Source organism: Salvelinus alpinus, chromosome 7 (genome assembly GCF_045679555.1).
Source record: "Salvelinus alpinus chromosome 7, SLU_Salpinus.1, whole genome shotgun sequence".
Classification (NCBI taxonomy): Eukaryota; Metazoa; Chordata; class Actinopteri; order Salmoniformes; family Salmonidae; genus Salvelinus; species Salvelinus alpinus.
Window position 1 is genome coordinate 19,944,480 of NC_092092.1, and position 279,308 is coordinate 20,223,787.

A 279,308-nucleotide genomic window follows, 5' to 3' on the forward strand; every position below is an offset into this window, starting at 1 on the left:
TTTGCTGTAACCACACTCGTTAGCTTGTGCATGCATCAGCAAGCTCCTCTATGAGAATGACGCAGCGACCGTTAGCTATCAAGGCAAACACTTCCTTTGGCTAGCATAACTATTGTTGACACAATGCTACACACCTCCTTCCATCTCCTCCTCCAAATCAGAACTGCTGTTCAGGTGGATGATGTCTGCCAGAGCATCGTTGAAGTTGTAGTCTTTCAACAGGGTCATCTCCAGCTGGAGAAGGAGGAACAGGAAGTGTTATGAACTACAAATTGAGACCAGATGCCCTATATGTTTGTGGAGTCTGAGAGAATTTGACTGGTGTTAGTGTAATTCTGTGAGTTAGGTCTTCATCTTGTAGAAGCTGACAATGCGCCATCAGTGCCAGACTGCACTTTAATGATGAGACAGAATGCATAACTTATCAGGGGATAATATAAATAAATATAAAGGGGAGGGGGAATGGGACCCCTCCACTGAGTAGGCTACATTATAGCCACTCTGCCTGATCCCCACCCAGCAGCCCCTTGCTAAAGTACAGAAGCCAATTAGAGTACAGGTGGATGTTATCAGAATAAAATTCCTTCAACACATATGCCACATCTTATTCTCTTTCCACATTAGCAATATGACAAAAGCTCCACCTTGCCCTCTGATAGGTTAGGTGGAATTTTCACCATATTGCTTATACTGTACCTACAGTATGCCATCCTTTCAGATCTCCAAAGTGCATAGGGTCTAGGGGTGGATTTGGGATTGCTATCTCCTGTCTTACCTTGGTACCTTGGTAGCATACACAGGTCAACCCTCCAGGTGTGTTGTCATATCCTGCTCCTCCTGTTCACCATCTCCTCCACCCCCACCTCACTGGCCCCGAAATCCAACCCACCCCCAACCATGACCCTTCAGACAGGCTCATCTTCATCTTGACCTGGGTAAAATAGACATGATTATGTAAGCTGTATGTTGAACCTTGGCTCAGGTCTCTTGTTGTCCAATGGCACCCTAGAGTCCTATGGTCCCTGGTCAGGATGTGTACTATGTAGGGAATAGGGTGTCATTTGGGAGGAAGCCTCTGTCTTATTAATTATAGCAGTACCGTGCCTTGCCATTGTAATTCAATTACATGAGATTGTTGACTATTTGATGAAGATATGGCTGAGTTGTCCACAAGTCGTTGAAAAAAAACTTATAAGACTTTGCCTAAAGGCTTGGCATCTGGGCAGAGTCATAGGAGAGGGACGAGGACAGGCTCATGTCTAGCTGCTGTGGCTGTGGACTGTCGAAGTCAATCCCATCCAGATTGAAATCACCACTGTCAAAAGGGCTCTCTGGGGGGTGAGATGGCGGTTGGAACGGAAATAAAAGGACACTGGAGTCTGCACAGAAAAGCGTGCCTGAGCTAAAGGAACCTGTGGCTGCTGAAGGAGATGGTTCTCCTGAACTGGGGGCTGGACCACGGGTTTGGGTAGCACGGGCTTCTCATCAGGTGGCTGGGGAATAATAATAATACATTTTATTTGTAAAACACATTTCAAAAACATTTCAAAGTGCTACAAAAACATAAAGATGGTGGTTCACCTGGACCGGAGGCATCACATGGACTGGACGTATCAGGGTCTTCTGCTCTGGTGTCTGAGGTACAGCTGTGGGAGGGGCCACAGACAGGGAGAACGGTTCTGTCTTCGGAGGGGTCATGGTCTTGAGGACAGTAGAAGGGACCACCACAGCTGACTGCTGGGAATCTGAGCGAGGATCTTTCCGCTCCACTACAGGACCCCCTTCTGGAGCTAAGGGGAGAGGGCTGTGGCCAGCTGGAGCCTGGGACACCATCACTGTAAAGTTGACCTTGTAAAGCTGGCCTTAGGGAGGTAAAAGAGGGGAGAAATAGATACAAAAGTCCCATTGTAAAAGTTGAAAAAAATAGACTGATGAAGCTATTTCTTTTTTCTATATCATGACATTTCATGTATCATAAACATGCATCATAGAGATTTCGGTAAATGTTTCTATGAAATAGCATTGGACCATTCAATTAAGTTAATCGAGGGAGTGTATGGAGGGCTAATGCATGTTTTCCTCCTTCTTACCAGAGGCTGTCTGCGCTGTGACCCCTGCAGGGATCTGGACTGGGTAGGTCATCCGTGGAGGAAGAGAGAAGGTGGCCAGAGTCCCATTGTTGTTCTGCAACACAATTAGACAGTTTACACATATTTGCTCCACTCAATGAAAGAACGTTCAACTGTATTTGTTGTAGAGACAGGGAAATTGCTTGTGCAACAAGATCACACATAAAATAAAACACAACAGTTAGTAGGCTACAAGTCTTCTTGACCTCTGCTCTCACACAAGTAATGGGGTCGCTGAGTTGACTTGTCAGTTACACTTACCACTGTTTTCCAGTGAGTCCTGGGTTCAGGCTCAAGTCCTGGGAAACTAGAGGCTGTCTAACAAGCATAAGAAAACATTCTAACCTCATCAGGTGCACAGAGATATAGATATGCCATTCTAAAAACTCACTAACAATTTGCCTACATCACTGTCTGTATTTTCATAAAAATTAGTTACTGTAGTAGGTCATCATACAGTTCTCGTGTAGAAAAAAGATGATCCTGTTCAGCTTGACATGACTCATACAGTATAGGAGGACTGTTGACATCATGACTCATGCCACTACAGTATAACCCAGGGGTGTCAAACTCAAATACCCAGTGGGCCAAAATGTAAAACCTGAACAAAGTCGCGGGCCAACATTGAACAAATGAACCTTTTAATATGGACCCAAACAAGTTTTGCTTTAACATTGAATATGGAACAAGCATCGCTTATTACCATACAATATATAATTTAATAGTGGAGACATGCAAAATCGAATTTCAAATGAAAAAACACATCAATGGCATTCATTTATTAAATAAATGAAATGTAAATAAAAATCGTATGCCTCTTTTCTATTTGCAGCCTTCTGATTTAAATACCAAAATATTTTTTTTTACAAATAAAATGATAATAAATCAATCAACCATTCAAGCCCATGCCTTGTAGCAAGAAAAAGTGCACAAAGAAAACGTTAATTATTGCACACTGATCTAATCTGATGTGCCCAAGCCAGATACCTGGCATCTCTTCTTGGATGCTAGTTCATCAATGTCTGGGCTCAGGCTCTGAGCTGAAGAAATCCTCAGTATCGAGCGAAGGTGTTCATCAGTCAGACGTCTCCTGTGAGTTGTTTTGGTCATCTTCATCGAGGAGAAAAGTTGCTCGCATAGATAAGTGCTGCCGAACATGGAGAGCATCTGAGCAGCTTGGGTGCGGAGCTGAGGCATTGTGTCAGGGATGAACCGTGGAAACTGTGCGGCGCCCACAGCATCATACTTTGACTTCAGCGTGTCGTTGCACTGGAGTTCAATCAGCTCCATTTGGATGTTGGTTGGTGCATTTTCCACATCAACTGCGAAGGGATTACTAAGCAGTTCAAACCTACATTTCTGGACATCGAAGTCGGCAAATCGCCGGCTAAACTCAGCGGCGAGAACACTGAGTTTTTCAGCAAACTGTGCGCACGGCGGTAGAGATCTGCGCTTTTATGGTTTGGCAGCAGGGAAAATGGCAATGGTTTCCTTGCAGCATCTGATTCTCCCACAGGCACAGTTTAGTTTTAAAGGCCCTCACTGCAGCGTACATGTCTGTGATGATGCGCCCCCGCCCCTGAAGCTGCAGGTTCAGCGCATCGAGATGGCTCGAGATGTCACAGAGAAAGATATTCTGCCTCCCACTTGTCCAGAAAGCTCCTGTTTTCTGCCTTTCTTTTCGCCATTTTTGGGAAGGGATAGCGCGCTGACAGTTGTAGCGTCTATGTTGCTATGACTACTGTCACAGAGGAGAGGGCGTTTCTGGGTCCTGTCCTGATTGGCGCGCGAAAACAACAGCAGAGCATTATGGGATTCGTAGTATTAGCGGTGAATGCGCTGTATAATACCGGCGGGCCAGCTCTAGTAGTAATTTGGTATTGTCTCGCGGGCCAAATATAATTACCCCGCGGGCCAAATTTGGCCCGCGGGCCAGAGTTTGACACCCATGGTATAACCAAACACATAAGACTGTTTTATGGTACTCAAACGTGCTAAAGGTAGCTACTTAAAGGCCCAAACCAGCCATTTTTATATAAATATCAAATCACTTCTGGATAACAATTAAGTACATTACTGTAATAGATTTCCATGAAAAAGTGGCAAAAATTGCTTTTATTGGCAGAGGGGTTTAGAACTCTCTTTGTTATTGTTCAATTAACCAATTTACCACATGGTGATGTCACAATGGAAAGCAGAACTCCCGTCCATGCAAACCTGCTCATTTAAAGCTCCTGTGTAGATTGAATTTTCAACCAGCAACTATCAAGAAATAACACTGATCACACTTTTACAGTGTTCGTTTCATCGTCTACTGTACAATAGGATATAAAACACAGGAAAACAGAATTGACTGCACTGGTCCTTTATCATCAAATTGAGAGAGAGGGGAGAGAAGAAAAACCCTAGCTGCCCACAAACAGGATGCTCTAAAGACTGATTTCCTTTTTACCTTTCTTTGCTCTGCCCACATCTAGGCCTAAATTAAAATGTGCCCCACCATCCCCATCCTTTGTATGGTTAATATAGTGTCATCTTGACCTGTCCTCCTGTTACCAGACACAACATAAGGCCCTTTCCCAGACAAATTTGTTACCAACCCTGGTGTGTACAGAATCACATAAGAACGTGGGGTTTAATAGGCTGCTGCTGCTTTTCCCCAGTCACTCTCAGGGTGTGTCCAAATAATCTCTCCTTCTTCCCAAAGTGTGCACTCGTTCATTTTAAAAGCATTGGATTGATGTAGGCATGTGCTAGAGCCGTGTTTCCCCAACTCAAGTCCTCCAGTACACAACAGCCCAACTCCAGTACACAACAGCCCAACTCCAGTACCCCCAACAGCACACATTTTAGTTGTAGCCCCAGACAAACTCACCTGATTCTTCTCATCCAGGGTTTGATGATTAGTTAACAAGTTGAATCAAGAGTTTGTTCGGGGCTACAACAGAAATGTGTACTGTTGGGGGTACTGGAGGACCGGAGTTGGGAAACGCTGTGCTAGAGGAATTTTCCATACATCAGTAATTTCCTTTCAGATCCATGAAGAGAAATGAACAAGTGCATACTTTGGGAGAAAGGAGAGATTATTGGAACGCAATCCCAGTGAGTTGTAAAAGGTTGCCACAAAACAACAAGGTGGTGAGGTCTCTCTTACCTTTTTCACACCATCGTGCTGGCCCTAACCATACAGTGCTACTAGCCTGGCTCTGATATTTGGTGCTGCTATGGCTCTGATCAAGCTGCTGAACACCTTATTGACAACTTGGCATGTCAATCAGGGTGTGGCTCCAACATTAAACATATTGACGGAAGTTTTACTTACTATGACATGTGGTTGTCGTACCTTGAGTTGAATGAACTAACTATAAGTCGCACTGGATAAAAGTCTCTGCTAAATGACTAAAATGCCATGTAAATCTACACCTGTCAACCAAATTATTTAATCAACGTTATACAGGCTAGCAGTAAGCTCTTTTCCCAAACAGCGGTTTGCAGACATGCACTGCACAACAAAAGTTATCATTCAAATGTATGACAGTTGTGTAACTTCCCTTAGCTGTGAAACTCTGGACATGTTGGCCTGTAGGGATCACAACAGAGGCTGGGGATGGAAGAGGAATGATTAGGCTATTCAATTAAATAAGTAAATGTAGCGATCTGTATTCAATAATCAATTGACCTGATTAACTTATATGGTGGATCACCTCATTGATTTGTGACATAGATAGCAATGGGTGCGGTGTAGAGCCTTTGGGTGCGTCCCAATAATATCTCCTTTCTCCTGAAGTTTACACTTGTTCACTACTTTCCACAATTCTAAAAGCTTTAGATCGGTGGAGGCATGCGAGGGCGTTTCCACCATATTTCCTTTACCAGTCATTTCCCTTCAAATCAGTGAAGGGAAGTGAACAAGTTCACACTTTTGGAGGAAAGAGAGAATTGAGAAGTACCCTTGGACTGTAAAACCTCTAATTACTTACATGTAGGTTTTGTAAAAGTCTGCCCATAGTTGAGGGAGCTGCCGCACAAAGTCGGATGAGTTGGTGTTCTTCATGAGGGCCAAGCCATCCACTGCTTTGGACTGCAGAATCTTTGACTCCCAGAGCTACAGATGAAAGAAAACACATTTGGTTTGCTAGTTAGTTAGTTGATTTGACATAACATAAGCTGTGTTTAATATGATTGCAGTTCTAGTTACACAGCACTGCCATATGGCCTCTGCTCTTTTCTTGATTTCAACATGTAGCTTCAAAACACCACACTTCAATGCGATATATTCTGAAATACTTATTCACTCCCTTTATGACATAAAATAAGTAGTCAAGTACACTGTGCGTTACAAAGCGAAGTCAATAGTCCATTGGTCAGGGAGGACTAACATTAGCTAGAAAATCGTGCTCACTGGTGAGGTATCGCCTTATTTCAACGGATCGAGTTAAGAGCACTTATTTCAGAGCGCTCCGTAAGCCACGCCCCAGTGGGCAGAGCTAGCTAGGCACGTTGGATTGAGACACGTTTTAATACAATAAAAAGCCTCTAATTTTACATTGGGTCCACAATTGTAAAAGACCAGTGTATTGCAGATAATTTCGTATTTCACTTAATAAGTAAAATAACTTTGAGTAGTAAACACGGAAAACAACGAGTCCCAAACAACTCGCAATAGAACATGCCAGAAACTGACCAGAGGGGGGCATCGTTTACTCGGCTACCTAAATTATTGGGATCATCTGGTTACCACCAGTGTTGGGAATACATTGAGTTCATTGACAAAACAAACCATTGGACGTCTTTTCAAACTGAGATGTGTGTGTCAAAGGTCCGCGTTGGGTCTGTGTAAACTATGCGATTATAGAGACAGGTTTATAGCAGTGAATGTAATCTGTTTACTCAGCTAGAGATTGAAATAAATGGTGTTTCTTTAAAAAGATAGTCCTGGCTGACATTCTCACCTTATTTTCCTTGTGGTGATCCATGGTTGTTGGTTATATACCAGATAACAAGAAGTGCAAACAAAACTGAAGCAATAGACTCATTTTACTCAACGAGAGATTTCATTAAAAATTGTGTTTCTTTGAAAAGATGGGCCTGGCTGACATGAAAAATACATTAAGAGGAAAAGATCCACAGACTCCAGAGGCTGATTATCTTTCTGCACACCTGTGTATTTACAATGCTGGCTGCCATGGTTAATACAAAACGCAGGACATTGAACGGTATTTTATTAGGATCCCCATTAGCTGTTGCAAAAGCAGCCGCTACTCTTCCTGGGGTCCACACAAAACATCAATAGATAAGAACAGCATAAAAAAAGTAAGGCACACGTAGCCTACATATCCATGCATTCACAAACTATCTAGGTCAAATAGGGGAGAGGCGTCATGCCATGAGGTGTTGCTATATCTGTTTTTTTTAACCAAGTTCACTGTTTATTTGAGTAATATGAGATGGAATGAAGTTCCACGCAATAAGGGCTCTATATAATACTGGACGCTTTCTTGAATTTGTTCTGGATTTGGGGACTCTGAAAAGACCCCTGGTGGCATAAGTGTGTGTAAGTTGACGATGCAAACCATTTGGGATTTTCAACACATCAATGTTTCTTATAAAAAGAAGAAGTGATGCAATCAGTCTCTCCTCAACTCTTAGCCAAGAGAGACTGGCATGTATAGTATTTATATCAGCCCTCTGATTACAATGAAGAGCAAACCGTGCCGCTCTGTTCTGGGCCAGCTGCAGCTTAACTAGGTATTTCCTTGCAGCACTGAACCACACGACTGGACAATAATCAAGATTAGACAAAACTAGAGCCTGCAGAACCTGCTTTTTGGAGTGGGGTGTCAAAAATAGTAATAATCTGAACATCTCTTTATTACAACCAGACCTCTCCCCATCTTTACAACCATTGAATCTATATGTTTTGACTATGACAGTTTACAATCTAAGGTAACGCCAAGTAATTTAGTCTCCTCAACTTGTTCAACTGCCACACCATTCATTACCAGATTACGCTGAGGACTAGAATTTACGGAATGATCTGTACCAAATACAATGCTTTTAGAGATGTCCAGGACAAGTTTATTACTGGCCACCCATTCCAAAACAGACTGCAACTCTTTAAGTGTTTCAGTAACTTCAATAACTGTGGTTGCTTATGCGTATATGGATGAATTATCAGCATATATGGACACAAATGCTTTGTTTAAACGCCAGTGCAGGTCATTGGTAAAAATTTAAAAAGAGTAGAGGGCCTAGAGAGCTGCCCTGCAGTACACTACATTTGACATGTTTCACATTAGAGAATATTCCATTAAAGAAAACCCTTTGTTTCTATTAGATAGATACAGTTGAAGTCGGAAGTTTACATACACCTTAGCCAAATACATTTAAACTCAGTTTCACAATTCCTGACATTTAATCCTGGTAAAAAAATCCCCTGTCTTAGGGCAGTTAGGATCACCACTTCATTTTAAGAATGTGAAATGTCAGAATAATAGTAGAGCGAATTATTTATTTCAGCTTTTATTTCTTTAATCACATTCCCAGTGGGTCAGAAGTTTACATACACTCAATTAGTATTTGGTAGCATTGCCTGTAAAATGTTTAACTTGGGTCAAACGTTTTAAGGTAGCCGTCCACAAGCTTCCCACAATAAGTTGGGTGAATTTTGGCCCATTCCTCCTGACAGAGCTGGTGTAACTGAGTCAGGTTTGTAGGCCTCCTTGCTTGCACAAATGTTTTCAGTTCTGCCCACACATTTTCTATAGGATGAGGTCAGGGCTTTGTGATGGCCACTCCAATACCTTGACTTTGTTGTCCTTAAGCCATTTTGCTACAACTGTGGAAGTATGCTTGGGGTCATTGTCCATTTGGAAGACCCATTTGAGACCAAGCTTTAACTTTCTGACTGATGTCTTGAGATGTTGCTTCAATATATCCACATAATTGTACTTCCTCATGATGCCATCTATTTTGTGAAGGGCACCAGTCCCTCCTGCAGCAAAGCACCCCCACAACGGCTTGCAAGCATCTCCCTTTTTCCTAACGATAGTCATTATGGCCAAACAGTTCTATTTTTGTTTCATCAGACCAGAGGACATTTCTCCAAAAAGTACAATCTTTGTCCCCATGTGCAGTTGCAAACCATAGTCTGGCTTTTTTATGGCGGTTTTGGAGCAGTGGCATCTTCCTTGCTGAGCAGCCTTTCAGGTTATGTCGATATAGGACTCGTTTTACTGTGGATAAAGATACTTTGTACCCGTTTTCTCCAGCATCTTCACAAGGTCCTTTGCTGTTGTTCTGGGATTGATTTGCACTTTTTGCACCAAAGTAGGTTCATCTCTAGGAGACAGAGCGCGTCTTCTTCCTGAGCGGTATGACGGCTGCGTGGTCCCATGGTGTTTATACTTGCATACTATTGTTTGTACAGATGAATGTGGTACCTTCAGGCATTTGGAAATTGCTCCCAAGGATGAACCAGACTTGTGGAGGTCCTGGCTGATTTCTTTAGATTTTCCCATGATGTCAAGCAAAGAGGCACTGAGTTTGACAGTAGACATTGAAATACATCCACAGGTACACCTCCAATTGACTCAAATTAGCCTATCAGAAGCTTCTAAAGCCATGACATCATTTTCTGGAATTTTCCAGAAAGGCACAGTCAGCTTAGAGTATGTAAACTTCTGACCCACTGGAATTGTGATACAGTGAATTATAAGTGAAATAATCTGTCTGTAAACAATTGTTGGAAAAATTACTTGTGTCATGCACAAAGTAGATGTCCTAACCAACTTGCCAAAACTAAAGTTTGTGGAGTGGTTGAAAAACGATTTTTAATGACTCAAACCTAAGTGTATGTAAACTTCTGACTTCAACTGTAGCTCTGAATCCACGATGTCAGGTTGAAAACTAGGGTTGCAAAGAGTCTTTTTTTTTGCTTAAATTTATTTTTAAAAGTTAGCTTATAACAGTCAAAAAAAATTGTGGGATACACAACGCAATTCTAGGTCTTGTGGCTTATTTTGGTTAAACTATCCCCAATTCAATGGAATTGCAACCCTCTGCATGCACAGTGCATTCATCATGTCTTCCATCACATCTACAGCTGATTCTCAAGATCTTGCACACTAATGAGATACTATGGAGCCCACACTACTACACTGTCTGAGCAAAGGACTACATGCTTTCTGGTAAGTCTGATTACAATACTGGGTGGGGTGAATATACACTGCTCAAAAAAATAAAGGGAACACTTAAACAACACAATGTAACTCCAAGTCAATCACACTTCTGTGAAATCAAACTGTCCACTTAGGAAGCAACACTGATTGACAATAAATTTCACATGCTGTTGTGCAAATGGAATAGACAAAAGGTGGAAATTATAGGCAATTAGCAAGACACCCCCAATAAAGGAGTGGTTCTGCAGGTGGTGACCACAGACCACTTCTCAGTTCCTATGCTTCCTGGCTGATGTTTTGGTCACTTTTGAATGCTGGCGGTGCTTTCACTCTAGTGGTAGCATGAGACGGAGTCTACAACCTACACAAGTGGCTCAGGTAGTGCAGCTCATCCAGGATGGCACATCAATGCGAGCTGTGGCAAGAAGGTTTGCTGTGTCTGTCAGCGTAGTGTCCAGAGCATGGAGGCGCTACCAGGAGACAGGCCAGTACATCAGGAGACGTGGAGGAGGCCGTAGGAGTGCAACAACCCAGCAGCAGGATCGCTACCTCCGCCTTTGTGCAAGGAGGAGCACTGCCAGAGCCCTGCAAAATGACCTCCAGCAGGCCACAAATGTGCATGTGTCTGCTCAAACGGTCAGAAACAGACTCCATGAGGGTCGTATGAGGGCCCGACGTCCACAGGTGGGGGTTGTGCTTACAGCCCAACACCGTGCAGGACGTTTGGCATTTGCCAGAGAACACCAAGATTGGCAAATTCGCCACTGGCGCCCTGTGCTCTTCACAGATGAAAGCAGGTTCACACTGAGCACGTGACAGACGTGACAGAGTCTGGAGACGCCGTGGAGAACGTTCTGCTGCCTGCAACATCCTCCAGCATGACCGGTTTGGCGGTGGGTCAGTCATGGTGTGGGGTGGCATTTCTTTGGGGGGCCGCACAGCCCTCCATGTGCTCGCCAGAGGTAGCCTGACTGCCATTAGGTACCGAGATGAGATCCTCAGACCCCTTGTGAGACCATATGCTGGTGCGGTTGGCCCTGGGCTCCTCCTAATGCAAGACAATGCTAGACCTCATGTGGCTGGAGTGTGTCAGCAGTTCCTGCAAGAAGAAGGCATTGATGCTATGGACTGGCCCGCCCGTTCCCCAGACCTGAATCCAATTGAGCACATCTGGGACATCATGTCTCGCTCCATCCACCAACGCCACGTTGCACCACAGACTGTCTAGGAGTTGGCGCATGCTTTAGTCCAGGTCTGGGAGGAGATCCCTCAGGAGACCACCCGCCACCTCATCAGGAGCATGCCCAGGCGTTGTAGGGAGGTCATACAGGCACGTGGAGGCCACACACACTACTGAGCCTTGTTTTAAGGACATTACAACAAAGTTGGATCAGCCTGTAGTGTGGTTTTCCACTTTAATTTTGAGTGTGACTCCAAATCCAGACCTCCATGGGTTGATAAATTTGATTTCCATTGATAATTTGTGTGTGATTTTGTTGTCAGCACATTCAACTATGTAAAGAAAAAAGTATTCAATAAGAATATTTCATTCATTCAGATCTAGGATGTGTTATTTTAGTGTTCCCGTTATTTTTTTGAGCAGTGTATTTTGACATACATCATTTTTTTGTTAACTAGTAACTTGCTTGGAAGTACACTTCCAAGCAAGGGCTTTGGGATGGAGATGCAATATGGCAGTCGTGCCAACATATCTCATCAGCCACCTGGTGGAAGGGACTTTGTGGATCGGAGGCTCTTTCCCCTGTTGCCTCCATCATCCTCTAAATCCCACCAACATCAGCCGCCTCAGAGCGCAACTGGTCCTTGTTTGGGAACACACACACCAAAGCACGCAACAGGCTGACCAATACAAGGGTTGAAAAATTGGTGGCCATCCGGGGAAATTTGAGGCTTTTTGAGCCTGACAACGAGCCATCCTCAACAAGGTTGGAAAGTGACAGTGAAGATGAGGCCTCAGAGTCTGATGTTCAAGAGATGGACATTAAGGAGGTCCAGGGAGAAGACATGGAAGCCTGAGACGAAGACAACCAAAGCTTTAGTTTCTAGACTATCATTTTACAGATGTTGAAAACGTTTTTGTTAGATGCGATGGATCATTGGGGATCATTCAATATTCCCTTTTGTTGTTCAGTGAAATCATCCCATGTGCAAAGTCAACTCAATTAATTAAAGTTAAATTTGTAACTAAATCGTTTATTTTGTTTCTATTGGAAGGATTTAATAATTTGCAATTATGTCTACTTATGATAAGGTAAAAGGTTTATGTTTCTGTCTCCATATGATATGGTAAATATATCCAATGCAAAAAACATCTACATTTAAATGGTATTAATATTAATTTGCATATATTTCTGTTAATTCCCATTAATTACATGGAAAGTTTCCACCTTTGAATATTTCCCAAAATGTGCAACCCAAGTTCTCAACAACAGGTTATGGTCAATAATATGAAAAGGCTGCACTGAAATCCAACAGTACAGAGCCCACAATCTTATTATTATCAATTTCTTTCAACAGGTCAGTCATTTGTGTCAGTGCAGTACATGTTGAGTGCCCTTCTCTATAAGCATGCTGAAAATCTGTTAATTTGTTTACAGAGAAATGGTATTTGGTCAAGCACTATTTTTTTCCAACAGTTTGCTAAGAGCTGGCAGCAAGCTTATAGGTCTGCTGTTAGAACCAGCGAAGGCCACTATACCACTCTTGGGTAGCGGAATTACTTTGGCTTCCCTCCAGGCCTGAGGACAAAGACTTTCCTCTAGGCTCAGATTAAAAATATGACAGATATGGTAGCTGACTCTGTAGCCACTCCTCAGTAGCTTTCCATCTAAATTGTCAATGCCAGGTTTGTCATTATTTATCGATTTTCCCACCTCTCCCACACCAGCTTTACAAAATTCAAATTTGCAATGCTCTTCTTTCATTATTAGTTTTTTTTATGCATGAATACAATTGCTCACTGTTCGTTGTTGGCATTTCCTGCCTAAGTTTGCCCACTTTGCCAATTAAATAATCATTAGAATAATTGGCAACATCAAATGGTTTTGTGATGAATAAGTTATCTGATTCCATGAAAGATGGAGTTGAATGTCATTTAAAGTACGCCAAAGTTTTTTTTCCATCATTCTTTATATCATTGATCTTGGCTTCATAATACAGTTTATTCGTCTTTTTGTTGAGTTTAGTCACATACTTACTGCAAATTGAGAAATTAAGCCAGTCAGATGTGCAGCCAGACTTATTATCCACTCCTTTTGCCCCATCTCTTTCAACCATACAGTTTTTAAATTCCTCATCAATCCATGGAGCCTTAACAGTGCTGTCAGTTTCTTAACAGGTGCACGTTTATCAATAAATTGGAAGAAGCAATTTCATAAATTCAAGTGCAGCGTCTAGATGTTCCTCATTAAATCACATCAGACCAACAAATATGTTTAACATCATCCACATAAGAGTCACAGCAAAATCTTTTGTATGATCTCTTATACACAATTTTAGGCCCAGCTGTTGGAACTTTGGCTTTCCTGAATATAGCCGGATACAGCTTTAGAATAAAGTTCTACAGTATTAGTAAAAATGTGATCGATACATGTGGATGATCTTGTTCCTGTAGTGTTTGTAAACACTCTGGTAGGTTGATTAATAACCTGAACCAAGTTACAGGCACTGGTTACAGTAAGAAGCTTCCTCTTGAGCAGAAATGCTTGATGAAAACCTGTCAATATTCAGGTCCCCAAGAAAGTAGACCTCTGTTTACAGCACATACACTATCAAGCATTTCACACATATTATTTAGATACAGACTGTTAGCACTTAGTGGCCTATAGCAACACCCCAAAAGAAAAGGCTTTAGATGTGCCAAGTGAACCTGCAATCACAACACTTCAATAACACTTGACATAAGATCTTCTCTAAGCATTACATGGATATGGCTCTGAATATACACAGCAACACCTCCCCAGAAGCATGTATGTCTCTTCTATAGATGTTATATCCTTGTATTGCTACTGCTGTATCAAATTAATTATCTAAGTGAGTCTCAGAAATGACTAAAATATGAATGTTATCTGATGTTAGCAAGTTATTGATTTCATGAACCTTATTTCCAAGGCTACATATATACATATGGGCTATTTTCAGCCCTTTCCTGGGTAGCTTATCAGAGAGACATAATACTGAAAAGAGCAAACAAAGCAAGAGAAAAAAATATACAAATCAGCAATCCGTTAATCAATTGGTGTGTGTGTGCTGCGGGGTTGAAGCTACGAACCCATAGGCTTGGCTCTCTCATCCCTTCGAGGATTATGGGAGGGAGGGTGGACAATGAGCCTGTCATAGCAGATGTAAGCAATGTCCCCACACACTCTGGCAGCTTTCATGGCTGGGATCAGTTCTTTCCTCTTCTGGCGCACAGCTTCAAGGTAGTCCTTGTTGAGGAAGATATACGTTCCTCTCAAGTTCTTGGCTCTTTCCAGAACAGCTACCTTGAACCTCAGGAACTTGACAACCATCGTCCTGGGCCTATCAACTGGGCCGGTGTTGGGTTTTCCAGTCCTCTGGGCGCGCTCCACCTCAATCTTCCCGTGGTCCATCTTCAATTTCAATTTCTCAGAGATAATTTCCCTGTTTCAACTAATCGAGCTGACCCTGGGAGAACTGCAAACTGTTCTTCAGGTCCTGGACCTCTCTGATCAGGTCGTCCATTCTTTTATTAGTAAAATCTAAGAGTATTAAGAGTACTCTTGAATTTGCAGACGTGTTGCTGTGCGTTTTGTTGCTGTGCGTTTTGTTGCCAACTTTACTTTGCTAGCTTTGCTTTGCTAGCTGACAACTTTACGTTTTTTTTTTTCTTTTTAATTACCGTTTATATTTTTTTTAGTTTTCCATCACAACTTTTTTCCCTCATTCAACTTTTTCACTCCGGACGCTTTATCTGGACATGGTTCGTCAGCACCTTCAACAGCCCAAGCTAAGTAGTAACATTAACATGATGTCTTCTAATTGCATTCGCTGTACTCATAATATACAGGAGCTGCAAGCTGCAAGCCCAGCTTCAGATGCAATCGTTAGGCAAGGGTAATTTCAGTGTAGGAAAGGAAGAAACAGCGTCTGTGCCACCAGTAAGTACAGATAGTAACGTTAGTATAAATCCCCCCGCACTGTCCCCGCAGCCGGACAATTTTCTCATGGCTTCTGGAGGGAAATGCTGTTGGAATGCTCAACCGGTGTCGCTCATTCAGCCGACAGAAACTTTCAACCGGTTTTCCCCATTGAGTAGCGAGTCGGAGTCTGAGGCCGAGTCTTCTCTTGTCTCTACTCCTCCCGTTACGGGGTCTGAGACGCCGAAGGCTCCCACCATTAGCTCTGACAAATTGAAAACCCTAGTCATTGGCGACTCCATTACCCGCAGTATTAGACTTAAAACGAATCACCCAGCGATCATACACTGTTTACCAGGGGGCAGGGCTACCGACGTTAAGGCTAATCTGAAGATGGTGCTGGCTAAAGCTAAAACTGGTGAGTGTAGAGAGTATAGAGATATTGTTATCCACGTCGGCACCAACGATGTTAGGATGAAACAGTCAGAGGTCACCAAGCACAACATAGCTTCAGCCTGTAAATCAGCTAGAAAGATGTGTCGGCATCGAGTAATTGTCTCTGGCCCCCTCCCAGTTAGGGGGAGTGACGAGCTCTACAGCAGAGTCTCACAACTCAATCGCTGGTTGAAAACAGTTTTCTGCCCCTCCCAAAAGATATAATTTGTAGATAATTGGTCCTCTTTCTGGGACTCACCCACAAACAGGACCAAGCCTGACCTGCTGAGGAGTGACGGACTCCATCCTAGCTGGAGGGGTGCTCTCATCTTATCTACTAACATAGATAGGGCTCTAACTCCTCTAGCTCCACAATGAAATAGGGTGCAGGCCAGGCAGCAGGCTGTTAGCCAACCTGCCAGCTTAGTGGAGTCTGCCAATAGCACAGTCAGTGTAGTCAGCTCAGCCATCCCCATTGAGACTGTGTCTGTGCCTCGACCTAGGTTGGGCAAAACTAAACATGGCGGTGTTCGCCTTAGCAATCTCACTAGGATAAAGACCTCCTCCATTCCTGCCATTATTGAAAGAGATCGTGATACCTCACATCTCAAAATAGGGTTACTTAATGTTAGATCCCTCACTTCAAATGCAGTTATAGTCAATGAACTAATCACTGATCATAATCTTGATGTGATTGGCCTGACTGAAACATGGCTTAAGCCTGATGAATTTACTGTGTTAAATGAGGCCTCACCTCCTGGTTACACTAGTGACCATATCCCCCGTGCATCCCGCAAAGGCGGAGGTGTTGCTAACATTTACGATAGCAAATTTCAATTTACAAAAAAAAAAAATGACGTTTTCGTCTTTTGAGCTTCTAGTCATGAAATCTATGCAGCCTACTCAATCACTTTTTATAGCTACTGTTTATAGGCCTCCTGGGCCATATACAGCGTTCCTCTCTGAGTTCCCTGAATTCCTATCAGACCTTGTAGTCATAGCAGATCATATTTTAATTTTTGGTGATTTGAATATTCATATGGAGAAGTCCACAGACCCACTCCAAAAGTCTTTCGGAGCCATCATCGACTCAGTGGGTTTTGTCCAACATATCTCTGGACCTACTCACTGCCACAGTCATACTCTGGACCTAGTTTTGTCCCATGGAATAAATGTTGTAGATCTTAATGTTTTTCCTCATAATCCTGGACTGTCGGACCACCATTTTATTACGTTTGCAATCGCAACAAATAATCTGCTCAGACCCCAACCAAGGAGCATCAAAAGTCGTGCTATAAATTCTCAGACAACACAAAAATTCCTTGACGCCCTTCCAGACTCCTTCTGCCTACCCAAGGACGTCAGAGGACAAAAATCAGTTAACCACCTAACTGAGGAACTCAATTTAACCTTGCGCAATACCCTAGATGCAGTTGCACCCCTAAAAACGAAAAACATTTGTCATAAGAAACTAGCTCCCTGGTATACAGAAAATACCCGAGCTTTGAAGCAAGCTTCCAGAAAATTGGAACGGAAATGGCGCCACACCAAACTGGAAGTCTTCCGACTAGCTTGGAAAGACAGTACCGTGCAGTACCGAAGAGCCCTCACTGCTGCTCGATCATCATACTTTTCCAACTTAATTGAGGAAAATAAGAACAATCCAAAATTTATTTTTGATACTGTTGCAAAGCTAACTAAAAAGCCACATTCCCCAAGAGAGGATGGCTTTCACTTCAGCAGTAATAAATTCAAAATCATGATCATTAGAAAGCAAATTACGGACTCCTCTTTAAATCTGCATATTCCTCCAGGGCTTAGCTGTCCTGGATCTGCACAGCTCTGCCAGGGCCTGGGATCGGGAGAGACACTTAAGTGTTTTAGTACTATATCTCTTGACACAATGATGAAAATAATCATGGCCTCTAAACCTTCAAGCTGCATACTGGATCCTATTCCTACTAAACTACTGAAAGAGCTGCTTCCTGTGCTTGGCCCTCCTATGTTGAACATAATAAACGGCTCTCTATCCACCGGATGTGTACCAAACTCACTAAAAGTGGCAGTAATAAAGCCTCTCTTGAAAAAGCCAAACCTTGACCCGGAAAATATAAAAAACTATCGGCCTATATCGAATCTTCCATTCCTCTCAAAAAAAATTGAAAAAGCTGTTGCGCAGCAACTCACTGCCTTCCTGAAGACAAACAATGTATACGAAATGCTTCAGTCTGGTTTTAGACCCCATCATAGCACTGAGACTGCACTTGTGAAGGTGGTAAATGACCTTTTAATGGCGTCAGACCGAGGCTCTGCATCTGTCCTTGTGCTACTAGACCTTAGTGCTGCCTTTGACACCATCGATCACCACATTCTTTTGGAGAGACTGGAAACCCAAATTGGTCTACACGGACAAGTTCTGGCCTGGTTTAGATCTTACCTGTCGGAAAGATATCAGTTTGTCTCTGTGAATGGTTTGTCCTCTGACAAATCAACTGTACATTTCGGTGTTCCACAAGGTTCCGTTTTAGGACCACTATTGTTTTCACTATATATTTTACCTCTTGGGGATGTTATTCGAAAACATAATGTTAACTTTCACTGCTATGCGGATGACACACAGCTGTACATTTCAATGAAACATGGTGAAGCCCCAAAATTGCCCTCGCTAGAAGCCTGTGTTTCAGACATAAGGAAGTGGATGGCTGCAAACTTTCTACTTTTAAACTCGGACAAAACAGAGATGCTTGTTCTAGGTCCCAAGAAACAAAGAGATCTTCTGTTAAATCTGACAATTAATCTTGATGGTTGTAAAGTCGTCTCAAATAAAACTGTGAAGGACCTCGGCGTTACTCTTGACCCTGATCTCTCTTTTGACGAACATATCAAGACTGTTTCAAGGACAGCTTTTTTCCATCTACGTAACATTGCAAAAATCAGAAATTTTCTGTCCAAAAATGATGCAGAAAAATGTATCCATGCATTTGTTACTTCTAGGTTAGACTACTGCAAATGCTCTACTTTCCGGCTACCCGGATAAAGCACTAAATAAACTTCAGTTAGTGCAAAATACGGCTGCTAGAATCCTGACTAGAACCAAGAAATTTGATCATATTACTCCAGTGCTAGCTTCCCTACACTGGCTTCCTGTTAAGGCAAGGGCTGATTTCAAGGTTTTACTGTTAACTTATAAAGCGTTACATGGGCTTGCTCCTACCTATCTTTCCGAGTTGGTCCTGCCGTACATACCTATACGTACGCTACGGTCACAAGACACAGGCCTCCTAATTGTCCCTAGAATTTCTAAGCAAACAGCGGGAGGCAGGGCTTTCTCCTATAGATCTCCATTTTTATGGAACGGTCTGCCTACCCATGTGAGATACGCAGACTCGGTCTCAACCTTTAAGTCTTTACTGAAGACTTATCTCTTCAGTAGGTCATATGATTGAGTGTAGTCTGGCCCAGGAGTGTGAAGGTGAACGGAAAGTCTCTGGAGCAACGAAGGGGGTTCTATAAAAGGGCAAATAATTTACAAGTTGTTGCAGTAGTAACTAAGGCAATGGATCCAGAGCTGTACATGTTAATTATGGACATTAAGGTAACGGGCAGGTAGAGGCATTCAATGTCATGCGTGTGTGTTAACCATAGCAGCCAACATTGTAATAAAGAGATGTGCAGAAAGATTATCAGCCTCTGGTGTCTGTGGATCCTTTCCCCTTAATGTATTTTTCATGTCAGCCAGTCACACCTTTGAAAATAAACACCATTTAATTACATCTCTAGTTGAGTAAAATTTGTTTTGTTCTGGTCACAAAATAATCCAGAAAATAGCGGTAAACAGCGCCACACTCAGGCAGAAAACGGAATGTTCTATTCCCAGCCAGGCCCATATTTTCAAAGAAAACACAATTGAATTATATCTATATTTCAGCAAAATAAGTATTTTTTTGTGATTAAAAGAAAATCCTAACAATTCAGGTAAAGAGCCACAGTAAAGCAGAAAATAAAGGAATGTTCTATCATAAATTGAGAGAAAGAAAATCCATGGTTGACATGGCTGCTAGTACTTAGAAATACTATAACAGTAAATTAATAGATGACATTCACTGCTGCAAACCTGTCTCGAATATAATCGCATTATTTACACAGACCCACCGCGGTCCCATGTGAAAAGGAGTCCCATGCCATGGTCTGTTTTGTCAATTTACTCAATATATCTCACCACACCGGTATACAAATCATTAGTCCAGGTAAAGTCCCACTCACCTGTCTCAGGTCTTAATTAAAGGACATGGTCCTCCATGCCTAGATAGCTTCGGTTAGAGGGGTTTTAAACGAGGATACAAGGAAAGAAGGAGACAGTTTTGCAATTAAGAGTAACGTTAGTGACGTGGCTATGTTGTTGTGACAAATTACTACTGATCATGTTACTAACTAACCCAAACAACAATATACATATTCGTTTACAGGCTACTTCCATCTTACCACATGACTTGAATTTGACAACATTTTGAGGGACCAGACGATCGGCTGCCTTTGTCTTGCTAGAAGGCGCGAGGTAAGCAAAATAGCCAACTAGTTGGGCAGCTAAATAGCTCGCGCATGTGACAGACACATATTTCAATATTGACACATCATCGGTTGGTCTTTCTTTCTTAGGTGGACATTGATACTGAAGTTTATATCTTGGTTTCATTAGATAGAAACGGCTGAAATAGTAGGCTAGTAGGAAGGGGCTGTTCATTCCAACACAGGTGAGTGTGACATTTTATTCTTGACATCTGGTTGCAGCCTGATCTCATTGACTAGAAGTAACATACTAAATGTAAATCCGGAACATCAAATTAGTATATGTTATGTTTGGTATAGTTACATAAGACAGAAGATTACTTAAGGTAAAAATGAAAGAAGGTTGGGCGTGTAATGCGAAAGTCTATGAACCCGTGTTCAAATCTCATCACGGACAACTTTAGCTAATTAGCAACTACTTACTACTTTTTGGCTACTTTGCAACTATTTAGCATGTTAGCTAACCCTAACTTTAACCCTTTTAGCTAACCCATTCCCATAGCCTTAATAACCCTTAACCTAACCCCAAACACGAGCCTAGCTAAGGTTAGCCACAAGAAATTGTAATTCATAACATATCATACGTATTGTAATTCTTAACATATCGTACCAGGGTTCACACAAGGGGCTTGAGGTGCTTAAAGTACTTGAATTTGGCACTCTGAAATTCAAGTACCGGAATACCTTGAAAATCAGACATTTTATCAAGTTGGTACTTGAAAAGTACTTCAATTAAAATGAGAGAACAGAAAATGATCAAATATGTTAATATGAAAAATATTTGATAAATGTATTGGTCATGCAATTACATGTTTGCGCTCTGGTTGCCAGACAAGCTCGCTCATTCCACCCACACTTCCACTCAGCCAGACAGGTACCGAACTGAATGCTTAGGTGCAGCAAAACATCACATCGATAGCTAAAATGCCTGGCAAATGTAGATTAAAACTTGTCTGGCAGGATATTGATGTTTATAAATCGGTTTTGCCAGACCCAACCAGGGATGTAATGGAGGGTAAACGCAGTTTACGCACCTTTTTACATAGTGTTCACTCACCTTTTTATTTTGTTAATTAACATTTACCCATTATTGTGTTCCAAGCGTTGAAAATGCTCAGAAAGCTTCTTGATCTGAGTTCTAATTGTGCCTACCTCTGCTAACGAGTGGAATCATGAATGATTCATGTATGCTCGTTATGTTCACCAGCTCCCTTGGATTTGCCTTGTTAGCAGCACATTCATTCACCACTCTGTCCAACGAGAAACTCTGCCCGTGACATAGGCCGAGAGGTAAAACAAACTTCCTCAGTCCAGACCTACAGTGGTAAATGGCAGAGTGGGATTTTTTTTTTAATACCATGACTCCTTCCGTGTCAACAGACACCCCCTCCCCCCAAAAAAAAATCACTTTCGGAGAATAAGTGTACAACTGGTAAATAGTCGCTGATATTTCAGTCAGATGTCTAGCTAGATAGTTAGCTCAAGGGCTCTAGCTATAGCTAGCTGGTTAGAAGTATGAAGTTAGAAGCTAACCTTGAACGGAGCCTGACCTTAGCAGGAGCAGTTGACTGAAATTAAGCTAGCTATAATCAAAGGATGGGCTATTATGTTCTCATAACAAAATACATTTTCTTTATAGAGAGTAGTGAGACAGACAGTGGTGAGTCAGGCTGCAATGAAGGAGGCAAAGGAGATACACAGAGAGAGGAAGCATTGACGCAAGCAGGGAGAGAGGTTAGTAGTACAGTGGTTCCCAAACTTGGGGTCCTTGACCCATGTGGGGTCCTCTAAAATTTAAATAGGGTCTCATGAGATAATCTTTAATGTTATCAAACACAATAACTTGTTTCTCTTCAAATGGGTATAGAATACAACATTTTAGAGTCAACTAAGGGCCTTTAACACTGTTAAAATTCACTTTAATGTCATTGTGTTGGGAGAGCCTAAGGGACCTAACATTTAGTGAAATATATATACAATTTTAATATTATTATAATGTGCACTGAACAAAAATATAAACACAACATGCAACAATTTCAAAGATTTTACTGAGTTACAGTTCATATAAGGAAATCAGTCAACATCATCAGTACTGACATATCACTCATGTATGTAGTAAATAAGTAGTGAAACACGTATTATTGAGTAGAACTTGTAAGGTAGTGATGAATAGTACGTTTTTAGTTTTTTTACGAGGTTGTGGCAATATACTGTTATCTGGTGCGACTAGAAACAATGGCATAATAGGAACTATTACAAATTGATGGTCATTGAAAATAAATACTAGTGCTTGAAAAAGTACTTAAGTCCTTGAATTTGACTTGCCATTGTCTGTACGAACCCCGTCATACGAAATGTATGATGGACATCCGCAAATGAATGCATACCACATGAAACATAACGTATCATGCTAAATGGTTTGTCCTGGATTTACTATCAAAATCGTACAAAATGCTCAGACCAGGTTGCAACTTTTGATCTACACCTCTACCATTTCACAAACACAGGCATAAAATGCAAATATCTTTAATTTGTTTTGTTAATAACTACCACTTAATTCATATACACATACAACACATTTAATAAATGTAGTTATATAGTTTCTTTAGTGAGTGCAGACCATTGCTGCATCTCTAGGGCCCCCTCTGAAATATTGTAATTAGTAATACATTTTAGTCATTTAGCAGACACTCGTATCCAGAATGACTTACAGTAGTGAGTGCATACATTTTCGTGCTGGTACCCCCCGTGGGAATCGAAACCACAGCCCTGGCGTGGCAAGTACATGGGACCATAATGTATGTGGGCTACTTCATATAACCATAAGTCAATGATATTGACTTATAGAATAATAGATGAGTGCACATGCTTAGCTGTGCAAAAGGACCATGGTCAGCTAGCTAGTCAACAAATGACAGGACGTTTATATAATTAGCCTAATTGTCTTAATTGGAAATTCATTCCAGATAGTTATTGGAAACACTATGGGTTGTTTCCCAGAGACAGATTGAGCCTTGTCCTGGACCGAAAAGCAAGCTCAATTGAGAATCTACATTGAAAGTGCTTTTTATATAATAATAATATATGCCATTAAGCAGATGCTTTTATCCAAAGCGACTTAGTCATGCATGCATACAGTACATTTTATGTATGGGTGGTTCTGGGAATCAAACCCACTATCCTGGCGTTGCAACTGCCAACTGAGCTACAGAGGACTAGATTTAGCCTAATCTCACATGAGGTTGGTGGCACCTTAATTGGGGAGGATGGGCTTGTGGTAATGGCAGTAGCAGAATAGGTGGAATGGTATCATGGTTTCCAGGTGTTTGTCATTCCATTTGCTCCATTCCGGCCATTATATTATGAGCCTCCCCTCAGCAGCCTCCTGTGCCTAATCTGTGTCCGGAAAACCAGTCCTTTTGAGTGTGTTAAATGCAAGCCTACAAGATTATGTGGTATTTACTCTTTTATAAAGAGAGCTTCTTCAACCTCCTGTCATTTCACAATGACTAATCTTCTGAGACAAATATAAAGTGCATTGTGATGGTAGGGCTGTGTGTTCAATTGTTTGTTCTTCCAATGATAATATATTTGTTTGTTGTAGCCTAATTCTATTCTACCATGCAGGTTAGAACTAGCCTGACTGCCAGTCTGTTTCTGCTCTCTTGTCATGTCTGGCACCCAGGATATACAACATGTTAATATCCATACATACAGGAGTACAATAGGACCAAACAATATTATGACAGACTTAAAGGTGATAAAGTATACACAACGAACACACAATATAAAAGCACAATTGTTCATCAGCCACATGTAGATTATGTCCCTTTTAAACATGTGTCCTTGTATTGAAACAGCGAGGATGAGTTTGGTGAGCAAAAATGTCTTGGACCAAGGAAATGGGCATCTAGTGTATAGCCTCAATTCCAGGCTTCCTTATGACTAACGAGACTTGGGAGTATGGTAATGTGAGACTTGATCCTTTAAGACTTCCTTGATCATAATCATTACTGTGTTGTGCAGCCTGATTGCCCTTGTGCTTCTGTCTCAATCCACTTCTTCTCAATTTCTACCTATAAAAGGACAGACCGATACGGTTCAGTTTCATTAGGTATGGAATAATCACTATGGCATGACAACAATAGAAGACTTTGCTACACTACAGCACATACACTATAGGACCAGCCTAGGCAAGGTCAGCTGGTGTCACAGTAATAACTACAGTATAAAAAATAACCTGTACCCTTAATCACAAAGCATGATTCTGCTTGGGAAATAGATTGAAATAGAAACAAAATTAAGTCTACAACAGCATTATAGATATTAAACAGCAAAAAAAATACGAAACATTATAGATATTAAACTTGTGAACTAATAATATCTCAGGCCTTACCTGACAATGATAGTGGGTCCTACTGGTGACATGTTTCTGAGGCTGAATGTCACTCTCTGTGCCCAGTGACTTCACTCTGGTCTGTGAAACCACGGCCCCCACCATGTCACACTCCATTGTGACAAACGGGTACCAGTCACTGGGGATCTCCTGGTCTGAACCGAGCTCTAACTTACAGGAGAAGGTATGGGGATGGTCCACTGCTGTGAGGTAAAAAGGAGAATGTGTAGTCAGCAATCTCTACCACTTGGGGGAGCACAATGAACAGAATCTGAAAGATACATGTTTCCATCCTCTGGCACAATGCAAACAAATCACTGTAACATCAGTCAATTGGAATATATTATTTAGCCAAGCAATAGTATAACAAACCATAATACTATAAATAATATGTATTGTAGCTAAACTGATTAGGGAACATAAGTTACATTTCACAGACTATTTGGAAACATATTTCGGTAAGTTGTAAATGTAACATGTAAAATAAAGCCAATATTCTCAGAATAAGCCAGCATTCCATATGAAAATAGATCAATAGACCGCCATCATCAGTAGACAGCCAAACTCTTCCTTAGTCCTTACCCATGTTCTTAGCAGGCAGTCTGTCGATCCTCCACACGATGGCTGAGTACACATTCTCATACTTGACCGTCCCCACGGTAACCTGCATGACTGGCTGTGACTCTGAAGCGCTGACTGACCCCAGACACGCGTTCCGGTTCATCCTGGCCGTCAGTGACTTACGTCGTAGCAACGTCACTGTACGCGACACCTTCACCCAGTCCCCCGGTACCGGCACACGGATCAGGACATTCTCGCAGAGTGTCTGAGTCTCCGACACGCCGATAAATGACGGGAAGATGGCTGACATGTTGAGAAAGGCTTGGAGTTCCACATAGGCCCCTTGGACAGTCACCACGGCTTTGATGGAGAAGGGCAGCTCGGTACTTCCCAGGGCTAACGTCTTGTAGCGCATCAGTTCTACTCTACAGGCGTCCGGAGGAGAGAACTTGAGCAGCCGGGACCTGTGGAACTCCAAGTCGTTGATGCACTTGTGGAAGTGGCAGTCGCTGATCTCCATCCAGCCTTCCAGGAGGTCATCCTGAAAGACCACAATGGCAATTAGAAGACCACAATGGAAATAGACCTATCTTGATTTTTTTGGTCATCCTGGATGATTTTACTTATGTTAAAATTGTATGTTTTTGTTGATGGGTGTTAAAATTGTGCATTGATGTGTGTGTTCAAATTGTATGATTAGTTGTTATGCATGTTAAAATGTTGTGTTTGTGTGTTGATATGCATGTTAAGAAACTAATACTAAACCTCCTCGGAGCCAGAGCCGTAGCTGGCGTCGAAGCGGAGAAGCCCCAAGTCGTTGAGAGCCAGGAAGCACTCCCCTGGGCCATTGAGGAACGCCAGGCAGTGGATCCTCGTCATGGCCGCCCGGTCCATCAACACACCATCCTTGAAAAATGTATCCTCTGATTTTAGCAAATGAGAGGTCGAGTGGCAAAAAAGGATCCCCAAGGGGCATGCAATATATACAGAATAGGAGGTAGGGAATAATTTTTATGTGAAAGATTTTAGGAAAAGACATTCATAGAAATGTATACCCTTATTATTTAGGCTATCAATGTTTTATATAATAAGTAACAGCAATTAATAAAATCGTTTTTAATAATGCCTGATTTTAAGAACCTGTAATGTATAGCAACCCCAGGTGTAAAATAGTAAATAACTGCTACTTCTCAGAGAGAAGTATGGCTGAAAATGCATAACATTGATCTAAAATTTACCCTAGAAATAGTACTGTTAGGAGAACTGGAGAGACCGGGTCAGTCTATTACTAATATAATAATACTCTGAGTAAAAGTATTTATCTTCAACTCGCAATCTGTGGATTCGATTAAATAGATTGAAATTGTACATTCAACATCACAGCATAGTTGAAAGATATGTGGCATAGAAATCCGAAGAGGGTGGCCAGCAGAGATAGATGGGATGGAAGCTGAGGGTTGGGGTGTGGAATTGGAGACAAGTGGGAGTGGAGTTGCTGGGCGGGAGATAGAATGATAGTCAAATGTAAAAAAAAATAAAGTCAAAATAAAACATAATAAAAATGTAATAATAAAAACAGCTAATGCCGGTTTGCCTGAGGCTGATGCCGTGCAAGTGTTTGTACACATCCATATACACACACTCTCATTCAATACATACATATACAGACACACACACATGTAAATAGTACCAGACATGCACTCAAACAAACAGTTGGCCTTGCTGTAATGATTTTAGTTGTCCTTGATGTCCTTTTTTATTTTGCATTGTTTTCTGTTTTCCTTTTGTCTTTTTTCTCTTTAGTTAATATTTTTGGTTGTTGGTGCATTGGGGGGCTTCTTGGGGGTGGGGAATGGAATTCATTATTTTTATTATTATTGGGGGGGTGTGGGAGGGGTCTCAGATGGTTGAGGGGCAGCTATTGGGGAACTGTGGGGGGGGGTCTTGGAGGATTCGGGTCCCTGTTTTTTGCCTTGTGAGATCTGTCGACGTGCCCTTGTGCAGGGCATTGACCCTGGATGCTTCTGTGTGTCGCTCTGAATGGGAGTCTGTTGGATGACTGGTGTGGTGTAGTTGTTGAGCAGCTTCACTGCAAGTATATTGTGTGTTTTGGATATTCATTTATTATTTTTTTTAATAATAATTAAAAGAACATGTAATAACGCTTAAATACCAATGAACTACACTAGCAAAGTTACATTTCCTGACCAAAATGTGTGTGCTTGCGTCAACTGTCTTACAGTAGTTGTATGGTAGTGGAAGAAGAAGTACATGCACCTTGTCCAGCTGCACCCAGAGGTGGTCTGTGATCTGCAGTGTCATCTCCTGTTCGTCGTAGTGCCGTTTCTGCAACAGCGGCGGCGCCAGCCTGAGAAGCTCCTCCTCCATAGTTTCGAAAAGGTCCTCCATGTCGCCGTGTTCCGTGGTTCCAAACTTCAGCAGCTGCTCCACCTCTGCCTCGTGGGACACCTCCAGCTTCAAATCAAACTTTATGCATTTAAAATTGCAACACACAGTAAAACAATACGATGACATCTATAACAGTAATATCATTGATTGATTAAACGCCAAGCTACAAAGGTGTGTTTTAAATGTGATTTAAAAACCTCAATTGTGCCCCCCCCCCATTACCTTGGGGTGGTAGCGCTTCTTCTCTGTGTAAGACACGTGCTCCACCTTCACTGTCTGGATCTTGCGAGGCTCTCCATTGCTCTCCAGCTTGAGATCTGACAACCTGCAGTGAGGCTGCAGCTGGAACTCTTTGAAGGGCTTCTCCAGTCCTTTCTCATAGTACATCTGGAGCACGCCTCCAGACAGCAGACGCAGGTAAATGGGGCCCCACTGTCGGGACGACATTCGGTTTTTCTTCTCTGGGATCCTCAGCATTAAAGACCAGCCGTCTCTCCTCTCGCTACGGAACAGACCGTGAGAGACGAAGGCTGGTGATGGTCCCTCCTTGACCGCCTCCCTGTCTCTTACTCCTCTCCTCTCCCCCCTCTCCATCCCTACTCCTTCCTCTGTGTCATTGTCTTCCTCGGCCCGCAGGCCCTCCAGCTTGTGGCAGATGTAGGAGTAGGAGCTCTGGAGCTGGTCTGGTCGAGGAGGCTCATTGCCGTCTTTCGTCCGAATGAAGAAGCGAGGCAGACTAGAACCTCCAGCCTCGGAGTCAGAAGATGAGCTCCCAGAGTCCACGCTATGCCCACCAGCCCCCTCCCAGAATGGGTTGAAATGTCCCGGGTCCCCCTGGAAGGAGGATAATGTACTGGGGCCATCGGAGACCGAGACGGAGACGTCACCCTGGGGATGTGTGGTGGTGCCGGTAGTGGTGGCCTGGTCTGGGCCAGGGGGAGAAGAAGAATAAGGCACAGAGGCAGAGGATGAACTGGAAAAACTACGGAAGAAATCGTGCTGATCCCAGGGCCTGCAATGGAAAGGTAATGCGCCGGTAGGAGGAACCTCCCTCACCGGAGTGCAAAGAGGAGTGTTGCAGGGCACACAGGAACTTCCATTGAGGTTAAAGTGCATTGGAGGGGAGCTGGATTCAAGGGAACTGCTGAAGATCCAGGATGGATCTCCCACTGGGGGCAGTATCAGCTTTAGTCCATTGGGACGGGGGATTGTCTTTAACCCTGTCGTTGTCACACTACCTGGGGCTGTCTTCAGAGGTGTAGAGGCAAAGGAAGGGGGTGAACTTGTCTTTGCCCCTGGTGACTTCAGGGGTGTTGCGGCCAACTTTGTCCCACTCTCTGGGATCTTCAAGGGGGTTGAGGCAAAAGAAGGAGACGTAGACGTTCTCCCCTCATCCTCGAAGGTCACCCAGTTTGGATTGTTCACGGAGCACATGGCTTTGGTAGTTTGTTGTCAAGGTTCAAGTCAGCACTTCCTGCTTCTGTTGTTGTCGTTATCCTCAGACTCCGCCACAGGGGTCTTCCCTGCTGAAACACTGAACAGAACATAGTCATAGATTAGAACACAGAGTATCAGAAAATAATATTTTTTCCGTAGAATCTACAGTTATTATATATAGATGCATTTGCTTTGAAAGATATCAGGCATCTCTTGTTTACACTGAGAAATTACCCTACAGTGTCCCTTAGTGAGCATTCTGGCCTAAGAGACAGCTACAGTTAGTGATGCCAGATAGGGTCGTTTCATGGGCTACTTTTAGTAGATTGGAGGGGGATTTCGGCTCAGATTCACCTGCAAAGTGTCATGAAAATCTAGCAACACAGTGCAGTTAGATGATGTCCCCTCAGCCACTCGGCGACATTAAATTTCCCACATGACTGTTGGTTTAATTATTTAATAGCTTGTGTGTTGGTATGTTGGCGCGTTTCTTTTTTCCTTTTTATTTGTGGCAATTCAGCAACTGGCTCCGTGTGGTAATATTTACAATAATGCACTTTGTGCTAGGAATAAATTCAAGTAAAATACATAAGAGGGGAGGAAAAATATAGTACAGCTCTTTGCTGTGTCTAAGTGTCTTGTCACCAGTCAACCACACACACTCCATGTGTTCTTTCACTGGAATTGAGTAGGATAAATATAGAAACACTGAATATGCTAGTGGACACTGCTGAGTAACATTTGGCTAAACGCTACAGCTGCAGCCTTGTTGAATGAAAAGGCAGAGAGGTACATCTCTGCTCTGTCAGCCACTACCAGAGGAATTGGGGTCAATTTCAATTTGGGTTGAACTTCAGGCGTCAGCGCCCTCCTATTCAAAGGTGGTGAAATTTTTAATAAATTTGAATAAAATGTAGGGTTTTGGAACTTGTAGATAAATTGTGATGGATGAAAATACCATGCTCTGGTAGGAAATGTAGAAGATGGAACTGAATTGGGATTGGGTGGAGGGGAACCCAAAGCCTGGGTAGGATTCAGGAAACGTGTCACTGGCACTCGAGCAGAGAACCAATCATCCTCTTTATTCGCCATCTGTGATAACTAGGCTGTGGAACACTGGAACAGCTGGTGTGAGGGTTCTGGATTATTTAACAGCTGGTGAGATATGAGGCACAGACACTACTGTGCTGTGGTGTAATGGGAATTGGAAAATCCAAGCATAATGAATGTCCTCATAGGATTTAGTTAGTTACACCTCCATATATATATATATATATATATATATATATATATATATACACTACAATACCAAAAGTATGTGAACACCTGCTTGTTGAACATCTCATTCTAAAATCATGGGCATTAATATAGAGTTGGTGCTGCCTTTGCTGCTATAACAACCTCCACTCTTCTGGGAAGGCTTTCCATTAGATGTTGGAACATTGCTGCAGGGAATTGTTTCCATTCAGCCACAAGAGCATTAGTGAGGTCGGGCACTGATGAGTGATTAGGTCTGGCTCGCAGTCGGCATTCCAATTCATCCCAAAGGTGTTTGATGGGTTTGAGGTCAGGGCTCTGTGCAGGCCAGTCAAGTTCTTCCACACCAATCTCGACAAACCATTTCTGTATGGACCTCGCTTTGTGCACAGGGGCATTGTCATGCTGAAACAGGAAAGGGCCTTCTCCAGATTGTTGCCACAAAGTTGGAAGCACAGAATCGTCTAGAATGTCATTGTATGCTGCAGCATTAAGATTTTCCCTTCACTGGAACTACGGGGCCTAGTGCAAACCATGAAAAACAGCCCCAGACCAGTATTCCTCCTCCACCAACCTTTACAGTTGGCACTATGCATTCGGGCAGGTTGTGTTTTCTTGGCATCCGCAAACCCAGATTTGTCCGTCGGACTGCCAGATGGTGAAGCGTGATTCATCAATCCAGAAAATGCGTTTCTAATGAGTCCAATGGCGGCGAGCTTTACAACATTCCAGCTGACACTTGGCATTGCGCATGGTGATCTTAGGCTTGTGTGTGGCTGCTCGGCCATGGAAACCCATTCCATGAAGCTCTCGACAAACAGTTCTTGTGCTGACTTTGCTTCCAGAGGCTGTTTGGAGCTCGTTAGTGAGTGTTGCAACTGAGGACAGACAATTTGTACGCGCTTCAGCACTCTGCGTTCCCGTTCTGTGAGCTTGTGTGGCTTACCACTTCGTGGCTGAACCGTTGTCGCTCCTAAACGTTTTCACTTCACAATTACAGCACTTAGAGTTCACCGGGGCAGTTCTAGCAGGGCATAAATTTGACAGACTTTTTGGAAAGGTGTTATCCTATGACGGTGCCGTGCTGAAAGTCAATGAGCTCTTCAGTAAGGCCATTCTATTGCCAATGTTTGTCTATGGAGATTGCATGGCTGTGTGGTCTATTTTTATACACCTGTCAGCAACGGATGTGGCTGAAATAGTCAAATACACTAATTGGATGGGGTGTCTACATACTTTTGTATATATAGTGTACTGTAAACCTCATTCCCAGACTAATTGCTAGAGAAAGAGCCGGATGGTGGAAAAATCTAATACAATGGTTACTGCATAGCCTATTATGTGGAAGTAGTTTCTTAAGAGCTGTGGAAATATAGCCTGTTCCCAGATCTGATTTGCAAGACATCACTGACAGATCTGGGACCAGGCTATTCGAAATATAGGCTAGTACATTATCCTGAGCTCTGATGTCATTCATGTCCTCCACCCTAGCCTCGGCCCCAGCTGTTAAAGATTTCCAAGTTAGAGAATATGGCAGAATGGAGAGCAGACACGCTGTAATCAACATACCATCTAGCAATTGATTCCCAGTCAACCTCAGCAGCCAATTGTGCCTTGGCTGTGACACGCTGGCAACACTGCTCTTGCCAGCAGCAGCAGCAGCAATGACAGTAGTAACACCCAGACAGAGGCAGATCAACTGGTTTCAATCTGTATCTGTCACAGCCACCGACCTCACCACAGAGATGGAGGCCTAACTTACATTACATTTACCACAGTCAATGGGTTAAATGTAATAGGGCAAGGTTCCCTTGATGCTATAATGAAGTATATGGATGGAGCTCAGGAATCAGTAGGAATACTGATCTAGGATCAGTTTTTCATTTTCGATCATAATGAATCAACGGGTGTATTTATTTTACAAATAATTTCCTGCAATTCTACAGTTTGACATGACTTAAAATACCCCTCTAGGGGCATAATAAAGGGTATATGGATGGGTATTTTGAAAACACAGTATAAGTGGAAAGAAAACCGCTAACTTCCTGCATTTCAACACGTTTTGCCATGGGGCAGAGAAAAAAGTTAGCTGTTTTATAGCTGATCTCATGCTATTCACATTTTGTCATGAGGATTAGACATCATTTTGTAGTTTTAAAGTTAATTTCCTTCTACTCTACACATTTCGCCATGAGACAGAGACAATGTTGGAGTTTTCAAGTAGCTTTCCAGTGAAAATCTCACTTTTAAAAGTTAATATTCTCATAACTCATACCCAAATAATGTTGTTGACTCCTCTTATACTCGTGTTTTGTGGCCAGCGCATAAATTGGAGGGGGAAAAAACACTTCAAAAGCCCCACCTCAAACGTGTATCTCAAACAGACCATTTAAAAAATGCTTGCTATCTCCTCAGAGGATGATGTCATCCTCCTGAGCAAGATGAGCTGGCCAATCAGCAGTCTACTGACATTAATATTTTATGACCGCTATATACGCCCACACCATTCTGTTGTTGGGGTTCGCCCACACCATTCCTACACAGAAAAGCTGCTTTTGAACATACTTAATTTTAAAAACATTGTAAAGAAAACTATTTTACTCATATTGTAGTTAATTATATGTCATATTTCATAGAAATCTGGAAACACTGGACAGTTACTTTAAAAGTTGACTTTGGGCAAAAATGCAAAAACAACTTCTTTTAAACTGTATAACTGATCAATGCACCATCATACCAGGTCATTTAATGATTAAAAACAAAACAAAACGTTAGGAATAAGATATTTGGCTACAGAAGTGTAATTTCTTACTGATTTCTACAGCTTCCGCCCAAAAACAAATCCTGTGAAATAACATCAACACATACTGGAGAAGTTGTTGTCTAGCTACAAGTGGCTAGCTTAGCTAACAAACTAGCTACATCGGTCGTGGCTTGCATGAGAGCTGGGTCATTAAAATGAGGACCATCCTCTCCCTCCTTCTTATGGACTCACTGAACTATGGTTTGATCTAGCAGTGCTTCAATAGCCTTGTAGACGACAGGCTAAGTGAGCAATGGATCCAGCAGTGCTTCAGCCTTAAAACCACGTTCTGCAATTGTTCCTGCTGTTTAATGGTCATTTAAATTAATCCCATTGATTCAGGCCTGTTGAAATGACAGAATGTGGACTTTAAGGAGGAAGAACCTTGTATTGAGGCTAACTGAACCTTGCTCCAGTCCAATACTGGCAACTCCTGCAGTTCACTTCCAAACAGTACTGCCACCTCCATCAGCCTGTTCCAAAGAGATGGAGCAGAGAAATATTGTGGTCCTAAATGTATTGTCACGCTAGCAGGAGTTCTGACCAGGCTAGTAGATGGGGGAATGAAAGGTTACTAAATCTACAAAGGCAGAAAAGAACAGACATTCTAATCATTCCTAAGGGACAGAGCAGCATGCACACAGGAAATACCAGCCTACTCTACTGCTTCTGCACAAACATACACACACACACACACATACACACACACACACACACACACACACACACACACACACACAGCAAACATCAACTCAATGTCAGTCTCTGTCAATGGGTTCACATACACTGTAAATGACAGTGATTACACTGTACTGTACACTACCGTTCAAGAGTTTGGGGTCACTTAGAAATGTCCTTGTTTTTTAAAGAAAAGCACATTTTTGTCCATTAAAATAACATCAAATTGATCAGAAATACAGTGTAGGCATTGATCAGAAATACAGTGTAGGCATTGTTAATGTTTTAAATTACTATTGTAGCTGGAAACGGCAGATTTTGTATGGAATATCTACATAGGCGTACAGAGGCCCATTATCAGCAACCATCACTCCTGTGTTCCAATGGCACGTTGTGTTAGTTAATTATTAGAAAACCCATTTGCAATTATGTTAGCACAGCTGAAAACTATTGTTCTGATTAAAAAGCCAATAAAACTGGCCTTCTTTAGACTAGTTGAGTATCTGGAGCATCAACATTTGTGGGTTCGAGTACAGGCTCAAAATGGCTACAAACAAAGACCTTTCTTCTGAAACTCGTTAGTCTATTCTTGTTCTGAGAAAGGAAGGCTATTCCATTCCAGAAATTGCCAAGAAACTGAAGATCTGGTACAACGCTGTGTACTACTCCCTTCACAGAACAGCGCAAACTGGCCCTAACCAGAATAGGAAGAGGAGTGGGAGGCTCCAGTGCACAACTGAGCAAGAGGACAAGTACATTAGATTGTCTAGTTTGAGAAACAGACGCCTCACAAGTCCTCAACTGGCAGCTTCATTAAATAGTACCCGCAAAACACCAGTCTCAACGTCAACAGTGAAGAGGCGACTCCGGGATGCTGGCCTTCTAGGCAGAGTTCCTCTGTCCAGTGTGTGTTCTTTTGCCCATCTTAATATTTTCTTTTTATTGGCCAGTCTGAGATATGGCTTTTTCGTTGCAACTCTGCGTAGAAGGCCAGCATCCCGGAGTCGCCTCTTCACTGTTGACGTTGAGACTGGTGTTTTGCGGGTACTATTCAAACTAGACAATCTAATGTACTTGTCCTCTTGCTCAGTTGACAGAGATGGCCGCCTCGCTTCGCGTTCCTAGGAAACTATGCAGTATTTTGTTTTTTTATGTGTTATTTCTTACATTGGTACCCCAGGTAATCTTAGGTTTCATTACATACAGTCGGGAGGAACTACTGAATATAAGAGCAACGTCAACTCACCATCATTACAACCAGGAATATGACTCTCCCGAAGCGGTTCCTGTGTTCTGCCTTCCACCCAGTACAATGGATCTGATCCCAGCTGGCGACCCTAAACAACGACGCCGTAAAAGGGGAAAACGAAGCGGTCTTCTGGTCAGGCTTCGGAGACGGGCACATCGCGCTCCACTCCCTAGCATACTACTCACCAATGTCCAGTCTCTTGACAACAAGGTTGATGAAATCCGAGCAAGGGTAACATTCCAGAGAGACATCAGAGACTGTAACGTTCTTTGCTTCACGGAAACATGGCTCACTCGAGAGACGGACGGAGTCGGTGCAGCCAGCTGGTTTCTTCACGCATCGCGCCGACAGAAACAAACATCTTTCTGGTAAGAAGAGGGGCGGGGGTGTATGCCTTATGATTAACGAGACGTGGTGTGATCATAACAACATACAGGAACTCAAGTCATTCTGTTCACCTGATTTAGAATTCCTCACAATCAAATGTCGACCGCATTATCTACCAAGGGAATTCTCTTCGATTATAATCACAGCCGTATATATTCCCCCCCAAGCAGACACATCGATGGCCCTGAACAAACTTTATTTGACTCTATGTAAACTGGAAACCACACACCCTGAGGCTGCATTCATCGTAGCTGGGGATTTTAACAAGGCTAATCTAAAAACAAAACTCCCTAAATTCTATCAGCATATTGATTGTGCTACCAGGGCTGGTAAAACCTTGGATCATTGTTATACTAACTTCCGCGACTCATATAAGGTCCTCCCCCGCCCTCCTTTCGGAAAAGCTGACCACGACTCCATTTTGTTGCCTCCAGCCTACAAACAAAAACTAAAACAGCAAGCTCCCGCGCTCAGGTCTGTTCAACGCTGGTCCGACCAATCTGATTCCACGCTTCAAGACTGCTTCGATCACGTGGATTGGGATATGTTCCGCATTGCGTCCAACAACAACATTGACGAATACGCTGATTCGGTGAGCGAGTTCATTAGAAAGTGCATTGACGATGTCGTACCCACAGCAACGATTAAAACATTCCCAAACCAGAAACCGTGGATTGATGGCAGCATTCGTGTGAAACTGAAAGCACGAACCACTGCTTTTAACCAGGGCAAGGTGACCGGAAACATGACCGAATACAAACAGTGTAGCTATTCCCTCCGCAAGGCAATCAAACAAGCTAAGTGCCAGTATAGAGACAAAGTAGAGTCGCAATTCAACAGCTCAGACACGAGGTATGTGGCAGGGTCTACAGTCAATCACGGATTACAAAAAGAAAACCAGCCCCGTCGCGGACCAGGATGTCTTGCTCCCAGACAGACTAAATAACTTTTTTGCTCGCTTTGAGGACAATACAGTGCCACTGACACGGCCCGCTACCAAAACCTGCGGGCTCTCCTTCACTGCAGCCGAGGTGAGTAAAACATTTAAACGTGTTAACCCTCGCAAGGCTGCAGGCCCAGACGGCATTCCCAGCCGCGTCCTCAGAGCATGCACAGACCAGCTGGCTGGTGTGTTTAAGGACATATTCAATCAATCCTTATCCCATTCTGCTGTTCCCACATGCTTCAAGAGGGCCACCATTGTTCCTGTTCCCAAGAAAGCTAAGGTAACTGAGCTAAACGACTACCGCTAACTGAGCTAGCACTCACTTCCGTCATCATGAAGTGCTTTGAGAGACTAGTCAAGGACCATATCACCTCCACCCTACCTGACACCCTAGACCCACTCCAATTTGCTTACCGACACAATAGGTCCACAGACGACGCAATCGCAACCACACTGCACACTGCCCTAACCCATCTGGACAAGAGGAATACCTATGTGAGAATGCTGTTCATCGACTACAGCTCAGCATTTAACACCATAGTACCCACCAAACTCGTCATCAAGCTCGAGACCCTGGGTCTCGACCCCGCCCTGTGCAACTGGGTCCTGGACTTCCTGACGGGCCGCCCCCAGGTGGTGAGGGTAGGTAACAACATCTCCACCCCGCTGATCCTCAACACTGGGGCCCCACAAGGGTGCGTTCTGAGCCCTCTCCTGTACTCCCTGTTCACCCACGACTGCGTAGCCATGCACGCCTCCAACTCAATCATCAAGTTTGCGGACGACACTACAGTGGTAGGCTTGATTACCAACAACGACGAGACGGCCTACAGGGAGGAGGTGAGGGCACTCGGAGTGTGGTGTCAGGAAAATAACCTCACACTCAACGTCAACAAAACAAAGGAGATGATTGTGGACTTCAGGAAACAGCAGAGGGAGCACCCCCCTATCCACATCGACGGGACAGTAGTGGAGAAGGTGGAAAGTTTTAAGTTCCTCGGTGTACACATCACGGACAAACTGAATTGGTCCACCCACACAGACAGCGTTGTGAAGAAGGCGCAGCAGCGCCTCTTCAACCTCAGGAGGCTGAAGAAATTCGGCTTGTCACCAAAAGCACTCACAAACTTCTACAGATGCACAATCGAGAGCATCCTGTCGGGCTGTATCACCGCCTGGTACGGCAACTGCTCCGCCCACAACCGTTGGGCTCTCCAGAGGGTAGTGAGGTCTGCACAACGCATCACCGGGGGCAAACTACCTGCCCTCCAGGACACCTACACCACCCGATGTCACAGGAAGGCCATAAAGATCATCAAGGACAACAACCACCCGAGCCACTGCCTGTTCACCCCGCTATCATCCAGAAGGCGAGGTCAGTACAGGTGCATCAAAGCAGGGACCGAGAGACTGAAAAACAGCTTCTATCTCAAGGCCATCAGACTGTTAAACAGCCACCACTAACATTTAGTGGCCGCTGCCAACATACTGACTCAACTCCAGCCACTTTAATAATGGGAATTGATGGAAATTATGTAAAAATGGATCACTAGCCACTTTAAACTATGCCACTTTATGTTTATATACCCTACATTACTCATCTCATATGTATATACTGTACTCTATACCATCTACTGCATCTTGCCTATGCCGTTCTGTACCATCACTCATTCATATATCTTTATGTACATATTCTTTATCCCTTTACACTTGTGTGTATAAGGTAGTAGTTGTGGAATTGTTAGGTTAGATTACTTGTTGGTTATTACTGCATTGTTGGAACTAGAAGCACAAGCATTTCGCTACACTCGCATTAACATCTGCTAACCATGTGTATGTGACAAATAAATTTGATTTGATGGTTGCTCATATGGGCCTTTGTACGCCTATGTAGATATTCCATTAAAAATCTGCCATTTCCAGCTACAATAGTCATTTACAACATTAGCAATGTCTACACAGTATGTCTGATCAATTTGATGTTATTTTAATGGACAAAAAAATTTGCTTTTCTTTCAAAAACAAGGACATTTCTAAGTGAACCCAAACTTTTGAACTGTACTGTACATGTCACTCAGGTTTGGTTGCTCATGTCAGCTGATTTACAATTTGAAGCCCAAACTTTTAGGGTTAGGGACACCAATTAAGCCTACTCTTGGACTAAAAAGCATTTTAAATGGAACTTCTCCATTGAGCTTGCTTTTTAGGCATGGTTTCCCGGACACAAAATGTAATCTGTGTCCGGAAACCATCCCTTACTATATGAGACTCTTTTGTCGGCAGGTAGCCTAGCGGTTAAGATAGTTGGGCTAGTAACCGAAAGTTCACTGGTTGAGTCCCCGAACCGACTAGGTTAAAAATCTGTCTGTGCCCTTGAGCAAGGCACTTAACCCTAATTGCTCATGTAAGTCACTCTGGATAAAAGTGTCTGCTAAATGACTAAAATGTAAATGTTGTAAGGGCAAGCATGCTCAGTGGTCTAATAACTAAATAAGAAGTATATGTTCGCATGATAAGATCGCTCGCTTTCCAGTAATGTTTGTCTCACATGATATAAATCATCCTTTTATAATGACTTGAAGTGGGAGAAAGACATCCTTTGTCCCCATGAATCAAGATATAGGGAGACGCCAAGTTCAAAGCACCTACAAGATAGCTATGGAACTTTCTAACTCTAGGTTATGTATTTTCTGGCAGAGACACTTTCCAAACAGTCACAAGACAATGACTTGATGAGTGAGAGACAAAAAAGCCGCATTTAGATAAGAGATGTGACTTCCCTTGTTAAATAAAGAACCGTCTGGTCTTTAAAACTGTCAGACACTTGCTGCAGAAGTGAGTTGAGTGAGTCACAGACCGATTTATTTTCCTACTTGCATCCATAGCTTTGTCTATGAATTATTTGAGAGTGGTAACATTTCTCTAGACCCATCATTCAGTTGTTTATCAAAACAAGTGGTCATATTCCAGATTGCCCCTTTAAAGGTTGTCATCGTGACCTTATTTAACGTGTTCAGCCAGTGGAAATGTACATGAATGCCTATTAGACTACTGTCTTGAGCGTTTTATAGTATCTTATTTGCTTCCAAACTTTGACAGAATACTTAATAGCAAAACAAACAATGTAATCTGGAATCAAATACTCCCTGCTGTGACTAAAGAAGAGATTCATGCCCCCTACAAGTGCTGCTGTGCCCTGCTATGCCCCCTGCTACTGTGCTGAATTCACACATTTGAACAGGGAATAAAATATAGAGTCCCTACAGTACCTTTGCAAAAACGGCGTCGTTTGTGAAGTTGTGGGTATTCTTATGATATCTCTTTCCCATCTTGATTATGACCAAATGTAAACAGTGTTGATGTAAACATAAGATAAACACACTATGATCTTGATAATGCCTTTATAGCCATCAGTGTTGCCCCTGTGCTGACACCGTGTCCTCTAGACATCCCACTGGCAACTTAGATCAGCATGGCTTGATTAGAACAAATCAATGACTTGATAAAAGGGCCAATCTGCAAGTCGAATGATAACAAAGGGTACACAGCTGAGGGATGGCGCTGAAGAAATGTAACCACTCAAACTCCTGAACAGATCAGCTTTAATATTGCCGATATACTGAACAGAAATACAAACGCAACATTTAAAGTGTTGGTCCCATGTTTCATGAGCTGAAATAAAAGATCCCAGAAATGTTCCATATGCACAAAAAGCTTATTTCTCGCAACTTTTCTACACAAATTTGTTTACATCCCTGTTAGTGAGCATTTCTCCTTTGCCAAGATAATCAATCCACCAGACAGGTGTGGCATATTAAACATTATGATCATTACACAGGTGCACCTTGTGCTGGGGGCAATAAAAGGCCACTAAAATGTGCAGTTTTGTCACAACACAATGCCACAGATGTCTCAAGTTTTGAGGGATCGTGCAATTGGCATGCTGACTGCAGGAATGTCCACCAGAGCTGTTGCCAGAGAATTTAATGTTAATTCCTCTACCATAAGCTGCCTCCAATGTCATTTTAGAGAATTTGGCAGTATGTCCAACCGGCCTCACAACCACAGACCACATGTAACCACGCCAGCCCAGGACCTCCACATCCGGCTTCTTCACCTACGGGATCATCTGAGACCAGCCACCTGGACAGCTGATGAAACTGTGGGTTTGCACAACCAAATAATTTATGCACAAACTGTCAGAAACCGTCTCAGGGAAGCTCATCTGCATGCTCATCGTCATCACCAGGGTCTTAACCTGACTGCAGTCCGGCGTCGTAACCGTCTTCAGTGGGCAAATGCTCATCTTCGATGGCCACTGGCACGCTGGAGAAGTGTGCTCTTCACGGATGAATCCCAGTTTCAACTGTACCGGGTAAATGGCAGACAGTGTCTATGGCGTTGTGTGGGAGAGCGGTTTGCTGATGTCAACGTTACGACAGAGTGCCCCATGGTGGCATTGGGGTTATGGTACGGGCAGGCATAAGCTACAGACAACACACACACAATTGCATTTTATCGATGACAATTTGAATGCACAGAGATACCGTGACGAGATCCTGAGGCCCATTCATCCACTGCCATCACCTCATGTTTCAACATGATAATGCACGGCACCATGTCACAAGGATCTGTACACAATTCCTGGAAGTTGAAAATGTCCCAGGTCTTCCATATCCTGCATACTCACCAGACATGTCACCCATTGAGCCTGTTTGGGATGCTCTGGATCGACGTGTACGACAGCGTGTTCCAGTTCCCGACAATATCCAGCAACTTCGCACAGCCATTGAAGAGTGGGACAACATTCCACTGGCCACAATCAACAGCCTGATCAACTCTATGCAAAGGACATGTGTAGCGATGCATGAGTCAAATGGTGGTCACACCAGATACTGACTGGTTTTCTGATCCAGAAGTAAACTAATGGACAAGAATACTTCTATTTACAGCTATTTTCCCTTATATCTATGGTACCTGTAGTTAAATAACTATAACTATTCCTAATTTCCTCTTCAAGTGCTTGATTTTCACCCATAACGGCCAATCCACCATCATTCTGATCTTAACCCCAACCCTCCGATGTCCACACATTAGCCCATCTTTCCCAGTATAATGCCATTTTGCAATTTCCTTTTGCAATACATCCCTCCATTTTACTATTTCTTACAAGGGTCCTGAACCTCCCTATTTGTAAAATGTCTACCGATATTTCCCTAAAAGGAAATACTTTACGCAAGAGTATAATGATATTTCCCATTGACTGATCATGGTTTTTCAGATCCCCCTAACAATACAGTTCCCAGGTCCATCTGAACCCTGATATTATGACATAACCATTCCTGGACCTGACTCCAAAAGCGAGCAACCGATGGACAGTACCAGAAAATATTTTCTATTGATTCTGTTTCCTCGTGGCAAAATCTACACAAGGCTGACTTTTCAATGCCCCATATATTTTTTTATATATATATATATATATATATATATATATATAAAGGGTTTTGTAAATGTAACCTTTATTTAACTAGGCAAGTCAGTTAAGATCAAATTCTTATTTACAATGACGGCCTACCCAGGCCAAACCCGGACGATGCTGGGCCAATTGTACGCCACCCTATTGGGACTCACAATCACGGCCGGATGTGATACAGCCTGGATTCAAACCAGGGACTGTAGTGACGCCTCTTGCACTGAGATGCAGTGCCTTAGACCGCTGTGCCACTCTGGAGCAGAAGATCTTAATTTGAGCCAGTTTGCTACAGCAGGAAAATAATCCAGCAGCAACAGGAAATATTTGGATTATAATTAATGACCATTTTTGTAGGGGTTAATGCATTTTTCAGAAGGGAACATTTCATATTGGAAATTACAACCTTCAGAAGCCTTTTAAAACCTCATATGTTTCAAGTTAATACAAGTTCAATATTTCCTGCATTTAAGGAAAGTAATCCTGCAACAGGGTGATCAAATTCAGATCCTACATTTGTAAGTTACAACTACTATTGTTTATCAACCAATAAATGTTTAGCCAGCACTGTGTGGACACCATCCTGTTTAAAAGCGTCTCTGTATTAGCTGATGTATTGCTTTTGAGTGACATACGCCAAGTCTATATGTCCAGTGTACAATAATGTATTTTTGAGTGACATCTGACCTAGTGGTTTGAAGATTGACATATAATGAGACAACAAAATGCTGCATTTTGGTCCTACGGCATCCTTCTGTGAAACGGTGCATAGCGACAATCGTTGTTTTTCCATGGTTTGCTACAACGCAGACTGTGCATTGGTCTCGGTAACAATTCAACCGTGCTATGATCGTCCATGACTCATTACCGCCGGAGGAACTCTGGTCTCAACATCAGGACAGGAACGATGTTGTTTTGCAATGCAATGTCACGAAAGGAGAATGAGGCTATCCTACCAGTGCATTTGTTGTATTGTCATTCGACCTATGACTTTCGTTGTAGTTTGTCAGCAAAGAATATGACAGTTTTAAAATGGTTAATTATATGCTACCGTTTTAAACGCAAATTCCACTCGTTCAAGAAAGGTCAATGGTCATGATGGTCAAGATTTGCCACTAAGAATATAATACAATTTTTATAGAATAAACAACTTTGCACAGTGTGTGGTAACAAGTTGTCCCCAAAACAGAAGTTAGCTATTGTTGTAGCCTTGCTTGCTTCTTCTACAGTAGGTTGTTTTGACGGAGCAATGAGATGGAAGTTGTCAATTGACTCTCTGGTGGAAACTTGCAACGAAACAAAATAATACTCACGTTCTACACAAATCCCGAAATAACAACAATCACGTCATGATTCTTATTTTCCGTTAAAACTGCAGAAATTCCAATATGCGAGGCCGACAGGTTTCTCTCAAAATGGCAGAGAGAGAGAGAGAGAAAATGCAGCCGATTTGCTATCCCCTTTCAGCCCTCCCGTTAACGGGACGTCCCTGCTAGAGAAATGAAGTGGGGCGAGTGAAAGAATGAACGGAGGATGCCCATATTCTCCTCCCACATCTCATCTGGCCGAATGATGACGATGCTTTTGGTGTGACAGGGAGTTTGTTTTTGCCAATGTTATGAGTGGCCGGTGAAGTAGACAAAGCTTATGGTTTGGCTACAATAACACACACGAGAACTTCAGGCTGCAATGTTGCGAGCGCAAAGAGCCATTAGCATACTTCAACATTAGGAGTAGATAGCCTAGTTGGAAGCTTTATGAATATTGTAATGACCTGACTAGATCATAAAGGAATAATTGTCCAGACAGAGGATTGAGTTTACGAAATGACGGTTTATTAACCCAACTTTACACAGGCTACTGTTTGGCCGTAGCCCACGCCAAATAAATGAAAGATACCCCACAAGCCAACCGTGACCTTCTCTTGTGAAGGCCGGACATAAGAGGCAGAACAAAGGCTAAACCAAGTCTTAACTTCTTTAAAAACTCTGTTTATTAAGTTTTACACACACACAGACAAGACAAAGCAATATAAATAATATACTCAACTAGAAAAAAATACAAATAATACATTTAAAAAAAAATTGCTTTAAAGATACCATACTTTAGACAAGTTAAACACACCAGGCAGAAGGCTACAAAGGTTAAAGGGCAATCTGTAGTACAGGGACAGAGCAAACACCTCACCATTGTTCCTGTAAACAGTCAAGGGATAGGGGTGGAGAAATGCACAAAGAAATGCTCATCCAACCCCTAAGTCACAGGGGGGTCAAATACAGACTTATTTTGGTTTTAATAGGAATGCCATCAGAGGATGGACTGTTTAAAGTAAGACCGGAATGGAGCCCAAGCCTCATTAAACAGTTTGGGGTTCCCACGTGAATTTAATTTAATTTTTTCTAGTTTCAGAGAGCACAACACATCTCTCACCCAATATTTATAAGATGGGGGAGCTGCCATCTTCCAGTTCTGTAGTATTAGCCGTCTAGCTAAAAGAGTTGTATAAGCAACAGTGTCCAACTGGATTCTTGACAGGGGGGTACCTATGGGCAGTACTCCAAAAAGGGCTGTAAGGGGAGAGGGATCTATAACAGTGTCATATATATCAGAGAAACATTTAAATATTAATTCCCAGAAACCTGACAGTTTATGACAGCCCCAGAACATATGCAACAGTGTGGCTGGTTCCATTTTACATCTGACACAGGTAGGATCAAAATCAGAGAATATTCTTCCAAGTCTGGCCCCATCAAGTCTTAACTTCTAATGCTCCATCCCCCTGCCCAACCCCCCTCCACGCCACTCCGCCAACCGCCAGGATGCCCGGCATCAGAACATTCCAGGCATTCCCGTGATTGGCAGATAGCAGGTTGATTGGCATGTCGGACCCCGCGAACACTGGGTACTGGTAAGTACAACACAACCACCTACTAACACATAACACACAGCTGTCTGTGCGGGTCGCTACAATATAATATATTTTGTTGATTTCCACCAACTAAGTAAAACGGTAATGAATAAGTAGTAAAGCACATTCTAGACATTCTGACTCTTTTTTTACGTTCCAGGTGGGACATTTAGACAGTTGGATTAGGACAAGGACAGGGTTGTCTGTCAAAGAACCTCGTTCCACCCCAGTCAACTCACTCACACACCTCTTCCCCAGCCCTAGCCCTACATCACAGTAAGCTAGGCCTAGTTACAAGCTATAGAGACTGGAGAGACTATAAATTATGACCAAAGAGAAAAATCTGAAGTGAGAGAGAAAGAGAAGGAAAGAGGTTTGAGCTGAATTCTGGCAGACATGTTCATATGACTCCATGATAAAAAGGGTAGTGGTTCACACAGTGACAGAGGTCTGATGCTAGGGTGGGACAATTAGGCGTGGATGACTAGAGATTACTCACCAAGGGAGGGGTCAGCGGTTGGATAGGAGATAATTAAAGGGTTGAAGATAACGGTCATTGAAGTGCTGTCATCTGGAGCTGGTCCAGACAAGAATCACACTTTCTCTCTCACTCTCACACACACACACACACACACGAGCATGCAAAAGTACACACATGCAAAAGGGCCTTCGCGCACACACACACACACTAAATTAAACCAATATCAACACAAACTGAAGTGGTTTTCCTCTGTTCCCCGTGCTCCGAAGACGTGGATGTCGATTAAGGCAGCCTCCCGCACCTCTCTGATTCAGAGGGGTTGGGTTAAATGCGGAAGACATACAGTTGTACAACTAACTAGGTATCCCCCTTTCTGTTCTGTCCGATAAAATATGAGTGTAGGAGGGTGGATAAACAGGATAACATAGCACTTTTCACAGAGGGGAGGAGGATGGCTATGGGGTTATGGCCAACCTTCAGCCTAACACAATACAAGGTCATTTAGCCCCTTGGGAACAGACCCAAAACGAACACAATGCAAACAGAGAGGTAGTATTTGGATGAGAACATTGTCACAGAGAGAGAAGAGAGGTAGAAGTTGGATGAGAACATTCAGTCACAGAGAGAGAAGAGAGGTAGTAGTTGGATGAGAACATTCAGTCACAGAGAGAGAGGAGGTAGTAGTTGGATGAGAACATTCAGTCACAGAGAGAGAGGAGGTAGTAGTTGGATGAGAACATTCAGTCACAGAGAGAGAGGAACGGTAGTAGTTGGATGAGAACATTCAGTCACAGAGAGAGAAGAGAGGTAGTTGGATGAGAACATTCAGTCACAGAGAGAGAGGAGGTAGTAGTTGGATGAGAACATTCAGTCACAGAGAGAGAGGAGGTAGTAGTTGGATGAGAACATTCAGTCAGAGAGGAGGTAGTAGTTGGATGAGAACATTCAGTCACAGAGAGAGAGGAGGTAGTAGTTGGATGAGAACATTCAGTCACAGAGAGAGAAGAGAGGTAGTAGTTGGATGAGAACATTCAGTCACAGAGAGAGAGGAGGTAGTAGTTGGATGAGAACATTCAGTCACAGAGAGGAGGTAGTAGTTGGATGAGAACATTCAGTCACAGAGAGAGAGGAGCGGTAGTAGTTGGATGAGAATATTCAGTCACAGAGAGGTAGTAGTTGGATGAGAACATTCAGTCACAGAGAGAGAAGGGTGGCAGGTAGCCTAGTGGTTAGAGCTTTGGGCCAGTAACCGAAAGGTTGCTGGATCGAATCCCCGAGCTGACAAGGAAAAAATATGTAGTTATGCCCCTGAGCAAGGCAGTTAACCCACTGTTACCCGGGTGCTGAAGACATGGATGTCGATTTAAGGCAGCCCCCTACACCTCTCTGATTCAGAGGGGTTGGGTTAAATGTGGAAGTTGAATATCCAACTTTCCCTAGTAGTTGGATGAGAACATTCAGTAAGAGATGGAGAGGACAGAGCGAGAGGAGTATTTGGATGAGAACACCCAGTCACAGTGGGCCAAGGGCAGACTGACAACACGAATGTGATCAGGGTTTATCCTGTTATTTTCTGAAGATGTAACAGTGCAGCTGGCAACAGAAGTCTGTAAGGGCCATCATCCTGGAACTGCCAACTATTATTATGGGTGAGTAAATGTGTGGTAGTGTATGAGTGGTTGCAAAAGCTCTGACGAAGGCCTTGAGGCCGATAGTTTCACTGCTCTTTAATAAGCTTTACCTATCAAGAGCAGTGTGCAGGTTTCTTCTTTCTCATATTATTCAACTGTTACCATGCACCTGCAACAAAAATAGCTCAGATGTACGAGTGGCTTTTGAAATTTGCTTGTGTATGAGTGAAAGAGTGTTTGGTTCTAGCTGCTAGTGTTGCCTGAATTCTTTGGGATTGGGAACATTTTGGACATAGTTAACAAGTTTGTTTGCCATATAACATTGGAACATCATAAATCTACAGTAGCTTGTCAACATTATATTCTGAAATGTTCAACTCTCTGGTACGTCATCAATAAGTACTAGTAGTACTAACACAAAACAAAGAATATTGAGCTTTTTATTATTTATTTCATATCTGCAATCTGTTGGTCAGTCAGATTACATTGTTTTACAAGTTTCAGTAGTATAGGGCATGTTGGCAAACCTCTTGAATTCTCATCATATAAAAGATCCAATGGCAGGTATAATAGAGATCTCGTTATTGGTAAACCTGGTGGCTGAACTTAACACGTAAGAACCAATCAAAACCTGTCAGAAGCATCCAAACTCGTCAAAACCAATTTTCGGTCTAAACCGTCCACAGGATAAGATTGTTTTATTTGCCACAATATATATATCACTAGAACACACAAGCAAGAAGAGTCCAGAAGTGTGTTAAGTAGGTACAAAATGGAAGAAAATGTTTCAAAACTGTCTGAAACAGCATTTTACTATCTGAACTTTCATTTTCCGTTGATAAAAGTTTTGCTACGGTGTACCAATGAACACGACCCTTCTGTTAATTATAAACAGTTTAGAGATGTCATTACACATTTCCAGACAAGGGGTTGACTAGCTTGCCAACATGCCAATAATACAATTGTAAAGTGCCGTACACAAACAGTGATCGTCTCACTACAGTTCCAAGAGAGTGGACCTTTCTGCGTGTGTATTGCCTTTCAATAGACATATTTCCAAATACCTCAAACCCAATAATCAAAAAATAAATGCAGGTGAGTGATTGATTACCTTGATGTTTCTTATCTTTTTCATTGATCATCAACCAGTCATTTCATTGGGTCATCATGGAAATTAGACATTTGAAACCATAGAATGAATGCCTTTGTTTTTTAGTATATTACTTTAAAAAAAGTACACAATACATGTACATTGAATGATTCAAAAGGAGTATTATATTCACAACCCTTTTTCATCAATACATAACATGGGTTTGGAGACTGTGGTGCTACACATACTATGTCCCAAATGGCACCACATTCTCTATATAGTGCATTACTTTTGACCAGGATCCATAGGGCTCTGGTCAAAAGTAACACACTATTTGGGAATAGTGTGCCATTTGGGACGCAAACATAGTTCTCCTCAGTGCACATCCACACTACAGAAACATCACAGACAAACGGTCACCATTTTCTGAACTCTACCTTGGGCCTAGTTCAGAACGGCGCAACATTACAGAACATTTAGTTCAGATAGAAATATCATATAGAACAGTTCTGTCATGTTAAAACTGATTGGGGAATCGAGACAGATCTATTCTATGTCACTGCATTTCTATCTGCACCGTTACATTCTTTACATTTCACCTCACGGAATACACCCCTGGACTACTTCCAAAATGGCACACTATTCCCTATATAGTGCACTACTTTTTTACCAAAGCCAGTGCACTAAATATGGAATTAGTCTGCCATTGGGACATAGCCCTTGTCTATCTACACCCTCTGGCTAGTAAGGTCATCAATGCTACTTGAGTGTATGGATTCTTCCATCCATTCTAGAGGATAGATGGGATATCTAGTCAAGGGAATGTGTGTGTGCGTGTCTGTCTGTTTCAGGCTTTCGGTTAAGCACGAAGCCTGGGCGTCAGAGGCTAGTGTGTGTAATTAATTGGTCACTCATTCATTCCTTGATTTCATCTGGGGCAGCCCTTTTTCAAACAGAAGACTGTGGTAAACATAACTCACAAATTCTCTCACTGAAACTAAAAACCATCTAATAAAACATGGAAAGATTAAATTATTTTCTGTCCCACTCAAAGCCTGGCACAAAAGTCAAGTCACAGTATTAGACAGACATTCTCTTACATAATGAAAACCCAGTCAGTCAGGCACGCAAACACATTCTCACTCTTTCGTATGATCTCCTCTTCCCACTTAATAGCAATTTGAGTAATACATATTTCTGTCATTGCACAGAGATAGAGAGAGAGACAGTAACCATGAGGGCCTGGTGGTCTTCATTCCCTGACTTTAGTGAGCATCCATGACCTCACTAGGATATTTTTTTTTCTTCTCCTTATTAATTTTATCTCTACTTCCCTCAAACCAAAGGTCAAAGGGTCAAGCAGTTGTCAGTCTGCCCTCTCCGTCACACGTTAGGAAGCACTTTACACAAGTCATTATCTGTGTCAATCAGAAATACACATTAGATAAACTGCTTAAGCAGAGTGGTATCAGAGACACCCCCCCCAATAGCCCACCCTCTGATAGAGGAGAAGTTAACAGGGTCCTCCATCTTGGGGTGCTAGGAAGCTGACAGGACTGTAGTGGGTGGGTTGTCCCATAGTAAAGCTCAGTCCAGGGTGCTCTGCCGATCCAAAATGGAGCAGGTTTCCCAACAGACTTTCCTACCGACTCTTCTTCAGGAGTTTGGAGTTTCCCTGGAAAAGGCAGGAGGGGTTAAGTTACATATAACACATGGTAAACCAAGACTCACAATACATTTTTGAATGAACATTAAAGCGATAACGCAAAAGCAGGAGCACTAGTCCTAGTATCAACACTTCTGTTTTGGTACTGTAAACTGGAGATCGGAATGGCATTTTTTGAATAAGACTGTGGTGTTAGTACGTGACCAGTGATCACTCATGAAAGAAACCACATGAATGCGTCTTGACTTTGAAACATTGTTAGTTCCATTCTAGAGTTTCACTCACAGCTAATCATGTCATCGGTTTATTTCTTTACACTTGGATTGTATTCAGGTTGAATAGGCTTGTGGTGGCTGCCAAGTGCTGACATTCACACACAATAGCTTGGGTTGATGAAATCCATACCCTCAGAACGTATACACACACCTCATCTCTGAAGTGTTTTAAGAGAAGTGGGTTTTAACAGAAGGCCTCTTCCTCGACTTCAACAGCCTAGCCAAACAGTAATGAATTTCTCAGATGTCAGCTTCTGACTCCAGCAGGTGCTTTTCCTATCAGACCCTGCTGTTCCCTCCTTATCCCCCACTGGCACATCCCAGCTCCCCTCAGAATGGATAGTAGTTTGTTACTGGGTTATGTCTGCTTCTCTTGCTGTGTGGGCCAGTGAGTGAAGTGTTTTACTGAACCTTAACTTTAGTCTCAACGAGATCAAATCTGTTTTGCAAGAGACCATATCAATATAGTAGCAGTCGACAAAGAGTATGTAGGAAGTGAGGAATGTGTGAGGGGACTCTATACTTTGCTGCCCAGTTTGAGTGTGTCGATCTCCTCTCTCTGTTTGCTGAGAGTCTCGTTCATGCTGCACAGGTGGTCACTCATCATACTGAGCTGTTCCTTGTAACTCCTCTTGGTCGTGGCCAGTTCATCCTGAAAGACAAGGAACATGTTGTGGCTAGGTAGACAATATGTTTAAATTATTTAAAAAATATATATTTAAAAAATGTCCAACTTAATATTCAAAATCTCCAGCACCACCCAAACATCAACATACACTGCTCAAAAAAATAAAGGGAACACTTAAACAACACAATGTAACTCCAAGTCAATCACACTTCTGTGAAATCAAACTGTCCAATTAGGAAGCAACACTGATTGACAATAAATTTCACATGCTGTTGTGCAAATGGAATAGACAAAAGGTGGAAATTATAGGCAATTAGCAAGACACCCCCAAAAAAGGAGTGATTCTGCAGGTGGTGACCACAGACCACTTCTCAGTTCCTATGCTTCCTGGCTGATGTTTTGGTCACTTTTGAATGCTGGCGGTGCTCTCACTCTAGTGGTAGCATGAGACGGAGTCTACAACCCACACAAGTGGCTCAGGTAGTGCAGTTCATCCAGGATGGCACATCAATGCGAGCTGTGGCAAAAAGGTTTGCTGTGTCTGTCAGCGTAGTGTCCAGAGCATGGAGGCGCTACCAGGAGACAGGCCAGTACATCAGGAGACGTGGAGGAGGCCGTAGGAGGGCAACAACCCAGCAGCAGGACCGCTACCTCCGCCTTTGTGCAAGGAGGTGCACTGCCAGAGCCCTGCAAAATGACCTCCAGCAGGCCACAAATGTGCATGTGTCAGCATATGGTCTCACAAGGGGTCTGAGGATCTCATCTCGGTACCTAATGGCAGTCAGGCTACCTCTGGCGAGCACATGGAGGGCTGTGCGGCCCCACAAAGAAATGCCACCCCACACCATGACTGACCCATCGCCAAAACGGTCATGCTGGAGGATGTTGCAGGCAGCAGAACGTTCTCCACGGCATCTCCAGACTCTGTCACGTCTGTCACATGTGCTCAGTGTGAACCTGCTTTCATCTGTGAAGAGCACAGGGCGCCAGTGGCGCCAGTTCTCTGGCAAATGCCAAACGTCCTGCACGGTGTTGGGCTGTAAGCACAACCCCCACCTGTGGACGTCGGGCCCTCATACCACCCTCATGGAGTCTGTTTCTGACCGTTTGAGCAGACACATGCACATTTGTGGCCTGCTGGAGGTCATTTTGCAGGGCGCTGGCAGTGCACCTCCTTGCACAAAGGCAGAGGTAGCGGTCCTGCTGCTGGGTTGTTGCCCTCCTACGGCCTCCTCCACGTCTCCTGATGTACTGGCCTGTCTCCTGGTAGCGCCTCCATGCTCTGGACACTACGCTGACAGACACAGCAAACCTTTTTGCCACAGCTCGCATTGATGTGCCATCCTGGATGAACTGCACTACCTGAGCCACTTGTGTGGGTTGTAGACTCCGTCTCATGCTACCACTAGAGTGAGAGCACCGCCAGCATTCAAAAGTGACCAAAACATCAGCCAGGAAGCATAGGAACTGAGAAGTGGTCTGTGGTCACCACCTGCAGAATCACTCCTTTTTTAGGGGTGTCTTGCTAATTGCCTATAATTTCCACCTTTTGTCTATTCCATTTGCACAACAGCATGTGAAATTTATTGTCAATCAGTGTTGCTCCCTAAGTGGACAGTTTGATTTCACAGAAGTGTGATTGACTTGGAGTTACATTGTGTTGTTTAAGTGTTCCCTTTATTTTTTTGAGCAGTGTATGTTTTGTAATAAAAAAATAGAGGAAAATGATAACCAACTTTATCGTCCTCTCTCTTTTACTACAAAACATAGAAACGCTCAATTTTCACATGTTGAGGTGGTGCTGGAAATGAACATGAAGTTGAACATTTAAATTTGTATATTTGTTCAAGGTTAAAGTTAATTTGCCATGTTTACTGAATACATGGGAATCCTACTTTCTAAATCCGAATTAAAAAAGCAAAAAAAAGGTCAGAACAAATACATAAACAAATATACATAATAAACAACAAATACATAATAAACAACAAATATCAATGTAATAAATTATAAAGCTGATTGGATCTGGGATATGCTGGTTTCTTTTAGTCAGGCAGTTAGACAACAGATGTTTACCTGGAGACGTGTGATGTTCTGATTGGCCAGTTTGACCTCCTCCGTCAAAGTCTCCCGTGACTTCTCTGCGATAGCCAGACGCTTGGCCAGGGCTCGACACTGAGGGTGGGAAGTTACAACACAGGAGATAGAGAATAAACAAACCTACAAAATATAACATATCCACAGATGATCACTTCAACTAATGGGAAGTCACAAAATGGGATGCTCTTCATTAAAACTATTTAAATATAGGCCTACATGATGTCTGGGTTTGAACTGAACAGACCCTGCTACAGTAAAGTGTGACTTTGAGGGAGATTCTAAGTCACTACTTCCAGTTCCCCATCTGTCAGGGGGAATCATACTGCCGTGATGCATCGCACGGAGGGTTGACATGTGGCAGTAAGTCAATACTACATACTAACGCCACATGGCTAACTTTAGATTTGGCTAACTATAGCATAACAACTTATTTCATGCCAATGTAGATGCATGTATATAAAAAATATATTTTTAAAAAGAGTAACAATTCTAGATTAGACAACTAAAATATATATATCCTAGTGTAGTTCTGGAACAGGGAACACCAGTGTAATGTATGATTTTAACGTATGATCTCTGTAATTGCAAACAAAGGTTTCTGTACCAAATATTAAGTTCTGCTTTTCTGATGTATCAAATACTTATGTCATGCAATAAAATGCAAATTAATTACTTAAATCAGACAGTGGATTTTTGTTTTAGATTCCCTCTCACAGTTGAAGTGTACCTATGATAAAAAATTACAGACCTCTACATGCTTTGTAAGTAGGAAAACCTGCAAAATCGTCAGTGTTCTCCCCACTGTGTGTGTGTGTATATATATATATATATATATATATATATATATAAACTTGTTTTTTCTTTGTCATTATGAGGTATTGTGTGTAGATTTGAGGGGGAAATTTTACTTTAGAATAAGGCTGTAACTTAAAGTCAAGGGGTCTGAATGCACTGTATGTATTAGAGGAAGGAAGACGTGAGGGGAAATAGTTGAGTGACTGTACAACTAGTAAGTTAGTCTTCTGTATAGCAGCGTCTAAATTGAGCGCACATGTGACTTTGTTCCCCATATATCTCTCCCCAGTATCCACCAACAAAATAAGAGCTACACATCTTTTTACATTCAATAGGAAATAATAGTTCTGTGTTTATGAATGGGAAGTAGATCCAGTATCTCACCTCAGCATGGAAGTTAACAGCCTTGCTGTCAGAGACCTGTAGCTGTGTGGTGAGCTCTCCTACTCTGGCCATGTAGTGGGTCTTAATCAGCTGTTCTCTGGACTCCTCGTCTCCCACCTGTAAGCATACAGAGAGGACAACAACTTTTCATGAAATTGCTCTTATACCTGTGTTGTAATTACACTAGGAATAGTTGGGTCAAGAAGAACAAGACAAAACTTACTTCCTCGTTGGTAGGAGTTGTGGTTAACATGCCAACCTGATGAGATGAAAAACACAAACACAGTTAGATACTCATTCCCTATGAGAATTGAGAAAGCTATAAAAATGTAACCAAGCCTGGTCCCAGATCGGTTTCTGTCATCTTGCCAACTGCTATGGTCATTTTTGGCTATACAGCGCAAACAGATCTGGGCCCAGGCTAATAAAACCCACTGAAATCCAATAAAACACTACAGGCCCCTAATGGTATCTGAAACTGGACCTGCAAGGAATTAAATTTATAGAAGCCTGTGAATGAAGAGTTTAGCTGGTTGTTAATGACAACCGTGTCCAGTTAGTGACTAGCATGGTGCTAGCCTGGTCCCAGATCTGTTTGTGCGGTCTTGACAACTACCATAGGACAACACCAATAGATCTGGGACCAGATTAAGTGGGTGTATCCTGGACCTTGAGTATGCTATTAAAATACAGGCATTATGAAACAAGGAAGCCTCCCAATAATATTTATTTTCTCATGAAGTGAGAAATGAACTCTCCTTCACTACTAGGGCTCCAGAGTGGCGCAGCGGTCTAAGGCACTGCATCTCAGTGATAGAGGCGTCACTACAGACCCTGGTTCAATTCCAGGCTGTATCACAACCGGCCATGATTGGGAGTCCCATAGTGCGGTGCACAATTGGCCCAGCGTCGTCTGGGTTAGGCCGTCATTGTAAATAAGAATTTGTTCTTAATTGACTTGCCTAGTTAAATAAAGATTAAATAAAAAAAATAAAAAATTAAAGCATTGAATTTGTGGAGGCATGGGCTAGAGGGAGTTTCCAGCATATTCCTTATACCCATCATTTACTTTCAAATCAGTGAAGGGAAATGAACAAGTGCACACATTGGGCCAAAGGAGAGATAATTGGAACTTAACCAGACACTGATAACACAACCGCCTTCACTGAAGCCAAAACACTCAAACGCATGTTACGGCTGCTCCCACGAGAATGTGTCTGACTCATTTCGTGGGAAAGGGGAGGGTTGCAAAGGGAGGAATGATGTCCCTAGATTTAATCTCACATCATGCCAGTCTCACACAACTGCAAAGTAGTATTGTTAAGCATGAGGATGAAGACCAATTCAATCACTTTTGAAGAAAAATAAGGTCGCAAAATTCCAGAAAGTTTCCAAAAGTTACCAGTTTTCCTGAAATCCCTTTGAGGATTCTTGCAACCGTAAAGAAAAAACAAGAGTGAAGATGCATCTACCAGACTGTTGCTTAGCATTGCCTCCTTCCCTGCTCCTCTCTCCTCCACCTCTCTGTCCTCCAGGCTGGTGAGAGCTGGGCTGCCCGGGGCCTGGCCCAGGGAGTGGGCTGGGCTGCCTCCTCCTCCCAGGGCAGAGGAGAGCTGTGTCTCCAGGTCATGGATGCGTTGGCTCTCCTTCTCCAGCCTCACCCTGCCCAGCTGGGCCTCCAGCAACCAGTGCTCCTTCTCCTGCTCCAGACGAGCAATCTTCTCCTGGCTCGCCACCACCTGGGGTGATAGAGGAGAGGAGAGGACACAGTGAGGAGAGGTGGAAAGAAGAGCAGCGAGTTGGTAAGAGGACTATACTTCCCTAACACACTTACCTAGTCAGTAACCAAATGGGTTACCTTGAGCATTATAAAGAGTCAGACGTGTGTCCTGACAGACTGGAGGGTAGAAGGGAAGAGAGAAGCGTGGAAATACAAACAATACCTGTTGTGTGAGTCCCTCTCTGCTCTCTGTAGAGCTAGTTAGAACACGGCGGTGCAACAGGGCCTCTCTGTATGGAACGGACTCTGGTCTGGGCTGGATACACAGACAGGACAGGAGTCAAATACACACTGTTATACTGAACCACAACATCGTTTTTAAGGGGATGTTCCACTGTTTGCTTTAGGCAGCCTGGATTGGCGTGCCAGATGGGGCAGGATTTACACTTTTAAGACTATTTTATTGGTTCTATTTTGCTAGGCAAGCTTAATTGAACACAGCTGAATGATGTTTAAATAGTATTTTAACCCAGGTCTGTGAAGGTGACATGACCAGCAAAGCTACTGACCTTTCTGATGGCATGCATGTAGTCAGAGGCCTTCTTCTTGTTACCCAGCATGCTCTCTGCCTGCAGGGGGTTGAGTGCCCCGGCCCCCCCTCTTGGACTGTAGCCTGTCGAAGACGTGAAGAAATCCAGGTTGTTGCTGAAGAACGTCGCAATCTGTAGAAAAAAAAAGTACAGAATGAATATTATGGTAAGACTTACCATCCAGGTATAGACACTAATTCTTTATCATTTGTTTTAAGGAAGTATAAGCTTTTATAATGTCTTCTTATAAACAGTATTGGTGAGTCATATACATGGTCTTCTAGGCCTATATGTTGTAGTCCACACCGCTATTTCAATATCACGGTGCAACAATGTCATTGAATATACGTTTTCAATCTATCAATATTATATACGCTTCAATATGAGGGTGAAACAGGTGCAATTAAATAAACTAATGTGAAAGGAGTTTATAAAATCTTTTGTCATGATCACTTCACTATACACACACTTACACAAACCCACAACACCAAGTCAAACTTTCCTATACACACTTATCCTACACAACTATGTCACTGTTCCTTTAAGTAGGTCAGTGGGAGGGATTGACAGAAAACAGACACAGATTTCTAATACACACTCCCACTACAACTTTTAATTATATGACGAGTGCCTTGCTCCTCCTTGTTTTTGTTGCTTTACACTCCCACTACTGTTAACCGAGTTCATTTTACATTTTTTTACCTTTATTTAACATGGCCCGGTGGCCTGGGTGGGTGGAGTTTGCACATTTTAGACCATTCCATTGTTCCTTAAGTGAAATCTCCAACCACCTGGGGCACCGGGCCATTCAAAACAACTGGCCCACTCAGATCAGCTCATAGTAAACATCCTTCCTTCAGAACTCTGCAGCCAGCCCAGAGCATTCCATCCCTGTTCCTCCACAACATAGAACAGCAGTCCATCTCTCATACCTCAAACAGTCGGGCCGTGTCTGGTGCATTCATCAGCCAGGCAACAGTAGAGACTAAAAACATGCCTCTTTACTATTATAACTATAATACCAAAAAAATAAGCAGTATGGTTATTGCAGTTATAACAGTAACATATCTACCTCCTCTACATACAATCAGTTGGTACGGTCGTGGTTTCAATTCCCGCAAGGCTCTCATACGTATAGTACAAACGTATCCACTCACTGTACCGTCTCAGTTTCAAAGTCCCCATCCCCCACCCCTTTTATCTGGGGTACACAGCTGTAATGCTCTGATATGGTGCGGATCTGTGAAAAATCCCTCCTGCCCCAACTAAGCCCTCCCTTCTTATTAGTGGTCATGTATTGTAAACGACCAATCCTCACGGTCGATGAGCCAGATACCAAGGCAGTTGCTACTATTGCTTAAACTCATCATATGTAAAGAAAACAGCAAAAAATAGGGACCACAATGGAAATAAGTCCGATGTCATTGACTATTCCTGGGAACAAAAAAATATATAAAAACTTGTGTCTTATTTTTTACTGACAAATCTATCAATATTTTTTCATGTTACCCAACCTATGAAACTGTGCTAATGTGAGAATGCCAACCAAAACAACAGCGGCTCTGTCAGTGTGCTTGTTTGCTGGGGCCAGTTGTCTCCATTTAGACACAAATGTTGTGGTAACAGATCGGGCCAGGAATTGCCAGGGAACTGCCAGGGAACTGCCAGGGAACTGCCAGGGGACTGCCAGGGAACTGCCAGGGAACTCACGATACGATATTATCACCATACTTATGTGCCGATACAATATTTATTGCGATTTGATGTTCCAAACATATTGCTCATTATACACCTGCTGCAGAGACAAGATAAAATGTATTTTGATCAGTCATGGAAATAAGAGAAGCTATAGGATGATTTTTTTTTTTTTTTTTTAAATGGACAGCCGAATTGATAGAATATCATCCCAAAATAATATTGTGATATGTAACTGCATCTATTTTTCCCCCCCAATCACTAATACATACCCAGTGTTTCTATAGCGGTAAATGGTCCTACCTTGCCGGTGCTGCTGGTGAGGGAGCCCAGGGAAGCCAGCAGACACTCATTAGTAGTGCAGAGCTTCTGAGTGATTGTAGACAACTCCTGTTCCAGACTGGCCTTCTGGCTGTAATGAGTAGACATCTCTGTAGAGACAGAGGGACTTAGCTTATACATACAAAATAATCTCCACACACACAGGAAGGAGACCAACAGTTAAAGGATGGAACAGGGGGCTTACACTGTTATTGGTTCCATTTTATTTGAAGCCTGCAGGTATATTGCTTTATAACAGTTAAGCTTAGACATCTCTACAGAACACAGAGGAAGGACAGAGTGGCTTGAACATTAGTCTAGTCTATAAAAACAGACAAAATAACCTTTTCTAGTAAAAAAAGGTTTCACCTTTGACCGCATCGTGAAGGCTGTGTAGACAGGCAGCTAGCTGGGTGAAGACAGCAGAGGAACTGCTCTGGGGCATGGAGTCCTGTCGAACACCTGGAAAACAATCGCACACATGATTTTCCTCAAGTCCCACACTACTCACTAGTAAGGCCAGTAAGCTGACATTTATTAATTTTTTATTTAACTAGGCAAGTCAGTCTCCCGAGTGGTGCAGTGCTAGCTGTGCCACTAGAGATCCTGGTTCGACTCCAGGCTCTGTCGCAGCCGGCCCAATTGGCCCAGCGTCGTCCGGGTTAGGGGAGGGTTTGGCCGGCAGGGATATTCCTGTCCCATCGGGCACCAGCGACTCCTGTGGCGGGCCGGGCACAATGCACACTGACACGGTCGCCAGGTGTACGGTGTTTCCTCCAACACATTGGTGCGGCTGGCTTCCGGGTTAAGCGGGCGTCGTGTCAAGAAGCAGTAAGGCTTGGCTGGGTTGTTTCGGAGGAAGCATGGTTCTCGACCTTCACCTCTCCCGAGTCCGTAAGGGAGTTGCAGCAATGGGACAGGACTGTAACTACCAAATTGGATAACACAAAATTGGGGAGAAAAAGGGATAAAAAAAAAATGTAATAAGTCAAATAAACTAGGCAAGTCAGTTAAGAACAAATTCTTAGTTACAATGACGGCCAAACCCTCCCCTAACCAGGACAACCCCGGGCCAATTGCGTGCCACCCTATGGGACTCCCGATCACGGCCGGTTGTGATACAGCCCAGGATCTAGTGACTTCTCTAGCACTGTGATGCCTCAGAAATAGAACTCCTGAGTGGCACAGCGGTCCCTCTCTCTCCTCACTAGGTAAAGCCAGTAGGCTGATATACACTGAGTGTACAAAACATTACTCTTTCCATATCATAGACTGACCAGGTGAAAGCTATGATCCCTTATTGATGTATCTTGTTCAATCCACTTCAAAATCAGTGTAGATGAAGGGGAGGAGACAGGTTAAATTAGGATTTTTAAGGCTTGAGACAATTGAGACTTGGATTGTGGATGTGTGCCATTCAGAGGGTGAATGGGGAAGACGAAAGATTTAAGTGCCTTTGAACGGGGTATGGTAGTAGGTGCCAGGTGCACCGGTTTCAGTGTGTCATGAACAGTTTCTTGTATGTATCAAGAACAGACCACCACCCAAAGGATATCCAGCCAACTTGACACAACTGTGGGAAGCATTGGGGTCAACATAGGCCAGCATCCCTGTGGAATGCTTTCGACACCTTGTAGATGCCATGCCTCTACGAATTGAGGCTGTTCTGAGGGAAAAAAGGGGTGCAACTTTTACACTCAGTGTAACTCACTAGGTAAGGCCAGTAGGCTGATGGTAATCAAAGATTATCTACAGCACCTTCAGAAAGTATTCCTAACCCTTGACTTTCTCAACATTTTGTTGCGTTACAGCCTGAATTTAAAATGGATTACATTTTGATTGTCACTGGCTTACACACAATAATACCCCATAATGTCAAAGTGGAAATGTTCACAAATTAATAAAAAAATTGTATCTGAAATGTCTTGAGTCAATTAGTATTCAACCCCTTTGTTATATATAAAAAAAAAAAAAGTGCTCAACAAGTCACATGGTCTCACTCTGTGTGCAATAATAGTGTTTAACATGATTTTTTAAATGACTACCCCTCTGTAACCCACACATACAGATAATTGTAAGGTCCCACAGTCCAGTAGTGAATTTCAAACACAGATTCAACCAGACCAGGAAGGTTTTCCAATGCCTTGCAAAGAAGGGCACCTATTGGTAGATGGGTAAAATCCCTTTGAGCATGGTGAAGTTATTAATTACACTTTGGATGGTGTATCAATACACCCAGTCACTACAAAAGATACAGGTGTCCTTCCTAACTCAGTTGCCGGAAAATAAGAAAACCGCTCAGGGATTTCATCATGAGGCCAATGGTGACTTTAAAACAGTTACAGAGTTTAATGGCTGTGATAGGAGAACTGAGGATGGATCAACATTGTAGTTACTCCACAATACTAACCTAAATTACAGAGTGAACAGAAGGAAGCCTGTACAGAGTAAAAATATTCCAAAAACATGAACCCTGTTTGCCACAAGGCACTAAAGTAATACTGCAAAAAATGTGGCAAAGCAATTCACTTTATGTCCTGAACACACCACTCTCCATATTTGTAAGCATTGTGGTGGCTGCATCATATGGGTAATTGAGTATGCTTGTAATCATTAAGGACTGAAGAGTAAAATCCTAGAGGAAAACCTGATTCAGTCTGCTTCCAACAAGACACTGGGAGATTAATTCACCTTTCAGAAGGACAATAACCTAAAACATAAGGCCAAATATACACTGGAGTTGCTTACCAAGAAGACAGTGAATGTTCCTGAGTTACAGGTTTGACTTAAAATTGCTTGAAAATCTATGGCAAGACTTGCAAATGGTTGTCTAGCAATGATCAACAACCAAATTAGACAGCTTGAAGAATTTTGAAAATAATAAAATTGGTAAATATTGGACAATCCAGGTGTTCAAAGCTCTTAAGAGACTTACCCAGAAAGACTCAGTTGTAATCACTGCCATAAGTAGACTATAACATGTATTGACTCTGTGGGGTGAATACTCTGTAATTATGGTGTATTGTGTGTAGATGGGTGAGGAAAGAAAATATATTGAATCCATTTTGAATTCAGGCTGTAACAACAAAATGTGGAATAAGTCAAGGGGCATGAATACTTTCTGAAGGCACGACATTGACAAGATATTTGACCGTCTGCTCTACCAATGAGAATAAATGTCCGCAAAGGGCAAAGGCAGGAGGGAGCAGACAGGAACATTCTAGATAATGAGAGGGCAGATATGCATGTGAACATGCACAACCCCAATATAAAATATTTTTTCTCAAAGTTGCTGGGATGTCACATGCATCCTCTTATATCAGTACATTCGTAACAACTTCTAGTCTACCAAATAAGCCTTGCTTAACAAATTAACAAAATTCAACACACTTCTAGGCTTGAGTGGTATACCGGGGTATTTTCAAAAAACGACTGTATGATATTCAAAACCATCCCCCAAATATTTTTGTTTCTTTTTCATTCATAAAATTCTATTGAGCCAGTCACATGATATGTTTGTTTTCAAAGATCACATGGAGCAAAGTGATGTTTCAAACTTACGTTTTGTGATACGATGTCCACTGTTGAGCAGCACAAGTGGTGATCAAGTTCCACTTGAAATTCCCTACTAAATATCTTATAAACACAAGTTAAATATCTAAATGCCAAATACATTTTCTCCAGCTCAGGGCTCCAGCTATGCATTTGGTTTGATAACTTGCTAGCCATAGGTGGTTAGTGTGCAAGTTCAAGCTTCTTGGTTACAGCAAACGATCGATCCCCTCCTGGATAAAGTGTGAGTAGCCTTTTGAGACATTTGTATAACTTTATGAGTTGGGTTGTCTGTACTTGCATTTAGTTTATGTTCGCTTGTGCTTGTTAGCATTTAGTTAGCATCCAATCTAGGAATTCGCTAGTACTTTGTTAGCATGATATATATTTTTTACACTCTGAAAAAAATAGCGCCCCTTATGTGCACTGCTGGTAATACTGTATACCCCGGTATGGTACAGGAACGGTATGAAGGTATGGAAATCCACCCAACCCTAACACCCTCCATACAAAAAAAATCCCACTTGGTCTGCTTCATGCTTTATTCTTGCGAGGACTGATTTTGGCGCAGAGTCAGCCCTCTCACTTCTCCTCTTTATGTTAACTCACTAGGTAAGGCCAGTAGGCTGATGTAGCTGTGTAGTTTGTCGAACAAAGAAGTTATTCTCTTCATGTCACTCTGCAGCTCCTGGTTCTTCGAGGTGAGAGAGGAGGTACACAGAGGAGTCCCGCACTCTTCCTCCAGACTGGTGAGGAGAAGAGAGGAGGAGAGGGTGAGACACATCGGCTGCAGTTACACAGGCAGCCCAATTCTGATATTTTCTTTTGACCAATTATCTGATGTGATTGGTCAAAAGACCAGTTAGTAGAAAAAAAATATCAGAATTGGGCTGCCTGTGTAAACACAGCCATAGAGAAACACACACTCTTAGAGGTGAGGGCTCAGGTACAGAGAGGGGCCGTACTCTTCCTCCAGGTTGGGGAGAAGAAGAAGGGGATAGGGAGGAACACACACACACGCATGCATATAGTACACACACCTAATGTAATGAGTACTGACCTTTTGAGCTGGTATGGTAGAATCTTCTGCAGAAAGTGGGTGTAGGAAGTGAAGTGATCGGCAAAGTCCTTGAGTTTCCCCACAGTCTCCAGCACTGTTACTGTGTTCTCTGTGATGCTCTGGTGTAGTTGCACTAGTCCTTCCTCCAGGGGGCGCACATAGGCTGCATTCTCATGTAGATACTGGGAGAACTGGGGAGAAGATTGCGGAGGACAGTTCATCTTACCTACTTCAGCCAAAATCACGTATTGTATGTCACTATGGATAAAAGCAGGGGTGTCAAACTCATTCCACGGAGGGCTGAGTGTCTGCAGGTTTTTGGTTTTGCTTTCAATTAAGCCCTAGACAACCCGATGAGGCGAGTGCCTTACTAATTACTAATTATCCAATCGTATTTGTCACGTGCCGGATACAACACCTTACCATGAAATGATTACTTACAAGCCCTTAACCAACAATGCAGTTCAAGAAAGAGTTAAGAAAATATATACTAAATAAACTAAAGTAAAAAATGTAATAAAAAGTAACACAAAATAACAATAGCGAGGCAATTGATCAATTGCTCAAGGCTTGGGGGGGTAGAAGCTGTTAAGGAACCTTTTGGACCTAGACATGGCGCTCTGGTACCGCTTGCCATGCGGTAGCAGAGAGAAGTCTGACTGGAGTCTGATAATTTTTTGGGGCCTTCCTCTGACACCGCCTAGTATATAGGACTAATTAGTGACCTTTAATTCATTAATCAAGTACAAGGGAGGAGCGAAAACCCACAGACACTCGGCCCTCTGGAATGAGTTTGACACGTATGGATAAGAGCATCTGCTAAATGACTAAAACAGGATGTCAGGGCATAGACTGTGTGTGGGTGTGTATCCCTGTATTTCCTGACCTTCTGGTTGAGTGGTGAGATGGGTTCGATAGAGGAGTCTAGAGGGTAGATGTGTACTCTCTGCTCTGTGTAGGAGTGGAAGTTTAACAGAGCAGCCACTATGTCCCGGACGAAGCCTAAGGCCTGACCAGCCACGTCTCGGGCCTTCAACTGGAGGACAGGAAAAGGAGAAATTAGTACCAAAACTCTGGACCACATATCTACAATGACAACGTATGATGGAGCCCTAACTGTTCTATAAAATATGAGGAAAGAAACAAACAATAATACAGGATCATGCTATAGTTCAGGGTTCCCCAACTAGTGGCCCGTGATTTTATTTGGCTCCCCAAGTTCTCTTAGCAAAAACATTTTGGGACACAAGACTGTAAAAACACCAGCAAATCAGTTCCAAGTGATTTTAATTTGGGAAAATCAGTTCCAAAGTATTCCTACACACAATAGAGATATGTGGTCTGGGCCTGAAATTAACCTTTGGTCCACCAGCCACTGTGGCAGGCACATTCTTTTTTACAAATAAAAAAACAAAATAAACATACTGTGTATATACAGTGCCTTCGGAAAGTATTCAGAGCTCTAGAGTTCCTCTGTGGAGATGGGAGAACCTTCCAGAAGAACAACCACCTCTGCAGCACTCCACCAATTAGCCCTTTATGGTTGAGTGGCCAGACGGAAGCCACTCCTCAGTAAAAAGGCACATGACAGCCCGCTTGGAGTTTACCAAAAGGCACCTAGAGACTCTCAGACTATGAGAAAGAAGATTCTCTGGTCTGATGAAACCAAGATTGAACTCTTTGGCCTGAATGCCAAGCATCACGTCTGGAGGAAACCTGGCACCATCCCTACGGTGAAGCATGGTGGCAGCATCATGTGGGGATATTTTCTGTGGCAGGGACTGGGAGACTAGTCAGGATCGAGACGAAGATGAACGAAACAAAGTACAGAGAGATACTTGACGAAAACCTGGTCCAGAGTGCTCAGGACCTAAGACTGGGGTGAAGGTTCACCTTCCAACAGTACAACGACCCTAAGCACACAGCCAAGACAACGCAGGAATGGCTTTGGGACAAGTGTCTGAATGTCCTTGAAAGGCCCAGCCAGAGCCCAGACTTGAACCTGATCGAACATCTCTGGAGACCTGAAAATATGCCCATCCAACCTGACGGAGCTTGAGAGGATCTGCAGAAAAGAATGGGAAAATCTACCTTGTAACATCATACCCAAGAAGACTCGAGGCTGTAATCGCTGCCAAAGGTACTTCAACAAAGTACCGAGTAAAGGGTCTGAATATTTACGTAAATGTAATTTCATTTTTTACAAATTTGCAAAAAAAAATATTTTTACTGTTTATGCTTCGACATCATGGGGTATTGTGTGTAGATTGATGAGGGGGAAAAAACAATTCAATCAATTTTAGTATAAGGCTGTAACTTAATGTGGAAAAAGTCAAGGGGTCTGAATACGGGGAAAGGGGGATACCTAGTCAGTTGTACAACTGAATGCCTTCAACTGAAATATGTCTTCAGCATTTAACCCAACCCCTCTGAATCAGAGAGGTGCGGGGGGGGGGGGCTGCCATAATCGACATCCACGTCTTCGGCGCCTAGGGAACAGTGGGTTAATTGCCTCGCTCAGAGCAAAACAACATTTTTACCTTGTCAGCTCGGGGATTCGATCCAGCAACCTTTCAGTTACTGGCCCAACGCTCTAACCACTATGGATGAGCATGCTTTGTAGTGTTTCTAAAACAATAACTGGATTACTATTAAGAAGTATGTGGTATATTGCTCAATATTAGAAACATTTTTGTGACCCGAATATTTTAAACAAAATATCACAGATGAAACATTTTTTCAACTGCTTAGTGACAGTGTGCCTGTGTGAGCTAGAGAATGTCTTCGCTAGAAGTTGAAGCAAACTCCAACATTGAAAAACAACCTAGCTTGTAAACAAAACAATGTAAATAGTCAAGAAACACAAGGACAAAGTCTCACTAGTTGACTTTAGTAAGTTAGACCAACTTGTATGCCTGTGCACAGTGCTTCTAAAAATGTATCTTCAGCACTTAAATCACACTGCTCACAGCTCCCCAGCCAGGCATTGTCGATGCTCGTTGCGCGTTGTGGGATATATATTGTAGGATTCATAGTTCAACCCACATTTGGCGGGTGTTAATGTCAAACCTTGTAAGCAAGGTTTAAAATTAATATTATATTTATTTTTTACAATATATCAGTTTCGGCTTCTTACGATCAATTTGCAGTCTACAAATGATTTGTAATTATGTTCTGGCCCGACCATTCCAAAAATTGAATCTAGTTGATGATGCCTCCTATAGGACTTCCTCTCACCTGGTGTCTTCTGTTGTGTGGTGGAACGTTGAGACTGTTGTAGTCACTGAATTCTGGAGAAAAAGGGAGGGAAATTTAAAGGAGAGGTTGCGAGCAACGGCTCGCCAAACTACCTTCAAACTGCACGCAGAGACATACAAATGGTATCCATGAGTTCATCTGACTCTGGGTGCTTAATTGCCAAAATCTCACACTATGCCTTTAAAGCGCCGAATGATGGCATGTCTTAGCTCTGTCCTTCATATAGCATGAAAACCATCTGAGGAGGAAAACAGGGCTCTAGTGGCATGGCATGACACACATTACACTTTTCCTCCTCTTACAGCGTCAGTGAGATATGATATTGAATTATGTTCCTTAGTAGAGGTCGACCGATTAATCGGAATGGACGATTAATTAGGATCGATTTCAAGTTTTCATAACAATCGGTAATCTGTATTTTTGGACAATCTGTTTTTTTTTTTTACGCCTTTATTTAACTAGGCAAGTCAGTTAAGAACACATTCTTATTTTCAATAATGGCCTAGGAACGGTGGGTTAACTCCCTTGTTCAGGGGCAGAACGACAGATTTTTACCTTGTCAGCTCGGGGATTTGTTTTTGCAACCTTCCGGTTACTAGTCCAACACTAACCACCTGCCTTACATTGCACTCCACGAGGATCCTGCGTGGCAGGCTGACTACCTGTTACGCGAGGGCAGCAAGAAGCAAAGGTAAGTTGCTAGCTAGCTTTAAACTTATCTTATAAAAAACAATCAATCTAAACATAATCACTAGTTAACTACACATGGTTGATGATATTACTAGTTTATCTAGCGTGTCCTGCGTTGCATATAATCGATGCGGTGCCTGTTCATTTCTCATCGAATCAAGCCTACTTCGACAAACGGGTGATGATTTAACAAGCGCATTTGCGAAAAAAGCACTGTAGTTAGACCAATGTACCTAACCATAAACATCAATGCCTTTCTTTAAAAACAATGCACAAGTCTATATTTTTAAACCTGCATATTTAGTTAATATTGCCTGCTAACATTAATTTCTTATAACTAGGGAAATTGTGTCACTTCTCTTGCGTTCCGTGCAAGCAGTCAGGGTATATGCAGCAGTTTGGGCCGCCTGGCTCATTGCGAACTGTGTGAAGTCCATTTATTCCTAACAAAGGCCGTAATTAATTCGCCAGAATTGTACATAATTATGACATAACATTGAAGGTTGTCCAATGTAACAGCAATATTTAGACTTAGGGATGCCACCCGTTAGATAAAATACGGAATGGTTCCGTATTTCACTGAAAGAATAAACGTTTTGTTTTCAAAATTATAGTTTCCGGATTCGACCATATTAATGACCAAAGGCTCGTATTTCTGTGTGTTATTATGTTATAATTAAGTCTATGATTTGATAGAGCAGTCTGACTGAGCGGTGGTAGGCAGCAGCAGGCTTGTAAGCATTCATTCAAACAGCACTTTCCTGCGTTTGCCAGCAGCTCTTCGAATTCTTCAAGCATTGCGCTGTTTATGACTTCAAGCCTATCAACTCCCGAGATTAGGCTGGTGTAACCGATGTGAAATGGCTAGCTAGTTAGCGGGGTGCGTGCTAATAGCGTTTCAAACGTCACTCGCTCTGAGACTTGGAGTGGTTGTTCCCCTTGCTCTGCATGGGTAACGCTGCTTCGAGGGTGGCTGTTGTCAATGTGTTCCTGGTTCGAGCCCAGGTAGGAGCGAGGAGAGGGACGGAAGCTGTACTGTTACACTGGCAATACTGAAGTGCCTATGAGAACATCCAATAGTCAAAGGTATATGAAATACAAATCGTATAGAGAGAAATAGTCCTATAATAACTACAACCTAAAACTTCTTACCTGGGAATATTGAAGACTCATGTTAAAAGGAACCACCAGCTTTCATATGTTCTCATGTTCTGAGCAAGGAACTTAAACGTTAGCTTTCTTACATGGCACATATTGCACTTTTACTTTCTTCTCCAACACTTTGTTTTGCATTATTTAAACCAAATTGAACATGTTTCATTATTATTTGAGGCTAAATTTATATTATTGATGTATTATATTAAGTTAAAATAAGTGTTTATTCAGTATTGTTGTAATTGTCATTATTAGAAATACATTTTTACATTTAAAAAATATATATAATAAATAAATAGGCCGATTAATCGGTATTGGCATTTTTCGGTCCTCCAATAAATCGGCATCGGCGTTGAAAAATCATAAATCGGTCGACCTCTAGTAGATAGTACTGCATACATATATATGTGTGGGTGTCATGTCTTAGAATGGGAAGACATGCTCATAGATAAACAATCATCAGTGATGTGTCTACAAGGTTGTGTTCATTAGAGCACACACTGCAACAGAAAATGTATAATGTGCAGTTTCATATTGGACAAATCCAGGTAGTCCCTCACTCTTTCAGTCTGTTTTCTTCCTAATAAACATGATCTGGGTCAGTGAAATGTTGCATAGTGAACTAGTACTCACTGGTGTCATTGAAGGGCACTTTCTCCTGGATGACAATGCTGCTCTTTTTCACCTGTCTGCTGAGCTCTGACTGACACTTCCTCAACTGCTGCTGACTGGAGAGAGAGGGATGATGGTGAGAGGAAGGGATGATGGTGAGAGGAAGGGATGATGTGAGAGGAATCAGGAGATGGTGAATGACCACTCAGTGACCATAATAAATACTTCCCTATCCGCATTATTACAACTCTCATTATTCCTTCATGTTAACCACAAGTCCTCTACCAGATACATACAATCATTCTCCATCTATGAACAAAACATTAGAATCATTTGCTCTTTCCATGACATAGATTTCACTTGGAGGCACCTGGTCAGCCTATGATCCCTTATTGATGTCACCTGTTAAATCCACTTCAAATCTGTGTAGATGGGGCCTCCCGAGTGGCGCAGCAGTCTAAGGCACTGCATCGCAGTGCTAGAAGCGTCACTACAGATCTGTGTTTGACCCCGGGCTGTGTCGCAGCCGAGAGACCCATGAGGCGGCGCACATTTGGCCCAGCTTTGTCCGGGTTAGGGGAGGGTTTGGCTGGCTGGGATGATAGTAGGTGCCAGGTGCTCCGGTTAAAGTGTGTCAAGAATTGCAACGGGTTTTTCACGCTCAACAGTTTCCTGTGTGTATCAAGAATGGTCCACCACCCAAAGGACATGCAGCCAACTTAAACTGTGGGAAGCATTTGAGTCAACATGGGCCAGCATCCCTGTGGAATGCTTTGGACATCTTGTAGAGTCCATGCCCCGACGGATTGAGGCTGTTCTGAGGGCAAAAAGCCATGCAACTCAATATTAGGAAGATTTTGCTAATGTTTTTTAACACTCAGTGTAACTCACTAGGTAGTAGGCTGATGTTAATCAAAGATTATCTACAGGGCCTTCAGAAGGTATTCACACCCTTGACGTTTGCACATTTTGTTGCGTTACAGCCTGAATTTAAAATGGTTTACATTTTGATTGTCACTGGCCTACACACAATACCCCATAATGTCAAAGTGGAAATGTTCACAAATTAATCAAAAACGAAAATCTGAAATGTCTTGAGTCAATAAGTATTCAACCCCTTTGTTACGGCAAGCCTAAAATACATTCAGGAGTAAAAATGTGCTCAACAAATCACATAAGTTACATGGTCTCACTGTGTGCAATAATTATGTTAACATGATTTTTGAATGACTACCTCTCTGTACCCCACGCATACAGATAATTGTAAGGTCACTCAGTCCAGCAGTGAATTTCAAACACAGCTTTAACCACAAAGACCAGGAAGGTGATCCTAATGTTTTGTACACTCAGTGTATATAGCATGTGTGTATCTAACTGGCACATGTGTAGATTAGAACAAGATATTTACCATTCCTCTGTCCGAGCTCTGCACTCTTTAGCTTCCCTCTCCAGAGTCTGGGATTTCACCTGTAGGAGGACACAGCAAATAGCATCATGTATTACTATTCTATCGTTTACCAATAACAAAAGATTGAGTTTTGCCTTTGTTCAGTCGCTTCCTACTTGCCCTCATCCTCCTTCCAGCCATCTCTCTCGCCATCTCACCTCTACTCAGACCTGGTCACTAACGTCTTTCAATGGTGTCCATGTATTTGATGGTGAGACATCCACTTCTCTCTCCACCTGCCCTCCCGCTCACCTCTAGTCTGGCCTTGTCACTCTGTAGTCTCTCAATAGTGTCCATGTATTTGGAGGTGAGTCCGTCCACTATGGCCTGGTGCTGTTCATGGTCTCTCTCCAGCTCCTCCAACAGGCCCTTCAGCTGAGACTCCTGCTGCCTGTGCTGCTCATCAGCCTCATAGAACTTAGAATAGAACATAACTTTATTGTCCAACCGAGGATTAAACATTTCTTTGGGCATCACCTTACAAGAATTCTAAAAATATCATTCTCAGACACACATTCTAGAACAGACCAGCACACAAAAACAACTGATCAAATACATTATGTAGTACACATATTCAAGCCAGTAGTCCCTTGGTAAACACTTGCCCATACATACAGTTGAAGTCAGAAGTTTACATACACCTTAGCCAAATACATTTAAACTCAGTTTTTCACAATTCTTGACATTTAATCCTAGTAAAAATTCCCTGTTTTAGGTCAGTTAGGATCACCACTTTATTTTAAGAATGTGAAATGTCAGAATAATAGCAGAGAGAATGATTTATTTCAGCTTTTATTTCTTTCATCACATTCCCAGTGGGTCAGAAGTTTACATACACTCAATTAGTATTTGGTAGCATTGCCTTGAAATTGTTTAACTTGGGTCAAACGTTTCGGGTAGCCTTCCGCAAGCTTCCCACAATAAGTTGGGTGAATTTTGGCCCATTCCTCCTGACAGCTGGTCAGGCCTCCTTGCTCGCACAAGCTTTTTCGGTTCTGCCCACAAATGTTCTATAGGATTGAGGTCAGGGCTTTGTGATAGCCACTCCAATACCTTAACTTTGTTGTCCTTAAGCCATTTTGCCACAACTTTGGAAGTATGCTTGGGGTCATTGTCCATTTGGAAGAACCATTTGCGACCAAGTTTTAACTTCCTGACTGATGTCTTGAGATGTTGCTTCAATATATCCACATAATTGTCTTTCCTCATGATACCATCTATTTTGTGAAGTGCACCAGTCCCTGCTGCAGAAAAGCCCCCCCACAACATGATGCTGCCACCCCCGTGCTTCACAGTTGGGATGGTGTTCTTCGACTTGCAAGCCTCCCCCTTTTTCCTCCAAACACAACAATGGTCATTATGGCCAAACAGTTCTATGTTTGTTTCATCAGACCAGAGTACATTCCTCCAAAAAGTATGATCTTTGTCCCCATGTGCAGTTGCAAACCGTAGTCTGGCTTTTTTATGGCGGTTTTAGAGCAGTGGCTTCTTCCTTGCTGAGCGGCCTTTCAGGTTATGTCGATATAGGACTCGTTTTACTGTGGATATAGATACTTTTGCACCCGTTTCCTCCAGCATCTTCACAAGGTCCTTTGCTGTTGTTCTGGAATTGATTTGCACTTTTCGAACAAAAGTATGTTCATCTCTAGGATACAGAATGCGTCTCCTTCCTGAGCGGTATGACGGCTGCGTGGTCCCATGGTGTTTATACTTGCGTACTATTGTTTGTACAGATGAACGTGGTACCTTCAGGCGTTTGGAAATTGCTCCCAAGGATGAACCACACTTGTGGAGGTCTACAATTTTATTTCTGAGGTCTTTTCTGAGGCTGATTTCTTTTGATTTTCACATGATGTCAAGCACAAAGGCACTGAGTTTGAAGGTTGGCCTTGAAATACATCCACAGGTACACCTCTAATTGACTCAAATTATGTCAATTAGCCTATCAGAAGCTTCTAAAGCCATGACATAATTTTCAGAAATTTTCTAAGCTGTTTAAAAGGTACAGTCAACTTAGTGTATGTAAGTTTCTGACCCACTGGAATTGTGATACAGTGAATTATAAGTGAAACAATCTGTCTGTAAACAATTGTTGGAAAAATTACTTGTGTCATGCACAAAGGAGATTGCCAAAACTATAGTTTGTTAACACGAAATGTGTGGAGTGGTTGAAAAACTAGTTTTAATGGCTCCAACCTAAGTGTATGTAAAGTTCCGACTTCAACTGTATACAGTCCATTCGGAAAGTATTCAGACCGCTTGACTTTTTCCACATTTTGTTTCATTACAGCCTTTTTCTGAAATGGATTAGATTGATGAGGGGCAAAAAATATCTACACACAATACCCCATAATGACAAAGTAAAAACATGTTTAGACATTTTAGCAAATGCACATAAAATGTAATAAAATATGAATATAAGTAGTCAGACCTTTTACTCAGTACTTTGTTGAAGCACCTTTGGCAGCGATTACAGCCTCAAATCTTGGGTATGATGCTACAAGCTTGGCACACCTGTATTTGGGGAGTTTCTCCCATTCTTCTCTGCAGATCCTCTCAAGCGCTTGTCAGTTTGGATGGGGTGTGTCGCTACACAGCTATTTTCAGGTTTCTTAGATGTTTGATCGGGTTCTCCCAGTCCTTGCCGCTGAAAAACATCCCCACAGCATGATGCTGCCACCACATTTCACTGTAGGGATGGTGCCAGGTTTCTTCCAGATGTGATGCTTGGCATTCAGGCCAAAGAGTTCAATCTTGGTTTCATCAGAGCAGAGAATCTTGTTTCATGGTCTGAGAGTCCTTTCAGTGCTTTTGGGCAAACTCCAAGTGGGCTGTCATGTGCCTTTTACTGAGAAGTGGCTTCCATCTGGCCACTCTACCATAAAGGCCTGATTAATGGAGTGCTGCAGAGATGGTTGTCCTTCTGGAAGGTTCTCCCATCTCCAAAGAGGAACTTTAGAGCTCTGTCAGAGTGACCATCGGGTTCGTGGTCACCTCCCTGAACAATGCCCTTGTCCCGCAATTGCTCACTTCGGCCGGGCGGTCATCTCTAGGAAGAGTCTCGGTTGTTCCAAACTTCTCCCATTTAAGAATGATGGAGGTCACTATATTCTTGGGGACCTTCAATGCTGCAGACATTTTTTGGTACCCTTCCCCAGATCTGTGCCTCGACACAATCCTGTCTCAGAGCTCTACGGACAATTCCTTTGACCTCATGGCTTGGTTTTTGCTCTGAAATGCACTGTCAACTGTGGGACCTTATATTGACACCTGTGTGCCTTCCAAATCATGTCCTATCAACTGAATTTACCACAGGTGAACTCCAATCAAGATGTAGAAATCTCAAGGATGATCAATGGAAACAGGATGCACCTGACCTCAATTTCAAGTCTCATAGCAAAGGGTCTCAATACTTAGGTAAATAAAAAACTGTATTTGCTTTGTCATTATGGGGTATTGTGTGTAGATTGATGAGGATTCTTTTTTTGAACCCATTGTAGAATAAGGCTGTAATGTAACAAAATGTGGAGAAAGGGAAGGGGTCTGAATACTTTCCAAATGCATTGTATACACTTCCATGTCTCAGAGACAGACATACCTGGATGTGAAGCCTCTCGTTCTCCTGGATCTTCTTCTGCAGGTCCTCATCAAACACACTCTGGGTCTGCTGCAAGCCCTGTTGGGAGGGGGAGTCCCCTTTGTTCTGGTGAAGAGAAAGTGTCTGAGATCGACTGCACCAAATCACTGATCGACAAATCACCTTGCATCCCAAATTAATACTCATTATGTGATCGAGATGAGTGATTCTGCACTTTGCCTTACTTTAACTGATCTCCTCAAACATGATCAAAGGTAGAAGGAGAGCAAGGTAAGCCTGTCGAACTATGACATGTCTGATTGTGGGGTGCACCCTCCTCCCTGTCTAATATACTGCCATTTTAGCAGTTGCCTTTATCCAAAGCTATAGTCATGCGTGCATACATTTTACGCAGGGGCGGTCCCGGAAATCGTACCCACAATCCGGTCGTTGCAAGAGCCATGCTTTACCAACTGAGCTACAGAGGACCACTGTCTGTCTCTACCTTGCTCTTCTTGCCCTTGGCCTCACTGGCAGCCAGTTCCTCTTGCAGCAGCTCTACTCTCTTAGCCAGCTGCTGGTTCCTGAAGGTGAGACTGTCCATCTCCTGCTCCACCTTCCTCAGGCTCTGTTCTCGCTGCTTCACCTGATCCTGTAGTGTCGGGGTGGAGGAGAAGACGCTCAGTGATTTTAAAGTAAATCACCCAAAATTCCCAGGTTTTTCAGAATTCCTGGTTGGAGGATTCCCTTCCTGATTATTTCCTCCAACCAGGATTGGAATTTTGAAACCCTTTTCCAGAGGGCTCTGAATGGTTCTGTACCTTAAGAGAGGTGGAGCTGGCCTGCTCATCTACCACGCCTTTCTTCAAGACCTGGTTCTGTGCCCGGAGCTATGGAGACATGGGGAGTATAGACACTGAGCTGTAGGTCTACTGCAGACACACACAAATGTACAGTATTGCCTCGGCCTTTGGCTTCTAAGCAAAGCAACATAGCTATTTTATGGATTTATTTTGTGTGAGACATATTGTTAAATCATCAAATATGGATAACTCCACTGCAATGCATGACTGCACTAACATTTCTGAAGGTTGGGTGAATGTTGCTACTTATTGGGAAACTACACCCCAGATTTAATGGAAAATAGAAATAACAGGATATTGGCCAGCAGGGGGCTGTGGTTTTACAACAGTCAGACAGGAAACACCATGCATTCACTGCCTGTCAACTGACACAGTGCGGGTCAGGAGGATGGTTCTTATATTAACCAAAGCTAGTCAGTCTAACTGACATTTATTTTAATAATGCCTAAAAAGGGGTACTATTGACATGGATACCAATCCATTTTCTACCTAACGTATGACAGGGGGTTTGAAGAACATGGCTGCCCATGTTTTACTCAGGCTATGTAACATTGTATTGTTTAGAGAAGGGTGGCTTCTGTTCTGGCCTACCCTCCTCCCTTTGTCATTAAAGACTAAGACACATTGTGAGTGTCAGCTGACATATCAGGCAGTGACCTAAGCTAAATCATAGAGTGAAGATACCATCCAAAATACTGTTCACTATGAGATTGTTTTGATTGATTTACAGCAGTTAGCAACATCCTTTGCTGTACACAGTTCACGTTCATAGTAAACAGTGCAGTAAAGACACCAAATATTGTCTTCGATTATCACAAACACCAATCAACCTATTGATGGCCTGCTCTCTCTATACTTGACAATACACCCAGGAGGGTGACACACTAGTGAGTAGTGACACCCTGAAAAGGAACTTGATTGGAAACAGATCGAGCTAAGTAACTAGATACTTTGGACAGTACCTTTTATAGGTTGGTGGAAGAGGAATAATGGTTCGGGCTAGGCCCCTTAGTTCCAGTGAAGGGAAATCTTAATGCTACAGCATACAATGACATTCTAGATGATTCTGTGCTTCCAACTTTTGTGGCAACAGCTTGGGGAAGGCCCTTTCTTGTTTCAGCATGACAATGCCCCTGTACACAAAGCGAGGTCCATACAGAATTATTTTTTTAGATCAGTGTGGAAGAACTTGACTGGCCTGCACAGAGCGCTGACATCAACCCCATCGAACACCTTTGGGATGAATTGATACACCGACTGCAAACCAGGCCTAATCGCCCAACATCAGTGCCGACCTCACTAATGCTCGTGGCTGAATGGAAGCAAGTCCCGCAGCAATGCTCCAATATCTAGTGGAAAGCCTTCCCAGAAGAGTGGGGGCTGTTATAGCAGCGATGGGGGGCCCAACTCCATATTAATGCCCATGATTTTGAAATGAGATGTTCGACGAGCAGGTGTCCACATACTTTTGATCATATAGTGTACCTTGCACGTTAGAATGAATCAGCAATCGGATTAAATAGCCAAGAACTGTGGCTAACGATAGAGCAACAAATAATTGCTTACCTTTGAATACTCCAGGGCCAATTTGGTGTATTTCCCTTGCAGGTCTGCAGCCATTGCTTTAGGAAAAAATAAAGCTAGTTAGCTGGATAACCAATATGTCATGGAATAGTTAGCTAACACGAGAAAATAAACTGGCTAGTTACTGTAGCGCAGGTACACTGACTAGTTAGCTTGCCGTTTCTTTATTTGAATGACAGTTGGTGCAAGTGACTGATAAACAGTTTCATGCAATGTAGGAAGGGGAGGGAAGCTATTCTATCATCTGATTGAGTGGTAAAGCCGGACGTTATTCAGCTAGCTAGTAAGCTAACGTCCCAGCAACAATAAAAAAGAACTTCCGGGTCAGTAAATTTTCCAAATAAAAGTCCTCCACGTAATAGTAGAAAAGCGTCAATAAACGGTATAATTTATTATATGAAAAATAATTGTCTATAACTTAACAATGATTCATATTTGTTCTTATTTAAGTGACATTTGAACCAGGAAAACATGTTTCAATGTCAAATAAGGAATAACACATTTCCGTATAAAGTATACACATATAGCACTGCACAGGAAAACTATCGAACGTGTGTCCATAAAACCATGGTCTAGTCTACTCACTGGAGTCCCTAGAAAACAAATGAGGTGGGTTTTAACAAAAAGATAGGCCATAGGAAGTGTTGCTGGACTTTTACTGTGGTTAAAAAGTGTAAAATGTGCTGGTCTAGTTCCAAGTGTTCCAAGATGATGTAAACTTTAAACTTTAAAGGGAAACTATAAATACATGTAACTACAATCCTTTATAATTTATTTAACCAGAGGTCACACTGAGATTTATGCTGCAAGAAAGCAGCATACATATACTGTAGTCAAGGATGGGCAAAACTTCCAAAATTCAATTACACAAAATACAATTACAAAAAAACATAAAGATCAATGTATCAAAATAAACAACAAAATGATTGTATTTTGAAATGTATTTAATGAAATACTTAAAAAGGTGCAATATGCAGAAATCACTCCACCATTTCCTGGTTGCTAAAATTCTAATAGTTTGCCTAATTTCAGTTTGTGACAAAACATAAAATGTAATGAATCATTGTACCATCTAAACCGCTGTGAAATATATTTTCAATAACCATAAATATATTCCTGACAGTTTATGCAGAAATTATTCGGTTGTGCAAACCCACAGTTTCATCAGCTCTCCGGGTTGCTGGTCTCAGACAATTCTTCAGGTGAATAAGTCGATGTGTTTGTGGTAGAGAAATTAACATTAAATTCTCTGGCAACAGCTCTGGTGGACATTCCTGCAGTCAGCATGCCAATTGCATGCTCCCTCAACTTGAGACATCTACGGCATTGTGTTGTGTGACAAAACTGCACAGTTTAGCCTTTTATTGTCCCCAGCACAAGGTGCACCTGTGTAATGATCATGCTGTTTAATCAGCGTCTTGATATGCCACACCTGTCTGGTGAATTGATTATCTTGGCAAAGGAGAAATGCTCACTAACAGGAATGTAAACAAATTTGAGCAAAACATTTGAGAGAAATAAGCTTTTTGTACAAATGGAACATTTCTGGGATCTTTTATTTCACCTCATGAAACATGGGACCAACACATAACATATTGCGTTTGTATTTTTGTTCAGTGTATTTCATTGAGCGTGCCATCAGACTTCTGATACCAATGCAGGGTGAAAGGGGACATGAAATGGTGAACTGCTATGAATTTGCATAAAGTATTTTGAAAATACAAATTACAGCACTCAAAAGTATCTTGTTTCAAAATACATTGGAGTGTAGTTCAGCCCAGTGTAATGTTAATGACAAAACACTCCAGTGAAATACATATTTAAAATATATCCAACAGAAATTTTGCATTTAGTAAACGCATGAGACACAACAAACCATAAAATACAACAATGAATGGAAGTTAAAAAGGCGCAAAGTGCATAAAAAAGGTTAAAAGAGCAGGTTTAAATACATGTGCAATTTGTGGTCAGCAGCCCTCCAATCTGGGATTTAAAATCATCAATCAGAGTAAAATGATCTAGTTTTAGGTCCTTCTGTAAAGTGTTCCAAGATAAGGTAAATGGAAACTATAGAGGACTTGCAGTTGACGTACGACGCCTCCTGGTGGCCATGTTGGAAGACCACATTAATTCATCGACAACAGCTGAGTGACTACCACAAACTGCTTGATAATGGTGCCTTAAACTAGTTGATTCATCACCATGGTCATTTTCTGTTCAGTATTTGCCTGCTCCAACAAGGCAGGAAAGACAACGAGGATTTTTTTTTTTACAGATTCCCTGCAACCATTGGTGACAAGGAGATAGCACGCGCTCCAGCAAGTATATTTCACTGGTCATCCCCAAAGCCAACACTTCCTTTGGACGCCTTTCCTTCCAGTTCTCTGCTGCCAATGACTGGAACGAATTGCATAAATCTCTGAAGCTGGAGTCTTATATCTCCCTCTCTAACTTTAAGCATCAGCTGTCAGAGCAGCTTATTGATCACTGTACCTGTACACAGCCAATCTGTAAATAGCACACCCAACTACCTCATCCCCATATTATTACTTACCCTCTTGTTCTTTTGCACCCCAGTATCTCTACATGCACATCTATCACTCTAGTGTTAATGCTAAATTGTAATTATTTCACCTCTAAGGCCTATTTATTGCCTTACCTCCCTACTCTTCTACATTTACACACACTGTACATAGATTTTTCTATTGTGTTATTGACTGTACGTTTGTTTATGTGTAACTATGTGTTATTGTTTTTGTCGCACTGCTTTGCTTTATCTTGGCCAGGTCGCAGTTGTAAATGAGAACTTGTTCTCATCTGGCCGACCTGGTTAAATACAGGTGAAAAAATACAAAATAAGTGTCAAGAACTGTTGGAAAAATGAACACTTTTTTACCCGTCAAGACCCGAATCCAGACAGCCTTCAGTACAGGGTCTACAACAATAATTGTATCACTGGTTAGTCAAATCTGATCAATTTCGAATTTAGCTGTTATTCTAACCAGCTGTTAACAACAACATTAAATTAGCCAGCTAGATAGCTTATAGTGTAGCTATTAGCATGTGTCACGTGAGTTTCACGTTTTGGGAAGCAATTTTTTCACCATAAATCTGCACCTTTATAACAAAGGATTACATGCATCTATCATCGCATTTGCAGCCTTCTGTAAAACTACTATTCCTAATGTTGTGAGTAGATTGGATAGTCACAATGTAGGCTATTAATGAGCACGTAGTGGCATATGTTTGGATGTTAAATGACCAGCATTGGCTATATCAGAGAAGTTTATTTCCTTTGCAGGGAAAAATGTGGCCTTTTGATAAACATTGCATCCATTTCTACTACACTTTATGACTGGAGACATTATTACCCCAATCATTTTTAATACACAGCCTACACTGCTGACAACAGATCAATGACAACGACCTTGTCTTGAATGTAACCATGTAATCTAGGTCTATAAAAAAAGGATCCAGCTTGCAGTTGACAAACTGAGCAATCGGGGGAGAGGGGCCTTGTTCAGGGAGGTGACCAAGAACCCGATGGTCACTCTGACAGAGCTCCAGAGTTCCTCTGTGGAGATGGGAGAACCTTCCAGAAGGACAACCATCTCTGCAGCACTCCACCAATTAGGCTTTTATGGTAGAGTGGCCAGACGGAAGCCACTTCTCAGTTAAAGGCACATGACAGCCCGCTTGGAATTTGCCAAAAGGCACCTAAAGACTCTTAGACCATGAGACCAATATTCTCTTATGAAACCAAGATTGAACTCTTTGGCCTGAATGCCAAGCATCACGTCTGGAGTAAACCTGGCACCATCCCTACGGTGAAGCATGGTGGTGGCAGCATCATGTTGTGGGGGTGCTTTGCTGCAGGAGGGACTGGTGCACTTCACAAAATAGATGGCATCATGAGAAGGTACAATTATGTGGATATATTGAAGCAACATTTCAAGACATCAGTCAGGAAGTTAAAGCTTGGTCGCAAACGGGTCTTCCAAATGGACAATGACCCCAAGCATACCTCCAAAGTTGTGGCAAAATGGCTTAAGGACAACAAAGTCAAGGTATTGGAGTGGCCATCACAATGCCCTGACCTCAATCCCATAGAAAATTTGTGGGTAGAACTTAAAAAGCATGTGCGAGCAAGGAGGCCTACAAACCTGACTCAGTTACACCAGCTCTGTCAGGAGGGATGGGCCAAAATTCACTCAACTTATTGTGGGAAGCTTGTGGAAGGCTACCCGAAACGTTTGACCCAAGTTAAACAATTTAAAGGCAATGCTATCAAATACTAATTGAGTGTATGTAAACTTCTGACCCACTGGGAATGTGATGAAAGAAATAAAAGCTGAAATAAATAATTCTCTCTGCTATTATTCGGACATTTTACATTCTTAAAATAAAGTGGTGATCCTAACTGACCTAAGACAGGGACATTTTACTCAGATTAAATGTCAGGAATTGTGCAAAACTGAGTTTAAATGTAAACTTCCGACTTCAACTGTATGTCAGAGTGACCATCGGGTTCTTGGTCACCTCCCTGACCAAGGCCCTTCTCCCCAGATTGATCAGTTTGACTGGGCGGGAAGAGTCTTGGTGGTTCCAAACTTAAGAATGATGGAGGCCACTGTGTTCTTGGGGACCTTCAATGCTGCAGAAAAGTTTTGCCTCGTCACAGTACTGTCTCGGCGCTCTACGGACAATTCCTTCGATCTCACGGCTTGGTTTTTGCTCTGACATGCACTGTCAACTATGGGACCTTTATATAGACAGGTGTGTGTCTTTCTAAATCATGTCCAATCAAATGAATTTGCCGCAGCTGAACTCCAATCAAGTTGTAGACACATCTCAAGGATGATCAATGGAAACAGGATGCACCTGAGCTCAATTTTGAGTCTCATAGCAAAGAGTCTAAATACTTATGTAAATTTTTAATTTGCAAACATTTCTAAGAACAAGTTTTTGCTTTGTCATTATGGGGTATTGTTTAAAGATTTATGAGGAACATCATTTAATTAATCAATTTTAGAATAAGGATGTAATGTAACAAAATGTGGGAAAAGTCTGAATACATTCCGAATGCACTGTATATGAATGGGGAATCCGGGATTCTTGGGACGTTCCTGTATTATTAATGTAGATGATATATGACAAATGTTTGTCTATAAATTAACTACGATTCATATTTGTTCATATCTGTGACATTTGAATAAAATGTGGGTTTTAAAACATTTTACAAAAACATACACATTTTTGTATAGATTATTGGTTGATGTGTTTAGCAACAAAACAGATTCTGTGCGCAACTATGGGGCAAAAGGGATTGGCTTAGATTGTTAACAACGTGTAAACTGTATATTTTTTACATAAATACATTTGCACAATGAACACTTGTTGTCTCTCAAATACATCATTATAGTTGTTGGTTAGCTAGCGAGCACATTTTTACCATATTAGCATAGACATGACATCAGTCAAAACAAGACATAGTATCAATAGACTACCACAGTATCATAATACCCATAAAACCTAGTGGTCAAACACGGAAATGGTTCCAATCGGTTTTCCACCATACATTTTATCCATTGTGGATTTTAGAAACACTTAAAATAAGGGCTGTGTTTCATGTAGTCTTACCCTGGCATGACATTTTGATAACCATGTAAATCTCTCTCGGACAAGGTGACTTTTCAATATATTCGCCGGTATTTCCCCCCACCCACACAAAAAACACGAATTATCTGCTAATGTGGCGATCATATAGAACTACAAATGCCTGTCTCAAGATTCACGTCAATCACCAGCGCCTTGATGATCTGGACGAGATTGTCGAATCAAGGCAATGTCCAAATTTGACATTTTTGGTTCCAACCGGTGTATCTTTGTGATGCAGAGTAGGTGAACGGATGATCTCCGCATGTGTGGTTCCCACCGTGAAGCATGGAGGAGGATGTGTGAGGGTGCTTTGCTGGTGACACTGTCAGTGATTTATTTAGAATTCAAAGCACACTTAACTATCATGGTTACCACAGTATTCTGCAACGATACGCCATCCCATCTGATTTGGGCTTAGTGGGACTATCATTTGTTTTTCAACAAGACAATTACCCATCACACCTTCAGGCTGTGTAAGGGCTATTTGACCAAGAAGGAGAGTGATGGAGTGCTGCATCAGATGACCTAGCCTCCACAATCACCCAACCTCAACCCAATTGAGATGGTTTGGGATGAGTTGGACCGCAGAGTAAAGGAAAAGCCGCCAACAAGTGCTCATCATATGTAGGAAGTCCTTCAAGACTGTTGGAAAAGCATTTCAAGTGAAGCTGGTTGTAGAAAATGCCAAGAGTGCAAAGCTGTCATCAATGGAAAAGGTGGCTACTTTGAAGAATCTAAAATCCAATTTGATTTTTTTTTTAAATAAATGGTTAATACGTGATTCCATATGTGTTATTTCATAGTTTTGATGTCTTCACTATTATTCTACAATGTAAAGAAAAACACTTGAATAGGTAGTTGTGTCCAAACTTTTGACTGGTACTGTATAACACATGCTCCACTCTCAATTTAAAGTTGAACTTGACTGATGCCGTGGCCATGGCTACTAAGATGGAGGGAACAGCTGCGAACCAGAAGACTCCAGCCAAGGTAGCACTGGTCCACACCTGCCCTGTCTGTCAGGTGAGTAGTACTGGTTGGTACTGTATGTGCCTTTTAGGTTCCTCTCCATGTGTAGGCTATTGTACTGGCCTGTGTGGTAGTCTTTCATATGTGCAGTAGTTTGTTGCATCGTATTGCTTAGTTTATCATTTATGTCAACTTTGAAGTCAATCTAAGCCACATTGTTAACTTCCTTCATTTTGTACTTGACATTTATAGATGCAGACCCGAAGACATTCAAGTAGCACTTTCAGAGCAAGCATCCCAAGTCTCCAGTGGTCCCAGTACTGATGTACTTGATGTGCAGGCCTAAGGGACCACACACACTCAAATGGACCTACAGCTGGGGTAAGATTCTTCCATCATTCACACTCAGTAGACATAGTGTAAACAAAATGCTGTCCTCAATGCTTAAATTGTATTGTCTATGGCTCAATTTGTGGAAATGCTGTGATTGCTCATAGTCTTTAATGTTGTGATTTCCAGACACACTATGACCACGGTTTAAATGCTGCAACTGAGAAGGAATGACGTCAAGGGACACACGATGAGACCCCGAGTATGATTAGACATGGGCCAGATATTTGCGACTACGACCTGAAAGGGGTGCAGAAGCACACCAACACCCTATTTTATGTTTATTCCATGGCCAACCATCTCTCTAGCTACCCCTTATTCCACACGATGCCTTTTATGCTCCATGGTCCCTCAACTTCTGACACTTTATAACTATCCATCTTATCTCCTACCTACCCTACCTTCACCCATTTTCCCTATGCTGCTTCCTTCACTTGTTCTTCTCCTGATTTCATAACATCTAGACTCAGTAACACGTTTAAAAGTATTGTGGTGTACTGTTCTTGCTACCTTTTTTTCAACAAAATGGGTGTTGATATAGCTGCATTTAGGCATAGCTTCCTTGTTTTGAGTCTAAGTGTTTCTGATTCAGCTGGAGTTTACCTTGTATTTTATATAAAACCTACCTTACACATCCATTTTCCATTTGTAACTCGCCCACCGAAATTACAATATGCTGTTTTACATTTTGTTATTTGTTGCTGGTCTAATTCCTAAAATGGAAAAGCAGAAGAATCTGTGTGCTCTTGGACAGTAACATTTTATATGGTGCTCTTCGATGTTCCAGGTTTGTGGCATTGATGAAGAAATCATTTAATGTTTACTTATTCAGATGTTTATATGTTATGTATAAAAGGCATATGTATGCATTGTTTACTATTTTGATTTCTTTAAAACAAGGTAATTGTTGGAGTTCATGTGATTGATGTGTGGCTAGGTGTATTCTTGTCAAATAAATATGCTTATTCATTCATGATTATGGATACATTGTGCAATGAGTTAATTTGCCATGAATCTGCAACAGAACATGTCAAACAAGTTAGTTCTGAATTGATTTAATACAGCACTGCATTCGGACACCATGAATTGAAATAGATGTCACCTTGTTCATATAGTTGGCAGAAATGATAAGCAATTAAATAAAAACACCACTGGCTGAAAAAGAAGAGGCTCTGGAAAAATAAGAGTATGTTGCCCATTATATCATCTAGGTAGGTTGCTAGCTATATAGCTTCTTTGAAAAAAAACGAGCCTAGTATTATTCATGGCACATTATACATATCTGATTGCTACTAGGATATTCTGTAAATGATTTGGATCAAAGTAGGTAGTAGCTAGCTGGCTGCCATCAAAGATGTCAGCAAGAGATAACGTGCAGGAGGAGCTTGCAAGGATTTGTAGTCTTGCACGATGTCTACTTTGATGCTAATTAGCATTTTCGAATATGAGAGTAAATAGAGGCGAATATATTGATAAAAGTCACCTTGTTCGAGAGAGATTTACATGGTTATCAAAACGTCACGCCAGGGTAAGCCTACACGAAACATAGCACTTATTGGAAGTGTTTTTAAAATCCCAAATGGATAAAATTAATGGTGGAAAAACGATTGGAACTATTTCTGTGTTTGACCGCTAGGTTTTATGGGTATTATGGCGTGTCCACTGTGGGGCTCAATAATTAGATACAACGAGCCGAAGCGAGCCACCTACGATTCCCAACATGGCATCTACTTTTCGTTGTTGCTAGCTATCTGACCATTCAGAATCATAACAACGCACTCCTTTCGGCCACATTGATGCGCGTGCATCATTTTCGTGAAGTTGTCAGCCAACCCTTCTATACTTAAACTATAAGGCACGAGGGGGTGTGGTATATTGGCCATATATCACAAACCCCTGAGGTGCCTTATTGCTATTATAAACTGATTACCAATTAAATTAGAACAGTAAAAAAAAAAAAATCTTAAACTGTGGTATACGGTCTGATATACCAGAGCTTTCAGCCAATCAGCATCCAGGAGCCAAACTACCCGGTTTATAAATACAAATATAGCACTGTCCAGGACATACAATCGAAGGTGTGTCCATAAAACGAGGGTCTAGTCTACTCAATAGAGTCCCTAGTATACAAAACAGATGAGTTTGAACAAAAAGCCAGGTCATAGCAATTTCTAAATCCTCAACCATCAGCAAACCTGTGAAAGGCCGCTGTGACTATAGTGACTCCTCCAAGATCAAAGCAAAATAAATGGGGTGAAATTGGGTAAAGATGACCTCTAACGGTTGGAAGAGTAGCTACACCTACGAGAAAAGCACGCTTGTCTGTGTTTTTTTATGTCAGGGATGGTCTTTGTGATTTTTTTAAATGATTCACATTTTTTAAATCAGCTATATTTTAATGTGGAAAGACTGTTGTCCCATGCTTCCTCTTTTGGGCAAATTTCGTCAAGGCTTTGTCCCTTAATCTCTATTTTTTTTTCTAAAATCTCATTTGTTGATAGATTTAAATAATCCTCAATTGCCCAGTTTCTATTCCGAGATGTTAATGCTGTAACGCATGAAGCTGTCATAAACCATATTCTGCTCTCTCTCTCTCTCTCTCTCTCTCTCTCTCTCTCTCTCTCTCTCTCTCTCTCTCTCTCTCTCTCTCTCTCTCTCTCTCTCTCTCTCTCTCTCTCTCTCTCTCTCTCTCACACACACACATGCACACACACACATGCACACACTACTGTGGAGCCAGTGGCTCCAGCTCTCTGGTTGCCTGGTAACTGTTGGCGTGGCGTGGCGTGGTTGCTAGGGCCATGTAGGATGGGGGGAGCCTAAACTGCAGCTCTGATTTCTAGTGAACTGAATTGAGTCAGTCAGTGGGGAGAAGAGGAGAGGCCACTGCTTGCAGCAGACACGCACACACAGACCCTCTCTGTCTCTCTCTCACACACACACGCATGAGCACACGCACGGATGCGCCTAATGAACAATAGAGGCTGTGCCAACGGGGCCTGGGCTAGTCAGACAAGCTCTTATTCAGGGTCACACAGGCAGCCCTAATGGCTCTGGCCAAAAGTAGTAGACTACATAGGGGATATAGTTTCATTTAGGACACAGGCAGTGTGTTCATATATCAGACCTCCGTGACTAATTGACCAACAGGGAGGTGTCGTTAGTAGGATTTCTGATGGAGCATCCATCACACACACGCACACACATACACACACACACACACACACACACACACACACACACACACACACACACACACACACACACACACACACACACACACACACACACTCACATAGACATATACACACAGTCTTAGATCATAAATAATGAAGAGTGCTTTTCTGGCTGTCTTCTATGTTGACGTTGATGTGAGAGAGAGAGAGAGAGAAAGAGAGAGAGAGAGAGAAATGGGCAGAGAAAGAGAATGGGCAGAGAGAGATCATGGTAAATACTTCCTACAGAACTGTCACGTGTGCGATTCTGCTTGATTGCATTTCTTTAACAAGCCACACGGTGATGCTGTCTCACAATATTTTCTCTGGGTTTTTCACAATAATACAGAGAGTGGAAATTAGGTCAGAAATAGCATAGTAGTCTATTCTTTACTTCCTCCTTCCTAGTCAGTGAGGGAGCTGACCTCAAATCATCATGCATTTTCCAACCATTGTGATTTCATGGACACAGGACCCTGAGTGAGATGGTAAAATGATGCTCCCTTTATGCAGGTTATCAGAAAATGTAGGCTACATAACCCAGGCTATGAAACTGCCACTTAGGAGTTCTATTCAAACGTAATAAGCCCTTTCAAATAGATTTCTGTTTTGATGGTTAGCACAGGTGGGTAGCTGGTACTTTGTTAGACTTGTGATCTTGATCCTGCAAACTACAGTTACTACACTCTGTCACAAAATGGGTGGCATTGGAAGGTCTGCCTAACTGCTTTTACCATTATCAGGCAGATTATATATATTTTAAAAAAAGCGTATTTACTTATATAATTATAGGATGCCTTGAAAGAGGGACTGGGGGACATATAGAAGCAGTGCGTAAAAACAAAAATGCTATTATGCCCTCTGACAATGTGACAGTTTTCCACCATTTCCATGGTGACAGTATAGTGCACAGGAAGCTGTAGGCAGGGTGTGCATGGGTGGGGAGGGGTATCAGTACACTCCAGCTGGGCTGGTGTGTGTGTGTGTGTGTGTGTGTGTGTGTGTGTGTGTGTGTGTGTGTGTGTGTGTGTGTGTGTGTGTGTGTGTGTGTGTGTGTGTGTGTGTGTGTGTGTGTGTGTGTGTGTGTGTGTGCGCGCTCATGATGGCAGGATGTGGCAAACTGTTGAAGTTCAAGTACTTATATTTTCCCAGCTGACAAAAGAAGAACAGAAACTCAACCTCAATATCGTATTAAACTCATTTAATTTTGACACACTCTTTTGACACACTTTGACACAATTCCTTTGTACATTTCTTGAAATCTTCATAACTTAATTTGACAGTGAACCTCCTTGTAGCCTACCCTGTCCCCACCCTCCTATCTCCAAATATTCAGTAAAACTAAGAGTAGAAAGTTAACAAGTACACCGTAATATCTTGTTATAACTGTCCTTGTTCTTCCTCCTGCCTGTCCACCAACACAGTCATGACTCATAACCCCAGGCTGCTACCATGACAACCATGTCATGTGGCCTGTCCTGTTGATGCACACTAAACACAAAACAGACACTTCACTCCAAGCGCATAAAGCCACACTCACACATACACTTTCAGTTTCAGTTGAAGTCCGTTAACCCCCCGCCCCCCATGCAAATGCACTATAATTATGTATATGACGCGTGCGTACATGAGAGCATATGTGGTGTGCATTATCATGATAATGCTCATGGACCCTCCCTAAACTTGTCTTTAATTTCTAATTTCACCAGTTGTGCCAGTTTCTCTCTCTCCCTATCTGTCTCGTTTGCATGGAAACAGCACCATACTGTATCCTGTAAAGCTGGAAGTGAGTAACTGCTTTTATCCCCCATCAGGTTGACTTTGTACTGTTTTAGTGTCAACAAACTTGTGATGTCTATCAAAATATAGAACACTGTGTGTGTGTGTGTGTGTGTGTGTGTGTGTGTGTGTGTGTGTGTGTGTGTGTGTGTGTGTGTGTGTGTGTGTGTGTGTGTGTGTGTGTGTGTGTGTGTGTGTGTGCGTGTGCGTCTGCCTGCCTGCCTGCCTGCCTGCGTGCATGCGTGCCAGCGTATGTGCATGCATGTGTGTGAGTGTTTTACATTCAGATGTTGGTGTGGTGAGGGAGGCATATGTGTTGGCTTGGTAACCAACCTAGTATCCAGTGGCAACAGAGGTCTATTGAGCAGCCAGCGATGGCTCTGTATTGGCTACTCTGTGCCCACCACACGCCTGTGTCACAGAGACAGTCCCTATGAAGAGTATTCACATAACAGGCATTGATTACTAAATGGGGTTATTACAGTTCACCAGTCATTGTATAAACAACACTGAGCCTGTATTTAGTCACACCTAGTAATAGACATCATCACTATCAGACACTGATGTAACGTTTAGCTATCACAACATAGACACCAGCAACTACAAGAAAACCATCAACTAGTTAACTAGTCTTTTAGCTTTGTCCTCAAAAGAAAATGAAGTCCTGCTTAAATGTCACTAGAACCAAGGTATTACCTGCTATTTACACATGTTATGTAACAAAGTTGCAAAGTTGCTTAGAAGCTAGAAGTAGAGTTGCCATGTCTGTCGGCGCCATCTTGCCTTACAGGTATACCAGTTGTAAGTACTACGTCAAAGAGAGATAAAGAGAGAGAGAGAGAGAAAGAGAGAGAGAGAGACAGAGAGAGATAATTGCATCAGCATGTGTGTTTAGTTAGCTGTCCATCTATCAGCACCTGTAGCAGTTGATCTTACAACAGTTCTTTGTAAAAAACGACTTATAAACAGAAACCTGCAGGTGGCCGCAGTGAACACAGCTACCCTTTAATCACACACACACATTTGAGTCATTTAGCACACGCTCTTATCCAGAAAGACTTACAGTCAGTGCATTCATCTTAAGATAACTAGGTGAGACAACCACATATCACAGTCATAGTAAGTGGATATAATAGTAATTTCCTCAATAAAGCAGCTGTCAGCAGAGTCAGTGCTAGTACTAAGAAGTCAAGTGCGAGTGAAAACACACACAACACACAACACACACACTCGTGCATGCACAGACGCACGCAAGCACACATTCACCAACAGTTGTCATTGCAGTTCACCAGCCATTGTCTACACAGAACTGAGCCTGTATTTAGTCACACAAGGTAATAGGCTACATCACTATCAGACACTGATGTCACCTTTAGCGATCACAACAAGACCTGTCGAGTGGTTGGTTACCACTAACAATGCTCAGCAACATTTTTCCAAATGTGCAAAGTGAAACTGAAGCCATGATGTTTGTCTCATGGTGTTAAGATCCTTAGCTTGTCTTTCATTCTCACTCTCATCCCCTGTCTCTTCCACAGAAATACTGAATAATGTGAAGGTTTGAAGGTACTGTATCTATAGCAGAGCTCTTCAACCCTGGAGAGTTCCTGGAGAGCTACCCTGCTGTAGGTTTTCTCACAGTTGTAACTAACCTGATTCAGTTTATTAACCAGCTATTTGTTAGAATCAAGTGCGCTAGATTAGGGTTAAAGTGAAAACCTACAGGACAGTAGCTCACCAAGAACAAGTTTCAAGTTTTATTAGTCGCATGTATGGGATACACCGTCCAACCAAATGCTTACTTACAGGCTCCTGAATGGTTGGACAGTCCTGATCTATAGGGACAGACACAACAAGCAGAGGAGGAGTCTTTGTCTCTGTGTCCCGCCAGTAGGCTGTCAGAGCCTGTCCCCCCAGCACTCCTACCCCCCGCTCCCCCAGCCCCCTCCCTTGTTTGGGCCACTGTGTTCAGAGAGAGCAGATGGCTCATTACCATAAATAGGACAGCTAGAGACAGAAAGAGTGTGAGGGAGAGGGGCCACCACCCCCACACCATCCAAGGGGACCATGATGCTTGCCCTGCCGCCCAAAACCCCAGGAAATAGGAGGCCGTTGCTAGGTGAGGTAGAAACACAATGCTGCCTGACTGCCTGACTGTATGACTCCCCCTACCCTCCCATTCGACCTCATCCCAGCTCACGCCCCCTCATCCCCTGCTTTGGGGACAGTGTGTGTGTGTGTGTGTGTGTGTGTGTGTGTGTGTGTGTGTGTGTGTGTGTGTGTGTGTGTGTGTGTGTGTGTGTGTGTGTGTGTGTGTGTGTGTGTGTGTGTGTGTGTGTGTGTGTGTGTGTGTGTGTGTGTGTGTGTGTGTGAGTGTGTGTGTGTGTGTGTGTGCTCTCTGCTCCGGGGACAGTGGCTGCCTCTCTCTCTGCTGGTCAGGGACAGATGGCCGATGGGCCCTACCATTGCTACAGCTGGAGCCAGGCTGAGGGCTGAGCCAGCACAGTGGGGCCTGGTGTGTGTGTGTGTGTGTGTGTGTGTGTGTGTGTGTGTGTGTGTGTGTGTGTGTGTGTGTGTGTGTGTGTGTGTGTGTGTGTGTGTGTGTGTGTGTGTGTGTGTGTGTGTGTGTGTGTGTGTGTGTGTGTGTGTGTGTGTGTGTGTGTGTGTGTGTGTGTGTGTGTGTGTGTGTGTGTGTGTGTGTGTGTGTGTGCGCGCGGGTGTGTGTGGCCAACACAGTGGTACCTGGCAGAGGGAGCTCACACCTTCTCCTCTCCGGCCCTCTAGGAGCAGGGTGCCGGAAGAGAGAAGTGTTAGGGCCTGGGTTGCAGACTATGAATAGCACCACACTTGCTGACTCACACCATGTTGGTATATCAACCAAAAATCCATAAATGTTTCATTGTAGTGTGTTGTTGAACGGTTGATGGCTCATCTACTCTGAAAGGTGCTCTGTCATACATCTTACATCTTACAAATACATATGACATACAAACTCAAACTTATATAAAAGTTTATTCGCATAAATTTCACTTCTCCTTGGTTCATTGACTCCTAACAGTCAACTAGGCCCTGAATACATGCATTGATTTAGAAATGTATTTAAATGTACAAATAGACATATCTTCTCTCACCCTAAAAAACAATCACCCAGGAGACTCACGTTTCAAGGGCCCTGGATCCCAGTACAGATAAGATAGAGGACCAGACGGGAGCAATTTTCCCTGTCTGTGGAATGCCATTCAAGACAACACAACACTGGAGACGCAATATCACATCTGCTCAGGCTAGACCTCATAGGTCAATAGGGCAAAGATAAAGAGGAAGAGAAGAGCAGAAGAACACAAGGAAGGAGAGAAACAGGAATAGAGAACTCATGAAGAATTAATATAGCAGGGACAATGTGAAAAAAATTGTTGACTTAAAAAATGATTTTCCTTCACTTTCATAAACTTTCATCACAAACAAACAGAATATGTACCTGCAGCTATTATGTATGAACATGTAATAAGGCTTGTCTTTTGTTTGAGATGTAAATAGAGAGCTTTTTGATGAGTAAAGAAAGGAGAGATGGCACAAGAAAAAAACAAGAGGGAGGGACATGAGTGGACAGTTGACCGACCAGAAGGAGAAAGAAAGGACGCGTCCCAATAATCTCTCCTTCTCGCTGAAGTCTGCACTCGTTCACTACTCCCCACAAATGTTTAAGTATTAGATTGGTGCAGGCATGGGCTAGAGGGAGTTCCCATATACCGGTCATTTTCTAGTAAATCCATGAAAGGAAGTGTACAAGTGTACGCTTTGGAAGAAAAGAGAGATTATTGACGCAACCAAGAGTGTGGCAGGGCTGGCAGCAGTAGCATGACCGGAAAGCAGAACAGAGCCAGGCCGGCAGGCAGCCCCCTGCGCAGTGATATGGTACTGGTACTGGTACTGGTACTCCCTGCATATAGCTTCATTCTTGTGTCATTTATTCCATTTGTGTTACTATTTTAATTGTTCAAAAAAAAAATTGCTCTGCATCGTTGGGAAGCATTTCACGGAGAAGTCTAAGTCTTATTGATTTGATTTGATTTTGATTTGCTGTGCTGTCTCACCTCCCCAACATTGATCCTGGTTTCGGCACCCTACCTACCCTGCAGCCACATTCTCCTCTCCTCCCCTCTCCCCCCTGCCCTCCTCCCCTACTCTCCTCCTCCCCTCCCCTACTCTTCTCCTCCCACCCGCTACTCTCCTCCTCCCCTCCTCCCCTCCTCCCCTCCTCTCCTCTGCCATGCTTCATTACCCTGTGCTCAGTGAGGCAGAGAGAGGCAGCACACGCTTCTTTCTATCCACACACACACTGTCTGCAGCCGTGTTGCCCATAGCCACAGCCAGCCAGCCAGGCAGGCTCCCCATAGACCTAGAGTTCTTTATACAGCCCCACGCCCCTAGGCAACGGGTCACACTCACTCACAGCCCTACACCCCACTGTACACTCACGTCTACACAATAACAATGTCCACACCACTATAGTTCCACAACTAACATTTTAGCATGCTAACACTTGCCCTTTAGCTCTTTACATTTCCAACACTCTGTACACACTAACTCTATTCAAACTAATTAGGACATATACTTATGTAACACTAATAGACACTCAACCCCCATAGTGTATAGACTGTATGCCACGTTTTTGTGATGCATATCCTTGACAGTCACTGCACAGTAATTGTACACACATACATTAACTTTATTAACAAAACACACACACATGCTGCTCAGGGAACAATAGCTAGCTCCACGGCAGCCTACTATGGAGCTGATGGTGCCAGACAACATTGGCAGGGCACAAACACCACAATTGTCCCCCCAACACAAAGTGTACTTGTGCCCAAGGCAGAGTGGGGTGGATGGGATGCTGTGTAAATCAATGTGGTGGCAGTGGGACTGGTACACTCTTAGATAAAAAGGTTCCAAAAGGGTTCTTCCGCTGTCCCTATAGGATAACTCTTTTGGTTCCAGGCAGAACCCTTTTGGGTTCCATGTAGAACCCTCTATAGAAAAGTCTCTACATGGAGCCCAAAAGGGTTCTACCTGGAACCAAGAAGGGTTCTTCAAATGGTTCTACTATGGGGTCAGCCAAAAAAGCCTTTAAGGTTCTATACAACACTTTTTTTCTAAGAGCATAGAGCCCAAAGTATTCAGTGTTGTTACCTCTGGCAAGCCTTCACTGGTTACACTGAAGATGTTGAGGAAGACTTACTCTGAACCCCCTTTCACTGTAAACAACAACAACAACAAACAACTGATGAGTGAGGATGAATACATTTACAATTTGGGATCATTTCAACATTGTAATGAACTATACTGAACATAACACAACATGTCAGAGTGGCTTGTCTATCTGTATGTCTGTCTGTCTGCCATCCGTCTGTCTTTTCATCCTCTTTCCCTTGTCAGTTAATAGACTTGCCGAGGTGTTCATTTGCCAGCATGAGGCAGTCATTACCAGTAGAAAACATAATTTAGCAGGGTAATAGAACAGTCCAGGATCAATAGGCTAATTTAATTGCCCCTGCATGTGGTTGATTGTATTGCAGGGTTATTTGCAGGAGCTTTTATAGAGAGGAATTATCCTCCCGTGTAGTTTTACTGGGGCTATAAACCATGAACCACAATCACAGCAAAGAAGAGAAACTAGCCTGGTCTCAGATCTGTTTGTGCTGTCTAGTCTACTTGTTGTTGTCATAGCGACAGTACAAACAGATCTGGGACCAGGCTTAAGAGAAACGGTTGTTATTGCTCAATAAGAAACTCTGTCCAACTGTAGTTACTACCAGCACTGAATTGGTTGCTACAATGACATAAAAGCAGGCAAAGTTCAGTGCTATGCTGTTATATTGCTAAACTGAACTTCAGGAGTCGCCGTTTCAATGGACATTGCCGGTTGTAAACGTGATAAAAGCAGGGTAAGTCACATGCCATATATCCAAGCCTTCCTTGACAGCTTGGACAATGCCATTTCCCTAGCTGTCAGCACTCTATTGGCAGTCTAACTCATCGGGTTGGAGTTAAACTTTGCACCGCTATACTCTCCAGTTGTCCCTTTGGTCCTTCCAGGAGAAGCTGTGACCAATTGCGGTTGTAAATCCAGGTCCTGACTCCTGAGATCCCCATCAGTCAATACTTTAGTACCAAGCTTTACAACAAAGCCCAGGCCAAGCCAGGCCCAGGGACACTGCTTTGTGGGCGGTGATTGTATTTGTGTTGGTGTTACAGTATATCTCCATGCTCGGTAGTCAGGCAAAGTTGAGGATATGCCAAAACAAAATACAAAAAAGGAAGCCTGTATAATACAGAGAAGATACTTAATGTAGATACTGTGTAAACAGAGGTAGGAGCAGAATTACATAGCTGAGCAACATGTTTCGACCAACCAGTCTTCCTCAGACTGTGGATATGGAAATGGAGGCAGGGGGAGAGCTGTGGAATCCCACTCCTCTTGAACAATCCCAGGAACTGGAGTGGTTAGATTTTCTCTAGGAAGTGGGTTGATCCCGTGATCAGAGAGAGGCGTCTATTTCATGGTCAGTGCTCCAACCAGCAACTCCCAACTCCCTATTGTGATGTTATCCTCCTTTATGGAATGTCCAACCCCCCACTCAATCCAGGTCCCCTCTCATCCTCCTAGCTGAATAGGCCTAGCCTGGGGCCTATAGGGGCCTATTGATTTTGATCTGTGATGCCTTGGTGCCTCACACTATTGCAGCTCTCACCCTGACCTGTAAAAAGGATAGCCACTCAAGAGCAGAGAGGGATTCCTTTTCAACCACTGACTGCTCTATACAGATAAATCCCCATGGCCAATGCTGTTTAGACTGTTGGGATTCATGTGAGATAATAATCATTTCATTCTGGCCACACTTCCTCTCCTAATCCCTGCCTTTCTGTCTTCCTGCTTCTCTTCCTGCTTAGTTATAATGGTATAGATTAAAACTTTCTTAACGATTTTTAAACTGTTTCAAAGAAGTTAAAGAAATACCTATTAAAGGCAGAAACTCTTTTTCAACGGTTCATTGAACACAAAATGTAGACGTTGTCATTCATCTATCAGTAAACTTAGCCCGCAGCAGGACTTGGTTTAAAAAACAGGATTTACTAAGCAGCTGCTTTAACATTCCTGCATAGAAGTCTGTTATGTCCTTTTTTATCAGTTAAAACATTGCTGATTGTTGTTTGTTCGCGTTATAGTGTTTGTGTACCAAATGGCATCCTATTCCCTTTACAGTGCACTACTTTTGACCAGGACCCATGCATTATATGAAGAATAGGGTGCCATTTGGGAAGCAGACAGGGCCTGGGTGTTCATCCTGCCCTGGAGTGAATCAACAGTTCAACAACTCATCAAAAACAATGACTATTTACATTTCTAACCTGAATAAATAGGCTGAATCAACAGAGAATTACTGGCTAATTGTTTGGCTTTAGTCTTTCTGAATGTGTGTTCCCTTTTTCCTTCTGGATAGCCACTCAAGAGCAGAGAGTGATTACTAGACAGGCCGTCATTGTAAATAAGAATTTGTTCTTAACTGACTTGCCTAGTTAAATAAAGGTTAAAATAATAATAATAATAAAATAAAAAAATAATGTTCCTACCTGCCTGTCTATTGAGTTATTTTATTGCCCCATCATTGAAGGAGGCCTTTATCAAGCTATAGATAAGAGACAGCCAGCGCCTGTTGACACAATTCATAAGGCCTGGTTAGCACAAAGGCCTGTCAAACACAGGGCTTCTGTAAACAAACCGTCTCCAGTACTGCATTTAGGATTATTACTGTAGGCTAGGGAGGAAAGGACAAGGGAGGAGCGGGAGGACAGGAATGGGTGGAGAGGGAAAGACCTAGGGACCAAAACCTGAAGAACAGATAAGTTAAAAGAAACCTGTTAACCGCACCCGGTTCTTAGGCAGGTTTTCAGGTCTTCGGTCTAAGCCGCTGCCTCTGGAGTACAATGTATCGCTGCCGGCATGGGTTTGAATCTGCTCTATCTTCTACCTTTCACCTCTATCTCTCTCCACCAATAAACATACAAAATACTTAATAAAATGAATACTGCATATATTATTATTATTTTGTATATATATATTTTTTTATCTACGGGTGTAGCTCAGCAAAGGTAAAGGGGTTTTCCTTGAAAATCAGGATGTCCAAAGGTTTCTTGTGTTCTGTCAAACCATTTTGTTTTTGATTGCCTCCCCCCACACTTTTATAGTGAACTTTGATCGTCATGTAATGGAGTAATAAGCTTGAGTTAGGGCTGGGCTCATTGACAGGGTAAACAAGCAGTATTTGCATTCGCCCAAGGGCAGGTACTGCCTGTTTGTCTGTGGAGCCGTCACTGCACACGTCACCTGGTGTAATGAAATGCAGTAAGTAACACTTACTTACTCACTTACTTACTGCATTTCATTACGCAGGTGACGTGTGCAGTGACGGCTTCACAGACAGACAGGCAGTACCTGTCCTTGGGCGAATGCAAATACTGCATGTTTACCCTGTCCGCTGGCCTTGACATCCTTATCTATGGAAATACAGCTAAATAGCTGAGCAGAGTAGGCTGTGTGTGTGTGTGTGTGTGTGTGTGTGTGTGTGTGTGTGTGTGTGTGTGTGTGTGTGTGTGTGTGTGTGTGTGTGTGTGTGTGTGTGTGTGTGTGTGTGTGTGTGTGTGTGTGTGTGTGTGTGCGTGCGTGCGTGCGTGCGTGCGTGCGTGCGCGTGCGCGTGTGTGTGTGCTCATGAGTTTTATACTGTTTAACAACTTCAGTTTCAACTAATTAGCACAAGTTGGCCTGAGCGTAGTGATCCCCTGGGAACTTCAGGTGATGGTGTGTGCATTTGAATGTTTTACGTGAGTGGTGTGTCTCATATCACACTCATTCTGCAAATGAAAACATTACACAGGTAGGATCATTAGGCTTTGGCCCATATGGCAATCCCAATCGGTGTGTCTTTAGCATGATGATTCAACCTCATTCTCACCAGTGCTGTCATCGGCCTCTACTCCCTGTAAGAATATCATTTGACGGGAGCCATACAATAAAGAACAGGTGACAGAAGAAGGCAGTTCCACCGTATGACCCTTGTCCCCAATGGAACCCTCATCAGAGACCAGTCACACAAGACAAAATTTGGCCTCCCACCTTGCAATGCAATTACACATTCTCTTTCAGAAACACACCCTGGTGGAATCCCAATTAGCAATTTAATTCAACAAAATAATTAGATCCATATCGCCACTGCTGAAGGCACAGAGTGATGAGAGCACCACTGGCTTCCTGTTTCCTCCAGCGGGCCACAGGTTAAACACCTTTCATGTGTGTCTGCGTGTGTGTGTGTGCATGCATGCCCCCCTGCATGCGTGCATACGCACGTGTTTGTGTATGCAAGCCTGCCTACATAGATGTGTGTTCAGGCGTGTGTATGTGCATGCATGCGTGTGGGTGTGTGTAGTTCAACAAAATGTAAATCAAAACTAGACGTTAAACTGACGTCTGTGCCCAGTCGAGAGCACGTGGGTGCATGTGTATATTAATGACATTACCAGGCTTGTAGCAGCCATAACCTAATCTTCTGTAGAGATGCATTACAGACACGTCTATGTTAAGAGCTGCTTAAATTCAATAACAACTCCAGCACAGTGACTGAGAGTTGTTATTGAATTTTTGAATTTGCCACTTTAATAATGATGTTTACATATCTTGCATTACTCATCTCATATGTATATACTGTATTTTATACTGTCTATTGCATCTTGCCTATGCCGCTCAGTCATTGCTCATCCATATATTTATATGTATATATTCTTATTCCATTCTTTCACTTAGATTTGTGTGTATTAGGTAGTTGTTCGGGAATTGTTAGATTACTTGTTAGATATTGCTGCATTTGCGGAATTAGAAGCACAAGAATTTCGCTACACTCGCAATAACATCTGCTAACAATGCGTATGTGACCAATAAAATTTGATTTGATTTGATGTTGAGTGTTACCACAATCACAGATCCTCATAGGCCAAAATATGTGTCTCCCACCTTGCAATGGTGTGTGTGTGTGTGTGTGTGTGTGTGTGTGTGTGTGTGTGTGTGTGTGTGTGTGTGTGTGTGTGTGTGTGTGTGTGTGTGTGTGTGTGTGTGTGTGTGTGTGTGTGTGTGTGTGTGTTTGTGCACGTGCGTGTGTGTGTGTGGTTGCTCACCCTCTGGAAAGCTAACTACGGTGTGAAGAGAGTATCAGGGGGAGAAATAGCAAGCCAGGGAAATCAGAAGAGAGTCAGAATGAAGAGGACTTGTCATTAATGGAGTGTTTTAGGAGCTCCGACAGGGTTGGAATGGAGTATTGCTGTGTGTGTATGTGTGTGCATGTGCGTGTGTGTGCGTGCATGTGTAGCCTTTCTTATCGGATAGCGGCCGGCAGGGGCGTGTCTGTGTTTGTCTGTTTGTGTCTGTGTGTCTGTGAGTGCGTGTGTGTGTGCAGCCTTTCTTATCGGCTAGCCGCCTGGCAGGGGAGTGTGTGTGTGTGTGTGTGTATGTGCGTGCGTGCTTGTGTGTGTACGTACGAGTGTGTGTGTGGGAGCTTGGAAACTTGCGGTCCGTATAAAGGGCCTGATTCATTTCCGCATGAGTGGGTCTCAGTGGGGCAGTGTCAGGCTAGCCAGGCCGCACAGATTTATAGACCATTAAAGCAGCAGGACTCCTGTTCCTCCTGACCACAATGCCACCACCACTACTAACACACTGCAGCCTGTTAATCTGACACACTGCGCACACACACACACACACACACACACACCCACACACACACACACACACACACACACACACACACACACACACACACACACACACACACACACACACACACACACACACACACACACACACACACACACACACACACACACACACACATTGAAACATACACACACACATAGTCGCATGCATGCCCAAGAGCATGAACAAAATGCAACCAAGCACGCACACACACACACACTCTTAGACACCAGTCCTGATATACTGCACACTCTCATACACACACACACACATGATCTCTCTCTCTCTCTCTCTCTCTCTCTCTCTCTCTCTCTCTCTCTCTCTCTCTCTCTCTCTCTCTCTCTCTCTCTCTCTCTCTCTCTCTCTCTCTCTCTCACACTCTCTCACACACATACACACACATACACACACTCTCACACACAGAAAATACACCGTATCTACAGATTGCATCCATCCTCATGTTTCATCCCTCCACTACCACCTCACATACATAGTTCATCTCACACACTCAGTTCAACGGCTAGGCAGGTAGACTAGCGTTTAGAGCGTTGGGCCAGTAACCAAAAGGTTGCTGGTTTGAATCTGTCGATGTGCCCTTGAGCAAGGCACTTAACACTAATTTGCTCCAGGGGTGCTGTACTACTATGGCTGACCCTGTAAAACAACACATTTCACTGCACCTATCTGGTGTATGTAACCATAAAACATAAATTAGCTCCTCCTTCTCATAGGTACCTCTCCACATTTAATTTCTTCCTTCATCTCTCCTCAATCTTCTCACACTCTTCATTCCATCTACTTTATGTATCACCCTTCCATTTAGCCACCATAACCCCACCATCAACACATAACCTCCTTTTACCTATGCATCCCATCTAACTACATTACCTAATGCTCTACTATTGCCTCTCTATTTTTCATAAATATTCTCCAAAATGAAATCCAAGGCAGACTGTTTGTGAGTGATCTGGTCTGTGCCATTCCCTCCTCCCTGAAGCAGGTATCTGGACCTATCCCTGTCAGTGGTCTCTTGGGCATAATGCTTTAGATTGTAGTAACAGATTTAAAATCAGATTAGCACAGTTCCAGGCGCACAGACTAATGGCTCTGTCTTTTCAAGGCATCCTCAATCAGCTCCGTTGCCCTGGTGATTGCTATATCTTGTTCTCCTCTCCCATTTGCTGTCTTTACAACTTCATCATCCAGCTAGGGAAAGAGAGGAAGGAGTGATACAGGGAAGGGAGGAGAATAAAAATGAGGCAGAGTGATTCTGTGCTATAGGCTGTACGCTGCTGCTGCTGGCTGTATGGCCCTATGAATAGCTCTTAGCATGTACAGTATGGAAATGATGACACGGCAACCTGAGCAAAAGCAAAGTACAGACAGTACAGTAAGTGAATGAAGAAGATGAACTCAAGGATTATATTTTGACTTTGGTCATAAATCCTAACGCTTTCCTTCTCATACACTCTCGTAGAGTATGGCACATCTATCTACTATATCAGAATAGCAGGGAGATTGGCTATGGAAGATACCATGAATACCATTCTAAATGTATTATTATTCCTCTTTATCTCAGCTAGGTCTGTGTGAGAGTAGACAAACACCACGTACATACACTCACAAACCGAAACATACCTGTACATTCAGAGAGGATTACATAAACAATGTAACATGTGAATAATGAATGTAAATCATGACCGTCAGACCTACGTCGGTGGCGACACAAGCTACATACACACAAAGGATTTATTCAAGAGAAATATAATGGTCCTTAGCTCTCCAAATATATCTATAAACAGAATGTGGCATATAGGTCAAATATATGACCTTAAAGTGTTTGATTATTCAAAGGGGCATTTTTGGGGGATGATTCATTCCACTCCCACAAGGGAGTTTTAACCAGTAAACCAGAAACAGACAAACAGCTTCCTGCATAATTTGTCCATCCTTTCCTCTTCTCCAAGCACGAGATAGGCCATGTGACCCAGTCACCAACAGTAGCCATGGTGAAATGTGCTGGGGGAAAAACAGAAACAGCAACTTCAGAAAGAAAACGAGTGAATGAGGACAACTCAAAACTGAGACTTCAAATCAAAGACTTGATAGAGCACCACATGTGGGATTGTATTATTTCTTTCAAGCCTCAAAACCCAGAAAAGAAAAGAAAACATCAACATGAAAAGGAGTTAAATGGGTTAGAACAACACTGCACCTGGGTAAACAAACACTACAGGTCCTGTTCAACCCTGTAATGGCTGGTTTACTCGAATCCAGTGTGGCTGTAGCATACCACCACCCTATGATTCACAGAAGATCCTGTTTGTCCAGTTGAACTAACTGAAGGGCATGAAGTGAAACAGGGTGTGTTTCTGTGTTTCCACTAGAAGAAGGATACAAAAGCATTGTAAATACTACAACATCCCAAACAGAGTAATGGCGTAGAAAGACATTTCAAAGTGAACAAAAAGGTAGGTCATTAATTACAAGGTAATAGAGAAATGATAAGCCTTGAACTCAACATATTGAAAGAAGAACTTTGGCAGGAAAATAAAATCTAATGGGACAGGCTACTTTGGTAGCTTTCAGAGTTATCTCTCTGAGAGAGCTTCTAAAAACAGGATCGAAGTGGACAGAGGAGGAGGTAAAGCCCAGCCTTATCTCAGCTCATTGGTCACCATAGCAACACCCACCCGTAGCACACGCTCCATCAGGTATATTTCACTGGTGATCCCCAAAGCCAACACCTCCTTTGGCCGCCTTTCCTTCCAGTTCTCTGCTGCCAATGACTGGAACGAATTGCAAAAATCACTGACGCTGGAAACTTATATCTCCCTCTCTAACTTTAAGCATCAGCTGTCAGAGCAGCTTACCTGTACACAGCCCATCTGTATATAGCACACCCAACTACTTCATCCCCATAATGTTATTTTTTTTTTTGTTGCTCTTTTGCACCCCAGTATCTCTCCTTGCACATCATCATCTGCACATCTATCAGTCCAGTGTTAATGCTAAATTGTAATTATTTCGCCTCTATGGCCTATTTATTGCCTTACCTCCCTAATCTTACTACATTTGCACACACTGTACATATACTTTTTCTATTGTGTTATTGACTGTACGTTTGTTTATCCCATGTGTAACTCTGTGTTGTTGTTTTTGTCACACTGCTTTGCTTTATCTTGGCCAGGTCGCAGTTGTATATAAGAACTTGTTCTCAACTGGCTTACCTGGTTAAATAAAGGTGAAATAAAAGGAGAACAGAGGGGTGGGAGGAGGAGCTCTAAAGGGGGTCAGGTATCACATTGATGTGAGAGTTACAGTTTGGTGTAAACTCACTGATACTAAGAGAGTTGCACAGTGGCCCATACCAAATGAGTATTAGGGTCGACTCCAGAATACAAATAATGCAGCCCTTTCCATTATACTGTAGGTCTACATGACTAATACTGTGCCTATCAGTCACATATGTACTGATATCAGGGGTCTCTTTAGTGTTGGCTGCATATTGAGACATTACAAAGCTTAACATATCCCTTTAATGATGACCCGCTGGAGCCCTTAGGCAGAGTTATACTACAAATTAATCTGCTAGCGGAAGAGACTGCTTAGTCCAGATAAAGTAGGCTACATTGTATCATCATCATGACCGCTGGCTGGCTGGGGTCCCCCGCCAAAATGACGTAGATGCCTTCTAGTCCCCCGCCAAAATGACGCAGGTGCCTTCTATTACTTTAATCCCCACTTTCATCACCACATGCTGTGTAGTTTATTCTAACCGCTGAAATAAACGGTGTTATTTGGAGACACCCCAAAAAATGTACTGTGTGGTATTTTAATTAAGTTTACAATATGTCATATTCTATGTAGGCTACACAATGAACTCGTGTGAAAAAAAGTAAAAAAGAAAATGGAGTGGCGTCGGCGTCGGCAGCGCCACAAAATAACCATGTGCTTCTGCGCTGCGGCAGTTGCCAGGGGATATGGAATGGGAGGGGTTATGATTGGTTGAAGTGGGTTTGTTGCCTTGGCGACGGCGAGGGGTTCGGTAGCGTTGCTGTGCGGCGTGATCTGCGCGCTGCGTGGATGGAGGAAGCAGCTGCCGATGTGATCTCTGACACTGAGACAGACATCTGAACACACAATTCCTGCCATACTGCTACTTTGCAGGCAACGCTTGCATGAATGTAAGTACTTGAAAAGGCGTCTTTAATTTATTTAATGGTGTGATATTACGGAATGCTTTAATGTGTTTTTCGTGGCCGGTGAAAGGTAGCGCAAAATAAATGGGAGAAGTGACTGATAGCTCGAGCAGCCAGCATGGCAGTTCAATAGCGAACAACATGTACTGTACTTCCCCCATTTGTTATCTGAGCTCTAGCGTTGCGTTATGGAATGGTAAGCTATAATAGAAACAATGCTATATCGAAACTTTACAATTCTTTAGACTTTGTAAAAAAAAATCCAGTTGTGCTAATACGTTGTTTTTGGCGTCTCTTGTCTTCCATGTGGCTCTTTAGCTATCGAGTTAGCTAGATGTAGTAAACTTATTTTACGGTCGAGTAGTAATTAGTTAGCCAACAACGAGAAATTTGACCGTCCAATGTGTTTTCATTTGAGCTTGCATGAAACACTGTTAACTTAAATATCAATTGCAACAATGTGTACCGACGGTGGATATTTTGTATCCAGCTTGGATGGCTTCGCCACTTTTACACCAAATTTAATTGGTCAGATAACAAATGGCTCGTTTGCGCATGCAGTCATACGTTGAAAATGTATAGTTCTAGATTCTGTAAAGTGTTGGCTTGCTGCCCGTTTTAGTTGACATTCGATTGCCATGTCACGAGTCTGGCAGTGAGTTCGACTATTTCTGTCAGACACATTTACATTTAAGTCATTTAGCAGACACCATATCGATAACTGCTTGAACTTATTTCATATTGAGCAACGAGGTCGTGTCAATTTGTTGTAATTTGGACCGTGGACCATTTTAACAGTTTGATATGAGTCTTCTTGAATCCAATTTCAAACGTTTGTCGGTGAGTCGTTCATGCAAGGACTCTTTATCTGTTTATTTGTATTATGTTTTTTTTTATATAAAAAATGTAGGGCAACTTTGTTGGGGGACAGGAGCAACGGGGGGAGGTTTCCGTGTTTGTGACTATGTAGCTCATTTGCCGTGTGTCCTCTGTGATTCATTTCTTGGAGATGATATCATTCAGTGAGTTATTTTACTGTTATTGATAACTCGTTTAGTGACATTGCCAGTGGAAAGTGTTTCAGGGGTTATCGAAGAGCTGAGCAAGCAAAATGTAGCTTGCTAGCAGCTTGCTAACATTTGTTATTCCGCTAAAGCTCCTCTGTCCCATGAGTTGGCCTGTACGCAATGCAATATGTCTGGATGGACGTTGAGTCAATTCCTCAAAATCACTCACATGCCCAGATTGTTGCGGTGTTACAATTTTGTCAGTTCAAATGTCCCACACACAGTTCCAAACCCATCCACGCGCATATATGGCGCTAGTGAGGCAGGAGCGTGGCCTTTGTCATAACGCATTATTGGACAGCGACACAGCTCGCTGTTGATAGAAGTCACAACAGCAACTCCGAAAGGCTTATTCACATATTGGAGCATATCACCACATCACCGGACATGCAATGAGTTTAGTGTCAAGTTTCCTTTGGTGTAGCTACAGATAACTGCCGAAAATAAAGGACACTCCAACAGTGTCGTAATAGGGCTTTGGGCTACCACGTGCCGCCAGAACAGCTGCAATTCACCTTGACATAGATTCTACAAGTTTCTGGAACATAATTGGAGAGATGCAACACCATTCCTCCACGAGGAATTCCATAATTTGGTGTGTTGATGGTGGATGAAAATGCTGTCTCAGGTGCTGCTCCAGAATTTCCCATAAGTTTTCAATTGGGTTGAGATCTGGTGACTGAGACATGCACACCCTTTAAACCCCCATGGTCATTTGAGACCCCTCTTTCAAAGTCACTGAGATCTCTTCTAGACAAAATAATTTACTTTGACATTTTTAGTCATTTTTAGCAGACGCTCTTATCCAGTGCGACTTACAGGAGCAATTTGGGCTAAGTGCCTTGCTCAAGGGCATATTCAACAGATTTGTCACCTAGTTGGCTCGGGGATTCAAACCGGCGACCTTTCGGTTACTTTCCCAATGCTCTTAACCACTAGGCTAATAATGGGCAACTGGGCATTTATTTTAGACATGACCCTAACCATTATGGGATGTTTATTGCTTATTTAACTAAAGAACCGCAACTGTGATTTTGTACATTGAAATTGGCACCAGAGGCTACAGCTAGGCTGCTACGCTGTTCATGATGTAATGGATTATCACAAGATTGTCCCAGATACAAATTACTAGCTATCTCCAAACAGTGAGTGACTGTTGGCGGCCAATTCATTATTTTTCTCGAACGAGGTATGTTAGTTGGTGTGATAACATACAATGATAGTTTCCCCCCTCGTGTGTCTGTGTGATCATGTTACCCCCTTTCTCCTATCTTACAAAAGTTACAAATTTGGGATTTCTGATTGTATAAAAATAACCTATATCAATTATTTGGATTGAAAATGCTGTTGCCTGTGTTGCCTACTGTAGTTGTCTTGTTATGCAGGCAACGGTTTGTTTGGTGTATGTGGTGTGTGTGTTTGACATGAGGGTGGAGAGGGACAATGTTCCTTTTTTTGACAAACAGTTTGCTGACTAATGTGCCTCAGATAAACAGTAAAACAAAGCAGGCCTGCGATTTAAAAGGAGAGAAACAGAAGTGATCAACCTGTCATTTGTTTACTGCCAGGAATTCATGCCAATAGTGTGTTTGTGTGTGTGTGTGTGAACACAGTGTACATCATGATTGGTTTTCTTGGAACCATCTGCTGTTTTTTTTGCTCTTTTAATACCCTGTGTGTTTTTGTAAATATGTTTTTTATACCATTGGCATTGTGTGTACAAGTATGTATACTTGCAGAGGAGTGCTGCAGTCAGAAGGGTAAGTATTTTAGCTGCCTGAAATAGCCTGAGACCTGCTCTCTTTCATGGCATTCATGACTATAAATATGCCCATAACCCTAATAACGCTGCTGCTAACCTCGCTATGGAATGGCTATCTCTCTCCACTCAGTGCAGCACAGGCACATGGAGCTGAACAATTGTCACAAATGTGTGTGTGTGTAGGGGGGGCGGTGCTGTGCGTCGGTCATCTTCGCTGCTCCACATAATACGGTTATTTAGATTGCGGGCATGAGATTCTGGAATCTACAATTCCTCCCTGTTTTTTATTTATTTGCGCTCAACACTAGTTGAGAGACACACACACAGAATGGAAGGAGCCATGCCATTTAATCAAGAAGTGGAATAGAAAGAGCAGCTGGTTCAATCTTAGTGAATATTCTGTCCTTGTCCTCTGGGACATGTTAAAGTGTACCAGACTGACTGACATTATACATCTCACTCTGGAGACAAAGGGAATGAAACACATGTTTCTGAAACATGTAGGAGGCTATTCAGTGCCTTCAGAAAGTATTCATACCCCTTGACAGCCTGAATTTAAATTGGATTAGATTGAGATTTTGTGTTACTGGCCTACACACACAACCCCATAATGTCAAAGTGGAATTATGTTTTTAGAAATGTTTACTAATTAATGAAAAGCTGAGTCAATACGTATTTAACCCCTTTGTTATGGCAAGCCTAAATATGTTGAGTAATTTTTTATAAACAAGTCACATAAGTTGCATGAACTGTGTGCAATAATAGTGTTTAACATGATTTTTGAATCACTACCTCATCTCTGTAACCCACACATACAATTATCTGTAAGGTCCCTCAGTCGAGCAGTGAATTTCAAACCCGTTCAACCACAAAGACCCGGGAGGTTTTCCAATGCCTCAAAAAAAAGGACACCTATTGGTAGATGGGTAAAAAAAAAAGAGCTGACATTGAATATCCCTTTGCGCATAGTGATGTTATTCATTATGCTTTGGATGGTGTGTCAATACACCCAGTCACTAGAAAGATACAGGTGTCCTTAACTCAGTTGCTGGAGAGGAAGAAAACTGCTCAGGGATTTCACCCTGAGGCCAATGGTGTAAAACATACATAGTTTAATGGCGGTGATAGGAGAAAACTGAGGATGGATCAACATTGTTTACTGAACAAAAAAACAAACGCAACAAGCAACAATTTCAAAATGTTACTGAGTTACAGTTCATATAAGGAAATCAGTCAATTAAAATGAATCAATTAGGCCCTAATCTATGGATTTCACATGACTGGGCAGGGGTCCAGCTATGGGTGGGCCTGGGAAGGCATAGGCCCACCCACATAGTTGCCAAGCCCACCCACTGGAGAGCCAGGCCCAGCCAATCAGAATAAGTTTTCCCCCATAAAAGTGCTTTATTACATACAGCAATACTCATCACCCACAGATGATCCAGCAGGTGAAGAGGCCGGATGTGGAGGTCCGGGCTGGCATGGTTACAAGTACTGCCAAATTCTCTAAAACGATGTTGGAAGCAGCTTATGGTAGAGAAATTAACATTACATTCTCTGGCAACAGCTCTGGTGTACATTCCTGCAGTCATCATGCCAATTACACGCTCCCTCAACTTGAGACATCTGTGGCATTGTTTTGTGACAAAACGGCACAATTTTAAAGTGGCCTTTTATTGTCCCCAGCACAAGGTGCACCTGTGTAATGATCATGCTGTTTAATCAGCTTCTTGATATGCCACAGTTGTTGTGTAGATGGATTATCTTGGCAAAGGAGAAATGCTCACTAACAGGGATTTAAACACACTTGTGCACAAAATTTGAGCAAAATAAGATTGTGCGTATGGAACATTTCAGGGATTTGTTTTTTAGCTCCTGAAGCATGGGACCAACACTACATGTTGTGTTTATTCTTTTTCAGTGAAGTTACTCCACAATAATAATCTAAATGAAAGAGTGAAACGAAGGAAGCTGTACAGAATAAAAATATTCCAGAACATGTAAGGCACTAAAGTAAAACTGAAGAAAATGTGGCAAAGAAATGAACCTTGTGTCCTGAATACAAAGCGCCAAATTCAACACATCAATTAGTACAACTCTTCATATTTTCAAGCATGGTGGTGGCTGCATTATGTTATGGGTATGCTTGTCATTGGCAAGGACTAGGGAGTATTTATTAATTTTAATGTATTTTTTATTTTTAGAATCAAATAATGGATTAGAGCTAAGCACCGGCAAAGTCCTAGAGGAAACCTGGTTGTCTGCTTCCCGACAGACACTGGGAGACAAATGTACCTTTCAGCAGGACAATAACCAAAACACAAGGCCAAATATACAGTGCCTTCAGAAAGTGTTCATACCCTTTGACGTATTCCACATTTTGTGCTACAGCCTGAATTAAAAATTGATAATATATATATTTTTTACCCATCTACACACACTACCCCATAATGACAAACTGAAAACATGTTTTTAGACATGTTTGCAAATTTATTGAAAATAAAATGTAGAAATATCTCTTACATTACACACCCAATGCTTTGTAGAAGCACCTTTGGCAGCAATTACAGCTGTGAGTCTTTCTGGGTAAGTCTCTAAGAGCTTTCCACACCTGGATTGTGTAACATTTGCACATTTTTTAAAAATGTATTTATTTTTTCCTCAAAATTCTTCAAGTTCTGTCAAATTGGTTGTTAATTCTTGCTAGACAATTATTTACAGGTCTTGACAGATTTTCGGTTAGATTTAAGTTCAAACTGTAACTCGGCCACTCAAGAACATTCCCTGTCTTAGTAAGCAACTTCAATTTAGATTTGGCTTTGTGTTTTAGGTTATTGTCCTTCTGAAAGGTGAATTCATCTTCCAGTGTCTGGTGGAAAGCAAACCAAACCAGGTTTTCCTCTATGATTGTGCCTGTGCTTAGCTCCATTACGCTTATTTTTATACTGGGGGAAAACTCCCGAGTCCTTAAACATGATATTTGAATGACTACCTCTTCTCTGTACCCCACACATAAAATTATGTAAGGTCACTCAGTCAAGCAGTGAATTTCAAACACAGATTCAATCACAAAGACCAGGGAGATGGTAAAAAAGTGCACCTATTGGTAGATGGTAAAAAAAAAGCTTACCTTGAATATCCTTTTGAGTATGGTAAATCAATATAAATTTGGGTGTGGTATCAATTCACCCAGTAACTACAAAGATACCGGTGTCCTGCCTAACTCCGTTGCAGGAGAAGAAGGAAACTGCTAAGGGATTTCACCATGAGGCCAATGGGAATTCTGAAACAGTTACAGAATATAATGGCTGTGATAGGCGAAAACTGAGGATGGCTCAACATTGTAGTTACTCCACAATACTAACCTAACTGACAGAGTTAAAAGGAAGCTTGTACAGAATAAAAATATTCCAAAACATGCATCCTGTTTGCAAAAAAGGCACTAAAGTAAAACTGCAAAAGATTTGTCTAGGAAATTAATTTAATGTCCTGAATTCAAAGTGCTTTGTTTGTGGCAAATCCAACACATCACCGAGTACCACTCTTCCTATTTTCAGCATGGTGGTGGCTGCATCATGTTATGGGTATGCTTGTAATCATTAACTTCTTGACGCTAGGAGGCAGAATTCTTTTGTTTGGAAAAATAACGTTCCCAATGTAAACGGCCTATTTCTCAGGCCCAGATGCTAGAATATGCATATAATTGACAGATTAGGATAGAAAACACTCTAAAGTTTCCAAAACGGTCAAAATATTGTCTGTGAGTATAACAGAACTGATTTTGCAGGAGAAAACCTGAGGAAATCCAATCCGGAAGTGCCTCTTATTTTGAAAAACCCTGTTCCATTGCCTGCCTTCATTTAAAGGGATATCAACCTTCCTCGGGGTGTGAACAGTCTTTAGACATAGTTTCAAGCTTTAATTCTGAAAAATGAGCGAGATTTATCAAATCGCGTCAGTGTCCTTGATTAGTTCTTGCGCGCGAAAGTGGTAGCTCGACATTTTATTTCTGTCTTGTATTGAATAGTTTACCCTCCGGTTGAAATATTATCGATTATTTATGTTAAAAACAACCCGAGGATTGATTATAAAAAACATTTGACATGTTTCTACGAACTTTACAGATACTATTTGGAATTTGCCCTTCATGACCGGCACGAGCCTGTGGATTACTAAACATAACGCGCAAACCAAATGGAGGTTTTTGGATATAAAAATCATCTTTATCGAACGAAAGGAACATTTATTGTGTAACTGGGAGTCTCGTGAGTGCAAACTTCCGAAGATCATCAAAGGTAAGCGAATCATTTTTATTGCTTTTCTGACTTTCGTGACCAAGCTACATTGCTGCTAGCTGTTCGTAATGTTTTGTCTAGTGATCGATAAACTCACACAAACGCTTGGATTGCTTTCGCTATAAAGCATATTTTCAAAATCTGACACGACAGGTGGATTAACAACAAGCTAAACTGTGTTTTGCTATATTGCACTTGTGATTTCATGAATATAAATATTTGTAGCAATTTTTTATTTTATTTGGCGCTCTGCAATTCAGCGGTTGTTGATATAAATTATCCCGCTAAAGGGATCCGTGCGCCAAGAGGTTTTAACACTAAATTTGTTAAGCTAAGGCATGCCATAACAAAGGGGTTAAATACTGACTCAAAACATGATAGCTTTTCATTTTTTATTAATTTGTAAACATTTTGAAAAACGTATTTCACTTTGACATTGAAGTATTGTGTGTAGGTCAGTGACTAAAAAATATCGATGTCATCTATTTTCAATTCAGGCTGTAACACAACAAAATGTGGAAAAAGTCTAGGGGTGTGAATACTTTTTGATGGCACTGATGTTGAATGTTCCTGAGTGGCCTAGTTACAGTTTTAACTTAAATCGGCTTGAAAATCTGTGGCAAGACTTGCAAATGGCTGTCCTAGCAATGATCAACAACCAACTTGACAGAGCTAGAATACTTTTTGAAAGAATAATGTGCGAATATTGTACAGTCGTGGCCAAACGTTTTGAGAATGACACAAATATAAATTTTCAGTCTGCTGCCTCAGTTTGTATGATGGAAATTTGCATATACTCCAGAATGTTATGAAGAGTGATCAGATGAATTGCAAAGTCCCTCTTTGCCATGCAAATGAACTGAATCCCCAAAAAACATTTCCACTGCATTTCAGCCCTGCTGCAAAAGGACCAGTTGACATGTCAGTGACTCTCTCGTTAACACAGGTGTGAGTGTTGACGAGGACAAGGCTGGAGATCACTCTGTCATGCTGATTGAGTTTGAATAACAGACTGGAAGCTTCAAAAGGAGGGTGGTGCTTGGAATCATTGTTCTTCCTCGGGCAACCATGGTTACCTGCAAGGAAACACGTGCCATCATCATTGCTTTGCACAAAAAGGGCTTCACAGGCAAGGATATTGCTGCACCTAAATCAGGCAAGGATATAGATTGCACCTAAATCAACCATTTATCGGATCATCGAGAACTTCAAAGAGAGCGGTTCAGTTGTTGTGATGAAGGCTTCAAGGCGCCCAAGAAAGTCCAGCAAGCGCCAGGACCGTCTCCTAAAGTTGATTCAGCTGCGGGATCAGTACAGAGCTTGCTCGGGAATGTCAGCAGGCAGGTGTGAGTGCATCTGCATGCACAGTGAGGCAAAGACTTTTGGAGGATGGCCTGGTGTCAAGAAGGGCAGCAAAGAAGCCACTTCTCTCCAGGAAAAACATCAGGGACAGACTGATATTCTGCAAACGGTACAGGGATTGGACTGCTGAGGACTGGGGTAAAGTCATTTTCTCTGATGAATCCCCTTTCCGATTGTTTGACCCTAATCCAAGCTACTCAATACTGCCCCCCAGCCATAAGAAGTTAAAGGAAGCGATGCCCACACATTCCACCATAATGCCCTCAGCTACAGAGAGATGAACCTAGAGAAGTGTTTTCTCAGCCAGCTGGTTCTGGGGCTCTGTTCACAAATGCAAATAGACCCCACTGAGCCTCAGGACAGAAACACATTTGGACCAACCAAATTATAAGAAAGCAAAAACATAACTATTTGACACACTGGAAAAAATCTACCAAATAACATAGCAAATTGGAATACTATCTGACCCTAAACAGAGAGTATACAGTGACAGAATACCTGACCATGTACTGAGTGAGCATAGCCTTGCTATTGAGAGGCTGCCATAGGCAGAAGACAGGCTATGTGCCCACTGCCCACAAAATGAGGTGGAAACTTAGCTGCACTTGCTAAACTCCTGCCAAATTTATGACATTTACATTTAAGTCATTTAGCAGACGCTCTTATCCAGAGCGACTTACAAATTGGTGCATTCACCTTATGATATCCAGTGGAACAACCACTTTACAATAGTGCATCTAACTCTTTTAAGGGGGGGGGGGGGTTAGAAGGATTACTTTATCCTATCCTAGGTATTCCTTAAAGAGGTGGGGTTTCAGGTGTCTCCGGAAGGTGGTGATTGACTCCGCTGACCTGGCGTCGTGAGGGAGTTTGTTCCACCATTGGGGTGCCAGAGCAGCGAACAGTTTTGACTGGGCTGAGCGGGAACTGTACTTCCTCAGAGGTAGGGAGGCGAGCAGGCCAGAGGTGGATGAACGCAGTGCCCTTGTTTGGGTGTAGGGCCTGATCAGAGCCTGAAGGTACGGAGGTGCCGTTCCCCTCACAGCTCCGTAGGCAAGCACCATGGTCTTGTAGCGGATGCGAGCTTCAACTGGAAGCCAGTGGAGAGAACGGAGGAGCGGGGTGACGTGAGAGAACTTGGGAAAGTTGAACACCAGACGGGCTGCGGCGTTCTGGATGAGTTGTAGGGGTTTAATGGCACAGGCAGGGAGCCCAGCCAACAGCGAGTTGCAGTAATCCAGACGGGAGATGACAAGTGCCTGGATTAGGACCTGCGCCGCTTCCTGCGTGAGGCAGGGTCGTACTCTGCGAATGTTGTAGAGCATGAACCTACAGGAACGGGTCACCGCCTTGATGTTAGTTGAGAACGACAGGGTGTTGTCCAGGATCACGCCAAGGTTCTTAGCACTCTGGGAGGAGGACACAATGGAGTTGTCAACCGTGATGGCGAGATCATGGAACGGGCAGTCCTTCCCCGGGAGGAAGAGCAGCTCCGTCTTGCCGAGGTTCAGCTTGAGGTGGTGATCCGTCATCCACACTGATATGTCTGCCAGACATGCAGAGATGCGATTCACCACCTGGTTATCAGAGGGGGGAAAGGAGAAGATTAATTGTGTGTCGTCTGCATAGCAATGATAGGAGAGACCATGTGAGGATATGACAGAGCCAAGTGACTTGGTGTATAGCGAGAATAGGAGAGGGCCTAGAACAGAGCCCTGGGGGACACCAGTGGTGAGAGCACGTGGTGCGGAGACAGATTCTCGCCACGCCACCTGGTAGGAGCGACCTGTCAGGTAGGACGCAATCCAAGCGTGGGCCGCGCCGGAGATGCCCACTTTAGAGATGTATAGTTCCCACATCACACAGACCCACAAAGAATTGAAAAGCAAATCAAACATTTGATGAACTCCCATATTTGCAAAATACCGCAGTGTTCATTCACAGCCGCAGTGCAATATTTACTGTCAAATTCAAATATTTTTGTTGATGTTTTGTCTTCTCACTCTTATTTATTTATTATAATTTTTTTCACTTGTTGTAAACACGTTTCCCATGCCAATAATGCCCCATTTGAATTGAAAAAAGGGTTTCATTGTAAAAATCCTGACGTATCCCTTTAACAAGAATGACATTTTATCACAGTGTGATAGACTTTGACCCATAATGAAGAAAGGTTAGGATATACCTCTTCAGAACTGTGGTATTGGTGTGCATAGGGGATTGTCTCTTATCTGGTGCCGTCTAATTGAGGCCATTCGGATTAGCAGAATTTGACATGTCTGTTATTAATAGACGGGAATGGTTAACTAATAATAAGATATGCCATTTATCCAAAGTGACTTAAAGTTGAAGTCGGAAGTTTACATACACCTTAGCCAAATACATTTAAATTCAGTTTTTCACAATCCCTGACATTTAATCCTAGTAAATATTCCCTGTTTTAGGTCAGTTAGGATCACCACTTTACCATTATTCTGACATTTCATTCTTAAAATAGAGTGATTTTATTTCAGCTTTTTATTTCTTTCATCACATTCCCAGTGGGTCAGAATTTTACATGCACAATATTTGGTAGCATTGCCTTTTAAATTGTTTATCTTGGTTCAAACGTTTCAGGTAGCCTTCCACAAGCTTCCCACAATAAGTTGGGTGAATTTTGGCCCATTCCTCCTGACAGAGCTGGTGTAACTGAGTCAGGTTTATAGGCCTTCTTGCTTTTTCAGTTCTGCCCACATATTTTCTATAGGATTGAGGTCAGGGCTTTGTGATGGCCACTCCAAAACCATGACTTTGTTGTCCTTAAGCCATTTTGCTACAACTTTGGAAGTATTGTCCATTGTCCATTTGGAAGACCCATTTGCGACCAAGCTTTAACTTCCTGGCTGATGTCTTGAGATGTTGCTTCAATATATCCACATAATTTTCTTGCCTCATGATGTCATCTATTTTGTGAAGTGCACCAGTCCCTCCTGCAGCAAAGCACCCCCACAACATGATGCTGCCACCCCCGTGCTTCACAGTTGGGATGGTGTTCTTCGGCTTGCAAGCCTCCCCCTTTTTCCTCCAAACACAACGATGGTCATTATGGCCAAACGGTTCTATTCTTGTTTCATCAGACCAGAGGACATTTCTCCAAAAAGTACAATCTTTGTCCCCATGTGCAGTTGCAAACCGTAGTCTGGCTTTTTTATGGCGGTTTTGGAGCATTGGCTTCTTCCTTGCTGAGCGGCCTTTTAGGTTATGTCGATATAGGACTCGTTTTACTGTGGATATAGATACTTTTGTACCTGTTTCCTCCAGCATCTTCACAAGGTCCTTTGCTGTTGTTCTGGGATTGATTTGCACTTTTCGCACAAAGGTACGTTCAACTCTACGAGACAGAACTCGTCTCATTCCTGAGCGGTATGACGGCTTCTTGGTCCCATGGTGTTTATACTTGCGTACTATTGTTTGTACCGATGAACGTGGTACCTTCAGGCATTTGGAAACTGCTCCCAAGGATGAACCAGACTTGTGGAGGTCTACAATTTTTTTCCCGGAGATCTTGGCTGATTTCTTTTGATTTTCCCAGGATGTCAAGCAAGGAGGCACTGAGTTTGAAGGTGGGCCTTGAAATACATCCACAGGTACACCTCCAATTGACTCAAATGATGTCTATTAGCCTATCAGAAGCCATGACATAATTTTCTGGAATTTTCCAAGCTGTTTAAAGGCACAGTCAACTTAGTTTATGTAAACTTCTGACCCACTGCAATTGTGATACAGTGAAATAAAAACAATTGTTGAAAAAATTACTTGTGTCATGCACAAAGTAGATGTCCTAACTGACTTGCCAAAACTATATTTTGTTAACAAGAAATTTGTGGAGTGGTTGAAAAACTAGTTTTAATGACTCCCACCTAAGTGTATGTAAACTTCTGACTTCAACTGTACGCATGCGTACGTACATTTTACATATGGGTGGTCCTGAGAATGAAACCCACTACCCTGGCATTACAAACGCCATGCTCTACCAACTGAGCTACAAAGGACCACGCCGTAAACTAACTTCTCTCACTCCTATTCTTCTATTGGCTCCAGTGTGCTAAGGTGCTGCAGTCAACACCCTTTATACCCAATTAACACTGAAGTTGCGAAGACAATCTACTGGTGGTCCAACATTAACGATGTGTGCAGCAACTAGGCCTATCTGAACCATCTGGACTGTCGTAGTGTGTGGGGTTTGAGATAGTGTTTTCCAATTGTAAAGCCATTTGCCTGTAGGAACAAAAACTGACGAGTTTCTTGCAAACTACGGTACCAGTGACCTCTGGTTGTGGCCTGACATTAGTCAGTCTAGAAAAGGTCTGCGTGATTTGACAATGACCTTAAATGTGCTGTTGTCCTCTGTGTGGTTGGTTGGATAATTTGTTTTCCCATGTTTATAGCACAATGGAAGAAAAAGATGCCAGTGGGAGGATTACAAACACAATCGCATTAAGTCACAGATGTCTGCTTTTGATGGACAGACGGACAGAAGCAACACTTTGAACTTTGCTAACTGTGTTGCATTAAAAAGTTAAACAATGAATTCCTGTCATTCAACCCAGGCTGTATGATTTTAAAGGAAGTGAAATATGAGCAAAAAACACCTTTTTGCTGTGGTTCTTTCTTTTTGAAGTCGCCCTAATTCAGTTCTATTCATCATGACCGTCTATCCTTCATCTTGTCCTCTCTGTGCATTGTCCCTGTGGGGTTAGTAAGGTGCGTCTCCTCTGTCCATCTCTGCTGGCTTCTGATTTCTCCAACTGAACCAGCCGCCTTGGCTGTTTCTGCTGCCCCTATCAACCCATCAAAGCTCGTGTCTGTCTGCTGATATGATCTGGCCTTTGTTTGGAGGTGACTGCTTTTAATGACTGCAGCTGCACACATTTTTCATCTCCTGACACACAGGAGGAGGTAGCCGTACACACACACACCCTGAGCAACGCTTCCGTTGTCTTGGTTACATGACATCAGAGTGCAGTAATCAAATAAACGTGGCTGCTCTGAATTTGGGTTGCAAATGTATTACCGCTCTCTTCTCTTCAGGCAGAAGTGTGCCCCTCCACTCTTTAGGCCCCCAATCACAAAACAACAGTTGGTGCCCCTATCCCAACGGGGAGTTGTAAAACAGGAGGTTGGGTATGTGCACTTTTCTGAAAGCGTTACTCTCTGATCCGGTCTAATTAAGACGAGTGTGACTTTACTGTGTGTTCAGACTTTAGGAGTGTGTTTAATTAAGCATGTTTGTAGTTTTGCATGTCTGATTTCTGAGAGTGGGGAGGTCGGAGGCGGGAAGATGTGTGGGACTTTAGGCCCCATATAGAGGGCGAGTAATGGCGTCTTTTTGTAGGCACTAACTCCGCCATGGTTCATTGGACAAACGCCTATGGGGAAAAGCGTTTTTGGTTGAACACCGAAAATAAGGTCTGTGGTAAACACAGGCTTAAGAGAGCAGCTAATGTCACTTTTTTTGTGAATTTTGAAGCATTTATGTCATAATAAAGGTATTGTTAACTGACTGCTATTATCTCATAGAACAACATGTATAAGATCTCCTAAGCCTGTTTTAACCCCTGACCATATTTTTGGTATTTATTCCAAAAACCCTGTTCTTTCACCATTCATTTTTTCCATAGGGATTTCTGAATGAGCCAGAGGTAACTTATTTCTGGATTTTAGGACTACAAGCGGGCGAGCTCTGTTGAAATGATGCTAAAGTGTGACCGTTGGAGGGTGGGAGAGAGAGACTCCTGCTTGAATAAACCGGCTGGGTTTAAAGGAGATCGTAGTGTGACGACGCAGAACATAGTCAGCTTGGCTGACATTGATCAGGGTTTGGGCGGAGGGGGGGGGGGTGACCACTGGGGCAGTGCTACTGTGGTTTTAAGGCTTTTGTATGGTACAGTAAAACAGAATTCATAATGCTCTTAGTCCTATGTTCAAAGAATGCACAACAACACATTGGTGTCAAGTTATTACATTGTAATGTCAAGAAAAGCTGATGAGACGATGGTTATGAAAAAAGTATTGTCATTGTCAATATTTGTCTATTCAATCAATCATTGCTGACATTCTCCACACAAATTAAATACTTTTTTCTGTTTTAAAAGAGCACAAGCATTTACATTTGTTTCAATAGTTGCCTAGTGCTGCTCTTTTCGACATGATTCTGCAACATCTCTCCTCTGCCACGAATCTGTGTTAGCTGGCTGAAGTCTAAACCACATGACCCCTAAGAGAGAGATGGAAGGCATTCACACCTACCTCCCCTCACACACACAGCTCATGTTTTACTATCCTTGTGGAGACCTAACCCTGTATTTCCATTCAAAATTCCATCCCCTAACCCCCAATTTTAACCCCTAATTATAACCTCCAACTTAACCCCTAATTATAACCTTCAACCTAACCCCTAATTATAACCCCTATGCCTAAAATAGCATTTTTCCTTGTGGGGACTGGCGAAATGTCCTCACTTGTCCGACTCTTCCTTCGTTATTTGCTTTATTACCGGTAATGTGTTGGGCAGACCGCACCACCCTCTGGAGAGCCCTGCAGTTGCGGGTGGTCCAGTTGCCGTACCAGGCGGTGATACAGCCCGACAGGATGCTCTCAATTGTGCATCTGTAAAAATTTGTCAGGGTCTTAAGGGCCAAGCTGAATTTCAGCTCTCTGTGTCTCTATCTGTCTCTGTCTGATTATCTCTTTGTCTCTCTCGCTTTGTCCTCTTTCCTGGTCTTCCTCTATATAGGCCTATGTTAGGCTATCTGTGTCACTCCCTCCACTAATCTAAGTCGGTGAGCTAAAGGACACTGTTTATCGTCACAACCTGATATTAGCTGTCGGACTCATATGACTGGTAGTCAGGTGACTTGGCCTCCCGAGTGGCGCAGTGGTGTAAGGCACTGCATCTCAGTGCTAGAGGCGTCACTACAGACTCTGGTTTGATCCCGGGCTGTATTACAACCGGCCGTGATCGGGAGTCCCATAGGGCGGCGCACAATTGGCCCAGAGTCGTCCGGGTTAGGGGAGGGTTTGGCTGGGGTAGGCCGTCATTGTAAATAAGAATTTGTTCTTAACTGACTTGCCTAGTTAAATGAAAACAGGAAACATTGCAGCTGCTGTGTGTGTTGTGGTGCTCATCACTCATCGCTGTTCTTTGACATCTTTTTGTTTTCATCCTCAACTCTGTTTGGTTTCAACGGTTTTGTATTTCCCCATATGTCTGCTATGTGGGCATTGTTTTGTCTGACAGTGCATGTTGTGGAAATGGGTACATTCAGCTGACGCATGCAGCCACACACACAGCCAGATAACCCTTCTGTGAGACAGCTAATCTCCCTCAAGTAGGGAACTCCACTCCTTACACTGGTCAAGCACACAGTCCCATAGAGGTGTCTGTCTGTGAGTTGGTGTGTCTCTGTAAATTAACTTCCTCACCAGGCCCGAAGGGTTTCCCCCTTGCTCAGTTCTCTGTTTAGAATACTGTGGGGGTTGCCAAATGTCGCCAGAGCAAAAACAACTGCTCCTTTATATGAGGAGAATGCCAAGCCGAATCTAACTTATTTTTCTCAACTCAACTCTCGTTTGCTTTGACCTCTACCACAGATTAGACCCACATGTATATCTCGGTGTCAGAGGAGTTTAAAACCTCATTGAAAGGTCTATCAGAGGCCTCTGAAAAAATTATTATCTCATTAGGTTAGTGTCTTTCTGTCCTTTCTCATCAGTGGAGATACCTGTGTTTACTACAGACAGACAGACAAGGCACCCACACACACTTAATAAAAACCCATATAAACCAGTTTCACCAATAAAGTAAGACGCAAACTTGTTGAAACATATATCTTACTCCTTGTTCCGATATCAGACAGACCAGGTTGTAAAGTAACCCCCACTGTAACAAGTATCAGTTGTAATCTAACCAACCTTAGTCGTTATATATGCGTAAGCATCGTGACACACCTTTGTGTATCTATTACAGAGGTGTTACAGGTTTGAGTCAGTGGTTTCGGTGCAGGAGCGAGGGAGGGATGGTGTGTGTGCCTTTATCCACCTCTATTAACTTCAAAATGGCATGTTGTTTAGATATCAATGCAATATTTGAATTGTGGTGTGGAGCCATTGAAAATTGTTGTTCGTAAGGTAGGGTCTCATGCTTTTACTGCACTCTCAAAGAATGACATCTGGGCTGATCTCTCTCTCCCAGTCAGTCACTGTAGCCTAGCCACCTCTTTGTGATGGAGGTTTGAGGAGAATGGGGCTAGACTGCTGGCCTCAGCACTTTAAGCGACGCGTGTATTGATCCCTCCACATCAGCCTCTCTTCTCATGCCTCGCTCTGCCACCATCACCACCTAGAATACAATCACTTCCCTTTACAGCTAGGCCCTGCTGCCACGGCAACCACACTGCAGATCAGGAGATAGGCATCTGGTATGTGGTCTCTCTCTCCTCTTCTGTTCTTCATGACCTGCTCTGTTTTACTAAGGCATTGAAGTTGCACTGAAACAGTGACAGGCTATATGGACTTGTCTAATAAGAACCGTTTGTTTTTAGTTTTTTCCTTTGGGAAAAGTTTCAAACATTTTGTTACTGTGTGCCTGACCTAATGAACTTAACCCTGAGCTGGTGTAGTCTGTCATCTCTACCCACTATTGCAATCCTTCTGTACACAGGGAGAACTGCCCGAAGAGACGTCATTGATTAAGTCACCACTAACCTAATGCCTCCATATGGTGTTTTGTGTCTTCAAATCAGTGCATTAGAAGGATAAAAGAGATCAGTTTGCAAGGGAAAATAGCCTAATATGTGCTTCGGTACCTGTCGTGTTTTGTCTGTTACCACAATCATGTCATGAATTTGAATGGATGGCGGGCTGGCCCGACGGAGAGGCGGGTTGTTTTAACTTGCAGATGAGCCGATGGGCCACCACCCGGGCCGGTGCTGCTCCGGTAGTGATTGCTTAGCATTGCGCTAACAGTCAACAGGCTAATCTCTCTCATTAGCTCTCTCTCCACTCCTCCACCCCTCCACTCACAAACACAAGTGGCCCATTAACCAGCTAGCACATCCCTCGCTCGCCTTGCCGCCTCTCGCTTTGATGCCTTTTTGATAAGAGCAAGGATAATGACGATAATCATAACAGCGATGATAATTCACTATCCAGCGCAGCGGCAACGTGCTAATCGCCTAAAAGCACTTCCTGTGTGCTCCTCAGATGGATGCTCGTCTGCTTTTTTTTTTTTTTTTACACACTCACATTTTAACACACACACACTCTGTTGATATTTAAATGTGCGTGGCTGGTGGAGTGTGTGATCTAAAGGATGCTGGGCCGGTGGTGGTGCTGCAGAGAGGTGGCGGGGGGGTTGGTGTTGAGGGAAGGAGAGTCTTTGTGTGTGTCGGTTGGTGATTAACCTCGACTAGCATGTTTGTTGCCCCAGACCTGCACAACAATAAACAGAGCAGAACATGGTTTTAATGGTTAAATAGTAGCTGCAGATACAGTGCATTCAGACCCCTTGAGTATTCAGACCCCTTGACATTTTGTTACGTTACAGACTTATTCTAAAACGTATTACATTTTTCTTTTTTCATCATCAATCTACACAATACCCCATAGAGCACACCTGTATTTGGGGAGTTTCTCACATTCTTCTCTGCAGATCCTCTCAAGCTCTGTCAGGTTGGATGGGGAGTGTCGCTGCACAGCTATTTTCAGGTCTCTCCAGAGCTGTTTGATCGGGTTCAAATTCGGGCTCTGGCTGGGCCACTCGAGGACATTCAGAACCTTGTCACGAAGCCACTCCTGCGTTGTCTTGGCTGTGTGCTTAGGGTCGTTGTCCTTTTGGAAGGTGAACCTTTGCCCCGTTTTCATCAAAGATCTCTCTGTACTTTGCTCTGTTCATCTTTCCCTCGATATTGACTAGTCTCCCAGTCCCTGCTGCTGAAAACTTCCCCACAGCATGATGCTGCCACCACCATGCTTCACCGTGCCAAAGAGTACAATCTTGGTTTCATAAGACCAGATAATCTTGTTATGGTCTGAGAGTCTTTTATTTTCCTTTTGGCAAACTCCAAGCAGGCTGTCCATGTGTGTTTTACTGAGGAGTGGCTTCTGTCTGGCCACTCTACCATAAAGGCCTGATTGGTGGAGTGCTGCAAAGATGGTTGTTCTTCTGGAAGGTTCTACCATCTCCACAGAGGAACTCTAGAGCTCTGTCAGAGTGACCAACGGGTTCTTGTTCACCTCCCTGACCAAGGCCCTTCTCCCCCGATTACTCAGTTTGGCCTGGGGGGCAAGCTCTAGGAAGAGTCTTGGTGGTTCCAAACTTCTTCCATTTTAAAAATGATGGAAGCCACTGTGTTATTTGGGGACCTTCAATGCTGCAGAAATGTTTTGGTACCCTTCCTTAGATCTGTGCCTCTAAACAATCCTGTCTTGGGGCTCTACAGACAATTCCTTCGACCTCATGGCCTTGTTTTTGCTCTGACATCCAATGTCAACTGTGGAACCTTATATAGACAGGTGTGTGTCTTTCCAAATCATGTTCAATCAAATGAATTGATCACAGCTGGACTCCAATCAAGATGTAGAAACATCTCAAGGATGATCAGTGGAAACAGGATTCACCTGAGCTCAATTTTCAGTCTCATAGCAAAGGGCCTGAATACTTATGTAAATAAGTTATTTCTGTTTTATTTTTTGGCAAAGAAATTATAAACCTGTTTTCGCTTTGTTATTATGGGGTATTGTGTGTAGATTGAGGCAAAACAAATATTTAATCAATTTTAGAATAAGGCTGTAACATAACAAAATGTGGAAAAGTCAAGGGGTCTGAATACTTTCTGAATGCACCGTTTATGCCAGCCAAGTGTACTGTAAGAAGTGCAATAGATAAGGTAAGTTTGTTGGTCAGAGAGGGAAGGAAGGAAGGGAAGCTACCTGGTTGCCTGCACTAGGACACACCCACACTGTTGCTACACCAAACATTACCTCTCTGCCATACCTGTTTGAACACAAACTAGCCTTCACACAAAGCTTTCTTTGCTACACTTTAACATGTGCTTTAAGAAGCCCATGTAGGGCGGACGGTAGCCTATCGGTTAGGAGTTGGACCATTAACCAAAAGGTGAAAAATCTGTGTGCCCTTGAGATCTTAACCGTAATTGTTCCAGGGTGGCCATTGATCATGCCTGACCCTGGCCGTGACCCCACTCTCTAAAGGTGTCTAAAGGGGAGTTGGGATATGCAAAAAAACATATTTCCAATTCACACATGCTTATGTATTATATAACTATAGAATTAGAATAATCATTCTATTTCCATGATTCCAACAGTTCACCCAAGTGTTTTGCTCTAAATCGCATGTCAATCGCAATTGAAACATTTGGTAAAAAAATAATGCCTAGATTGTTTGTTTGCCCATATTGTGCAGCCCTATGTGGCAGTGTGGAAATTACCTCAAATGAGTGCAGGAAATGCAGACATTGCTGAAAATACAGAAAAATATTTTGGGTTGAATTTAATAGTGTAAAACATTCAGAATGAAGAAAGACCCATTTGAAATAATTTAGAATGTATGTGTTGCCACCCTAGGGTCATGCACTACTCATGAAGCATATTGAGAACTTATATTATTCAAAAACATCAAATACTGTCTCAAAATGTTAATACCGTGATATGATAGTTTGGCCATATCGCCCAGCCCTATGTAAACGAAAAGGTTGCAAGATCGAATCCCCGAGCTGACAAGGTAAAAATCTGTCGTTCTGCCCCTGAACAAGACAGTTAACCCACTGTTCCTAGGCCGTCATTGAAAATAAGAATTTGTTCTTAACTGCCTTGCCTAGTTAAATAAATGTAAAATAAAAAATGTACGTGTGTGAAATAGGAGAAATATAAGCACCCGCCAAATAATGATCATTATTATGTGATGCCAATGTCTCATACGCACTTAGAAACCAGACAAACACGCACCTACACAGTGGTTATTGAGCTTGGATCAACATTATAGGATAGTTGTAGACGAATATAACAAGTGGCATAAATGCAGACAATTGTGATTGGTTCCTACAAGCCCTATACAATACATATCGGCAGAACTCAGGCTAGAGCAGTTTGTCCTCTAGTATAAAGTGCTGCCTGTTACTACAGGTATGTTTGTGTTGTATTAAAGATGCAGTCCGGTATCTTAAGCACTTATACATTTGTAACATATTTATAGAGAGAAGAAATTGGGGACCAAATTTTCAGGAACCTGTTTTGGCTCGTGAGCACTACTTTCAAAACTACCGACTAAAATAATAGAAACGTTTTGGAGCATGACTTTAAGAGGTGTGGCACCACTCCAGAGGCGACAGACCTGTCGGTCTGGTTTTATATGTTTTCTCCCTCATTCAGACCAGGGGTTGCACCCAGCCTCCCATGTGGAAATACGGGGGATGTATTTGTGTTGTGGTTCTGTATGTGGAGCTCATTCTCTTTAACACAAACGGGCAGTTCTCTCACTGTCTGACATGTCTGATTGCTCTACTTTACTCTGAGTTATGATTCATCTTCATCCTCCGCTAGCCTGCTACTGGAGATCTGACTTATTTATTTATTTACTGTTTCTATGCCTCTTTGCTGCTTGTTTTCCCCTCTTTTCTCCTTCCCCCTCTTCTACTCCTCTCTCTTTTCTCCTTCCTCTCTCTCTTCTACTCCTCTCTCTTTTCTCCTTCCTCTCTCTCTTCTACTCCTCTCTCTTTTCTCCTTCCTCTCTCTTTTCTCCTTCCTCTCTCTCTTCTACTCCTCTCTCTTTTCTCCTTCCTCTCTCTCTTCTACTCCTCTCTCTTTTCTCCTTCCTCTCTCTTTTCTCCTACCCTCTCTCTCTTCTACTCTCTCTTTTCTCCTTCCCCCTCTCTCTTCTACTCTCTCTTTTCTCCTTCCCCCTCTCTCTTCTACTCTCTCTTTTCTCCTTCCCCCTCTCTCCTACTACTCTCTCTTTTCTCCTTCCCCCTCTCTCCTACTCCTCTCTCTTTTCTCCTTCCCTCTCTCTCTTCTACTCCTCTCTCTCTTCTCCTTCCCTCTCTCTCCTACTCTCTTTTCTCCTTCCCTCTCTCTTCTACTCTTTTCTCCTTCCCTCTCTCTTCTACTCTTTTCTCCTTCCCTCTTCTACTCTTTTCTCCTTCCCTCTCTCTTCTACTCTCTCTTTTCTCCTTCCCTCTCTCTTCTACTCTCTCTTTTCTCCTTCCCTCTCTCTTCTACTCTCTCTTTTCTCCTTCCCCCTCTCTCTTCTACTCTCTCTTTTCTCCTTCCCCCTCTCTCTTCTACTCTCTCTTTTCTCCTTCCCCCTCTCTCTTCTACTCTCTCTTTTCTCCTTCCCCCTCTCTCTTCTACTCTCTCTTTTCTCCTTCCCCCTCTCTCTTCTACTCTCTCTTTTCTCCTTCCCCCTCTCTCCTTCTACTCTCTCTTTTCTCCTTCCCCCTCTCTCCTTCTACTCTCTCTTTTCTCCTTCCCCCTCTCTCCTACTACTCTCTCTTTTCTCCTTCCCCCTCTCTCCTACTACTCTCTCTTTTCTCCTTCCCCCTCTCTCCTACTCCTCTCTCTTTTCTCCTTCCCCCTCTCTCCTACTCCTCTCTCTTTTCTCCTTCCCCCTCTCTCCTACTCCTCTCTCTTTTCTCCTTCCCTCTCTCTCTTCTACTCCTCTCTCTTTTCTCCTTCCCTCTCTCTCTTCTACTCCTCTCTCTTTTCTCCTTCCCTCTCTCTCTTCTACTCCTCTCTCTCCATTGACTAGCCAACCCTAGAGGTGGGATGAGTGGCAGGGGGTTTCTGGTGCACATCACATCCCTGACCTCTTTTCTGCTCCTATCATCCCTCCATCGCTACGCTCCGAGGCTGCTCCCTCCTCTTTCTTCTTCCACTCTATGCCCTCCCTCTCCCGTCTCCCCCTCTTTCTCCTGCTTTCTCTCAGTCCAGAGCAGAGCTTGACCCAATTCCTCTTAAACAACAACAGTGAAAGGATGGGCCGCAGCTGCCCTCCACCCCTCTGTTTCTCAGTGTCCCTTAACCTCCACCCCAAGCATCCGCCTCAGCCCAGACATAACCCAGACCACTGAGCCCAGCACCAGTCTAGTCACAACCCACCCCAAGCATCCGCCTCAGCCCAGACATAACCCAGACCACTGAGCCCAGCACCAGTCTAGTCACAACCCACCCCAAGCATCCGCCTCAGCCCAGACATAACCCAGACCACTGAGCCCAGCACCAGTCTAGTCACAACCCACCCCAAGCATCCGCCTCAGCCCAGACATAACCCAGACCACTGAGCCCAGCACCAGTCTAGTCACAACCCACCCCAAGCATCCGCCTCAGCCCAGACATAACCCAGACCACTGAGCCCAGCACCAGTCTAGTCACAACCCACCCCAAGCATCCGCCTCAGCCCAGACATAACCCAGACCACTGAGCCCAGCACCAGTCTAGTCACAACCCACCCCAAGCATCCGCCTCAGCCCAGACATAACCCAGACCACTGAGCCCAGCACCAGTCTAGTCACAACCCACCCCAAGCATCCGCCTCAGCCCAGACATAACCCAGACCACTGAGCCCAGCACCAGTCTAGTCACAACCCATTCCCAGTCCCACCTCAAGCCCAAGCAGCATCAGCTCAGCACAACCCAAGCCACAATCTGCCTATACTGGGACGTTTGGTGGTGGCCTACAGACTGTAAGGTTGTTGGCTACAGTCAAGACACGGCCAGCCTAGATGGATAACTTATTTTCCCATTTACTCTCTTTCTCTTGTTGGGAGGATTTCTGCTCTTAATTGAAGTGACAGCAGCAGGGTTGTCATGGTGACAATGGGGACATAGATTAAAGCTTGTTGTGAGCAGGGAGAGGATGAGAGGGAGGGGGGAGGAGAGGGGTGATATCTCTTGCTGGCTGCCTGCTGTGCTCTTGGTTGGCCTCATTGACCATCATGCAGTGCTCTACACACTAGCATATCTGTGTTAGTATTTACTGCAGCTGCATTGACATAATTGGACTATATAGCCTATATTTCTTCGCTGGTTTTATGAAGTAGAAGTAGCTACTAAATGTGTGCAAACATTCCAGAGGAGGACTGCCCAAAGTATGTGAGACTATTTCCTGTGGAGGGAGGTGGAGAGGGTCTGAGTCTTTCAGGACAGGCCTACTGAAGATGATCGCTATCCGGGCTCATCAACAATATTCATATTGACTTGGCTGAATTCCTCAGTGCTTTTGAATAGTGGAAGGAGAACAGGCAGTTGAATCCCTCTGGTATCAGGTGGGTTGAGTTAAGCTAAGTAATGGTCTTGACTGCTAGATGATTGCAGGGCAGGTGGCTCTTTATTTGAGAGCTGTCCACTCAAGGCAGTGTAAGAAGGAAGGATGCCCTCCTCTCTTCCTCCTTTAGCCGGGACAGGATTTTGCAGATGGTTTCATGCTCATTGGCATCTAACAAGCAGGTGGTCTGGTCTGAGATGAGGTGGGCGGAGAGGTGAGCAGTCTGGAGAGACTGAAGTCGTCTCCCACACTTTAGAGGTCCTCCTCAAAGGCTCTCGGCTGGAGAGGGAGAGAGGAGGGGAGGATAGTCTCCACCATCAGCCTGCGTGGGAGAGGGGTCAGAAAGGAGGAGGACAGGGGATAGCCTCTACTATCAGCCTGTGTGGGAGAGGGGTCAGAAAGGAGGAGAGGGGATAGTCTCTACCATCAGCCTGCGTGGGAGAGGGGGCAGAAAGGAGGAGGACAGGGGATAGTCTCTACCATCAGCCTGTGTGGGAGAGGGGGCAGAAAGGAGGAGGAGAGGGGATAGTCTCTCCATTTGGTGGGAGAGGAGCGGGAGAGCGGGACAGAGACATGCAGGACAGACAGATGGGGTTGACCCTGACCATGCTTGCCCTCAGGCCAACCTTAGACAAACACGTTGAGTGCTTGGAAGAGCACATCATTTCAATGTGTCACATCAATTTATTTCACGTTTCCAGTGGTGTTGGGAAAGCAGCTCCCTCCTCATTCCCCAGCATTTTATTAATTTTTTTATTTCACCTTTATTTAACCAGGTAGGCTAGTTGAGAACAAGTTCTCATTTGCAACTGCGACCTGGCCAAGATAAAGCATAGCAGTGTGAACAGACAACACAGAGTTACACATGGAGTAAACAATAAACAAGTCAATAACATGGTAGAAAAAAAGAGAATCTATATACAATGTGTGCAAAAGGCATGAGGTAGGCAATAAATCGAATAATTACAATTTAGCAGATTAACACGAGTGATAAATCATCAGATGATCATGTGCAAGAAGAGATACTGGTGTGCAAAAGAGCAGAAAAGTAAATAAATAAAAGCAGTATGGGGGGTGAGGTAGGTAAATTGGGTGGGTAGTTTACAGATGGACTATGTACAGCTGCAGCGATCGGTTAGCTGCTCGGATAGCAGATTTTTAAAGTTGTTGAGGGAGATAAAAGTCTCCAACTTCAGAGATTTTTGCAATTCGTTCCAGTCGCAGGCAGCAGAGAACTGGAAGGAAAGGCGTCCAAATGAGGTTTTAGCTTTAGGGATGATCAGTGAGATACACCTGCTGGAGCGCGTGCTGCGGGTGGGTGTAGCCATCGTGACCAGTGAACTGAGATAAGGCGGCACTTTACCTAGCATAGCCTTGTAGATGACCTGGAGCCAGTGGGTCTGACGACGAACATGTAGCGAGGGCCAGCCGACTAGGGCATACAGGTCGCAGTGGTGGGTCGTATAAGGTGCTTTAGTAACAAAACGAATGGCACTGTGATAAACTGCATCCAGTTTGCTGAGTAGAGTATTGGAAGCTATTTTGTAGATGACATCGCCGAAGTCGAGGATCGGTAGGATAGTCAGTTTTACTAGGGTAAGTTTGGCGGCGTGAGTGAAGGAGGCTTTGTTGCGGAATAGAAAGCCGATTCTTGATTTGATTTTGGATTGGAGATGTTTGATATGAGTCTGGAAGGAGAGTTTGCAGTCTAGCCAGACACCTAGGTACTTATAGATGTCCACATATTCTAGGTCGGAACCGTCCAGGGTGGTGATGCTAGTCGGGCGTGCGGGTGCAGGCAGCGAACGGTTGAAAAGCATGCATTTGGTTTTACTAGCGTTTAAGAGCAGTTGGAGGCCACGGAAGGAGTGTTGTATGGCATTGAAGCTCGTTTGGAGGTTAGATAGCACAGTGTCCAAGGAAGGGCCGGAAGTATATAGAATGGTGTCGTCTGCGTAGAGGTGGATCAGGGAATCGCCCGCAGCAAGAGCAACATCATTGATGTATACAGAGAAAAGTCGGCCCGAGAATTGAACCCTGTGGTACCCCCATAGAGACTGCCAGAGGACCGGACAACATGCCCTCCGATTTGACACACTGAACTCTGTCTGCAAAGTAGTTGGTGAACCAGGCAAGGCAGTCATTAGAAAAACCGAGGCTACTGAGTCTGCCGATAAGAATATGGTGATTGACAGAGTCGAAAGCCTTGGCCAGGTCGATGAAGACGGCTGCACAGTAATGTCTTTTATCGATGGCGGTTATGATGTCGTTTAGTACCTTGAGCGTGGCTGAGGTGCACCCGTGACCGGCTCGGAAACCGGATTGCACAGCGGAGAAGGTACGGTGGGATTCGAGATGGTCAGTGATCTGTTTGTTGACTTGGCTTTCGAAGACCTTAGATAGGCAGGGCAGGATGGATATAGGTCTGTAACAGTTTGGGTCCAGGGTGTCTCCCCCTTTGAAGAGGGGGATGACCGCGGCAGCTTTCCAATCCTTGGGGATCTCAGATGATACGAAGGAGAGGTTGAACAGGCTGGTAATAGGGGGTGCGACAATGGCGGCGGACAGTTTCAGAAATAGGGGGTCCAGATTGTCAAGCCCAGCTGATTTGTATGGGTCCAGGTTTTCCAGCTCTTTCAGAACATCTGCTATCTGGATTTGGGTAAAGGAGAAGCTGGGGAGGCTTGGGCGAGTAGCAGCGGGGGGGGCGGGGCTGTTGGCCAAGGTTGGAGTCGCCAGGAGGAAGGCATGGCCAGCCATTGAGAAATGCTTGTTGAAGTCTTCGATTATCACGGATTTATCGGTGGTGACCGTGTTACCTAGCCTCAGTGCAGTGGGCAGCTGGGAGGAGGTGCTCTTGTTCTCCATGGACTTTACAGTATCCCAGAACTTTTTGGAGTTAGAGCTACAGGATGCGAATTTCTGCTTGAAAAAGCTGGCCTTTGCTTTCCTGACTGACTGCGTGTATTGGTTCCTGACTTCCCTGAACAGTTGCATATCGCGGGGGCTCTTCGATGCTATTGCAGTTCGCCACAGGATGTTTTTGTGCTGGTCGAGGGCAGTCAGGTCTGGAGTGAACCAAGGGCTATATCTGTTCTTGGTTCTGCATTTTTTGAACGGAGCATGCTTGTCTAATATGGTGAGGAAGTAACATTTAAAGAATGACCAGGCATCCTCAACTGACGGGATGAGGTCAATATCCTTCCAGGGTACCCGGGCCAGGTCGATTAGAAAGGCCTGCTCGCAGAAGTGTTTTAGGGAGCGTTTGACAGTGATGAGGGGTGGTCGTTTGACCGCGGACCCGTGGCGGATACAGGCAATGAGGCAGTGATCGCTGAGATCTTGATTGAAGACAGCAGAGGTGTATTTGGAGGGCAGGTTGGTCAGGATAATGTCTATTAGGGTGCCCATGTTTACGGATTTAGGGTTGTACCTGGTGGGTTCCTTGATGATTTGTGTGAGATTGAGGGCATCAAGCTTGGATTGTAGGACTGCCGGGGTGTTAAGCATATCCCAGTTTAGGTCACCTAACAGAACAAACTCTGAAGCTAGATGGGGAGCGATCAATTCACAGATGGTGTCCAGGGCACAGCTGGGAGCTGAGGGGGGTCGGTAGCAGGCGGCAACAGTGAGAGACTTATTTCTGGAGAGATTAATTTTTAAAATTAGAAGTTCGAACTGTTTGGGCATAGACCTGGAAAGTATGACAGAACTTTGCAGGCTATCTCTGCAGTAGATTGCAACTCCTCCCCCTTTGGCAGTTCTATCTTGACGGAAAGTGTTATAGTTGGGTATGGAAATCTCAGAATTTTTGGTGGCCTTCCTAAGCCAGGATTCGGACACGGCAAGGACATCAGGATTGGCAGAGTGTGCTAAAGCGGTGAGTAAGGCAAACTTAGGGAGGAGGCTTCTGATGTTGACATGCATGAGGCCAAGGCTTTTTCGATCACAGAAGTCAACAAATGAGGGTGACTGGGGACATGCAGGGCCTGGGTTTACCTCCACATCACCCGAGGAACAGAGGAGTAGTAGGATGAGGGTGCGGCTAAAGGCTATCAAAACTGGTCGCCTAGAGCGTTGGGGACAAAGAATAAAAGGAGCAGATTTATGGGCGTGGTAGAATAGATTCTGGGCATAATGTGCAGACAGGGGTATGGAGGGGCGCGGGTACAGCGGAGGCAAGCCCAGGCACTGGGTGATGATAAGAGAGGTTGTATCTCTGGACATGCTGGTCTCAATGGGTGAGGTCACCGCATGTGTGGGGGGTGGGACAAAGGGGGTATCAGAGGTACGGAGAGTGGAACTACAGGGTCCATTGCAAACCAAAACAATGATAATGAAAACTAGCCTGAACAACAGTATGCAAGGCATATTGATATTTGAGAGAGACATACAATAAGGCATAAAGTGATTGCAGGTCTTGATTGGGAGAGCTAGCTAAAACAACAGGTAAGATAACAGCAGCAATAACAGGGTGCTAGTCTAACACAGCAACAACAGGTAAAAATGGCGACGACTAGGCAGAGAGGGTCGGATTAACTACACACAGATCCTGAGTTAAAGCACAGAGCCGACAGATAAAACACAAATAAACAGAATGGAGTACCGTGAATTAATGGACAGTCAAGCAAGCATCAGCTATGTAGCCAAGTGATCATAGTGTCCAGGGGGCAGCCGTAGATGGAGCAGGGAGGCCTCCACTAAGCTAGCACGCGGCGTTTAAAGTTAGTAGCCCGGGGGTGGTCTGCTCAGACGGAGGGGGTCTGCTCAGACGTGGTCGTGTCGACAGAGAATCCAAGCCGAATGGCGAAAGAGAGGTTGTGAATTGTAGAATTGTGTTTGCTAACTGGTGCTAGCTTCGTGGCAGTGGCGCTAACTGCGCTAGCTGCAAGCTAGCTGTGAGGATCAGAAGTAGTGGCTCAGGGATTACGGCAGGAATCCGGCGTTGTTGTCGAGAGACAGTCCGATGCTGGTAAATTGGTGAGTAATATCCAGGCTAATAACAGGGCTGGTGTCTGTGCAGAAGGTAAAAGCTACTAGCAGCGGCAAAAAAATGGCTAAATTAGCTTGTAGCTGATTTAGACCAGTTGTGATGGATTGGCAGGGCTCTGTGTCGGCAAAAAAAGGTCCAGTCCAATTGGCAAAAGAGGTATTGTAGCCCAAGAATTCGCTGGTAGACCTCTTCGGCTAGCCGGCAGATGGGCCTAGCTCGAGGCTAGCTCAAGGCTAACTGGTGCTTGCTTCGGGACAGAGGTGTTAGCCAGTAGTAGCCACTCGGTTGCAGCTAGCTAGCTGTGATAATACGGTGTAATTGTCCAGAGCTTGCGTCAGGAATCCGGTGATGTGGTAGAGAAAAAGCAGTCCTATATGCTCTGGGTTGATATCGCGCTTGCAGACTGGCAGGTATTGGCCCGGTATTGAAGCTGGCTGTGTCCGAGTTAAGGGCGAAGACCGCAGCAGTGGCTAACTGACTACTAGCTAGTAGCTAGTTATCTGGCTAGCTTCTGATTGGGGTTACGGTTCTAAAGTATAAAAAAATAGCAGGTCCGTACCACATTGGGTGAGGCGGAATGTAGGAATGTATATTCAGTTCCTAGATGGAAAGTGAAATTAAAATATATACGAAATGTATACGAAAAATACGAATACTATTTACACGGGACAGACAGGACAAAGACACATCCGACTGCTACGCCATCTTGGATCAAGATTAACTGCTGTGTCGCTGTGTGAAGGAAAGTTCTATGTTTCCACCACCGTTTTTATGTAGCCACCTAAAGCCACTGGTTCTAGCCTATGTAACCACCGTCTCTGTGTAGCCACTTTCTCTGTGTACTGTGGCATCCCGTCTCTGTGTACTGTGGCATCCCGTCTCTGTGTACTGTAGCATCCCGTCTCTGTGTACTGTGGCATCCCGTCTCTGTGTACTGTGGCATCCCGTCTCTGTGTACTGTAGCATCCCGTCTCTGTGTACTGTAGCCCCCTCCACTAGTGCGTCCTATCCTGCAGTTGTTTTCTAACCATTTCTCTCCTCTCCAGACCTCCCTGGTTTAATGGGTCCAATCATCGGGATGTCGCCGGATAAGAAAGCTGAAACGCCGGGGATGCAGGAGGAGAGGGCGGGGCTTAGGGGCTTATGCGGGGGGGCGGGGACTCTCCCGGAGGCGGAGTGCGGCGCAGCCAGCCCATTGGCCACCAGCCTGGACCGGGGATCCGGTGGCTCCGAGGATGAGGAGCTCACCAACCTCAACTGGCTCCATGAGAACCTGCTCCAGAACTTTACCCTAGGGGGGCCCGGTGGGGCCCAACCCAGCGCCAGCCCCCTCTTTGACATCGAGGGTGACCCCGGGGCCCCTCAGAACCCATCGTCTTCATCCTCTTACTCCTCGTCGCAGAGGGACTCTTTGAAGTCCAAGCCTCCCTTCTCATTCTCTCTGTTGATCTACATGGCCATAGAGCAGAGCCCCAGTAAGAGGCTGCCGGTGAAGGACATCTATGGTTGGATCCTACAGCACTTCCCCTACTTCTCCTCCGCCCCCACCGGCTGGAAGAACAGCGTCAGACACAACCTGTCACTCAACAAGTGCTTCCGCAAGGTGGAGAGGAGCCTGGGAAAGGTGAGTGAACTATACGGTCATGCGCGCGCGCACACACACACACACACACACACACACACACACACACACACACACACACACACACACACACTGTTTGTTTACCTTGCAAGGAGCTGGCAGTGCCTGGGTTTGATTCTCACAAGGGTCACACTAAGATGTTATTTAACCATTTAAAAGTTGTCATGCTGACACTGCAGGGTGAGATTGATATGTTGACATTGTGGGTTTGAAGAGGTCTTCTTATGGGGTTGAAATTAACTCAAAGTATCCTTCCCCATTGAGATGATTTGTTGTGTAAAGGTGCCACGAAGAGTCATTAGAGCTCTTCACTGATATTCTGTAGTGGCAGTAGTGTGACATTGACAATGTGCTCAAAGTGTTTGACTAACAGTGTTAACTGTACACCTCCACTCTGTGTACCTGTGCCTGTATAGGATTTGCAGCTCTCTGTATGGCTGATGGGCAGGGCCAGGGTTTTAACCCACCCTAGGGCCCCCTGACGTGTGTGTGTCAGGGCCAGTGTAGTGCGGCCCCCTGCCTGCGGCCCCCTGTGTGCCTCCCCTCGCTGTGATAAGGCTGGGAGAGCCGGTGTATACCAGTCAAGGTCATAGACCCTCCTCCAGAGGAAATGCAAACGCAGCAGTAAGATGGGGAGTTATCTCTCAACGCACCACAAACACTGCAACTGTAGAGCCACGACCAGGCGCGCGCACGCGCACACACACACACTGCAACTGTAGCGCCACGACCAGGCGCACACACACACACACACACACTGCAACTGTAGCGCCACGACCAGGCGCGCACACACACACACACACACACACTGCAACTGTAGCGCCACGACCAGGCAGTGGACACACACTGCAACTGTAGCGCCACGACCAGGCGCACACACACACACACACACACACACACTGCAACTGTAGCGCCACGACCAGGCGCACACACACACACACACACACACACACTGCAACTGTAGCGCCACGACCAGGCAGTGGACACACACTGCAACTGTAGCGCCAGGCAGAGGACAAGCCCAGGACTGAAGACCTGACCTGCACAAACACAGAGGGAGGGAGAGAGACAAGTGTCTGTGAAAGAAAGGGTAGAGAAAGGACGAAAGGACGAAGTGAGGGAGAAAGTAGAGCATACATAGGAAAGAGACATTGTTTCTGTAGTTGTGTTGGACTGGTTCAAGCTCAGCTCGGGGAAAAAAGAGAATATAACTATACTGTTACAATGGGCTGAGTGGCTGGATAAAAACTAGTTTGCTAGGAGGGGCTGAAGGCCAGTTAGAAGTAGAAATGAGCTTAGCGGCAGCAGGACTGTTGCCCAGTGCATCACAATGTAGACAGTCTCTCTGGGTTCAGTGTGCTGGGGGCTCAGTGTGAGCCCACCCGTCTGCTGAGAGAGCGCAGCACTGGTTTCAGATGACACACGCTGCCTGGTGGTTTGCGTTGCCGTGGTGACATTTCCTCCTTCCTGCCTGCGAGCCGGCTGGTAATCTGAGTCAAGGTTATATCCCTCCTCCTCTCTCCTTCCTCCTCCTCCTGGACAGAACCCCAGAGATACATAATGAGAGAACCATTTACACCCCCCCCCCCACCACACACACACGTAAACATTGATGTTTTTTTTGTGAGAACACCATGGAGACGTGTTGTCTCAGTGGTAGTTCATGAACTTGCATTGGTTATGACAATGCCTTCACATGTCTCTGGCTACTGTAGTGGGAGGTTCTACAAAGGCAAATCACATGGACAGCACTATAAAAAGCTAAACTCAGTCCAACCCTGTAATAAATCATTTAAGGACAGTGTGGATTGTTTATTGACTGTTTTCCTCCCATCATGCAGTTCACCCAGCAGGGTCTGGATTGTTTATCACATGCTCAGGTGACTGCATTATGAGTCATTATGGCAGCTAAAGCCACTAAAATCCTGTAAGACTACAGTGAGACTCAGTGAGACTTAGGGCTGGGTGATTTTTATTGTATTTTAAGGTATAACGGTATGGATCAACATACCGGTATGGATTTTTACAATATCGTCTATAACAATATTTTGATACAGTGCTAAACAAATGAAAAGTTTGTCCTAGTTTAGCGGAGTATAAAACAATCTGAATGGAGAAAGCCTGTTAAAACCACTTAGAATTCATTTGTTGATATCCTAGGGTCATGCAATACTCATAAAACATATTTAGAACTTTTTATTATTCAGAAACATAAAATACTGTCAGATACTGCCATACCATCAAAAATGAGAGTATCATGATATATTGTTTTGGCCATATCGCCCAGCACTAGTCAGACTACAGAGAGACTACCGTGAGAGTCAGCCACGCAGGCAAAAAAGTTCTAGGTGTTTGCTGTGGAAAATCTAGTAAGCCTAGTCATGATGAGTACTTTACCAAAGTATCTATTGATACTACCTGTGAGATGCTATATGAATTTATCCAATAAGAAATGTTCAGTTTTGAAACATTTTGCTACGGTGTACCCCAATGAACACCTCTCAGGGTCAGTCTTACTGTACTTTGTGATGTAGTATGTGATGTTTTTTTCAGGTGAATGGTAAGGGTTCTCTGTGGTGTGTGGACCCAGAGTACAGACCCAACCTGATCCAGGCCCTGAAGAAGCAGCACTTCCCTGCAGCACATACCTTCTGCACACCGCCCGCCTCCCCACCCAGTGCCTCCTCACCACCCAGACACCACTTCCTGCAGGACTGCTCCCTCAAAGGTGATTCCTGCCTTTTTTTGTTCATTTTGTACAATGCTACACATTTTGCCAAGAGGTGTAAAGAAAATGTTGCTGTTTTTAAAGCAAGTTTGCTGCAATTCTACACATTTTGCCATTGGGCTGAGAAGATTTAGCCATTTTAAAACTCATTTTGCAATTCTACAAAAAAGAATGGGGAGGGTGGGATTGATTTGTGGGTCTTCAAAAGAGGGCCCGCTGCCTGTTGCCCATCCCTGATCTAGAAATATGATTGGTATTAGATTTGATCCAGTGCATGTGATTTCAAATTCACATGGTTGTTGCCTCTACACATTTTTGTCATGCAACATTGGCCGGCAAAACATTCAGCATCACCATCCTCTCATCTTCAACTGTCATTTTAGTCATTATTTGATTTCTAATCATAGATGCCTCAAGGTAGATTCTTCTAATCTGTATCCTCCACTTCTGTCTCTCTCTCTTTCTCTGTCTCTCTGTGTGTGTGTGTGTGTGTGTCTCTGTCTCGGTGTCTCTCACTTTAACGCTCTCTCTCTCTCCCCTACCCTCTTGTTTGGTAACCTTGACTACAGAGGCCCTGGTGATGCTGATAGAGTGTAGAGCAGAGCACTCAGTCTCCACTCTAGTTGATTATAAATAATTTAGAGCCCCTGAAGTGTGGTATGGAGAGAGCTAGGAATCCTCTCCTCCTTTACCCCTCTACAGCCCCCTTGCCAGCCGGCCACACACACACACACACACACACACACACACACACACACACACACACACACACACACACACACACACACGCGCGCGCTCAGGATATTCCACTGACCACCATGCATGTTCTCTCCTCTTCCAGAGTCTGACATAGATGCTGCCACTGCCATGATGCTCTTAAACTCTGCCCCTGGTCATCACCACGCCAACCCATGTAAGAGACGCCACCCCACACCATGCCTCTTCTTCTTCTTTGCTTCTCTCTGTGACCTTTTCATTACTACTCTCCTCCCTTTCTCTTTGTCTCTCTTCCACTTTCTCTCTCGGTCACCCGCCCGTTTCATGCTTTCCTCTTTTAATGCTTTTACATCACTCGCCCAGCATCACTCGCCCAGCATCTATCCACCCCTTGTAAAATATCTTCCTGTGTCTCTCTATTGCTTACTATGTACACTCAACAGCACAGTTGAAGTCCTGCATATTCCCGTTCCAAGCCAGACAAGGTTGCATATAGAATTATCTTCCTGTGAATAAGTGGTGTTGTATTTCATGCCTCCCCCCATGTGTCTTAATAGTGTTCATTCCACGAGACATTTCTGCCTCTGCTGTTGTTATGAATCTTAATTGCTGTTATCTGCTGAACATACGGACACTCCCTAGCCTGCTGGACACATGGACACTGCCTAGCCTGCTGGACACATGGACACTGCCTAGCCTGCTGGACACACGGACACTCCCTAGCCTGCTGGACACACGGACACTCCCTAGCACGCCGCTTAATGGATTAAAAACACTTGACTCTCTTGATCACAAACTAATCCTACTGCCCTGTTGCATTCAGAAACACAGTTTCTTTAGTGTGAAGATGGTTTCTTCCTCAATCTCTCTCCCTCTCCTCTCCTTACTTCCTCATCTCTCTCTTCTTTCCCTCCCTCTCCCAGGTGATCCAGACAGTCCCCTGGACCTGTCCCGGCCAGACTTGGTCCTGGTGAGCAGCGATCCTAAGCAGGACCACAACTACAGTAGCATGGCCCTGCAGCGCTGCTCCTCCCGCTCCTCCTCCTCCTCCCTCTCCTCCCTGGATGAAGGAGGCCCAGGCCACGCCAGGCCCCGCCCACGCCGTGCCGGCAGCGAGGGTTTCCATAGCGACGAGGAGGACTCCGACCTCGGGGACCGGGACGAGAGGGGCAGCCACTCCCATCCTGCTCCTCGCCGCCCCTCCCCCTCTTCCTCCTCGGTGAAGTGCCCGGCGGGTAAGAGGGCACGTAGGGAGGTGACAGCCAAGCCGGAGCTGGATGAGGAGCTGAAGGAGGCGGCTGGGTCTCTGCTTCACCTGGCTGGGATCCGTACCTCCATGGAGCTCAACAAACGCAGTGCCAAGAGCAAAAAACTGAACAGGAAATGAGGTGGTCGTACTGCCTCGCCCTCAGACTCCCGCCCCTGTAACCCTGATCTGATTGTGTGTCCTACTGATAGGTCCAGGTTGTGCCGCCTCCTGCTTTTCTGATTGCTGATTTTTGAGCCAGTTTTTTGGTTTGACACATGATGGGATGGGAAATCCCTCCCTATCCCAACACAACAAATGGCAATAGTATCATTCACACAGGAGAATAAAGCCATATTGAGACTTTCCTAACTCGGGCGTGTCAGGTGGGTGGGGTTAAGTGGGGTGCTTGGGGACTACTGTGAAGAACCATCACAATACCCATCTATCCAAAACGAACTGCCTGTTTCAGATGGCTTCGCCACAGATCCTCGCAATTCAAAGGATTTTCTTCTGGATAAAAGAAAGACAAGACCAGAAAAAGCTTAAAGTTTTTAAAACTCAAAGCATTGCATGCTTCCTCCTCAACCTGTATCCTCTTCCAAGTGAACCTATTTATAAGAGAATGAGTGCATGTCTGTAACAAACAACTAACCTCTCATCTTCTCGTCAGTTTCTCCCTTCTCCGTGCAAAAATCAAATAAAAACATGCCACTGTTTTTTGATAGGCGACAACCTTGGTCTGGAAATAACATACAAAGAGAGATGCAATAATTGATCTGTAACCTTAAACTGCTCTTTATATTATTTAATTAGTTCAATGTTGGTATTTTTCTTGGGTTGATGACAACACTGGTGTCTAAAAACAATACAATATAGGGAATGTATTGAAGTAGTGAGATGATTCATGGCACTGGCCGTTTAGAGTGTGATCGGAACAACCTGATCCCAGAGCAGAACACTGGACTGGTTCCATGTCAGGGTTTAATAGCATGGTGGGGAAACGCAACAAAGGAAATGTTGGAACTCTGCTACTGCCGTGTTAAGAATAGGAATAAAACAACGATGACCTACTGCTAGATTGGCAAGAGTCCACTCTGGTTTCCTACACTGAGAGGAAAACGTAATTACGTCGTCATACCATCAGAACCCACTCCTCTTCATGGCTTTTCCTCTGTGGCCCCTCTTATTCTGTTATACATACATTATTTGTGTTTAGTGTGTAAACTGAGAAATGACACATTTGACACAGGCCCCTGTATTTGTGATTCTTCTCTTGATCTATCCTGTTCTTGTCCTACCCTGTCCTATCCTACCCTGTCCTATCCTGTCCTACCCTGTCCTATCCTCTCCTATGCAAGGTGTATCTGGCTGAAACACAGCTATGGTTGTAACCATCGTGATCCCGAGACGATGCGCTTGCATGAGAGCACTCACTGGCAGATGTGCTGCTCAGTTTTCAATCATGTAATATTAGTCACACCTACTGACGCTTAGTATTCAGGCCAAAGGGAAGTTAAGACAAGGATTTAGTTATAAAAACGTTGTAGTGAGGTTAGATTGACAATATTGTACTACTTACTGCCTGTTGTTGGCTGTGGCAAAGTTTAGACTGTGTTGACAGAAAGAGGCTTTGGTTTGTCTTGCTCCACAATAAGAAAACACGAAGGGAGGAGGGAGGGCAGAATCAGGAAGCACACCACCCTCTTCGCTCCGCTGTACAGTAACGTGTTTACTGCCAGTTGATTGCATAGAGTTCAGTGACGGGAAGTACAGGATGTTGCAACAGAACTTGTGAAGAGAAGAGGCTAGACTGCTTTTCTTTCGGCGCTTGCATGCATTAACCTGCATTAGTAAGCAAAATGCCAAAAGCCCACAGCATGCCTATATGATCGAATTGCTTTTAGTTGGTTCACTGTATGACCGTATACTGCCCTCTGTCATGAGCCCACTTAACTTTCCACTTCTGTTGTGTAATGTTCAATTAAGTCACTTCCATAAATATAGATTGCATGCAGTGCCAAACATTAATTTGTGCCATTGCGACCATGTTCCTCTTCTCACAGTTTTTGTGTGACTGACAGTAACATTGGTGCCCTAGAAGCCAACTAACAGGAAATGTAGTACTCTGACCTTGTGGACTGACTTTAGTCTGACATGCAGTTTATTTTGTTGTTCAGGAATGGGAATCACTTTGTTCTTAGAACTAAGCCGCGGTTCTCCTAAATATGATGGACAGATGGACATTCACTGTCTGTGAATAAACAAAGAACAAATTAATGTTGTCCATTAAATCATCAATGTATTTATTATAATTAATTTATAATGGGACGATTGAATGGAACTTCTATCAAATAATGGTCATTTGAAGCGAGTGGAAAGGTTACTTCCTCTCTCCCCCCTGGAAAATTATTTTGATGAATTTTGTTTTATTTTCTTCATTTTACTGCCATAGACCAATACTTTCACTATGTGATATAGTGATAAAGATATCTGTGTCTGAGAAAGTATTTTGCCATTGTATTTTGTCTTTCCACGACTGCCAAGTGTACCGATTGTTTTGTTGTTGAACTGGATAGAAGAAAATGTATGAGCAAATTGATCCTGAACCCTTTTTTGCCAACAGTGGTGTTGTACAGAGAAAGCCGACGTAGACATTTCAGATGAATGGATATTCCCTAACTATTAAGAACTTCTTCTCTGCAAAGTTGATTTTAATCATCAAACTTCACAGCCTTTATCTGAATTAGTATTGTTTAAGTTTATATAATATTCTGACTGCCAGAAGTAGTCGCACCATAGATTTGAGTTGGCGCTCCTTCTTACATGTTAGGATCCTGCCACCATAGAAGTCATCTACATGTTTCCGAGGGTTGCCCTGGTGTTAGTTTTGGTACCCCCATGGACTTATGTTTAAACTTAGATAGTTGAGGACAGTTTCCAGTAACTTGTTCATGCTGTAGTGCTTGTAGCTAGAAGGAAGATGTTATCAGACTCAAAGTGAACTTTATCCTGAGTCTCTTAGTAAGTGAATGTTTTTGAGATGGATCTTTAGGAATACCTGCATGACATGGGGCTCTAAGACACACCGTGGGGTACCCCAGGGGTCTATATTGTTCACTTTACACAGTGATACATTGTTAGACTCAAAGCTGCATACATAGGATTGCTTCATTGTTTGAAAACTTGTTATTGGATATTGATTATGCGATTTTTATTTTTTTTATTTGTATTTTTTTCAAAAATGCAGTTGCAATTTATTGATTCTGATAAAGCGTTTTGTGTTGAACTAACTAAAGCTGCCAACCCAGTATCAGTCAGTCGTCTGCCATGTCTGTTAGACAGACACACCTTTTGGTTTTTGTATGCTAACCTCTGTTAATAAAATGTTTATAAAGTTTATTTTCGCCAAAGATATGCAATTGCATTATATATGGTATTACAAAATAAAAAAAATATTGTTTTATCATTTTTGTGTTTTTTCATGTTATTGTTTACTTTGATGAATGGACTATTATAAAGAAACTTCTGTCTAATCAAAGGATATTTCAGGATAAATGGACTGTTTCATCTGAGGCACTGATCACAAATCCAAAATGACATTGACATCTGGTGCATTTGAAAAATAATTATGCATTCCATAAACTACACATTTGAACAACCAAAAATGTGTGACTCAGGCAGCACCATTTGTTTGTTATTTTACAAATTTGATCAGTTCCCAAACAGTTCTGATGTGAAAAGATCTGTGATTTGGTCAAAGCCCAATTAGTGGAAAAAATATCAGAATGGGCTGCCTGTGTAAACTCAGTCATTGGTTATGAAACCCGAAAGTCAAGGGATCATGCTTTAGTAATAAAATGGTGATCAACATCGCCACCTGGTGTTTAGAGGAGGCAATCACTAAAATGTAATGGAGGTCAGAAGTGACTTTTGAAATGCAAATAATTATAGGTCCCATTGTCCCAAAAGTATTTTTTTGTGTCATTCTCCTTTAAAATGTGGAACACATTTTATTTATTACTTCAAAACAGAGTGCTAACGTGGTTAAAACGGTCAAAATAATTTATTTCTAAACTAAGGAGGTAAGCACTTTGTTGTGATGGTTCTAATTTTAAGACCCCTTGAAGTATCAAAAATAATATTTGATGAATTATTTTTGGCCTTACTGCTATTAGCCCATACAAATGCACTGAATAACAGATTCAATAGATGGAACAACTATAGTCCCCACAAAAAAAGTGTCTGTCCTATATCTGAGCGATACACTAAACAGTCAACCCTGTCTAAGCCGGGGGGTTCTACTAACCTATATGGAATTGTTTTAAGGGCTCTCGAGTGGCGCAGCGTTCTAAGGCACTGCATTTCAGTGTTAGTGGTGGCACTACAGATACCCTGGTTTGAATCCAGGCTGTATCACAACCGGAAGTGATTGGGAGTCCCATAAGGCGGCGCACAATTGGCCCAGTGTTGTCTGGGTTTGGCCGGTGTAGGCCGTCATTAGAAATAAGAATTTGTTCTTAACTGACTTGCCTCGTTAAAGGTTAAAAGTGTTAAACCACCGCATGCGGCTATGTGAGATGGATTATTATGCTAATTAGATTTCCGCTGGGGCACGGACATTGACTTTAGGGGATTTTAAAAACTCTTAGCTGATATATAATTATAGTCTTAGACCTAGATAATACAGTAGTATCCTCTAGTAGTGAAACATTCTTTTATCAATGAGTTTACTTCTAAACTTGGTGATGTAACACAGATAAATCTGTTTTATTCATGTGTAGATAGTAATGGGTTATTAACCAGGAAAATACTGTCTACTCCCATTACACTCTAAGCCCTGTTCGTGAGAGTCTCACCTTCACACTGAGAGGTCATAGTGTGTAGCCCCAACTGTTCGGACGCTACAGACAGAAGTTGACAGATCGGCTGTATCGACTTGAGTCCCAAGATGCTTGTTGGGGTCATTGAGCAACACCATGGTGTTCGTGAGAGTCTCAACTTTCCATAGAGGGTTCATTATAGACAAACCGTTCAGACGCTACAGACGATTTTGTGAGAAGGATGATTTTTTGGGATGTCTCATGGTTTGACAAACATTGCTCTAGCTCTGTCAACTTTCACCACAGGTGCGGATGAGCGACATCGGCGAATGCAGTGGATTGAGACGCATCCAAAGCAAAAAAACAATTCAATTCAAACGGCTTTTTTTGCATGGGAAACATATGTTTACATTGCCAAAGCAAATGGAATAGACAGTAAACAAAAGGGAAATAAACAAGGGAAACATTACACACACAAAAGTTTTAAAAGAATATCGACATTTCAAATGTTATATTATTGGCTATGTACAGTGTTGTAACAATGTGAAAGTAGTTGAAGTTTGAAAGGGAAAATAAATAAACATAAATATAGGTTGTATTTACAATGTTCTTAGTTCTTCAATGGTTGCCCTTTTCTCATGGCAATGGGCCACAAATCATGCTGCTGTGAATGCACACTGTGGTATTTTGCCTAACAAATATGGGAGTTTATCAATGTTTGACTTGTTTTGAAATTCTTTGTGGGTCTGTGTGATCTGTGGGAATTTACATCTCTACTGTGGTTATACATTTGGCAGGAGTTTAGGAAGTGCAGCTAAGTTTCCACCTCATTTTGTGGGCAGTGTGCACATAGCCTGTCTTCTGCCTATGGCGGCCTCTCAATAGCAAGGCTATGCTCACTCAGTCTGTACATAGTCAAGAATGTTCTTAAATTTGGGGTCAGTCACAGTGGTCAGGTATTCTGTCACTGTGTACTCTGTTTAGGGTCAGATAGTATTCCAATTTGCTCTGTTATTTGATTGATTTTTTTTCCAGTGTGTCAAATAGTTATGTTTTTGCTTTCTTATAATTTGGTTGGTCCAAATGTGTTTCTGTCCTGCGGCTCTGTGGGGTCTGTTTGCATTTGTGAACAGAGCCCCAGAACCAGCTGGCTGAGGGGACACTTCTCTCGGTTCATCTCTCTGTAGCTGAGGGCATTATGGTGGAATGTGTGGGCATCACTTCCTTTTAGGTGGTTGTAGAATTTAACAGCTCTTTTCTGGATTTTGATAACTAGTGGATATTCTGTTAATTATGCTCTGCGTGGATTGTTTGGGGTTTTGCGTTGTACACTAAGTATATTTTTTCAATTGGGTGTTTGTCCCATTTCGAGAATTATTGGTTGGTGAGTGGATCCCAGACCTCACCACCATAGAAGGCAATGGGTTTGATAACTGATTGAAGTACTTTTAGCCAGATCCTGATTGGGATGTTGAGTTTTATGTTCCTTTTTGATGGCATAGAAGGCCCTTCTTGCCTTGTCTCCTAGATCGTTCACAGCCTTGTGGAAGTTACCTGTGGTGTTGATGTATGAGCTGAGGTAGGTGTGTGCTCTAGGGCAACAGTGTCTAGATAGAATGTGTATGTGTTTCCTGGTTACTGGACCTTTTTTGGAACACAATTATTTTTGTCTTGCTGAGATTCACTGTCAGGGCCCAAGTCTATCAGAATCTGTGCAGAATATCTAGGTGCTGCTGTAGGCCCTCCTTGGTTGGGGACAGAAGCACCAGATCATCTGCAAACAGTAGACATTTGATTTATGAATCCAGTAGGGTGAGGCCAGGTGCTGCAGACTGTTCTAGTGCCCTCGCCAATTCATTGATATACATGTTGAAGAGGGTGGGGCTCAAGCTGCATCCCTGTCTTACCCCACTGCCCCGAGGAAAGACATCTGTGTGTTTATTGCCCATTTCAACTGCACACTTGTTGTTTGTGTACATTCATTTTATAATGTCATATGCTTTCCCCCCAACACCGCTTTCCATCATTTTGTATAGCATACCCTCTTGCCAAATTGAGCAAAAAGCTTTTTTGAAATCAACAAAGCATGAGAAGACTTTGCTTTTGTTTTGTTTGTTTGTTAATAAGGGTATGCAGGGTGTACACATGGTCTATTGTATGGTATTTTGGTAAGAAGCCAATTTGACATTTGCTCAGGACATTGTTTTCACTGAGAAAATGTTGGAGTCTGCTGTTGATGTACATATGTACATACTACCTCAATTGGCCTGACCAACCAGTGCCCCCGCACATTGGCTAACCGGGCTATCTGCATTGTGTCCCGCCACCCGCCACCCACCACCCGCCAACCCCTCTATACGCTACTGCTACTCTCTGTTCATCATATATGCATAGTCACTTTAACCATATCTACATGTACATACTACCTCAATCAGCCTGACTAACCGGTGTCTGTATGTAGCTTCGCTACTTTTATAGCCTTGCTACTGTTTTCCACTGTGTTTTTACTGTTGTTTTTATTTCTTTATTTATGTACCTATTGTTCACCTAACACCTTTTTTGCACTATTGGTTAGAGCCTGTAAGTAAGCATTTCACTAAGGTCTACTACACCTGTTGTATTCGGCGCACGTGACAAATAAACGTTGATTTGATTTGATGATACTGTAGAGGATTGTTTCTGAGATTGGTGCTGACGCATAGTTCAAGGTAATTATTGGGGTCAAATTTGTCTCCAGTTTTGTGGATTGGGGTGATCCGGCCTTGGTTCTAAATATTAGAGAATATGCCAGAGCTGAGGATGATGTTGAAGAGTTTAGGAATAGCCCATTTGAATGTGTGGTCTATACTTTTATAATTTTGTTTAGTATACCATCAACACCACAGGCCTTTTTGAGTTGGAGGGTTTTCATTTAATCCTGTAGCTCAACCAATGTAATTGGAGAGTCCAGTGGGTTCTGGTAGTCTTTAATAGCTGATTCTAAGTTTTGTAAATTATCATGTACAGTGTATTCAGAAAGTATTCAGACCCCTGGCCTTTTTTCCACATTTTGTTACGTTACGCCTTATTCTTAAACGGATTAAATTGTTTTTTCCCCCCTCACCAATTTACACACAATACCCCATAATGACAAAGCAAAAACAGGTTTTAAGAAATTTGAACAAATTCATAAAAAATACAAAACTGAAATATCACAATTACATAAGTATTCAGTACTCAGTACTTTGTTGAAGCACCTTAGACAGTGATTCCAGCCTCGAGCCTTCTTGGGTATGACGCTACAAGCTTGGCACACCTGTATTTGGTGAGTTTCCCCCATTCTTCTCTGCAGATCCTTTCAAGCTCTGTCAGGTTGGATGGGGAGTGTCGCTGCACAGCTATTTTCAGGTCTCTCCAGAGATGTTCGATTGGGTTCAAGTCCGGGCTCTGGCTGGGCCACTCAAGGACATTCAGAGACTTGTCCCGAAGCCACTCCTGCATTGTCTTGGCTGTGTGCTTAGGGTCGTTGTCCTATTGGAAGATCAACCTTCACACCAGAATGAGGTCCTGAGCGCTCTGGAGCAAGTTTTCATCAAGAATCTCTCAGTACTTTGCTCCGTTCATCTTTCCTTTGGTCCTGACCAATCTCCCAGTCCCTGCTGCTGACAAACACCCCCACAGCATGATGTTGCCACCACCATGCTTCACCGTAGGGATGGTGCCAGGTTTACTCCAGACGTGACGCTTGGCATTCAGGCCAAAGAGTTCAATCTTGGTTTCATCAGAGCAGAGAATCTTGTTTATCAGGGTCTGAGAGTCTTTAGGTGCCTTTTGGCAAACTACAAGTGGGCTGTCATGTGCGTTTTACTGAGGAGTGGCTTCCGTCTGGCCACTCTACCATAAAGGCCTGATTTGGTGGAGTGCTGCAGAGATAGTTGTCCTTCTGGAATGTTCTCCCATCTCCACATAGAAACTCTGGAGCTCTGTCAGAGTGACCATCGGGTTCTTGGTCACCTCCCTGACCAAGGCCCTTCTCCCTCAATTGCTCAGTTTGGCCTGGCGGCCAGCTCTAGGAAGAGTCTTGGTGGTTCCTAACTTATTCCATTTAAGAATGATGGAGGCCACTATGTTCTTGGGGACCTTCAATGCTGCAGACATTTTTTGGTACCCTTCCCCAGGTCTGTGCCTCGACACAATCGTATCTCTGAGTTCTACGGACAATTCCTTTGACCTCATGGCTTGGTTTTTTCTCTGACGTGCACTGTCAGCTGTGGGAGTTTATATAGACAGGTGTGTGCCTTTGCAAATCATGTCCAATCAATTGAATTTACCACAGGTGGACTCCAATCAAGTTGTAGAAACATCTCAAGGATGATCCGTGGAAACAGGATGCATCTGAGCTCAATCTGAGCTTCGAATCTCATAGCAAAGGGTCTGAATACTTATGTAAATAAGGTATTTCTGTTTTTTACATTTAATAAATTAGCAAACATTTCAAAAAAACTTTTCGCTTTGTCATTATGGGGTATTGTGTATAGATTGATGAGGAATGTATTTGATTTGATCCATTTTAGAATAAGGCTGTAAAGTAACCAAATGTGGAAAACGTCAAGGGGTCTGAATACTTTCTGAATGCACTGCTATATGTTTTTTGCCCTTGGTTCATTGTTAAATGGCCGAAAATGTTGGAGAAGTGGTTTATTCATACATCTCAATTTTGGATAGATAGCTCTTTGTGTTGTTGTTTGTTTAGTGTGTTCCAATTTTTCCGGAAGTGATTTGATTCTATGGATTCCTCAGTCACAATGAGCTGTTTTCTGTCATTCTGTTCCTTCTTTTTTCTTTGTGTATTTCCGTATTGTTTTTGTGTTTCACCATAGTGAAGGCGTAAGCTAAGGTTTTCTGGTTCTCTGTGTTTTTGGTTGGATAGGTTTAATCAATTGCTTTCTTAGGTTTTTACATTTTTCAACAAACCATTTCTCATTGTTAGTTGTCTTAGGTTTTCTGCCAGAACATTTGATATGTCAGCTGAAAGGTCAAATATATTGTTCAGGCTTTCTACTTCTAAGTTATGTTGTTGGCCAATTGTTTGTTGATAGGTTAATATACTACCCTCCTTCCATCTATACAATGTCTTAATAGTATGTAGTTTGTTCGGCTTTGATGCCTCATGCTTGATTTTTACTCCGTTCAAGTAGATTGTGACTTTGCTGTGATCTGATAAGAGTGTCAGTGGGCTGACTGTAAACGCTCTGAGAGACTCTGGGTTGAGGTTGGTGATAACGTAGTCTACAATACTACTGCAAAGAGATGAGCTATAGGTGTACCTACCATAGGAGTCCCCTCGAAGCCTACGATTGACTATGCACTTACCCAGCATGCAACATAGCTGCAAGAGTTGTGACGTGTTTTTGCTGGTTATGTTGTCGTAGTTGTGTCTAAGGGGGGAGGGGCATATGTGAGAGGGAATGCTGTCACCTCCAGGTACAGTATGTGTTTGTCCCCCTGTGTGTTAAGGGTGTCAGGTTTTTGTCCAGTTCTGGGATTTAGGTCACCACAGACTAGTAGCTGTCCCTGGAAAGGATTGATGTCCTCCCCTAGGATGAAGACGCTGTCTTCATTAAAGTATGGAGATTCTAGTGGGGGGGACTATAGGTAGCACACAGGAGGACATTTTTCTCTGTTGAGATCATTGGGCTCCTGAGTGGCGCAGCAATCTAAGGCACTGCATCTCAGTGCAAGAGGCGTCGCTGCAGTCCCTGGTTCGAATCCAGGCTGCATCACATCTGGCCGTGATTGGGAGTCCCATAAGGTGGCGCACAATTGGCCCAGTATCATCTGGGTTTGGCCGGGGTAGGCCGTCATTGTAAATAAGAATTTGTTGTTAACTGACTTTCCTAGTTAAAAAAATTAAATGTCCTTTTGAATTTCAAGCCAAATGTTTCTGTTTTGATTAATGTAATAGTTCATGTAATAATTGTAATTTTTTGTATTTTCTTTTGTATTATTGACTGTACGTTTGTTTATGTGTAACTTCGTGTAGTTATTTTTGTCGCACTGCTTTGCTTTATTTTGGCCAGGCCACAGTTTTAAATGAGAACTTGTTCTCAACTGGCCTACCTGGTTAAATTAAGGTGAAATACAATAAATAAATAAATAAATAATAGATGAGTTAGGTCTGTTCTATACCAGATTAGCATACCCCCCTGAGTCCCTTCCCTGTTTCACACCTGGTAGTTTGGTAGATGGAACTACCAGCTCTCTGTAACCTAGAGGGCAACCAGTGGGTCCGTCTCCTCTATACCATGTTTCTTGTAGGATGACAATGTCTGTATTTCAAATTTCTTTGGTGAATTCCAGGTTCCTGCTCTTTAGGCCAAAGGCAAATTACCTCAGGTCTTGGATATTCCAGGATGAGATAGTGAAGGCTTTGTGTTCCATAAAGTGTCCAATGTTGTTAGTCCTGTGGTTTGGCCTCAGACCAGTAAGTGTGAGCAGAGCCTGCTGAGCATCTGATACATGCCATTGGCTTGGGCTAGTGTAAGAGTGGGGTTGCTTCTGTTTGCCTGCTCATGGCCTGGGCGTATGTGTGATTTTCATGTTGAGGCCCTCTTTGCAGGGTTGGGGGGCAGGAGGGGCATAGGTCTGATCTGAGTGGGCCTGAGGTGAGGTGTGGCATGGGGTGTGGGCATGGTTGGTTTGGGGGAGTATTGATTGGTTAGGATGGGGGTGTGGATGTGGATGTGGCTGGTGGTGCTGTGGTCTGGATGTAGGTCCTCTCACCGTGGATCCTCTAGGTGTACGTCCTGGGGGGTCCCGCATGTCTGGGAGAGTGTCTCGCTGGTCTGGGCGGGGTGTCCGTTGATCTGTTGCTCCTGTGAGGTGTTGGGGCTGCGGTTGAGGGCGATGTCCTTTAGGGTCCTGGCGAAAGTGGGCACTGCTGCCTTGTATAGGTGGACCTGGTCGTAAAGGCTGTTCAAGTCCAGGGTGGAGTGGTGGGCCAGGTAAACATTCGATTTTGAGGCACAGTCACGGGAAATACTTGCATTTACCCGCTGTATGGTAGCAGGGTAGAAGTCTTTTTGTGGTAGCAGGGTGGAGATAACCACTTGTGCATTTAGGAAAGTAGAAGAAGCCTTTTCAATCACTCCCTTGAGTGCTGTGCCTGTGTTTATCATTATTTGGCTGGGTGACCCTAATTGGTCCTCGTACAGAAGGTCTAGGGCACGCTGGGTGTTTGGACACTAGAGTTTAGACACTGTGTTTGGGAAAAAGTGTATTTTCTTGTATATATTTCTCGTTTGAGTCCATACGGATTACAATCTGTGGCTTGTTTGACAGGGGGGTGCTAGGAGGGCGTGGGAACCCCTGGGCTTGGGGTTCTTCATTTATCTGTCCTGCTGTGATGTCGAGGCTATGGTCAGGATCTGAGGTGGGATGTTCTGCTGGCTTCTCTAGCTTATCTCTAGTTTAAACTGACAGATTTTAATGGGGATTTTGTTATTACGCTAATTACATTTCCGTGGGGGCGCGGACATCAACCCTAGGGGGTTTTAAGTTATCATGTCCAGCATTGGGCCCCGGTGTAAAACGGTATTGCAATACAGACTGACATTGTGTTCTAAGGTTGTGTATTGTGTGTGTGACAGGACAACACACACACACACACACACACAGGGAACATGCAAGGAATGAAGGAATGCCATCTCTTACAAAATATTCTTTCATGGCTATACACTACAGCAAAGAAATAAGATTATGTAAGGAATACACAGCAATTTTTTATTTAACCTTTATTTAACTAGGCAAGGCAGTTAAGAACACATTGTTATTTACAATGACGGCCTACACCGGCCAAATCCGTGCCAATTGTGCACCCCCCTATGGGACTCCCAATCACGGCTGGTTGTGATACAGCCTGGAATCAAACCAGGGTGTTTGTAGTGACGCCTCAAGAGCCTTAGACTGCTGTGCCACTCGAGAGCAATAGTGTGATGTGCATTTGATAGTGATTAAAGGTCCAATGCAGCCGTTTTATCTTAATATCAAATCATTGCTGGGTAACAATTAAGTACCTTACTGTGATTGTTTTCCATTAAAATGGTCAAAAACAAACAAAAATAGTTTCTAAGCTATGAGCAATTTCTCAAGCAAGAATTTTGCTAGACTGTCTGGGAGTGGTTTGAGTGGGGAGGAGAAAACAGAAAATTAGCTGAGAAATGTGGAACTCTTCCTTATTGGTCTATTAACTAATTTACTGCATGGTGATGTCACCATGGAAGGCCAAAACTCCCTCCCACCAAAACAGGCTGACATTTCAGGCGGTCTTTTCAAACAGCTTGCACACTACAAGGGCATTATCATCATTTTCACAATTTCACAGTATGATTCCAACCTCATAGTATGGAAATATAAAACCCAGGTAATCATGGTTTTGACTGCACTGGGCCTTTAAGCAGAGTGGGAATCTCACTGCTGCTGTAGTTTGTTGATGGTGCTGTTGATGGTGCTGTTGTCAAAGAGGGAGCTGACTGAGACTGGAACAATTAGTAGTCTCTTCCCACAGCCCATAAATTATTGAACAATTAGAAAAAACGAATCAGTTGAAGATTTGCATCCATCTGTGATATGTCCCTCTTTTCATTATATGACATCTGGGGTGTAATCATTACACAGGGTCTGTTGCAAAATGATTAGTCTGTTGCAAAAAGTTTTTCAACAGAAACCGTTTACTCCAACGGAAAATGTAAACGAGAGTTTCTATTGAACAAATTCAGGTAGGTTCCTCCCCGTTTCGTTTGCTTCTTAAATGGTATACGGTTTCCATAATGAATACGCCCCTGATCTTTCGGTTTGGAGTAAACAGCTTCCATTGCAAAGGTTTGCAACTGTTAGCAACATTGTCTGACTAATGAATACACCACAGGGGGCAGTCCTAGGTTTGAGGTTTACGTGGCATCATCATTACCTCCCAACAGATGGCGTTATTTCCTACGTGACATTACTAACCCTTCGCAATGAGGAAATCAGAGCATGATGCCTCAATATGGCTCCATCTGTGAGTGAACATTCACTAGACTGGAGTGCATGAATAGATAGGCTACCTCCTCTCAGTCAAATGTATATTATTCATGATGCCATTCCAGTGTTTCCCCTAGGACTTTTTTCAGCAGCGGTGGCAAAGTTAGCGTAGAGCGGGCATGGCCAATTGCGCGGCCTCCGACCAAAGATTTTAGAGCCTCACCTCTTGGTCTCAGAGACAACATTTTGCGGCCCGCCACCGCTAAATGAATATAGGAGAAACACTGCATTCAAGGTCCCATACATTAACACTTGAATGATCACTATTTCACTGAAATATTGAATCATGAATGAGCTTTGTTCAGAAATTTCACAAATAAACTGCCCATTGAATAAAGGCATTGAAGCTCAATATCTAACTCACAGAATGTTTACCATACTATGACAAATACACAAGTACAAAGAGCATTCAATGAGACCTGAGCATTCGCTCAATAATTAACACTAGAGCTCAGAATTAGCAGCAGGACGGCCTACTGCTGGATATGCTCAGTCAGAGAGACCCATCAATCCCTATGCATAAAATGTGGCCACCTCTTGTTGTAGTTCAAGAGATGCCAATTACTTACAGACACTATTTGCCATGGGCATCAGTGTCTGCATCCCAAATGACCTATGGTCCCTGTTCAAAAGTAGTGCACTAAATAGGGAATAGAGTGCCATTTGGGTCACAGTCAGCCAGCCACCAACCAACCACACAACATGTGGTCTATACAGCTGTCAGTCAGGAACTTAAAGTAATGACAGCTGACCACAAAGGAGAAGACCTCAGCTGTGAGGTGAAGTTCAACACTGGTGATTGATAAAGTATGTTTTTATTACACTGATTTACATAGACAGCTGAACTGTGAGAAAGACCATGTACAGGAGTAGTGATGTCTGTCTGTAGGCTTATTTGTTCCTTCTAAGCACTGAGTCAATGACTGGCAGTGGCCCACAAACTCAGGGTTTGAATTACACATTGACTCTTGGGGTGCCCGACGAGGTGTCTTATGGGTCCCAGACATCGATATCTTTGAACATTTTGGGGGCGCCATATTGGTATGAGAATTCTTCTGAGGGGCCCTGATTTGATGACCCCTCTAGCCCACCTGTTATCCAAACCCTGTGCACAATCCTGTGTTGTCGGGGGAAAAGGGTAGTCCAGTCTATCCTACAGGAGTCAATCAGGTGCTTGTTTAGACATAGTTATGCAAGGCATTGTGTCAGATATGTCAGGACTGTAATAATAAACCTATAATGGCTTCTACTTCAGACAACAGAAGGAAACCACATTGACCAATTATATTTTCCGATAGGAGATGAATTGGCAAATAATACTTTGAAATGGAGTGGGCTTCTTTAGCCATATATACCTTTGTTCTTCAGTCCCTATTGTGGGCTACTAGCCCCCTGTACTGAATGTCTATATATCTCGAAAGACTGTTCTGAACAGGACTCACAGGGTGTGTAGGGTTTGGTTCCAGCCTAGTACTAACACACATAATAGTGATGATTAGGCTACAGTAGGCTAATAATAGTTCAGAGGTAACGTGAGCCCATAATATGCTTTATTGTTTCATTCTCAGCCATTTTCAGACACACATTCATGTTTGCAGTAGCAAGAAAAAACGTCGAACTACGATGTGCTATTGGTGGAAGTTCTTCCCATGTGATTGATGTTCAATTTTCTTGTTGTCGGACGGTCTCTGCGCTAATGGCTCCTCCTGCAATAGCAAAACGCAGCTGAGCAAGGGTTGTAGGGGCAACGCAAATATATATAAAAAAATCTCTAGCCGCAGGAAAGGGGTGACTTATTGAGCAATGTTTAAGAAAAAAACATTTTAGATTGCGTGCTTAGACGTCGTTCCAACTGTAGCGAAGGGTTCGTTTTTTCTTTTAAATTCTAAATACCCCAAATGAACTCCGTCAGAGCAACCAGCAGAAGACCCAGGCGAGTGTCGAGGCCGCGCCCGGTACAGCCGGAAAGGAACAACCAGGAAAGAGGTAATGCATTTAATGTAGTCGCTAAGCTAATTGGGCCCATTTCAAACCTTTACAGACATACGTTAATTACGTGACTTGTTTACTCAAGTTAAACGTTTGCGTGTTGTCAGGTTGATTTTCAAAATTAGGGTTGAAAATATTTCCCTTTTGGTTGAGACGGTAGGAAACGCCGAGGCATCTTGTTCTGTCCACAATCCTTAAGGCCGCGCTTTGTTTGGCTTGGTTTGTTCCTAGACCTAAACTAATCCTTGCTGATCTTGACTAGCTACAGATCGTAGAAGAGAATACTCCAACGACTATTGTACATTGTAAATAACGGTTAGTCAGTCTCTTGTGGATGCCTTAATATTTCTAGTCTCGCTAACGTTAGTTTTTACTGGTATAAAGTTAGCCAGCTACGTGAACTAGTAGTACGTTAACGTAACGAGCAAATTGGCAACACATGACGGACGTTCTGTAGACGGCTAGCTAGCCAACTAGCTACGCCTTTGTTTAAATAACAATTAGGAAATTATCGAAGTGAACATAACTTACAATTGTTATTTGCACATTATGTAGAGGACAATTTCAGTTCTGTCATTACGCCTTCCCCGTTACTAGTTTAACGAAAGTTGCGTTATCTAGAGTTGTGATTTGTGTTGGCTGGTTAGCTAACAACCATCTAGCTAACTGCATTGGCTACCTACTGTTGCTAGTCACAAATTGTAGAGAAAATAACTAGGAGGTGAATAAATCACGTTTTAGCTGTGGCTAAGGCTAGCTACTCTCTTTGGCGTAGACAGCTAACGTTAGTAGCTTGCTAAATTCGCTTGACGCATCTAAAGTAGCTAACACATTTGTCTGTGCGGCGTCTCACACCACCTTAACCAAGGCCTGGCTGTGTTAGGATTACATTTGTATCTATGACTGAGGACACCCACCGGCGTTATACCGAGGCACACAATGGGGTAACCAGGCAATCTTACGAAATCTAACCTTTCAAATGTAAACAACGTTTAGGTTCTATGCACAACAATTTCTGACAACAATCGTCTAGTTACCGGTACGTTAACATCTGATGGTTAGACAAAGCGAGCTAATTTATAAAAGCAGGGGAAATTCACTTGGGACTGACCGTCAGAGTTTTTTGAGTGCAAACAAACTCCTTTCTCTATTTTGGTGCTAACGTTAGCTAGGTGTTTCTCATTTGTTTAATCTGACTAGATTCTAGTCAATTTGCCAGCTACGTTATTGTAAACATTAACGTGTAAGTATGACCAGTTATAGGATAAGCCATACAAGTCACGGTAGTTGAGGAGGCTTCAAAATAGTCAAGGCAGCTGTTCAAATGATGGTCTGAGGCCTCCGAAGTGAAGAGGTACATGTAATGTTAGCTAGCTAGGCTATATTGGCTGCGTTGCCCAATTATTGGCAAAGGCGCTGATCTGATTGGTCAAAAGACCAATCAGTTGGGAAAATATCAGTTTTGGGCTGCCTGTGTACATGCAGCCATTGACATCTAAAATAAATTGGGTATAAGTTATGGGGTACTCATCATGTGACAGCATGACCAAGCAGAGAGGTACTACCACATCCTTTTTGAATACGACTACTTCCAATTGTTGGAAAAGAGGGCACTCTGTACTAATGTGTATTTTCCTAATTAAGTATTTAGGGTGTTTAGACAGGCAGCCAATTCTATTTTTTCCTGCTAATTGTTGTTTTGACCAATCGCATCAGATCTTTTCAGAGCTGATCCGATTGGTCTTTTGAACAATGAGTGAAAAAAATCTCACAATTGGTCTGCCTGTCTAAAAGCAGCCTTAGGGAAGCATAGCTATGAAGTGCAATAAGAGTGTTTGATGCTGTCACTTGTGATCTGAGCTCTCAATACTATAGATTACAGGCTTACATATAGACATTTGCATTCTTCATCGGCCTGAAAGAGAGGAGCACTGTTTTGTTTTTGGTCATGCTGCCACCTCTTAAACTGTCCCCAATACACGGTATCCTATTAAATTAGAGCCGGCTTTGTTTTTGTACCCTAAAAACCTGAAATGTTATTTAGCAGAATTTGGCAAAGTCTTTAAAAGAGGGCCGGGACAATACCAGTATTGCGATACTCGTTAGTATCGCAATACCAGTATTGCGATACTCGTTAGTATCATGGCAAGGAAACAAAACAAGAAGCGGACTTAACTTGTTTAGGAAAACAGCCTTAATGTTGGAAACAAACATCATTATGTTGTCATCTAGAGCAACATGTATTTATTTTCCAAGCTATAACACACTATTTTACATACAGCAGGTTTTTAAAGCACCGAAGAGTTTAGTGTGCTCCACGTTTTCATTTTTGCCATGGAACAAATATTACAATACTGCCCATATCCATTGATCAGTTCGATTACTAACTAGTGGGGCACAGGAACCATGACAGGAACAATGCCGCTATACTCTTTCGTTAGGCTGTCTTAATTAAGTGAACCCTGCTTCTTCCTGATGAGGTCTTTACTGTCTCCTCCCCACCATCCCCATGATCTGAACTCTGTTCTTGTTTTTTTTCCAGTAAGGATGCATTTTTTGTGCTAAAACAAATGTGGAGCACAACGCAGCACACTATATGTCCTTTGTAATGGTTGTTTGTCAACAGCAGGGAATCGGTTGGCTTTTCTGTGTACTGTGTTTTGAATAGACTATATGTACGGCTTTTAGGCCTAATGAGTTAGTTGCTTTAGTGCCACTTGTGTTTGGGATGCACTTGTTGTAGAAGACTAGAGATGATGTTGTAGTGAGCTAAGCAGAGACAGTGTTTGTAGTGGTTACTGGACTAGTAGCCTGGGAGAGCAGCCTTGCTACCAGAGCAACAGACAGTTTGCTGGAGCTAGGAGCTCCCAGCTTGGGTGGTTTTGATTGGCAACAGTTACCCTATGGATTCAAACGTTATGGATCCTCCAGGCAGAATGGACTTTTTGTTATTCACCTGGTGAAGGTAAACGGTCTGCAGTCATTGCAAATTATTTCAATCCTCTGTCATCTGGGTGCTAGCAGGAGATGTAAAAAGTGTATTGTCTACAAATATGGTCAAAGGTTAACAATCTTTTGTCATAAACAAACACATTAGATTGTGCAGACAGTGGTCAATACGTTTCAGAAATTGATTTTCACAATTTTTAATATATGGTCTGTCAGCTTTTTTATGGGACATTAATTTTATTCTGTGTTTCATGTATAGGCCTACTATGTAGTTTGAATGGTTCTCCCAATGGACTGCTTTGCGCTTTACATGTGACACAATCTAATCAGAGGGAAAGCTCAGTAGCACCACACAGCTGTTTGAAAGTTTTAGCCAATGAAAATATCCTCCTCTGCCTTGTTAGCAGGCTCTGTGCAAAATTGCCAGAAGGCTGCAACATTTCTACATTCTACAAGGGACTGAACTTTTTTTCATCTGTTGCATCCCTCCCAAATGTTGTCATAGGATTCATTCCCTCCTCAGGGAACAGCAGACTGTCTCAATTTTATATATGGTACCAGTCAAAAGTTTGGACACACCTTCTCATTCCAGGGTTTTTCTATTTTTTTTTTTACTATTTTCTACATTGTGGAATAATAGTGAAAACATAAAAATTATGAAATAACACATGGAATCGTGTAGTAACCAAAAAAGTGTTACACAAACCAAAAATATATTTGATATTCTTCAAACTAGCCACCCTTTGCATTGATGACAGCTTTGCACACTCTTGGCATTCTCTCAACCAGCTTCATGAGGAGGTAGTCACCTGAAATGCATTTCAATTAACAGGTGTGCCTTGTTAAAAGTTCATTTGTGGAATTTCTTTCCTTAATACGTTTGAGCCAATCAGTTGTGTTGTGACAAGGTAGGGGTGGTTTTCCAAACAGTGCCATCTTCTGTATAAGACCAAGTCCATATTATGACAAGAACAGCTCAAATAAGCAAAGAGAAACAACAGTCCATCATTACTTTAAGATGTGAAGGTCAGTCAATCCAGAAAATTTTAAGAACTTTGAAAGTTTCTTCAAGTGCAGTCGCAAAAACCATCAAGTGCCATTCATGAACCACCATGAAGAAACTGGCTCTCATGAGGAATTCCACAGGAAAGGAAGACCCAGAGTTACCTCTGCTGTCGAGGATAAGTTCATTAGTTACCAGCCTCAAATTGCAGCCCAAATAAATACTTCAGAGTTCAAGTAGCAGACACATCTCAACATCAACTGTTCAGAGGAGATGACTGTGAATCAGGCCTTCAAGGTCAAATTGCTGCAAATAAACCACTACTAAAGGACACCTATAATGAGAAGAGACTTGATTGGGCAAGAAACACAAGCAATGGACATTAGACTGGTGTAAATCTTTCCTTTGGTCTGTATCCAAATTTGGGATTTTTGGTTCCAACCGCCGTGTCTTTGTGAGATGCAGAGCAGGTCAATGGGTGATCTCCGCATGTGTGGTTCCCACCATGAAGCATGGAGGAGGTGGTGTGGGGGTGCTTTGCTGGTGACACTCAGTGATTTTATTTAGAAAGCAAAGCACACTTAACCAGCATGGCTACCACAGCACTCTGCAGTGATACGCAGTCCCACTAAGCGCAAGATGGGATGATAATTTTTTTCAACAGGACAATGACCTAGCACACCTACAGGTTGTGTAAGGGCTATTTTACCATGAAAGAGAGTGACGGAGTGCTGCATCAGATGACCTGTAGTAAAAATAAAGAAAAACCCTTGAATGAGTAGGTGTGTCCAAACTTTTGACTGGCACTATGTGTGTATGTATATACACTGCTCAAAAAAATAAAGGGAACACTTAAACAACACAATGTAACTCCAAGTCAATCACACTTCTGTGAAATTAAACTGTCCACTTAGGAAGCAACACTGATTGACAATAAATTTCACATGCTGTTGTGCAAATGGAATAGACAAAAGGTGGAAATTATAGGCAATTAGTAAGACACCCCCAATGAAGGAGTGGTTCTGCAGGTGGTGACCACAGACCACTTCTCAGTTCCTATGCTTCCTGGCTGATGTTTTGGTCACTTTTGAATGCTGGTGGTGCTTTCACTCTAGTGGTAGCATGAGACGGAGTCTACAACCCACACAAGTGGCTCAGGTAGTGCAGCTCATCCAGGATGGCACATCAATGCGAGCTGTGGCAAGAAGGTTTGCTGTGTCTGTCAGCGTAGTGTCCAGAGCATGGAGGCGCTACCAGGAGACAGGCCAGTACATCAGGAGACGTGGAGGCCGTAGGAGGGCAACAACCCAGCAGCAGGACCGCTACCTCCGCCTTTGTGCAAGGAGGAGCAGGTGGAGCACTGCCAGAGCCCTGCAAAATGACCTCCAGCAGGCCACAAATGTGCATGTGTCTGCTCAAACGGTCAGAAACAGACTCCATGAGGGTCGTATGAGGGCCCGACGTCCACAGGTGGGGGTTGTGCTTACAGCCCAACACCGTGCAGGACGTTTGGCATTTGCCAGAGAACACCAAGATTGTTAAATTCGCCACTGGCGCCCTGTGCTCTTCACAGATGAAAGCAGGTTCACACTGAGCACATGTGACAGACGTGACAGAGTCTGGAGACGCCGTGGAGAACGTTCTGCTGCCTGCAACATCCTCCAGCATGACCGGTTTGGCGGTGGGTCAGTCATGGTGTGGGGTGGCATTTCTTTGGGGGGCCGCACAGCCCTCCATGTGCTCGCCAGAGGTAGCCTGACTGCCATTAGGTACCGAGATGAGATCCTCAGACCCCTTGTGAGACCATATGCTGGTGCGGTTGGCCCTGGGCTCCTCCTAATGCAAGACAATGCTAGACCTCATGTGGCTGGAGTGTGTCAGCAGTTCCTGCAAGAGGAAGGCATTGATGCTATGGACTGGCCCGCCCGTTCCCCAGACCTGAATCCAATTGAGCACATCTGGGACATAATGTCTCGCTCCATCCACCAACGCCACGTTGCACCACAGACTGTCCAGGAGTTGGCGGATGCTTTAGTCCAGGTCTGGGAGGAGATCCCTCAGGAGACCATCCGCCACCTCATCAGGAGCATGCCCAGGCGTTGTATGGAGGTCATACAGGCACGTGGAGGCCACACACACTACTGAGCCTCATTTTGACTTGTTTTAAGGACATTACATCAAAGTTGGATCAGCCTGTAGTGTGGTTTTCCACTTTAATTTTGAGTGTGACTCCAAATCCAGACCTCCATGGGTTGATAAATTTGATTTCCATTGATAATTTGTGTGTGATTTTGTTGTCAGCACATTCAACTATGTAAAGAAAAAGTATTTAATAAGAATATTTCATTCATTCAGATCTAGGATGTGTTATTTTAGTGTTCCCTTTATTTTTTTGAGCAGTGTATATATGGCTGTTTATTGGCCTATCATATGATGTAGCCATTTTGTGTGCCTATGGTTAGGCTTGATACAATCTGACAGGGAAGGTTTTAGGGGGTCTGTCTGTGTGACCCAATTACACAATGTACACATACATGGATGTTCTTCTGACCCTGATGACCTGAGAGGTAGCCTAGTTCACCAAGCCAGTTGATTTGACATATCTTGTTTGTACAACAGGACGTTTAGGCTCCTATTAATGTCATGTTGATGTAAATAATTTGTCCTATGTCTTCCAGGCAGAACCCTTTTGGCTTTTCCAGTGGAACGTTCTGACCTGCTGCTTCTGAAACTACGATGTGGTTTTCTTTTTATGATCTAATGGTCTTTGAGACCTAGTGGAGTTCACGAATTACAAGTTTAGTAGTGGGAGGACTGGTCTGGGATTGATGTTCTTTATTGTTTGTGTAACAATTAGCCTACTTTCCCAAAAGGCCCTTAACTTTTTGTTGCTCCTGATCGAGGCCTAGACTCTGACCTCTCATCAGAAGAGTTAAATAGTCATAAAGCTGCTGCTGGCACAGAGACATGATAGGATCGAGGCTGGCTCTGTTGTTGTTGCTACCCTCTAGGGAGATCTTTGTAACCCATCTAAATGTGTTTAAGCCTCCTCCTTGTGGGCAAAGGGGCTGTGCCCAGATGTGAGCAAGCTGTTGTGGGGTTACTTAATTCACTGCTCATTTTCTTTCTGTCAGGAGGAGTTCTCATCCAGCAGCTAGCTTCGCTGGCCAATATCCTTGTATTTATTCTCTCTAACCAGGTTTTGGTTAGGCGGTAAAGCCGATTTAATAAAATTGGGCCCGGCCAATTGTCAAGGAGGATAAAAAAAATGTATTGTGAAATAATGCTTTTTTGCCTATTAATTGATGGAAATACATGCTTATTGGTTAATTTACTTAGTTTAGTGGAATTAAATTGGCGCGTGCGTACATAACGAAAATATTGTATCTTATCACACCCGTACAGCATACAGATAGATACAGAGAATCTGTCACAGTGCGAGAGCTGCTGCTGCAGCATCTCAAACGGCAACAGAAGGCAGGCTTCATCAGCATGTCACACACCACTTTGCAATGAGCTGGAGGCAGTAGGCTATGCATTTTGAAAACATACTTCATTGTTTGAAATCTGAACGTTTTAATACATACAGTTGAAGTCGGAAGTTTACATACACCTTAGCCAAATACATTTAAACTCAGTTTTTCACAGTTCCTGACCTTTAATAACCTCTTACAGCTACCCCCCCCCCCCCTTCTTTCAATTTCCGCCTGAAGACATACCCAAGCGTCCCACCTCTTCAACAGCCAGTGAAACTGCTGAGCGCCAAATTCAAATACAGAAATACTCATTATAAAAATTCAGAAAACAAAACCTATTTTACATAGGTTTAAAGATGAACTTCTTGTGAATCCAACCACGGTGTCAGATTTAAACCTACGATTATTTGAGAACATAGCCCACTAGACAAATCATTACAAACAGTAACCAGCCAAGTAGAACAGTTACGCAAGTCAGAAATAGAGATAAAATGAATCCCTTACCTTTGATGATCTTCATATGGTTGCACTCAGCAGACATTAATTTACTCAATAAATGTTCCTTTTGTTCGATAACGTCTCTTTATATCCAAAAACCTCAGTTTTGTTTGTGCGTTTTCTTCAGTAATCCACAGGCTCAAACGCATTTAAAACAGGAAGAAAAAAAATCCAACTTGTTTCTATGAACTTTACGGATACATGTCAAACGATGTTTATATTCAATCCAACCGGACAATAACGTTGTCAATTTAAAAGGTAAACAAGAAAAGCACTCTCTCGGTCTCGCGCATGAAAAAGCTCTGTGACACTTTAGGATCCACTCATTCAGACTGCTCTTACTTCCTCATTTTTCAGAATACAGGCCTGAAACAATTTCTAAAGACTGTTGACATCTAGTGGAAGGCATAGAAACTGCAATTGAGTCCTAAGTCAATGGATACTGTAATGGCATTGAATAGAAAACTAAAAAAAATAAAAAAATACTCCCTGAATGGATTTTTCTCAGGTTTTCGCCTGCCAAATCAGTTCTGTTATACTCACAGACACTATTTTAACAGTTTTGGAAACTTTAGAGTGTTTCTATCCAAATCTACCAGTTATATGCATATCATATCTTCTGGGCCCGAGAAGCAGGCAGTTTAATTTGGGCATGCATTTCATCCAAAATTCTGAATGCTGCCCCCTACCCTAGAGAAGTTAACGGGATCGATATGACAACAGCCAGTGAAAGTGCAGGGCGCCAAATTCAAAACAACAGAAATCTCATAATTAAAATTCCTCAGACATACAAGTATTTTACACCATTTTAAAGATAAACTTGTTGTTAATCCCACCACAGTGTCCGATTTCAAAAAAGCACATGAAAGCACAACATATCATTATGTTAGGTCCGCACCTATTCACAGAAAAACACAGCCATTTTTCCAGCCAAAGAGAGGAGTCACAAAAAGCAGAAAGAGATAAAATGAATCACTAACCTTTGATGATCTTCATCAGATGACACTCGTAGGACTTCATGTTACACAATACATGTATGTTTTGTTCGATAAAGTTCATATTTATATCCAAAAATCTCAGTTTACATTGGCGTGTTATGTTTTGCCTCCAAAACATCCGGTGATTTTGCAGAGAGCCACATCAATTTACAGAAATACTCATAATAAACATTGATAGAAGATACAAGTATTATACATGGAACTTTAGATAAACCTCTCCTTAATGCAACCGCTGTGTCAGATAAAAAATATTTAAAAAATACGGAAAAGCACACCATGCTATAATCTGAGTACAGCGCTCAGAGCCCAAACAAGCCATGAAGATATCCACCATGTTGTGGAGTCAACCGATGTCAGAATAGCATTATAAATATTCACTTACCTTTGATGATCTTCATCAGAATGCACTCCCAGGAATCCCAGTTCGACAATAAATGTTTGATTTGTTCCATAAAGTCCATCATTTATGTCCAAATACCTCCTTTTTGTTCGCGCATTCAGTACACAATCCAAACTCACGACGCGCGGGCAAGTCCATGCGAAAGTTCAGACAAAGTCATATTACAGTTCGTAGAAACATGTCAAACGAAGTATAGAATCAATCTTTAGGATGTTTTTAACATACATCTTCAATAATGTTCCAACCGGAGAATTCCTTTGTCTTCAGAAATGCAATGGAATTCAAGCTAACTCTCTCACGTGAACGCGCCTGGTCAGCTCATGGCACTCTGCCAGACCCATGACTCAAAGAGCCCTCATTCCCCCCTCCTTCACAGTAGAAGCATCAAACAAGGTTCTAAAGACTGTTGACATCTAGTGGAAGCCTTAGGAAGTGCAATATTACCAATATCCCACTGTATAGGCAATGAGTTGAAAACCTACAAACCTCAGATTTCCCACTTCCTGGTTGGATTTTTTCTCATGTTTTTGCCTTCCATAGGAGTTCTGTTATACTCACAGACTTCATTCAAACCGTTTTAGAAACCTCAGAGTGTTTTCTACTAATAATATGCATATATTAGCAACTGGGCATGAGTAGCAGGCAGTTTACTCTGGGCACCTTATTCATCGAAGCTACTCAATACTGCCCCCCAGCCATAAGAAGTTAACGTCCTGACTGATGTCTTGAGATGTTACTATATCCACATAATTTTCCTACCTCATGATTCCATGTAGTTTGTGAAGTGCACCAGTCCCTCTTGCAGCAAAGCACCCCCACAACATGATGCTGCCACCCCCGTGCTTCACAGTTGGGATGGTGTTCTTCGGCTTGCAAGCTCCCCCCTTTTCCTCCAAACATAACGATGGTTATTATGGCCAAACAGTTCTATTTTTGTTTCATCAGACCAGAGGACATTTCTCCAAAAAGTACGATCTTTGTCCCCATGTGCAGTTGCAAACCGTAGTCTCGCTTTTTTATGGCGGTTTTGGAGCAGTGGCTTCTTCCTTGCTGAGCGGCCTTTCAGGTTATGTCGATATAGGACTCATTTTACTGTGGATATAGATACTTTTGTAGCTGTTTCCTCCAGCATCTTCACAAGGTCCTTTGCTGTTCTGGGATTGATTTGTACTTTTCGCACAAAAGTACGTTCATCTCTAGGAGACAGAACGCATCTCCTTCCTGAGCGGTATGACGGCTGCGTGGTCCCATGGTGTGTATACTTGCGTACTATTGTTTGTACAGATGAACGTGGTACCTTCAGGCGTTTGGAAATTGCTCCCAAGGACTTGTGGAGGTCTACAATTCTTTTTCTGAGGTCTTGGCTGATTTCTTTTATTTTCCCATGATGTCAAGCAAAGAGGCACTGAGTTTGAAGGTAGTCCTTGAAATAGATCCACAGGTACACCCCCAATTGACTCAAATTATGTCAATTAACCTATCAGAAGCTTCTACAGCCATGACATCATTTTCTGGAATTTTCCAAGCTGTTTAAAGGCACAGTCAATTTAGTGTATGTAAACTTCTGACCTACTGGAATTGTGACACAGTGAAATAATCTGTGTGTAAACAATTGTTGGAAAAATTGCTTGTCATGGACAAAGTAGATGTCCTAACTGACTTGCCAAAACTATATTTTGGCAAGTGGTTGAGTGGTTGAAAAATGAGTTTTAATGACTCCCACCTAAGTGTATGTAAACTTCTGACTTCAACTGTATATGAGGCATGTCTTACCTTGCTTCAAAGTAGCCTATTAGATGTCCTCTTTTTCTCAATTTCTAATGGATATTTTCATCACTGTCACATGAAACTGAGGTGCCCTTTTGACAACAGTGTTTTCCAGCTAATTGCATTATGGAATGAACATTCACGCGTGTCCTATTGCCTTGTCTGCTTATAATGTGAAGAAATACTTGTTTATCAACATTTTAAGCTAAACATTCTGATATGTTGCATCAGACTCATTGCTTTTTAATGTTTTTTTTATGTAGCCTAGGCCTCGTTGTTGTATTCATTTGGGCTCTGTCTTCCCACAACTGTCCTAGAGTCTGTTTGGAACAGGCTGTTTCTCAACAAGCTGACCAATATAATAGGTAAACTTTTCTACTATGGGGGATGGTAGATTGACATAGCCAAGATGAGTATCGAACAGCACTAGCCTGAGGAAAGTAAATGTGGCAGTTATTCTAACATGTTTGATGTGCACATCAGAGTTTGGTAAGAAGGACGCACATCGTTGCATCCTCGACTTGTATGTTCTGTTAATATGAATTACCATAATCTAAATGTGATGTCTGCCGTTCTGAGTACCGTTGATGGACACCATAATAAGGTTATGCACCCAGTGTATGTGGGTCCTACAGATTTCTCAAATGTGAAATGTCCAGCGCCACATATTCCTAACTAGTTTATGAATTTGTTAGTGCACTGCATTGTAATATTTATCTTATGTCATGCTGTCAAGGAACCTGAGACAGAGATTGAATAACACAGTGGGAAATGACTACAGCTAAAAGGAGAGAATAGCCAATGCTATAACAAATGTAAAATAGATTAGAGAGGAGACTTAGAATTGGTGAGAGGGCTTTGTCCCTGCTGATAATTCTGTGATCAGCATACACCACCATCCATGTGTCACTGCGTCACTAGTAGTGATGCACCCATATGCCATTTTTGGCCGATACCGATATCTGATATTTTCCTTGCCCCCCAAAAAACGATACTGATAACCGATTATTTTATATTTTAGAGGCCTTTTAAGCATTCTAGTACAGTTAAATAGTTAAAACACACACATGGACGCAGCGGTCTAAGGCACTGCATCTCAGTGCAAGAGGTGTCACTACAATCCCTGGTTCGAATCCAGGCTGTATCACATCTGGCCGTGATTGGGAGTCTCATAGTGCGGCGCACAATTGGCCCAGCGTCGCCCGGGCCGTCGTTGTAAATAAGAATTTGTTCTTAACTGACTTGCCTACTAAATAAAGGTTACACACACACACCACACTGACCAAAAAGTTATTTTGTTGGCATTTACTTATGTCCCCATTACCAGTAAAACATAATCAAAACCTATTTATTTTACTTACTTGCTGTCCTGTTTCGTTGAGTCGTTTCATTCTCAACCAGGATTTCTATGGAACGGCGTTTGGGTCTTTGAGTGTCAAAAAAGATGTACGTCGAATAGCACTATTTGACAAATAAGCTTGTTGACCAATCAGGACCTGAATATGACTGGACGTCACATAATAATTTAACGCCTTCATAAACTTTTTACCTAGTTATTACACATTGATTACACTATCACTCGTATATTATATGTCACAACGATTAATCGATACATATGCTATGATCCTGGTAAAGTTGTCTCGCGCACCTACAGTGCTGTTCATAGAAAAAGCTAGCTAGCTCATGGATGCAAATAATGTTCTTCCCCAAAAACATAGCAAAACTAACTATATAGCTAGGTGTAATCTAAAATAACCCTAATTTACAAGACTGTTCTTATTTGATTAATGGTGGTCGGATCCATCTATGTGAAGCTAGCCACAATAGTGGACTTTGCGGTTAGCCTTCAAAATAAAAGTATGTCATTGACAGTGATGCAAATGAATACAAATAGTAGAATTATGCCATAATTGAATAGATCATGCTAAACAAGGTTGCAATGTTATTGTATAAAATCAACAAAAGACAATAATTTGACAATCTGTTGAAATCCCACTGGATGTATTATACTTTAGAATTGCATTGGGGGCATACTTATTTCACTTTACAGCCTTACCCCATGTCATTGATCCACAATCCATACGTATCAGTCTACTCCGTGACACCCAGAGAACATTAGCGTCATAGCTCTTATTGCAGGACTCTGAAACAACTGTGAATTGAGACACATTTGTCAACCTATGTGTATTGAACACTATTCCTGAGGAAAAACAATACTGCGTGGATGTTTTGGAGTCTGATAACCCTGAGGAATATCTTGGGTATTGAGTAGACTGATACCCAATTTCATTGATCCCCAATGCAAAATGAATGTCAATACACACAATAAGCTGACTGGGGAGGTGATTTCACACAGTCACAGTCCCGCAATAAGAGCTACAACGCTAATATTTGCGTAAATTCTTCACAGCTGTGTTCTGTGAGTGTCACTGAGTAGGCTGATACCCCATTTCATTGCTTCACATTCCAACCTTGTTTAACATTATCTAGTCTAAATATGGCATGATTCCACAAATTGTAACCTTCTGCATCACTTTCAAAGAGGTACTTTTATTTTGAAGGCAAACTGCAAATTCCACTATTGTGCCTAATTCATATTGTGGCTTGCTTCACAACACATAATCCGGTCCGACTGAGCCTCACTAGCCAGATGAAGCAAGCTAGCTGGCTGCTTATAACGTTAGCTTTGGGCAACAGGGTTAAGTAGCTGGCTAGCTATTTATTTTCATGAACTGAATTTCAATTTCCATAGGCGAACAACAAGTTGCTACCTAGCTAATACTTACTCACAAGGATTCCTAAATCATTGCTAAGAATAATGAAAATGACTGCAGTTTCTACTGGTCATGGTTTTCAGGCTGGTTGTATTGGTGCTAGCTAGCTACTTGCGGTCGGACAAATAATGCTTTATTACCAATGCGGTATTGTAAACACATCTTTCCTGGCCGGTGTCTGCAGACTTCTTTTGTACAGCTTTGACAGTGCTACTGATAGTAGTGGTGGTGCTTGGCTTGCACTTGCAAATTCAGAACACACAACTTTCTACAATAGAACTGTGTTATTTGACGTATCAAATTAAACGCTTATTTAACACGTCAAATGTTGTTATTTGACGTATCTTTTTTGACATGCAAAAGACCCAAACAGTTTTCCATAGTATGTCGTGAAGCTAATAGCAGTGACGCTATTACAGTGTAACTCCGGTAGGGCAACATCTGTAAAATAGCTCACTTGGTAACCTTAGTGTGTACCGGTGCTTGACCAGTCGCAAAAGCCAACATCACCCACGACAGAGAACGGTTGATTGTCAAGGGAAATTAATTCTGTTATCTTGGCATTAATGGATTTCGCCATTTTAGTTGTCTCGCTGAAATTTTCATAATCTTTCAAATGACTGCTCGACTTGTTGACTGCTCGCTCCACACAGCAGACATTGTGGCCAATTCAGGAATGCTGTACACGTGCAACATTTTACGTGGCGTCATTACATCATGTACCTACGTTATATAGGTATGCACGTCAGCTTTGACATCGGTTTTGCACATCGGCGTTAAACTAGACATTGGGCCGATACCGATGTTGGCATTTTTAGCTAATATCAGCCAATTCCGATATGTTCACCGATATTGTGCATCACTAGTCATGCTAGCCGGTTCCTCTTGGTTCTGTCACCTGCTCCGTTCAGCACAGCTGTTGATATGAGGTGCTCTCCATGACGAGGGGGGTTTTGTAAACTGCTGCTTCTAATTTCTGCTCGGCATCACACATTCTGTGCTTCAGTTGCACTTCGTCACTTGGATGAGAATTCACCAACGGGCATTCACCAATGGGCATTCTATCAGCAGACATCTCTCTGACTGATGTGTAGCTACTTTTCTCGGCGTAGCCAGACTACTTTTCTCTGGTAAAATACCAGATTAACTTTAGACAAAACACTAGGAAATGTAGCTGGCTACATTCTTTCTATGATAAACATTAGACATAGGATGGCCATTTGTCGTTTTTGCTAAAAAAGACCTTGCGTTTTCATTGTAAGCTCATTTACTTGTGTGGCTGCTAGCCAAATAGCGTTGCACTTCTGTTGTCTTCTGATGAATATGTTACGCTCATTTATTTTCTGTGAAGGAAAACTATAGTTGCACGTCCCTAATCACTCCATTGAAGCAAAAACACAGCTGACTTTCAATATAAAACGCAGCCCTGTCAATACACAGCTGGATTCACCTGCTCCCGCTTTCTCCTATTGTGCTATTTACAAACACATAACTTGCTCAACCGTTCTGGTGAACTACGGTAAGCTTCATAATGTGACTGGTGAAATTAAGAACGTGTATGCTTTATCTCCTAACGTATTGCACAAGTTAACTGCAGGTATTCACTTAAGTAGCTTCAAATATTAACATTTATTGAAAAACATCTAAGAAATAGTTTCAACGGTATTGAAAAACCATTGCATGGCTATTTCCAAACACTCTGGTATATGGTCAGTGGTGGAAAAAGTACTCAATTCTCATACTTAAGTAAAAGTAAAGATACCTTAATAGAAAATGACAAGTAAAAGTGAGTCACCCAGTAAAATAATACTTCAGTAAAAGTCTAAAAGTATTTGGTTTTAAATATACTTAAGTGTCAAAAGTAAAAGTACTAATAATTTAAAATGCCTTATATTAAGCAAACCAGACAGACATTTTCTTGTTTTTATTTATTTACGGATAGCCAGGGTCACACTCCAACACTCAGACATAATTTAAAAAACAAAGCATTTGTGTTTAGTGAGTCCGCCAGATAAGAGGCAGTAGGGATGACCAGGGATGGGGGCGGCAGGTAGCTTAGTGGTTAGAGCATTGGGCCAGTAACCGATCGAATCCCCGAGCTGACAAGGTAAAAATCTGTCGTTCTGCCCCTGAGCACGGCAGTTAACCCACTGTTCCCCGGGTGCCGACGACATGGATGTCGATTATGGCAGCCCCCCTCACCTCTCTGATTCAGAGGGGTTGGGTTAAATGCGGAATACACATTTCAGTTGAAGGCATTCAGTTGTACAACTGACTAGGTATGCCCCTTTCCCTTTCTCTTCATAAGTGTGCGAATTGGACCATTTTCTGTCCTGCTAAGCATTCAAAATGTAACGAGTACTTTTGGGTGTAGGGAAAATGTATGGAGTAAAAAGTACATCATTTTCTTTAGGAATGTAGTGAAGTAAAAGTAAAGTACAGATACCCCCAAAAATTACTTAAGTAGTACTTTACACCACTGTATATGGTGTGTATATACTAGGGCCGGGCAATATGACCAAAATATCATATTTTTTTAATTGACGGTATTTTATGTTTTTGAATAATAAAAGTTCTAAATTTGCTTTGAATAGTGCATGACCCTAGGGTAGCAACAATTAGGGCTGTCCCGACTAAAAATAAATAAAAAATCTTAGTTGACCGAGAGTCGTCTTGTTCTTTTGACCAATCAATTGGTCGAAATATGGAAAAATTTGTTTGAATATATAGATAGATACACACCCTATGTGTTTGAATAAAATCAACTACATATGCATTTATTTATTTATTTATTTGACCTTTATTTAACTAGGCAAGTCAATTATGAACACATTCTTATTTTCAATGACAGCCTAGGAACAGTGAGTTAACTGCCTTGTTCAGGGGCAGAATGACAGATTTTTACCTTGTCAGCTCGGGGATTCGATCTAGCAACTTTTCGGTTACTGGCCCAATGCTCTAACCACTAGGCAACCTGCCGCCCCACTGACCTTGTCTAATGCTTTAAGCACACTGTTTGATTAGATAATAAAGACACACAAATTACTCAGAGCCTGATGGTCACACTGTTTAAAAAAACAAATGACAGCGTGTGACTGGTGCACGTTGTCTCTCTCTCCTCCCTACTGCAGCGTAAAGGCACCACAGCAAGTGTTTATTGCGCTGTCTGTGCTGAAGCTTCTACATCATTTCAGCCATTTAGTTTCTTACTTGTTTGACTGAAAAGTTCTGTTACTGAAATCCCTAATTTGTTTAGGAAAAACATTCCCTATTCGCTCAACCCTTGCTCTCTTTACGTAAAACATGTAAGCATCGCATGCATGTGAACAATATGGCCTGAGCTATAGCCTATCATAATCACCTCAATAAATTGGTTATAACAAACTCCGAATACAGTAACACATGACAGCAAAATGGATGCGGCGCATGTGAAAAAGAAACTCGCAACGGGTGAATGTTTACTGGTTGCTCAGGAGGGAAAGAGGAAGTCAGATCTGTGGAAGACATTTGACTTAGTTGTGGGAACTACTGGAGATCCAGATAAATGAGAGTATAGGATCACGCATGCCGAGAGTATTGTGTGCCCGAACAGTTGCTGTTAGATTACAATATAATTTTTTTTAAACAGTGTAAACAACACTAAATAAGTGTATCAGAGAGTCTGTTTTAAAGGTTATTTTTTTGTTGTATATAATTGATCAGCTCAATCTGTGAGATTGCTTTATCTGACATTTGCCGTTGCATGAGGCTTGGTGCTCATGGAATCAGCAGGCTATTAAACAAACACTCAAACAGGCAACAGAAGCAGGATCTGTCTTATTTATGTAGATATATCGGGATGATTTATAAAGCCAGGCACATTTAACAGTTGGGTTATTGATTATAGACCTAATTAAGTTGGTTTCTTCTCTCCTCACTTTTCTTAGACAATTAGGCTAAGGCAAGGGCTGTTTACTCATCTCTGCTGCTGCCTCCGCCGCATTGTTCTCAATCCCAATATGCTGCTTAACTTTGCTATTATGCACATAGCAACATAGGGAAAGGCGCAAATTCTACAGCGCACTGAAGATTATTTCAGAACCGCGGACAGCGATCGTATCCAATGTGGGAGAGTGCATTTGTTATAAAATAATATTTGATTTATTAGTGTTGCGCCATCATTTTTTAAATATAATATAACCATATACAATTTCAGTATCACGTCTTAGTGGTGGACTGTACCATCCACATGGTCTCTGCAATGGGTTAGTCCACTCAGTCAGGCGCGAATCAGATAGGTGTCTTGTGCACCATAAAGAAATGAATACAAATAATTACGACTGGTCGACTAAATGGGGCCAGCCCTACATCACACATATTCTAAGTGATTTCAATGGGTCTTTCTCCATTCTGATTAGTTTTTGGTTGAATTGAATAGTATAAAACAATTTTCATTTGAGGTAATTTCCACACTGCCACATAGGGCTACACGATATGGGCAAACAATCTAGGCATTATTTTTTACCAAATGTTGCAATTGCGATTGACTTGTGATTTAGAGCAAAACACTTAGGTGAACTGTTGGAATCATGGAAATAGAATGATTATTCTAATTCTATAGTTCTTTGAATACAGTGTTTAACATGACAACTAATTAAAATGCCAGGGAGCAGTTATTGTGACAGGCTAGGAAGCAGTGTTTTCTAGGGGACCTTGGACTACATGAAATGTTTTCTCTTAGCTACTTCATGTAGCTAATGTTCATTCTTCACGTATTCCTCTTTTATTTAGAAGATACTGACTGGAATGAAGGCGAATATTCTGCTGTCAGTCAGTGATCTGAGAGGCATGCCGACTTCTAGAACTCTACTCTGTGAAAGATTTTAGCGCTGTGCAAAGGAAATGTAGCTCACTACTGTGCAGCCGTAACATTTCTACTTGTCGTAGCTTAAGCTAAGAGGGTTTTGACTGTCTTCCCCTCGTCCAGATGAGGATGTCCCTGCAGATATGGTTGTTTTGACTGTGTCCTCTCTTCCTCTCCAGATGAGGACGTCCCTGCAGATATGGTTGTTTTGACTGTGTCCTCTCTTCCTCTCCAGATGAGGACGTCCCTGCAGATATGGTTGTTTTGACTGTGTCCCCTCTTCCTCTCCAGATGAGGACGTCCCTGCAGATATGGTTGTTTTGACTGTGTCCTCTCTTCCTCTCCAGATGAGGACGTCCCTGCAGATATGGTTGTTTTGACTGTGTCCTCTCTTCCTCTCCAGATGAGGACGTCCCTGCAGATATGGTTGTTTTGACTGTGTCCTCTCTTCCTCTCCAGATGAGGACGTCCCTGCAGATATGGTTGTTTTGACTGTGTCCTCTCTTCCTCTCCAGATGAGGACGTCCCTGCAGATATGGTTGTTTTGACTGTGTCCTCTCTTCCTCTCCAGATGAGGACGTCCCTGCAGATATGGTTGTTTTGACTGTGTCCCCTCTTCCTCTCCAGATGAGGACGTCCCTGCAGATATGGTTGTTTTGACTGTGTCCCCTCTTCCTCTCCAGATGAGGACGTCCCTGCAGATATGGTTGTTTTGACTGTGTCCCCTCTTCCTCTCCAGATGAGGACGTCCCTGCAGATATGGTTGTTTTGACTGTGTCCTCTCTTCCTCTCCAGATGAGGACGTCCCTGCAGATATGGTTGTTTTGACTGTGTCCCCTCTTCCTCTCCAGATGAGGACGTCCCTGCAGATATGGTTGTTTTGACTGTGTCCCCTCTTCCTCTCCAGATGAGGACGTCCCTGCAGATATGGTTGTTTTGACTGTGTCCTCTCTTCCTCTCCAGATGAGGACGTCCCTGCAGATATGGTTGTTTTGACTGTGTCCTCTCTTCCTCTCCAGATGAGGACGTCCCTGCAGATATGGTTGTTTTGACTGTGTCCTCTCTTCCTCTCCAGATGAGGACGTCCCTGCAGATATGGTTGTTTTGACTGTGTCCTCTCTTCCTCTCCAGATGAGGACGTCCCTGCAGATATGGTTGTTTTGACTGTATCCTCTCTTCCTCTCCAGATGAGGATGTCCCTGCAGATATGGTTGTTTTGACTGTGTCCTCTCTTCCTCTCCAGATGAGGACGTCCCTGCAGATATGGTTGTTTTGACTGTGTCCCCTCTTCCTCTCCAGATGAGGACGTCCCTGCAGATATGGTTGTTTTGACTGTGTCCTCTCTTCCTCTCCAGATGAGGACGTCCCTGCAGATATGGTTGTTTTGACTGTGTCCCCTCTTCCTCTCCAGATGAGGACGTCCCTGCAGATATGGTTGTTTTGACTGTGTCCTCTCTTCCTCTCCAGATGAGGACGTCCCTGCAGATATGGTTGTTTTGACTGTGTCCTCTCTTCCTCTCCAGATGAGGACGTCCCTGCAGATATGGTTGTTTTGACTGTGTCCTCTCTTCCTCTCCAGATGAGGACGTCCCTGCAGATATGGTTGTTTTGACTGTGTCCTCTCTTCCTCTCCAGATGAGGACGTCCCTGCAGATATGGTTGTTTTGACTGTGTCCTCTCTTCCTCTCCAGATGAGGACGTCCCTGCAGATATGGTTGTTTTGACTGTGTCCCCTCTTCCTCTCCAGATGAGGACGTCCCTGCAGATATGGTTGTTTTGACTGTGTCCCCTCTTCCTCTCCAGATGAGGACGTCCCTGCAGATATGGTTGCAGAAGAATCCGGTCCAGGAGCTCAGAATAGTCCGTACCAACTTCGAAGAAAGTCTCTACTACCCAAGAGAACAGCAGCGTGTCCAGCAAAGACTAACATGGAGGTGAGTCATTAGAATGGAATGTGTCCCAAATGGCTCCCTATAAAGTGCACTATGCCCCGGTCAAAAGCAGTGCACCATATAGATAGACATATGTTATGTAAAACAAACATGATACCTCTGACATGTAGAATAATGACTAATTTTAGCTCTACTCATGACATTTTTATCTGTTTGCCTGCTGAACATGGATCTGCCATAATTGTTGAGTGCCACTGGTTATAAAGACATATTGCAGACATTATAACCTAGACTGTTGAGCAATATCAGTGGGAAATGCATTCCACCCACAATGGTGTCTTTAGCATGTCGTCCTTTCACCCACGGGCTGAATTTGATAATTAATCTTTCGTCTTTGCATAATTGATTAGTATTTCACTAGCGGTAGTGATTAATTGAAGAATTTGATTTATTAAAAACAATGCTGAAATATTGATACAGTCGTTTTAAGCAGATGACCACTGTCTGTTCTATCAAAACGTGTCAAAGCTATCAAGGCTTATAACAATCTTATTTTTTTATGTGTGTGCAGGGTGCTTCCACTTCAGCCACAGAAGACTTTGGCCATCGGGCAAAACGTGCCAGAGTGTCAGGAAAGTCTCAAGATTTACCAGGTAAAATAATACTTTGATTTTACAGACTTTTTGTTGAATTTAGATTTATTATATTCACTGTCCTGTCACTTCTCACCTCTGGCTAATCTTACAAAAATCTTTAAAAGACAACAATGACATACACAATAGAGTAAAACCAACGACAGAGGTTTTGGAGAGTTGTTGAAGATGTTGGTTAACATGTTATGAGAATTGGAGGTTAAAAATGGCCCTTCTCTATGTTGGACATCCGTTCTGTCCAGCTCCTGTTAATACTTTGGATGTGTGAAAAGCTCCATTAATAAAGTGTCCATCTCGTTGCTTTCACCACTAGCAGCGCCTGCGGAGCACTACCTCGAGGAGAAGCTGCCAGACGAGGTGGTCCTGAAGATCTTCTCCTACCTGCTGGAGCAGGATCTGTGTCGCGCAGCATGTGTCTGCAAACGCTTCAGTGAACTGGCCAATGATCCCATCCTCTGGTGAGTGGCTGTGTCTCTGTCTGGTTGGCTGTCTGTTTCAAATAAAATTGTATTTGTCACATGCACAGAATACAACCGGTGTAGATCTTAGCATGAAATGCCCTTAACCAACTTTGCAGTTCAAGAAATAGTTAAGACAATATTTACTAAATAAAAAATAAATTTTAAAAGTAACACAAAATAACAATGAGGCTATATACAGGGGGTACCGGTACCGATTCAATGTGTGGGGATACAGGTTAGTCGAGATAAAATATTGCATAGATAATAAACAGCGAGTAGCAGCAGTGTAAAAACGGGCGGGGGGGATGTGTCAATGTAAATAGTCCAGGTGGCCATTTGATTAATTGTTCACCAGTCTTATGGCTTGGGGGTAGAAGCTGTTAACTTCTTATGGCTGCAGGGGCAGTATTGAGTAGCTTGGATGAAAGGTGCACAGACGTGCCCAGAGTAAACGGCCTGCTCCTCAGTCATAGTTGCTAATATATGCATATTATTATTAGTATTGGATAGAAAACACTCTGAAGTTTCTAAAACGGTTTGAATTATGTCTGTGAGTATAACAGAACTCATATGGCAGGCAAAAACCTGAGAAGAAATCCAACCAGGAAGTGAGAAATCTGAGGTTGGTCGATTTTCAACTCATCGCCTATTGAAAACACTGTAGGATATGGATCTGTTTGCACTTCCTACGGCTTCCACTAGATGTCAACAGTCTGTAGAACGTTGAATGAAGCTTCTACTGTGATGTTGAGCCGGGTGGGAGCTGTTTGAGTCAGTGGTCTGGCAGAGAGCCAGGTCCTGGTCATGCGCATTCCACATGATATCGGCTTGCGTTCCATTACTTCTATAGATACAAAGGAATTCTCCGGTTGGAACGTTATTGAATATTTATGATAACAACATCCTAAAGATTGATTCTATACTTAGTTTGACAAGTTTATTCGACCTGTAATACAACTTTTTGAAGTTTTCGTCCGACATTCGCCTGGACCTGCACGAGCGTTTGGCTATGTGTACTAAACGCGCTAACAAAAGTAGCTACTTGGACATAAATGATGGACATTACCGAACAAAACAAACATTTCTTGTGGAAGTGGGAGTCCTGGGAGTGCATTCCGACGAAGATCAGCAAAGGTAAGTGAAGATTTATAATGCTTTTTATGAGTTTTGTTGACTGCACAATTTGGCGGGTAACTGTATGGCTTACTTTTGTGACTGAACGCTGTTCTCAGATTATTGAATATTGTGCTTTTGCCGTAAAGATTTTTTAAATCTGACAAAGCTGTAAAGCCTATTTGAAATCGAACACTTTGGTGGGATTAACAACAAGATTACCTTTAAAATGGTATAAGATACATGTATGTTTGAGGAATTTTAATAGAGATTTCTGTTGTTTGAATTTGGCGCCCTGCACTTTCACTGGCTGTTGTCATATCATCCCGTTAACGGGATTGCAGCCATAAGAAGTTTTAAGAAGCCTTTTGGATCTAGACTTGGCGCTTCGGTACCACTTGCGTGCGGTAGCAGAGAGAACAATCTAGGACTTGGGTGACTGGAGTCTGACAATTATTTGGGCCTTCCTCTGACACCGCCTAGTATATAGGTCCTGGATGGCAGGACGCTTGGCCCCAGTGATATACTTGGCCATACGCACTACCCTCTGTAGAGCCTTATGGTCGGATGCTGAACAGTTGCCATACCAGGCGGTGATGCAACCATTCAGGAATCTCTCAATGGTGCCGCTGTAGAACTTTTTGAGGATCTGGGGACCCATGACAAATCTCTTCAGTTACCTGTGGGGGAAAAGGTGTTGTCGTGCCCTCTTCACGACTGTCTTGGTGTGTTTGGACTATGGTAGTTTGGTGGTGATGTGGACACCAAGGAACTCTCGACCCGCTCCACTTCAGCCCTGTCATGTTAATGTGGGCCTGTTCGGCCCTCCTTTTCCTGTAGTCCACGATCAGCTCCATTGTCTTGCTCACATTGAGGGAGAGATGTTGTCCTGGCACCACACTGCCAGGTCTCTGACCTCCCTATAGGCTGTCTCATCATTGTCTGTGATCAGGCTTACCACTGTTGTCGTCAGCAAACCAAATTATGGTGTTGGAGTCGTGCTTGGCTACGCAGTCGTGGGTGAACAGGGAGTACAGGAGGGGACTGAGCACGCATCCCTAGTGGATCAGCGTGGCAGATGTGTTGTTGCCTACCCTCACCACCTGGGGGCAGCCCGTCAGGAAGTCCAGGATCCAGTTGCAGAGGGAGGTGTTTAGTCCCAGGGTCCTTAGCTTAGTAATGCACTTTGTGGGCACTATGGTGTTGAATGCGGAGCTGTAGTCAATGAATAGCATTCTCACATAGGTGTTCTTTTTGTCCAGATGGGAAAGGGCAGTGTGGATTGAGATTATGCCATCTGTGGATCTATTGGGGCAGTATGCGATTTGTAGTGGATCTAAGGTTTCCGGGATGATGGTGTTGAAGTGAGCCATGACCAGCCTTGTTTGACTGATTGTGTGTGTCTGGATGGTGAGACACACTGCCATTCATTCTGACTGGATGGATGGATGGTGAGACCATAGCAATAGAATGGACGTCCCCATTCAAGTCCCTCCCGCATCCCTTTCCCTCCCGCACAACTCAGTTAATCAGCAGTTTCAGCAAGCCGATGCACAGAGTCTAATCCTGATCACATAGTGAGTTGTCAATTTGGGATGCAAGGTGATTTGTAGACCAGTGATTCTGCACAGTCTGACTGCAATGGGCCGATCTGGAACACACACCATGTCTTTCCCTCCGAGACCCCCCCCTCCCACCACCGAGTGTTATCACATGTCTGTCTGTGTTCCTTGCTTTGCTTCACAGGAAGAGGCTGTACATGGATGTGTTTGAGTACACGCGTCCCATGATGCACCCGGAGGCGGGGAAGTTCTTCCAGATTAACCCAGAGGAGTACGAGCAGCCCAACCCGTGGAAAGAGAGCTTTCAGCAGCTGGTAGGACTATGACCTCTATACCCCAACTGTCCTGATTGTTACTCACCTCTGTCCTCTACCCTCACTGTTACCTCTCACCTCTGTCCTCTACCCTCACTGTTACCTCTCATCTCTGATCTCAGGACAGGGATTGTTTACAAACAATTACCTCTAACCTCTACCCTCACTGTCGTCACTTACCTCTGACTTCTGTAAACTCACACTGTACTCTGACCTCTAAACCTTCACTGTTACTCAACCAAATACAGTCAATTCGGAAAGTATTCAGACCCCACGTCTGTAGCCATGAAATGCTTTGAAAGGCTGGTCATGGCTCACATCAACACCATTATCCCAAAAACTCTAGACCCACTCCAATTTGGATACCGCCCCAACAGATGATGCAATCTCTATTGCACACCACACTGCCCTTTCCCACCTAGACAAAAGGAACATCTACGTGAGAATGCTATTCATTGACTACAGCTCAACGTTCAACACCATAGTGCCCTCAAAGCTCATCACTAAGCTACGGACCCTGGAACTAAACACCTCCCTCTGCAACTGGATCCTGGACTTCCTGACGGGCCGCCCCCAGGTGTTAAGGGTAGGTAACAACACATCTGTCACGCTGATCCTCAACACAGGGGCCCCTCAGGGGTGCGTGCTCAGTCCCCTCCTGTACTATCTGTTCACCCATGACTGCGTGGCCAGGCACGACTCCAACACCATCATTAAGTTTGCCAACGACAAAACGGTGGTAGGCCTGATCACCGACAACGATGAGACAGCTTATAGGGAGGAGGTCAGAGACCTGGCAGTGTGGTGCCAGGATAACATCCTCTCGCTCAACGTGGTCAAGACAAAGGAGATGATTGTGGACTACAGAAAAAGAGGAGCGAGCACGCCCCCACTTTCATCGATGGGGCTGTAGTGGAGCAGATTGAGAGTTTCAAGTTCCTTGGTGTCCACATCACCAACATACTATCATGTTCCAAACACACCAAAACAGTTGCGAAGAGGGCACGACAAAACCTATTCCCCCTCAGGAGAGTGAAAAGATTGGGCATGGGTCCTCAGATCCTCAAAAAGTTCTATAGCTGCACCACCAGCATCCTGACTGGTTGCATCACCGCTTGGTATGGCAACTGCTCGGCCTCTGACCGCAAGGCACTACAGAGGGTAGTGCGTATGGCCCAGTACATCACTGGGGCCAAGCTTCCTGCCATCCAGGACCTCAATACCAGGCTGTGTCAGAGGAAGGCCCCAAAAATTGCCAAAGACTCTAGCCACCCTGGTCATAGACTGCTCTCTGCTACTTCACGGCAAGCAGTACCGGAGCGCCAAGTCTAGGTCCAAAAGGCTTCTTAACAGCTTCTACCCCCAAGCCATAAGACTGCTGAACAGCTAATCAAATGGCTACCCGGACTATTTGCATTGTCCCCATCCCCATTTTTACGCTGATGCTACTCTGTTTATTATCCATGCATAGTCACTAGCTCTACCTACATGTACATATTACCTCAATTACCTGGACTAACCGGTGCCCCCGCACATTGACTCTGTACCGGTATCCCCTGTATATCGCCTCGCTACTGTTATTTTATTGTTGCTCCTTAATTATTTTATTTTTTATTTTATCCATTTATTTTTTACTTCAGTATATTTTAGTAAATACTTTCTTAACTAACAATACAGTTAACACTTTTTTTTCTTAAGGGCTTGTAAGTAAGTATTTCACTCTAAGATCTACACCTGTTGTATTTGGCGCATGTGACAAATACAAATTGATTTGTTAGACTTATTCTTAAAAAAAAAAAAAAAAAAAAAAATCCTCATCAATCTACACACAATACCCCATAATGACAAAGCAAAACGTTTATTTTTAAATTTGCAAATTTATTCAAAATAAAAACTGAAATATCACATTTTACTCAGTACCTTGTTGAAGCACCTTTGGCAGTGACTTCAGCCTCGAGTCTTTTTGGGTATGATGCTACAAGCTTGGCACAACTGTATTTGGGGAGTTTCTCCCATTCTTCTCTGCAGATCCTCTCAAGCTCTGTCAGGTTGGATGGGGAGCACCGCTGCACAGCTATTTTCAGGTCTCTCCAGAGATGTTCAAGTCGGGCTCTGGCTGGGCCAATCAAGGTCATTCAGAGACTTGTCCCGAAGCCACTCCTGCGTTGTCTTGGCTGTGTGCTTAAGGTCATTGTCCTGTTGGAAGGGGAACCTTCACCCCAGTCTGAGGTCCTGAGAGCTCTGGAGCAGGTTTTCATCAAGGATCTCTCTGTACTGACTAGTCTCCCAGTCCCTGCCGCTGAAAAACATCCCCACAGCATGATGCTGCCACCACCATGCTTCACCGTAGGGATGGTGCCAAGTTTCCTCCAGACATTTACGCTTGGCATTCAGCCCAAAGAGTTCAATCTTGGTTTTATCAGACCAGAAAACCTCGTTTCTCATGGTCTTGGGAGTCCTTTAGGTGCCTTTTGGCCAACTCCAAGCGGGCTGTCATATGCCTTTTACTGAGGAGTGGCTTCCGTCTGGTCACTAACTTAAAAGGCCTGATTGGTGGAGTGCTGCATAGATGGTTGTCCTTCTGGAAGGTTCTCCCATCTCCACAGAGGGACTCTGGAGCTGTCAGAGTGCCCATCGGCTCTTGGTCACCTCCCTGATCAAGGCCCTTCTCCGATTGCTCAGTTTGGCCGTGCGGCCAGCTCTTGGAAGAGTCTTGGTGGTTCCAAACTTATTCCATTTCAGAATGATGGAGGACACTGTGTTCTTGGGGACCTTCAATGTTGCAGAAATATTTCGGTACCCTTCCCTAGATCTGAGGTCTCGACAAAATCCTGTTTCGGAGTTCTATGGACAATTCCTTCAACCTCATTGCTTGGTTTTTGCTCTGACATGTACTGTCAACTGTGGAACCTTTATATAGACAGGTGTGTGCCTTTCCAAATCATGTCAAATCAATTGAATTTACCACAGGTGGACTCCAATCAAGATGTAGAAACATCTCAAGGATGATCAATGGAAACAGGAAGCACCAGAGCTCAATTTCGAGTCTCATAGGAAAGGGTCTGAATACTTATGTAAATAAGGTATTTCTGTTTTTTTTGTAGTACATTTGCAGAAAAATCTAAACTTTGTCATTTTGTACTATTGTGTGTAGATTGAGGGAAATTGTGTATTTAATCCATTTTAGAATAAGGCTGTAACAAATGTGGAAAAAGTGAAGGGGTCTAAATTCTTTCTGAATGCATTGTAGATACTGCTGCTGCTAAAACGTACTGTCAATAGTTTGTACAGACGTATGCATGCAAGAACAGAGTCTCAGTAATTCTAATTCTATGGCGCAAGTAGTCCCAGTGGAGTCTAATATCACTTGAGGTTGCTGTGATTCTAGAGGGAATCTCACCATAAGTATTACTGTGTAATAATAGCAATGGCTAGATTCATTCTTTTTTTGCTTTCAGTATAAAGGAGCGCACGTGAAGACAGGGTTCGCAGAACACTTCTACAGTAATCCTGCCAGATACAAAGGAAGAGAGAACATGCTTGTAAGAGTTGTTTGTTTGTTTCAGAGAGTTTAAGGGACAGTTTCCTTGACACAGATTGAGCCTAGTCCTGTACTAAAATGCACACTGATTGAAGAATGTCAATTTATATAGGCCTAACTTTTTAGTTTAGGACTAGGCTTCTTAATCTGGGAAACTGGCCCAGAGAGTTCTGTTTGTTTTAAGGTTGTTATTGAGTGATTTGTCATCATGTGTTCACTGTGACTTGGCTTTAACACACTTCTCTGTTCTTCCTCAGTACTATGACACCATAGAGGATGCACTGGGGGGTGTTCAGGAGGCCCACTTTGACGGCCTCATATTCGTCCACTCTGGGGTCTACACTGACGAGTGGATCTACATAGAGTCACCCATCACAATGATCGGAGCTGGTACGTATTCATTATTGAGTTGACCTACTGTCTGTTTGTTGTCTATCTGTACCAGTGGTTCCCAACCTTTTTTGGTTACTGTACCACCAAATACATTTTGCTCTGCTTGTAGGCCTGTGGTCTCAGGAGTCTTCTCAAGTACCCCCTGTGGATAGGCCAAGTACCCCCACTGAGTTATACCACTTGACCTGTTAACTAGGTTAATTGATTGTCATTGCTGGACACTTTTAGCCCGATGTTGTCTTCCTAACCTCGCCCTTTTAATCCTAACGACGTTCATTTTTCAACAGCACCTGGTAAAGTAGCGGACAAAGTGATCATTGAGAACACCAGAGACTCCACGTTTGTCTTCATGGAGGGCTCAGAGGATGCATACGTTGGCTACATGACCATCAAGGTGAGGTCTTATCCATGACTTATGTAATATGACTCTAGCCTAGCTGACTGACTCTGTACATTAGTGGTCCACATGTCATTGTAAATACAGCTGGTCTAAAACAAAGGGCAGTCTTGACATATCAGTTGTGCTTGTTAGTCATATGTTATCAATATGACTCATATCTTAGTAATATAATATATGCCATTTAGCAGAAGCTTTTATCTACTTTTAGCCTGACGTTTGTCATGTCTTAGTAATATCTTAGTCATGTAATTAACTTGTCTAACTCCTGTATGTTTGTGGTCCTTTAGTTTAATCCTGATGATAAGTCTGCCCAGCACCACAACGCCCACCACTGTCTGGAGATTACAGTCAACTGCAGCCCCAGCATTGACCACTGCATCATACGCAGCACTTGCACAGGTACCTTACAACACAATGTCTTCATCTCCCCACAGACCTACATGCCTTTCATAAAAGATAGTATTACCCTCTCAGAACTACATGCCTTTCATAAAACATAGTAGTACCCTCTCAGAACTACATGCCTTTCATAAAACATAGTATTACCCTCTCAGAACTACATGCCTTTCATAAAACATAGTATTACCCTCTCAGAACTACATGCCTTTCATAAAACATAGTAGTACCCTCTCAGAACTACATGCCTTTCATAAAACATAGTATTACCCTCTCAGAACTACATGCCTTTCATAAAACATAGTATTACCCTCTCAGAACTACATGCCTTTCATAAAAGATAGTAGTACCCTCTCAGAACTACATGCCTTTCATAAAAGATAGTATTACCCTCTCAGAACTACATGCCTTTCATAAAAGATAGTATTACCCTCTCAGACCTACATGCCTTTCATAAAAGATAGTATTACCCTCTCAGAACTACATGCCTTTCATAAAACATAGTATTACCCTCTCAGAACTACATGCCTTTCATAAAAGATAGTAGTACCCTCTCAGAACTACATGCCTTTCATAAAACATAGTATTACCCTCTCAGAACTACATGCCTTTCATAAAAGATAGTAGTACCCTCTCAGAACTACATGCCTTTCATAAAACATAGTATTACCCTCTGTCCTACTTAGTGCAGTCCAATTATGGGTAATTGATTGATTTTGTTATTTATAGGGCCTTTCATTTTGGATTGCATTTTGACTCCCAAATGCATAATAATTATCATAGCGTATAGGCTTCTACTCTTTAAAATAATGCTGGAGCTATGCTAGCTATTTTCAGTGTCTTCAACACATTCAATTGAGACAGTGGGTATCTGTCTAAGTCTAACGTAGTCGATTCACGTGGCTCTAGCATGCTGACCTTGCTGGCTTGGCTCTAGCATGCTGACCTTGCTGGCTTGGCTCTAGCATGCTGACCTTGCTGGCTTGGCTCTAGCATGCTGACCTTGCTGGCTTGGCTCTAGCATGCTGACCTTGCTGGCTTGGCTCTAGCATGCTGACCTTGCTGGCTCTACACCTGTTTGTTTCAGTGGGCTCAGCGGTCTGTGTGAGCGGCCAGGGAGCTTGTCCCACCATCAAACACTGCAACATCAGCGACTGTGAGAACGTGGGGCTTTACATTACCGACCATGCACAGGTAGGTAATGCAAACACACACACACACACACACACACACACACACACACACACACACACACACACACACACACACACACACACACACACACACACACACACCTCTCTCTCCTTATGGCACTTGATAACTCAAATAATCCCATTTCCAAGATTCTGCTATGAAACTGACACTCTGTGTTTCCAGGGTATCTATGAGGACAACGAGATCTCCAACAACGCTCTGGCTGGGATCTGGGTGAAAAACCATGGCAACCCCATCATCAGACGGAACCACATCCACCACGGCAGAGACGTGGGCGTCTTCACTTTCGACCACGGCATGGTGAGATGACACTCCATATTGGTCTGGTCTCTATTGGTCTGGTCTGGCTACCACTGAGATGACACTCCATATTGGTCTGGCTACCACTGAGATGACACTCCATATTGGTCTGGCTACCACTGAGATGACACGCCATATTGGTCTGGTCTCTATTGGTCTGGTCTGGCTACCACTGAGATGACACGTCATATTGGTCTGGCTACCACTGAGATGACACGCCATATTGGTCTGGCTACCACTGAGATGACACTCCATATTGGTCTGGCTACCACTGAGATGACACGCCATATTGGTCTGGCTACCACTGAGATGACACGCCATATTGGTCTGGCTACCACTGAGATGACACGCCATATTGGTCTGGCTACCACTGAGATGACACGCCATATTGGTCTGGTCTCTATTGGTCTGGTCTGGCTACCACTGAGATGACACGTCATATTGGTCTGGCTACCACTGAGATGACACGTCATATTGGTCTGGCTACCACTGAGATGACACGTCATATTGGTCTGGCTACCACTGAGATGACACGTCATATTGGTCTGGCTACCACTGAGATGACACGCCATATTGGTCTGGCTACCACTGAGATGACACGTCATATTGGTCTGGTCTGGCTACCACTGAGATGACACGTCATATTGGTCTGGCTACCACTGAGATGACACGCCATATTGGTCTGGTCTCTATTGGTCTGGTCTGGCTACCACTGAGATGACACGTCATATTGGTCTGGTCTGGCTACCACTGAGATGACACGTCATATTGGTCTGGTCTGGCTACCACTGAGATGACACGTCATATTGGTCTGGTCTGGCTACCACTGAGATGACACGTCATATTGGTCTGGTCTGGCTACCACTGAGATGAAACGCTATATTGGTCTGGCTACCACTGAGATGACACGGCATATTGGTCCATTGTGGCCAGCTCATTGTCTACTGTAGTGACTTAAGGCGCCATCTCAATTCATCTTACCTCCATCTCTTGCATCCTCTCACCTATTGCAAGAGAAAGTCCAAGGTCTCTTCCCTCTGACCTTCTTCTCCAATGTGTTTTGAGAAGGAGAGGATGCAAGGTAACAAGGAAAGAAGAATTGAGGAAGAACGTTAGTGTACTGTAGAACCTCAGTCTGCAGCCGTTTCTTCTTAAAGAGAAGTGTTGGCTTGCAGTTTAATCCATGTGTAGGTTTTAGAGACGCACCACTGATTTTAGTTACATAAACCTTAATCCACAGCTTTTCCCTTTTAAAAACATGTAAATGTGTTCCTACTCACACTGTAGCTTAGTTACATAAGACATTGGATTGAGGTAATTTTCTCAAGAGGAAAGAACCGTTTAGCACCTTGCTCTTCTGAAACGTATTAGAGAAGGTCCAAGGTTCCTCCCCACTGACCATCTTCTCCAATGCTTTTGGAAAAGGAGGCAAGGAGAGAGGATGCAACGAATCGAGAAAATATGAATTGAGAAAGAGCCTTGGCATTCTGATTATTTTGACTGACTGTGACTGTCACCCCCTGCAGGGCTACTTTGAGAGCTGCAACATCCACAGGAACCGCATAGCTGGCTTCGAGGTGAAGGCGTACGCCAACCCCACGGTGGTGCGCTGTGAGATCCACCATGGACAGACGGGAGGGATCTACGTGCACGAGAAGGGCCGAGGACAGTTCATCGAGAACAAGATCTATGCAAACAACTTTGCTGGAGTGTGGATCACCTCCAATAGTGATCCTACAATAAGGTCAGTGGGGTTTTAAAGTCAAACACTCACTATCTCTCTCTCTCTCTCTCTCCCCCCTCTCTTTCCCTGTTTCTATATCGCTCGCGCTGTTGTCTGTTATACAACCCATATTAAGTTAAATAGATTCTGATGTGTAAATGGATACTCTGATGAAATTTTTCCACGTTGTGTCAATCACAGGGGCAACGCTATCTTCAACGGTAACCAGGGCGGAGTTTACATATTCGGTGATGGGCGAGGCCTCATCGAGGGGAACGATATCTACGGTAACGCCTTGGCAGGGATCCAGATCAGGACAAACAGCTGCCCCATCGTACGACACAACAAGATCCACGACGGACAGCACGGGGGCATCTACGTGGTAGGGCTTTCTTATATGTGTATTTTAAAGAAAACATGTAGTCAAATGTGTAGCAAATATTCTGAGACTTATAGCTGTGATTTATTTGCAAGCCTTTAGCATATTTAACTACTAGCCCACCTTATTAGTGTCTGAAAATAAAATGCTCTAAAACACTAGGCAGGTAGCCAAGCGGCTAAGAGCGTTGGGTCAGTAACCGAAGGTTGCTGGTTTTAATCCCCGAGCCGACTAGGTGAAAAATCAGCCCATGTGCCCTTGAGCAAGGTACTTAAACCTAATTGCTCCTGTAAGTCGCTCTGGATAAGAGCGACTTATGACGAAAATGTAAATTGATACAGAGCCATCTTGTAGTCAATGGACTCTGAAAGACGGGACAGTTCTCATTGGATAAGGGTATTAGTAATGTCATGAATCTGTGTGTCTCCCCTGTAGCATGAAAAGGGACAGGGGGTGATAGAGGAGAACGAGGTGTACAGCAACACGCTGGCAGGAGTGTGGGTGACTACAGGAAGCACACCTGTCCTCAGGAGGAACAGGATACACAGTGGGAAACAGGTACAGAGATGGAGAGAGACCCGTCTGTCTGTTCAGATGGCTCTATGGGCTACTCATCTCTTACAGATGAATGAATGAAATTTGACAATAACCTGCAAACTAAACACTTGGCCTTGTGTGGGTCATACAGGTTGGCGTCTACTTCTACGACAACGGCCATGGAGTGTTGGAGGACAATGATATCTACAACCACATGTACTCCGGAGTTCAAATCAGGTCAGTGAGAGAGCAGGAACTCAAAATGAATGGCCAACCATACATATATGCATTGATTGATTGATGGTTAATGTTTCCCACTGTAACAGAACTGGCAGCAATCCCAAAATCAGACGAAACAAGATCTGGGGAGGTCAAAATGGAGGCATTCTGGTTTACAACTCAGGTGAGAAACCAGTATCTATTATTCTGTCTTTATCCATCCTCCTCTCACACTGCTTGATCTTGTCTGGATAGGGGTGAAGCAAGCACACGTCTTCTTCAGAAAGTGTACCTTTCTACATTTTAAATTCATGTGCAGAACAGTGAAGACACCCTGGACTCACAGGTTCTGAGTGAAGTGGACCAATCAAATTCCTGTGTAATTCAGATGCTCCCTCATGAACCTTCTAACCAGGATAAATGAAAGGGAGACCTATTGGCTGATATATTGACTCTGTTTCAGGTTTGGGCTTCATCGAGGACAATGAGATTTTTGACAACGCCATGGCAGGGGTGTGGATAAAGACTGACAGCAACCCCACTCTCCGAAGGAATAAGATCCACGACGGGAGAGACGGAGGGATCTGTATATTCAACGGAGGACGAGGTTTACTGGAGGAGAATGATATATTCAGGAACGCCCAAGCAGGGGTCCTCATCAGCACCAACAGCCACCCCGTCCTGAGGAAGAACAGAATATTTGACGGCTTCGCTGCAGGTGCATTATGCAATTCTAGAAAGCAGGGTTCAATCCAGGTCGTGTTCATTAGGCACCATATGGTGGAAAGTGGAATGAAATGAGAGGGAGGGACTACCTGGATTTGTCCAATAAGAAATCCAAATGTTCTGTTTTCCATTGTGTCCCCTAATGAACACAGCCTACCAGTATTTTGCTTTGTATCCTTTTGATTAATAGTAGACAAAGAGTGAGGCCCAATCCAAAATGTGGAAGTTAAACCATGTTGCTTATACCAATCAAATCCTCTTGGATCTCCACAAGTGCTTAGGGGTCAGGTTCTGAATCTCCACTTCCTCCACGCTGATCCTGACCTGTCTCTGTCCACCAGGTATTGAGATCACCAATCATGCCACGGCAACCCTGGAGGGAAATCAGATCTTCAATAACCGCTTTGGAGGGTTGTTTCTCGCATCTGGTGTCAACGTTACAATGAAAGGTAAGAGGGGGAAAGGGGAGGACAATGTGTCACCATGATGTGATTTGTGGATGATTTATTCCTGGAATCTAGCATTGTAGGATCTACTTACATCAGTTAGTCTTTGTCAAAATTGAATTATCTTAAATTGCCTCTTCATTACTTTTTCTCATCTGTACCTGGACTGATCCAACTACACTTGTCCTCCTGTCTCTCCAGATAACAAAATAATGAACAATCAAGATGCCATTGAAAAAGCTGTGAGCAGAGGTCAGTGCCTGTACAAGATTTCAAGTTACACCAGCTATCCAATGCACGATTTTTACAGGTAATAATTTCTTACCCTATATATCTAACTTCTACCAGTGGGATTTTCCAGAAAGCAGGATTATTAAATTAGCCATTTAAACTTTGATAAACAGCCACTTAACTCTTCACTTTCTGGTTGATTTGAGAACGCTATGTTCTGAAAATAACATTATTTCAAGCAATGTTGGACAGTTAGCTGGCTAACTCATTGATCCAGCTTTCTGCAACAGGCCCCAGCTGTCCACTTTAATCGATGTAACCTGGACAACTCGTTTGGCTCATCACCTGTTTCTTTGTTCTGTCCCTCCGTGTGGTCAGGTGTCACACCTGTAACACAACAGACCGCAACGCCATCTGTGTGAACTGCATCAAGAAGTGCCACCAGGGACACGACGTCGAGTTCATTAGGCATGATAGGTACGTTACTGTTCTCTTGTTAATAAGACCCATACACACTGTATTTTACAGCGATACTTCATTCTAAATGACTTTGCGGATATTCAAATTATATCTGGTTTTGTTGCAGAACCTCTTCCTCTTGTGCCAAATGAAATGTCACATTCAAACGTGTTAGTATCTCGTCAGTAATTGACTTTAATTTATAAAAAATAGTGTACAGATCCAACTGGATATCTGCTAGTATTTCAGTGGCTACTTGATCAGTTAGTTTAGTCTTCCATGTCATTTCCAGCATAATTCTTTCTTTTGTCTTCGCTGTAGATTTTTCTGTGACTGTGGAGCCGGGACGTTGTCAAATCCCTGCACGCTAGCCGGAGAGCCCACGCACGACACGGACACACTGTACGACTCAGCCCCTCCTATAGAGTCCAATACGCTGCAACACAACTGAGCTGGACCCCCCCCGGACCCTTCCAGGCCTTTTCTCTATATAGTACCCTACTTTTGACTCAAACCCTATGCTGGCCCTGGTCAAAACTAGTGCACTGTAGGGAATAGGGTGTCATTTTGGACAGAGACTCCTGTTTGTTCAGCTCAGCTAACTAGTCCACCTATGGGGAGGATGAAAAATACAAACTTATAAATATTACAATGTAAAAATGACTTTAAAAAAATATGGGGAAAAATGGATGTCAAGCTGAAAGGAGACATGACATTTCTGCTGTGGATGCACTGACTGCCTGCACCGCTTCTTTTTATTTTCCTTCCCAGCAACATGTTGACGAGGAGGCAATGGGACTTGGTCGGTGATGAATGGGTATTCTTATTCCCTTCATAGGGCACTACTTTTGACCAGGGCCAGCATTAGGTTCCTAGTCAAAAGTACCCTATGAACTGAATAGGGTGCCATGTCAGATATTGACTCAGGTTGGAGAATTCATGGGAAGCATTTCAGCTTTATAGCGGAGCTGTGGATGGACGCTAGACATTTTAATGCCCCTCCCTGCCTTTCTTGGCGAAGTGAAGTCAGACTGCAGTTATTGTACAGAGCCATACGAGGAACTAGTTCCTCAGGCAGAGGAGGCAGAGCCTCGCCACACACTGCTTCTGTCTCCGGCAGCAAACCGTTGTGCTGGTATATGTATGGTTACAGAAAAAAATTGACCTAGCACTTCGGGGGTTTTTTAAGAAAAAAGATTTTAAATGCTTTTCTCATGTAGTTTTGTATTTTCATGCAGAAATGTTACTGTACTTGAATGTCTTTATTAAATATATACATTTTTTTTTTTGGTTATTACCCCCCACAGACTTGGTGTAATGTCGCAGTATCTACATTCTTTCTGTGAAAGAGAACAAAGCAACATTGACTATTTTAAGAGAAGCTGCGAAAAATACATTGGTCTTGTTAACTTTTAGAATTGATCTAGAACTGTGGCCATTTTGGTTTTGACTCTTTGAACACCCAAATACATTTGTCTGCAATATGGAGATAAGGAACCATGAATGCTTCGCTACATATTTCCTATTATTTGGACCACACTGGAGGTAAACCTCTGTATTAAGGGCTGGATTCAATCGGTATCTTCCGCGTTAAAATGTAAAGGACATTTCTGACTGAGCTGACCTGCAGCGTTTACCGATGACGTTGCCAAACATAGGAACATTGCCTTTAAAATTTTACTCGAGCTATAATGCGGATCCTCTGCGATACTGATTGAATCCAGCCCTAAGTCTTGTGAACTTACAGCTGTCCTGGTTAACATGGCGCTTTTCTAGCCTGGTCCCAGATCTGTTTGTTCTGTCTTGCAAATGCCTCTGGTGATGTCATTTCCCATAATGACCATAGGTGTTGGCAATGCCACACAAACCGATCTGAGCCCAGGTTAAGGCAAATATTTTCACATAGAGGTAAAGCATTGCCAGAGATCTTTTTCTAAAGTAAAGCTCTTAAATATATAACCAGTATATGGTGTGACTGTGGGTTCTCAAACAGCCAGAATTGTATGCATGTACCATAACATCTAGACTTAATATATTGTGGAGTATTCAATAACCATTTTGTAGATGCTAGTGTGAATTAAAAGGGTTTAATTTCCTAGATAGAGGAAAGTGGTCATTCTTTTAAAATAAACTTTATTAGATCATAATATTTGTGATGGAAAGGAGAGAAGAACAAACTACAAAGAACAAAACATGGATTCAGAGATGTGAAAGGTTTTAAATGTTTCAAATAGACTGAAAAGTTTCCTATTCTGAAAGAATCATTTCTACTCGATACAACATTCAAATTAGAAATGTAACGTTCTCTTTAACAGGCCCAAAAAACAAAACGCCTTCATCTTCACAGGTTGCTGATCATCTGGACGAGCAAGGCAAACTGTGTGCTGGCTGCTGTGGGGTCTTCAGCATACAAGCACAGCTTCCTGTGTAGCAAAAAAGATGGAAAAATAACACTAGTTACTTGAAGACTCGTATATACAAAACATTAAGAACACCTGCTCTTTCCCTGACAGACTGACCAGGTGAACCCTATGATCCCTTATTGATGTCACTTGTTAAATCAATGTAGACTAAACAAAAATATATATTTTTTACCGAATTACAGTTCATAAAGAAATCAGTCAATTGAAATAAATTCCCCATGACTGGGAATACAGATATGCATCTAAAGTATCACAGATACCTTAAGAAAAGTAGGGGTGTGAATCAGAAAACCAGTCAGTATCTGGTGTGACTGCCTCAGGCAGCGAGACATCTTCGCATAGAGTTGATTGTGGCCTGTATAATGTTGTCCCACTAATGGCTATGCAAAGTTGCTGGACACTGGCGGGAACTGGAACACGCTGCCGTACATGCCGATCCAGAGCATCCCAAATATGATCAATGGATGACTTGTCCGGATGAGTATGCAGGCCATGGAAAAACTGGGACAGTTTCAGCTTCCAGAAATGATGTACAGATCCTTGCGACACTGGGCCGTGCATTATCATGCTGAAACATGAGGTGATGGCGGCAGATGAATGGCACGACAATGGGCCTCAAGATCTCATTGCATCTCTGCAATCACATTGTCGGGATTCATCCGTGAAGAGCACACTTCTCCAGCATGCCAGCAGCCATCGAAGGTGAGCATTTGCACACTGAAGTCTGTTACGACAAACTGCAGTCAAGTCAAGACCCTGGTGAGGATGACGAGCAAAGATGAGCTTCCCCGAGACGGTTTCTGACAGTTTGCAAACCCAGTTTTGTCAGGGTGGCAGGTCTCAGACAATTCCACAGGAGTAGAAGCCGGATGGGGAGATCCTGGGCTGCCGTGGTTTCACGGTCTGCGGTTGTGAGACCGGTTGGACATACTGCCACATTCTCTAAAACAACGTTTAAAACAATCAATTCTCTGGCAACAGCTCTGGTGGACATTCCTGCAGTCAGCATGCCAATTGTATGCCACTTCAAATCTTGAGACATCTGTGGCATTGTGTTGTGTAACAAAACTGCAGATTTTAGAGTGGCCTTTTAATTGTCCCCAGCACATGATCATGCTGTTTAATCAGCTTCTTGATATGCCACACATGTGAGGTGGATGGATTATCTTGGCAAAGGAGAAATGCTCACAAACAGGGATGTAAACACATTTTGCCCAAAATTTGAGAGATAAGCTTTGTGTGTATGGAACAATTCTGGGATCTTTTATTTAAGCTCATGAAACTTGGGACCAACACTTTACATGTTGCATTTATATTTTTGTTCAATGTACATGAAGGGGAGGAGACAGATTAAAGAAGGATCTTTAAGCCTTGAGACAATTAAGACATGGATTGTGTATGTGTGCCATTCAGAGAGTGAATGGGCAAGACAAATGTCAGTGCCACGCGCACCAGTTTGTCAAGAACTGCAAAGCTGCTGGGTTTCACACACAACAGTCTCCTGTGTGTATTAAGAATGGTCCACCACCCAAAGGACATCCAGCCAACTTAACTATGGGAAGCATTGAGTCAACACGGGCCAGCATCCTTGTGGAACGCTATCTACACCTTGTAGAGTTCATGCCTCAACGAATTTAAGCTGTCCTGAGGGCAAAAAAGGCAGAGTGGGCAACTCAATATTATGGTGTTCCTAATGTTTGGTATACTCAGTTTACTTCTACATGTACAGTTGAAGTCGGAAGTTTACATACACTTAGGTTGGAGTCAAACTCGTTTTTCAACCACTCCACAAATGTCTTGTTAACAAACTATAGTCGGTTAAGACATCTACTTTGTGCATGACACAAGTAATTTTTCCAACAATTGTTTACAGACATTATTTCACTGTATCACAATTCCAGTGGGTCAGAGGTTTACATACACTAAGTTGACTGTGCTTTTAAACAGCTTGGAAAATTCCAGAAAATTGTGTCATGGCTTTAGAAGCTTCTGATAGGCTAATTGGAGTCAATTGGAGGTGTACCTGTGTATGTATTTCAAGGTCTACCTTCAAACTCAGTGCCTCTTTGCTTGACATCACAGGAATATCAAAATAAATCAGCCAAGACATCAGAAAACAAATTGTAAACCTCCACAAGTCTGGTTCATCCTTGGGAGCAATTTCCAAATGCCTGAAGGTACCACGTTCATCTGTACAAACAATAGTACTCAAGTATAAACACCATGGGACCACGCAGCCGTCATACCGCTGAGGAAGGAGACGCGTTCTGTCTCCTAGAGATGAACATACTTTAGTGCGAAAAGTGCAAATCAAAAAGTATCTATATCCACAGTAAAATGAGTCCTATATCGACATAACCTGAAATGCTGCTCAGCAAGGAAGAAGCCACTGCTCCAAAACTGCCATAAAAAAGCCAGACTACGGTTTGCAACTGCACATGGGGACAAAGATCGTACTTTTTGGAGAAATGTCCTCTGGTCTGATGAAACAAAAATAGAACTGTTTGGCCATAATGACCATCGTTATGTTTGGAGGAAAAAGGGGGAAGCTTGCAAGCTGAAGAACGCCACCCCAACCGTGAAGCACGGGGGTGGCAGCATCATGTTGTGGGGGTGCTTTGCTGCAGCAGGGACTGGTGCACTTCATAAACTAGATGGCATCATGTGGATGGAAAATTATGTGGATATATTGAAGCAACAGCTCAAGACATCAGTCAGGAAGTTAAAGCTTTGTCGCAAATGGGTCTTCCAAATGGACAATGACCCCAAGCATACTTCCAAAGTTGGGAAGGTGATGAAAATAATAAAAGCTGAAATAAATAATTCTCTATACTATTATTCTGACATGTCACATTCTTAAAATAAAGTGCTGATCTTAAGACAAGGAATTTTTACTAGGATTAAATGTCAGGAATTGTGAAAAACTGAGTTTAAATGTGTATGTAAACTTCCGACTTCACTGTAACTACAGTTCAACACATACTTGAAGACTCGTAGGGAAATGGTGCTCCTCTCAAACTCCTTGGCCTTCCTGTGGCCTGATTGAATAACATCCTCAGGCAGGTTGGCGAGGCGAGCAGCGTTGAAACCGTAGCTTTTAGGACATGCTCCCGCGATAAACTTGTAGAGGAAGGTGATGGTCTCCTGACTAGGGTCCTCATCTCCCTCATTCTCCACCATACAGGCCTGAGGGGGACAGAGTGATGGGTTAATTGCTTGAACTTATAGAGGAAGGTTATGTCTCCTGGCTAGGGTCCTCATCTCCTTCTTTCTCCACAATACAAGCCTGATAGGGGAAGACTGACTGGTTGATTAAAGGCCCAGTGCAGTCAATTATGTTTGCTTAATAGACTAATAGCAAAGAGTTCCAAACTGCTCTGCTAATAACAGCTAGTTTTCAGTTTCCCCTCCCAGACAGTACTAGGAAAATTGTTGGATGAGAATAAGTTTAGCTAAAAAGCTATTTTTGCCAATTTTTAATTGAAATCTATTACAGTAGTCAGGTTTTTATCCAATTGGCGACAGATTTTCATGCAAATATATATATATTTTAAATCATAAAAGCTATATTCAAAATGTTCCTTCGAGATGTGTTTCCACAAAATTGACTTGTTGCATTTAAAATAATGTGCGTGATGATGTAGGGCACATAAAAATAGATTGTGGTTAAATTCGTAAGTACCAAATAAGTCAAATGGGTTTCCATCGCATTTTTAACTCTGATGGTTTTCCTTAATTTCTTTTGCGTTATATAGCCAGTGTGCCCACTCTGATACTGGCAGGTTCGCTCTAGTCTAGTCAATGAATAGCGCTATCTACGTGCTGTTGGCTAGAACACACGTACAGCCTTCATGAGATTGTTATGGACAAACGAGCAAGAATTTTTTTATTTGTCAAACGACAGCCAAGCATCGATCATATCATGTGAATAGAATAAGATCCTCGATATTTATTGGAAAGGAGCATCAAGCTCATCACCTTGCACTTTCACCAGTGAAGTGCAAGGTGCAAAATGAAGTTCATCATAACTGATTTAATCTGTAGCCTAAAAAAACTGCATGCTCTCCCGACAAGTCGTAGTGGGAGGACCACAAGATGTCATCACGTACTTCGATATGATGGTTATTATCAATATTTGCGAAGAAAAAGATTTCCACCGACAATTCTTGCATAATGAATTTTACAGACAAAAAAATATCCCACATTGTCTAGCGTATGTGTTTTGTGGACATTTGGGAAGTTTCCATCAGTCCTGCCATTTGTTATCCGACATGTACTTTATTCGCATAAAAAAGGTTGGCTGGAAACCTGGTTAGAAAATAACGTAATTGTTACCCAGAAATATTTGATATGGCTATAAAACAGTCTACAATTTGTGATTGATTGACAGAGCTGAAAATAACATGTCCAGCGTATAAAATCCGAAGGCACAATATTTGTCATTGAATTGTTATGTCCGTGTACTGTGTTGATGATCATTGAGCTTGCTTGTGTGCTGTCTCCTCACCATGTGTCCAAGCCGTACAGCAGGGTTGTTGGTGTAGTCTTCTACTAAGGAGTGGTAATGTGTGGAGAAGAGGGTCCGACAGCATATCCTTTCCGCCAGCTCGTTCACCACAGCACTGGCTATCGCTGTGCCGTCATATGTGGCTGTCCCCCTTCCTGCAACACAAAGGATCAGTTTCTCACTTAAACTTTATGGGCCGATTTCCCAGACACAGATTAAGTCTTTGACTTAAAAGCATGTTCAAAAGAGAATCTTCATTGATCATGCTTTTTAGTTCCGAACTAGTTCTGGGTCTGAAACTGGCCAAAGAACTATGCCTCAGAAGTGGAGGATGAACCCAAAAGCTACATCTTCTTCTTGTAGTACCCACACCATGTTGAATTCAACACAAAGACTTAAGACAGACAAATAGATAAGAGATGTGTTGTTTACCCAGTTCATCCAGCAGCACCAGGGAGTGCTTGGTCCCATGGTGTAGGATACTAGCTGTCTCACTGAGCTCTACAAAGAAGGTGCTCTCCCCTGGAACACACATGCCAGGGTTACATTCACTTAGTTCAGGAGGACACCTTAAGGAACACAGGCCTGGGTTACATTCACTTAGTTCAGGAGGACACCTTAAGGAACTCCTGAGACTCTGGGAAAACACTTATGTATCCCAATTCTCAACCCTTATGCCCAAAGTGTGCACTTGTTCACTTCACACTTAATAGGAAAGGTTGAATAAATATGGTCAAAACTCCCAGTTGCCCATGCTTACACCAATCAAATACTTTTAAAATGCACAGGGAGCAGTGCACAAGTCCACACTTCAGAAGAATTGGGACACACCCATTCACTTCCTGGGGAGTGGGGTACGAGTCCTTACCAGCCATGATACGGTCCGATGCTCCCAAGCGTGTGAAGACTCTGTCCACAGGGGTAAAGGACAGGCTCTCAGCAGGAACATAGCAACCCAACTGGGCCAAGACCACCACCAGACCACACTGCGGGAGGAGTGACCAAGCACAGGAAAAAATACACATCAGGACCAAGGAAATCCAGAATCATATTAGTCCAGACTGTGCCAGGAACACAGAACCACCACAGATGGAAATCTAACAACGTCAAGCCAACAACTACAGGAGAAGCAAAAGTACACACAGGACCTAGGTGATGTTCAAGATCAACTGCCATTCCTGTTAAATGTTTATTTGATGTCTTTAATGTGTGATCTTGCAGCATAACCACTTTCTCTCTGGGACAAATAAAGTTGAAAGTGGAAGTTGAAAGAAAAACCCATACCTGTCTCATAAGAGTCGACTTTCCTCCCATGTTAGGCCCAGTGACCAGCACGCAGGGTGCATGTCCTTTATCCTCCTGGCCCTCCTCCTCGCCGCCAGGGCAGCCAATAGCAATGTCATTAGGGATGAAGTCATCACCGAAGAAGGTTTTGGTGACACAGGGGTGGCGGGAGCCCCTCAGGTCCAGGAAGGCTGCTGATTGGCTGATGTCACCAGGAATTAGTACTTGAGGCCGTGCCATTGGTCCTCCATCTCCTCCCTGGCTGTACCGTGTCAGACTCAGTAACACATCTACACAGGTAAAAGCAGATCCTAACTTAGTATATAAACATGCATTTTGTTTTTGGAGATATGTAGATGTGTTGTTTCTTGTGTATAAATGATGCATGTCTGAAGTTAGTTACGTCCTACAAAATAGTATTTAAAAACACACATAACGATGACATAAAATATAGACCAAATGTCAAATGCACCTAATATTGTGATTGGGGTTGCACATTTTGGGGAATATTCAGAGATGGAAACTTTCCGTGGGAATTAACGGGAATATATGGGAATTAACAGAAATATGCAAATTAATACCTTAATACCATTTAAATGTAGATGTTTTTTGCGTTGGATATATTTACCATAACATATGGAGACAGAAACAAACCTTTTATCTTATGATAAGTAGACAATTGCAAATGATTAAATCCTTAAAATAAAAAATAAAAATAAAAAAACTTTAATTAAATGAGATGACTCTTCACATGGGATGATTTCACTGAACAAAAGTGAATATTGAATTATCCATCGCATCTCCCAAAAACGTTTTCAACATACATCTGTAAAATGATAGTCTAGAAACTAAAGCTTTGGTTGTCTTCCTCTCAGGCTTCCATGTCTACTCCCTGTACCTGGACCTCCTTAATGTCCATCTCTTGAACATCAGACTCTGAGGCCTCATCTTCACTGTCACTTCCCATCCTTGTTGAGGATGGCTCGTTGTCAGGCTCAAAAAGCCCAACATTTGCTCAGATGGCCACCAATTTTTCAACCCTTGTATTGGTCAGCCTGTTGCGTGCTTTGGTGTGTGTGTTCCCAAACAAGGACCAGTTGCGCTCTGAGGCGGCTGATGTTGGTGGGATTTAGAGGATGATGGAGGCAACAGGGGAAAGAGCCTCCGATCCACAAAGTCCCTTCCACCAGGTGGCTGATGAGATATGTTGGCACGACTGCCATATTGCATCTCCATCCCAAAGCCCTTGCTTGGAAGTGTACTTCGCCAGACTGCCAAGAACCTTGCCCTCATCCAGGCCAAGGTGGCGAGACATGGTAGTGATGACACCATAGGCCTTGTTGATCTCTGCACCAGACAGGATGCTCTTGCCAGCATACTTGGGGTCCAACATGTACGTTGCGGCGTGTATGGGCTTCAGGCAGAAGTCCTCACGCTTTTTGATGCATTTCAGAACTGCAGTTTCCTCTGCTTGGAGCAACAGTGAAGTGGGCAGGGCAGTACGGATTTCTTCTCTTACATCTGCAAGCAGAGTCTGAACATCAGACAGAATGGCATTGTCTCCCTCAATCCGTGCAATGGCTACTGCTATAGGTTTCACTAGTCAGGCTGCTTACCACTCTCTCCCAAAATACACCATCCAGGAGGATCCTCTTGATGGGTCTGTCCATATCGGCAGACTGTGATATGACCATTTCTTGGAGAGACACCTTCCCCTCCAGGAGACTGTCAAACATGATGACAACACCACCCCAACGGGTGTTGCTGGGCAGCTTCAATGTGGGGATCTTATTCTTCTCACTTTGCTTGGTGAGGTAGATTGCTGCTATAACTTGATGACCCTTCACATACCTAACCATTTCCTTGACAATCTTGTAGTGTACCCATTGTTTTCAGTGCCATGATGTCCTTGAGGAGCAGATTCAATGCATGAGCAGCAAAGCCAATGGGTGTGATGTGAGGGTAGGACTCCTCCACTTTAGACCAAGCAGCCTTCATGTTCGCAGCATTGTTTGTCACCAGTGCAAATACCTTCTGTGATCCAAGGTCATTGATGACTGCCTTCAGCTCATCTGCAATGTAGAGACCGGTGTGTCTGTTATCCCTTGTGTCTATGCTCTTGTAGAATACTGGTTGAGAGGTGGAGATGTAGTTAATTATTCCTTGCCCACGAACATTCGACCACCCATCAGAGATGATTACAATAGTCTTCTTTCTCTAGGATTTGCTTGACCTTCATTTGAACTCTGTTGAACTCTGCATCCAGCAATTGAGTAGATAAAGCATGTCTGGTTGGAGGGGTGTATGCTGGGTGTAGAACATTCAGAAATCTCTTCAATACACATTGCCTGTGAGCATTAGAGCTGAACCAGTTGCATACACAGCTCGAGCAAGACATTCATCAGCATTTCTGTGACTACATTCCTCCATTGAGTAAAAAAAAAACGATTCGAGGAGAACCATGAGCTGTTTCTATCGATAAGGTGTCTGATTCATAATTGTCACCTCGAATAGAAGTATAGGGACTTTTGTCAGAAGTTGCTTGTTGTGAGCTCTGAGGGAACTTTATGCACTTGGCCAGATAATTCTGCATCTTTGTTGCATTCTTCACATATGATTTGGCACAGTATTTGCAGATGTACACAGCTTTTCCTTCTACATTAGCTGCAGTGAAATGTCTCCACACATCAGATAGCATTTTCCTGTAAAGATTAGAAAAAGAAAAAAATACAATTCCATGTACAGATAAATAGTTAAGCAGTTAGATTAAGCAACTCTTTTTGTAAGATAAATGTTATAATATGAAACATGTATGGAAACAGGTGAATTAACACTAAGTTAGCAGGCTCAAGCAAGCTAAAACCCACATGGCAGCAAAAACTAACTAGCAGAAATTGTTAAGTTAGTGTGTTTAAATCATTTCTTTGCTGTAGGCTACTATTTACTAGTTAACAAAAAAAATGGTGTCAAAATATATTCACCCCACCCAGTATTGTAATCAAAACTTAGCAGAAAGCATGTAGTCCTTGGCTCAGTCAGTGTAGTACTGTGGGTTCAATAGCATCTCAGTGTGCAAGATCTTGAGAAACAGCTGTACATGATGGAAGAGTGCACTGCACGTTATGGAAGAATGCACTGTGTATGCAGAGGGTTGCAATTCCATTGAATTGGGGATAGTTTAACCAAAATATGCCACAAGACATAGAATTGCCTTGTGTATCCCACAAAAAAAGGTTAACTGTTATAAGCTAACTTTTTGATGAATTTAAGCAAAATTCCCAGGCTTAACTACCCATGAAAAAAAAAAAAAAAAAAATCTGGAAATTTTCCTGGAAGGTTTTTAACCCTAATTGTGATAGCCTCTTATTGACCACATTGGCTTCAAGGCAACCATCCAAGCCCAGTAAATCCCCATCCACACCATCCTCTCCTTTAGACCAACACTGGCAGAGTGTTCTGTCCTCATTAGGTTCATCAATATCTTATAGGGTTGTTTTTAGCAGCGTAGCTCTCTGGAGTGACCTACACACACTGGAAGTGTCCCAAATGGCACCCTATTCCCTACGTTTGACCCAATAGACCAAGATAGCGGCGCAGTAAGACATGTTTGTTTTCGTCCCATGTAAATATTGTCTTTTTCTTTTGTATACATTTCAATCTCTTTTTTCCATTTTCAAATTAAACATACCTTCCTGCAACCTGCCTCACCCAATGTGGTACGGATCTGCTATTTATTAGACCTTATAACGGGAACCTCCATCAGAGGCTAGCCAGCTAATTAGCTACTAGCTTTTCAGTCATTGTTAGCCACTGCTAGCGGTCTTTACCTTTAGGTCGGACTCCAGCTGCTTTAGCCCGGATAGCCCAGATAAATACCTGCCAGTCTGCACAGCACGATATCAGCCCTGAGCATATCGGACTGCTTTTTTCTCTCCACTACATCACCGGATTCCTGCCGCAAGCTCTGGACCATTACACCGGATCTTTGCAGCTAGCTAGTTGCTACCGAAAGGCTATTGTGGCTAACGCCCTTGTCCAGAAGCATGCACCAGCTATCCTCGAGCTAGGCCCATTTCCCGGCTAGCAAACAAAGTACACCAACTACAATACAAACAGGAAGTGAGAATTCTGAGACTGAGTTGAACATTGACCATCGCCGATTCAATTCCCTGTAAGATATGGATCTGTTTCCACTTCCTACGCCTTCCACTAGATGTCAACAGTCTGTAGAACGTGGAATGAAGCCTCTAGTGTGATGTGGGGCCGGATGGGAGGCGTTTCAGTCATTGGTCTGGCAGAATGCCAGTTCCTGGTAATGCGCTTTCCTCATGATATCGCCTTGCGTTCCATAACTTCTACAGACATGAAGGAATGCTCCGGTTGGAATGTCATTGGATATATATCATAACAACATCCTGAAGATTGATTCTCTACTTAGTTTGACCAGTTTATTCGACCTGTTATATAACCTTTTGAAGTTTGTCCGAGTTCCCCTGCATTTGCGCGAGCGTTTGGACATGTGTACTAAACATGCTAGCAAAAGTAGCTACTTAGACATAAGTAATGGACATTATCGAACAAAACAACAATTTATTGTGGAACTAGGATTCCTGGGAGTGCATTATGATGAAGATGATCAAAGGTAAGGGAATATTTATGATGTAATTTCGTATTTCTGTTGACTCCAACATGGCGGAGAAATATTGTTATTTTTGAGCGCTGTCTCAGATTATTGCATGGTGTGCTTTTTACGTAAAGTTTTTTTGAAATCTGACACAGCGGTCGCATTAAGAACAAGTGTATCTTTAATTATATGTAAAACATGTATCTTTCAAAGTTTATGATGAGTATTTCTGTTATTTGACGTGGCTCTCTTTTCTGAACATGGCGCCAATGTAAACCGAGATTTGTGGATATCAATATGCACATTATCGAACAAAACATAAATGTATTGTGTAACATGATGTCCTATAAGGCTCGCTACATTTTTTTTCTGGCTTTTGGCCAAGTGGGACGCTACCGTCCCACATATCCCAGAGAAGTTAACTAGCATTGAAAAAGTTAATCCATTCTTCTGTAAAATCTGTCCCCATCTTCTGAATCATGCTTGTATAGTCAGTAGGCTACAGTAGTCTATGCTTCGCAGGGGGGGGGGGGGCAGGTAGCTTACACACTAGCAAAGATTTTCAGCGGCAGGCAGACACTGGAATACGTTTGAGTGACAGAGCGAGGGCTTTGCATATTTTTTTTTTTTTTTAAATGACAGCAAAATAAAATACAATTATAAACCAGTTCCCATGCTTTTAAAATAACAGTTATATTCCAGAACAGTAGAGATCACTTTCGTTCCAATGCAGAAACAAATTGCCCTTTTCCAGTTTTTGGTTTGGTTCAAACCCCTGCCAAATATGATTATAAAGCCTACTGTTTATAATGGATGTAAAATATCAGTTTGCAAACGTGTTTAGGCATTGTCAACAAACCAATGTCTGTGGCTCACCAGGTGCATGAACTGTATCTATGGCAACCAGCAGCAACTCAATATTAAGTATAATGCACCTCAAAACAGCAAGCTGTAGGTTTATGGAATCGTTGATTCTTTTGAATTCAACTAGACCTACATGATCATGAGAAGATGTTGATCAATGTGCATTTGATTTGACTATTTAAAATACATACAAATGTTACACCAGGCAACAGATATATACCAACAATTGCCCAGGATACTCAGAAGACTCATTGAGCCAGTTAAATAAACCTAATAAATCAAAGCTTACCTAGCACAGCCATGCACTCCACCCCAGTCTGCCAGTCCCTGTAGTTCTTGTCAAAGTTGTAGAAGAGTCTTCTCATGCAGTCCTTCAGAGCTGCGTCTCTCTTCTCCTCAAGACTCTGGAGCTCTGAGAACAGACGCTCTATCTCCCTGGTCCAGTAGCGTTTCCAGCCCTTCTTAGTGGACTTCACCTGATTAAATAGAGTTCAGAAAAGTTTGCTAAACTGTCACTCCACAATATTTTACAAGACATACTACAGATTAAAAATCACATTGTGTAACACCCAGTATTTCTAATTTGGCAGACGCTTCTTTTTTGGCCCCAGCGGGAATCAAACACCTGAAAATGGCATTGCTAGCAGCCACTCTGACCTTGTACTCCTCAGGAATGTTCCTCTCCGAGACACTGTCTGGTACTTCCATCTGAAAGCGGTTCCGTCCCGTCCCCCAGTAGGTCAGGTTCCTGCAGCCCAGCCTCTTCTTCTGCCTGGCAACATTCAAGTTTGTTAACTGCATTTTACATACGCATTTGTCCAAGAAAAATATAGCAAAAAAGCTAATTTCAATTCTCCATTGGGCATGCTTTTTAGTTCAGGACTAGGTGTAATGTGACCCTGGGAAGGTGTCCTAAATGTGTTTCTCAAGAGATGAAGGTACCTGTCCAGGTAGTCCTGTAGGTCCCTCTCACAGGCCTTGATGCCACTGAGAGCCTGGTCAAACTCTGGGTCAAAGCCAGCCTTAGGGGTGATGACTCCGGTGGCGCGTGCCTTCTGGTGGTCGAAGGCTGTGTCCCAGCGTTTCAGCTCGGCCGACAGGTCAGGGAAGAGGCCCTCCTGACCGTCATCCTTCAGGTTGACCACCTGATGAGGTTACATGAAATTGTACTTTATTAAATCACCAAGAAGAAAACAGTTTGTCATACTTCGTTACAACCATAGTAAAAACAAACACAAATACTCAACATTTAAAACAATCACAAGACAACACCAATAAATACAGGACATTTAAAAAGTACAGAATTAGTAAAGTAAAAAGCACAATTATAGTGACGGGTAGTGCTGTGGTGTGTAGTGTACAAACCTGGCGCAGCAGCCTGGACCGGAAGTCGACCACGACCGGTCCTAGTATGGTCACAATTTCCTGCATGGTCTTGAAGCCCTCCAGAGCAGAGAGGAAGTCCGCAATCTTTTTCTTACTGTAGGTGACCTCTTCATACAGAACAGCCCTGCTGTCCGGGTGGTCCTGACCCTTCGGAGTACCGATGCTGTGGATCTTACTAAGGAGCCTCTCCAGATCAGGGAGCTTCTTGAGCAGGTCTGAGACCTCCGTAGCCTGGGCCTGCACTCCCATCAGGTCATCCAGGGCATCCAGACGTTCCCCTATAATCATTATAATACATGTTATATAGCGCATTTCAATGACCGAGCAAATCAAAAGAAATAAGACAATAGCAGACCAACCAATGAAAACAAGAACAGGGTTCAAAACAATAGGTTTCTGCATTTGTGTATTTTCGTGTTCCCCTCACCTATGGATGTGGGGTTACAGAGCGGGGAACAGAGCCACTGCTTCAGCAACCTTTTACCAAATGGAGTACTACAGGTATCCAGGCGTTCCAACAAGGTCCCCTCTGTACCCCCCGACACATTCTGCAGGATCTCTAGGTTGGCTAGGGTCACCCCATCCAGGACCATACGCTGACGGGTCTGGGAGAAGAAACTGGTCGGCCCGGCTGCCTTCTCCATCTCCACGTCCACTGGGATATATTCCTAAATTTTGGGATAAAATCATAACTTACTGCACCCCTGGAACCTCTTGCCTAGGTGCCAGGCTGTTTCTGCTCTCTTGACAACTCCATATGGAATCGTCCTGCCATGTTTGTTTTTACAGTGACAAAAGAGTAGGCAAAAGCAAACAGATCTGGGACCGGGCTTCACCTGAAAGGCTCAAACTAACCAAACTTACAAACTACTTATTTTCCTACAACATTCACTAATTTATGGTTAGCAAATGTTCATAATACAAATTAAGCATTAAACCAATAACTTAATTGGTTTAATTGCTTAATTATTATGGTGGGCTAATCGGTTAACCATTGACATCCCTACCTGGAAGTTGGTCATGGACAGCAGCTCCTGGTCTACCAGACATTTCTTTAGGTAGAACATACAGCCTCCCAGGGCCGACAGGGCCAACTCATACCCCTCCTTAGGGGTCAGACCCAACGAATCGCTCTCAGACGTCATGGATTTGAGGACAGAGGGGAGAACACTGCTCCCAGACTCCTCATCCTTCCTCACACTCTCCTTAAAGTAGTCTTCTTCAGCTAGGGTCTTCAGGGTCTTCTGTGCATCCCAGAACTGGGAGCCTGTTGAGAGGGAGGAGGGTGTAATGTAGTGAACATTACTGTTATTCCAGTCCATGCTTTCATTATATTGATAACCGATAAACAATATTCCATTCCATGTTTTACTTATGCACTAGTTGAGCGAGAGAGAGAGCAAGTCAACAACAACGTTGGTAAAGTAAAGTTCAGACACCCAACCAATTTTCATAAACATAAAGACGGACGTTACAGACTGGAAGTACGGGAGAGGAAGGGGTCACTTCATCCACTTTTTCAGTACTTTATTTACAATGATACTGATTACAGCTGTAAAGTAAAGCTGTAATCATTATCATTGTAAATAAAGTACTGAAAAAGTGGATGAAGTTAAATATTGATGTATACAGACAAACACAATAAAAAAAGTATTGAAAAAGAACTGTGAACCTGCAGTCAGCCCCTCCTGCAGAGCCGAGGACAAAGAAGCCTTGAAGATTTTACGGGTTTCGGCTGAAGGGTTCCCCTTCTCAAAGAGCACCTGTGTGAACAGAAAGAAAATAAAAGGACCATTTTATATACATTTTCCTTTATGTCTAAAAAAACATTTTCGACCAGGATGGGGCAGATCAATGTAGTGTGTCTTCTTGTTGTTGGGTGATTGTGATATGCTGTAAGTGTTGTGAAAACTAGAAAGGGTCATTTCCCTAAATAATAATTGTGTGACTTGCTTCAGCTGTCCGAACATATTTTTATGGTAGTGAACGAAGTTAACAAGTTTAAATTGTTAGTGTTGAACAATTCAGGCTGTAGAACAGTGGAGGATGCTGAGGGGAGGACGGCTCATAATGGCTGGAACGGAGCGAATGGAAAGCATGTGTTTGATGTATTGGATATCATTCCACTTATTCAGCGACAACCATTACCATGAGCCATCCTACCCAATTAAGGTGCCACCAACCTCCTTTGCTGTAGAAGTAGTGACTGACCTGTGCAGGGGCGTAGTGAGACAACAGGGTGCGGAGCCGGGAGCAGTGTCGGTCATCCTGGAATTGGCCCACATGGAAGTACCCTACAGATGTGTCCACGAAGCTGACCCCATAGGTCCTGCAGTGCCCTGAACTCTCCTCCTCTGCCTTGAGATGAGAGGTTATACTTTGTGATGCAAAACACATTCCTGCACAACCTCCATGTCACACAATATAAAAAAGTTTAAAGGGTTACTTAATTATTATTTTTATTACAAAGTTCAGGCTTGTAGTGCAGCTTTGCTAACATTCTGGGATTGTGGCCTACTCCGTCAACTCAAGGTTAGAGGAATTTGACCCAAACATAATTATTAGATGAACTAACCCTGTAAAAAGGACAGTGTTGGGGAGTAGTAAAATACATGTAGTTCAACTAGTAATTTAACTACATTTTGCAGTAGCTTGGTGGTAGTTGAACTCAATGGTGTGTTGGTAGCTGGAAAAGTGGGTAATCTAATTTTACCCAGAATTTCCCCAAACGGCCCACCCGGCAAAGGAATGGCGCCCTGTGTGAAACATTCCAAGAAAAACGCTGAATTAGAAGTCGACCGGTTAAAATCGGCATGGCCGATTAATTAGGGCCGATTTCAAGTTCATAAAATCGGTAATATGCATTTTTGGACGCTGATTATGGCCGATTACATTGCATTCCATGAGGAAACTGCGTGGCAAGCTGACCACCGGTTAGGGGAGTGCAACAAAGAGCCAAGGTAAGTTGCTAGCTAGCATTAAACTTATCTTATAAAAAACAATCAATCTTCGCATAATCACTAGTGAACTACACATGGTTGAATCACAGCCTACTTTGCCAAACGGGGGATGATTTAACAAAAGCGCATTCGTGAAAAAAAGCACAATTGTTGCACGAATGTACCTAACCATAAACATCAATGCCTTTCTTAAAATCAATAAACCTGCATATTTTAGTTAAAATAAATTTGTGTTAGCAGGCAATATTAACTAGGGAAATTGTCTCACTTCTCTTACGTTAATTGCACGCAGAGTCAGGGTATATGCAACAGTTTGGGCCGCTAATTTGCCTGAATTTTACATAATTATGACATAACATTGAAGGCAATGTAACAGCAATATTTAGACTTAGGGTTGCCGCCCGATCGATAAAATACAGAACGGTTCCTTATCTCACTGAAAGAATAAATGTTTTGTTTTCAAAATGATAGTTTCCGGATTTGACCATATCAATGACCAACGACTCATATTTCTGTGTTTATTATATTATAATTAAGTCTATGATTTGATAGAGCTATCTGACTGAGCGGTGGCAGGTGGCAACAGGCTCGTAAGCATTAATTCAAACTTTATTGCGTTTGCCAGCAGCTCTTAGCAATGCTTGCTTCACAGCGCTGTTTATGACTTCAAGCCTATCAACTCCTGAGATTAGGCTGGAAATACTAAAGTGCCTATTAGAACATCCAATAGTCAAAAGGTATATGAAATACAAATGGTATAGAGAGAAATAGTCGACGAGTCATAATTCCTATAAAAACTACAACCTAAAACTTCTTAACTGGGAATATTGAACCAGCAGCTTTCATATGTTCTCATGTTTTGAGCAAGGAACTTAAACGTTAGCTTTTTTTACATGGCACATAGAGCACTTTTACTTTCTTCTCCCAACAATTTGTTTTTGCATTATTTAAACCTCCTAATGCAAGACAATGCTAGACCTCATGTGGCTGGAGTGTGTCAGCAGTTCCTGCAAGAGGAAGGCATTGATGCTATGGACTGGCCCGCCCGTTCCCCAGACCTGAATCCAATTGAGCACATCTGGGACATCATGTCTCGCTCCATCCACCAACGCCACGTTGCACCACAGACTGTCCAGGAGTTGGCGGATGCCTTAGTCCAGGTCTGGGAGGAGATCCCTCAGGAGACCATCCGCCACCTCATCAGGAGCATGCCCAGGCGTTGTAGGGAGGTCATACAGGCACGTGGAGGCCACACACACTACTGAGCCTCATTTTGACTTGTTTTAAGGACATTACATCAAAGTTGGATCAGCCTGTAGTGTGGTTTTCCACTTTAATTTTGAGTGTGACTCCAAATCCAGACCTCCATGGGTTGATAAATTTGATTTCCATTGATCATTTTTGTGTGATTTTGTTGTCAGCACATTCAACTATGTAAAGAAAAAAGTATTTAATAAGAATATTTCATTCATTCAGATCTAGGATGTGTTATTTTAGTGTTCCCTTTATTTTTTTGAGCAGTGTATATATTAAAAAAAAATAATAATAAAAAAAATGGCCGATTAATCGGTATCGGCCTTTTTTGGTCCTCCAGTAATCCGTATCGGCATTGAAAAATCATAAATCGGTCGACCTCTAGTAAGGTCTACTGTATTCGGCGCATAAATTTGATTTGATCAGTCTTAAATGGAAGAAGTTTGAAACCACAAAGGCAATTGGGGGAGAAGGGCCTTGGTCAGGGAGGTGACCAAGAACCCGATGGTCACTGACAGCGCTCCAGAGTTCCTCTGTGGAGATGGGAGAACCTTCCATAAGGACAACCATCTCTGCAGCACTCCACCAATCAGGCCTTTGTGGTAGAGTGGCCAGATGGAAACCACTCCTCAGTAAAAAGCACATGACAACCCGCTTGGAGTTTGCCAAAAGTAATCTAAAGACTCTTGGTTTCATCAGACGGTGAAGCATGCTGTTGAGATTTTTTTCAGCAGCAGAGACTGGGAGACTAGTCAGGATTGAGGCAAAGATGAATGGAGCAAAGTAGAGAGAGAGATCCTTGATGAAAACCTGCTCCAGAGCGCTGAGGACCTCAGACTGGGGCGAAGGTTCACCTTCCAACAAGACAACAACCCTAAGTGTTAACTCGAAATGACACAACGACAAGGTTCCAGTTTAACAAAGTTTACTATACTATATGAACACACTACAAGTAGCATTACACTCAAGGCCAGGTCCATCAACGACCAGACTTCCTGCGCATGCGCACTCTTGACTGAGTGATAGCCCCGTAATAACAGAAATATAGGGATACTTAAAACATGAACTTAACACTAAGCACACAGACAAGACAATGCAGGAGTGGTTTCGGGATAAGTCTCAATGTCCTTCAGTGGCCCAGCCAGAGCCCGGACTTGAACCCGATTGAACATCTCTGGACAGACCTGAAAATAGCATAGCTGTGCAGCAACGCTCCCCATCCAACCTGACAGAGCTTGAGAGCATCTGCAGAGAAGAATGGAATAAACTCCCTAAATACAGGTGTGCCAAGCTTGTAGCGTCATACCCAAGAAGACTCAATGCTGTAATCACTGCCAAAAGTGCTTCAAAGTACTGAGTAAAGGGTCTGAATACTTATGTAAATGTGATAGTTATTTTTGTTTAATACATTTGCAAAAATGTCTACAAACCTGTTTTTGCTCTGTCATTATGGAGTATAAATTATTTAATCCATTTTAGAATAAGGCTGTAAGGTAACAAAATGAATATACTGTACAACGCATCACAAAACACATCCTACCTTCTCCTTGATGCTGAGGAGGTATTTGCTGTGTGTCTCAGAAGGGGCTCCGTCCAACACGCTGTAGGTCTGCGTTCCCCGTGTGATGATTCGGCACACCTCCCGCTGTACCACCCGGTCAAACTTGGTGGGCTTCAGCATGGTCTTACAGCGAGCCTCCATCATGTCTGGAGTCTCCGTCTGCTCCACACGTGCCACCTAACATAAGAAATACTTTATTAATGACTGAGAAATTGGTTTGCCAGCAAAACAGTAGTGATGGGGGGAAATAGTTACATACCGTAATATTATTTTGGATAACATTAAGCCTTTTAAAAAGGATGAGTCTAAGCTTTCTTTTAAAAACAAAATGGCTCCCCACCTTGTATCCCCTCTGCACCAGTCCGTCTGAGAAGCGTCCAAAGCCTATCTCGGGGAAGCCAGAGTGGGCCCAGGCCCCCTTCATGAAGGTCAGACCCAGCTCGTTGACACCAATCACAGCATCCATGTGGTACAGCTCATAGAACTTACCCACCTGAGTAATAATAAATTTTATTTGCACCTTTCAAGATAGATGACACTAAAGGCCAGATTCACAGCCACAAATTCTGCCTAGTCCTATACTAAAAAGCATGTTCAAAGGTGAATCTCCAAGATCTCAGGCTGTTCTGGAGGCAAGGGCGGGGTCCGACCCTGTACAAGATGGGGGTGCCTAATAAACTGGCCGGGGAGTCAATGTTAAACAAAGCAGCATTGCATCTCCACCAAAATACAGCATTTTAATGATTTATAGTACCTTGAAGAAGAGTACGGCATCGAACGTCTCCGACTTGAGCTGCCACCAGCGCCGCATGCCTGGGGTCGTTTTGTTCAAGAAGTCTTCTGGGACATACAGAGTCGTGGGGTCGTAGTCTTCCTCAGACTGTCTCCGTCTCTTGGCGTCTTTCCTCCGGCCTTCCTGTAGCCAATCAAGCTTCTCATGGTCCCATACCGTAGCCCCACCTTGCCCACCGGCACCTGAGCCATTCGTCTGGCTGTCGAAGCTCTCCGGGGCCGAAAAGCCTGAGAGTCGAGACTTGGTGTTGGCTGTGATGGTGCTAGATAAGGGGGCTCTCTTGGCGGTTTCTGGAAGAGTGGGAGTCTTGGGTTTTGGTTTGGCACTGGATGGCTTCTCTGCGGGTCGTTTGCGTTTCACTGGTTTAACTGGGCTGTCGGGTTCAGTCTCACATTCACTTTCTACATCTTCCTCCGATGCACTGTTCACTACCTCTTCCTCATCTTCCTCACTGCTGCATGTGGCCTGTTCTGGTTTGAATTCGTCACCCGAGCCTTCACTGTCGCAGGCGACAACGATGCGGCGACGCTTGGACTTGCTGCTCTGTTCTGCTGTGGCACGGGAGGAACAGCGACTAGGCTTTGACTTCACTGTCTCCTCATCTTCCTCTTCAGTCAAATCTTCGTCGGTCAATGTTGACTTATCAAGCTGTAGGAGGAAAGGCAAATGAAAATACATTATTTCAAGGGAGAAAAACATTTATATGGGCTCCCGAGTGGTGAAGTGGTTTAAGGCACTGCATCTCACTGCTTGAGGCGTCAGTACAGACACCCTGGTTCAAATCCAGGCTGTATCACAACCAGCCGTGATTGGAAGTCCCATAGGGTGGCGCACATTTGGCCCAGTGTCGTCCGTTTAAAAAAAAAAAAGTTTTTATTTTAATTTTTTATATTCAACACATTTACTTTACACATGCCGGTTTGCACACAAGACAAAGAGTAATATATATAAAATGATACAGTATTTATCATTATTGAGTGGTAAGTTCAATGTTGAAAATAAAAGTTTTGATACTGGCTTACATTTTGATGCAAATGTGTCTAGATAGTAGGATAGTAGTTGATCCTCACGGATCAACCCCCCATGGTTCGGCACGCGTGTGAACCGAGGATCAATTGCAAAGTTTAACCATCAGTGTGAAATACAGTTTTACTGCCGCTGTTACTTTTTAAAGTAATAATTCCCTAAATCTCGACACAAAGTTGCAGTGAAAAGATAAGACAAGACAGATAGATAGATGCGTGCTGTGTTTTGCTCTGAAGTCTGATTTTAATTATTGATTTTAATTTAAAAGCAGTTGTGTTTACTGTTCACGTGAATGGGACATGTTGAATCCCAACGAATCAATCCTGGATGCTCGCGTTGCAAAAAGCAAAGAAAAAAAGAGCAGTGACAGCCATGACTGGCGGAGGAGCTGAAGAACTGGGAAAGCCTCCCTCTTCATTTATGTCTCATGGATGGGAGAATTTTGGCTTCCCTGTCAAATATGATGACGGAAGAAGGGTGGTGGACAACACCATTACGGTGTGTAGGCATTGTGCCACAAGAAAGCCGTATGATCATGGAAATACATTGAGCATGGCCACACATTTAAAGCGTCATCACCCTGGTGTGTCTGACGGGAGCCAACTCAAACATTACGGTGTGTAGGCATTGTGCCACAAGAAAGCCGTATGATCATGGAAATACATTGAGCATGGCCACACATTTAAAGCGTCATCACCCTGGTGTGTCTGACGGGAGCCAACTCAGCCAAGAGACAACTTCTCACCGCGACATTTAAGCAGCCCTTTGCTGTAGAATCAGACCGGGCTAAAGCCATCACCCCAGACGGGTGGACCTCCAGGGTAACGGAAAGCTATGTGACTGTTCACTACACCAGAGGAGTGGGAGATGTGAAGTCCGGTGCTATAGACACGCCCTCTATGAGAAACACAAATCTGGCGCAGGTACTGCTAGGAACAGTAGCAGAGTGGAAGCTAGAGAGGCCCAATAGCAATATCCCAACCACCACAGATAATGCCAAGAACCAAGTAAATGCAGTGATAGAGGCTGGACTGGGGACACAGATAGCTTCCATTGCACATGTGATCAATTTAGCATCTCAAACGGGAATCTCAGTGAACCAGATGGACCGCCTTCTTGTGAGGATCAGGAAGGTTTCCTTTTTCCACCGGAGCACAACAGCCGCTCATGTGCTTAAGAATAAGCAAGAAATGCTACAGCTACCGACCCGCAAACTCATACACCATGTCACAACAAGATAGAAGTCCACTTATGACATGTTGGAGCTCTATCTTGAGCAGCAGGCAGCTGTGTAAGTGGCAGGAGGAGGTCCTCCAGGTGCTCAAACCCCTCAAAACCTTATTGAGCACTGAAACTGCACCGTCTGTGTCCATGATCCTACCTCTGAAAACAAGGATTCTACAATCCATGGCCCCAAGACAGGAAGACAGCACCATCACTAGATGTCAAGGCTGCCATTAGAGGACCTGAACCCCAGATACCCCCCTAATGTACAGGACTACCTTCATAGATCTACTGCACTGGATCCAAGGTTCAAGTCAAATCAAATGTTATTTGTCACAACACTTAACCAACGATGCACTTTTAAGAAAATACCTAAAAGAAACTAAAGAGATAAGAATAAATATTTAAAGAGCAGCAGTAAAATAACAGCGGCGCTATATACAGGGGGTACCGGTACAGAGTCAATGAGCGGGGGCACCAGTGTCGACGTAATTGAGATAACTATGTACATGCAGGTAGGGTTGTTAAAGTGGCTATGCATAGATAATAACAGAGAGTAGGAGCAGCGTGGGGGGCAAATAGTATGGGTAGCCATTTGATTAGCTGTTCAGGAGTCTTATAGCTTGGAGGTAGAAGCTGTTAAGACTCTTGGACCTAGACTTGGCGCCCCAGTACCGCTTGCCCTGCGGTATCAGAGAGAACAGTCTATGATTAGGGTGGCTGGAGTCATTGACAATTTTTAGGGCCTTCCTCTGACACCGCCTGGTATAGAGGTCCTGGATGGCAGGGAGCTTGGCCCCGGTGATGTACTGGGCCGTACGCACTATCCTCTGTATTGCTTTGCGGTCGGAGACCGAGCAGTTGCCATACTAGGCAGTGATGCAACCCGCCAGGATGCTCTCGATGGTGCAACTGTAAACCTTTTGAGGATCTGAGGACCCATGCCAAATCTTTTCAGTCTCCTGAGGGGGAATAGGTTTTGTTGTGCCCTCTTCACGACTGTCTTGGTGTGCTTGGACCATGTTAGTTTGTTGTTAATGTGAACGCCAAGGAACTTGAAGCTCTCAACCTGTCTCACCTAGACCATGCCCTACACCGGAGGACATACAGTGACCTCGTCACTGAGATTGTGGCCACTGAAGAGGTAAAAAAATAAATCTTAGTCTACGCTATTGCTATTAGAATCATCCCTTTTTGAGTTGGAATAATAATGGCTTTTATTAAATGTTATTGCCACAATTATAGTTTATGAAATATGAAAATAAATAGTTGAATAGATAATCATTTTTTCTGCAGGGTCAAGCCACAGAGCCAACTCAGAGGTATCTCCTCCACAAAATGATTTGGCCATGGAGCTTTTCGGGGAGACTTTTGCGAGCAAGGACACAGGCAAGACGTTTGCCAACACCATCGAAGAGGAGGTGGCATCCTACAAGGCAGCAAGCGGCATTCCAGTGGATGGTGATCCACTGACATGGTGGAAAAGTAATGAGTATAAATACCCTCACATTGCCATGATGGCAAGACGCTACCCGGCTGTGCCTGGCACTTCAGTTCATAGCGAGAGGGTGTTTTTCACAGCAGGGGACATATTAAAACTTCTTATGGCTGAGATCCCGTTAACGGGATCGGGATCGATATGACAACAGCCAGTGAAAGTGCAGGGCGCCAAATTCAAACAGAAATCTCATAATTAAAATTCCTCAAACATACAAGTATTTTACACCATTTTAAAGATAAACTTGTTGTTAATCCCACCAGTGTCCGATTTCAAAAAGGCTTTACGATGAAAGCACACCATCTGATTATGTTAGGTCAGTACCTAGTCACAGAAAAACACAGCCATTTTTCCAGCCAAAGAGAGGAGTCATAAAAAGCAGGAATATAGATAGAATTAATCACTAACCTTTGATGATCTTCATCAGATGACACTCATAGGACTTCATGTTACACAATACATGCATGTTTTGTTCGATAAGGTCATATTTATATCCAAAATCCTCAGTTTACATTGGCTCGTTACGTTCAGTAATGTTTTGCTTCCAAAACATCCGGTGATTTTGCAGAGAGTCACATCAATTTACAGAAATACTCATAATAAATAATATGCATAATACTAATAATATGCATATCTTAGCTTCTGGGCCTGAGTAGCAGGCAGTTTACTCTGGGCAACGTATTCATCCAAGCTACTCAATACTGCCCCCCAGCCATAAGAAGTTAACAGGTCAACCCTCTCCCCAGACAATGTAGACATCCTCATCTTTCTGAAAAAGAAGTTGAAGTTATAAGTTCAGGTTTGCTTTGCTTTCTTTTTAACCATTTCAAAAAAAAATGTTGACACATGCTATTTTTTTCATTCACTATTGTTCAAAGGAAGAAGGTATCATGCTGCATATTGCACTTTAGTTTAACAATTGAGTATTGAATATTTTATTTAAAGATTTTATTTAAACATTGCAAAGTTCCTTGCTTTAAGTGTTCTTTAAGTAATAAATGGAAAGCAAAGTTATTTGTCTCCCTTTTTTTGCAGAGCTGAAAAATTATCCGATCCATGACTCAAAACCGTGAGTTTTGTGATCCGTCGCACCACTACTAGATAGACAAATAGATTGTGGATTAATAAAGTATCAATCAACTGGAAATGCAATGTTAGCAGCAGTACATACAAACGGAAAAGTTCTCACCTCCATATCCTCCTCCTCGTCTTCCTCAGCATCAGATGGGTCCATACAGACAGGCATCTTCAGTCTGGTCTCTGGGCTGTCTGGCATAACAGCATCAGCCAGCTCCTTGGCCCTGCGGATCACAGGCTTACCACTGAAGAACACCCCTCCCGTTTTAGCATCTCTGGTGTCCGAGCCTGGGATGGAGTACAAGTGAGAAGGGACATTATTTTTAGTACACTCCAAAGTGTATATGGCTCTAAAACAATGTTCCGTCTAAGCTGCGTGCGCAGTAGCTTCGAGACTGCCGAGCAGCTCCACTGGACTGTCCGGGAGAAATATTAGCCCACAGAGAGAAGCACGAGATTGAACTTCACTCAACTTTCTAGAGCAGTGGTCATTAATAGTGGATCACCAACATTTCTGTAAAAAAAAAAACAACGATAAAGCCGTGATCCTTTTCCCCCCCACATTAATTTCATATAAAGCAATAAAAAGTCATATGTGCTCAGTTTCAGGACAATTTTAAGCAGAATACATAATACAAAAACAACGAGCACTTTAGATGTTTTCGATTTTGTTTATTTTCCTGAGAACACAGCTCTGTCATAATCTACTTACACATTCACCTCTCCATCAGACTTTGGGCTTGCTATCAACACGAGATGAATCTCACATTCCTACTCACGCTAGCTCTCTCTCAAAAAAAAAAGTTGATTCAAAGCTGATCAATCGCTTTCAATTTAAGGATCAATATTTCTTCCTAACAAGTTGTCTTCAAAATACTTGATTGTGATTTTTTTCTGAAACGGTTGTTAGGGAGATAAAGAACAGAAAACGTAAAAATAGAGTATTGTGGTTGGTATATACTTTTGAAACAGCGTTACCATTTCTAAAAAAATCCAGAAAGATTGTGCTTTAGTGATCCGTATCAAGTTTTACAGAGTTTAAAACGGCAAAGCTGACAAATTGCACTTGGTGCTTTGAGCAGCGCTCTCCATAGACGGAATGGGGAGAGCAGAATGCCGACCACCCTACTAAAGCCAAGGTTAGCGGAGTGCAAGTTAAGTAAAACGCCACTCACCTTGATTCTTTCAGCGCTTGCCACAGTCTTCCCTGCTAACACTTCAGTCATGGTGATCTGCCGCTGCTGTGGGAACTGTTCTGACATTCTCATATGCTTTGCTGATTCGAAGTGATTGTTGAATTTCTCTAGTTTCCAAAAACACTTGGAAAAGGTTTCGCAAGGGTCGTTTGTTGGCAAATGGTGATTGATTTCTGTTCCTTGTACTGCCCGTCAGCCATCAACAATCACCCTCGCACGTGAATACACTGACAGGCCAAGGGGGAAAAACGTTGATGTGTGGTTGGACTGGATGATTTTCCATAGTAACAGTGCAGTAATTAGTCCAAATTACAAACCCGCTTTTGATTGGACCCTTTTATGCGCTAAAAGTGCAGGGATATGTCAAAATTGCGAGCTCTCGCATAATATGCGCTGATTGGATTTTTACTCACAAAAAAGGTTGGCGACCACTCTTCTAGAGTTTTCCCTGTTAACACTATCAATTGTGATCGAATCAACGCAATATTAGTCACTTTCAATGCAACATACCAAAACAAACTATGCAAGAGATTTTGTTATAGGCAGAACACGGAGTAAGATTCTATTGCATTGACACTCACTACTCAGCCTGCATGCTACACAGACTGGTGCGGCATAAACAATCAGAGCTGCAGTAGGTCTATATGCAAACAGACCATTGCCACATACGGATCTGTGCCACTTACTTTGAACTGGACTGTGTTTACAGCATAAACGGTTGAGTAGATGTGCTTGTTTTGAGATCAAAGCAAAAGCTGCATGTAGCCACATGTGCACATTTTGGTCATATACTTTGCTAGTTAGTGAGTTATTAGCCAGGTTACAGATCATTTGTAGTCAGCAATAGGGGAGTGATTGCCTCCTACAAAAGCACAAAACATGAACATTTCTAGATATCTTTGAAATGCAAGTCCGGTAAAGAGCTTTTTTGTCTTAAAGGGGCAGTGTTGTATTTTGACAGACTTGATTAAGATTGGTATCCAATAGGCAGAGGGTAACATAATTTTTCAGATTTTCTGTAATAATGGTATGGGAATAATAACGCATTTTATTTTGTAAAGTGGTTTCCTGCATCAAACATGACAACATTTTCAGTCACTTTGTCTGAAGGACAAGTGGATAAGCAGGTAAAAAATATATATTTTACCTTTATTTATCTAGGCAAGTCAGTTAAGAACAAATTCTTATTTACAATGACGGCCTAGGAACAGTGGGTTAACTGCCTTGTTCGGGGGCAGAACGACAGAATTTTTACCTGCATTCTTTTTTTCACAAGTCGCATGGAATGCAGCCCTACATTGAACACCACACATTGGCTGCTACTGTAGACTGAATGATAGAACAGCGATTTCCATGTTAAAATGTTATGGGATACATTTTCTCCATTGTTTTTGATGGTAGACTACTCAGGTAGGCCTACATTTATGATCAAATAGCCCCAGTAGCTTACATGGCCACTTAACACTGTAACCTAAAGCAGGTACTTACAGTGTTCACAGTAAGAAGTTGCACTGAATTTTCACAACATTCAAGTTTGCCGAAAACATTGCTTTAGAATCAATAATACTATTTTTTGGAGAAGCTATTGATGTAGTAATATAGCTTACCTCTTAACTGACCTCCTACATCACTAGCCGTAGCATAGCTAGAATTAGCCTGATATCAGATTTTCTTGTGCCGTCTTGCAAACTCCTATGGTCATTGTCTTCCATGACAACAAACATTGGAGTTGGAAAGACAGAACAAACAGATCTGGGGCCAGGCTAACCAAGAATAGATAGACAATAGATGTCCACCTGCACAGGCTAGGTGAATGACGCAGCACGCTGTAGATAGTAAAGGAAGGGAGTTTAGGACAGGTAAATCATAACTTTCTCACCTTGATACTCGTGGATTTTTTTGGTGCTGACCCAGCCCCTGGTCGGTGGCTCGTCGAAGAAGTGGACATGCAGGCGCTGGCTTTTACCCCTGCCCCTCATCTGCTGCCCGCCGACAGGCTGGGGAACTACCATACACGGCCACCAGGGGTGCCCCTCTAGCTTGGCCCACACCAAGGCTCCGGCACTGAATGGACATGGTGCTGGACTGGAAGAAAATAAGATGGAGAATTAAAATATCAGACAACAGGTTATCTAGTAACAATCTCTCCTGTCTACCCAAGTGTCTACTTGTTGCACTTCCCTTTATGGATTTCAAAGGAAATCACTAGTATAGTAACTCCCTTGTCTACTCTAGCCAATGCCTACTCCAATCCAATTATTTTTTACATGTGGGGAGCAGTGAACGAGTGCACACTTTAAGAGGAAAGGGATTGAGGGAAATATGGATCCGTCCCATTCATTTGTTTTACATTGACCTAAGGCAGCAGGTGTAAAAGAAAACACATGAGCGGAGTTTCCATATCCAGTTTTCAGCTGAAAATTAAGCTAGGTTGAATAGTGTTGAATTAGCTGTATCACAGAGTTTCTAAACCCAGAGGCGCAAGATCATGAGACTTTACGAGAATGCTTGTGAAACAGACCAGGCCGGGTTTGAGAAGTAAAAAAAAAAAAATCTCCCTTCCTTGTTAATTTTCTCGAAATCTAAAAAAGGCACAACCTAGAGTCAAGCAAATGTCTTAAGTAGTTCAACATATTACTCCAACCTTGTGAAACTGACACGTTTACATTTTTGTCAAAAACAACTGTCAAAGGAGCGCCTTTGATTTGATGGCCTGCACAGGTGCAGTTCACAACGGGTTGACCATTAGACATGACGTGTTTCTGCGCATCGTGTCTAATGGTCGCCTACAAGTGTGATCGGGGATTTATATTGAAGCAGCTTCTGCCCATCTTTGGCTGTTTCCCTTAAAACCGGATGCATCCGGTTGTTGTCAACCCAGCTAATGCATATTTGCGCAAAATGGTACGCAGCATCATCTGGATGTGTGTGCAACAAAGGTTCAACAATCACCTCACGCTACCATTTCTGTCAAGCCATCTATGCATACAGTTTGACAAATACATTCGATAAATCCAACGCAATGCTGCAGGGCAAACGCAGCGTTCCATTGGAAATGAATGTACTTCCACAGATAGAACAATGAGCCAGATGTTTCACCGGATGTATAAATGTGAGGCATCTGCTTGGCGTTGCCACTCACTGGTAGTGAGAGGAAGCCCAGTGGCTGGCAGTGGGAGAAGACGGATTTTGACGGACTTTCTCATCAATGAAATATTTGATCTCAACACAGTTCTGTTCCCAAAACTAAAATATGTTATTTACAGAGTGGACTACATTTTGAAGACTTTACCCTTTGCCAATCGCGTTGTTTAGTAGGAGTGCAAAGGCGAATTCAGGTATTGCACACGGCACTTGATAGAGTAGGCCTTCCCTAACGGAAATATGCAGATGCATGCTAGAACGTGTCAATAGGCTCTCTAGCTCGTGCTTGGCTCTGTCCACCTCCTTGCTTGTTCTGCCCACATAACTAATTTGTTCCCATTGGAAACGGCAGGCTGTTGTCTATCTTGGTTCAGTTATAAAAACAATCATTGGTACTTCTGGTGTTCCAAAATGCAATGACACTGGTCGAGGCTTAATAAACCTAGTTTCACATAGACCTGAAGATATGGTATGATGCCTTGCCCCTTTGAATATAATTGGTCCCTGTCGACCCGCATCATGCCAGTCACGAAAGTGTTGAATTACATGACACGTTCTCCCGCCAAATGAGGACGCATGTATGTTACTGTGCACTTTGACATGCTTGATCAAAATGTATCATTACTCCAACAGCAACACTCTCAGACAACGGATACACAAGGAAGTGTGTTGAAGGGTTGAGACACAAATAACATTAACGTTACTAGTTAAGTAATCAGCTGACTGGCTAGCCAGTTTTATCCAGCCACTAATCTGTCGAAAACGTATTGCATTACATAACGTCTGTCCTGTGTAGACGAGAGCGTTAACCATTTCACAAATCAATTAGCATTTCTGCATGAGTTATAATTAGCTACTGTAGCTAGCTACCGCTAAAACCACTAGCCACAACAAAGCAACTCGTTGTTTGTGCTAGCTAACTAATTTGAGCCATCTGTCTTACCTTTCCTTTACTGTTGGTGTCTTATTCCCAAAGAGTTTGCCGAATTCGCCTTTGCTCGCTTTTGCAGGAGTCTTTTTGGTGGTGGGAGTTTGAGATGCATGCTTAGCTTCTTCTTTTGGAGAGCTGTTCTTTTTTCGAACTGAGGATGGCAAGTCGGCTTCTGCAGGCGAGGGACTCGGTTTCGCCTTCAGAACCGGTGGCGGAGACTTATTGAAAAAATTGAAAATGCTGCTTTGCTTCGCCATAAAGCCTGTTTATGGAAAAATGTATAATAAAGTGATTTAGTTCATCAACTGTTTAGAATCTGCTAACTCTCTGTCTGGTCTGCAGGCATCAGTGCTCGTGCACTGTTCGCGGGAAATTCTCAGAAGGTAAAAGGTCATGTGGGAGTGGCTACAAGGGAATTCAGCCAATGGCAAACCATCTTTAATCTTGGTATTTATTAATCAAATATTTTTGGGTTCATACTGGTTCATGTCAAACAATTAAAACATGTATTTTCTCTCCCCGAGTAAGAATAAGTTAATACATATTTGTATTTATTTAGGAGTTACATTTCATCATGATACAGACCGACTTTGTTATGCGATAGCCACACATCACCAGCAGAGTGCAGTAGTGGTATTTGTATAATTGATTGCAGATTATGGGAGACGTGTGTGAATCATTCATCATAGAAAACTTTGGAATTCACCCTGTGAATTGTTCGTCCCATTTCACAATCTGTGAGTTTCCCTTATATTTTGATTTACCATTATGAACAGTCAAAAAAATATTTTCATCACTACACTTTCACTCTACTCTTCCCCAATATGAGGACCGGGACCCTAATTTTTCTACCTGGTTGTTGGAGACAAACTGGTGTAAACTAACCACACACCCAAAAATATCTGGTGATATGTTTTATTGAGAGTGCCCTCACATCAAGCTAAACAGCACAGATTTGTAAAACATCTCATATCTTACCAGGGCACAACTTCGGTTTTAGAAGTGGTGAGGAGAGACATCTAACATCTCAACCCTCTTCTCTATCCCTATATATATATGAGCATATGAATTTTTAAGGCAGAATATAAAAAAAATATAAAAATGTACACATCCAATTTAACAGGTGCAGAACAGAAGCAGGTCAAAAAAAAAAGGAACGTCCACAACTCTGGTATGTTCCCATGGTGATTTAATCATCAGGTCAAACCACTCGAGTCACAAATTTGATTTGGACTTGCAAGCATGAAACTAAATATGTATTTGAATAGGTTACATATAGCCTACCATTTCTATTTTATATGTATACCTTTGCTTATTTGATCAGGTCACTAACATAGGCCTACAGAAATGCACCAAATTATTGTTTCAAAGACATCTATAAATCGGTGCTTCAAAACCAAAAAGTTGATTGTTGACCAGTGACGCGAATCACCATTGGCGCGCAAAGGCAGTCGTAGGTATCCAGATTAATGACCAGAAAGCGCTTTGCATGGCAAAAAGAGAGTAGTTTACCTACGTCAATATTTTCCATATAAAGTAACGTTTTGCAACCCGCTATGGATGCATATTTTCCACAATAGGCTAACTGGTGAATTCATTGACCATTTTCATATTTCAGATAGGCCTAGTTTGGGTGTGTTATAATTATATAACTCAGTGGTGGTACTGCATATGTCTAAAGATAGCTGTAACATCGTACTACCTGCAATACTCATGGGATGAAGATGTAACATTCTGGCGAATTAACTAGGATATTTGTGAGGAAGAAAAAAAGTCTACAGACAAATCATGCTTTCCATCTGATACTGCAACACCCCAGCCACAGGATCCTGCTTGCTCTGGACTCCAGAGAAGTGACAATGTGACATGATATTCCTAGTTAACATTGCCTGTTAACATGAATGACTTCCAGCTGAAAATGCAGGCATAAAACACATTTTATTTCTGTAAATAAACTCAGCAAAAAAAGAAACATCCCTTTTGAGGACCCTGTCTTTGTCACGCCCTGACCATAGAGAGCCATTGTTTCTCTATGGTGAAGTGGGTCAGGGCGTGACTGGGGGTGATCTAGTTTGTTTATTTCTATGTGGTGTTCTAGTTTGTTTTCTGTTGGTGATTTGTATGATTCCCAATTAGAGGCAGCTGGTAATCGTTGTCTCTAATTGGGGATCATATTTAAGTAGCTGTTTTTCCCACTTGTGTTTATGGGATATTGTGTTTTGAGTTAGTGCACGTAGCACTGTTTCATTTCTTTGGCTACTCCATAGAGCATGTGTGTTTAGCTTGACTGTGTATTACATGCTTTTTGAAGCGCCTACCGAATGCATGATTATTGAAGCTCTGCTACGCATGCATAATAATTGAGTGGAAAGTATTTGAGATGTGCTTTAAACCCCTATACCTGGGAGGGATGTATAGGCTACCGTTTGCTGTGGAATTTGAAACGATTAAAATTTGAGCACGTTTGTAGTGATATTCTGTGGGGGAAAAAAGGACTTAGGTTGCTAGATTGCCTGTATCAACCTGTAAGTCCCACTATGAACTGTACTGTGTTTATTAATTTAATTATAATAAAAATGGTTTCATTTGCAAAACCCCATGCTTGCTGTCTGTGGTGTCTTTGGAAACTAAGAATCTGGTGTCAGAGAGAGAGAGAGAGAGAGCTTTTCCCCTAACATCTACATTTGACACGTTCTTGTAACGGCTTTCTTCCTGGGATGAAGGAGAGGACCAAAACGCAGCGCGGCTAGTGTTCAACATGTTTAATAAAGCATAACGTGAAACTACAAGCTACAAAACAATAAATGTGAAAACCGAAAACAGTCCTATCTGGTGCAGAACACAAAGACAGAAAACAATCACCCACAAACCAACAGTGCAAACAGGCTACCTTAATATGGTTCCCAATCAGAGACAACGTAAAACACCTGCCTCTGATTGAGAACCATATCAGGCCAATTAGACAAACCTAAACAACGAAACACATAACATAGACTACACCCACCCAGCTCACGTCCTGACCAACTAAACAAAGACTAAACAAAGGAAATAAGGTCAGGAACGTGACAGTTCTAGCCCTTCTCTCTCAACTCTCCTCTGCTGACATTTCTGTCTCACTATGGTGCAATAGTCTTGTACTTTGGTTTTTCCTCACAGAAAGTGTTGCCTCTTTGGGGTGAATATTGATGATTTGAGAGTATCCAGTATCAAGGTAGAGGTTAGAAGAACACCTTTGCAGAGTGTGTGTGTGTGTGCGTGTGCGTGTGCGTGTGCGTGTGCGTGTGCGTGTGTGCGTGTGTGTGTGTGTGTGTGTGTGTGTGTGTGTGTGTGTGTGTGTGTGTGTGTGTGTGTGTGTGTGTGTGTGTGTGTGTGTGTGTGTGTGCGTGTGTGTGTGTGCGCGTGTGGGTTGTAGTAGTAGTAGTAGCCTACTACTATGTAATGCCCTCTACACTCCTAGTCAAAGTCATAGTCTAGACCATTCCTATATTATTACGACTATTATGATGTCCCCCTGAACATGATCCATCTTTACACTCAGACCAAAAATTGCATCCCAAATGGCACCCTATTCCCTATACAGTGCACTACTTTTGACCAGGACTTTGGTCAAAATTAGTGCATTGTATAGAGAATTGAGTGCCAATTAGGATGCAGCCTCAGACCAAAATAATGCTCACTATTTCTAACAATGAACATCTCTGTTTGAGGGCATCCTTGCTCATAACACTCTGAACTAATAGTTCTTTTGGATAATTACACCAAATTACACCTATTAACTCGTCCAATTATGTAATTAATTGTTTTAGATCCAACCAAAGCCTGAACACATGGATAGCAGCTCCCTTGTCCCTGGAGCCAACCTGCTGACCAGACCGGACACATCGCGTGCGCAAGTGTCACAAAATCATTTTAGAAATCCATGTTATTCAATTATTGCACCCACACTGCTTGCGCGCGCCAATGAGCGTCTGCGTTGCCAAGGGCTAAAATAGAAGTCATTCCTATTTCTGACGCAGATCGCGCTGCACGTCCTGCCTCCCCCATCTCCTCATTGGTTTATAGAAGCAGGTACCCATGTGCCATCTCCTCATTGGTTATACGCACGTTGGTGATTGAAAGACGAAATGTTTTGCCGGTTGTCGTGGTAATACTATGAAAGTGTAGATGCCAATCACCATATAAATTCAAAGATGAAAAAGCCTGGAAGGAGGAGAGACTAGAAACTAGAAACGATTCGGTTGGCCATTTTATGTGTGGATTAATTGTCGGTGTAGAGGACCTTGTGCATTTCAAGTAAAATAACAACTCAATGTTTATATCCCAGGACAAATTAGCTAGCTACAGCAAGCTAGCTAAATAGGACAAATTAGCTAGCAAGTGCAAGCTAACTAGCTAAATTGCCATGCATGTTTAATGCTTTTCGACCTGTCCCCAAATTAATGTCAGTTTGTTTTGTGTCGTGATCGCGTTTGGTGTAGGGGGACAAAATACATTTATGCACGATAGCGCACGATGGCGTACGCACGTAGCCGGTTTGGGTTCCGTGTTAGCTGTTCAGTGTTCACACATCTGTGTCATCTCAAATTAACATTGTAAAACACAGTGCATAATACCAGATCTGAGTTCAATTACTATTTGAAATAATTAAGCTTGATTGAGCTTGCCTGTTGCAATAAAACCAATAGAAAAGCCCAAAAGTTCAAACTCCACACACCTGGCACTTCAGGAAGGCTAAACCAAACTGTCAAAGTATTTCAAAGATTTCAAATAGTATTTTGACCCAGGTATGCATGAAACTAACTACAGTAATGATGGCTGTGTCACACAGGCAGCCCAAATCTTCTTCTTTTTATACCAATGAGAGGTAAAAATATCAGATTTGGGCTGCTTGTGTAAACACAGCCTACAGTATGTGATGAGTAGGGTCAGTTTTTTGGTTGTTTTTTATTTGACTTCCAGCATTATCCACTAGGTTTGCTGCAGGTAGAAAATCCTAGAAAATGTTAGTTAATGGACACAAACTATCTGAAATCAATCAATCAATGTCTGGTTGTGCGTGAGTGTTTGGTGGATGGATTGCCTGAGCCAGGGGATGTGAAGCTCTACAAATCTTAATTGCACCAAGCCTATTGTTTGGCAGGGAATACTTTTTGTAGATCAGTGATTCTATACCTCACTTTGCTCAAGCTAAACCTATCCAACATACTCGGAAGTTGTTGCTAAAAATAGATAAATTAGGGGCAGTTTAAGCGGAGAGTCAATAAAACCAACCATGGAAGTACGTTGTACTCAAACCTAGGTCCAGTGACTGTTATGCCGACAGTTTGGCCTCTTGGCATAACGGTTAAAAGGATACCTCAGGTTTTTGGCAATGAAGCCCTTTATCTACTTTCCCAGAGTCAGAACTCGTGGATACCATTTTCATGTCTCTGACTGCAGTTTGAGGGACGTTGCTAACTAGCATTAGTGCAATGACTGGAAGTCTATGGTAACTGCTGATACCATAGACTTCCAGTCATTGCATTAATGCTAGTTAGCATTGGCTCGCAAAACTACCTCTAACTTTCTTCATACTGGATGCAGAGACATTAAAACGGTATCCATGAGTTCATCTGCCTCTGAGGAAGTAGATAAAGAGCTTCATTGCCAAAATCCGGAAGTATCTCTTTAAGGCATTGGACAAAAGGTTCGGACCTCTTGGTGTAACGGTTAAGGTGTTGGCTTGAAAGTCACTGGACCAGAGTTTGATTCCCGGTCAGGGCTACCCCCGAGTTAGCTACAACATACTTCCATGGTTGGTTTCATCCATTGGAGAGGATCAGCTTGAAAAAAGTTTTCCCTGACGAATAATAGACTTTGTGCAATTAATATTGGTAAAGCTACGCCTCCCCTAAAGCTATGCCTCCCCAGGCAATCCCCCCACCAAACACTCATGCACAAGCAGACATTGGTTAATTGATTGATTGGAGACAGCTTGTGTCAATTAAATAACATTTTCAATAGGACTTTCAACCTGCAGCAAACCTAGTGGATAATGCTGGAACTATCAGTCAAAGAAAAAACAACCAAAACAACTGGCCCTAGTGATGAGTCAGCCTCATCACCTCCATTGAACAATGATTCATTAAATAAAATATCTCTCTCTGCTGTAAAAGTATACATAATTATGCAATGTGGTAGCCTAATTGTCACAGGCAGCCCAATTCAGATTTTTTCCCACAAATTGCTATTTTGATCAATCAGATCAGCTCTTTTGCCAATAATTGGGCAAAAGATCAGAATTGTGCTGCCTGTGTAAATGCAGCCAACATGCTTGAAATGAAAAGCGTTTATATTTCTAAGTATTAGACAGACAATTTTCTCTGGGAACAAGCCAGGGACATAATTTAATCAAGCAACCATGGATGAAGGCATCCCGGAAACTGCACGCAGGGCATTACGAAAAGAAAGGGTACTGTATGTTTAGAGAAGAAAAGGTTCTGTATGCCCTCAGAATAGCCTCAACTCATCAGGCCATGGACCCTACAAGGTGTAGAAAGCGTTCCACAGGGATGCTGGTCCATGTTGACTCCAATGCTTCCCACAGTTGTGTCAAGCTGGCTGGATGTCCTTTGGGTGGTGGATCATTCTTGATACACACAGGAAACTGTTGAGCGTGAAAAACCCAGCAGCGTTGCAGTTCTTGACACAAACCAGTGTGCCTATCACCTACTACCACACCCAGTGTAAAGGCACATAAATATTTTGTTTTGCCCATTCACCTTATGAATGGAACACATACACAATCCATGTCTCAGTTGTCTCAAGGCTTAAAAATCCTTAATTTACCAATCTCCCTTCATCTACGCTGATTGAAGTGGATTTAAGTGATATCAACAATGGATCATAGCTTTCACTTGGATTCACCTGGTCAATCTATGTCATGGAAAGAGCAAGTGTTCTTAATGTTTTGTACACTCAGTGTAGCGGTGTGGGCTTTATTGAGAAAAAACTAATGAGGCCTGTACAGTTGTTTTTCCATCTTCATAAAATGTGTTCTAATCCATAGCACATGTATCCCCTGGCAACATATACCCCCCTCCACATATACCCCCCTCCCCCTCCCCATCCACATTTACCCCCTCCCCCTCCACATATACCCCCCTCCACCTCCACATATACCACCCTCCCCCTCCACATATACCCTGTCCTCCACCTCCACATATACCATGTCCTCCACCTCCACATATACCCTGTCCTCCCCCTTCACATATACCCTGTCATCCCCCTCCACATACACCCTGTCCTCCCGCTCCACTTATATCCTGTCCTCCCCCTCCACATATACCCTGTCCTCCCATTCCACATATACCCTGTAGTCCCTCTCCACATATACCCTGTCCTCCCCCTCGACATGTACCCTGTCCTCCCGCTCCACTTATACCCTGTCCTCCCCCTCCACATATACCCTGTCCTCCCGCTCCATATATACCATGTCCTCCCGCTCCACATATACCCTGTCCTCCCGCTCCACATATACCCTGTCCTCCCGCTCCACATATACCCTGTCCTCCCGTTCCACATATACCCTGTAGTCCCTCTCCACATATACCCTGTCCTCCCGCTCCACATATACCCTGTCCTCCCGCTCTACATATACCCTGTCCTCCCATTCCACATATACCCTGTAGTCCCTCTCCACATATACCCTGTCCTCCCGCTCCACATATACCCTGTCCTCCCGCTCCACATATACCCTGTCCTCCCGCTCCACATATACCCTGTCCTCCCACTCCACATATACCCTGTCCTCCCGCTCCACATATACCCTGTCCTCCCCCTCCACATATACCCTGTCCTCCCCCTCCACATAAAACCTGTCCTCCCCCTCCACATATACCCTGTCCTCCCGCTCCACATATACCATGTCCTCCCGCTCCACATATACCCTGTCCTCCCGCTCCACATATACCCTGTCCTCCCCCTCCACATATACCCTGTCCTCCCCCTCCACATATAACCTGTCCTCCCCCTCCACATATACCCTGTCCTCCCGCTCCACATATACCCTGTCCTCCCGCTCCACATATACCCTGTCCTCCCGCTCCACATATACCCTGTCCTCCCGCTCCACATATACCCTGTCCTCCCGCTCCATATATACCATGTCCTCCCCCTCCACATATAACCTGTCCTCCCCCTCCACATATAACCTGGCCCCCCCCTCCACATATACCCTGTCCTCCCGCTCCACATATACCCTGTCCTCCCGCTCCATATATACCATGTCCTCCCCCTCCACATATACCCTGTCCTCCCCCTCCACATATAACCTGTCCTCCCCCTCCACATATACCCTGTCCTCCCGCTCCACATATACCCTGTCCTCCCGCTCCACATATACCCTGTCCTCCCGCTCCACATATACCCTGTCCTCCCGCTCCACATATACCCTGTCCTCCCGCTCCATATATACCATGTCCTCCCCCTCCACATATAACCTGTCCTCCCCCTCCACATATAACCTGGCCTCCCCCTCCACATATACCCTGTCCTCCCGCTCCACATATACCATGTCCTCCCGCTCCACATATACCCTGTCCTCCTGCTCCACATATACCCTGTCCTCCCCCTCCACATATACCCTGTCCTCCCCCTCCACATATACCCTGTCCTCCTGCTCCACATATACCCTGTCCTCCCCCTCCACATATACCCTGTCCTCCCCCTCCACATACTGTATAACCTGTCCTCCCCCTCCACATATACCCTGTCCTCCCGCTCCACATATACCCTGTCCTCCCCCTCCACATATAACCTGTCCTCCCCCTCCACATATACCCTGTCCTCCTACTCCACATATACCCTGACTTCCTCCTCCACACATACCCCCACTCCACATATACCCCCTTCCCCTCCACATACCCCCCCCCCCCCCCCGCTCCACATATACCCTTCCTCCCCCTCCACATATTATACCCCCCCTCCACAAATACCCCCCTCCGCCTCCACATATACTTGACAGGTCATTGCCTTCACTGCATCGCATCCTGGATGAGACCTGCTGGAGACGGATGGGAGTGTGTAAGTGCGCACATGTGTGCGTGCAAGCGTGTGTGTGTTTGTGTGTGTATGCACAGGAGAGGAGAGGAGACCAACTCCATCTTTGGTTGATTGGCTGGGCTGAAAGAGCTACTACTGCTAGTTACTGTTGCTGCTAGATACTATTGGTGCTAGATGCTGTTGGTGTCAGATGTTGGTGCTAGATAATGTTGGTGCTAATTGCTGTTGCTGCTAGATGTTGCTGCTAGATGTTGCTGCTAGATACTATTGGTGCTAGATGTTGCTGCTAGATGCTGTTGCTGCTAGATGTTGCTGCTAGATGTTGCTGCTAGATACTATTGGTGCTAGATGTTGCTGCTAGATGTTGCTGCTAGATGCTGTTGCTGCTAGATGTTGCTGCTAGATGCTGTTGCTGCTAGATGTTGCTGCTAGATGTTTCTGCTAGATACTATTGGTGCTAGATGCTGTTGGTGCCAGATGTTGCTGCTAAATGCTGTTGGTACTAGATATTGTTGCTGCTAGATGTTGCTGCTAAATGTTGCTGCTAGATGCTATTGGTGCTAGTTGTTGCTGATAGTTGTTGCTGCTAGATGTTGCTGCTAGACGCTATTGCTGCTAGATGTTGTTGGTGCTAGATGCTGTTGGTGCTAGATGCTGTTGCTGCTAGATGCTGTTGCTGCTAGATGCTGTTGCTGCTAGATGTTGCTGCTAGATACTATTGGTGCTAGATGCTGTTGCTGCTAGATGCTGTTGGTGCTAGATGCTGTTGGTGCTAGATGCTGTTGGTGCTAGGTGTTGCTGCTGGATGCTGTTGGTGCTAGATGCTGTTGGTGCTAGATTCTGTTGGTGCTAGATGTTGCTGCTAGATGCTGTTGGTGCTAGATGTTGTTGGTGCTAGATGTTGGTGCTAGATGCTGTTGGTGCTAGATGCTGTTGGTGCTAGATGCTGTTGGTGCTAGATGCTGTTGGTGCTAGATGCTGTTGGTGCTAGATGATGTTGCTGCTAGATGTTGGTGCTAGATGCTGTTGGTGCTAGATGCTGTTGGTGCTAGATATTGCCGCTAGATGTTGCTGCTAGATGCTGTTGTGCTGTCGTTGTGAAGGGAAAATGACACGCTGCTAGCAGTGAGACCTACCTCACAGAAAAAAACACATTATTTCACATGTTAAATCATGTGAAAAATTGTTTTAGAAAATGTCATATATGATCACATGTTTTCACATGTGTAGTTTCATGTTATCACATGTTGCTTTACACCCCCACCTACATGTACAAATTACCTCAACTACATGTACCCCCACCCCCACCTACATGTACAAATTACCTCAACTAACCTGTACCCCTGCACACTGACTCGGTACTGGTGCCCCTGTATATAGCCTCGTTATTGTTATTCTTATTGTGTTACTTTTTATTACTACTTGGTAAATATTTTCTTAACTCTTCTTGAACTGCACTGTTGATTAAGGGCTTCTAAGTAAGCATTTCACGGTAAAGTCTACACTTGCTGTATTCGGCATGTGACAAATAAAGTTTGATTTGATTTTGATTTGATTTGATGTCACGTGATCACATGAAAACATGTTTTTTTCCATAAGGGCTTGGACATGTTCCATATGGCACCATATTCCCTATTTAGTGCACTACTTTGATCAGGGCCCATAAGGGCCCCCTGCCTCAGCTCTGCTCTGCTCTCATTAAAGCTCAACAAGTGTAATTGCAGTTAATTAATGTGACATATCAGCCCCAGGATTCAGACCTGTGTGCCCTCTCTATGTCTTCTGTAACTGGATCGCTGTGTGTTTGTCTCTCTCTCTCTCTCTCTCTCTCTCTCTCTCTTTCTCTCTCTCTCTCGCTCTCGCTCTGTCTTCAATCATTAATACTATATTAACTCTACCCTCTAGCAGTCTATGAGGGTCTATCATTAGTGGAATGTGATCATTGAGGATGTTTTAGTCTATAACTAGGGGCTTATGATAATGTAAATGTGAGATAAAACGAAATTATAATTTACAAGGTAAAACTTGCTTTTCTCAATTACCTCCTCTCCTCCCTCCTTACACCTCTCCTCTGCTCTCGTTACTTTCACTTGTGTCAAATTCCTCCATAAAACAATAGAAAGAAATTGCCTTGATCTCCCATTTCCCAACGCTGCTTTCCAAGCCTCTGACCCTAACTTTGGCTAGTGATGTAGCTCAACAGATAAATGATAGATTTAATTCAGGCTGCTGACTCTGCTCTATGACATAACCCTAACGGCATCCTATTCCCTATATAGACCCTATGGACCGTGGTCAAAAGTAGTGCACTCTCCCTCTCTTGACTGGAGCGCCTAATGTAGTGCACTGTATAGGGAATTGGGTGCTATTTGGAGCGCAACCCGTGACAGCTGTGATTGATGGGGAACTGGTGCAGGCATGGGAGGCAATAAGAACAGGAATCAAGGGGTTAAACCTGATGTTGATCACTAGACAGCCTGGGGTGGATGTTCACACTCACACACACACACACACACACACACACACACACACACACACACACACACACACACACACACACACACACACACACACACACACACACACACACACACACACACACACACACACACACACACACACACACACTTACAATTAGTACACACATGCACGTACATATGCATACATACACACACACACCTTCTCTCCTTATTTTTTCCTGTCTGATCGCAGACCGTGGTGTTTCCAGTCAGGAATCCTCCTAACGATATATAAACTACTGTCTCTGTGACACATTGCAGAGAGAGAAAGTGTGTACATGTGTTTGACTGAGAGAGAGTGAAAGATAGAGAAAAAGAGAGAGTGAATGTGTGTGTGTGTGTGTGTGTGTGTGTGTGTGTGTGTGTGTGTGTGTGTGTGTGTGTGTGTGTGTGTGTGTGTGTGTGTGTGTGTGTGTGTGTGTGTGTGTGTGTGTGTGTGTGTGTGTGTGTGTGTGACAATTGTCTCTGCGACACATTGCCTTTGTGTTGATGTGGACAGGTAATTCACTTGAGGGTGAATCCTACCTTCCACAATAGTCTTATTTTTACTCAGTAATGCACTGATGTCAATGTTAGACTAAGTGAAAATTTGACTTGAGTAGAAGTTGGGATTCACCTCTTAGACAGATTTAAATCATTTCAACACACTTAAAGCTCAAAGGGACATCCCTCCTTTCCACTAACTGGATAAAGTGCCCAGGATCAGGATATTGTTGAAAGGTTTGTATTGATACAGTTGAAAGGCAGAGGCTTGTATTGATACAGTTGAAAGGCAGATGTTTGTATTTATACAGTTGAAAGGCAGAGGCTTGTATTGATACAGTTGAAAGGCAGATGTTTGTATTTATACAGTTGAAAGGCAGAGGCTTGTATTGATACAGTTGAAAGGCAGAGGCTTGTATTGATACAGTTGAAAGGCAGGGGCTTGTATTGATACAGTAGAAAGGCAGAGGCTTGTATTGTTACAGTAGAAAGGCAGAGGCTTGTATTGATACAGTTGAAAGGCAGGGGCTTGTATTGATACAGTAGAAAGGCAGAGGCTTGTATTTATACAGTTGAAAGGCAGAGGCTTGTATTGATACAGTTGAAAGGCAGAGGCTTGTATTTATATAGTAGAAAGGCAGAGGCCTGTATTGATACAGTTGATAGGCAGATGCTGGTATTTGTAACGATGTGTGCTGAGAGTCGGGAAGCAAGTTCAGGGAGTGCGTGTTTTAATAAATAACCGCAACAAAAATCACTCACTGATGCTTCCCTTAGGTGAGGTGTTATTCTGTAATGAGGGCGCTGTCGTGTCTTTGGCATCATTAAAACTGAAGACTTATTTATCAAATAACTCTCTGTAATTATTATTACGCGATTAAACTGATTAATCATGTAACTGTAATTAACTAGGAAGTCGGGGTACCAAGGAAAATATTCAGATTATAAAGTTATAATTTTCCTAATATAACTTTCAGATATTTTGATATCTGATCACTTAGTCTTCTGATTAATGAATTATTATTTACCTCACGTTAGTCTCATTCCAAACGTCGTAAATTGTTCCAAATGTCGTAAACCCAGTCTTCACTATGAGTCATCCATACATTAATTGTGTCACGCCCTGGCCATAGAGAGGCTTTTATTCTCTATTTTGGTTAGGCCAGGATGTGACTAGAGTGGGCATTCTAGTTTCTTTATTTCTATGTTTTCTGTTTCTATGTTTTGGCCGGGTATGGTTCTCAATCAGGGACAGCTGTCTATCGTTGTCTCTGATTGGGAATCATACTTAGGCAGCCTGTTTTCCCACCTTAGTTGTGGGTAGTTGTCTGTGTTAGTGGCCTGTATAGCCCTAGTCAGCTTCACAGTCGTTTTTGTTGTTTTTTGTTTTGTTGGCGACATTTATAACATTAAAAGAAAATGTACGCTCACCACGCTGCACCTTGGTCTCATCATTACGACGATCATGACAAATTGTATTAAAATCATTTATTTACTAACTAAGTAATTCACAGAAATGCATCACACAAACAAACAAAATAGATATGTTTACAAAGAAATGATAGGGGGATGTGCCCTAGTGGGCTAAACCGGCATGGCGGCTTGTTAGACAGAGTGATAATTATAACAATTGAAATGCTAATCCTTTGCACATGAACGCTCACTCATTCGGGAACAATTGCAATCAATATACAGTATATCACAAAATTGAGTACACCCCTCACATTTTTGTAAATATTTGAGTATATCTTTTCATGTGACAACACTGAAGAAATGACACTTTGCTACAATGTAAAGTAGTGAGTGTACAGCTTGTATAACAGTGTAAATTTGCTGTCCCCTCAAAATAACTCACACAGCCATTAATGTCTAAACCGCTGGCAACAAAAGTGAGTACACTAAAGTGTCAATATTTTGTGTGGCCACCATCATTTTCCAGCACTGCCTTAACCCTCTTGGGCATGGAGTTCACCAGAGCTTCACAGGTTGCCACTGGAGTCCTCTTCCACTCCTCCATGACGACATCACGGAGCTGGTGGATGTTAGAGACCTTGCACTCCTCCACCTTCCGTTTGAGGATGCCCCACAGATGCTCAATAGGGTTTAGGTCTGGAGACATGCTTGGCCAGTCCATCACCTTTACCCTCAACTTCTTTAACAAGGCAGTGGTCGTCTTGGAGGTGTGTTTGGGGTCGTTATCATGATGGAATACTGCCCTGCGGCCCAGTCTCCGAAGGGAGGGGATCATGCTCTGCTTCAGTATGTCACAGTACATGTTGGCATTCATGGTTCCCTCAATGAACTGTAGCTCCCCAGTGCCGGCAGCACTCATGCAGCCCCAGACCATGACACTCCCACCACCATGCTTGACTGTAGGCAAGACACACTTGTCTTTGTACTCCTCACCTGGTTGCCGCCACACGTTTGACACCATCTGAATCAAATAAGTTTATCTTGGTCTCATCAGACCACAGGACATGGTTCCAGTAATCCATGTCCTTAGTCTGCTTGTCTTCAGCAAACTGTTTGCGGGCTTTCTCGTGCATCATCTTTAGAAGAGGCTTCCTTCTGGGACGACAGCCATGCAGACCAATTTGATGCAGTGTACGGCGTATGGTCTGAGCACTGACAGGCTGACCCCCACACCCCTTCAACCTCTGCAGCAATGCTGGCAGCACTCATACGTCTATTTCCCAAAGACAACCTCTGGATATGACGCTGAGCACGTGCACTCAACTTCTTTGGTCGACCATGGCGAGGCCTGTTCTGAGTAGAACCTGTCCAGTTAAACCGCTGTATGGTCTTGGCCACCGTGCTGCAGCTCAGTTTCAGGGTCTTGGCAATCTTCTTATAGCCCAGGCCATCTTTATGTAGAGCAACAATTCTTTTTTTTCAGATCCTCAGAGAGTTCTATGCCATGAGGTGCCATGTTAAACTTCCAGTGACCAGTCAGTATGAGGGAGTGTGAGAAGGATGACACCAAATTTAACACACCTGCTCCCCATTCACACCTGAGACCTTGTAACACTAACGAGTCACATGACACCGGGGAGGGAAAAGGGCTAATTGGGCCCAATTTGGACATTTTCACTTAGGGGTGTACTCACTTTGTTGCCAGCGGTTTAGACATTAATGGCTGTGTGTTGAGTTATTTTGAGGGGACAGCAAATTTACACTGTTATACAACCTGTACACTCACTACTTTACATTGTAGCAAAGTGTCATTTCTTCAGTGTTGTCACATGAAAAGATATACTCAAATATTTACAAAAATGTGAGGGGTGTACTCACTTTTGTGATATACTGTATATATTTACGCTCAGTGTGTCGTCGGGATCTCTGTTGAGAAGTTTGTTTCTGTTGGAGAGTCTGTCCGCCCTCTCTCTCTCTCTCTCTCTCTCTCTCTCTCTCTCTCTGTCGTGGTTAGAATGGATAGTTCAGAGTGACATTCATTCATGTCGTTATAGAATAGTTGTTTCGGCGGTTGTCGGTCTTCGCGTTCAATGATACCGAATTCCTAGCTGCAAACTAGTAATTAATATCAAAGACTTGTTCTTATTCTGTCGGTATCAATAGTCTAAGAGTTTAAAAACTTCTTGCAACTATAGGGGGTGCTGTTCCGCATTAGCATTTTTTGGTCTCCAAATTAAACTGCCTCGTGCTCAATTCTTGATCGTACAATATGCATATTATTGTTATTATTGGATAGAAAACACTTTCTAGTTTCTATAGCCGTTGGAATTTTGTCTCTGAGTGGTACAGAACTACTTCTACAGCACTTTTCCTGACAGGGAGTCAGATTTCAGAAATTTTGACCCCTGATCTGGGGTCGGTTTTAAGGTGCCTGTAAATGCTATGGAGAAACCGACACTGCCTACGTCTTCCTCTGGGTGTCAGTACGTCATCACGCTTTGAATGGAGTCGATTGCACAATCAGAGCCACTATAAAACAACAAAACGTGGAAGTACCGTCCTTTCCCTTCGCGCGTCTTACGCAAGATGGACATCGGACTTGCCTCCTTCCAAATGGTTGTTTAGCCAGTAAAATTTCTCCGGTCATGTTTTTACTCGTTATAGTTGTTAAAAACATCATAATGTAGTTAATTTGAACCGTTTTATAGCAATTTATATCCGTTTAGTGCGATTTTGAGGAATTTCTTTGTCGTGCACTTTGACGCTTTGGGCACGTTTCGGGGTCTCGGTCGATGTTAGTGGACATTTCGAAGGACAGAGGACATCTATCGACCAAAAGAAGATTAGACCCAAGAAAGGATACATTGCCCAAGAATCTGATGGAAAATCACCTCATAGTAAGAAATATTTAATATGATAAATCGTTGTTCTGTCGAAATATTTTAAACGCATAATCCGCCATTTTGTTTGTTATCGCTTCACTTGGCGAACCCTGTATTGCACAGTAAGGATAATTTTAGTAAGTCGCTCTGGATAAGAGCGTCTGCTAAATGACTTAAATGTAAATGTAAATGTAGAAATGTAAATCAGCGGTTGCATTAAGAACTAATTTGTCTTTCGATTCCTGTCAACCCTGTATTTTTTAGTCAAGTATATGATTAGCTTTCGATTAAACTAGATCACTCTGAAAGATGACGTCCGACATTTTGAGGCTTGATTTGCTAATATTTTCATTGTATAACCACGGTTTTGTATGGCTAAATATGCACATTTTCGAACAAACTCTATATGTATGTTGTAAAATGATGTTACAGGAGTGTCATCGGAAGAATTCTGAGAAGGTTAGTGAAAAAATTAATATATTTTGGCGATGATTACGTTATAGCTCTCTTTGGCTTGAATCGATGCTCTGGTAACGTTTGCACATGTGGTATGCTAACTTATCGATTTATTGTGTTTTCGCTGTAAAACGCTTAGAAAATCTGAAATATTGTCTGAAATCACAAGATCTGGGTCTTTCCATTGCTATGCTTTGTCTATTCTTATGAAATGTTTTATGATGAGTAAATTGGTCATACACGTTGCTCTCTATAGTAATTCTAGTCGAGTTGTGATGGTCGGTGCAATTGTAAACTGTGATTTCTACCTGAAATATGCACTTTTTTCTAACAAAACCTATCCTATACCATAAATATGTTATCAGACTGTCATCTGATGAGGTTTTTTATTGGTTATTGGCTATCAATATCTTAGTTTAGCCGAATTGGTGATAGCTACTGGTGGAGAGAAAAAATGGTGGACAAAGAAATTGTGTATTTTGCTAACGTGTTTAGCTAATAGATTTACATATTGTGTCTTCCCTGTAAAACATTTTAAAAATCTGAAATGGTGGCTTTATTCACAAGATCTGTATCTTTCATCTGGTGTCTTGGACTTGTGATTTAATGATATTTAGATGCTACTATCTACTTGTGAAGCTATGCTAGCTATGCTAATCAGTGTGTGGGGGGGGTGGGGGGTGATCCCGGACCCGGGGTAGAGGCTCGTGAAAGGTTAACCACGTGGTATGGTTAAAAGATTCAGCCATCTACTCAAACCTTAGCTTATACTCAGGTTTATGGTCTCTACTCAAACCTTGGCCCTGTCGTTATCGAGTTAAAACCTTGGCCCTCTCGTTATCGAGATAAGCTGACCTTTAGCCATCTCGTAACTGAGGTAAGCTCGGTCTCTTCTCAAACCTTGGCCCTCTCGTTATCGAGGTAAGCTGGTCTGGTGATAGAAAACCCGGGTGTGGGTTTTATTCGGAAGAGCAGAAAAGGGCCTGTCCCAGGACGAAAGACCATAACTGTGCTCATGGGCGGTCCTCTGATTTAGTTAAACTCCAAAGGGAATTGGAGTTTCCTTCATTAAACATTCCAAAATCACATTACACAATTTCACAAACAGTATCATCCTCACTCATTCATCTTATACAACAATTAGATGTAAGCCTCATATCTGAGGCTATTGTATAAACAGGGTTATGGTAATGTGGCCGTATTGTCTCCCATGAGTTTCACAAAATTGTACCAAACGGACCAGTTCGTAGCTGGATTCTTCACCGATCTTTTATACCTTTCAAGCTGTTGAGTGTGGAAAGTCCAGACCAGGTCTCCACCGTGCGCACCCCCCCAGAATATGCCGATTTGGCTCTTGCCTTCTGTAAAAAGAGGACGACTCAATTATCACCCCATCGACGGGGGGATTGTGCGATAGATCTCCTGGTAGACGCTACATTTCCCAGGAGTCACGTGTATCCCCTGTCGCAAGCGGAGATGGTGGCTATGGAGACATATGTCTCCGAATCCCTGCGTCAGGGGTACATTCAGCCCTCCATTTCACCCGTCTCCTCGAGTTTCTTTTTTGTGAAGAAGAAGGATGGAGGTTTGCGCCCGTGCATTGATTATCGAGGTCTAAATAAAATCACGGTGAGGTATAGTTACCCGCTACCTCTTATCGCTACGGCGATTGAGTCAATGCACGGGGCGCACTTCTTCACTAAACTGGATCTCAGGAATGCGTACAATCTGGTGCGTATTCGGAAGGGAGACGAGTGGAAGACGGCATTTAGTACCACCTCAGGGCATTATGAGTACCTCGTCATGCCGTATGTGTTGAAGAATGCTCCATCAGTCTTCCAATCATTTGTAAACAAGATTTTCAGAGACCTGCACGAGCAGGGTGTAGTGGTGTATATCGATGACATCCTGATATACTCCGCTACACGTGCCGAGCATGTGTCCCTGGTGCGCAAAGTGCTTGGTCACCTGTTGGAGCATGACCTATATGTCAAGGCTGAGAAATGCTTGTTCTTCCAACAGTCCGTCTCCTTCCTAGGGCATTGGATTTCCACGTCAGGAGTGGAGATGGAGAGTGACCGCATTTCAGCCGTGCGTAATTGGCTGACTCCCACCACAGTAAAGGAGGTGCAGGTTGCTGACTCCCATTACCTCACTGCTAAAGGGGGACCCGGCGCGCTTGCAGTGGTCAGCTGAGGCGAACAGGGCTTTAGGCACCTGAAGGCTCTGTTTACCTCGTTTCCGGTGTTGGCTCATCCGGATCCCTCTTTGCCGTTCATAGTGGAGGTGGACACATCCGAAGCTGGGATAGGAGCAGTGCTCTCTCAGCGCTCGGGTGCGCCACTGAAGCTCCGCCCCTGTGCCTTCTTTTCGAAGAAGCTCAGCCCGGCGGAGCGAAACTATGATGTGGGGGACCGGGAGCTGTTGGCTGTTGTAAAAGCCTTGAAGGCATGGAGACATTGGCTTGAGGGGGCTAAACACCCTTTTCTCATCTGGACTGACCATCGCAATCTGGAGTACATCCGGGAGGCGAGGAGTCTGAATCCTCGTCAGGCAAGGTGGGCCATGTTTTTCACCAGTTTTGTGTTTACCCTCTCTTACAGACCAGGCTCCCAGAACGTTAAGGCAGACGCACTGTCCCGGCTGTATGACACAGAGGAGCGGTCCATGGATCCCACTCCCATACTCCCAGCCTCTTGTTTGGTGGCGCCGGTAGTGTGGGAGCTGGACGCGGACATTGAGCGGGCGTCACGTGCAGAGCCCTCTCCCCCTCAGTGTCCAGCTGGGTGTCTGTAAGTTCCGTCTGCTGTCCGCGACCGACTGATCTATTGGGCCCACACGTCACCCTCCTCTGGTCATCCTGGAATAGGTCGGATGGTGCGCTGTCTTGATGGGAGGTACTGGTGGCCCACTTTAGCTAAGTACGTGAGGATTTATGTTTCCTCCTGCTCGTTTTTCTAAGTCCTGTCATCTCCTCCCTTTGCCCGGTCTCCCTACAGCCTTACAAACTGCGGAGTTCCTGTTTACAAACGTTTTCCGGCACTATGGGGTGCCTGAGGATATAGTGTCTGATCCGGGTCCCCAGTTCACGTCAAGGGTCTGGAAGGCGTTCATGGAACGTCTGGGGGTCTCGGTCAGCCTTACCTCAGGTTTTCACTCCGAGAGTAATGGGCAGGTGGAGAGAGTAAATCACGATGTGGGTAGGTTTCTGCGGTCTTATTGCCAGGACCGGCCGGAGGAGTGGGCGAAGTTTGTGCCATGGGCAGAGATGGCCCAGAACTCGCTCCTCCACTCCTCCACTAACTTTTCTCCCTTTCAATGTGTATTAGGGTTTCAGCCGGTTCTGGCTCCTTGGCATCAGAGTCAGACCGAGGCTCCTGCGGTGGACAATTGGTTCTGGCGAGCGGAGGAAACCTGGGAGGCCGACCACGTCCACCTTCAGCGCGCCATACTATGCCAGAAAGTTGGCGCAGACCGTCACTGCAGTGAGGCCCCGGTGTTCGCACCAGGGGACAGAGTCAGGCTCTCGACCCGAAACCGGCCCCTCCGCCTGCCCTGCCAAAAGATGGGTCCACAGTTTGTGGGGCCGTTTAAAGTCATGAGGAAAGTGAACGAGGTATGTTATAGCTTACAGCTACCCACTAACTACCGTATTAACCCCTCGTTCCATGTGTCTCTCCTCAGGCCGGTGGTGGCTGGCCCGCTCCAGGAGGCTGAAGTGCGAGATGTTCCTCCGCCCCCTCTGGACATCGAGGGGGTCCCGGCGTACTCCGTTTGATCCATCTTGGATTTGAGACGTCGGGCGAAGGGCCTTCAGTACCTCGTGGACTGGGAGGGGTACGGTCCGGAGGAGAGATGCTGGGTTCCGGTGGAGGACGTGTTAGATCCTTCCATGCTTCCATTCTTCCATCCTTCCATTTCCACCGTCTCCATCCGGATCGCCCTGCGCCTCGCCCTCCGGGTTGTCCCCGAGGCCGGCTCCAGCCGCGCGTCGGAGGGGTACTGTCACGACTTCTGCCGAAGTTGAAGCCTCTCCTTGTTCGGGCGGTGCTCGGCAGTCGACGTCACCGGTCTTCTAGCCATCATTGATCCATTTTTCATTTTCCATTGGTTTTGTCTTGTCTTCCTACACACCTGGTTTCAATCCCATTCATTACCTGTTGTGTATTTAACCCTCTGTTTCCCCTCATGTCTTTGTCAGAGATTGTTTGTTGTTCAGTTTTGTGTTGTTTGTATTGGTGCGCGACGGGTCCTCGTACCCACTTTGTTTTATTGTTATTCATAGTTTTGGTGTTATGTTTTGTTTATTGTTATTAAACAACTCCATTACGTTTGATTCTCCTGCGCCTGACTTCCCTGCCACCTATACACACGACTCTGACATTCTCATTTGCAACTGCGACCTGGCCAAGATAAAGCATAGCAATTCGACACATACAACAACACAGAGTTAAACATGGAATAAACAAAACATACAGTCAATAATACAGTAGGAAAAAAATGATAACAAAAGTCTATATACAGTGAGTGCAAATGAGGTAAGATAAGGGAGTTAAGGCAATAAATAGGCCATGGTGGCGAAGTAATTACAATATAGCAATTAAACACTGGAATGGTAGATGTGCAGAAGATGAATGTGCAAGTAGAGATACTGGGGTGCAAAGGAGCAAGATAAATAAATAAACACGGTATGGATATGAGGTAGATAGATGGGCTGTTTACAGATGGGCTATGTACAGGTGCAGTGATCTGTTCTGACAGCTGGTGCTTAAAGCTAGTGAGGGAGATATGAGTCTCCAGCTTCAGTGATTTTTGCAGTTCGTTCCAGTCATTGACAGCAGAGAACTGGAAGGAAAGGTAAAGTAGGAATTGGCTTTGGGGGTGACCAGTGAGATATACCTGCTGGAGCGCGTGCCACGAGTGGGTGCTGCTATGGTGACCAGTGAGCTAAGATAAGTCAGGGTTTTACCTAGCAGAGACTTGTAGATAACCTGGAGCCAGTGGGTTTGGCGACGAGTATGAAGCGAGGGCCAACCAACGAGAGCGTACAGGTCGCAGTGGTGGGTAGTGTATGGGGCTTTGGTGACAAAACGGATGGCACTGTGATAGACTGCATCCAATTTGTTGAGTAGAGTGTTGGAGGCTATTTTATAGATGACATCGCCGAAGTCGAGGATCGGTAGGATGGTCCGCTTTACGAGGGTATGTTTGGCAGCATGAGTGAAGGATGCTTTGTTGCGATATAGGAAGCCGATTCTATTATTAATTTTGGATTGGAGATGCTTAATGTGAGTCTGGAAGGAGAGTTTACAGTCTAACCAGACATGAAACATGTTAGAACTTGCAGGAATCCAATATAGGAGGCTAAATATTAAATGGTCCACTGGCTGTATATATGTATATATTTCCAGTCATGTTGTGCTGAGATTGATCGCCTTGCATTCCAAATGAATGTCTCCCACATCCATTTGTGAGAAATTAAATCAGAGAAAGAGAGAGCGAGGAAGGATGCACATACACGCACACACTCTCTCTCTCGTTCTCTCTCTCTCTCTCTCTCGCACTCGTACTCTCTCTCTCTCTCCCTCTCTCACTGAACAAAACAATGACATTAAACACCTTCCTTGGACATTTCTTGAAGTAAAGGATGCGTCCCAAATGGCACCCTATTCCCTTTATAGTCAGTGCTTGACTTGGGCAGAAGCTCACCAGAGCTGAGTACCGGCACCTCAAATGTTCTACTGCTTGAGCTGCTGTTCCTCTCCTAGAATATTCGCTCAAAAGCATTGTGGAGCTCCTGCACCTACATATTAACAGTACCTGCACCCAAAATGAGTACCGGAACCTATTTCAGTCCAAGTCAAGCACTGTTTGTAGTGCACTACTTTTGATCAGGGCCCATAGGGTACTGCACTTTGTGGGGAATAGGGTGCCATTTGGGATGCTACCTACTCTAGGACATATAAGTTTTGTATTATGCAGTCCAGATGCACGCCAGCACCTAACCTTGAATTTCTTGTTATGCGAAGTTACCATCCTCCCACTCGGTAAACATATGGTATGTGGGTGATAGAAATATCATTAACATCATATTAAATCTCATGCATGATAGGGTAGAGATATGGTTTTACTCAGTGGTAGGGAACTACTTTGCATATACACTGTTATAATAATTCACAAACATGATTGATTCTTCCTTTTGGGGAGTTTCTTTCTTGCCACTGCTTCAGCTTGCTCTTCTACTGGCGTCTAGGCTGGGTTGCTGTTGATATAAAAGTGCATGTAATAAATACGTTTGATTGATTGACAAACATGGTCTGACATTAGGCTGGCTGGGATATGCTGTTGTCATGTGACAGGATTCCACTAACTGAAAATTAGCTACTGAATATGTGTGTGAGTGTGAGTGTGTGTGTATGTATGTGTATGTATGTGTGTGTGCATGCATGCGCGGTCTGTCTGTCAATTAGCTGCTGTAACTATGATGACGTTTAGATCCTGTTATAACCTTGCTCTGATGAAGGTCTTGGTGACCGAGAGCTTGGCACATTCAAACACTAACTATTTGCATGGATTTAAGTGTTCTTTACTAATCCCAGACCTATCACCATGTACATTTCTATTTCATATTCAGTATACAAAGATAATTGAGAAGATCTAGCCTATCATTGCTTTACCTTACATGCAGATAGCTGTACTTGCAATGAGTATGAACATGCAGTCTGCTCCCTAAAGGAGTTTGATGGCTGTCGCTTAGAGCATCAGACTGACAAAATGTTCTAAAATGGAACAGCCTGTATGCAAATGAGGCTGATGCAATGACTGGGTATGGCTGCATCCCAAATGGCACCCTAGTCCCTAAATACAGTGCCTTCAGAAAGTATTCAACACCTTGATTTATTCCACAATTTGTTGTGTTACAGCCTGAATTCAAAATGCATCTATACAGAATACCCCATAATGGCAAAGTGAAAACATGTTTGTAGAAATGTTTGATAATTTATTGAAAATGAAATACAGAAATATCAAATGTACATAGGTATTCACACCATAGAGTCAATACTTTTTAGAAGCACCTTTGGCAGCGATTACAGCTTTTCACACCTGGATTGTAAAATATTTGCCCATTATCTTAAAAAAATTCTTCAAGATCTGTCAAGTTGATTGTTGATCATTGCTAGACAGCCATTTTCATGTCTTGCCGTGGATTTTCAAGCTGATTTAAATCAGAACTATAACTAGGCCACTCAGGAACGTTCAGTATCGTCTTGGGAAGCAACTCATAGATTTAGCTTTGTGTTTTAGGTTATTGTCCTGCTGAAACGGGAATTTGTCTCCCAGTCTCTGTTGGAAAGCAGACGGAACCAGGTTTTACTCTATGAATTTGCCTGTGCTTATAGCTGTATTCCTTTTATTTTTATCCTAATGAACTCCCTAGTTCTTGCCGATGAGACAAGCATACCCATAACATGATGCAGCCACCACCATGATTGAAAATATGAAGAGTGGTACTCAGTGACGTGTTGTGTTGGATTTGCCCCAAACATAATGCTTTGTATTCAGGATAAAAGGTATGAAAAAAGCATGAAAATGTATGCACTCATTGTTGTAAGTCACTCTGGATAAGAGTGTCTGCTAAATGACTCAAATAAAATAAAAATAAAGGTTCATTTCTTTGCCACATTTTTTGCAGTGCTTTGTTGCAAACAGGATCCATGTTTTGGAATACTTATATTCTGTGCAGGCTTCCTTCATTTCACTCTGTCATTTAGGTTAGTATTGTGAAGTAACGATGTTGTTGAGCCATCATCAGTTTTCTCATATCACAGCCATTAAACCCTGTAACTGTTGTAAAATCACCATTGGCATCATGGTGAAATCCCTGAGCAGTTTCCTTCCTCTCCAGCAACTGAGTTAGGCAGGACGCCTGTATCTTTGTAGTGATTGGGTGTACAGTACACAAGCATAATTTTCTTTTTCACATCTACCAATCGGTGCCCTTCTTTATGAGGCATTGGAAAACCTACCTGATCTTTGTGATTGAATCTTCACTACTCGATTTAGGACCTTACAAAAAATTGTGTATGTGGGGTACAGAGATGGGGTAGTTATAAAAAAAAAAAAATGTTAACCACTATTATTGAACACAGAATGAGTCCATGCAACTATAATGCGCTTTGTTAAACTCCTAAACTTATTTAGGCGTAACAAAGGTGTTGAATACTTATTTTCTCACAACATTTCAGCTTTAAATGTTTTATTAATTTAAAAAATGTTATACAAACAAAATTCCATGTTGACATTATGGGGTATTGTGTGTAGATCAGTTACAGAACATCTCAATTACATGTACAGTTGAAGTCGGAAATGTACATACACCTCAGCCAAATACATTTAACTTCTTGAGAATACAGGGGGTGCTATTTTCCCATTAGCATAATTTGCTCTACAGATTAAACTGCCTCTTATTCAATTATTGCTCTTACTATATGCATATAAATAATACCATTGGAAAGAAAACAATCTCTAGTTTCTAAAACCGTTTCAATTTTGTCTCTGAGTGATACAGAAGTAATTTGACAGCACTTTCCATGACCAAGAAGAAAAAAGCAAGATGTGTATGCCAGCTTCAACGCTCTGCCTATATATGGTCGTGCCCCCTATGACCCGAAACACACCTCATTGGCCTTCCTCTGGGTGTCAAGAGGACGTCAGAGGAAAAATATCTTGTTTATCTGGGACTGACGTGAAATGAGAGCTAATTCTTTGGCGTGACCGACAACTTCCTGTTCTCTAAATCGTGCGACTTGTAGCTGCGATTGTCTTCTGTTGTGCGGCCATTATGGATGAAAACTATCTCCGTCTCGAAGTTTGTTTGATACATGTGACCAGATCATCGTAATGTATGTTTTTTCAATATAGTTTAATCAGATTATTTGAATTTTTTCGGGAGTTTTGTGGTGTTCCGTTGTCTGATTTTATTTACGTTTGAGAGATCCGTGCCACTCGACCAGTACCTGTGCTAAATGGGGGGGGAAAGGAACAATTCTGAACGGAACCAACGACTCATCTTGACAAAGGACACTTTGATCAACATTCTGATGAAAGATCAGCCATAGTAAGACCCAATTTACGATGTTATATCATATCTGTTGTGCATGTGAACTGGCCGTGGGCGCCTAGCCGAATCTGCCTGGTATAGCTATGCTAATTTAGCGCTACATTTTGTTTTCGTTATAAAACATTTAATAAATTTGAAATATTGTTTGGATTCACCAGATGTTGGGCTTTCAATATCTGTACGCTGTGTATTTTTCTGAAATGTTTTAAGATGAGTAATTCGTTATATGACGTTGGTCTCTGTAATTGTTCTGGCTGGGTCAGCACTATTTCAGATTGCAGCTGCAATGTAGAACTGTGATTTATACCTGAAAAATGCACATTTTTCCAAAAAAAAACTATGCTATACCATAAATATGTTATCAGACTGTCATCTTATGAAGTTGTTTCTTGGTTAGTGGCTATATATATTTTTATTTAGTCGAATTAGTGATAGCTACTGACGCAGGAAAAAGCTGTTGGGAGTAAAAAAATCGTATCCTTTGCTAACGTGGTTAGCTAATAGATATACATATTGTGTCTTCCCTGTAAAACATTTAAAAAATCTGAAATGGTGGCTTTATTCACAAGACCTGTATCTTTCATCCGGTGTCTTGGACTTGAGATTTAATGATATTTAGATGCTACAAGTTACTTGTGACGCTATGCTAGCTATGCTACTCAGTGGGGGGGGGGGGGGGGGGGGTGCTACCGGATCAGGGTTGGTGACTCGTGAGAAGTTAAACTCAGTTTTTCACAATTCCTGACGTTTAATCTTAGTAAAAATTCCCTATCTAGGTCAGTTAGGATCACCTCTTTATTTTAAGAATATGAAATGCCAGAATAATAGTAGAGATAATTATTTATTTCAGCTTTTATTTCTTTCATCACATTCCCAGTGAGTCAGAAGTTTACATACACTCAATTAGTATTTGGTAGCATTGCCTTTAAATTGTTTAACTTGGGTCAAATGTTTCGGGTAGCCTTCCACAAGCTTCCCATAATAAGTTGGGTGAATTTTGGCCCATTCCTCCTGACAGAGCTGGTGTAACCTAGTCAGGTTTGTAGGCCTCCATGCTCGCACACGCTTTTTCAGTTCTGCCCACAAATTTTCTATAGGATTGAGGTCAGGGCTTTGTGATGGCCACTCCAATACCTTGACTTTGTTGTCCTTAAGACATTTTGCCACAACTTTGGAAGTATGCTTGGGGTCATTGTCCATTTGGAAGACCCATTTGAGACCAAGCTTTAACTTTCTGACTGATGTCTTGAGATGTTGCTTCAATATATCCACATAATTTTCCATCCTCATGATGCCATCTATTTTGTGAAGTGCACCAGTCTCTCCTGCAGCAAAGCACCCCCACAACATGCTGTTGCTACCCCTGTGCTTCACAGTTGTGATGGTGTTCTTCGGCTTGCAAGCATCTCCCTTTTTCCTAACGATAGTCATTATGGCCAAACAGTTCTATTTTTGTTTCATCAGACCAGAGGACATTTCTCCAAAAAGTACAATCTTTGTCCCCATGTGTAGTTGCAAACTGTAGTCTGGCTTTTTTATGGCGGTTTTGGAGCAGTGGCATCTTCCTTGCTGAGCAGCCTTTCAGGTTATGTCGATATAGGACTCGTTTTACTGTGGATATAGATACTTTGGTACCCGTTTCCTCCAGCATCTTCACAAGGTCCTTTGCTGTTGTTCTGGGATTGATTTGCACTTTTCGCACCAAAGTAGGTTAATCTCTAGGAGACAGAGCGCGTCTTCTTCCTGAGCGGTATGACGGCTGCGTGGTCCCATGGTGTTTATACTTGCGTACTATTGTTTGTACAGATGAATGTGGTACCTTCAGGCATTTGGAAATTGCTCCCAAGGATGAACCAGACTTGTGGAGGTCTACAATTGTTTTTCTGAGGTCTAGGCTGATTAATTTTGATTTTCCCATAATGTCAAGCAATGAGGGACTTAGTTTGAAGGTATGCCTCGAAATACATCCACAAGTACACCTCCAATTGACTCAAATGATGTCAATTAGCCTATCAGAAGCTTCTAAAGCCATGACATAATTTTCTGGAATTTTCCAAGCTGTTTAACGGCACAGTCAACTTAGTGTATGTAAACTTCTGACCCACTGGAATTGTGATACAGTGAATTATAAGTGAAATAATCTGTCTGTAAACAATTGTTGGGAAAAATACTTGTGTCATGCCAAAACTATAGTTTGTTAACAATAAATGTGTGGAGTGGTTGAAAAACGAGTATTAATGACTCCAACCTAAGTGTATGTAAACTTCTGACTTCAACTGTATATAGAAGTGTATCAAATGATATATGCAGAAGTGTATGGCTGTTTGGTTTGTTCTGTTTCTGTTTTGCTTCAATAACAAATCTCACCAGATTGGGTCTGCTGAATACTTGAGATTTCTCCCTAAGGATTAGCGGTCTAACTCCCTGATCCTGTAACTCTGCAGTGAGACCGACAAGATGATAGGGGAGTATAAACCAATTTGAAAAAATATAAAGAAATGGTTTCAACTGTGTGTTGTTATTTTCTCAGACTTTTGTTTTAGAAATCTGTATTAAGAATATGGGTAGTAGTAATAAGTTGTCATACAGTGAATAATTTGTCATTTGTCATACAGTAAATAATTTGTCTAGATTTCTTGAATCAGAAATGCCCTAAACTAAACTGTTGTTCTGGTCTGTCCTCTCTCGAGGTTATGGCGAAGGTGACCACAGATGGTATCTATATGCATGGAAGGGATAATTCAAACGAGAACAGTGTGAACATCAAACCCACTCTGACCGGCTGAAGTAAATGGCAAAAATAGTGTTCAGTAAGGTCCTTCACCACTTCTACTGTGAGACCTGAATCCGAGCCAGCAACCTGTACACAGCATCCAGTCAAAGCTATCAACTGCATTTTCTCTCATGCCTTTTCTCTCAAGAGTGCGACATGAGTCCACGTGGAGGGAGCATGGAGGGAGATCCGTTCCAAACTTCTCTCATGTTGCTGGTATAACTGGTTGGCAAATGGACATAATGGATGGTAAAAAAGACATAATGGGTGGTAAAGGTGGTGGCGGAGACATTAGTCTGTTTTGGAAAATCTGATTATTCCTCAGACGCGCCGGAAGAATGAATGCCGTGAAGGAGAGGGGGTTGGTCAACTGTGTCCGTAATTGATTTAGACTTGTCCAAAATTGTTTATTTGGGGTATCAGGTTGATTGTGGAGGTCTACACACTGTAAAATGTATAGTAATTTAGACTAAGAATGCATTGAGATACTGATCTGTAATTATAACCGTGATGAGAAAAGTTCATGCTAGAATTATGGATAACTGTACTTACTGTATGTTAATTTAAATGTACATTCTGCTAGTGTCGATGTGTGCTAAGTTGAGGGTCAACTTTGAGTGATAGAACAAATGTGAATCACTGAGCTTGTCATTCTAAATTTGTTTTGGATAATTCATTGGGTTTTAATTCTAATTCGGAAACTGAATGATTTCCCTGACCTATGCCCTATTCCTGACTACATCGCTGATGATGAGGTCCCCAATCCTGAGCATAAGGATCCAGATGTGTAGCTCATGTTCCACACTGTGTGTACAAAGTGCCCAAAGAGGGGTCTCTGTCACTGGTGTAGGAAGAGTTCTAAATGAGATGGACAGTTGTTAGTGGGATGATTGTCCCATTTGCTGTAATAAAGCTTGTGTGTGATTTTAATTTTTCTGTTTAATTTTCTGTTCCAGTTGACTGTGTTTTGATAAGGAAGGTACAAAACTCAGCAACCCAAAGGAAGGTTGTTTACCATGGATGAAATGTCAGGCACCAGAAGGATGTATTTTGTTTGTTTAAACGTATGCTTAACAATAGTTAGGTAATGCTTGTACTCTTACATTTTTATATAAGAAACTGAGTTTCTTAAGAGGGGAATGTGAGAGAAAAATTACGTTTTTACCTGATTTGTTTAATATGAATAGTTAAAAACCTCTTGGCGCACATCCCTTTAGCGGGATCATTTTCGTCAACATCCGCTGAATTGCAGAGCGCCAAATTCAAATTAAATTACTAAAAATATTTAATTTCATGAAATCACAAATGCAATATACCAAAACACAGTTTAGCTTGTTGTTAATCCACCTGTCGTGTCAGATTTTGAAAATATGCTTTACAGCGAAAGCAATCCAAGCGTTTGTGTGAGGACATCGATCAGTAGACAAAACATTACAAATAGCTAGCAGCAAAGTAGCTTGGTCACGAAAGTCAGAAAAACAATAAAATGAATCGCTTACCTTTGATGATCTTCGGATGTTTGCACTCACGAGACTCCCAGTTACACAATAAATGTTCGTTTTGGTCGAAAAAGATTATTTTAATATCCAAAAACCTCCATTTGGTTGGCGCGTTTTGTTGAGTAATCCACAGACTCGTGCAGGTCATGACGGGCAGACGAAAATTCAGAAAATTCCAAATAGTATCCGTAAAGTTCGTAGAAACATGTCAAACGTTTTTTATAATCAATCCTCAGGTTGTTTTTAACATAAATAAACTATTCAATACAAGAGAGAAAGAAAATGTCGAGCTACCACTGTCGCGCTCATGAACTAATCGAAGGACATCTGGCAGTCCACTGACGCGATGTGATAAATCTCGCTAATTTTTCAGAAAAAAAGCTTGAAACTATGTCTAAAGACTGTTCACACCCTGTGGAAGCCATAGGAAAAGGAATCTGGTTGATATCCCTTTAAATGGAGGAAAGGCAGGCAACGGAACAGGGATTTTTCAAAATAAGAGGCACTTCCTGGTTGGATTTCCTCAGGTTTTTGCCTGCAAAATCAGTTCTGTTATACTCACAGACAATATTTTGACAGTTTTGGAAACTTTAGAGTGTTTTCTATCCTAATCCAATTGCCAATTATATGCATATTCTAGCATCTGGGCCTGAGAAATAGGCCGTTTACTTTGGGAACGTTATTTTTCCAAACATAAAAATACTGCCCCCTAGCTTCAAGAGGTTAACAACTATTTGCTTAACAAATAGTGAGAGATATTTATAACTTCTAATGCTGTGCTTCTGTAAAGAGTTGGTTCCGCTCTTCCACGTTCACTCCCCGCAGCTGGTCTAGGCGTGTAGTCAAGGGCATTCTTGGCGACTATGGGATAGAGATAACTTCAGGGACAGAACAACCTGTTATTGTTTCCAATCATCTTTGCTTCTGAGTAACTTGGTCACACGGCATAAGACAAAGAGCCTCTAAGAGTGACCACAGTTCTTCAGTACATCCTGTTCTTTTACTATCTTCCAAGGGCACAGTTGTGTGGAGATATGAAGAGAACAGAGCCTAGCTTGAACTTAAAGGAGTAACGAAACTGCCATTATCACTTGTTTCTGCGCTATGACCTCACACACCCGATACACATAGCCACAAGAAGAAAACAAGGTAGCTTATGATGCCCCGATCTGCCGGGGAGGGGTGGAACCAACCATGACTAAGCAGTTTTGGGGTTTCAATATAAACCCCTTACGTTAATTAATCTAAATTAAAGTATGATTGTTTGAAGGAATCTCTCCTTATTGGTTAGAATTTCCACCACAAAAATTACTGAGGATAATAGGGGATGATTTTGCCACTCCTATTTGTCATATTTTCAATTTATGCCTACTAGAAAGTGTGTGCCCGCAGGTAAAATGCTATTTTACAGTAAACAAATTGACAACAGACTTTCAGCACGCTTATAGAGAAGGACATTCAACAAGCACAGCACTTACACAAATGACTGATGATTGGCTGAGAGAAATTGATGATAAAAAGATTGTGGGGGCTGTTTTGTTAGTCTTCAGTTATGGCTTTACACCCACTGCTATATTGTAGATAAAGAGTTACCTGTCTAACAGAACACAGAGGGTGTTCTTTAATGGAATCCTCTCCAACATAATACAGGTAGAATCAGGAATTCCCCAGGGCAGCTGTCTAGGCTTCTTACTTTTAAAAATCTTTACTAACGTCTGGCTTTGAGTAAAGCCAGTGTGTCTATGTATGTGGATGACTCAACACTATACACATCAGCTACTACAGCAACTGAAACAACTGCAATACTTAACAAAGAGCTGCAGTTCGTTTCAGAGTGGGTGGCAAGGAATACGTTAGTCCTAAATATTTCGAAAACTAAAAGCATTGTATTTGGGAAAAATAATTTACTAAACCCTAAACCTCAACTAAATCTTGTAATAAATAATGTGGAAATTAAGCAAGTTGAAGTGACTAACCTGCTTGGAGTAACCCTGGATTGTAAACTGTCATGGTCAAAACATATTGATACAACAGTAGCTAAGATGGGGAGAAGTCTGTCCATAATAAAGTGCTGATCTACCTTCTTAACAGCACTATCAACTAAGCAGGTCCTACAGGCCCTAGTTTTGTCACACCTGGACTACTGTTCAGTCATGTGGTCAGGTGCCACAAAAAGACACTTAGGAAAATTGTAATTGGCTCAGAACAGGGCAGCACGGCTGGCCCTTGGAGGTACACAGAGAGCAAACATTAAGAATATGCATGTCAATCTCTCCTGGCTCAAAGTGGAGGAGAGATTGACTTCATCACTACTTGTATTTATGAGAGGTATTGACATGTTGAATACATGTTGGACACCCATGCATACACCACAAGACATACCACAAGTGGTCTCTTCACAGTCCCCAAGTCCAGAAAAGACTATGGGAGGTGCACAGTACTACATAGAACCATGACTACATGTAACTCTATTCCACATCAAGTAACTGATGCAAGCTGTAAAATTTGATTTAAAAAACTGATAAAAATACACCTTCTGGAACAGCGGGGACAGTCAAGCAACATAAACATAGGCACAGACACATGCATACACACACGATAACATACGCACTATACACACACGTACACATGGATTTTGTTTTGTAGATATGTGGTTGTAGGGTCCCGAGGGCACACAGTGTGTTGTGAAATCTGTGAAGGTATTATAATGTTTTTAAAATTGTATAACTGCCTTCATTTTCCTGGACCCCCAGGAAGAGTAGCTGCTGCCGTGACAACAGCTAATGGGGATCCATAATAAATATAAATAGAAACAAACAGGCTTATATTTGAGCGTAGTTCGCCTTCATCAGAGTATCCCTGTATTATATTAAGGGTTTGGTATCACAACACAAGTTCCAGTTCAATAGAAATGAGACCATGATGGAACAATTGGAGTATTAACTTATATGGAGTCTTTCCTGGCTCTCCAGGAAAGTTAAAACAAAGCCCTGGATGCAATTTGGCCAGGGTCCACAGGGGTAGCTTGATGCACGCAAAGCATACCAATCTGCAAGACTCATGAAATATGCATCTGTTTGTCCTAAGGAATCTGATCAATGGTGCTTTACAGTAAGTGTGTACTTACAGTACATTCAGTGGACAGTTTATTAAGTACACCCATCTAGTACCAGGTAGAAGATGGAAGTTGTTTTTCAGTCTCTCGTTCCCAGCTTTGATGCACCTGTACTGACCTCGCCTTCTGGATGATAGCGGGGTGAACAGACCGTGGCTCGGGTGGCTGAGGTACTTGATGATCTTCTTGGCCTTCCTGTGACATTGGGTGCTGTAGTTGTCCTGGAGGGCAGGCAGTGTACCCCGGTGATGCGTTGGGCAGACCGCACCACCCTCTTGAGAGCCCTGCGGTTGCGGACAGGGTAGTTGCCATACCAGGCGGTGATACAGCCCGACAGGATGCTCTCAAGAGTAAACGTTTGTTAGGGTCTTAGGGGCCAATCCAAATTTCTTCAGCCTCCTGAGGTTGAATAGGCACTGTTGCGCCTTCTTCACCACACTGTCTGCTGCCATCTAGTGGCCAAAATCTAAATTGCGCCTGGGCTGGAGTAATACATTATGGCCTTTCTCTTGCATTTCAAAGATGATGGTACAAAAAAAAACATGTTTTTTCTTTGTAATATCTTTTGCCAGATATCATGTGTATATTTTACTACATTAATTTCACATTTCCACAAACTTCGAAGTGTTTCCTTTCAAATGGTATCAAGAACATGCATATCCTTGCTTCAGATCCTGAATTACAGGCAGTTAGATTTGGGTGTGTCATTTTAGGCAATTTGTTTTTAAAAAGGGTCCGATCCTTGAGGTTATTAATTGTCCAGTGTTGGTGATTGCGTGCCTATTGGAGCCGCTACTTGTTTTTAGATGATAGGAGAGAAGTCCAATGTGGTCGTCTGCTGCAAAAGCCCATCCGTGACAAGGCCCGCTGTTAGCTTGGATTCTCCTTTCGACCTCTCATCAACGAGCTGTTTTCACCCACAGGACTTTGCACCATTCTCGTTAAAACCCTAGACACTGTCGTGGGTGAAAAGCCCAGGAGGACATCCGTTTCTGAGATACTGGAACCGGCACGCCTGGCACCGACGATCATACCGTGCTCAAAGTCGCTTAGGTCACTCGTTTCACCCATTCTAACATTCAATCAAACAGTAACTGAATACCTCAATGCCTGTCTGCCTGCTTTACTCGTGGTAACGACTGGAGCAGAATTAGTGGTATGTTATCAAATACATGGTTTGATGCCATTCCATTCACTCCATTCCAGCCATTATTATGAGCTGGTCTCCCCTCAGCAGCCTCCACTGGGGCTCTCCAAACCTAATCAAGTGTTTCACCTGATTTTAATAATTAGCTGGTTGATAAGATGAATCAGGTTAGTAGGGATGGTAGTTCTCCAGGAACAGGGTTGGAGAGCCCTGGTCTATGTCCTAAAGAGCTTTCTCTCTCACACAAAGCTTTCTCTCCCTATATCCTTCTCCTCCCTATCTCCCTCTACTCTCACTCTTTCCTTGACTCCCTCCATCTACATGTGTAGTCCTTTGGTGCAGTGCTGTGTTGGTATGTGTGCTGTGCTAAGCAGTAATGAGGAGTGGAGTTCCCTCTCTCTCTCGCTCTCGCTCTTTCTCTCACTCTCTCTCTCTGCTCATCAACCACCTCACCCTCTCAATTAGTCAGATACCGTTTATCTTTCCGCATGAAAGATCAACCTGCAGTCCTCTCACTCTCTCTTTCCCTTACTCCGTCCATCTCCATGTGTAGTCCCTTGGTGTAGTACTGCGTTGGAATGTGTGCTGCACTAAGCAGTAATGAGGAGTGGAGTTCTCTCTCTCTGTCCCACTCTCTCGCTCTCTGCTCATCAAGCACCTCACCCTCTCAATTAGTCAGACACCGTTTATCTTTCCGCACTGCATAGCGAGAGGCGAAAGATCAACCTGCAGTCCTCCCCTCCATAATTTCATCCCTCCCTCCACTCCAGCAGTGCAGAGGGAAACAGAATGCAGAGTATCCTCCCTTGCTTTCTTTCTTTTGTCCTCCTTTCCTTTGTTCCTGAAAAGGGAGTGTGTTGTAAACATGTACAGTTGAAATCGGAAGTTTACATACACTTAGGTTGGAGTCATTATTAAAACTAGTTTTTCAACCACTCCACAAATATCTTCTTTACAAACTATAGTTTTGGCAAGTCTGTTAGGACATCTACATTGTGCATGACACAAGTATTTTTCCAACAATTGTTTACAGACAGATTATTTCACTTATAATTCATTGTATCACAATTCCAGTGGGTCAGAGGTTTACATACACTAAGTTGACTGTGCCGTTAAACAGCTTGGAAAATTCCAGAAAATTATGTCATGGCGTTAGAAGCTTCTGATAGGCTAATTGACATCATTTGAGTCAATTGGAGGTGTACTTGTGGATGTATTTCAAGGCATACCTTCAAACTCAGTGCCTCATTGCTTGACATCATGGGAAAACCAAAATAAATCAGCCAAGACCTCAGAAAAACAATTGTAGACCTCCACAAGTCTGGTTCATCCTTGGAAGCAATTTCCAAACGCCTGAAGGTACCACGTTCATCTGTACAAACAATAGTACGCAAGTATAAACACCATGGGACCACGCAGCCATCATAGCACTCAGGACAGAGACGTGTTCTGTCTCCTAGAGATGAACATACTTTTGTGCGAAAAGTGCAAATCAGTCCCAGAACAACAGCAAAGGACCTTGTGAAGATGCTGGAGGAAACAGGTACAAAAGTATCTATATCCACAGTAAAATGAGTCCTATATCGACATAACCTAAAAGGCCGCTCAGCAAGGAAGAAGCCACTGCTCCAAAATCGCAATAAAAAAGCCAGACTACGGTTTGCAACTGCACATGGGGACAAAGATCGTACCTTTTGGAGAATTGTCCTCGGGTCTGATGAAACAAAAATAGAACTGTTTGGCCATCATGACCATTGTTATGTTTGGAGGGAAAAGGGGGAGGCTTGCAAGCCAAAGAACACCATCCCAACTGTGAAGAACGGGGGTGGCAGCATCATGTGAAGGGGATGCTTTGCTGCAGGAGGGACTGGTGCACTTCACAAAATAGATGGCATCATGAGGATGGAAAATTATGTGGATATAGTGAAGCAACATCTCAAGACATCAGTCAGGAAGTTAAAGCTTGGTCGCAAATGGGTCTTCCAAATGTATAATGACCCCAAATGTACTTCAAAAGTTGTGGCAAAATGGCTTAAGGAGAACAAAGTCAAGGTATTGGAGTGGCCATCACAAAGCCCTGACCTCAACCCTATAGAAAATTTGTGGGCAGAACTGAAAAAGCGTGTGCGAGCATGGAGGCCTACAAACCTGACTCAGTTACACCAGCTCTGTCAGGAGGAGTGGGCCAAAATTCACTCAACTTATTGTGGGAAGCTTGTGGAAGGCTACCCGAAACGTTTGACCCAAGTTAAACAATTGAAAGGCAATGCTACCAAATACTAATTGAGTGTATGTAAACTTCTGACCCACTGGGAATGTGATGAAAGAAATAAAACTGAAATAAATCATTCTCTCTATTATTCTGACATTTCACATTCTTAAAATAAAGTGGTGATCCTAACTGACCTAAAACAGGGAATATTTACTAGGATTAAATGTCAGGAATTGTGAAAAACAGATGTAAACTTCCGACTTCAACTGTATGTATATGGCTGACTTTTGTTATGATAGCTGATGTTTTTACTGTGTTGAATAAATTGAGTGTATAAACAGTCATTCTCAGCGCAATAATGACCGTTCTGTCACCGCTGAGCACAGATCAGTACAACAAGAAATCTACTATAGTGCCCATGAATTTCACATTTGTAGGAAGAAGCCAATTTGGATCTAATCATTTAGGTCAATAATTGGATGCAAACTCTTAATGAAATACATTTCAACTCTATATCTGACATGGTACCGATGTCTTCTTTTTTAAAGAGCACAACCATGTGTGTGAGGTGTATACTTTAGTTTCAAAGTAGATTTGTTTAAGACTACCAATAATCACCCTGATTTAGACTACCAAGAATCACCTTGATTTAGCCCACTACAGTAAAAGGTTAATCAGTAAAAATAAACAAATGAGTGATCAGCTACAGTACACCTGCGGGACCACTTTGAGTAGTGCTAGGTACCCACTGGGCACGTACATTATTCAATTCAACGTATATTTAATGTTGGTTCAAGGTCATTTTATTGAAATTACGTGGAAACAGACTGTTTAATAAGCCATCCCTAGCAGGCTACCACCCAGTTACTCAACCCTTAGAGGCTGCTGCCCCATAGACATGGAATCACTGATCACTTTAATGTTTACATACTGCTTTACTCATTTCATATGTATATACTGTATTCTAGTCAATGCCACTCCAATATTGCTCTTCCTAATATTTATATATTTCTTAATTCCATTCTTTTAGATGTTTGTATTGTATGATACTACTGCACTGTTGGATCTAGTAACACAAGAATTTCGCTACACCCGCAATAACATCTGCTAAATGTGTATGTGACCAATATGATTTGATTTGTGTGCCCAGTGGGTGTTTTCTGCGTCCAGGTCTTTGGTCAAAAGGAAGTGCACAATATAGGGAATAGGGTGCCATTTGAGACTAGAGCCAATGTGTTGTTATGCTGTCTGTAGTCTGTTCTACACAGCTGTAATCTGTTCAGCATGAGGAGTTCTACCAGCCAGCTAAATAGGATGTAAACACAGCTAAAGTTGCTAAACTGTCAGACAAAACCAACAGCAGATGAGATTACCTACTGCACATAAGGAGATTAGAGGAGTGTGTTCTCATCCAGTCATAAATGCTGTTCTAGCAACCTGGTGTTATGCTGATGAAGGAGGACCCAAAAGCGACGAAATAGAAACAGAGTCTTTATTCCAGTCATAGACAAAAAACGATACTCCTGATATATCTAAGGTAAAAACAAAACAGGAAAACTGAAATCCTCTCGTCAGTAGAGATGAACGACTGGAGACGCGACCCCTAGACACCTGCTCACACGCAGCATCTGATGAAGGCAAAAACACGATAGGGCGGAACAAGGACACAGAAACAGCAAACGTCAAACAAGAATCCGACAACGACAGGAGCGGAAAACAGAGGGAGAAATAGGGACTCTAATCAGAGGGCAAAATAGGGGACAGGTGTGAAAGAGCAAATGAGGTCGTAGGGAGAATGAGAAACAGCTGGGAGCAGGAACGGAACGATAGAGAGAGAGAGAGCGGGAGAGGGAGAGAGGGAGGAGGAGAGAGAGAGAGAAAGAGAAAGAACCTAATAAGACCAGCAGAGGGAAGCACAGGGACAAGACATGATAATCAATGACAAAACATGACAGTACCCCCCCACTCACCAAGCGCCTCCTGGCGCACTCGAGGAGGAACCCTGGCGGCGACGAAGGAAATCATCAATCAACGAACGGTCCAGCACGTCCCGAGAAGGAACCCAACTCCTCTCCTCAGGACCGTAACCCTCCCAATCCACTAAGTACTGGTGACCACGTCCCTGAGAACGCATGTCCATGATCCTCCGTTCCTTGTAAATAGGAGCGCCCTCGACAAGGACGGGAGGGGGGGAGGGAAGACGAACAGGGGCGCGAAGAAAAGGCTTGACACAAGAGACATGGAAGACAGGGTGGACGCGACGAAGATGTCGCGGAAGAAGCAGTCGCACAGCGACAGGATTAACGACCTGAGAGACACGAAACGGACCAATGAACCGCGGAGTCAACTTGCGAGAAGCTGTCGTAAGGGAAAGGTTACGAGTGGAAAGCCACACTCTCTGACCGCGACAATACCTAAGACTCTTAATCCTACGTTTATTGGCGGCTCTCACAGTCCTCCCCGCAGACGAAGACAGACCGGTACTAAAGTCTAAGGCGATCTGAGACCATGGTCGAGAAGGAATGGGAAGCGGTCTAAGACGACCGGCAGGAGGAGAGTTACCTGACTTAGTCTGCGCGCAGTCCGAACAAGCAGCCACGAAACGGCGCGTGTCCCGCTCCTGAGTAGGCCACCAAAACCGCTGGCGAATAGAAGCAAGCGTACCCCGAACACCGGGGTGACCAGCTAACTTGGCAGAATGAGCCCACTGAAGAACAGCCAGACGAATAGAGACAGGAGCGAACAGAAGGTTACTAGGACAAGCGCGCGGCGACGCAGTGTGAGTGAGTGCTTGCTTTACCTGTCTCTCAATTTCACAGACAGTCAACCCGACAACACGCCCTTCAGGGAGAATCCCCTCGGGTTCCGATGACGACAATCGATGAGAAAAGTAAGCGCAAGGATGGACCTTATCGTCAGACTGGAAGCGCTGGGACAGAATGGCTCCCACGCCCACCTCTGAAGCGTCAACCTCGACAATGAATTGTTTAGTGACGTCAGGAGTAACAAGGATAGGGGCGGATGTAAAACGCTTCTTGAGGAGATCAAAAGCTCCCTGGGCGGTACCAGACCACTTAAAACAAGACTTGACAGAAGTCAGAGCTGTGAGAGGGGCAGCCACTTGACCGAAATTACGAATGAAACGCCGATAGAAATTAGCGAAACCGAGAAAACGCTGTAACTCGACACGTGACTTAGGAACAGGCCAATCGCTGACATCCTGGACCTTAGCGGAATCCATCTGAATGCCTTCAGCAGACAGATAATCATCGAGAGCCTTACGTTCGGGAGCCGACAGAGAGAATAATCTACCCCGAGGAGAAGTGGTCCCCGGATGGAGATCAATACAACAATCATACGACCGGTGAGGAGGAAGAGAGTTGGCTCTGGACCGACTGAAGACCGTGCGTAGATCATGATGTTCCTCCGGCACTCCTGTCACATCACCAGGCTCCTCCTGAGTAGAGGGGACAGAAGAAACAGGAGGAATAGCAGACATTAAACACTTCACATGACAAGAAACGTTCCAGGATAGGATAGAATTACTAGACCAATTAATAGAAGGATTATGACATACTAGCCAGGGATGACCCAAAACAACAGGTGTAACAGGTGAACAAAAAATCAAAAAAGAAATGGTCTCACTGTGGTTACCAGATACTGTGAGGGTTAAAGGTAGTGTCTCATATCTGATACTGGGGAGAGAACTACCATCTAAGGCGAACATGGGTGTGATCCTCCCTAACTCTCTGAGAGGAATGTCATGTTTCCGAGCCCATGCTTCGTCCATAAAACAACCCTCAGCCCCAGAGTCTATCAAGGCACTGCAGGAAGCAGCCGACCCGGTCCAGCGTAGATGGACCGACAAGGTAGTACAGGATCTTGATGGAGAGACCTGAGTAGTAGCGCTCACCAGTAGCCCTCCACTTACTGATGATCTCTGACCTTTAACTGGACATGACATGACAAAATGTCCAGCAGAACCGCAATAGAAGCAAAGGCGGTTGGTGATTCTCCGTTCCCTCTCCTTAGTCGAGATGTGAACACCTCCCAGCTGCATGGGCTCAGTCTCTGAGCCGATGGAAGGAGATGGTCGAGATGCGGAGAAGGGAAGCCCCGCTAACGCGAGCTCTCTTCCCCGAGCTCGGTGACGAAGATCTACCCGTCGTTCTATGCGGATGGCGAGTGCAATCAACGAGTCCACGCTGGAAGGAACCTCCCGGGAGAGAATCTCATCCTTAACCTCAGCGTGGAGTCCCTCCAGAAAACGAGCGAGCAACGCCGGCTCGTTCCAGTCACTGGATGCAGCAAGAGTACGAAACTCTATAGAGTAATCCGTTATGGATCGATCACCTTGACATAGGGAAGCCAGACCCCTGGAAGCCTCCTTCCCAAAAACTGAACGATCAAAGACCCGTATCATCTCCTCCTTAAAGTTCTGATAAACGTTAGAACACTCAGCCCTTGCCTCCCAGATAGCTGTGCCCCACTCCCGAGCCCGACCAGTAAGGAGTGATATGACGTAAGCGATCCGAGCTCTCTCACTAGAGTACGTGTTGGGCTGGAGAGAGAACACAATATCACACTGGGTGAGAAAAGAGCGACACTCAGTGGGCTGCCCAGAGTAACATGGTGGGTTATTAACCCTAGGTTCCGGAGACTCGGAAGACCAGGAAGTAGCTGGTGGCACAAGACGAAGACTCTGAAACTGTCCAGAGAGATCAGAGACCTGAGCGGCCAGGGTCTCAACGGCATGACGAGCAGCAAACAATTCCTGCTCGTGTCTGCCGAGCATTGCTCCCTGGAACCCGACGGCAGTGTTGAGAGAATCCATAGTCGCTGGGTCCATCTTGGTCGGATTCTTCTGTTATGCTGATGAAGGAGGACCCAAAAGCGACGAAATAGAAACAGAGTCTTTATTCCAGTCATAGACAAAAAACGATACTCCTGATATATCTAAGGTAAAAACAAAACAGGAAAACTGAAATCCTCTCGTCAGTAGAGATGAACGACTGGAGACGCGACCCCTAGACACCTGCTCACACGCAGCATCTGATGAAGGCAAAAACACGATAGGGCGGAACAAGGACACAGAAACAGCAAACGTCAAACAAGAATCCGACAACGACAGGAGCGGAAAACAGAGGGAGAAATAGGGACTCTAATCAGAGGGCAAAATAGGGGACAGGTGTGAAAGAGCAAATGAGGTCGTAGGGAGAATGAGAAACAGCTGGGAGCAGGAACGGAACGATAGAGAGAGAGAGAGCGGGAGAGGGAGAGAGGGAGGAGGAGAGAGAGAGAGAAAGAGAAAGAACCTAATAAGACCAGCAGAGGGAAGCACAGGGACAAGACATGATAATCAATGACAAAACATGACACCTGGATTCAAAAGTAAATGACGATGTAATTCCGGGATACACCAAATAGTTTGATATGATATATATCAGAGGTCTGTATTATTGATTGTTTGTTTATTCCATGTGTAACTCTGTGTTGTTGTATGTGTCGAACTGCTTTGCTTTATCTTGGCCAGGTCGCAGTTGCAAATGAGAACTTGTTCTCAACTAGCCTACCTGGTTAAATAAAGGTGAAATAAAAATAAATTTAAAAAAGGTGTGGACTCGAGTCACATGACTTGGACTCGAGTCAGACTCGAGTCACAAATATGACTTGCAACTCGACTTTGACTTTAACACCAATGACTCGTGACTTAACTTGGACTTGAGCCTTTGGACTCGAACTGACTTGATACCCTGCACAAGCCCTGCACAAGCCCATCCACTAGATGTCAACAGTCTTTAGAACCTTGTCTGATGCTTCTACTGTGAAGTGGGGCCGAAGGAGAGGGGAATGAGTAAGGTCTATCATGACCTGAACATGCCCTGACCATGCGCGTTCAAGTGAGAGCGAGCTCTGTTCCATCGCACTGAACTTTTCGTCCATACTTTCCGCTGGACCTGCCCGCGTGTCGTGAGTTTGGAAAGTGTACTGAACGCTAGAACAACAAGGAGGAATTTGGACATAAATGATGGACATTATCGAACAAAACAAACATTTATTGTGGAACTGGGATTCCTGGGAGTGAATTCTGATGAAGATCAAAGGTAAGTGAATGTTTATGTTATTTCTGACTTCTGTTGACTGCATAATATGACGGACATATTTGTGTCTTGATTGGGCTCTGAGCGCCGACTCAGATTATTGCATGGTTTGCTTTTTCTGTAAAGCTTTTTTGAAATCTGACACAGAAGTTGCATTAAGGAGAAGTGCATCTAAAATCCCATGCATAACAGTTGTATCTTTTAGCAATGTTTATTATGAGTATTCCTGTAAATTGATGTGGCTCTCTGCAAAAATCAATGGATGTTTTGGAACTTCTGAACGTAAGGCGCCAATGTAAACTCAGATTTTTGGATATAAATATGAACTTTACCGAACAAAACATACATGTATTGTGTAACATGAAGTCCTATGAGTGTCATCTGATGAAGATCAAAGGTTAGTGATTAATTTGATCTATATTTCTATATTTCTCAATGTAACTTAATTGAGATTATGACACAAGACGAGACCCAGATGCAGACACAGGAGGCAGATGGTTGGAGTATAAACTGTTTAATAATCCAAAAGGAGTAGGCAAGAGAATGGTCGTGGACAGGCAAAAAGGTGAAAACCAGTTCAGAGTACAGGAGGTACAGAGTGACAGACAGGCTCGTGGTCAAGGCAGGCAGGTGGGTACAGAGTCCAGAAACAGGCAAGGGTCAAAACCGGGAGGACTAGAAAAAGAATAGCACAAAAAAAAGAGAACGGGAAAACCCGCTGGTTGACTTGGAAACACACAAGACAAATGGGCACAGAGAGACAGGAAACAGGGATAAATACACTGGGGAAAATAAGCAACACCTACCTGGAGGGGGGGTGGAGACAATCACAAGGACAGGTGAAACAGATCAGGGCGTGACAGTACTCCCACTAGGGATGCCACCTGGCGTCCTACCTGGGCGCATACCTGGCTGACGGCGGTGGAAATCGGCAGTGAGGCCCTGGTCCAAGATGTCTTTAGCAGGAACCCAGCACCTCTCCTCCGGGCCACAACCCTCCCAGTCAACCAGGTACTGGAAACACCTGCCCCGTGGTCAAACCTTCAGGAGGCATCTCATCGTATACGCTGGCTGGCCATTGATTACCCCGGGGGGAGGGATGGGCCTGGAAACAGAAGACAAAGGACAGTGAGACACGGGCTTAATTCTGGACACATGGAAAGTAGAGTGGATACGGAGGGTACAGGGTAGCACAAGACGGACAGCGGTGGAACTCAGGACTCTGGAGATGGGGAAAAGGGTCAATGAAATGGGGAGACAGTTTGCGACACTACCCACAGGGGCAGGTCCTGAGTGGAAAGCCATACCCTCTGCCCAATGTGGACGGTCCGCTTGTCGACGATAACTGGAGTTGGTCTTGAGAATAGTTGCCCTGGCTCTTCTCCAGGTACGGCGACAGACAAACATCTGGGCCGAGGGTACGCTGACCTCCTGCGCTTGTTCCGGGAAGAGTGGAGGCTGATTCCCCTTTCAAGTGCTCCATATGGGGAGTCCCGTGGCAGAAAAGGGAAGGGTGTTCCTGGCATACTCCGCCCAGACCAGTTGACGGATTCAGGTAGTGGGGTTGGTTGAGACCAGGCATCGCACCAACTGACCGTTAGTTTGGGGATGGAATCCAGATGACAGGCTGGCCGACTACCCAATAACGGTGTAGATTGCCTTCCATAACTGACACAGAACCCCGATCGGACACCATGTCTACTGGGGTACCATGGATCCGGAAGACATGCTGCACCATAATCTGGGCTGTCTCCTTGGCAGAAGATAGTTTGGGGAGAGGGATGAAATGGGCGGCATTGGAGAACTGATCAATCACCGTCAGAATGACAGTGTTGCTATCTGACGGAGGGAGCCCAGTGACAAAGTCCAGAGATGACACCAGGGACGATGAGGGAGTGGTAGTGGCTGAAGGAGGCCAGAAGGACCTTGCCGTGGAGTTTTGTTCTGAGCACATACTGTGCATGCGGTGACGAAGGCAGAAACATCAGAAGCCATTGTGGGCCACCAGAAACGTTGTCGGAGGAAGGCTAGTGTACGACGGGACCCTGGATGACAGGTCAGCCTGGAGGAATGTGCCCATTCCAGGACCAGACTGGGTTAGGGACAAACAGCCGGTTAGCCGAGGCCCCTTCAGGTTCAGGCTGGGAGTGTTGGGCTTTGAACCGCGTTCAATACCCCAATCCACAGTGGCAGCAAGGCATGAGGTCTGGAGAATGGTTTTGGAGGTCGAGGGTGTGGCAGATGAACTGTATAGGTGGGAGAGAGCGTAAGGCTTCACATTTTGACCCTGGGCGGTAGGAAATGGTGAAGTTGAATCTGATAAACAAGAGGGCACACCGGGCCTGTCTGGAGTTGAGGCGCTTGGCTGTATGGAGATATTACAAGTTATGGTTGGTCCAGACCAAGAATTGCTGTTCTGCTCCTTCCAGCCAGTGCCTCCACTCTTCCAACGCCATCTTAACCGCCAGGAGTTCTCAGTTGCCTACATCATAGGTCCTCTGCAGGATTGAGATGATGGGACAGGAAGGCACAGGGATGAAGCTTTTGGTCCTGAGCAGACCGTTGGGACAGGATGGCCCCACTCCAACATCCGAAGCATCAACTTCCACCACAAATTGACGCGAGGAGTCCAGATGGATGAGGATGGGTGCTGTTGTGAACCGATGCGTCAGGTCCACAAAGGCTTTGTCGACAACTGGAGACCATTTGAACGGTACCTTGGGGGAGGTGAGTGCCTAGAGGGGGGCCGCTAGGGTGCTGTAATTCCGGATGAAACGACGGTAAAAGTTAACACAACCAAGAAAACTTTGCAACTGCACGTAGGTTGAGGCCAATCCACCACTGCTTTCACCTTTCCAGGATCCATCTGAACATTGCCCTCAACAATGACATATCCCAGAAAGGTGATGGTAGAGCGGTGGAACTCACACGTCGGCTTTCACGAACAACAATTGATTCTCCAGGATGCGCTGAAGGATCGGTCTGACATGAAGTACATGTTATTGGGCAGATCAGGGGGGGGGGGGGTCGACAAGGTAAATGTCGACAAGGTCGACAAGGTAAATGAACACAAAATGGTTTAGCATGTCCCGGAGCACATCGTTGACCAAAGCCTGGAAAACAGCGGGGGCGTTGGTGAATCCAAGTGGCATGACCTGGTACTCATAATGTCACCTGGCTGTGTTGAAGGCTGTCTTCCACTCATCCCCCTCGTGTATCCGAACCAGGTGGTAGGCATTCCGAAGGTCTAACTTGGAAAACATGGTGGCCCCCTGGAGATGTTCAAAACGCCGAGGGGTAGGGGGCGGTAATGATTTTTAACAGTAATGTCGTTCCGGTAGTCAATGCACGGACGCAGGGTCTTGTCCTTCTCCACAAAGAAAACCCTGCGCCGGCAGGAGATACAGATGGATGGACGGCCCCAGTGGCCAGATACTCTATGTACTCCTCCATAGCTTTGGTCTCTGGTCCGGACAGAGAATACAACCGACCCCGAGGTGGTGTGGTGCCTGGGAGAAGGGTAATGGCACAATCATAAGGACGGTGCAGGGAAAGGGAAGTAACACGTGCCTTACTAAACATTTCCAGGAGGTCATGGTATTCAGTGGGAGTAGCAGAGACATCCACAGTCTTGCTAACATCCTGAGGAAGACGACTTGGGGGAAGACTGTGCTGCTTGAAGGCAGTGGGAATGGCAAAAATGGGCTCCAACCCAGGATGGAGCTTGTGGTCCAGTCAATCACAGGATTGTGCTTTTGGAGCCAGGAAAATCCCAAAACTGGAACATGGGGAGATGAAATGAGGAGGAACTGTATGGTCTCACTGTGGTTACCAGAAACCCATAATTGAACGGGCACAGTACTATGGGTGACTTCCCCTATAGAGCGGCCGTCCAGTGCCCTAGCATCCACGGGAACAGAGAGAGGCCGAGTGGGAATAGCAAGCTCTGAAGCAATAGTGGCATCCATAAAACTCAGTCCTAGAGTCAATGAGCACTCAGAGACAGATTGGTCTCCCCACAGCATAAGCACAAAAAAGGTGTGCAGGTGATGGGAATTAGGGAACTTCCAGTCTGACTCACCATAGTACTGGTACCCACTAGAGACAAGGGTTTCCTAATAGGGCAGGTAGCTATAAAATGTCCTGCCCCTCCACAGTACAAACAGTTATTATTCATCCTCCGTGATCATTCCAACTGATAACCTAGCTCTTCCCAACTGCATAGGCTCAGGAGTATCCTACTCACCCGTCGTAGATTCACGAGAGGCGCGGGTGGCTTCGATTCCTCTTGGAAAAGCTGCCTTCGGAAACTTCCGGATTCCCTCAAAGGTGAACGAGCCATAGCGGGTGCACAAGTGTGCCCGAGACCAGACCTCCTCTCACTCCTGCATTCCCTTGGGCATCCATTGATTTTAATGGTTAGGGCGATAAGGGAGTCGAGGTCCACAGGGAATTCACGAGCAGCTAGCTCATCCTTCACCTCCTCTGATAATCCGTGCAGAAAAGTATCGAAATGAGACTCCGGAGTCCAGGCACTCTCGGCGGCCAACGTGCGAAAATCAACCGCGTAGTCTGCCACACTACGGGAGTTGACGTAAGTCAAGCAGTTTACTGGCCACCTTTCTCCAGGATACCAGAGACTCAAATACCTTTCTCACCTTTGCCATAAATTCCTCCAAATGACCCCAAATAGCAGATGGTTGCTCCCACACTGCCATAGCCCAGGAGAGCGCCCTTCCCGACATTAGCGTAATAATGTACGCTATTGTCGATCGGTACGAAGGAAACGAAGATGGCTGTAGCTCAAAAATAAGCGAGCCCTGAGAAAGAAAGCCCTGACAAGTACCAGGATCTCCAGAATATCGCTCCGGAGGTGGTAAGCGGGGTTCACGGGGAACCGGGATAGGCCGTACTAACTCACCACTAAGGGAGAAGAAAAACATTTACTGGGAGGTTGGGGTCTCTCAGAGATGACAGACAGCCTATGAGTTAACTCCTTAATAAGCTCCATAGTAGCCTTAAACCCTTGGTCGTGGCGTTCTGTCAGAGGATGAAGCCCTTCCAGTAGGTCCTGTAACAGCTCCTCATGTCTCCCAATGGTGGCTCCCTGCAGGGAGACAGCGTGGTGAAGCTGGTCCAAGTCTGCTGGGTCTGTCATGGCCAGTTCGTACTATCATGACACAAGGCGAGTCTTAGATGCAGACACAGGAGGCAGATGGTTGGAGTATAAGCTGTTTAATAATCTAAAAGGAGTAGGCAAGAGAATGGTCGTGGACAGGCAAAAGGTGAAAACCAGTTCAGAGTCCAGGAGGTACAGAGTGGCAGACAGGCTCGTGGTCAAGACAGGCAGAATGGTCAGGCAGGCGGGTACAGTGTCCAGAAACAGGCAAGGGTCAAAACCGGGAGGACTAGAAAAAGAAGAATCGCCCCCAAAAAAACAGGAGAACGGGAAAACCTGCTGGTTGACTTGGAAACATACAAGACAAACTGGCACAGAGAGACAGGAAACACAGAGATAAATACACTGGGGAAAATAAGCGACACCTGGAGGGGGTGGAGACAATCACAAGGACAGGTGAAACAGATCAAGGCGTGACAGAAATGATGTGGAAACAACTCTGATTTAACCAGTGTGTGCCCAGAGAGTTCTGTCTAATGCAACCATACTAAATATAACATATCATAACAATTTGAGTGTCCCGGATTTACATTTACTATGTTACGTCTAGTCTATGAGACCAGGCTGGTTCTAGACATACTGTCTGTGTGTGTCTTTGGCATTGTTGTTGTTTGAACTGCAGATTGTCCCTGTAAGCATAGTTGAGCCATTTAGACACATGGAGTCATTTGGAAGAAATTAAATTGTGCTACAAAAGCCAGGATAGAATTGCATAGGTTACATAAAGCTTATCTTTTTAGAATAATAAAGCTGTAAATAATAAGCTCCTAAATAAGCATTTTCAACAGAGCCAAAAAAGTGAAGGAGATCACAGATGCTGGCTGTACAAATGACACTTCAGATAATGTCTGAATCACACCTCTCTCTCTCTCTCTCTCTCTCTCTCTCTCTCTCTCTCTCTCTCTCTCTCTCTCTCTCTCTCTCTCTCTCTCTCTCTCTCTCTCAAACTAGTGAAAGAGATAAACAATAAATTACAGTAAAATAATAAAAATGAACAGTAAACATTACACTAACAAAAGTTAGGTATGGTTTGGGAGTTTATCAAAATTGGGTTTGTTTTTGAATTCTTTGTGGATCTGTGTAATCTGAGGGAAATATGTTTCTCTAGTATGATCATACATTTGGTTAGGAAGTGCAGCTCAGTTTACACCTCATTTTGTGGGCAGTGTGCACATAGCCTGTCTTCTCTTGAGAGCCAGGTCTGCCTACGGCGGCCTTTCTCAATAGCAAGGCTATGCTCACTGAGTCTGTACAGTTTGGGTCAGTCACAGTGGTCAGGTATTCTGCTACTGTGTATTCTCTGTTTTCTCTCTCTATCTATCTCCATTCTCTGTTTTCTCTCTCCCTCCCTTTCTCTCATGTTCTCTCTCTTTCTCTCTCTCACACTCACCCACTCACTCACTCACTCACTCACTCACTCGCTCTCTCTCTTTTTCGCTCTTTTTCTCTCTCTCTGTTTCTCTGTCAATCTCCATTTTCTCTCTTCTTCAATCCCCAACCCCCAAAAAACATGAATATTTTAATGTGAAAACCACTGAAGGAGACTTTCTAAAGCAGACTACAGCTGCTATGCTGTTAGGTGGAGTACAGCTGCTATGCTGTTAGCCTTAGGGTTAGTGCCTAACGCCACGATCACACCGACAACGTCATTGCATATACGTTTGATGAATACTTTAGATAAATCCAAGGTATGCACCACACAGAACGCACTGCAACTAACTCTGCAAAGCAATGCAGCAAGGAAAACGCACTCCATTGGAAATGAATGTACTTCTGGTGTACCATAACGAAATTACGCTGTCAGTGTGATCGAGGTGTAAATGTGATTGCAGATTTGTCAGATAAACTGCACATATATTTATATTCTATTGCATCTGTATTTGCAGTAGGAGAGGAATAGAACATGATAGGAATAGAACAGGAGAGGAATAGAACAGGAGAGAAGGGAACCCAAGAGAAAAGACTATCAAATAGCTCCAGCTCAGTGGAGGTTTCTGAGGGGAGACGGGCTCATAATAATGCCTGGAATGGAGTGAATGGAATGGTATCAAAGACCTGGAAACCATGGAAACCATGTGTTTGATGTATTTGATACCATTCCACTAGTTCCGCTCCAATCATTACCACAAGCCTGGCCTCCCCTATTAAGGTGCCACCAACCTCCTGTGCTCCATCTACAGCTACTTCTTGATGGGGAGCAAAATGTTTCTGTTCTAGTGAAGACTGTTTTGGGGTAGCATGGCTCTGTCACCAGTCAATACCCTGAGGAGAGGAGAGGGGAGGGGGGGTGAGAGAAGAGGGAGATGAGAGGAGGGGGCAGGGGAGGGTAGGGGAGGAGAAAAGAAGAGAAGAGAAGAGATGAGTGGAGTGGAGTGGAGTGGAGTGGAGTGGAGTGGAGTGGAGTGGAGTGGAGTGGAGAGGAGAGGAGGAGAGGAGAGGAGGAGAGGAAGAGGAGAGGATCCCAGGCTGCTGCTTGAGATGCTATCTCCTGCTGGGCTGCTGCTCATTAGGCTACTCTGTGTGTGTGTGTGTGTGTGTGTGTGTGTGTGTGTGTGTGTGTGTGTGTGTGTGTGTGTGTGTGTGTGTGTGTGTGTGTGTGTGTGTGTGTGTGTGTGTGTGTGTGTGTGTGTGTGTGTGTGTGTGTGTTCTGCAGTGTGATTTACAGCTAGAAAGTGCTCTAGCAATCTCTTAAAGAACACGAAGAGCTTCTCCTCTCTGTGGTGTGTACGTGTGTGAGTGTGTTTGTGAGCGAGAGTGTGAGGGTGCATCCGCGTATGCATGCGTGCCTGTGTGATGTCACCATTATAGAAGTACTTGTCCATTTGCTGATGTAAAATAGTAGGCAGGCGGGATAAAGGTAATTCCTCAAATGAATGCAATTACAGGTTTCCTCAATCGACAAACATCCTGATCCAAGCACACTGTGTCCTAAAGTGGCTCATTGTGTGTTGTCATTAGGAAAATGTCCTTTTTCTTGCCTGGTGAGTGGGTCTTCATCAGCAAGAACGTGCTATTCTATCTGCAGCACACACTCCTATTGTTGATGTAAATCCCATTTAGAAACAGAAGTCTAATCTTTTCCCTATCTCCCGGTAAGAACGGGCAGAAAACAGACAACATCTGCTTGCCTGTGAGGAGAAACAATTTTACAAATGAAAGTGCTGATGGAGAAGCTGAGATGGTGAGATGGAGAGAGGTCCTTTACTTCCAATGAGTGTTAATGCCCAGATACAGTATGCATCTCACTGACCAATGTACAGTATGTCAGTCGAGAGGCTGAGATGCTGAGTGGTCCTTCTAATGAGTGTCAATGTCCAGGTTTTGCAGAGATGTACTATACTGTACGTGTATTTGAGAACTTCCCTCTGTTTCGCATACTTTGATTTAGACTCGTACTCTGACCGTTCCGTGCTCGGAGCATGGAAGTAGTATGCATATTGAGAAACACCCTAGTTTTAAGTTATGCTAAGTTATGAGGAGAAATTGTATTTGTGTATGCATCTTATTGATGTTACAGTATTTGGCTGGATGTGCTATGGTAGTGCAGCTGCATACTCCCAAACAGAGTCACAGGTCAATGTTATCACCAGCTTCAACAGATGGGCCCATCTACAGCAGCTGAATCATAGACCGTACAATGGAGCGAGAGAGAGAACGATAGAAAGAGAGATAGAGGGAGAGAGAGAGCGAGACAGAGAGAGAGATTGAGAGAGAGAAACAGAGAGAAAAAAACTGAGAATGGAGAGAGAATGGAGAGAGAGAGAGAGAAACAGAGATAGAGGATGGACAGAGAGAGAGAGAAACAGAGAGCAAGAGAAACAGAGAGAGGATGGAGAGAAACAGAAAAAGAGGATGGAGAGAGAGAAACAGAGAGAGAGGATAGAGATAGACTGTAAGTAGGTTTCCATTGACCCAGGTTAATGTGTAATGGAAACGGCAGCTATAGGAGAAATGTTTTAAACATCGAAAACATTTGTATCTGTTCGACAGGGGGGATGTTTGTTTTGCCAAACTTTCTTTATTGCAGCAAGTGATGATGGAAACTGTATTTTCCCGAATAAATGATGATTGCCGAATTATTTTTAAGGTATGAAAGGCACGTGATGTCATCATGTTGGCCTAACTATAAAGCTCCACCCCACATTTCATTCTATATGCCTACTGCTAGCTAAATCTAAAGTCCCATTCAAAAGTTTGGACACACCAACTCATTCAAGGGTTTTTCTTCATTTTTACTATTTTCTACATTGTAGATTAATAGTGAAGACATCAAAACTATAAAATAACACATTTGGAATCATGTAGTAACCAAAAAAGTGTTATACATTTTATATTTGAGATTCTTCAAAGTAGCCAACCTTGCCTTGATAACAGCTTTGCACACTCTTGCACACTCTTCTCCACAATTTCAGCGACACAGCCCGGGATCAAACCAGGGTCCGTAGTGACGCCTCTAGCACTGCAACCTCTAGGACTGCAGTGCCTTAGACCGCTGGGCCACCACAAAACAATAGAAAGAAAGAACGTGAGAAAGAGAGAGTGAGAAACAGAGAGAAACAGAGAGACAGATACTATAGTAAGAGAGAAACAGAGAGAGACCGATACTATAGTAAGAGAGAAACAGAGAGAGACAGATACTATAGTAAGAGAGAAACACAGAGAGACAGATAATATAGTAAGAGAGAAACAGAGAGACAGATACTATAGTAAGAGAGAAACACAGAGAGACAGATAATATAGTAAGAGAGAAACACAGAGAGACAGATACTATAGTAAGAGAGAAACATAGAGAGAGACAGATACTATAGTAAGAGAGAAACAGAGAGAGACAGATAATATAGTAAGAGAGAAACAAAGAGAGACAGATACTATAGTAAGAGAGGAACATAGAGAGAGACAGACACTATAGTAAGAGAGAAACAGAGAGAGAGAGCGACAGCATACAAAAATATAGATTTAGAGGTAGATAAACTTGGATTTTTTGTCAGAGACATATTCAGGATGTACCACCTACAACATAACCTTCACTCCAAATCAAAACTCAAAACCTACAACCTGATTTTGGATGGAATTACAGAATCACCTGGAAGGCTTACAACTACCAAAGATTATTACTCCAAAGCTATACAGCATATGCTCTGGAAAACAACAGAAACCTGAAAACACCATCCATCCTGGAACTGAGTGAGTCATGTTTAGTCTGAAGCTATATTTTATTTCCAAAAGCCAAGAAGAAAAATACTTTACATTATTTTATAAGGACTGTATGCTAAATTAAGGCTACCAAGCTTGATACAACTTCAATTAGCACTGACGTGTCAAGTGAGAGGTGTCAAAGCCCTTTAGCCCAACAATGACAGGAGAGTCGCACAGTCTAGTCCAACCAAATGGAGAGGCCGTAGAAGCTGCCTCCCACTGTTCAGAGGTAATTAAAATACAGTACCCTGTGTATGTAAAGAATGATAAGACACGAAAAGAGCACAAAATGAAGCTCCTTATGGAAAAAGAGACACTTTTTGCTGACTATTATAAAAATGGGAACATCAGCAACCTCATTTTCCACACAAACCATCCCCTGGCATGGCACAGTGCTACATTAGCACACTACCCCTCTGTGAAGAGGGGTGGAAACTCAGGATATTAGACAATGAGGACTCTGAGTCACCTAATATAAATCTCTATAAGTCTGGAACAGTATTGGTACAGGGCAACCCCAAACAGTTTCAGCTGAACTTTCACCTAATCATAGAATTAGACCAGCAGGAGAAGCTCTCCCTTGAGAAAGATACCCCCACCCCGAGCGGGTCAGACCAGACCTCTTCATTATATAACTCCACAGATGAGCAACCCCAAGCGGAAAGTCAACCTCCCTTCACAGAGTACTACCCCCTCATTGAAATGAAGGATACATTTACCCAGCTGGAGGTAATGCAGGTGGAGCTGGAACAGCAGGTGATTACACTCCAGTCAGCACGGACCCAGACAACAGTCCAGCACAACAACACCCCCTTAACCAGACCCGGAGAGCTGGAGATGGAGAGAGACATATCTCCACTCTGGACTGTGGTGAGACAACTTCAACAGGAGAAAAAGCAGGAGCAGGAAAAGAACAGAGCACTAGAAGAGAGGATCAGACTACTGGAGGAGAGGGTAAGGGGGATGGCATGTGAGAGAGAACAACCTACTAGAGAGGTGGCCACCCCCGCAGAGAAGCCAGCAGAACAGCCCACCTCAGCTCCCGACAAAAGTCTCGACACCACAGCAGAACAGTCCACCCCAGACCCTGACCATAGCGTCGACATCACAGCGGGACAGACAAATGAAGAACCCCAAGCCCAGGGGATCCCACCCCCTCTGAGCACCTCCCTTGTCAGCCACCCTGGTAGCCCTCCTGACAACCCCCCCACACCCACTGAGGACATACACAAGACAGATTGTACTCCTTATGGACTCAAATGGGAAATATATACAAGAAACACAGTGTGTCTAAACTCTGATGTCCAAACACCCAGACCTTCTGTCTGAGGACCAACTAGGGTCACCTAGCCACATAATAATACACACAGGCACAAATGACCCGAGAGCACAGCAGGAAAGGGTGGCCACAGCACTCAAGGGAGTGATTAAAAAAGGTTATTCTACTTTCTCCAATGCACAAGTGGTTTTATCCACCCTGCTACCATGAAAAGATTTCCACCCTGCTACCATTCAGCGGGTAAACGCAAGTATTTCCTGTGACTGTGCCTCAAACCCAAATGTTTACCTGGCCCACCACTCCACCCTGGACTTGAACAGCCTTTATGACCAGGTCCACCTATACATGGCAGCAGTGCCCATCTTCGCCCGGACCCTAAAGGACATCGCTCTCAAACTCGGCCCAAACACTTCACACAGGAGCAACAGATCAACGGACACCCCGCCCAGACCAGCGAGACACTATCCCAGACCTGCGGGACCCCCCAGGACCTACACCTAGAGGATCCACGCTGAGAGGACCTACATCCAGACCACAACATCACCAGCCACATCCACACCTCTACCCCAACCAATCAACACCCCCCCAAGTCAACCACGCCCACACCCCATTTAGGCCCCCTCAGATCAGACCTATGCCCCTCCTGCCCACCCCATGCACCCCACCCCCGCAAAGAGGGCCTCAACATGGCAGTCACACATACGCCCAGGCCATGAGCAGGCAAACAGGCCCAACCCCCACTCTTACACTAGCCCAAGCCAATGGCATGTACCAGATGCTCAGCAGGCCCTGCTCACACGTACTGGACTGAGGCCAAACCACACGACCAACATTGGACCCTTTATGGAACACAAAGCCTTCACTATCTCATCCTGGAATACCCAAGGCCTAAGGTCATCTGCCTTTGGCCTAAACAGCAGGAACCTGGACTTCATCAAAGAAATCAGAAGTACAGACATTGTCATCCTACAAGCAACATGGTATAGAGGAGACGGACCCATTGGTTGTCCTCTAGGTTACAGAGAGCTGGTAGTCCCATCCACCAAACTACCAGGTGTGAAACAGGGAAGGGACTCAGGGGTATGCTAATTTGGCATAGAGCAGACCTAACTCACTCCATTAAATTAATCAAAACAGGAACATTTTACATTTGGCTAGAAATTCAAAAGGGAATGATCTTAACAGAGAAACATTTTCTGCTACATATCCCCCCACTAGAATCCCCATACTTTAATGAAGACAGCTTCTCCATTCTGGAGGGGGAAATCAATCAATTCCAGGCCCAAGGACATGTACTAGTCTGTGGCGACCTAAATGCCAGAACCGGACAAGAACATGATACCCTCAGCACACAGACTAGTGTGCTGAGGGTATCATGTTCTTGTCCGGTTCTGGGACAAACACCTGCCTGGAGGGGCCAGCATTCCCTCCCCCATTTGCCCCCCTAGACACAACTATGAGAACATAACCAACAAAAACAGGTCACAACTCCTGCAGCTCTGTCGCACGCTGGGTATGTACATAGTCAATGGTAGGCTTCGAGGGGACTCCTATGGTAGGTACACCTATAACTCATCTTTTGGGAGTAGTACTGGAGACTACTTTATCACTGACCTCAACCCAGAGTCTCTCAGAGCATTCACAGTCAGCCCACTGACACCCCTATCAGATCACAGCAAAATCACAGTCTACTTGAACAGCGCAATACTCAATCATGTCGCATCAAAGCCAACGGAACTGAGAAATATTAAGAAATGCTATGGATGGAAGGAATGTAGTGTGGAAACCTACAAAAAAACAATTAGGCAACAACAAATTCAATCCCTTTTAGACAACTTCCTGAACAAAATGTTCCACTGTAATAGTGAAGGTGTAAACTTGTCAGTAGAAAATCTTAACAGTATATTTGACCTCTCAGCTTCCCTATCAAATCTAAAAATGTCAAACAGAAAACCGAAGAAAATGAACAACAATGACAAATGGTTTGATGAAGAATGTAAAAACCTAAGTAAGAAATTGAGAAACCTTTCCAACCAAAAACATAGAGACTCAGAATACCTGAGCCTACGCCTTCACTATGGTGAATCACTAAAACAATACAGAAATACACTACGGGAAAAGAAGGAACAGCACATCAGAAATCAGCTCAATGTGATTGAAGAATCCATAGACTCTACCCACTTATGGGAAAATTGGAAAACATTAAAAAACAACAAAGAATTTTTTAATTATCTAATTATCTATCCAATATTTTTGGCTCTATAACAAAGAACAAACAGCAAAAACATATACATGATCAAATAGAAATCTTAGAATCAACTATTAAAGACTACCAGAACCCACTGGATTCTCCAATTACCTTGAATGAACTACAGGACAAAATGTACGACCCAAAAAGATGGTATCCTCAATGAAATGACAAAATACACAGACAACAAATTCCAATTGGCTATATTAAAACTCTTTAACATCATCCTCAGCTCTGACATCTTCCCCAATATTTGGAACCAAGGACTGGTCACCCCAATCCATTAAGTGGAGACAAATTTGACCCCAATAACTGCCATGGGATATGCATCAACAGCAACCTTGGGAAAATCCTCTGAATTATCATTAACAGCAGACTCGTACATTTCCTCAGCGAAAACAATGTACTGAGCAAATGTCAAATTGGCTTTTTACAAAATGATCGTATGACAGACCACGTATTCACCCTGCACACCCAAATTGACAAACAAACAAAACAAAGGCAAAGTCTTCTCATGCTTTATTGATTTAACAAAAGCCTTGGACTCAATTTGGCATGAGGGTCTGCTATACAAATTGATGGAAAGTGGTGTTGTTGCTGATGATCTGGTGCTTCTGTCACCAACCAAGGAGGGCCTACAGCAGCACCTAGATCTTCTGCACAGATTCTGCCAGACCTGGGCCCTGACAGTAAATCTCAGTAAGACCAAAATAATGGTGTTTCAAAAAAGGCCCAGTCACCAGGACAACAAATACAAAATCCATCTAGAAACCGTTGCCCTAGAGCACACAAAAAAACAATACATACCTTAGCCTAAACATCAGCACCACAGGTAACTTCCATAAAGCTGTGAACAGTCTGAGAGACAAGGCAAGAAGGGAATTCTATGCCATCAAAAGGAACATCAAATGTGACATACCAATTAGGATCAGTTATAGAACCTATTGCCCTTTATGGTTTTGAGGTCTGGGGTAAAACCAAGAATTCACAAAATAACACCAAATTGAGAGTCTGCATGCAGAATTCTGCAAAAATATCCTCCGTGTACAACGTAAAACAACAAATAATGCATGCAGAGCAGAATTAGGCCGATACCCACTAAT

The 279,308-nt window shown here is 43.3% G+C and overlaps 7 protein-coding genes across 15 annotated transcripts; 2 read left to right on the forward strand and 5 right to left on the reverse strand.

Annotated features, from left to right (window-relative positions):
* Window positions 1-838: 838 nt before the first annotated feature.
* LOC139580543 (uncharacterized) lies at window positions 839-6,228 on the reverse strand. Of its 3 annotated transcripts, none has more exons than XR_011676061.1 (5): window positions 6,110-6,228; window positions 2,091-2,184; window positions 1,582-1,857; window positions 1,413-1,493; window positions 839-931 (listed from the first exon to the last, which is right to left on the reverse strand). XR_011676061.1 is itself a non-coding variant. In XM_071409350.1 (5 exons), the coding sequence occupies exons 3-5, from the start codon at window positions 1,831-1,833 to the stop codon at window positions 842-844; spliced, it is 423 nt and encodes a 140-aa protein (XP_071265451.1). In that variant the 5' UTR covers window positions 1,834-1,857; window positions 2,091-2,184; window positions 2,391-2,680; the 3' UTR covers window positions 839-841. The 3 variants fall into 3 exon arrangements, 2 of the variants coding, with proteins under 2 accessions (XP_071265451.1, XP_071265453.1); XM_071409350.1 differs by lacking the exon at window positions 6,110-6,228 and adding an exon at window positions 2,391-2,680; XM_071409352.1 differs by lacking the exon at window positions 839-931 and having other exon boundaries at window positions 982-1,493.
* Window positions 6,229-22,459: 16,231 nt separating this feature from the next.
* LOC139580541 (stonin-1-like) lies at window positions 22,460-43,557 on the reverse strand. Of its 2 annotated transcripts, none has more exons than XM_071409347.1 (7): window positions 43,337-43,557; window positions 28,019-29,330; window positions 27,665-27,874; window positions 26,153-26,293; window positions 25,409-25,928; window positions 24,827-25,029; window positions 22,460-24,506 (listed from the first exon to the last, which is right to left on the reverse strand). In XM_071409347.1, the coding sequence occupies exons 2-7, from the start codon at window positions 29,228-29,230 to the stop codon at window positions 24,441-24,443; spliced, it is 2,352 nt and encodes a 783-aa protein (XP_071265448.1). In that variant the 5' UTR covers window positions 29,231-29,330; window positions 43,337-43,557; the 3' UTR covers window positions 22,460-24,440. The 2 variants fall into 2 exon arrangements, with proteins under 2 accessions (XP_071265448.1, XP_071265449.1); XM_071409348.1 differs by having other exon boundaries at window positions 27,665-27,862; window positions 43,337-43,556.
* Window positions 43,558-48,247: 4,690 nt separating this feature from the next.
* LOC139580544 (protein phosphatase 1 regulatory subunit 21-like) lies at window positions 48,248-76,378 on the reverse strand. Its single transcript, XM_071409353.1, has 21 exons — window positions 76,085-76,378; window positions 74,477-74,545; window positions 74,161-74,307; window positions 73,677-73,781; window positions 70,331-70,495; window positions 70,040-70,098; window positions 68,653-68,747; window positions 66,154-66,206; window positions 63,803-63,952; window positions 62,917-63,107; window positions 62,466-62,602; window positions 58,674-58,766; window positions 58,287-58,414; window positions 56,268-56,420; window positions 55,922-56,014; window positions 55,451-55,717; window positions 54,202-54,237; window positions 53,979-54,095; window positions 52,776-52,874; window positions 50,598-50,726; window positions 48,248-49,808 (listed from the first exon to the last, which is right to left on the reverse strand). The coding sequence occupies exons 1-21, from the start codon at window positions 76,136-76,138 to the stop codon at window positions 49,776-49,778; spliced, it is 2,373 nt and encodes a 790-aa protein (XP_071265454.1). The 5' UTR covers window positions 76,139-76,378; the 3' UTR covers window positions 48,248-49,775.
* A 26,553-nt stretch (window positions 76,379-102,931) lies between these two features.
* LOC139580545 (forkhead box protein N2-like) lies at window positions 102,932-141,717 on the forward strand. 3 transcript variants are annotated; one of them, XM_071409355.1, is made up of 5 exons: window positions 102,932-103,102; window positions 132,962-133,539; window positions 136,111-136,285; window positions 137,127-137,198; window positions 137,926-141,717. In XM_071409355.1, the coding sequence occupies exons 2-5, from the start codon at window positions 132,976-132,978 to the stop codon at window positions 138,387-138,389; spliced, it is 1,275 nt and encodes a 424-aa protein (XP_071265456.1). In that variant the 5' UTR covers window positions 102,932-103,102; window positions 132,962-132,975; the 3' UTR covers window positions 138,390-141,717. The 3 variants fall into 3 exon arrangements, with proteins under 3 accessions (XP_071265456.1, XP_071265457.1, XP_071265455.1); XM_071409356.1 differs by lacking the exon at window positions 102,932-103,102 and adding an exon at window positions 103,512-103,957; XM_071409354.1 differs by lacking the exons at window positions 102,932-103,102; window positions 137,127-137,198.
* A 12,087-nt stretch (window positions 141,718-153,804) lies between these two features.
* LOC139580547 (F-box only protein 11-like) lies at window positions 153,805-191,886 on the forward strand. 3 transcript variants are annotated; one of them, XR_011676062.1, is made up of 21 exons: window positions 153,805-154,117; window positions 174,632-174,762; window positions 175,292-175,373; window positions 175,687-175,831; window positions 178,694-178,823; window positions 182,282-182,365; window positions 182,622-182,754; window positions 183,045-183,151; window positions 183,445-183,556; window positions 184,641-184,747; window positions 184,931-185,068; window positions 186,595-186,812; window positions 186,993-187,173; window positions 187,606-187,728; window positions 187,859-187,944; window positions 188,034-188,110; window positions 188,390-188,644; window positions 188,994-189,101; window positions 189,300-189,350; window positions 189,708-189,806; window positions 190,110-191,886. XR_011676062.1 is itself a non-coding variant. In XM_071409360.1 (21 exons), exons 1-21 carry the CDS (start codon window positions 154,030-154,032, stop codon window positions 190,237-190,239), a joined length of 2,643 nt encoding a protein of 880 aa, XP_071265461.1. In that variant the 5' UTR covers window positions 153,807-154,029; the 3' UTR covers window positions 190,240-191,886. The 3 variants fall into 3 exon arrangements, 2 of the variants coding, with proteins under 2 accessions (XP_071265461.1, XP_071265462.1); XM_071409360.1 differs by having other exon boundaries at window positions 153,807-154,117; window positions 189,300-189,408; XM_071409361.1 differs by having other exon boundaries at window positions 153,807-154,117; window positions 175,690-175,831; window positions 189,300-189,408.
* An 18-nt stretch (window positions 191,887-191,904) lies between these two features.
* Window positions 191,905-221,923, reverse strand: msh6 (mutS homolog 6 (E. coli)). Of its 2 annotated transcripts, none has more exons than XM_071409357.1 (20): window positions 221,553-221,923; window positions 219,345-219,550; window positions 216,382-216,557; window positions 211,406-212,092; window positions 210,992-211,144; window positions 210,631-210,828; window positions 207,088-207,234; window positions 206,549-206,639; window positions 205,884-206,143; window positions 205,304-205,544; window positions 204,856-205,154; window positions 204,433-204,635; window positions 204,148-204,262; window positions 203,780-203,966; window positions 198,003-198,292; window positions 197,587-197,704; window positions 197,151-197,240; window positions 196,719-196,873; window positions 195,195-195,397; window positions 191,905-192,211 (listed from the first exon to the last, which is right to left on the reverse strand). In XM_071409357.1, the coding sequence occupies exons 1-20, from the start codon at window positions 221,795-221,797 to the stop codon at window positions 192,130-192,132; spliced, it is 4,146 nt and encodes a 1,381-aa protein (XP_071265458.1). In that variant the 5' UTR covers window positions 221,798-221,923; the 3' UTR covers window positions 191,905-192,129. The 2 variants fall into 2 exon arrangements, with proteins under 2 accessions (XP_071265458.1, XP_071265459.1); XM_071409358.1 differs by lacking the exon at window positions 221,553-221,923 and adding an exon at window positions 220,758-220,876.
* A 7,034-nt stretch (window positions 221,924-228,957) lies between these two features.
* On the reverse strand, window positions 228,958-230,094 carry LOC139581847 (S-antigen protein-like). Its single transcript, XM_071412077.1, has one exon. It carries the CDS (start codon window positions 230,092-230,094, stop codon window positions 228,958-228,960), a length of 1,137 nt encoding a protein of 378 aa, XP_071268178.1.
* Between the last annotated feature and the right edge of the window lie 49,214 nt (window positions 230,095-279,308).

Bases quoted from the DNA above. Each gene is read 5' to 3' on its own strand.
- LOC139580543 (XM_071409350.1), bottom strand. From the start codon at position 1,833: ATGGTGTCCCAGGCTCCAGCTGGCCACAGCCCTCTCCCCTTAGCTCCA. The intron at 1,494-1,581 runs GTGAACCACCAT...ATTATTCCCCAG, and splicing joins ATGTGATGCCTCCGGTCCAG to CCACCTGATGAGAAGCCCGT. The intron at 932-1,412 runs GTTCCTTTAGCT...TATTTTACCCAG, and splicing joins ATCTCCTTCAGCAGCCACAG to GTCAAGATGAAGATGAGCCT.
- LOC139580541 (XM_071409347.1), bottom strand. From the start codon at position 29,230: ATGTGCTCCGTGAACAATCCAAACTGGGTGACCTTCGAGGATGAGGGG. The intron at 25,929-26,152 runs GTTTAGTATTAG...GTGGTCTTTCAG, and splicing joins ACGGCTCTGGCTCCGAGGAG to GATGACCTCCTGGAAGGCTG. The intron at 25,030-25,408 runs GTAAGGACTAAG...TTTACCTCACAG, and splicing joins ACTGCCTGCTAAGAACATGG to CAGTGGACCATCCCCATACC.
- LOC139580544 (XM_071409353.1), bottom strand. From the start codon at position 76,138: ATGGCTGCAGACCTGCAAGGGAAATACACCAAATTGGCCCTGGAGTAT. The intron at 56,421-58,286 runs GTAGGACCATTT...TTTTTTCTACAG, and splicing joins TCACCAGCAGCACCGGCAAG to ATTGCGACGTTCTTCAGCAA. The intron at 55,718-55,921 runs GTATTGTTTGTA...CTATCACCCCAG, and splicing joins GAGAGGGACTCACACAACAG to GTGGTGGCGAGCCAGGAGAA.
- LOC139580545 (XM_071409355.1), top strand. From the start codon at position 132,976: ATGGGTCCAATCATCGGGATGTCGCCGGATAAGAAAGCTGAAACGCCG. The intron at 133,540-136,110 runs GTGAGTGAACTA...TGTTTTTTTCAG, and splicing joins TGGAGAGGAGCCTGGGAAAG to GTGAATGGTAAGGGTTCTCT. The intron at 136,286-137,126 runs GTGATTCCTGCC...CTCCTCTTCCAG, and splicing joins GCAGGACTGCTCCCTCAAAG to AGTCTGACATAGATGCTGCC.
- LOC139580547 (XM_071409360.1), top strand. From the start codon at position 154,030: ATGAACTCCGTCAGAGCAACCAGCAGAAGACCCAGGCGAGTGTCGAGG. The intron at 182,755-183,044 runs GTACGTATTCAT...ATTTTTCAACAG, and splicing joins CATCACAATGATCGGAGCTG to CACCTGGTAAAGTAGCGGAC. The intron at 184,748-184,930 runs GTAGGTAATGCA...CTGTGTTTCCAG, and splicing joins ACATTACCGACCATGCACAG to GGTATCTATGAGGACAACGA.
- msh6 (XM_071409357.1), bottom strand. From the start codon at position 221,797: ATGGCGAAGCAAAGCAGCATTTTCAATTTTTTCAATAAGTCTCCGCCA. The intron at 203,967-204,147 runs GTCAGAGTGGCT...CTATTTAATCAG, and splicing joins ACATTCCTGAGGAGTACAAG to GTGAAGTCCACTAAGAAGGG. The intron at 192,212-195,194 runs GTATGTGTTGAA...TTTGCTACACAG, and splicing joins ATTTCCCTACGAGTCTTCAA to GAAGCTGTGCTTGTATGCTG.
- LOC139581847 (XM_071412077.1), bottom strand. From the start codon at position 230,094: ATGGTATATGTGGAGCGGGAGGACAGGGTATATGTGGAGGGGGAGGCC.